Consider the following 288,358-nt stretch of genomic DNA (forward strand, 5'->3'; position numbering starts at 1 on the left):
TGCTGTCATGAGACCATTAACAGCACAGAGTTTGCTGGACTAACTGCATGTTCCTTTCAGTCTTCTCCCACGGTGGAATCAATCCCTGGGCAGTGCACAGTTAAGTCAGGAAAGACTGGCAGTTCGAACCTGGCTAGAGGTTCCTTGGCTTGGTTTTGAGTAGAATGAAATCAGCAAAGGCTGGAGAAACATGCTGGGCTTTCTCCGGTGGCTCCCATCTGAATCAGAAGAGAAGCCCAAGTCCTGAGGGGCCAGTTAGTGGTATGAAAACTTAGAGAGTTGCTTTATGTATGTGGCTGTCCCACTTGAAGTATGGCCTTTGTAGAGGAAGCCCAGTCAGTTGGTAGGAAGCAAGCTGGGGAAATAATAATCCTAATCTTACTTTCCACCTATCCTTCTATTTCCTGTTGTAGTCTCTAATAGCTGAATCCCATTGAAAGGCAGTCGTCAGTCTTTCTGGACAAGAGCAAGGGAGTAAAGGATGCACAGCTGAATATTCTGCATAGCTTGAAAAACTACCACAAAATAGTAGGTTTGAGGTGACTGGAAAGGAGAAATGCTTTGATAAGGAATTAATACATTAAGTTCTGTTTAAAACCAAAGCAAAACCACCCCCAAAACAAATCTGTGGGTGTCAAGAGAACACCCCTATAGGGTTTCCGAGGTTGTAATTCATACAGATGTTAAATGCCACATTTCTTTTCCTCCCGTGGAGCACTTGGTGGGTCACATTGCTGTCCTAGCATTTAGCAGTGGAGTGCTTAGCTGCTGTGCCACTAGGGCTCCTTAAGATGTACCAAAAAATGCAAAGTGATAGGATTAATTGATAGCTTCAGGGGGAAGTTTAAGGAAGCTCTTTGTGACTGAGGGCCTAAACTATGTGAGAACTGGCGGGGGGAGGGGGGATAATTTTTATGTAATAAATCTTAGTTGACAACTAAGCATTGTTCAAAGGGTTTTCTAGGTATTCTCTAGAAATGCTCACAAGCAATTTATATAGTCGTCACATCATGAGTATTTCATAATATAAATACACCATTTAACACAGTATCCATGGTTTAGAAATTCAATAAATGCTATGTTAGTTGAGTCCCATTTTAAATATTAAAAAGTAAAATAAAACATCACACAGAGAGGTGGCTGAATTAGTCAGTGGGGTTCTCAACATGTACATAGGGCCATAATCTGGTTCCAGTTCCCAAGGTCTTGTGGGGCTACACAGTTTTCTCTTGTGAGAAACTTTTCAAAGAACTGGTAAGACTTGGAGACAGACACAGGCCAACACCTGCAATGTGGAAGAGAGAGAGAGGGAGAGAGGCCGAAGCTGGAGAGGGCAGAGATAAATGTGGAAACAATTTGTTGAGGGAGGCGGGGAGGAGTAGCATTAAGGGGACAGCTGGCTGCTTAGACTTCAAGGGGAGAGAAGGCTCTGGGAAGAGGGTGTCACCAGTGGGTGGAGGAGGAACCTCGGGAATTAAGTGCAAAGTCTTCTAGTGACTGAGGACTTAGAGAGGACGATCATGTACCTTTATTTTTTCTTGCAAAGGCCCCTGAAAAATCAAACATATCAAATCCTCTAGAAATAAATGTATTTTACTTCTGGGGATTTGGTCAACAGAAACATTGGGGCCGGTGTTTACCTCTCGGTGCCTGCCATAGATGAATTTTGTGGAAGAAATGTGTTGACCTGTTTGGTGAGTACTTGATTTCACTGTCAGGTTCCAACTCATGATGATGGCATCACTCTTTTAGATCTAATGTGACTACATTTATGTCCCTCAGAATGATGTCAACGTTGAGCATTTGTCAATGCCTGCTGAATTAACACAAATTTTGTGTCAAACAGTGATATTAGGATTTTAAAGAAATATTCATGTTTGTGAGCTCTTTACGGCTCAGATGTCCTCGCCTCTTTTTTCAAATCAATATACTATCTGCCATCTTTGACATCTTTCCTGAGTGTATTGGTGGAGCCAGACTGCTTTATCATTTCCAGATAAACTTTTCATGCTTGCTGTGCCTAAGTGGTGACCTGGAAGGCTCTTATTGAATTTTCATTTTTAGGAGATTTTTCATCCTAAAGCAAATTCTAATTTTGCAAGCCTCAGTTTTGTAATCTTTTAAGTGGGAATAAAAGAACACAGTGTAAGTCAAAAAGCATTGCTTCTAGGGTTCCAGTTCATCCACGTACAGGTCGTTCCAAATAAAGATGGTCGAAACATGCCTCCGCGATCAGCGGGTCACAAGTTCTCGTGGTAGTCCGCTTCTCTTAGTTTTCTTAGCGTGCCTTCAAAAATGGCACCATCTGGTTTTCCAAGCAAGAGTAAAGCAAATGAAGATTTTATGGAATGAACCATAACTGGCGACAAGACCAATATGACCCAGAGAGTAAGACCCAATCAAAAGTGTTCCCAGGGGATCTGCTGGGCCTGATAAGTTCAAGGCAAGAAGACCAGCTCAGAAAATTATGCTGTTTGGTACCAATGAGTTGATTCTGACTCACAGCAGCTTTATGTACAACAGAAGAAAATACTATCTGGTCCTGCACCATCCTTAGGATTGTTATGTTCGCACAATTGTTGGTGCCACTGCATCAATCCCAGATTTCAGCATTGCTGCTTTTTTGAGCAGTGATTGTGAATCCAACTAAAATAAAATCTTTGACAACATCAATTTTTGTGTGTGACTGTTTTAGGATCCCAAAGGGGTAATCTTGATTTTCGGCAAGGGCACAGGACAATCAGGGAGTCTTATTATGAAGAAGTTTTAAGAAAATTAGGGACTGCATTAGTGAGAAAAAGGGCAGGACATTTGCACAGAGGAAATTATTTTGTTCAAGACAATGCACTTGCTCATTCATACTGGGTAGCAAAGGCTGATGTTTCTTCTTCAGACTTCTTTTTGTTCCCCAAGCCCAAAGAACATTGCACAGTAACACGAGGATCCCAGAAGTGTTATTTTAGTACGGTTTAAATGGAAGAGCAGAGAGTTCTTTGGGAAAGGATTAGAGATATGGAAAGGCCATCTTCAAAAGTGTATAGACTTAGATGTTGAGCCACTATCTTCAAATTTTGATATTTTTGTTTAATAAATGTTTCGATAATTTGGAGCAATACCTTCTTAAAAAATTTTTTTGGGGGTACTAGGTTAAGATCACTAGTTTTACATTTAACAATTCAAACACAGTTTCAACTCATCTACTGCAATCCCCTCAATGTACCATTGTGTACAATCCCAGTTCTTCCCTGGTCCCATTCATCCTTTCTAATGCTCTAAACTGTCCTTGGGGAAATGTTGCCCTTTTGATTTTTTTAACGTCTGCTTGTTCTCACAGGGGTTCGTTGTTTTGTAGCAATAGTTTTCAGTTTTGTAGCAATAGTTTTTGGCTACACTCAGATAATTGTCCTCGATAAATGAGATCATCATGTAAAGTATTATCACGTGTTTTCAAAATTCAAGTTCTGTCATGTCTTTGCTGTGCAGCCTTATGTAAATCCCCTGATGACCTGGTTCTGATTTCTGTCTCTGTGAAGTGTAAGGAAGGAAGGATTCTGCTATACTTCTGTCCAGTTGAAGTATGATGGTCCCATCTGGATTTAGAGAGGCTGACACTTTTTTAGTGCAGTGCTCTTGGACAAGAATAGTCCAAGAATTAAGAATAAATCTCTTGGGGCCTCAGCTTCCTCATGGTGAAGTAAACATATTAATGGCTCCTGACTATAAGCTACTGTGAAGATCAGCAATGTTTATTGAGTAGAAAGGCTGCTTGCCAAGGACTAGAACATCTTAGTCCTTTGGAAGATGTATACCTACAGGGGATGTGGGACACCTATCATTTACTAAAATCATTTGTTAAATTCTTGCAACATATGCATACCAAGCAACTTTTAGATAGTTCTCTATATAGTTTTGTGATGAAATGCAGTTATTTTCATTTGCATTAAAGTAAGCTTTAGTGTGTGTATTTGTAAAGGTTTGGCTTCAATTGTATGGGACACATTATATTCTCATTTGAGGACCATTTCTGGCTGGTACCCACTATGTACCTGCTGATAACAAAAGTAACCCCTTTCATCTTCTTGGTAGGTATTCATGTATATAGAAGTCACATCTCTATTATTTGTGGAGTATCATAGGGCAAATATTTTCTGCCTTTTGTCAGACACCTGTCTGTATTTCAACTTTAGGGATAATATTTGTCATAGGTTTCTGAGTGAGGTGTAAAGGGACAATTGGATGGAATAGTTTGTATTCCTATGAAAGAAAACCCATGCCGTCATTTCTCTGATCTCTCTTAATGAGTACCATGCAGCTCACATCAGAATGACCAGCCAATGACCAGCACTTGAATGTCTTTGGGGAGCTTTTACTTTTATGACCTTACCAAAGTTAATATGAGGGGGGTTTCCAAAGTTTATGGGAAAATTCCATTATCTGTTAATTTTTTCCTTGGTTAATCTTTAAAATTCTCTTTGTTCCTTTTACACATAAATTTGATAAAATTATAGCAGAACCCGGTTTCACAGGAATGTTTTATATTTGAAAATTATTAAGTACCAAACTATAGCTTGTATTTCTTCAGTTGGTGGCATAACTTTGATCTTCTAAGCTCCAAAGCTGTGATTTTTTTAATGACTCCTACTACTTTCTCATTCCATCACAATCTCACTTTGCAGCTATCTCTCCATATTACCAATCCTGTCTCTTGACATTCTTGTAATCATTGCTCTAAAGCATTCTTTCTTGTTTCAGTGGTCTATGAAGTGGTTTTTCTGCCTCTAGTTTTCTCTCTTGAATGCATTCTAAATGGAAAACAAATCCTTCCCTTCAGTTGCTCTTAATTTCAACTTCTTTGAATAAAATGGGTTCCATTTATATCCTTTGTTATTCAAGTACATAGGGGAACCCTTTCCCCATATTGCAGCCCGGAAAAATGAAAACTTTAATATTTTCTGCTCTCCCTGCACCCCTCCACCCTGCACCCCCCTACCATACCATACTGTCCTAATCTTGCCACTATTTGCCTCATGTGTGTTTACCTTAAGAAACAGTTTAGGAGGGAAGGGGGTGTAGAAAGGGAGAACCGATCTTGGGGAATCTATGTGTAACCTCGTCTCTGAGAGATGGGCAATGGGAAGGTGGGTGAGGGGAGACGCTGGGCAGTGTAAGATAAGATAAAATAATTATTTATAAACTATTAAGGGTGCAGGGGGAAGGGGGGAGGGGGAGGAGGGGTAGGGAAAAAATGGAAAATGAGCTGATTCCAGGAACAGGTGAAGTGGAAGGCGAATTTTGAGAATGACAAGGGCAACGAATGTATAAGGGTGCTTTACTCAATTGATGTATGTATGGATTGTGATAAGAGATGTATGTGCCCCAATAAAAATTTTATTAAAAGAAAAAAAACAAAAGTTTAGTCTTTCATGGGAAAATTTCAAACTTTTATCCCCTTAATGGTGTTTGCTGAATTAGCAAATATAAAAGCCTAAAGATGCTTATCTATACCAAACCAACTGCCTTCTAGTCAATTCCAACTCATAGTGACCCTATGTATGTCAAGAAAACTGCTCCACAGGATTGTCAACTGTTGAGCTTTTGAAAGTAGATCACCAAATTTTTCTTCCAAGGTGCCACTGGATAGTGTCAAACTTCCAAGCTCCCAAATAGCTGCCAACTGCTTACTCATCTGCAGTCACCTATTGGAATCAAGATTTTGCTAATCGATATAAACACTATGCACAATATGATAGGAATATATTAATCCACTGCATTTGAACAGTCTTGTGAGGAAAGCTCCATATAATCTGCATTTTATACGAGAAAAATTGAGGCACAGAGGTAGAGCTGTGACAAGGTCCATTCAGTGAGCCAGTTTTGCCCAATTCTGCTCTAAATCACCAAATTTAACCTTTCTTGCTGCGGAGGTTATTAGAACAGAAATTACAGCTTCACTGTACACTCCAAAGGGCAAGTACATGTTTTGTTCCAGGCACTCATGGAGTGTGCTGAGTGAACACAAGAACGAACCCAAAGTGGTTAGAAGTGTAGCGTGTCAATTAGGGGAATTTATTTGGCCCTGTCCACCTCTCCAACCTGAAATCTATTATTTCCCAAGTGCCCCCTAATTACCCACGGTTCTCTTCCTGCAATGGGTTGTTTCGGACTTTCTTTATTCATCCTTTGACAAATCTGGCTAAGTTGAACACCAGTTCTGGGCTGCTTTTCCTGACCAGAGAGATTTTTCACACACAGCGGAGTACTGCATTTTATTGAACCCTTTCCTCCTTTCGATTCTCGGAGGACTAATGCTCAGTCTTCTCCGTCTATCTTCTCCCCCCCCCCTCAGTTTTGCCAGGTGGTCACGCAGAGCCTCAGCAAACGTTTGTTCAAGGCTCCCAGCTGTAAAAAACCGAGTGTCCACCGACCGTGAGCCCGAGGATGGCTGGATCAGAGACCTAGTCGAGCCCGCAGCATCGTTCAGGCCTGCGGCGTCCCTTCCCCCAACCTGTGGCACCCCCGCATTCACCCTCCCCTCCCCAGGCGACGTTCTCCTCTTCGCTTCGGGCGCAGAGACCAAATTCTCAAGGTTAAGGCTTTTGCATTCCGGACACGAAAGGTGAGGGGCGAACACCCTGGCCCGAGATGTTCATCCGTGAGTCGCTCGTTCTTCCGATCAACCCGAAGGCGAACCTCCGTTCGGATGCGCTCTTAGAGCCGCTCCGCTGGCCTTGAGCCCAGAGGAGGGGGCAGCGGTAACGCGAGCCGCACCCATCGGCGCCCTCTCCCCCGACCGTGGCCCGGTCAGCGTCCCCTGCTCTCGCCGCGCAGCTGGGCCGCCGCGCAGGCGCCTCACAATGACCGAGCCGGCGCCTCACCTCGCGCAGGGATTCGGCCCACGCGTGCTCCCCTCCCCCACTCGCCACTTCCCTGTCTTCGGTGGTCAGGTCCTTGTCCACCCCCCAAATTTCCCTCCGGCCACCGGGGAGACACGGCAGGGGGTTGAGGCCAGCTTTCCCAGGCAGGGGCCGACCGTGTGACCTCTGTTTGCAGCGAACTCCCCTCCTCCAGAGGGACTACTTTCTCCCCCTCCCGCGGAGGAGTCGGACGCTGGCGGCGCGCATAGCATGGCGGCGGCAGCGGTAGCGGCGGCGCGCCTGAGGTAGAGGGACGCCGGCCCGGTCAGGCCTCGGCGGGGCCTACACGCTTCGCTCGCTCGCGCCTCCCACCCCGCGCGCAGCCATGGCGGAGCCCTCGCCCTCCCGACGCCCGGTGCCCCTTATCGAGTCAGGTGAGATGCAGGCCGCGCAGCCGGCTTCCTTTCCCGCGGCCATCCCCGGCCTCGGCTGGTCCGGCCGTCCCGACTCCCCGGTGCCGCCCCCTCCCTTCCCCACCCCCTCGCCCTGGCCTTGACCCGGCTCCCCCGTCTTCCCGCAGAGCTGTACTTTCTCATCGCCCGGTACCTATCGGCGGGCCCGTGTCGGAGAGCGGCCCAGGTGAGTGCGGGCCTCGCGGCCGGCGGCGGCTGCTCGACCCGGCCGCCGCCGCCGGGGTTCGCGGGTGGAGGGCGTTGGATGGAGTGGGTGCGCGGTCCCGGGACCCCCCTAACTACGCGTCTCCTGGGCTGCAGGTGCTGGTGCAGGAGCTGGAGCAGTATCAGGTCTGTGCTTCTCCGTGCTCCCCGTCCTCCGCGCGTCCGCCCGCCCGCCCCGCCGCGTCCCCTCCTCCCGACCTTGCCCCCCGTGTGATGCTCGCCGGGTCCCCCCGCCCCCCCGGGTGCGCCCACACGCCAGCTGAAGTCACTCGTGCGCATTTCGTGTCTTTCCAGTTGTTGCCGAAGAGGCTGGATTGGGAGGGCAATGAGCACAACCGGAGCTACGAGGAATTGGTGAGACTTTTTTTTGACATTGTCCGTCCCCAGGTTGTCAGTGCAGCCACCCCGCCCCCCTCGTGGACCCCGACGCTCGGGGAGAATCGTGTTTACATTGCTTTCGGAGGCGGGGGCGGGGTGGCGCCGGCGGCAGTGTGACAGCGCGACTGCGCCCCGCCATCAGATTTTGTTTTTGAGGTCACTGGGTACGTGTTGGAAGGAAGCCGCCCTGGGGGGCGGCGGGAGGGCGAGTTCGCGGATGTCTCACTGCGGGGGTGGGTCTCCAGGTGCTGCGTGTGGCGTGTGCTTGCGGGGTGTGCGCGTGCGCGTGCGCGCGAGACACAGCCAGTCGAGTGAGGTGGTTCAGCCTGTTTTTCTTTTTTTTTTTTTTTAAAGCGGACGTGTAACTCTAACTCTGATTGGTCCCCTCCTCGTTTTATCCCGCCCAAGTCTTCCGACCGCTCTTCCCTAGGAATAAAATCCTAGCTTTCTGAAGGTGAAGAGGTGTTACTCTTTAGCACCCCTCCCCCTTCCTTATTCGACTGCATAATAAAAATACTGTTGCTTGGAGATTCTGCCACTGGTTCAACTTTTGCTGCAACAAACTACATTTGTTGCATGCTGTAGAAAGTTGCACTACTTTGATGAGCTTTGGTCTTGCTGAACATACCATTTAAGAAGCTTACTTGTCTAGTGGATGCCCTTTATTTAATTTATTTTTTTGAGGCTATTCTTTAAAAAAAGGAAAAACAGCTTAAATGTTAGGATCCCCGGTGCCACTGGGGAGGTGGTGTTACGTTGCTAATGCCAAAATCGGAGTTTTAAATCTCTCCCAGGATTGTAAAGATTTGCTGGCACAGAAAATCCTTCAGGAGCAGTTCTCTATCCTGTAGGGCAGTGATTCTCAACCTTCCTAATGCCGCGACCCTTTAATACAGTTAATCGTGTGTGGTGACCCCACCCATAAAATTATTTTCATTGCTACTTCATAACTAATTTTGCTACTGTTATGAATCATCATGTAAATATATGACACACAGGATGTATTTTCATTGTTAGAAATTGAACATAAAGCATAATGATTCATCACAAAAACAATATTTATATATTGTGAAGTATTTATTTCAAATTGTCTTGAAGCATGGATAACAGTCTTCAGGCCGGGTATTCCTATGTGGGCGTATCTGCATGTGGTCGGACCCACCTGGAGATGGATAGAATAAGTGTTTCCTATGGTCTTAGGCTACCCCTGTGAAAGGGTCATTAGATTCCCAAAGGGGTCGCGACCCACAGGTTGAGAACCGCAGCTGTAGGGTCTCCAGTTGCTGCCCATTCAGGTGGCAATGGGTTTGTTTTTGCTTTTATGTTGTAGATTGTAGTGCAGTTTTTTTCCTTTGTACTCTAAGCAGTTACTTGCCCTTATATAATTTTTTTCTACAGTCAACGTCAGGAATTTCTTGCCCCTTATAGAACATTTTGCAGGAAAATATTTTTTGGCAACTTGTGTATTAGAATAATGTAATTCTTCAGTTAGGTCAATTTTAGGATCTTGCGTAAGTAAAAGAGACTGAGTGATCATTTTTAAAACCTATAAGCAGAACTTCTAATGGGTATTCACTATCCTTTTATGAAAGCATCTTGTCATCTGTATGTGAACAGTTAACTTCATACTTAAAACTAGGTGAAAGTAACAGGGTTCTATTTCAGTTGTCAATTTTTTGTAACACAAAGAAAAATAGCATTTTTCTTTTTCTTTAAATCATTTTATTGGAGTCTCGTACAATGCTTATCACAATCCATCCATCCATCCATCCATCCATCCATCCATCCATCCATCCATCCATCCATCCATCCATTGTGTCAAGCACATTTGTACATTTGTTGCCATCATCAGTCTCAAAACATTTGTCTTCTACTTGAGCCCTTAATATCGGCTCCTCATTTTTTCCCCTCCTTCCCCTCTCCCCACTCCCTCATGAACCCCCAAAATAGCATTTTTCAAAGAACTGAATTCTAAAGTTTCTGCATGATGGCAAAATTAGTCTTGAGTTTGACCATTTGACACGGTTTTAAATCAAAAAACTTAAAAGACTGCGCTGTGTTTTCATTTACTCTGGTTAGTAATGGTAAATAATAGAAATGCAGAAAACACTACCATTTACCTGACATGCTCCTGAAGAGAAAATCCCATAGATTTTGAAACAGGTATGGTTTTTTAACTATTGAAAAGTTACCTTTAGTTCTTTGCTTTTTTTTGTGAGGAGGTTTGGGAAGGGAGTCTGGACTGTTTTGCTAGAATTGATTCAAAGCTCTACTAAAATTCAAAGCATCTTTATGAACACCAAGAATAGAAAGGAATCTCAAAAAACCACTTAAGTGATTATCAACAAATGTTGTGTCTGTACATCTGTCTCCCAGTCTAGATGGTTTTTAAGCAAAATTCAGACATTAAATTGTTTTATTGGTTTAATATGCTGAAATGTTTTATTTAAAAAATTTAAAATTGTTTCATTAGGGGCTCATACAACTCTTATCACAATTCATAACACACATCAGTTATGTAAAGCACATCTGTACATTCTTTGCCCTCATCATTCTCAAAACATTTGCTCTCCACTTAAGCCCCTGGCATCAGGCCCTTATTTTTTCCTCTTCCTCCCCGCTCCCCCCTCCCTCATGAACCCTTGATAATTTTTTAAATTATTATTTTGTCATATCTTGCCCTGTCTGATGTCTCCCTTCACCCCCTTTTCTGTTGTCCATCCCCCAGGGAGGAGGTCACATGTAGATCCTTGTAATTGGTTCTTCCTTTACAACCCACCCTCCCTCTACTTTCCCAGTTTGGCCACTCACACCACTGGTCTTGTGCTGAATATTTTAAAGCAAATCTTATACTTGACATTGCATCCCAAATTCTTAAGAGTGCCACTCTAAGAAAAACTCATTTCTAGTACTGTAAAGGTACTAATCCAATTCATAGTTTATTGGTATAGTTCTGTATATGTATGTGTATATAGGGGGTACACCCCCCAAAAAAAGCCCAAACAGGATTTGTGGCAGAAAAAAAAAGCTTTTGTAGTATGCATTTTTTATGCTAGTTGAGCATTGAGCAACTCTGTGCCGAGTTAGTGCACTCAGTGGTGTTCCCTGGGAAGGTTCTCTGGTCACAGTGATTTTTTTTCGTAAAAGTTTCCCTTGAACCTCCTATTTTGTGATGGCCTATTTAATAGAAGCGTGAAGCTTTCACATTTTGTTCCCTCCCTCGGGAAAAATGCAGCAGAAACTGTTGTGATGTTGAACACAACTTACAAGGAAACTGCTATGGGAAAAACTCAAGTGTACAAATGGTTTTCTTGTTTCAAAAAAGGAGAAATGTTGATTGATGACAAACCTCGTTCTGCACATCCGTCAGCTTTCCAAAAGGATGAAAAATGTTGACTCGTAATGCATTTGGAGTTAGTGCTTTCTAGTTAGAAGTTCTGAAAAGATGGTGTAACCGTATGCGACAAAAGCCTGATTTGTGGCAGATGGGGACTGGTTTTGCCACCATGACAATGCACCTGCTCATGTGCCAGTTTGGCAAAAAACAGCATGCATCTCTTGCCCCACGCACCTGACTCACCTTACCTCACTCCTTGCAAATTTTTTGTTTCCATGAATGAAGAGGGACATGATAGGACAGCGATTTGACATAGTATAACAGGTGAAGAAAAAAAAAAACCCAGAAAAATGAGGGAGGTGCTGTCAGCCATCCAAACAGATGAGTTTGAAAAATTGTTTCCAAGAATAGAATCACAGATTTGACCAATGTGTTAAGTTTGAAGGTGATAGGTTGTTTTGTACAAAAATTTGAGTACATAGCTTTGTTGGTGGGGATTCTGGGTTTTGGGGGACACCTACTTATATGTACACGTGTATACTACTGGTGTGCCTTTTTTGGCTTCGTTTTTGCTTCATGCTGCAGAAACTGTTGTGATGTTGGGCTTTTATACAAACAGGATTTGTGGCAGCTCATCAAGTAAATCTGTTGGTGACATTTTTCTAATAGTATACGTGTCACATTTTGGTAATTTCCATAATATTTCAAACTTTCTCTTAATGCTATTCTATATTTTATAGACTTGTAATCATTAAAATGGATGTAAATCATATCCATTGGGAAACAAAAAAGGTAACACTTGATTGAGACTTTCACCTTATTGTGTTCTGGAACCCAACCCCAAATATTTTCCAGATATGCCTATATGTGTGTATCTGCAGTCCATATTCAGAATTCCATTTTGTTTCCCAGTTGTCTTTTAATTTGAATCAGGCTTCAAACATAAAAATCTATAGTGACATTGTGCATTTTAAATATCTTTATCCTGGACTGGTATTTTGGAACTACTGACTTAACAGACGGAGATAAGTACTTTGAAGGTTTCATGTTTTGAATTTATCAGTGTTCTTAATGATTCTAAAATTTCCTTTCAGTGGTTCTCATCTTTGAATTAGAGCAATCTGGGAGTATTTTAAAAGTTAATTGCCTTAGCCTTGCTCTAAACCCAACGCACTGCTGTTAAATGCAATTCTGACTTATGATGCTATTGGATAGTGTGGAACTTCATAGAGTGGATGGGGAAGATAGCCTTAGCTTTCTCCTGAGGAGCTCGTGGGCTTGAAGCATCAATTTTGGGGTTATCAGCCCAGTGCTTAAATAACCCACCGTGTTACTTGGGCTCACTAAGCCCGGCTATAGACTAGTAAATCAGAATCTGGCAGAGCCTAGCATCAGGTTTTTAAAAACTGCTTGTCAGGTGATTTTAATATCGTTGACCGCTGTAGTGCTTACTGCTGCTGTTAAACCTGTGCTCTGTAGAGTATGTTCGTACTTTGGCTTCTTGGAAGAAGTGGGACTAGTCATCTTTCAGTGACTAGTTAGCAGTTGGGCCTGTTTATGTATAGAGTTTATTTGAATCCTCATGATTTGTATGGGATAAAGAAAAGAGAAATAGAGCTGTAATGTTGGGCATGATAATTAGGTAGGACTAGGTTTGTAAAATCCCAAATATTAATTGCCATCAGGTTATCCTGACTCATAGTGTGACCCTTTAGGGCAGAGTAGAACACCTCCATAGGGTTTCACAGGCTGTACATTTGTATGCCTCATATTTTTCCTGCAGAGCTGCTGCTGCTTTCAAACTGCCTATTTTTCTATTAGCATCTCAGTGTTAAACTCATTGCACCTTAGTTTACAAACCTACAGAGTCTTTAGTGGTAGTGGCAGTGATAGGGGCCGTAGGATTGATTTGCTTTTGATAGTCTCATTTGAAGGATTTTTGCTTTTAAATACTCATTTGTGTGTGTGTGTGTGTGTGTGTGTGTGAGCGTGCACGTGAGACTTTTAAGTTATTTGTGTTGAAGTTAAAAATTTGGTTAAATTTTTGTCTTTTAAAAATCTAAGTATATTTATATACATAATGTTTTAGAAGTTTGTTTACTAATTGTTTAATTCACAATTGAGAATTTAATTAAAAATATTTAAAACAACTTAAGTACTAAATTGACTTTTGCATTCCTACCAGCATTAGATGATGTTTCCAGTTTCTTTATATTGAGAAAACCCAAAAAAGCTGTGGTATAATGAAATTAAAAGTTAAATCATTTCAATGGGGCTCTTAAAGCTTTTATTACAATTCATACATACATTTACTGTGTCAAGCACATTTGTATATTATGTTGCCATTTTCAAAACATTTTCTTTCTAGTTGATCCCTTGGTTGTCAGTTCATTCCCCCCCCTCCCACCCTCTCTCCCTCATAAACCCTTGATAATTTGTAAATAACTTTTTTTTCATGTCTTACACCGATTGCTGTCTCCATGAGAATGGGATATATGTCCGCCCCCCTGGGAGGGGGATATATATATATGTTGATTGTGATTGGTTCTCCCTTTCTACCACACTTTCCCACTTTCCTGGTGTCGCTATTCTTCATTATTGGCCCTCAGAGGTTTATCTGTTCTGGATTCTCTGTGTTTCCAGCTCTTATATGTACCCGTGTACATGCTTTTGTCTAGCCAGATTTGTAAGGTAGAATGGGGATCATGATAGTGGGGGAGGAGGAAGCATTAAAGAACTAGAGGAAAATTGTTCTGTTGGTGCCAATACTGCACCTTGACTAGCTCGTCTCTTCCTTGTGACCCTTCTATGAGAGGATGTCCAGTTGTGTACAGATGGGCTTTGGGTCTCCACTTTGTGCTCCCTCTCATTCATATTGATCTGATTTTTTGTTCTGGGTCTTTGGTGCCTGATACCTGATCCCATTGATACCTCATGACCACACAGGCTGGTGTGCTTCTTCCATGTGTGTGGACTTTGTTGCTTCTCAGCTAGATGGCCACTTGTTTATCTTCAAGCCTTTTAAGACCCCAGATGCTATTATCTTTTGATAGCTGGACACCTCAGCTTTCTTAACATTTAGTGGAAGATTTATAAGAACTTTTTGAAACCCATCATATAGTTTTCCTAACCCTTAATTTTGTTTGTTTATTATCACAGTCCTAGTGGCAGTTATGGAGCCTGGTGCTGAAGTGTTTAAACATTCGCCACTGACAAGTTGGTGGTTAGAATCTTCCACTTGTTTTTTAGGAGAAAGAGATGGCAGTCTGTTTTCATAAAGATTACAGTCTTGGAAACCCTATGGAGCAATTTTCTGAACTGAAGGATTATTTTGAGTTGCAGTAGACTTGAAAGCAGTGGGTTTGATTTTGATAATTGGAGTCAAAGTGGTATCGCTGTTCTTTTTACCAAATTACTTTTTGCTTAGAACATGCACAGTAAGATGTACCTCAACAACATCTACATGTACAATACTGTGACATTTGGTTAAATTGTTCTAGTTGTGCAACCATGTTCATCTTTTTTTCTGAGTTGTTTCATCCCCTTTACATAAACTCAAAGCCCCTAAGGTTCCTGTCGAATCTTTCAAGTTACTGTTGTCAGTTGGTTCTCATTTATATTCATCTGAAGAGCACAGTGATCAAGGCAGGATTTCTTTACTAGTTAAGTATTGATTTTAAAACTTCAGAGGGTATTTTTGGTTTAAAGCTTAAACGTTAACTCAGAGGTTCATTAAGTGTCTAGGAAGTCAGAGTCGAGAGTTTGAAATTCTGTTCTCCGTTTTTTATGTAGAATTTTTTATCAAAATATTCAGTGTCTTTGTGATTTTATTTGCGTTTCCTTAATAGTTAATGAAGTTGAGTATGTTTTTCCTGTGGTTGTATGCCTTCTGTGAGGAAATAATTTTTTCCCCTTTTGTAGGTTGTCTCTTTGTTAATAATTTTGAAGAACAAACATTTAAAAGTTTGATGAAGTCTAATATATCTTTTAATTTTTTGGTCATACTTTTGGTTCTTATCTAAGTCTACTGTCATAAACTAGCTTCCAAAGCATTTTGCATTTTGTTCTAAGAGTTCCCACATTTAGATCATTGATCAATATTAATAGTCTTTATGTGGTTCAGTTTTATTCTTTTGTCTGCAGAGATCCAGCCCTCGAGTAGCATTTACTGAAGCGACCATTCTTTATCCTTTGAATGGACTTTTCACTCTGGTTGAAGAATCAAATGACCAAAATGGATAGGTTTCTATATGCAGTCTTTTAATAGGAGGGTCTAAGCCTTTTTAAAAATTAAGTCTACCATGTATTGATGATTTATTACCTCAAATCTTCTTCCCTTCCCCCCGCCCCATGCTTTTTTTGTCTGTTCAGCCTTTTTCTTCATTATTTATTCCTTCTTCATCCTGGATTAATACAACATTCTATTTTTTTACATTGTGTTTCAGTTTTATGTATGTTAGTTAGTCACTATAGAGTGCAACCTGCATTACTATATAGCTTTCATTAGGTTTATTCCCCTTCCTAAATAAATGAAGGTAAAATTTTTAGTTGTTCCCCTACTGCCCTGTGAACTATGATTTTTATATATATTTATCAATTCCTTTAACTTTTTTGTTTTGAACAGTAAAAATTCTTAAGTTTATTCATTTATACCCTTTATGGTATTTTAAATGACTGGTTATAGATTTTTCTGTTTTTTTTGATGGTAATATTCTCTGATATGCAGGACTCATCTGGGTAGTTTTATAAGGCAGGTTTGTCGTTATTAGGTGTTATCAAGTTGATTCCAACTCTCAGTTGTCTGATATACAACAGAAACAAACACTTGCCAGTTTTGTGGCGTCCTCACAGTTTTTATTATGTGTGAGCCTATTATTGTAGCCACTGTGTTAATACATTTCACTGAGGGCCTTCTGCTTTTTTTGCTGCCCCTCCACTTAACCTTATTTTGTCCAAAATAAGGGAATCCAAGTACCCCCCATCCTTTCCACTACGGAACATTCTGGCTGTACTTCTTTCAAGGCAGACTTGTTTGCTGTTTTGGTAGTCCATGGTACTTTCAATATTCTTCTCCAGCATCATAATTCAAATGCATTCTTCTTTGATCCTCTTTAAACTCAATGTGCAATTTTCACATGCATGTGAGACAGTTGAAAATACCATGGCTGGGTCAGGTGTACCTTAGTCCTCAAAGTAACCCCCTTGAGTTTCAACACTTAAAGAGGTCTTGTACAGCAGATTTACCCAATGAAATGCTTTGTTTGATCTCTTAACTGCTGTTTCCATGTGATAACAACTTCAGTCTTTTCTCCTTTTATCATGATGTTCTCTCTCTTGGTCCATTTGTGAGGATTTTGGTATTCAGTATATGTGCTGCCAAAGTGAGCACAGGAGTTTGATTTTCTTTTCATTGAGTTGTAATCCACAAGGAAGATAGTAATCTTTGATCTTCATCAGCAAGTGCTTCAAGTCCTCCTCACTTCCTGTAAGCAAGGTTGTTTCATCTGGTCTTCTAATTCTGATGCTGCATTCTTCATATAATCCAGCCTCTCAGCTTGTTTGCTCAGCATACAGATCAAATAATATGAGAGGAGAGTGATTTTGTTTTTTTTTTCATATTCATGTTCATTTTTTTCCTTTGGATCTTAAACATCTTTAAAGGATAATTTTACTGACCAAAAACTTTGGTCGACTTTTTCCCCCTCCTTTCAGGACTTATTACATATGCCATTCCATTGCCATATGTTGAAAAATCGAGTCTTATTGTTGTAGTTTTAAAGGTTTTTTTCTCTTTTTCTGGCTGTTTAATGTAAGATCTTCATCTTAATAGCCCACTATAACCTTTTTGGACTGCATAGAGTTCTTTTTGCTCGTTAGTCCTGTCTCCAGCCTTTGGAGGGCTCTGTAATGACCTGGTAGTGAGAAATTTCTCAGAGAGTTTTTACCTTGGTTTTTGGCCCTATACAGTTGGTAAATGACAATGGGTACACAGTTTTTCCCCCTGTGACTAAGGTTTCTTGGGATTCCAGAATTCCTAGTCCACAAATGACTGCTATTTTGTTTAAAATTTGCCAGGTTTTCCTTATTCTAGTCTAGGAAATTCTTCCTGCTGGAGATGAAAGCAACTGATTTTGTTTCTATCAACAGAAGGAATTGTCTCTCTATGCCACTTAGTTTTGCTTTCTTTGTTTTCTCAGTGCTATGTGGTGTCATAATTTGAATTGTGCTTCCCTGAAATAAATGTCAGATTGTTTGGGCCATAATTCTCAGTGACTTGGAAATTATATAATGATATAATGTGGCAGTTGGGTGATGATCCCCCATGATGTGACATGGTAAACCATTAAGAGCATTAAAGATGTCATCCAGTACCCTTGATCCTATCAAAGTCGTGATCCCAGTAAGAGGCGATTTGCGGGAGAGGGGTTGTGTAATACCTGTTAATTTATAAGAGATAAAAAGGAGAGAGGGGGAACAAGATTCAGAAGGATCTACCACCACCATGAAAACAGAGTCAGGAATGGAATACATCCTTTAGCTCCAGGGCTCCTGCTATACTTAGGGGAAGACTGCTACTAAAACATGTGGAGCTCTCCAAGGACTGCCCCAGTCATTGGTGCAGTCTGAATTTGAACTTCAAGTCTCCTAAACTGAAGGAGTAAGTTTGTTTATTAAAGCCATCACTCACTTGTTGTATATTTATTAATGGAAGCTCTAAGATAGATAACTAAGATTAAAGTATAACCAGAATATCCTAATGTTAAAGTGTGAGAGGAATTGTCTCAAATTATGTCCTTTTAATAATTGAATAATTACTTTGATCTTTCAAGAATTATGTGGGATATAATTATTGGTAGTGTTAGCCACAGCATTTTCAGTGGAACGTTTTGAATCTCCTCTGTAGTTCCTGTAAGAATACCTGGTGACTTACAAGTTATTTTGCAAATTGGCAGTGTCAGCTGGTTAGACTGACTATCCACTTTGTGGGAGAAAGATGAGGATGTCTGCTCCTGCCAGATTTATTGCCTAGGTAGCCCTATGTAGGGTTGTTATGAGTCAGAATTGACTCAGTGCAGTGTCCTTGGTTTGGGTGTAGTTTCTGACATAGAACCCCTGGCCATTTGAGTCAATTCAGATTCACAGCTATCCTACATGGGATTCCCAAGGCTATAAATCTTCATTGGAGCAGATAGCTCCATCTTTCAGCCACAAAGCCGCTGAGGGTTTGAATTGCCAACCTCTGAGTTAGCAGTCTTATGTGTTTACCTGACATTATCACCAGGGCTTTTTCACTAATAGACTGTGTATTGATAGAATGACTGTTAGTGCTTAATACATTTTCTTAGTACTTACTCACATTGTTTATTAAATGTCTTGGATGATCTTTCATTTATGTATGAAATACGAGGAGGGTCTCAAAAGTTTGTGGACAGAGAATTAAAAAAAGAATAGAATTTTCCTTCAAACTTTTCTAAAGCTCCCTCATAAAAACTTTGTGCTCAGTATCTTTCCTTTTTAATGTAGAGAAGGGAAAGTAATAATCTAGATGCTAAAATTTTGTGTTAAAATTGTATAACAACTATAGCAATGCTGGGTGAGTTTTGCAGTGTTATTTCAGATCTTGGCTAAGACTCTTATATTTACTATTTGTAATGAATGTGGTAAGTAAATGTGATTTGAATATGAAAGTTTTAGCTGCTTACATTTTTTTGTGTTGATTTTAATCAATTTGCAAGCATTTGGTTTTAAAATTTTTGGAGGCTCACTTTGGCTTTAAAATACTAACAGTGCACCTCCATGATATGATCGCTGAGGACAAACGGGTGCATAAGCAAATGTGGCGAAGAAAGCTGATGGTGCCTGGCTATCAAAAGGTACAGCATCGGGTCTTAAAGGCTTGAAGGTAAACAAGCGGCCATCTACCTCAGAAGCAACAAAGCCCACATGGAAGAAGCACACAAGCCTGTGGGATCACGAGGTGTTGAAGGGATCAGTATAAGGCATCAGAACAAAAAAATCTTATCATAGTGAATGAAGGGTGGAGTGCTGAGTGGAGACTCAAAGCCCCTTTGTCGGCCACTGGAGATTCCCCTTGCAGAGGAGTCTAGGAGAGGAGATGAGCCAGTCAAGGTGCGATGTAGCACCCATGAAAAATACAACTTTCCTCTAGTTCTTAATGCTTCCTCCCCCCCCACCCCCCACGATCATGGTCCGAATTCTACCTTGTAAGTCTGGCTAGACCAGAGGATGTACACTGGTACAGATAGAAACACAGGGAATCCAGGGTGGATGATACCTTCAGGACCAGTGGTGTGAGTAGCGATACTGGGAGGGTAGAGGGAGAGTGGGTTGGAAAGAGAGAACCGATTACATGGATCTACATGTGACCTTCTCCCTGGGGGATGGACAACAGAAAAGTGGGTGACGGGAGACGTCGGACAGGGCAAGATATGACAAAATAATAATTTATAAATTATCAAGGGCTCATGAGGGAGTGGGGAGGGGAGTGAGGGGAAAAAAATGAGGACCTGATGCCAAGGGCTTCAGTGGAGAGCAAATGTTTTGAGAATGATGAGGGCAATCAATGTACAGATGTGCTTTACACAATTTATGTATGTATAGATTGTGATAAGAGTTACATGAGCCCCTAGTAAAACGATTAAAAAATATATGCTAACAGTGTTCTTGATTATCTGGGTGTTCTTTTTAAGTTAATATTCATAATAACTGAGTGATGGAAACCGCCTGGGTTTATATTTTTAGCTCTGCTATTAGCGGTAAGGTCCTAAGCACAATATTTAATGCCTATATATCTGTAAAATGGAGATACAGCATTGTGAGATTGAGTAAATTAGAATATATACAGTGCACAGAACAGGGCCTGTTAGTAATTAATGTGTTTGCTATTAATAATATATTGAGGAATTAAGTTAGAATAGTCTCCTCCACACTTTTTTTCCCTGATACCTGTTAATTATCAATGTATATTTCATAGGATTTCAATTCAGAGCATTTTGCTTGAGAAACACCTTGGGGTTGAATCTTGATTTAAAATCTTAATTTGCTTATATTTAAATAGAAATATTTAATCTTGAATAAAAAAGTGAGTTCATTTGTTTTCTCTAAACTGACTCTTTAATGATAAATAAAAATGACTTAAATTTATTTGAGAATATTTAGAGAACATAAAAGCACAGAGAAAATACAAAAAGCATTAAATATGCCAACTAGACACTCCTGGCTAGAGGTAGAGTTCAACCTGTCATCAGGTCACAGCCTGATGATGCCTCCCTGCAGGGATGACCTTTTTTTTTTAAATTTTAACAATTTATTGAGGCTCATACAATTCTTTTCACAGTTCATATATATACATACATCAATTGTATAAAGCACATCTGTACAGTCTTTGCCCTAATCATTTTTTTCTCTTTTCTTCTTTTACATTTTATTAGGGACTCATACAACTCTTACCACAATCCGTACATATACATACATCAGTTGTATAAAGCACATCCATACATTCCCTGCCCCAATCATTCTCAAGGCATTTGCTCTCCACTTAAGCCCCTTGCATCAGGTCCTCTTTTTTTTCTCCTCCTCCCTCCCCATTCCCCCCTCCCTCATATGCCCTTGGTAATTTATACATCGTTGTTTTGTCATATCTTGCCCTATCCGGAGTCTCCCTTCCCCCCTTCTCTGCTGTCCCTCTCCCAGGGAAGAGGTCACATGTGGATCCTTGTAATCAGTTCCCCCTTTCCAACCCACTCACCCTCCACTCTCCCAGCATCGTCCCTCACACCCTTGGTCCTGAAGGTATCATCCACCCTGGATTCCCTGTACCTCCAACCCTCATATGCACCAGTGTACAGCCTCTGTCCTATCCAGCCCTGCAAGGTAGAATTCGGATCATGGTAGTTGGGGGGAGGAAGCATCCAGGATCCGGGGGAAAGCTGTGTTCTTCATCGATACTACCTCACACCCTAATTAACCCATCTCCTCTCCTAAACCCCTCTATGAGGGGATCTCCATTGGTCGACACTTGGGCCTTGGGTCTCCACTCTGCACTTCCCCCTTCATTTAATATGATATATATATACATATATATACATATATATACATACATATATACATATACACATATATACACATACATACACACACTTACATCTTTTTTTTTTTTTTGAATGATACCTTATACCTGGTCCCTTGGGCACCTCGTGATCGCACTGGCCGGTGTGCTTCTTCCATGTGGGCTTATTTGCTTCTGAGCTAGATGGCCGCTTGTTCACCTTCAAGCCTTTAAGACCCCAGACACTATCTCTTTTGATAGCCGGGCACCATCAGCTTTCTTCACCACATTTGCTTATGCACCCATTTGTCTTCAGCGATTCTATCATGGAGGTGTGCAGTCAATGATATGATTTTTTGTTCTTTGATGCCTGGTAACTGATCCCTTTGGGACCACTCGCTCACTCAGGCTGGTGTGTTCTTCCATGTGGACTTTGTTGCTTCTGAGCTAGATGGCTGCTTGTTTATCTTCAAGCCTTTAAGACCCCAGTCACTATCTCTTTTGATAGCCGGGCACCATCAGCTTTCTTCACCACATTTACTTGTTCACCCACTTTGGCTCCAGCTGTTGTGTCGGGAGAGTGAGCATCATAGAGTTCCAATTTAATAAAAGAAGGTATTCATGCATTGAGGGAGTGTTTGAGTAGAGGCCCAAGGTCCTTCCGCCACCTTAATACTTGACCTATAAATATAGACACATAGATCTATTTCCCCATCCTCCTATATATATTTGCATGTACATGTCTTTATCTAGACCTCCATGAATGCCCTTTGACTCCTAGCTCTTTCCTCCATCTCCCTTGACTTTCCTCCTGCCCTACTACCATGCTTCATCGCCACCTGGGCTAGAGTATACCTCTTCTCTAAGCAACCTTACCCTTGATCATTTCCCACCAGGCCTGCCACTCCCGCTTCTCTACCATTTGGGGTCCCATGTTTTTCCCTTGTCCCTGGGTTTGTTAACACCACTTCCTTACCCCCCCTACCCCCCCACCCCAAGTCCCCCCAAAACTGTCGGTCCCGTTGCTTTTCCTCCAGATAGTTCATCCAGCCTGTCCTATTCAGACAGACCTGTGGAGTCACTAACATGCACGAAAACTAGACAGAGGAAAACAAAGCAACAGTATACAACCAGACAACAAAACAACAAAAACAAACCACTGACAAAGAACAGAATAAAACAGTTCACAAGAGAAAAGCTTGTAGTTAGTTCAGGGATCGTTTGCTGGCCCTTAGGAGCGTTTTCCAGTCCAGTCTGTTGGGGCACCACGCCCTGGCCCCAAAGTCCACTTTCAGCATTCCCTGGGGACCTTGCCACTCCATTCCCTTGCTGTTCCGCTGCACTCCCCCAGTGATTTGCCTCGGTGTGGTGGGATCAGGTCAGGTGCAATTCCCACTGTGTCTCCGGTGCTGTCCCCTGTATCGCCCTTAGTCACTGAGGGGCATCATGTCTCATAGTGGGGCCAGCCATGTTGTTCTCTCTGTGGACTGGCTGCTCTACTCAGGAACATCATCATCACGGCCTGGTGGGCCAGGCTGTGCTCCACTCTCTCCTCCTGCCCCTTCATCTGCTCCCGTGTGCTCTGATCAAATATGTCCATCTCCCAGAGCTGCCGAGTCAATATCGTCCTTTGGAAAAAATTCTTTTCGGGGGAGGGGCAGGAATCCACTTAATTTATGGTGCTGGGGCCAGCCTCCCAGACCTCTCCACCGGTTCCCTCCTCCACACCGGGATATTGCGTTCACACCTTGGGACACTGGGTTGAAGTCTGGTCCCACTTTCCCTGTGGAGATATAAACAATACCCTCCCCTTGGGTGGATTAATGCCCTATGACCCCACTACCCTTTTCTTCCTTGTATTCATCCTTTTGTTTTCCTTTCCCCACCTCCTCCACTATTGTCTACCATGTACATCCCTGGTTTTGGTCTGGTCTCTTCCATACTACCCCGTCTTCACCTCTAAAATGTTTGTATACAGTAGCTTTTTTCCCTGTGCCACTTTTGCTTTAAAAAAAAAATTTTTTTTAAATTCTTACCTCAGCGGACTCATGTTGTACTTGTCCTTTTGTGCCTGACTTACTTCGCTTAGCTTGATTTCCTCCAGTTCTTCCCATGCCGCTATGTGCCTCATACGTTCATCACTGCTCTTTAGTGATGCGTAGTATTCCATTGTATGTATATACCACAGTTTTTTAATCCAATCGTCAGTTGATGGAAATTTGGGTTGCTTCCAACTCCTTGCAATTGTGAACTGTGCCGCAATGAACATTGGAGCACAGATGTCTGGTCTTGGTTTGTTTCTTGCCTCTTCTGGGTATATGCCCAGTAGGGGGATTGCTGGGTCATATGGTAACTCTATTTCCATCTGTTTTAGGTATCGCCAGATTGATTTCCATAGTGGCTGTACGTACTTAGAGTCCCACCAGCAGTGGATGAGAGTTCCTGTCTCCCCACAGCCCCTCCAACACTTGTTGCTTTCTGATTTTTTGAATTGGGCTACCTGTGAGGGTGTCCGGTGGTACCTCATTGTTGTTTTAATTTGCATTTCTCTTATGGCTAAAGATCGGGAACATTTTCTCATATGTTTGTTGGCCATTCGGATTTCTGCCCCTGTGAAACTTCTGTTTAAGTCTTTTGCCCACCTTTCAAGTGGGCTATTGGTTTTTTTCTTTTTGGAAGCTAGCAGAGTACTGTAGATTTTAGTAATAAGGCCTTTGTCTGATGTGTCATTGCTAAAGATGTTTTCCCAGTCTGTGGACTCTCTTATTACTCTCTTGGTGAATTCTTTAGATGTACACAAGTGTTTTATCTTCAGTATATCCCATTTGTCGATTTGTGCCTCCTCTGTGTTTGTGTCCTTCCCTATTTCTGATAGCCTGTGTATTCCCTGCGCCAAAGTTCTCAAGTTGGTCCCAATTCCCTCATTGATGGCCCTAATAGTTTGGGGTTTAACTTCAAGGTCTGTGATCCACCTTGAGTTTATTCTTGTGCATGGAGTGAGATAAGGGTCTTGCTTCATTTTTCTGCATGTTGATATCCATTTTTTCCAGCACCACTTGTTAAAGAGGGCATCTGCTTCCCATTTGATCTTTTTGGGGCCCTTGTCAAAGATCAGCTGTGTGTATGCTGATGCTTTTATTTCTGGGTTTTCATTTCTTTTCCATTGGTCTGAGTATCTGTCATTGTACCAATACCATGCAGTTTTGAGAACTGTGGCTGTATAGTATGTGCCAAAGTCAGGTAAAGCAAGCCCTCCCACGGTGTCCTTCTTCTTGAGGAGTTCTCTGCTAATTCTGGGCTTCTTCCCTCTCCATATGAAGTTGGTAATCAGTTTTTCCATTTCTTTGAAGAAAGATGATGGTAATTGTATCGGGATTGCATTAAACTTATATAGTGCCTTTGGCAGAACTGACATCTTAACTATATTAAGTCTCCCAATCCAAGAGCACGGAATATTCTTCCATTTGTTGAGGTCGCTCTTGGTTTCTTGTAATAGTGTTCTATAGTTTTCCCTATATAGATCTTTTGTTTTTTCAGTCAAGTGTATCCCTAGATATTTCAGTTTGTGTTTGGCTATTGTGAAGGGTACCACCTTTTTGATCTCTTCTTCTGTGGTCTTATCTGATGTGTATAACAGTCCGATGGACTTCTGTTTGTTGATCTTGTATCCTGCCACTCTGCCAAACTCCTCTATTGCTTCCAGTACTCCCCTTGTGGAACTTTTGGGATTTTTCATATATAAAATCATATCATCTGCAAATAACGATAGTTTCACCTCTTCCTTCCCCAGACGAATACCTTTGATGTCACTTCTTTGCCTTATGCTGTTAGCTAAAACCTCCAGCACGATATTAAATACGAGTGGAGACAAGGGGCATCCTTGTCTGGTTCCCTTTTTCAGTGGGATTGTGTTAGTCTTTTCTCCATTGACTACCACTTTGGCTGTTGGTTTTTCATATATAGCTTGTATTGTCTTGAGGAACTTTCCTTCCATTCCTATCTTCGCTAGTGTCTTAAACAGGAATTGGTGTTGAATGTTGTCGAATGCTTTTTCTGCGTCTATTGATATTATCATGTGATTCTTATACTTTTTCATGTCAATGTGACGAATAATACTAATGGTCTTTCGTATGTTGAACCATCCCTGCATCCCTGGTATGAATCCCACTTGGTCATGGTGAATTATTTGTTTTATATACTTTTGTATTCTGTTGGCTAGTATTTTGTTAAGGATTTTTGCATCAATGTTCATTAGGGATATCGGTCTGTAGTTCTCGATTCTTGTGGGATCCTTGCCCGGTTTGGGTATCAGAGTTATACTAGCTTCATAGAAGGAGTTTGGGAGTTTGCCATCTTTTTCTATGTTCTGGAAAAGTTTGTGTAGGATTGGTATTAGTTCTTCCCTGAATGCTTGGTAGAATTCTCCAGTGTATCCATCTGGTCCAGGGGATTTTTTTGTTGGTAATCCCTTGATAACCTTTTCTATTTCTTCTATTGCGATGGGTCTGTTGAGATTTTTGATGTCCACCGAGGATAGTCTAGGGAGGGATTGTTTTTCCAGGAATTTGTCCATGTCTTCCAAATTGTTGAATTCATTGGAGTACAATCCTTCATAGTATTGTGTAACTATCCTTTTGATTTCATTAGGGTCTGTTGTAATGACCCCTCTTTCATCCCTTATTCTTGCTATTGAGATTTGTTCCCTCCTTTCTTTGGTTAGGTTTGCCAATGGTCTATCGATCCTGTTTATCTTTTCAAAGAACCAACTTTTAGCGATATTAATTTTTTCCATAGTTTTTTTATTTTCCCTCTCCTGAATCTCAGCCCTGATTTTTATAATTTCTTTTCTTTTGCTATTAGTAGGGCTGTCCTGCTGACTCAGCTCTAGTTTTTGTAAATTTTGTGTCAGCGTATCCGTCATGAGTCTCTCTTCCTTTCTTAGGTGTGCTTGTATTGCTATGAACCTTCCTCTGATGACTGCCTTTGCTGTGTCCCATAAGTTTTGGTACGTCGTGTGCTCATTTTCGTTGGTTTCGAGAAATTTCCTGATTTCGTCTCGGATCTGCACCAGTATGCACTCCTTTTGCAGTAGAGAGTTATTCATCCTCCAATTATTTGCTCTTATTTTCTTTGTCTTCCTTTTGTTGATTTCCAGTCTTATGGCACAGTGGTCAGAGAGAGAGGTCTGTATTATTTCAATGTGTTTAAATTTATGTAGATTTGCCTTATGCCCCAGCATGTGGTCTATCTTCGAATATGTGCCATGAGGACTTGAAAAGAATGTGAAATTTTTTGTATTTGGATGAAAAGCTCTGTAAATAAGCTCTGTAAATATCTATTAGGCCAAATTGTCTAATTGTGGAGTTTAGCTCTCTAGTCTCCTTGTTGAGTTTCTTTCCCTGTGATCTATCTTTCTCAGTGAGTGGTGTGTTGAAGTCACCCACTATAATTGTCGAGTCTGTGATTTCTTTCTTAATCTTTTGGAGTGTTTGGTTCACATATTGAGCTGGTCTCTCATTCGGGGAATATATGTTTACAATGCTTAGTGGTTCATTGTCTATCATTCCCTTGAGCATTATATAGTGTCCCTCCTTATCTCTTTTTATGGTTTGCACTTTGAGGTCAATTTTATCCGAGATAAGGATTGCAACCCCTGCTTTTTTTGTGTTGCTGTTTGCTTGGTAGGTCCTTCTCCAGCCTTTGATTCTCAGCCTATTTTTGTCTGTAGCCTTGAGGTGTGTCTCCTGTAGGCAGCAAATTGATGGGTTGTGTTTTCTAAGCCATTCTGCAAGTCTCAGTCTTTTAATGCCTGAGTTCAGGCCATTGATATTCAGGGTTATTATCTCCATGTGCGGACTCTGTGATGCCATTTTATACTTTTTGTGTTGGGAGTTTTCCTACTTTCCTTTCTCATTAGTGTGTGTTTTGTGTGTGTATCATTCTTGACTTCTTTCCATCCTTAAGTCATTGCTATCTTGGGGTCTGTTTTCTCTTTGTTGTGCTCTGGGTGAAGTTGTTCTATGTGCTGGTGTCTTATTTGTGCTTGGTGAGTGTTCTTCTGCCCATACTGAGTCGGCGAGGATCTTTTGTAATGCTGGGTTTGTTGTAACGTATTTTTTGAGTTTTTCCTTGTCTGGGAAGACTTTTACTTCTCCATCGATCTTGATCGATAATTTGGCTGGGTAGAGTATTCTTGGATTTGCGTTGTTTTCTTTCAATTTTTGGAATATGTTACTCCACTCTCTCCTTTTTTTCATAGTTTCTGCTGATAGGTCTGAGCATATCCTTATGTGGGAACCTTTATATGTGATTGCTTGCTTTTCCCTAGCTGCTCTCATGATTTTCTCCTTTTCCTCAAAGTTTGAAAGTTTAACTATTATGTGCCTTGGTGATTTCTTCTTGGGGTCCCGTCGTGCTGGTGTTCTTTCAGCCTCCTGGATGGTTGCTTGGTTTTCATTCATTAGGCTGGGGAAGTTTTCCTCCAAGAATTCTCTCGCTATTGTTGCAGATGACTTCTTTGTTGTGTCTTCCTCCGGTAGGCCAATAATTCTAATGTTGTTCCGCTTCATAGCATCAGACATAGCTCTTAGGTTTTCTTCGGCTTCTCTGATGCTCTTATTAGATTTTTGTTCACGTTTATTAAAGTCTGCTTGGCTGTCCTCCACGCCACTGATGCGGTTCTCTGATTCCTCGAATCGATTCTCAAGGAACATGATTCTGCTATTGTGTTTCGTTACCTGCTCCTCAAGCTCCTGTATTTTCCTTTGGTATGTGTCTTTTATATCCTCTATCATTTCATCCTTTTTCTGTAGTGTTTCCCTCATATTCTGCATCGCTCCAAGCACCATTCTGAGAGCTTCTTTGTATGGCATCTCAATGTCTGCTTCTTCTATGTATGTTGTTATGTTCAGGACATCTTCTTCCTTTGCCTTTTGTTTCTCCTGTTTTTTCGTTGAGGTCATTGGGGGTGATGGCTGTTTGCGTTGAGTTGTTTTTGAGGGACCAGGTGCCATTTTCTAGTCTCTCTCTGGAAGACTTATAGGAATTCTTCTTCGATCTGCCTACAGCTGATTTTGCTATGTGATTAACCTACCACTTTATCTTCCTGTGGCTTCCCTATTAGGGGAGTGCCCCAGATGGCAGATCAACTGCCTGCACCAGTGTTGCAGAGGGTGGGCTGAAGTTCCCGCTATTGGTGTGAATATTGATAAGTGTTGGCTGAGCTGCCTTATGTCCCCAGGTACACAGACAGGAACTCCCTGGTGAGAAGTCTGAGGAGTTTCCCCTGGAGAGCAAGCAGGCCTTACCCTAGCCTTGGGCTATCTATGCAGGGTGGAGCTCACCTAGCTGGGTGTGACCCAGGTGCAAATGCCCTAGGGCAATGGGAGTGCCCCATAAGTCCGCAATGGAGTGTGAGAGAGCAGGGCAGGAACAAGGGGGGTGAGAAAAATAAAAAAGTGAGACTAGACTGTGCAGGGGTACAGGGAAGCGAGGGAAGCAAAAGAAACTATGTAGCTGAGTCCCACTCCCTGCCTGTGGATCTACAAGGGCTTACTCCCTGCCCCAAGCCCCTATGCCACTTTTGCTTTTTTTTAAAAAAAATTCCTTTTTAAAAAACTTTTAAGACTGAGAAAATTTAACTGCATCTGTATACTGATTATCTCAGTAATTTTAAACCCACGTTTTTAAAGGATAAGCCTGTGGTATGAACTGGAAATACAGTGGCAGTGTTTTGTTTATTTACCATTGTATGTCTGTACTCATGTGATTATGTGCTCGTAATTTAAGGAAAGAGTAAATTGGTACGTGGTTCACATGTTTTCACTGGTAATTGTAAATTGATCTCATTAAGGATTTATTAAATTTATATTCATCACTATCATTTATGAGAACATACTGTTAATATTCAAGATAACCCATTGATTGCTTGATGCCACCTGGTCAAGTGTGACTCATGTTGACCTCTTGTGCACAGTAGAACTGCTGCTTTGGTTTTTCAAGGCTGTGACCTTAGAGGTGTGCAAACCACAACCTTTGGTTTGTAGTCAGTCTGTAACTGCTCACACCACCCAAGGACTCCTTAGCTCAGTTTACAGATGATGAAATGCTTTGCAGAAGGATTAGCAACCGTGCCCAGGGACCCAGAACTAACACAGCTGAGTTTGAGATGTCAGATTCCATTTATGATGATGCAGGGTCAGTACTTTTCCCCACATCTTTAAAAATATTTATTTAGTCTTTCGTTCTGCTCCCTCCTTTTCACTCCCCTCCACCCCACCTATCAAAGCTTGATTCTTTTGGTATGGAAACCTTTTGTCTTTTTTCCCTTTTATAACAGTGACTTTGGCTTCATATCAGTATTTGTCCTTTTCTTTTTTAGCATTTTTATTAGAACTTCATCCACAAGGCATACATATAATTCAATAATTGAATCATATCAAGAAGCGTATATTTATCACTACATTAAATTCTAGAACATTCTCTTATTATACTCATGGTTATTCATTCAATTAAATTTTTTGTGGCAAAACACAACAAAACATTCTTCAATTCCACAACTTCTACATGTATAATTTAGTACCATTGATTATACGCTTCATGTTGTACAACCGTTGTTGAGATCCTTTTACAAATGATTCCACCACCATTAACATCAATTCAGTGCCCCTAAGCAACAACTCATTATCCTTCACCCATGGTAACCATTGGTCAAGTTTGGTTCCTTTTTTTTTTTTAAGTAGCTTTCTTGATACAGTATTGATATATACACTTCTATGGTTAAATCACTTAAAAAAAGAGTTGTTGATACTTTACAATCAATTGTAGTGTTCCCTTCCCAATTCCCTCATTAATTGCTCAGATTCTTTCACTCTCCCCACTACTCCCCTATTCCTACGCCACATCCCTGATAAACCATTGCTTCAATTATTTTCTCTTTGCATCCACTCCTGTGCTTCACAAACTGAGAAACTCAACAGAAACAAGCAGCAAAAGGCAATTAGAAAATAATAATATAAAGAATAAAGAAAAGACCCCCCCCAAAAAAAAAGACTACCATAAATATTTAATGTTTGTCAATGTATGTGATTAACTTCGTAGCCTATCTTCCAAATCCATTTTAATCATTATTCTTTAGTGATGCATAGTGTTCCATTGTATGTATGTACCAAAGTTTATCCATTTAGGTTTTTTCAGCTCTTTGCTGTTGTGAGTAGTGCTGTGATATACATGGTGTATATGTATTTGCTTATGTTTAGTGGATAATTTGGTAGTTCTAGTCCCATTTGTTTAAGAAAGCCTCATATTGCTTTCCACAGTTGTATAGTTTTAAAATCCTTTCAGCAGTGTCTTAGGCTTCTACTTTCTCCACATTCATTCCAACATTTGTTATTTTCTGTTGCTTTGGACTTCGTTATCAGTGCCAGTGTGAAGTGGTATCTCATCGTTTCGATTTTCATTCTCAAGTGCATAGTGACTGAACATTTCTTTGTGTGTTTTGGCTGCCTTGGCTGCCATCTTTAGTGAACTATATTCATTTCCTGTGCCAATTTTTCAATTGGATTGTTCATCTTTTTAATGTTGAGATCTATGGATTAAGAACAAAAGTAGGATCTAGAGCTGTGCTGTGAGATTCCTCTAGAGTACTATTTCTTGGGAAATTTGGAGAATATGGGCCATGGTTAGTACCTGAGAGTACTTTTTAGTATTAATAAGTGGGATCCAATTAGTAATACTAAGTGGGGTGTGTGTGGTTATGTGTTGATCATGGCTCTTGGTATCCCTTTTCTCCTCTCCTCCTCCCCACCTTTCCCCTACCCTTTATTTTTAAAATGTCAGTAGCATAGCGAGCCACCCTTTGTACTTCAAAGAGTGAACAGAAGGAGCTACCATATTTCTCTAGGATATTTATGTTATCTTCACCTTGAGAAGAAACAATAAAAATTAAATGTCCACTCCCCTACCTTTCTTATGCAATACCCTTTTGTGTTCCTGGTTTTGTTTTTGAGGTTTAATTTACATACAAAAAACTGTACATAATTAAAATATTGAATTTGATAAAATATGACCAATGTATGTACCCATGAAATGATCAAAATCAAGATGGTGAATGTCCACTATCCAGAAAGTTTTGTTATATCCCTTTATAATTCTTCTTTTCTGCTCCTCCCTGCACTTTTCCTTATATAACCATGATTTGCTCTGTGTTGTATATTACCTTGCATTGTATAGAATTTTACATAGGTGAACAACAGTATATATACTTGTTTTCAGCTGCTTTCACTTAGTGTAATTAATTCAGCATGTCATTGTATATGTTTCTGTTGACCTTTTCAGTGCTGATAGTATTTCATAGTTCACCTGTTCATGGACATTTGGTAGGTTCCGCCTGTCAGAGAAGGAAAACTCAAGTTTTTCCCATATATAGTGATAGAAAACTTGTAAACTGATGATTACACCTTGCCTAAGGTAGTAAACAAGACCTGGAAAAACAAGACACTTTCATTGAGTTCTACCTCTAAGAATTTTTGCTGCATATGTTTTACACATATTTCCTCCTAATTTTTGCTCCTTTGTAGAATGTGCTTTTGATGTTGTTAGTAGAAGTCTTGGGTGACAAATAACAAACATGGGTGAAGGGAGACCACAGATGGTATAAGATATGAAAATAATAATATTATTTATCAACAGTTCATGAGGGTGGGTGAGGGAAGAAAAAAATGAGCTGATACTAAGGACTCAAGTAGAAAGTAAATGATTTGAAAAGGATAATGGGAACATACGTACAATTGTGCTTGATACAATTGATGTTTGGGTTGTTATAAGAGCTGTAAAAGCCCCTAATAAAATGATTTTAAAAAATTACTGTATATACTCGAGTATAAACCTACCAGAATATCAGCCGAGGCACCTAATTTTACCACAAAAACTGAATTAAAAATGTCCTGAAACCAGAGGATGTACACTGGTGCAGATCAGAGAAGGAAACACAGGAATCCAGGACAGATAAACTTCTCAGGACCAATAATGAAGAGTAGCCATACCAGGAAGGGTAATGGGAAGATAGGGTATAAAAGGGGGAACCGATCACAAGGATCTACATATAACCCCCTCCTTGGGGGATGGAAAACAGAAAAGTGGGTGAAGGGAGACCTCGGACAGTGTAAGACATGAAAAAATAATTTATAAATTATCAAGGGTTCGTGAGGGAGGGAGTAGAAAAAAAATGAGCTGATACCAAGGGCTCAAGTAGCAAATGTTTTGAGAATGATGATGGCAACAAATGTACAAATGTGCCTAACACAATGGATTGTGATAAGAGTTGTATGAGTCCCCAGCAAAATGATTTATTTAAAAAAATGTGCTGAAAACGTGGCTTATACATGAGTATATATGGTAATTAAAAAAGTCTTTAACCCTTAGGGAGTTTTATGATATGTTACACATTTGTATCTCTGGTCTGTCTTGAGTTAATTTGTGATTGTGGTATCAAATATGGATCAAATTTTTTTGAATTTGCAGGTATATTTTCGATTGCTCCAGCACCATTTAGTTAAAACAAAACAAAACAAAACAAAATGATCCATTTTCACTGAATTTGCACTTTAGCCAAAACCTTTTTTCCTTTATGTGTCGGTTTGCTTCTGGACTTTATATTTGTTTCATTAATCTCTGTCTATGGTGTAGGCTCTATGACATTGTACTGTTTGGTTATTGCAGCTTTATTACAATTTTTTAAAATTGTGAATTGGGTGGACATTTTATATTTCAGCTAATTAACTCAGCGTTCAACTCCCTTCTGTGGGCTTCTATCTTACATTTGACCCCAGTCAACACCTGTTAACTCTCCAGTCAGTTGCTACATCTTGCCTCTCTTGTCCTCCTCTCCTTGGTAACGGGCAAAGTCTTTGTCCTTTAGTTTGCAAGTATAACATTTCTTAAAAAAGTATACCATTTCTTAAAATTAGGTATTAGTACTGTAACTTTGCTCTTTCTCAAAGTTACTTTGCCTTTTTAAGGACATTTCCATTCTCTGTGAACTTCATAAACATGAATTTTAGAATAGTTTTGACAAAAAAGCCTGCTGGGATTTTGGTGGGGATTGCTTAGATAACCCTAAGCTTGGAGTTCATTATATTGAGTCTTCTGACTCATGAAGATCTTGGTCTGCATACTTAGGCCTTTAACTTCTCAGTGTTTTGTAGTTTTCAGTGCACATGTTTTCTATTTATTTTGTCAAATATATCCCTAAATATTTAATGTTTTTTTGTAAACAGTATTGTTTTTATAACTTGATCTCCAACCAGGTCTTATCCAATAAACATGTGGCTCCTGATCATCTGTTGCAAATCTGTCAGCGGATCGGTCCTATTTTGGATAAAGAAATTCCACCCAGTATTTCAAGAGTGACTTCTTTACTTGGTGCAGGAAGGCAGTCTTTGCTACGTACAGCAAAAGGTACCTTAATTTGAAGAAGCGTTCTGCTTTGTATTAATAGTTATTATAATTGTGCTGTAATGTAAGCATTGTGGAAGAAAGGTGTTATGTAACTATAAATCATCCTGTGGACTATAAAATTCTCTCCATTTAGCATAGAGCATTGAATTTTATTATAAAAGTGTTTAATGAGTCCTTCTGCTTTTAAAAATATTGATTAGGTATAGATGTTAAGCTATACAAATCTTTACCTTATTCTGAGATGCTTGAGGTTTTAACAATGTGAGTTCTTAATTTTTTATTTTGTAGCTTAGTTTTCACTGAATGTAATTGTATGTGTCTAATAAACTTTTAAATGCTAGAAATACTTCATTTGCTATAAGATCCTGAAATTTTCTAAGTTTGATAGCCATTTGAAAACATCACCCAAACTGTACAATTTCGTGGTTCTTTTTTTTACCAGTTTATTTTTTTCATAAAGTTATGTGATAGCAAAATGATTGAATTTTTCTATATTCTGTTAGCTTGGTATAAATGACCTAGACTAAGTACATGTATGTGATAAGATTTATGTATAAAACATGGATAGCTCAACTGCTAATGGGACATTGTTGGTGTTTGATCCTTAGCATACGTGAAGTTAATCCCAAGATAAGTTTTGATAAGAGCTGTTGCTGACGTGATGCTGCTCTTTAGATGCAGCACTAGTATACATCTTTGACAGCAAGAGCAGCCCACCCTCTTGGTTCCATGCTAGTTAGGTTTGTCAGCTGTCATTGTTTCCTAGTGCTCAGTAGTCATGCCACAATGTGGATTGATTCAGGTTGCTGTCCATATTCTTATGTGTCCCTATCCACCGTGTAATTATTCTACATTAGGTTGTTATGTAGTGCTTTCTTGGGTGGTCTGTTTTCCTTGTGTTAATGCTCAAATGTGGTGATTCAGTGATGAGCACAACACTGAGAGTGGCAGCCCTTTGAAGACTTCATTGATTAAATACAGTAAGCTGTCCTAGTGTAGGGGCCATATTTCTCTGTTTGTCTTGTTCTAGTGCCATAAGGGAATGCCATGTAACTGCTCTTTGATCATGATGGTGGTAATGAATCCATTCATGTAAACCTAATATACCTGTTAGTTTGGGGCACCCGAGGCTCAGTAGAGGTTTTGTATAATGTACTTTTCTCCCTTCCTCTTTCAGCTTTGAGAGACTAATTTTTTAGCACAACAAAGATTGCTTGTAACTGGTGTTCTGCTACTGTCTCCTATAGAGGAGGGCAGATGAGTATTTACTAGTAGATTGAAGAGGAATGGGACCTTGGGATTTGTGTTCAGAGGCATAGATCCTACATAGGGTCTCCTCCTTGTGTACAGGATGATCTGATAGCAGATTAAGAGGAGAGCCGTTTACATTTGTCAGTACTTCCTAAGAAAACTTAAAGTCATGGTAGTATCGGTCAAATTAATATGAAAACTGAAGGCCATTTAAATAAATTGATTTTAAGAATTTCCATATACATCAAATAAATTTTTCTTAACAAAAGCCTTCCATTTTGGAAAGTTGGATCAGGTGTGATTAAGTCCTTTTATATATTATATGGCTTAATTCCACATTGAAAAATAAAAATGTACTCTGGGACTTTAAATCAAGGTCTTTTTTATGGTCCATGCCTACTAATTATTTGCAGTGGTTCTCTTTAAAGGTCCTGGAACCTTTGAGCCTCAGTTACCTCACTTACAAACTGACGATAATACCTACCTCACAGGGTTGTTGTGAGGATTTAAATGAGATACAATGTATGTTGAACGCACTTTGTAAATTGTAAAGTGCTGCACAAATGTTAGTTGTTGTTGCTGTTGTATCTGAGATGTCTTAAACCTTTTTCTCTTCAGAAATAGTCTAATAAACCTTCAGGGCTATTCTGTTAAAGTATATTAGTTGGTTAAACTTTGAATAAACAGTTTATTACAATATACGTAAGTATTCTTTAAAATCTTTTTTTGGGTTAACTTTCAAGATTTTATGTGTATCTAAAATTCATTTTAAAGACTGCAGGCACACAGTTTGGAAGGGCTCTGCCTTTGCTGCTCTTCATAGAGGAAGACCACCTGAAATGCCTGTGAATTATGGCTCCCCACCAAATCTTGGTAAGTGAAACTGGCCTCTTATTTATTTAAATTAATTTTATTGGGGATTTGTGCAACTCTTATCACAATCCATGCATGCATCCATTATGTCAAACACATTTGTACATTTGTTGGAACTTGGCCTTTTACATGCCCTAAAGTATTCTTTTAATTTCTTGAACAACTTTGAAAATGCTACTGCAATGTTTAAAAGGAAATAGTGGTACTACTGTTTTACTAGTACCAACTCAAATGTCAGATTTTGTTGTTTCCTTAAGTAATTTCCTAAAAAATAGAAATGAATTAAAATAATCTTATCTTGAAAAGAAATCAGTATTACTGATATAGTAATATAATAATTGGGAGGAAACTTATGTCCTGAAGATTTTTAGAATATGATTTAGTAACCCTTTGGAAGTCCCTCTCTCTATTAGGTTGGGGTTGCTGTGAGCTAACAAATCGGCTACAGGGCACCTCACATAGAATCTTTGACTTTATTAATTTTTACATAGAAGCACTCCCTTAACTTTTTCATTATTTTTATTTCCTAGTGGAGATCCATCGAGGAAAACAACTCACAGGGTGTTCCGCTTTTAACACAGCATTTCCAGGAATTATGTATCAGCATTTAAAAATGCACAGAAGGATTCTTGGACATCTCTCTGCTGTTTATTGTGTAGCATTTGATAGAACAGGACATAGAATTTTCACAGTGAGTTAACATTTTAAATTTAATTTGGGGCTCTGTAGTGTTCAGTAGAGGCTTTGTGAGAATCTTCTAAAACATGTAGATTTTAGATTTTCTATTCTCAGGGAAAAAGATTTTGACTCCATGTGGATCTCTGGTGGTGTGGTGAGTACACATTGGGCTATTAATGAGGTCAGCAGTTTGAATCCACTAGTCATTAACATTCCACAAGAGAAAGATGAGGCGGTCTTACCATAAAATTTACAGCCACAGAAACCCACAGGGGCAGTTCTACTGTATCTTGTAAGGTTACTATGAGTCAGAATTGACTTGTTGGTGTGAATTTGGAGTTTTGGAGGGTCTGATATGGGACCCGAGGTACCTTCAGTAGTTAAGATGAAGATAGTTGGGATTTTGTGTTGTTTTTAAAGACCTTCATTTAGATTAGTGATTCCTAAGCATATGACCATTGAGGTGGTTTTTAAAAGTTAAGAAAAAATCCATCCTTACTTTATCTCCTGTAGACCTACTAAGTTAGATTTACTTCTCATAAGTGTATTAACAACAAAAAATCTTCAAATCTTCTTTTAAAAAAGTTTTATTGAAAAAAAAGTTTTATTGGAGTCTCTTACAATATACTGTACATCAGTTGTATCAAGCATATATATACATTCATTGCCATCCTCATTTCCTAAACATTTAAAATCTTTTGTAGGTGATTTTTATTTATACTGATTAATCACTGATCCAGAGAAAACGTTGATAATAAAAATATTTTAGGGTTCTAAATGATTAAAAATTTTAGAATTTAAGTTAACCATTTGAATATTTCAAAGGGAAATTAGAAGAGCTTGAGAATTTTCAGTTTCATTTTTCACACGTGAGATTCATAATAGCTTCTTCCTGCTGAGTGAATGCATGTTGGTTGACCCTCTGAATTTAGACAATGGATCTTTAAAATTAGGGTGCTAATGTCCAGCTTATTATTTAGGGGGGATTGCCACTTATTTCTCAATCGATGAAACTGACCTCATTAAATTACTTAATTTGGCGTGAGTTAAACACTTAACCATTATTAATTGAAATAGATGAGCCATGAACTTTTAGTTGTACTTACTTTGTCAGACAATTTGTATAGTATAATAACAAGTTAATAAAATATCATCCAACTTACAGTAGTTATAACATCACTATGTCATTAGGTAGATTTCTTTTGTTTTAAAACAAATACTATTAAATTTATAGAGGATCATGCAATTGGAAAGTGAGGAAGTTACAGTCTGGGTAGCATGTAAAAAGATTACTTTAAAAGATTTTGTGTACTGGTGGGTACGCATTTATTTTTGGGTTTATTTTATTTTTTTCCTGTAGGGATCAGATGACTGTTTGGTAAAGATTTGGTCAACGCATAATGGCCGCTTATTATCCACATTAAGAGGTCATTCTGCAGAAATTTCAGATATGGCAGTAAACTATGAGAACACCATGATTGCTGCTGGGAGCTGTGATAAGATAATTAGAGTATGGTGCTTGAGAACTTGTGCCCCAGTTGCTGTGCTACAAGGACACACGGGATCAATTACATCTTTACAGGTAAAAGTTTTAACTTTGATGTGCACTTATATGTGTTTATTACTGTCACTGTTTCCTTTTAATTTGTATTGGAGTTGAGAATAGTGTGTGATTTTTAAATTTAGTAATCAAAAGAAAATATAATCAGTTATTCTTAGACAATAAATGAATAAAATGATGCAACCAAAACCTAATGCAGTTAGAGCTTTGTAAGAAGATGGATAACATTTCTTTGAGCTTTATGGTTGAACTGGATGAGTGTCAATTAAAAACTGGTGCTAGGATAATTCTCTGTTTTAAATTGTGTGGATTTTTCACAAACTGATTAAATTGGCTAAAGTGGATTTCTTTCTTTGTTATGGAGGATAATTTTGGGCCTATAAAAAAGTGGACAGAATAATGAACTCCTACATAGCCATGAACCCATTTCATAGTCACATGACTTTATGTTCATACAGCAAATTCTGTTCAGTATTTCAAGTTTTTTCCCCCAGAATGTCTCTGTAAAAGTTAGGGATTCTTTTTAAAAACATAAACCACACCACCATTGTCAATTGTTTTTTGTTGATGTTCAAATTTCCAGTTGTTTTAGAAGAGGCATGGTTTAATTTGTGAATTAGGAGCCAAGAAAGTCAACACTTTGCACTTGGTTGCTATAAAAGAAACTATACCACACAGATGGTACTCCTTACTGAGGGATATTTTAATTCCCTGGCAGTTTCTGGGGAATAGGAGCTAGATGGTGCCAATTGCTGCATCCTTTTGGAGTACTTTAACGTGTTCTTATGTGTGATCTATTAGATGGTGGTTGGATCTAGAGTAGGACTGTATATACTCATATATAGGCCGAGTTTTTCAGCACATTTTTAATACAGTTTTTGTTGTAAAATTAGGTGCCTTGGCTGATACTGGGGTCGGCTTATACTCGAGTATAAAAAGTATATATGGTAGTTCTCAAATATGCATGGACAGATTATTTAAAACACAGATTGCTTAGACTCCAGGCCCAAAATAACTGATTCAGTTCATTTGGGGATAGGATGGTGGTGAGGGTAATAGTAGTATTAAGTACTGTGAAGTTAGCTTATAGTGATTCAGAGTGAATTTGTGTATAATGGTATCCCAAAACAACTAAATGCTGATTGGTCTTGCGTCATCCTCCCAATTGTTATATTTGAGCCTGTTGTTGTAGCCACACTGGGTCATTCCATCTTGCTGAGGGTCTTGGTCTGCTCTTCTGATCCTTCTCCTGGCCAAGCATAATGTCCTTCTCCACAGATTACTTTCTTGATAATATGCCTGGTGTATGCGAGATGAAGTCTTATGATCCTTAGGAACTGATCACTTGCATTTATAATAATTTGCACATGTTGTAGAACATGCTTCTGGGGACCACATTGTCATACTCACTGACGTTGAACTTTGATCACATAGATGTATTATTCCATTGGAATGCCCGAAATGTATAGTGGTCTCTATATTGTTGTTAGGTGTGATTGAGGGAAGATTAAAACGAGAGTTAAGAGTGTATTGAGGAAAAGGAATTTTATTTGGTCTTTTTTTTTTAGAGAGTGAGTGAGTGAGAGAGTGAGTGAGTTAGTGAGTGAGTAAGAGTGAGTGAGTGAGTTGGTGAGTGAGTGAGTGAGAGTGAGTGAGTTAGTGAGTAAGAGAGAGTGAGAGAGAGTGCGTAGTGAGTGAGTGAGTGAGTTGGTGAGTGAGTGAGTGAGTGAGTGAGTAAGAGAGAGTGAGTGAGAGTGAGTAGTGAGTGAGTGAGTGAGTGAGTTAGTGAGTGAGTCCAGGAAAAGGAATTTTGAGTAAAAACTTTATCTACTAGTTGTGAACCAGATGAGTTGTATTTTAAGAGTAAAAGTGAATAAACCAAGGTAAACCAGAAGTGAAGCTGTTTTTCACAGAAACTGTAGTGTAGCTTCAAATTATCTTGCTTCTCACAGACTAACAGGATTTAGGATTGCTGGGTGCAGGCTAGAAGCAGAAATTGCTTTAGAGGTTGGATAGCATCTAGAGCAGTGGTTCTCAACCTTCCTAATGCCGTGACCCTTTCATATCCTTCCTCAGGTTGTGGTGACTCCCCTAGCCATAAAATTATTTTCATTGCTACTTCATAACTCTAATTTTGCTACTGTTATGAATCGGGGACCCCTGTGAAAGGGTACTTTGAGTCCCAAAGTGGTCTTGACCCACAGGTTGAGAACTGCAGATCTAGAGCCTTTCAAAACAACAAAAACAAACCTCAAACACTACCATCAAGTCAAATCCAACTCATATGGACCCTATAGGACAGAGCTTCCCTGTGGATTTCTGCGGCTGTAATTCTTTACGGGAGTATAAATCCTCCCCTTCCTCCTATAGAGTCTCTGGTGGTTCCATTCTACTGACCTTGCAGGTATCAGCCCAGTGTATAACCACTACTCACCTTAGCTCCTTAAAAACAGAGAAACTTACTTAGCAGTGTTTCAACAGTGGATGATAGCATCCCCTGGGCGGTGCTGAAATAACACCAGTTAAGAAAGAAGAAAAATGTATAAATATTGAAAAGGAAGATATAAAATACTAATTTTCCAACTTTGGTTGCCTACTTGAAAAACTCACAAGAATTAATTAAAAATGCTTCAACAGATTGTTATTAATTTTATATAATACCAACTCTAAAACTAGATAGTGGTGATATTTGCACAGTGATTGTGGATGTATTGAATGCCATCCATCCACTGCCATCAAGTAATTTCTGACTTAAGGGGACCCTATAAATGTTAATGAATGAAGTGGTGAATGTTATGTTTTGTGAATTTGTAACACAGATAAATAAATACACTATTTCTGTTAGGGAAGGTGTTAAATATACAGATAGACACTTTAGCCAAATGGCTCTTTCTGTTTCTATAACATTCCTATCTCTTCTTAATTTTGTACTTTGCTGATATTGTTCCTTAGGCTTTTTTCTGGTGATTGTTCTTATCCTTGTACTTAGCGTATCTTCAGTGCTGTATGAAACATTGTATGCGTGAGAAGTGGTGGGCAATAGCAAAACATTGTCACTGTCTTTTCAACTCTTATCACTATCCATACATACACATTGTCACTGTTTAACAAGCAGTATGTCAATCCCATTTTTATCTGCTGTTGCTTGGTAGGTATTCTTGAGTTTTTCCTGATACCTACTTGACTCCATGGGCAACAGAACAAAACCCTGCCTGGTTGTGAGCCATCCTCAAATTTAGTCGGTGTTATGTTTGAGCCCGTTGATGCAGTCACTGTACCAGTCCTTCTCATTGAGGTCTTCCTTTTTTTACTGACCACCTGTTATAGCAAGTATGATCTCCTCCCAGGACTGGTCCCTTCTTATAACACGTTCAACATAGAGCTCTTATTAATGAAGATCAAAGACTGCAGCCGTTAGTGTGAATTGTAACTCAGTGTAAAGAAATTAAAATCTTCATCACTGTACCAGGAGAGATCTTCCTGTTAGAGAGAAAAGATTGAGATTGCAAGGATTTTATTTTTCTCGCATCCATAGTCAGTGTCCATGGAAGCAGTACTTAAATGAAATCCAATGAAAGAGTATAATCAATAGCACTTGAAGAAGTTGTGGAATTGGAACATGTTTTGTTGTGTATATTTTTGCCACAATTAGAAAAAAATATTACCTGACAGTACAAGGTAGAAGAAAATGTTCAAGAATCGAATGGTGATAATAATACAACTCTTTAAAAAACTCATTTTATTGTAAGGTCGTACAACTCTTATCACAATCCATACATCCATCCATTGTGTCAAGCACATTTGTACATTTGTTGCCACCATCATTCTCAAAACATTTGCTTTTTACTTGAGCCCTTGGTAACAGCTCATTTTCCCCCTCCCTCCTTGTGCCCCCTCCCTCACGAACCCTTGATAATTTTATAAATTGTTATTTTTTCATGTCTTACACTGTCTGATATCTCCCTTCACCTACTATTCTGTTTTCTGTCCCCCAGGGAGGAGGTTATATGTAGATCCTTGTGATCAGTTCCCCATTTCTGCCTCATCTTCCCTCCACTTTCCCGGTATCACCACTTTCACCACTGGTACTGAGGGGTTCATCTGCCTGGATTCCCTGTGTTTCCAGTTCCCATCTGTACCAGTATACATCCTCTGGCCTAGCCAGACTTGCAAGGTAGAATTCGGATCATGTTAGTGCGGGGGGAAGAAGCATTTAGGAACTAGAGGAAAGTTGTATGTTTCATCATTGCTACACTGCATCCTGACTGGCTCGTCTCCTCCCCACTACCCTTCTGTAAGGGGATGTCCAGTTGCCTATAGATGGCCTGTAGGTCCCCACTCTGCACCCCCTCTCCTTCACAGTGATGTGATATTTTGTTCTTTGATGCCTGATACCTAATCCTATCGACACCTTGTGATCACACAAGCTGGTATGCTTCTCCCATGTGGGTTTTGTTGCTTCTCAGCTAGATGGCCGCTTGTTTATCTTCAAGCCTTTAAGACCCCCAGATGCTATATTTTTTGATAGCTGGGCACCATCAGCTTTCTTCATCACATTTGCTTATGTACCCACTTTGTCTTAAGTGATCGTGTCAGGAAGGTGAGCATCATGGAATGTCAATAGAATGTCAATAAATTTAATAGAACAAAGTGTTCTTGCATTAAGGGAGTAATAGTACAACTCTTGATGTGATTGAATTGTATGATCTGTGGATTAACGTGCTAATAAAACTTAAAAAAATGAAATGATGTGTCAAATGGGCAAATGTGTGGCAAGAGACCCACTTTAAAATGTTAAAGAGTAAAGATGTCATTTTGAGAACTAAATTGCCCCTGAGCAGGCATATGATATTAAAAAAATAGGTTTATTGGCATCTAATTCACATCTTATAATGTAATAGTTAAGTCATATAAAGGAGAATTGTGCAATTACCACCACAATCAATTTCAAAATATTTTCTTTCTTACACGCGCCCTTCCATGACCCTGGGTAATTACTAATCTAGTTACTGACTATAGTATCTAAAGTACTTTAGGTACCTGTAGGTAAATACCTATCCTGGATTTCATAAACAGTAAGTCATGTAAAATACAACAAACAAAAACAACAAAACCAGAAAAACCTCAATTGAAATGGAAGCAGAAAATATTAAAAACGGAAACAACTTTACAATGGGTCAAAAGATCAAATGAGAAGGCTTCTTTTACAACAAGCAGCCTTCTAAGTGAGGTGTCTACTGAGTCCACATACCATCCAGTATGATCCATGGATTGGAAAAAAAATCTAAAACATGAAGTTACTGTGAGATGAGGACAACTAACAAAAGCAAAACTATACGTTATTTGTCCCTTAGACTTAACCACGCATAAGATTTTTAAAGTTTGTCGTTTTCAGCAGGACATAGAAAAATTATTTTAATAAATGAGAAATGGTTGGTTGTTGGTGTATACCTTATTTTTTCATCCATTTCTATTTTGGTGGACTTTTGGGTTATTTCCCCTCCTGTCCCATACAAATTAAGCCTCTGTTGAATTCCATTTTATCACGGTCCAGGAATGTGCGCAGCTGTCATAAAGACAGCACTTGTTAAGTCAATTATGGCAGATGTAGTTGTTAACATGTAAAAAAAACTATGGTGTTTCCAATTACTACATATGCATGGAAAAGTTGGACAGTGAACAAGAAGGGTAAAAGAATTGACACATTTGAATTATGGTGGTGGAGAATATTAAATATACCATAAACTTGTCAGAAAGATGAATAAATGTATTTGGAAAGTTATATCCATAATTCTTAGAAGAGTGCATGTGGAGATTTTATCTCACTCTTTTTGAACATGGTGTCAGGATTGGCAAATCTCTGTAGATTGTAAGCATTTACTGAGCATGATGCCTTTCTACAGTGTACCATCATGCTTGGTAAAGTTAGAGGGTCAGTGACAAAGATACCCCCCCTCAGTGAGATGGATTGAAAAAATGGCGGGAGAAGTGCACTCAAACAGCAGAGATTCTGAGGATAATAACAGTGCTGGGTAATGTTCTGTTGTAGTATATAAAGTCACCGTGAGTTTAAACTTACCCGAGGGTGTCTAACAAAAATAAGTCCTTTAATCTTGACCCAGCATAAAGTTTTTAAAATCCATATTGTAGTGTGTATGAGCACTTATGAAAAATTATTTTAATAACCTGAATGATAGTCCATTGTTGGTGTATGCCTTATTTTTCCATCCATTTATATTTTTATATACTTTTGGGGTTGTTTTCACCTTTTGTCTGGAATACTATAATGGACATGAGTCTGTTTATGTTCTTAAGGTTTTGCGGGGGCGTATCTTTGGAATGTAGTTGTTGGGTCATGGTAGATCTATTTAACTTTTTTTTCTCCACAATTAAAACTTAATGATCAGTAAACAAATTACTGTATTTCGTTTTTACTTTAGATCTTTGACATTGGTTTGAGATAATACCTTTATCTTATTTAAATATTATATTAAGTCCATTTTGGATTTTGAGTTATCTCTTGGTCATTTTGTACCTTCTGTGCTCCAGGCTTTTAATTATTGAGGCGCTTTACTGTATTTTAATATCTGATAATAAAAAATACTCATTTTTTTCAGTTTTTCTGATCTGGTTGTTCTTGTTCATAAGTTTGAAAATTTGAGATCACATTATACTGCTCAATTAACATAAGAATGATCTTTAAAAATTTTAGTACAGTGACATCACCTATAATTTTGGAGTTCCTTTTACGTAGTCATTTGAAGTTAATTTTGAAAAACTTAAAATACCACTTCAAAGCTGCTCTAGAAGCTAAATTGAGTATATTGTTGCTTTTTAGTTTAGTCCAATGGCCAACGGCTCTCAAAGATACATGGTCTCTACTGGTGCTGATGGGACAGTTTGTTTTTGGCAGTGGGATTTAGAATCCTTGAAATTCAGGTAAGTAATAATATGGCACATTTTGTCTTTTTAAAAAATAATTAAAAAATTGTTTTATTAGGGTCTCATACAACTCTTATCACAATCTATACATACATCAATTTTGTAAAGCACATTTCTGCATTCATTGCCCTCATCATTTTCAAAACACTTGCTCTCCACTTACGCCCCTGGCATTAGCTCATTTTTTCCCCCTTCCACCCTGTTCCCCTCTCCCTTGATAATTTTTAAAAAAACATTTTATTAGAGGCTCATACAACTCTTATCACAATCCATATATATATATATATATATATATATATATATACATATACATGTATAAAGCACATCTGTACATTCTTTGCCCTAATCATTTTCTTTTCTTTTTATTTTTTTACGTTTTATTAGGGGCTCATACAGCTCTTATCACAATCCATACATGTACATACATCAATTGTATAAAGCACATCCGTACATTCTTTGCCCTAATCATTTTCAAAGCATTTGCTCTCCACTTAAGCCCTTTGTATCAGGTCCTCCTTTTTTTTTCTCCCCTCCCTCCCCGCTCCCCCCTCCCTCATGAGCCCTTGATAATTTATAGATTATTATTTTGTCATATCTTGCCCTATCTGGAGTCTCCCTTCCCCCCTCCTCTGCCATCCATCTCCCAGGGAGGAGGTCTCATGTGAATCCTTGTAGTCAGTTCCCCCTTTCCAACCCACTCGCCCTCCACTCTCCCAGCATCGCCCCTCACACCCTTGGTCCTGAAGGTACCATCCACCCTAGATTCCCTGTCCCTCCAGCCCCCATATGCACCAGTGTACAACCTCTGCCCTATCCAGCCCTGCAAGGTAGAATTCGGATCATGGTAGTTGGGGGGAGGAAGCATCCAGGACCTGGGGAAAAGCTGTGTTCTTCATCGGTACTACCTTGCACCCTCATTGACCCATCTCCTCTCCTGAACCCCTCTGTGAGGGGATCTCCATTGGCCGACACTTGGGCCTTGGGTCTCCACTCTGCACTTCCCCCTTCATTCACTATGGTGTGTGTGTGTATATGTGTGTGTGTGTGTATATATATGTATATGTACTTTTTTTTTTTTGCATGATTCCTTATACCTGGTCCCTTTGGCACCTTGTGATCGCACAGGCTGGTGTGCTTCTTCCATGTGGGCTTTATTGCTTCTGAGCTAGATGGCTTCTTGTTCACCTTGAACCCTTGATAATTTATAAATTATTATTTTGTCATCTCTTGCCCTGTCCGACATCTCCCTTCACACACTTTTCTGTTGTCCGTCCCCCAGGGAGGAGGTTACATGTAGACCCTTGTAATTGGTTACCCCTTTCCAACCCATCCTCGCTCTACCCTCTCAGTGTGGCCACTCACACCACTGGTCCTGAAGGGATTATCACCCTGGAGTCCTTGTGTTTCTGGCTCTTATCTGTACCAGTGTACATCCTCTGGTCTAACCAGACTTGCAAGGTAGAATTGGAATCATTGTGGTATGAGTTTGGGGGGAGCCAGCCCCCCACCACTAATCACAGGTTCAGTAAGCACAATTGTACAGTTGATATATATGTCATCGAGAACATGAATGATAGAAGAGACATTACAATAATGCAGTCAGACACATTACATGTTAGCATTGCTCACCTCAGCCCTGCTTGGTGGTCTCCGTGGAGAAAGGGGGAAGGGAAGGAGGCCAAGGGGAAAGGGAAATGGGAGGAGAGGGAGCTGAAGAGAGAGGTGGGGAGAGACCAGCGAGAGAAACCTCTCTTTGCTAACCCAGGCCTATATACCTTTTGGGGGCATGCAAGCCCACTGATTATAGGTAAAGACCTACGTCACAGGATGGTTTTGCATTATAGGTTATACAGCAATGAGAGGGGATGGTTTAGGGAGATGCAATAGGAAGAGGAGGGATTAGGGGTGTACATGTGACAAGATGGATGGATCCTAGATTCAGGATGGCAGCTTAACTTTGACCTGTTGTCTGGGTCTCCGTAGGAACCATTATCAGGGTGTAAACCCCACCTACAGGAACCAAGCTAAGGGTTGCAAGCTTCAGGGAGAAGTAATCCATTGTCTGCAGCAGCAGGGAGCAGGCCCACCTCTGGTGTGGGGAGACAGCAGTCTGCCTCTAGGGAGGATCTGACCTCTCCCCACAGATCATGATAGTGGGGGAGGGGATGGACGTATTTAGGAACTAGAGGAAAGTTGTATTTTTCATCACTCTTCTCTTCCCCGAGACCCTTCTGTAAGGGGATGTCCAGTGGCCTACAAATGGGCTTTGGGTCTCCACCCCACACTCCCCCGCTCATTCACTATGGTAAGATTTTTTGTTCTGATGATGCCTGATACCTGATCCCTTCGACACCTCATGATTTCAGAGCAGGTGTGCTTCTGAGCTAGATGGCTGCTTGTTTACCTTCAAGCCTTTAAGACCCCCGACTACATATCTTTTGATAGCTGGGCACCATCAGCTTTCTTTACCACAGTTGCTTATTCCCCCGCTTTGACTTCAGTGGTTGTGTTGGGAAGGTGAGCATCATAGAATGCTAGTTTAATAGAAGAAAATATTCTTGCATTGAGGGAGTAATTGAGTGGCGGTCCTATGTCTTATCTCTTAATTTAATATTAAACCTATAAATATATGCACATAGATCTATTTCCCCCTTCTCATATAAATATATTTGCATATGTACATACCTTTATCTAGACCTGTATAAATGCCCTTTGTCTCCCACGTCTTTCCTCTATTTCCTTTGACTTTCCTCCTGTCTCACTATCATGCTCAGTCCCCACCAGGGTTTCAGCAATTCCTCTTGGTTACATTACCCTTGATCATGCCCTACCAGGCCTCTCACACCCTCCTCACCACTGATTTGGATCAGTTGTTGTACCCTTGTCCCTGAGTTTGTTAACACAACAACCTTTCCCCCCACCTCCTCCTCTCCCATGTCGCCCCCCCCCCAACTGTCAGTCCCATTGTATTTTCTCTACATCCTTCATGTTGCCATTCAGATACCTTTGTTTCCAAAATATGGACATTTAAAAGTAACCTGAGTTGAGTCCCGCAAGGATGCTGAAACATTTATTTTGACATTCTCTTAATCAAATAATTGAAGAGTATAGGATACTTTTTTTCCCCATTTTATTGGGGACTCAATGCAACTTTCATCACAATCTTTATATACATCCATTGTGTCAAGCACATTTGTACATCTGTTGCTATCATCATTCTCAAAACACTTTCTGCTTGAGCCCTTGGTATCTGCTCATTTTGCCTCTCCCTCCCTGCTCCCCCTTATCTCATGAACCCTTGATAATTTATAAAGTATTATTTTGTCATGTCTTATACTGTCCAATGTTTTCCTTCACTCACTTTTCTGTTGTCTATCCCCCAGGGAGGGGGGTTACATGTAGATCCTTGTGATCAGTTCCCCCTTTGTACCCCACCTTCCAACTCCACCCTCCCGGTATTGCTACTCTCACCGCTAGTCCTGAAGGGTTCATCTGTCCTGGATTCCCTGTGTTTCCATTTTCTATATGTACCAGTGTACATCCTTTGGTCTAGCCAGATTTGTAAGGTAGAATTGGGATCATGATAGTATCGGAGAGGAAGCTTTTAAGAACTAGAGGAAAGTTTTATGTTTCATCATTGCTTCAGAGTGCAGGATTCTTAAGCATGAGTAAGAGAAATGGAAATAGCTCATTTAGAAGTGTATAGGCATACATGGGGAGGATAAGTCAAGAAATAGTTTTACATTATGTATGTGTTTGTGTATATATGTATATATGTTTAATTATTTTTATATTTTACTAATTTTATTGACATGTCTTACACAATCCAATATATTTATTCACTTAAAATTCTGTCATTCAGTCCCGTCGAATGGAGTTATATGATCATCAGTGCTATCAGCTCTCATTTCCCACCTCCCCCCTTCCCTTCCTGAACCATTACTCCTGTTACTGTTTCTGCAGGGTTATCCAACTTGACTTTCATGTACAATACAATCTTTAATATACAAGTAAACATGCAAATCTAACATGATTTATGAGATAAGACAAATAACCTTAATAGAAAGGGGAGCAAGTATTGAACTAGCAGATCATTATTCACGTTATATATATATTTGATCATTTTATTGGGGGCTTGTACAACTCTTATCACCATACATACATCAATTGTGTCACGTACACTTGTACATATGTTGCCATCATTATTTTCAAAACATTTTCTTTCTGCTTGAGCCCTTGGTCTCAGCTCATTTCCTCTCCTCCACATTATATTTTTATTGAATAAAGGTTTCTATGATTTTTGGCAATACATTTTTTGACTTATCTGTGTATTGGCTTAAAATATGATACATTTCATCTCTGTTTTTAACATGGCTGCTAGTATTACATGGGGCTAGTTTTATACCTTTGTTGGACCGTGCTATGGTTGTATACTCAGGATTTACTCTATGTTGGGTATACTTAGACTTTTGAGCTTTAGTCACCTCACTTTAAAACTAAGCCTTCATTTCATGTGTAGAAGAACTGATAAGAATTGAGCAGGGTCATTTCAAATCCAGTCAGGTATAAATATATAATAGAACTACTTGATACATTTGTATGCACATTGCTATAATATTTAATTATAGTATATTAGAACAAATTTCTAAAACTGTGTTAATGTGTTAAACTACCATGTTTTAAATCAATTATCTTCTTTTTAAAGTCCACGTCCACTGAAGTTCACTGAAAAACCTAGACCAGGAGTTCAAATGCTTTGTTCTTCTTTTAGCGTTGGTAAGATAACTTTAGTAATTTTGCTAATGTTATTTTAACATATATTAAATAACCACATTTTGGGCATGGTCATTTATGATATAGATGTAAAATGTGGTTCATTTAATTGGGCATAATTTATGATACTATTAGCCTTTTGTTGTTTTTCCTTTCCCTATTTTGCTTTTCTCTGTGATTTCTAATAATAATCACTGGTAGGACTGGGACCATTAAGATAGCTATGAAAGTCCCAAATTGAAAATGCCACCACTTAGAAAACAGTCTAAAAAAACAACAAAAAAAGTCTATTCCAAGTATGACAAAAAATTTGAAGGATTATTCCATCAAGATTATTCCATGAAAAAGGAATTCTTAGAGTTTTCTTTCTAATCAAATTTTAAATTGAACTCTACTCAAATAATGTATGTATTGGAACATTTTTTTTTGTAAGCTATAATACTTGTACTTTCTTTTTTTTTTGCAATCTTTAGTTTTTTCATTGGCTCCATAGAATTTTTTATGTGCTTTAAGTAGTTGCTTATGTAAAACTAATGATTGTAACATGTTTAAAATGTGTCTAACAAAGTAGATGATTTGAACTGTGTACAGACACTGCTCTTGAGTTTTGAAGGATCAAGTAATAGAGCAGATCAGTTGTTTTTCCAGAAGCAATGTAATGGATAAGTCAGTCTTCTGTGGTGACATCCCAAAGCTGTCCCACTGGGCTGTCACTGTCAATATTACTCTTGGGTAGCCTATTGGATAAGTGAGTTTTCTGCTGTAGCCCAGAAAGGACATTAATTCCGATACATCCATAGCCAGAGACAGCATGTCTCTTAACAGAAGGGACAGATTTCTTTGGTAGTTGATTCAGGAGTGGAAGGAACTCCAGCCTTTGACAGCAGTGAACTGTAACACACACACACACACACACAACTAATACCCGTGATCTGTTCATCCTTTGTGTCAGCATTTAGAAAAGACCGTTAAAGTGGCAGTTATACTAATGACTGGCAATTAAAGTAAAGAACAGAAATTAAGCTATTTGTGACCTATTACATTTCATTAAAAGACTTCCTTAAAAAAGCAAAAATCAGTGTTAGGAGCATATAAGAGCTGATAATGAAGGAGGCTGATTATGTCCATAGGAGAACGTTCTGAGTCATGCGCCCATGTACATTAGATATATGTTTATCTATACATAAACATGCTAAATTACGATTTTCAACAGTTAAAGCATCTATTTTTGGTAGTATGAGTTTATTTCCCCACACATACTATCTTGGTGAGATCATTCTTCTCTGATTTTTATTGTATAGTGAACTTGTGTGGTAACATCTTCATTTTCCTTAGGATAGGTCAAATTCTTTTTCTCCAGAAATATTAAAAAAACTTTAACCAATGAATTTTATATTCTGTAGTATAGCTTTAGGTATCGTATGTAGAATTGTTTAGAAAACAGGACCTCTTTTATTAAGGTATTTTTAGAGTAGTGGCACTAATGAATATTACCATACTTAATAAAGCAGAGGGAGATAGTGACCATTTCCAGACTGAAATACCTTTGCCTATGTAAGCAAAGTTCTTATTATCTTAGTTTTATGAACATGAGGTAGAACATGTATATTGAAATCAACGTAAATCTAGAATAAAAGTATTTTATTTACTGTAGAAATTTGATTTCTTGTTATAAACTGTTAAAAACGGATTTTTATAAACCACATGTTTAAATTTTAACATCTTTGTTTCAGGTGGTATGTTTTTAGCCACAGGCAGTACTGATCATGTAATCAGAATGTACTTTTTGGGTTTTGAAGCCCCTGAAAAAATTGCGGAACTTGAAAGCCACACTGTACGTATTTATGTTACAGAATTGCTAATAATATTTGTTGGTATAGAGGCAAATATTGCCTAGGGACATTATTAATGTTTTGAATTTTAACTTTAGCATAGAAAAATTGTCTTTATAGAGGAGGAATGTCTTAATGACAACTCGGGATCTTGTGTTACTATTTTTTATAGCCGTATTTTGATTATAAGCCAAACATCTTGGTTCTGTCTGTTGATCTGAGAGCATTTGGTTTGAGTTTATTCATCTTAACCAGGATAATGAAAATGTAATGTTCCTTTATAATGTGTAGTAAGATTTATAACTACCGGTATCCTGGAATGCTGAACAGGTCATTTCTCCTGTAGGAAGCTCTGTGTGGGAAACCATGTCACTCTTAGAGGCTATTTGATAAATTTTGACTCAACATTCAAAAAAGGAAAATGTCACCAACATGAAAATGCTTTTTTTTTAATCCGATAAATTCTGTATTCTGATTACTTTTCATATGTATATATATTTTATAAAGGTGTTACTAATTACAACTAGTTTTAGAGGCAATCTTTTTTTGGATGTATTTGTCATCTAGAAAAGAACCAATTCTTAGTTTTGTGAGACTTTATTAAGACTGCATTTAAAAGTACAGTATAATCATACCTGTTTGTATGATAGGGTCAAGTAACAAAAGTACAGATCTCTTGCTTGTTAAATCAAATAGGCTTCTAACACTAAAACTCAGTTTTGTTTATCTTTTGAACTGTCACTATTTTTTTGTTTCTGTTCCCCTATTTTAGGACAAAGTGGATAGCATCCAATTTTGTAACAATGGTGACAGGTAAGTGTGTGTGTGTGTGTGTGTGTGTGTGTGTGTGTGTGTGTTAGACAACTGTATACCCTACTGCTATATGGATCATGTCTAGTTCTGGATACTATTTCTCTCTACTATAGCAATCTGATCTTTCTCGCACCAAGTGGCTGGTGGGTTTCAACATCGATCTTGCAGTTAGTAATCCAATGCTTAACTCATAGCTCCACAAGGACTGTTAATTGAATGAAATGTGTCTGAAAACACATGAAATCAGTTTTTAGACTAGTAGTTTCTCCTGGCTTCTGGGATCAAATGTATTTAAGTTTTTCTTTAACTCACTATTGGCTAGATACTTGATTTACTGGTAAATTATATACAAAGACAATGAAAGTCATTATATTTGAGTAAAAGAAAAACAGTAAATTGACAATGCTTAAAATATATATCCTCCTAAAGTAAAAGGAAATAGAGGAAAGAAGGAAGGGGCAAAAGATATTTATAGAGGTAAAAATACAGGCATGTATATAGTATGTAAAGGTAACGATAGGGGTATAGGTCTATGTTCATGTATTTATATGTTAAGTATGAAGGTAGCAGATAGACATTGGGCTTCTACTCAAGTCCTCCCTCAGTGCAAGAATTCTTTGTTCTAATAACCTGGCATTCTGTGATGTTCACCTCCCCAGCACGATAGCTGAAGACAAAGTGGGTGCAAAAGCAAATGTGGAGAAGAAAGCTGATGGTGCCTAGCTATGAAAAGATATAGTGTCTGCACACTAGCCTGTGTGATCATGAGGTATCCACTGGATCAGATATCAGGCATCAGAAGACCAAAAACAATCACTCATATCAATGCGAACGAGGAGGGCCAGAGTAGAGCCCCGAAGCCTATCTGTGGACAATTGACAATTGTACATCCCCTCACAGAAGCATCCCAAGGAAGGACCAAGTCATTCAGGGCGCTACATAGCACCAATGGAGCACACAACTTTCTCCTAGTTCTTTAATGCTTCCCTCCCTCCCTCTCCCCCAGTTCTACCTTACAAATCTGGCTAGACCAGAACATGTACACTGGTACAGAGATACGTGGACTCCAGGACAGATAAACCCCTCACGAATAATAATGGGAGTAGCAATGCCATGAGGATAGGGGGAAGGTTGGGGTAGAAAAGTGAAACCAGTCGCAATGATTGACATGTAACACCCCCCCCCCCCAGGGGGATGAACAACAGAAATGTGGGTGAAGGGAGACAGCGGATGACTGTAAGATGAGAAAATAGTAACAATTTATAATTTATCAAGGATTCTTGAGGGTGAGAGGGCAGTGAGGGAGAGAAAAAAGGAGCTGATATCAAGGGCTCAAGTAGAAAGAAAATGCTTTGAAAATGATGGCAACCTATGTATAAATGCACTTCTTAAAATTAATACATAGATTTTTACAAGAGTTGTAAGAGCCTCCAAAAATATGATTTATTAAAAAATTATATATATTCTCCTATGTGGCCCCTTTGTCCTTCTCTTGCCTTGATTTCCTAATTTCTATTTTTTCAATACTTTTTATATGTTAAAAGAGTTATTTTTTTACATGATAAACAGCATGAATTAATTTGAATTTAGAGGTAAGGTACTTAAAATGAAATTTTTGCTCTCAATTTTGTGTCTTTTGTCTTCTCCCAATTAGGTTTTTTACTAGGTGGTTTTTGTACCTTGTCTTCTCAGTTAAGTGTCTTTCACAAGCTATTCATTGAATTTGAAATATTTTTTTCTCATTAGGGCAGGCAAATGATAGCAAACCTAGATATTTACCACCTTGATAAACCCAATTTCTTCACTTTTGAATCACTAATGATTCAGCTGACCTGTGCTATAAATTTTGACCTGGAATTTTCACTCTTGTTCTTGATTGCGCATATAAGATCTTTTCCTTAAATATTTTAAGGTTCTTAAGTGGTAGCAGAGATGGCACTGCACGGATCTGGAGATTTGAGCAGCTAGAATGGAGAAGTATTTTACTGGATATGGCTACCAGGATGTCAGGGTAAGTTAAAGTTAACTTTACATCTTTTAGGTACTTGGTATGTGTATGTTTGTTACCGTGTGTCTGTCTTTTTCTCTTTTGGTTGATTATTGAGTACGATTTTATTTATCCTAATATTTCTCTGGGGAAAGAAGCAGTTGAGTAAGTCATAAAAACAGTGTCAGGTTAGACATCAGGTTAGGAAAGTAATAGGAAAAAAGCTTTGATTTTGTGAATAGTACTAGTGACCTAAAATCTAGCCCTAGCTGCTTGTGATTCCTCATCCTGCGACCTTTTGCCAAGTTTACTTGTAGATAATCTCTGTGGGGGTCAGATATGAAGAATTCTTTAATGTTGGTAAAATGTGCACATGAAGGAATTGATTTTCTTTCATAATGTTTGCATTGTTGACTGATTGACACATTGTATATCCTACCCTCTAAATGAACTTACATATTGTGTATTTGTTTTTGTTAGGGATTTATCTTCAGAAGAGGAAAGGTTTATAAAACCCAAAGTAACAATGATAGCTTGGAATCAAAATGATAGCATTGTTGTTACAGCTGTGAATGATCATGTCCTCAAAGCATGGAATTCTTACACTGGACAATTACTTCATAACTTACTGGTAAGTATCTTTTAATACAGTATGACAAATCATGTTTTTGAGCTAATTTTAATAAAATAGTATATTGAAGATATTTCTTTGAATTAAATTATTGAATTGCTAAACATTTGTGCACTTGTTTATATATGTATTATAATCATTTCATGTTTATAAACCCTAATGGACTGGTACATGGCTGCTAACTGAAAGCCTGATGGTTTGAGTGTGTCCTAAGGTGCTTTGGAAGAAAGGGGTTAGTGATCTACTTTTGAGAAGTCAGCCATCCAAAACTATGGAGCCCAATTTCATACTGACATAGAAGGGGTTGGTATGAATCAGAATCCACTTTTGGCAACTGGCTTGGTTTTGGTTTCAATGAAGTAATGTTGATCTTCATTTACAAAACTATAAGTTGAAAACCCTTACTAACTCTATGACTTTGTTGATTAAAGGGACATGCTGATGAAGTATTTGTTTTGGAGACACATCCCTTTGATTCCAGAATTATGTTATCTGCAGGGCATGATGGCAGCATATTTATATGGGATATTACCAAAGGCACCAAGATTAAACATTACTTTAATGTGGTAAGAGAAGTATGGCCTTGTTTATGCACGCATATGTTTGTTTATAATTATTTGGATTATGAAATCTAGTAACAAACGGAATGCATTTTTTTAACAATTAGCAAAGTTTTATTTGCTAATTTTTTGCATTAGAAGTGCTCTTAAAAAAAAAAGAAGAAGAGGTGCTCTTCAGTAACATACTTGGCTTGAGATTCTAACTACACAACTGCAACCAACCACTTTTCCGGGTTTTCCTTTCCTGTCAGTTTTGCGGAGGCCTTCTCACTCTCCTAGTTTTTTGTTGTCATCAACCTTAGTGAGGTTGATTTGGTGTGCAACATGCACAGCTTCCACTAACTTGCATATTTGGCTCATCACAGTTGGGTGCAAGCACACGAAAATTGGTTGGTGCTTGTCTATGGCTTTGTCAACTTTGCGAATTCCATGTGCTAGGCTACCTGGATGAGGACGGTCTTCAGCACTTGCTTATAAATCAGTGTTAACATCCATGACACCTCTAGCAACAGTGCTTTCCTAGGCCTTGGAGGTGGGGTACAGGTGGGACTGACTCTTGAAGAAGGTACCCATACCTCTGCCTCTGCACCGCTCGGAGGCATCAGGAAAACAGCGAGTCTGCATATTTTAACAGTTTGATGTTTCTAGAATATCCAGCAGCCACAGATATATACATATAATATGAAAATTTTTGTATAACTGAGAGGAAAAGATTTTCAAGTTCTATATTTGTGATTTGCTTATGGAAATTTGCTAATTTTTGTTAATTATACAGAACTTTTATCAAAAGTTTACTAATATATCTGGTAAATAAAAATATTTTTATAAAGCCAGGGGATCAGATGTAACTAGGTTGGTTCAATCTTTTTCCCTTTTTGCATCTGTATATTCTCAAACCAAATTAATATCATTTTGGATATTTTTAGAATTATTCATACATTTACATAATAGTTATCTAAACCAATAAATTTAATATAGATAAAATAGCATTTTCTATTTAAGATTCATTTTCAAATTTCATTGGTGGTCTCAAAAATAACTGTATGGCTATATTTGGTCCCGTGGACAAGAAACCAATCCAGAATCTTATATCACATTTTAGTGATTACATCTTTCTAGTTTCTTAAAATTTGGAGTAAACCTTTAGCGTTGCTGCTGCTTGTCCTTTAAATTTTCCTAAGTACTTTGGTTTATTCATATTATTTATTTTATTTATGCAAATAAAAAATGTAGCTTTAGCTCTCTGGTTTCCTTTGCTTGATAATTGCTTACTCACTATACTAAATTCTCTCGGTAATTCTATTAAGGGTCTGGAACCTCTTTGGTCTTTTTCTGTGTTGTCATATTATTATACTATATAAGTAATGTAATATGTGTTAAGTAGCAGTATATCAATTGGAATCTACAAATTAAAAAAAACCCAGCAAATATCAAGAGTGTACATGTAGTGTGGTGCCACTTACATAGTTTAAAACAGTGATGGAATGCCTGCCTCCAAGGCACTGAAGATACACTTTTGAAATTCTGATACTTTGTCTTATATAAGGGAGAAAAACTGCTCTCTACTTCTGTAAATAAGTCTATGAAAATTGGAGGGGCAGTTCCATCTTGTCCTCTAGTGTCTCTCTGAGTCCACTGTTAAGTTTGGTTTTAGTGTACACAAGAGGGTTTCCAGAGTTCATTGAGTAAGTCTAATATCTTTATTTCATTTTCTCAAGAACTTTTTGAAGGGTCTTCATACTTGATGTGTAGACAGTGATAATTAATGTACTTTTCTCATTCATCACCTCGATAAAAATGTTTCTAATATGCTGCTGGTTGTAGCGGCTTAAGATTTTAATACTATTTTTAAAGTGTTTCAAAAAAATTGTGTTTGAGGTAAAGAATTGCACAGCAAAAGTAGGTTCTCATTTAACAGATTTTATATGAATTGTTCAGGAACATAGGTTATGGTTTTTGCAATATGCTACCACCCTTGTTAAGCGTTTATTATAGTTTTACTTACCTAGCCTCTCTGCCTCACCTTGTATTTTCACTTTTGCTTTGGGTAAATGTGGCCCATTTGGTCTCATGTAGTTTATTATTGAAGGAAGCACATTCTTCATGAGTGATACTGTTCATTTTATAAGCTTATGTATTACTATTTGTAAGATGACCTCTAAAAGTGTCTTAAGTTCCAATTTTTTTTGTCTTGGGGGGGTGCTTCTTTATCAGTTAAATTAGTCTGTTTTTTTGCGTTAGAAATTTGAGTTCTTCTATCTGTTCATTCCAAGTTACTAGTGGGATCACCATTTAGTACTTAAGGTTTCAGTCTAGAAAAGGTGGTGGTTTGCATAGGTCATTGGATTGTGCACTAGTAACCGTCATTCTTCTTGCTGTAAACTGAAGAAACCAACAGTTGTTTTTTTAGATGGCTGCTCTCAAGCTTTGGAGATCTCAGTTACAGACTGCTCTGTTCTTTCCAGTTGCTGTTGTCACTTGAGAAAGCTCTTACAAGAATCTCATGCACACAGCAGGCATTTTTTTTTTATCACAGGTATTTTTTACTAGTTAAGCTGTAACTATCATTTGGTTTTAAGAAGATTTCAGAGGATATTTTTGATTAAGTTAAAGATGATCCTAGGAGTTCATTTAACCTCTCATGCTACAGAAAGTGAAGTCCGTGCGAATGTGTTTTCTTTTTTACAGCTGTCCCCTTTTTTATCAGTATTCTGTAAAATCTTTTGATCAAAATGTCCAATAATGGTAATCCAAGGCCATCTAATTCTGTCCTTTTGGTGAAAGTGGCAATTATTCGTGGAGGCATTAGCCACATGGTTCAGAATCCTCTGATTTGTGAATTTGTTGCTGGTTCTTAAATCGTCTGATTTAAGACCATCGTTACACTTGTGATCTTTGTTTTTAACAATGAAAGAGAAAAGAAAAATTTTCTTGAGTGTTATTAGACAGTAAACAAACTTATATACATGTTACATAAACTCATATACATATTACATTACATATCAATATTCTAAATATCATAGTAATTTTATTCATTTTTGTTATTTGGCACCCACTACTATTCAGTTGAGTTCAATGCATAGTGAGTCAATATAGGGTTTATGAGGCTATAAATTTGTATGGGAGTAGACAGTTTTATCTTTTTTCTGAACAACTCGTGTGCTTGTACAGCTGACCTTTCAGTTGTCAGTGCAACACTTAAGTGATAGTGGCAGCCGTAGTTAGTGTCAGTGTGTAATCATGTATTTGGGGATTTGAGTGAGTTAGTGGATAGAAGATTCAGTTCTCAAACGCTGAACAAATTTGACACTTACTTTTAGAAAACATATGCACTACTCTACTTTGTAAAGCTGACTTGCTCACCTAAGTATAAATTGACAATGCAAAGGTGCCCTCGTTGTGCAGTTTAAGCCTTCACCCGCTAACTGAACTGTTGAACCTATTAGCGATTTCATAGGAGAGAAACCTGGCGATCTGCTCTCATAAGTTTTTTTTTAGTCTAGGAAAACTTAGGGGGCAGCACTACGCTTCCCTTTATGGGATCACTGCATGTTACAGTTAACTTGATGGCATACAACAATAAACTAATGTAATTTACAGTTAAAATAAAAATGAAACTGTTAAAAACAATGATGTGTTTAGAGTACCTGTGTTGATGCTGGTGTGTAGTAGTTGTACACATTTGCATATGCACCCATGAGACTTTGTAGCATTGCCAAACTTTTCAGTGCAGTCCGTTCTACTGATAAATTGAAGCTGAGCCCTCCTGAAACTCCAGAGCAGTTTTGATTTTACTTAATGAATACCTGCTTTTGTTAATTGTCAATCACTTAGCTAGTATGTTAACTTTTAAATTGTTAGCTGTTTAACTGTTATTAACTTTCTTATTATGCCATTAACTTTTTATATGAGGGGGCTTCAAAAAGAATATAGAAAAATGGGATTAAAAGATCATGGAATTTCCTTACGAATTTCTTGAACCCAATCCTGTGTGAGCTGGAACTTGAATAGAAATACCTTGTTTATCAGTCACAGAAGTCATTGACGGTGCATTCTTATCACTTTTCTGTTGTTTGTTGGTGTGGAAAAATCTGAATTTTTCTGACAGACTTCTACCTGACATGGGTTCTGTCTTTCACAGGTTCTCCTCTATATAAAAACAACAGTTTATGAAGTTGGTGGCCATTCAGTCCCAAAAAATAAAGACTACACTTTTTGATCAATAGTATCATTATTACTCAGAAAATGTTTCAATATTTTTGTGTTAGTAATATCTAAAACATTTTATTATCTGAAAATATAAATTAGTGTGCATATTTAATGCAAGTTAAAAAAACCTCTTTAAGAATATCTTAAATCAGGATACCTGTAATGTGATAAACATTTACATAGTGAAATTATGAGTACTTTAGGATTGGTTATAACTTCTTTTTCTATTTCCTAGATTGAAGGACAAGGATTTGGAGCTGTGTTTGACTGTAAGTTTTCACAGGATGGACAACATTTTGCTTGTACAGATTCACATGGGCACCTTATGATATTTGGTTTTGGATGCAACAAACCATATGAAAAGGTCATTTTAAATACTTTGTTTTAGCATATAAAATAGTTGTGAAGAATATTTCAGAAATAACATTTTTGTCATACTAACACTATTTTCTTATTCTTTTAAATAATAATTTATGGTTTAATATAATAATTTTTGTTTAATAATTTTTTCCTCTAACATGTAAGCTTTAAAAATGCTAACCTACATACTTTACTCTTCTAGATTCCTGATCAGATGTTCTTCCATACTGATTATCGACCACTGATTAGAGATTCTAATAATTATGTCTTAGATGAACAAACTCAGCAGGCTCCTCATCTTATGCCTCCACCATTCTTGGTAGATGTAGATGGAAATCCTCATCCTACTAAATATCAGAGATTAGTACCAGGTCGAGAAAATTCTGCTGATGAGCATTTGGTTCCACAACTAGGCTATGTGGCAACAAGTAAGTGTAAATTCTTTTTTTTTTTCCCCTTCTTACTTGAAAAGTTTAATGATATAAATAATAATAACTAGTCTGGTAATGGTTAAGCATTGGACAGTTAGGAGCCTCCTGATGTTCCGTAGGAGAATGGTGGGGCTTTCTACTCCTGTAAAGAGTTACTGTTTTGGAAACCCCCAGGAGCAGTTCTGCCGTACCCTATAGAATCATTGAGTTGGCATTAACTTGTTGGCAGTTTATTTTTTTGTCACACCGATGGCAGTGATTTTGATTTTTTTTTCCATACTTGAGGCACATTACTATTTTCCAATATATGTGTTATCATTCTTTTTTATATACATTTTGATATAAACTATTATGGACTAATTTGTGGACATCATGCTGCTTTATCCCTAAATAGCTGAATGTGTATTCTCTTAAGAATACTGACTATGCAAAGGTCTTAGACTGTGTGGATTGTAAATATAGATATCTTTGAGAAGAATAGAATCCCAGAACACTTTATTGTGCTCATGTGTTTGAAACTTTTACATGGATCAGTTACATGGATCAGTTACATTTACATGAAGCAATTATTTGAAATGAAGAGGGGAATACTGCATGATTAAAATCAGGAAAGGTGAACAACAGGGTTGTATCCTCTCACCATACTTGCTCAACTTGTATTCTGAGCAAATAATCAAATAAGCTGATCTATATGAAGAAGAATATGGTATAAGGATTGGAGGAAGGTTTATTAAAAGTCTGCAGTCTACAGATGATATAGCCTTACTTGCTGAAATACAGAGGACTTGCTATGAAGCCTTCACTCTGGATTATAAATCATGTAAAGAACACCCAAATCCCCACAACTGAACCCCAATAATAGATAACATCATGATAAATGGAGAAAAGGTTGAAAATTTTAAGAATTTTGTCCTGTTTGGATCCACAGTCAATGCTCTTGGAAGGGGCAGTCAGATCAAAAAGTTGTGTTAGGTAAATTTGATAGACACGACATCTCTAGAATATTGAATAAGACCTCCTTAGATTATTGCAAAGCAAGGATATTATTGTAAAGACTAAGATGGTGCACCTGACCCAGGCCATGGCATTTTCCATTGCCACACATACATGTGAAAGTTGGATATTGAATATAGAAGACTGGAGATGATTCAGTACAATTGAATTTGCTGTGCTGGAGAAGAATATTCAAAATACCATGGACTGCTAAAAAGAAAAACCAGTTTGTCTTGGAAGATGTATGATCAGAGTGTTCCTTAGAGGCAAGGATGAGTAGACATTGTCATACATACTTGGGGCATGTTATAGGGAGAGACCAGTTCTGGAGAAGGTAAAAGGGCTACGAAAAAAGAGAGAAGTCTCTCAAGGAGATGGATTGACACTGTGGCAGCATTAGTGGTTTTTTTTTTGCATGGGAACAATTGTGAAGATGGCACAGGACCAGGCAGTGCGTGTATGTGTGTACATATAATTATATATATGTATATTTTATTGGGGGCCTCTTAACAAATCTTACAGCAATCTATCATTCAGTTGTATTAAGCACACTTGTACATACGTTGCCATCAACATTTCCAAAACGTTTTCTTTTTACTTGAGCCCTTGGTATTAGCAACTCTTTTTCCCTACCCTCCCACCCTCTTGAATCCTTGATCAATTATTGTTGTGTTATTTCGTGTCTTACAGTGTTCATTGTATCCTTTCACCCATATTTCTGTTATTTGATCCCCTAGGAGTGCTATATATCCAACCTTATGATGTCCCCGTTTTGTCCCCTTTTGCCCCTAACACCATCCCTCTACCCTCATGATATTGCTACTCCCACTACTGTTCCTGAGGGGACTGGGCAGTATTTTACTCTGTTGTACATACGGTTGCGATGGGTTGGAACTGACTCGCTGAAACCCAACAGCAAGAACAAAGATATTTTATGTAACAATATACACCAAAATTTTAGGACAGTTAACATTTACCTACAGGAGCCCTGGTGGCTGCTTGTAGGAAGGTTAGTAATTTGAAAGCTGTTCAGTAGGAGAAAGGCTTTCTGCTCCTGTAAAATGTTACAGTCTTGGGAACTCACCAGGGCAGTTCTGCTTTTTCCTGTAAGGTCTCTATGAGTTAAAGTCAACTTGTTATATTGCAGGTTATTATGCATTGCTGTTACGCTTTTTCAAGCCGATCTTGTGGTTCCCTCCAAGTTTCCATCATTTCTTGAACTACCTTATTACTTGGTGCAGGACGGGTCAGTTGATATTTCCCTGTTCTGTGTGGCACTTGTTTTTTTTGGAGTGGGGGGCTGGCTAATGGCAGTGCAGTGTTTCTTGTCAGATTTCAGTAAAGAGGAAAATTGCTGTTGTCTTGTTTGGTTTAGGATTAGTTTACTGTATATACTCATGTATAAGCCGAGTTTTCAGCATGTTTATTTATCTATTATTTATTTTAAACTCATTTTATTAGGGGCTTGTACAACTCTTATCACAAGCCATATATCCATCCACGTGTCAAGCACATTTGTTGCCATCATTCTCAAAACATTTTCTACTTGAGTCCTTGGTATCAGCTCCTCATTTTTCCCCTCCCTCCCCACCCCCACATGAACCCTTGATAATTTATAAATTTATATTATTTTGTCATTTCTTAAACACTGTCCGATGTCTCCATTAACCTACTTTTCTGTTGTCCATCCCCCAGGGAGGAGGTTATATGTAGATCCTTGTGATCAGTTCCCCCTTTGTACCCTACCCTCTTTCCACCCTCCTGGTATCGCCACTCTCACCACTGGTCCTGAAGGGTTCATTTGTCCTGGATTCCCTGTGTTTCCATTTCCTATCTGTATCAGTGTACATGCTCTGGTCTAGCCAGATTTGTAAGGTAGAAGTGGGATCATGATAACGTGGGGTGGTGGTGGGAGGAGAAGAGGGTACGGAGCATTTAAGAACTAGAGGAAAGTTGTATTACGGAGCATTTAAGAACTAGAGGAAAGTTGTATGTTTCATCCTTGCTACAATGCACCCTAACTGGCTGGTCTCTTCCCCGTGACCCTTCTGTAATGGGATGTCCAGTTGCCTACAGATGGGCTTTGAGCTCCCATTTTGCACTCCCCCTCATTCACTGTATGATTTTTTATTCTTTGATGTCTGATACATTTTTAAGGCAGTTTTTGTGGTTAAAATTAGGTGCCTCCGCTGATAGTTGGGTCAGCTTATACTTATATATGGTACCAAAACTAAATCACTACCTGCTTATCTAGTTAGTTATATTTTCAGAAATACTTGATTAAATATTTACTGTTTCAGATGTTTTATTATTTTCTTTTCTTAATAATTTTATTGGGGGCTCGTACAATTCTTATCACCATACATACATACATTGTTTTCAAGAACATTTGTACATTTGTTAGCCATCATCATTCTCAAAACATTTGCCTTCTGCTTGAGCCCTTAATATCAGCTGCTCATTTCCCCCCTCCCTTCCCACTCCCCACTACCTCATGAACCCTTCATCATTCATAAATTATTATTTTGTCATATATTACAGTCTGATGTCTCCCTCCGCTCTCTTCTCTGCTGTCCACCCCCCAGGAAGGAGGCTATACGTAGATTGTTGTAATCAGTTCCCCCTTTCTAACCCACATTCCACCCTCCAGGCATTGCCACTCTCACCAATGGTCCTGAAGGAGTCATCTGTCCTGGATTCCCTGTGTTTCCAGTTGCTATCTGTGCCTATGTACATCCTCTGGTCTAGCCAGATTTGTAAGGTAGAATTGGGATCATGAAAGGGGGGGTGGGGAAGGTGGAAACATTTAAGAACTAGAGGAAAGTTACATGTTTCATCGTTGCTTCCCTGCACACTGACTGGCTCATCTCCTTCCCACAACCCTTCAATAAGGGTTGTCCAGTTGCCTACCATTGGGCTTTGAGTCTCCACTCTGCACTCACCCACATTTTCAATGGTATGATTTTTTGTTCCTTAATGCTTGATACCTGATCCCTTTGACAGCTTGTGGTCACACAGGCTGGTGTGTTTCTTCCATGTGGGCTTTGTTGCTTCTGAGTCAGATGGTCAATTGTTTATCTTCGAGCCTTTAAGACCCCAGACACTATATCTTTTGATAGCTGGGCTCCATCAGCTTTCTTCACCACATTTGCTTGTGCCCATGTTTGTCTTCATTGTTCGTATCAGGGAGGTGGGCACCCATTGATATGATAGTTGGTTCCGTTGTTTTCTCCTCCAGACTATCTTATCTATATAGATCTGTATAGATAATAATATGCACCAAAAATCAAGTCATTGCAAGATAGGCAATGAGTGGGAACACAGATATGATAATTTAAAGGGAAACCAATTACGCATAGAAGAATAAATTAATAAAAAGAAAAAATTTTTAAAAAGGAACGAAAAACCTGTAAATAGTTAAAGGTCTGACTTTTGATCTTCAGGCGTGTCCTTCAGTCAGGTCCAATGGGGTATATACTTTGGCCCCAGAGTCTGTCCTTTGTATTCCCTCGGGGACTCGCTGCTCTGCTCCCACGGTTCCTGTGTTCCATGCTTTTAGTGGTTTGCCTCAGTGTCATGGGGTCAGTCTGGGCCAGTCCCAGCCTTGAGTCTCCAGTGTTGTCCCCTTTAGGGACCTGGGCCATTAATGGACGGTGTGTCTCATAGTGGGATCAGCCATATTGTCCACTCTGTGCATTGACTGTTCAGAGCGGGGATATCATCCTCCAGGCCTGATGGGCCAGGATGTGTGCTCCACTTTCCACTCTCTCTTCCTCCCCCTTCATTTGCTCCTGTTTGCTCTGATCAGACATGCCCCTTTCCCCTAGCTGTAGCCTCAGTTCCGTCCTCTCAAGTAAATTCTTCTGGGGGAAGGGACAGTTGTCCACGTAGCTGGTATGGGGGCCAATGTTTTACTATTTTCATTAACTTTATTGAAGTTATTTTTCCACTTATTTTAAGTACATGATTCAAGTGAGTTTTATCAGATATTATGTAGCCATGTAACCGCCACCACTGTTAACTTATAGAACATGTACCCGACCCTCAAAAGTTCCCTGAGCCCATTTGGAGCTACTCCTCCCCCATCTTTTAATTACTAATCCATTTTATAGGTTTTTCTTTACTTTTTCATTTTCAATTTTAATAAAATAGAAATATACAGTATGTAGTTTTTTCTCTTTGGCTTATTCACTTAATACAATACTTTGGAAACTTCAAACATATTGTTGCATTTATCAGTAGTTCATTTGTTTATTAGATAATACTCCAGTATATGAATTAAAAAAATAATTTTATTTGGGGCTCTTACAGCTCTTATAACAGTCCATCCATCCATTGTGTCAAGCACATTTGTACACATGTTACAATCATCCTTTCAACATATTTGCTCTTTACTTGAGCCCTTAGCATCAGCTCATTTCCCCCTCCCTTACCCACCCTAGATGAATTTTTTATTTGTTTAACCATTTACTGAAAATTCAGACTTTTGACTTATTTTACATTTTGGTTTGTAATGGAAGTTTTAGAATCTATAGTTGTAATGTGGATTTGTTTTATATCTTCTGTCCAATTTTTTACTGTATTAATGTTTGTATATGTTTTGCGTTGAATAAATCCTTTTCTTAAGAAATGTCTCTCTAGTCCTTAAGAGTATTTTGTTTCATATTACTAAAGCTATTTTTAAACATTTACATTGGTGTAGTTCAGGCATCCTCAAACTACAGCCGTGAGCACATGCGGGCCGCCGAGGACATTCATCCGGCCCACCGGGTGTTTTTGCCTCGTTTGTTTTTTATTTCAAAATAAGATAATGTGCAGTGTGCATAGGAATTTGTTTATAGTTTTTTTTTAAAAACTATAGTCCGGCCCTCCAACGGGTCTGAGCGACAGTGATCTGGCCCCCTGTTTTAAAAGTGTGAGGACCCCTGGTATAGTATATATTTTTAAAGTATCTGTGCCTTTATATTTAGGTTCTTGTTGGCAGCCTATTCAATCTCTCAAATCCATCTTTTAATTGGGATGTATAGATTATTTACATTTAATACTAATTATTAACATGATTGAGTTTATCACATCACTCTTTGTTTTATCTTTAGTGTTCCATATGGTCTGTGTTGATGTATTATTGATAATACCCATTTGTTTTATTTAGTTTTATTGGTTCTTCTAGGACAGTAATTATCAATGTGTGGTTCCCACACACACATGAGGCACCTACAGTTTCCCAGGAGGTCTGTGAAGCCACAGCTATTGATAACAATTTGGTTGTTAGGTGATTTGCCATTGAGTCAGATCCAAGTCATATGTACTGAGCATAACCATTCTCTAGGGCTTTCAAGGCTCTTAATTTTCAGAAGATCACCATCTGGGTGGGTTTGAACAACCAATCCTTTGGCTAGAAGTCGAGTGCTTAACCATTAGTACTACCAGGGACCTTGAAAATACTGCGATATTATTTGCCACCCCCCCAAAAAAACCAAAAAAACAAAACCCAAGACACAACATTTGTATTTGCTTTGCTAAAATAGAAGCAATGCTGGATAAAAGTTCTGGTACCAAATTTCTGGCAGCTTCCCTGTCTTAAACTGAAGGAGACATCTGTTTAATATTATCTGTGCTAAAATTAGAAGTATATGTAAAGCAATTCTGTGTATTATGAGGTCTCTGTAAGGAGCCTTAGTGGTGCTGCTGGATAAACATTGAACTGCTACATTGCAAGGTCAGTGGTTCAGACCCATTAGTTGAAGTAAAGGTTATTTATACTGGTTAAGCTAAAAATACATGTAAGGGGTAGTATGAAACTATCTCCACCAACCATACATTCTCTCTTAGGATTATGTGAGCAGAAGCAGGACTAAAGTAGTTTATTGAAGGCCTAGGATCCTCTTCTCTCTCTCTTTTTTTAAGTTGGAGAATAAACATCACTGCTCTAATCTATATCAAAAGCAAACATGACCTTTTTTCTGCTGCAATCTTTTGGGAAATGAACAGTTTGTGATTGTTGGTGCCAGTGAGTTGGTGCTAGCTCATAGTGCTTCCTTGTGTGGCAGAGTGAAACACTGCTTGGTCTTGTGCCACTCTCATCGTTGTTAGACGTTTTCTCTCTCCTTGTTGCAGCCACTGCCCATCCATTCCTTGAGGGTGGTCTTCCACTTTTTCGCAACCTGTGGTGTCTTCTTCAAGGGACGGGTCTTTCCTGGTAGCATGTCCAAATTGTGTGAGGTAAAGTACCACCGTCCTCACTTGTGAGAGCATTCTGGCTGAACATCTTCCAGGACAGATTTGTTTGTTCTTTTAGCAGTTCATAGTACTTTCAAGATTTTTGTTAGCGCCCAATTCAATTGTATATATATAAACATTTCCCCTACTCTTATTCATTGTCCAGCTTTCACATGCTTATAAGGCATTTGAGAATTCCCTAGTTTGGGCCATGCACACTTTGGTCATTGAAGTCACATTCTTGCTCTTGTGTAACATATTTGTGTAAAATAATTAATCATTTCTTGACTATGCTTCTGTGTTCATTGATTGTGGGTCCAAGTGAAATCTTTGGCAGTTTAGTCTTTCCTCTTTTTATCATGATGTTGTCTGTTGGTCAAGTTGTGAGGATTTTGGTTTTATTTTTAAATTATTTTTAAAATGTTGATTTTCTTTACATTGAATTATTACACGAAGTGAAGGCTGCAGTTTTGATTTTATTAACAAGTGGTTCACAACCTTTTTGGTTTTAGCAAGCAAGGTTGTGTCTCCTTATCAAAGGTTAATCCTTACTCCAATTTTAATGACATGCTATTTTTCTTAGAGTTTACCTTGAATATTCGCTTAGCACAGAAATTTAAGAGGTCTCATGAAAGAATGTAAGGCCGATGCAAAACTTTCCTGATTTTAAACCATACTGTATTTCTTTGATCTGTTCAAACAACGGCCTTATGGTCCGTGTATAAGTTCCTCATGAGTACAATGAAGTATTCTGGAATTCATATTCTTCTTAATGTGAACCCACAAAGTCAAATGCAGTTACATAGTCAGTAAAACACAAGTAGGCATCTTTATGGTACTACCTGCTTTTGGCAAGGATCCATCTGGTGTGAGCAATGATAACCCTCGTGGCACATCCTCTGTTGAATCTCTCTTGAATGCTTGGGAACTGCTTCTTGAGGTACTGCTATAACCATTTTTGAATGATCTGCAGTATTTTGGTGATATTAATGATATTGGTTGATTATTTCCATTTTCCGTTTCGACATATCTTTGGAATGGGTTTAAATATGAATCTCTATTTAAAAAAAAAATTAATCTCTATCAGTAGTTGACCAGATACCCGTGTTCCAAGTTTGTTGGCATAGATGAGTATTTCTGGTGAATGCTTCAACAGCTTGTTGAAACATCTTAAGTTGGTATTTCATCAATTCTTGGAACTTTTGTGTTTTGTTAATGCTTTCAGTGTACCTTGGCTTCTTCCTCAGTACTATTGTTCCTTGGCTATGTGCTACTTCTGGAAATGGTGCAGTGACTACATATTCCTTCCACATTCTTTTATTATTTCTGACATATCTCAGTATTTTCCCCTTGTGATCTTTCAGTCTTTCACCACGAGGCTGCTGAGCCTTCCCTTGTTGGTTTTGTCACTCTAGGTCTTTGCCTGCTTCGTTATAGTACTCTGCTTTGTCTTCTTTAGCTTCCTTAGGAAATTTTCTGTTTCGCTGTTTTATGTCATCATTTCTTTTAGTTGCTTTAGCTACTGTTCAGTAGCATGTTTCAGAGTCCCTTTCTTTTTTGTTAATTTTTAAAAATTAATTTTTAAAAATTAATTAATTAAAAACATTTTATTAGGGGCTCATACAACTCTTATCATGATCCATACATATACATACATCAATTGTATAAAGCACATCTGCACATTCCCTGCCCCAGTCATTATCAAAGCATTTGCTCTCCACTTAAGCCCTTTGCTTCAGGTCAGAGTCCCTTTCTTTTCTTCTTACTGTCCCTTTGGGTTTTTTTTTCTTCCCTCTTGTCAGGAGTGAATTTTTCAATTTTGAGGATTTCCAATTTTCATACCTCAAACATTTTATGTTCTGATTATTAATAGATGCTTACAGCTATTGTTTCCTCATTTCGTGTCATGTTTCATCAGCAAATGAAGGTCTGAAAGCTTTACTCTGATCGCGTCATTATGATTGATGTTACTTTGAAGTGGCAGCTCTTCTCTAGTCAAATTTTGATGGACTCATGTACTGGCTGTGTATCTGACTGTTTTGCTGTTATTCATATAATTTTCTGCAGCAAACTCTTCAGCTGATTTCTTCTGTTCTTAGTGTATAATCTGCTGAAACCTTGCTCCTTGAGTGACCATACTTGTTTTTGATATTGCTGTGGCATCACTTCCAGCATCACAGCAAGTCACAGAGAAAAAAATTTAAAATGTATCTTAACACAAACATCTGAAATGGCATTAGAAAGAGTTCATTAAAAACTTGTTTTTGAAAAAAAAAAACACCCAGAAAAAAAACAACCAAAAAAACGTGTTTTTGTATACTCTATACTCAATTTTCAGCAATTTCAGGTGCTTAAGTAGAATTTTCCTTCTACTTAGTACACATGGATGGGCTCTATGAATGAATCCACTTGGTGACCAGTAACAACAAACTTTTAAAGGAAATACTTCATTTGCTTGAATTGTTCCCCAAACATTTTAATTAATTATGAGGTTTAGGATGTTTGTAATCAATTATTATTTATTTAAAGCAGAAATTCTGAGAATTAGTAATGTAACTTTAATTATAAGCATTGTCTGTTGGAATTTTAGTGTACTGTGCTTACATATTACAGATATATACTCCTTATATTTGTAGGTGATGGTGAGGTAATTGAACAGGTCATAAGTCTCCAAACCAATGATAACGGTGAACGAAGCCCAGAATCTAATATTCTTGATGGAATGATAAGACAGTTGCAGCAGGAGCAAGATCAGAGAATGGGAGCAGATCAGGACCCTGTTCCAAATGGACTTCCAAGTGGGGAGGAAACACCCAGAAGAGGTAATATATATTCAAAAAGTTTATGGGAAAATGTGGAATTAAAGAATAATGAAATGTCTTCGTGACTTGAAAAATTCCCTTAGGGATAACATATTCTGCCTTAATTAGTAAGGGAAGATTGTAATCAAAGAGTAAATGACATTTTTGTCACTGAATATGCAATGGGGAGAACGTAAAACTTTCTTTTAGTTTTACAATTTATTTTACAATAACTTATTTTTAGGAATCGTAATCTAGAGATAGATATATTAAGCAAAGTTGGTGTACTAATGGGCATTTGATTATAAAGTAGTCTGTAAAGTTACTGAATTTCTATTACACTGAAATTTTTGTTTTTATAAAGTTATTATATAAGTATGTCTAATTTATTCATCCTTTTGATAGACATTGAAGCTGGTTTTAAGTTTAGTTTGTCATGAAAAGAATTGCCATCGATTGTTTTTGTATGTATGCTGTAGTATGTATTTGAAAGAATTCTTCTTGTAATATAAATCTAGAAGTGGAATGTCCAAGTGTTAAGGATCTTCTAAGATAATGTCAAATTTTTGTTTAGAATGTTTTTACAATTTATACTCCCGCCAGAAATAATGTAGAAGATGATGTTAGTTTCATTCTCTAAATGTTTGTTGGTTGGATTTCCGGTTTTTTCCTTAACCCTTCAAATGGTCATCAGGTGGTAATGTTGATTGGAACTTCTTGTTTTTAAAGCCCTAATTAGATTGAGTATCTGTATATTCATTACCTGCCTTTGCGCTTTCTTTATTTTCATATTAAATGATGTTTGTTTATTATTTTTTAAATCATCTGAAGTTCTATGGAGTACGAATGCTATATTGTTGTCATCTGTTTTTTGTTGTTGTGGATCATACCAAGAGGCAAAAGATCCAAGGACAAGCCAGAGAATACTGTTATTATGATTCCAGTTCATCCTCGCCTGGGTCCAAACGAAATTTGTATAATTATGGCTCTGCTTTCAGTGACCGGCTGCAGACAAGTTCTCTTAGTAATACCACTTGTCTTAGTCTTGTTAGGGGACATTAATAAAAAGAGTTCCAACAAAACAGTGACTCGTGAAGAGATCTGCTGGGCCACTTCAATTCTAGCGCAGTATTAAAAAGTTCATAACCTTTTTTGCAGAATAGCATGATCATTTCAGCTTATTGTAAAGACGTTTACAGAAAATTCAAAATAAGTGTTGAGAAAAACACCAGGAAATTGACACCAAGTAATTTTTTTCTGTCATGAGAATATACTGCTCATTCTTTTGTGTAACGGGATGTCCACCGAGAAGTTCATTGAGACACTTACTTATTTTGTAACCCTGATCTGATCACACCAGGCCTCTTTTGGTTCTCTTCAAACCTGAGGAGCATTTAAAGCACCCCGGTTTTATTATCTTGAAGATGCCCAAATTTCCACTTTGGGGAAGAATTAGAGATGGACATACCATGTTTAGAAGAGTAGCATACTTTGATATTATTCTTTAATAAAGACATGCAGTTTTTTAGCAATGCTTTTTTATCCTTGCATCATATATTTTTTGCCCCTTGTATTTCACCTTTACAACATGTACTATAAATTACATAATTTCTGAGAGATCGTCATTCTATTTACAAAATTGTAGCACTCTACTGTGTGGCATTACTAATCTTTGTTATTAGTCTCTTTATGGACATTTAATTTATACCTCATAATTGGCTATTAAAATACTGCTGTGGCAACCATCTGCATATCTTCAAATTGGTTGGAGAATAACAATATAATTGTCAAACGAAGAACTTACTATCCAAACATTTCTTAAACATCAGTTCTTTAATAAAAATATTTAGATTGATAGGGACATTTAATGCAATGTCTTCTAGGGGAAAGTATAGTCTGTTTCGTAATGCAAATTGATTTAAATACCTGGTAAATAGAAGAATTGTGTAAATTAAAAAATGTAGAAATTGCATTTATTCCTATATGGATTTTTTCCCCCCAAGCCAAGGAGAACTGGAATAGTTGCAGTAGAATTTTAGAGCATGTGTTAATCTGGGTTGACTAGAGAAACAAATCCGGAGACACTCATGTATGGGTGTGAGATAATTTTATATTAAAGAACAATTGTGCATTAAGAAAACATCCTAGTCCAGTCCAGATCAAGTTCATAAGTCTGATATTAACCCAAATGCCAATACTAGTCCATAAATTCCTCTTTAGACTCACACAGCCATGCATTGATGCTGAATGCAAGAAGATCACAGGCTAGTGGGTAGAAAGTCTTGTGCCTCCAGTGGTGGCACAAGAAGCATCTCAGTGCTGGCATGGGTCTCCGTGTGGCTCTGCCAGTTCCAGGACTCTGGCTGCATTAGTGTAGTTCCATGTGGTTGGTTTGTCAGCAGAGTCTTCCACAGCTAAGGAGGAATACAGGAGTTCCCAGAATCCTCAGGAGAAGGCCAGACCCACATGGAGGTCTCATCTGGCATGGCCTGATTGACAGGCTAGACCCCGCCCCTTCGTAAGTTGACAGGCGATTATGTAACTGCATAGAGCATCCAGCAGGAAAGGGTATAATAACATTAATTTCTCTATTGCATATAAATAACTGGAGCCCTTTTCACTCTTTATTTTGAGAAAATCGCATTTTGCCTACCCTCCCTTCCCAGTGGCATGTTTCTAGCCTTGGTGGGTTCCAACCAGTTGCACTGCCTCCTGTGTGTGTATACCTGGTATACATCGGTAGTTCCAAAGGATCTGAATGCCACTATCATGTGCATGCTTCATTATCCTCTCATTCTGCTTTTGCTCATATGCCACTAGCATTATTTCTACATGGGATTTCACTTTTATGAATTTTTAATTTGCACTTAAGAATTTATGGCTGCCTACTTTAGTAACTCAAATTATACTTTTCACTTGGTAATTAGTGTATTTTGTTCCAGTTCTGGTTATAAAGCCACCTGGGTTTTGAGGATTCTTACCTTTAGTATTAATTTTTCATAGGGTGCATTTTTGGTATGTCATTTTGAAGGTGAAGTTTATAGTAATGTAATATTATGTTATAATTGAAAACACTTTTAGACTTTATTTTTTATCATGGAGTGGGTGAAAGTTTACAGAGAAAATTAATTTTCCAACCCACAATATATCCATTGTTTGTTTCATAACAAGTTGCAATTCCCTCAGTTTAACACTCCTCTCTGAGTTACTTTGTTTCCTTTTGTCTGTCTTTTCTGCACCTTGTTGCCTTCTGAGCTTTGGTATTAGGCAGATACTACTCTTTTGACCTCATTGGTTAATTATTCTGTATATTTCTCAGGAATATTGTTACTTATTTTATAGGCCTGTTTCTTGACTGAAGGTGATCCTTGGGGGTGGGTTTAATTTCATGTTTGAAGTACGCCCTTTTGGTAACATTTTATTGGTCTGTAATTCACACATATAATTTAATAGTTCAGTCATATTAAGAAGAGTTGTAAAATTATTACCACAATCAATTTTAGAACATTTTCTTTTTTCTTGAACTCATTGTTATTAGCTTCCCATTCCCCCAGCCTCCTCTTCCATATTCCCCCAAGAAACCGGTAATCCAGCTACTATATTTATACATTTACCTATCCTGGATTTCATATACAGAAAAACACACAAAACAACATCAGCAAACAACAATAACAAAGCAGAAAATACTAAAAAGAAAATACTTAAAATGGGTCAAACGGGGGGATCAAGTGATAAGGTGTTAAATTTTAACCTGACGGCCTTGGCAATCAATAATCCACTCTCCAGTGCACTCTGCGTGTTAGCAAGGCTACTCACGTCCTTGGGGTGTGGTCAAAGGGGATTCACAGGAGTTTTAATCTACCGGTATTTCCCATTCCCTTAACAAACAAAACAAAACTTTAAATGGCCCACAGGGAGACCACATTGTAACATACTACATTTTAACCTAACTACACCTACCAGAATGGACTTTAAAATCCTCTCTGTCTGTAAAGAGTGTCTTTGGGGCTCTCTACCAGTCTTATGTCTGACCAGTATGTCTGGTGTTTTTTATGATGTTGAATTTTGTACATTTTTATTCTACTTTGTCTAGGATCTTCTGTTGTGATCCCAGTCAAACAGTTGTTTGTGGTAACTGGCACCATTTATTTCTGATTACTCCCGGTAGTATTTGCTGGTGATTCACTTGGTCCATTAGTCTTTAGGACTAATTGCTTCATTTTTCAGTCTTTGGTTTCATTTACTGTGTAGTTAGAAATAATAGTTATATCTTGGATAGTTGTAAAAATTTTTTGAAAGTCCGGACAACAGAAAAGGGGGTGAAGGGAGACGTTGGACAGGGCGAGATATGACAAAATAATAATTTATAAATTATCAAGGATTCATGAGGAAGGGGGAGCGGGGAGGGAGGAGAAACAAAAAAAAGAGGCCCCGATGCCAAGGGCTTAAGTGGAGAGCAAATGTTTTGAAAATGATGAGGGCAATGAATGTACAGATGTGCTATTACACAGTTGATGTATGTATGGCTTGTGATAAGAGTTGTATGAGCCCCTAATAAAATGTTTTAAAAAATTCTCTGAAAGTCTACTGAGCTTGGAATATGAGGCAAATTATCTTAAATGTGTTTTTACTACACTTAATCTTAGCCAAAAGGCCGAGAAATGATTAAATGTTTTTTTTAGTATTTGAATTTTGCTTACTGTTCTCAGTCACGTTTCTGTTTTCAAAAATTTTCCAGTAGATCCTTATTTTTGGCATGTGTCTTAGGAATACATACATGCTACATGTTAAGTGAGTACTTGCCTTGAAATAATTTTTGTATATTTTTATTATATTTCAGGTTTTAGAAGACTAAGTTTAGATATTCAGTCTCCTCCAAATATTGGTCTACGTCGTAGTGGACAAGTTGAAGGTGTTCGTCAAATGCATCAAAATGCCCCACGAAGTCAGATTGCAACCGAACGTGATCTGCAAGCTTGGAAACGAAGAGTGGTTGTACCAGAGGTACCACTAGCCATATTTAGGTTTGTTTTAGGATATATATTTCTATTGATACTGACTGATAATGTAAGCATATGTTTATCTATACAGTTTATATTCTCTAGGTTGTGTAAGTAATCATATAAATATATCTTAAGTTCAAAGGGATTTCAAAAAGTTTCTGGAAAAATGTCATTGTCTGTTAGTTCTTTTTCCCCCAGGAACTTATTTCTTTCCATGAATTTTGTGAAGCCCCTCATAATTGGTTGAAAGCTAATTTAAATGTGGTAGGAAAATAACTTAAATTATTTCCTAACTCTTTAATAGGGTAAATTTTCTTGAGAGTCAATATTTTATTCATCTATTCCAATACCCATTTTTCTTCCTTGCATAATCTCTTGAGAGAAATAACAGATAAAGTTTTATTTCACTCATAAATATTTAAATATGCATTTCTAAAAGCTAAAGATTGTGTTAAAATATAAGTACTATTATCATCCTTAAGTGCACAGTTGTCCAGTATATGAGGGGGCACCCTACCCCTCAAAAACACAATAAAAAAAATCTTTTTATTGGGGCTCATAAGGCTTTTGTCACAATCTGTACATACATCAATTGAGCAAAGCACCCTTATACATTCATTTCACTCGTCATTCTCATAATTCACCTTCCACTTGGGTTCCTGGAATCAGCTCGGTTTCCCGTTTTTTCCCCCATCCCCCTCCCTCCCCGATCCCATCCCTGGTGCCTTGATAGTTTATAAATACTTATTATATCTTATCTTACACTCCCCTCACCCGCCTCCCCATTGCCCATCTCCCAGAGAGGAGGTTACACATAGATCTCCGAAATCGGTTCTCCCTTTCTACACCCCCTTCCCTCCCGGTGTCGCCACTCCCACCGCTGGTGTTGAGGGGTTCTTCTGTCCTAGATTCCCTGTGCCTCCAGATCCCCACTGCACTGCTGTACATCCTCTGGTATAACCAGGTCCGCAAGGTAGAATTGGGGTCATGATTATTGGGAGGAGAGGAAGCGTTCAGGAACTAGAGGAAGGTTTTGAGTTTCATTGTTGCCACACTGAACCCTGAGTGACTCATCTCCTCCCCACTACCCTTCTGGAAGGGATGTCCAGCTGTCTACAGATGGGCATTGGGTCCCCATCATGTGCTCCCCCTCTTTCACGGTGATGTGATTCTCACCACCACCCCACCTTTGTTGTTTGAGACCTGGTCTCCTCTGCCCTTCACGATCACCTATGTTGGTGTGCTGCTTCCATGTGGGCTTGGTTGCTTCTGGGCTAGATGGCCGCTTGTTTGCTTTCAAGCCTTTAAGTCCCCGGACGCTATATCTCTCAGTAGCCGGGCACCATCAGCCTTCTTCACCACACTTGCTTATGCACACTTTCATCTTCAGCGATTATGTGAGGAAGGTGATCACACAATGATTGTTTTTGTTCCTTGGTGTCTGCTACATGGTCCATTCAGCACCTTGTATTCACTTAGGCCGTGTGCTTCTTTGTGGGCTTTGTTGCTTCTGAGCTAGATGGCCGCTTATGTTCCTTCAAGTCTTTAAGACCCCAGACGCTGTATCTTTTTGATAGCCGGGCACCATCAGCTTTCTTCACCACGTTTGCTTACACACACGTCTGTCTTCAGTGATCACGTCGGGAAGGTGCGTATCCTGCAATGACTGTTTAGCATGGCGAGGTGCTATTGTATTGGGGGATTATGCATGAGGAGGCCCAATGTCCATCTGCTACCCTACTACTGAACCTATAAATATATGCACATAAGTCTATTGCCCCCATAATCATAAATGTATTTACATATGTACATGTCTGTATTTAGGCTTCTCTGTATGCACTTTGCCTCCTACTCCTTTCCTCTATTTCCTTTCGCTTTCCTCACGCCCCACTACTATGTTTAGCCTTCATTCTGGTTTCAGTAATTCCTCTCAATTACCTTGCTCTTGGTCACTCCCTACCAGTCAAAAACACATTTTTTTTTCAAAGCAATACACTTAAATATTTTTGCAAAACAACCATACATACCACCTTCAAAATGCTTTCTGTTACAATTAATACATTGGTCAAATCTGGAATTCCATTCTTGGAAACATTTCTCAAACTCATCTGTTTGGATGGCTGATGGCACCTCGTTTTATTCTTCACCTCTTCTGCCTTGTCATATTGCTGCCCTTTCATGTACATCTTCATTTGTGGAAACAAAAAGAAGTCAAATGGAGTGAGGTCAGGTGAGTCCGGTGCTTGGGGAAAAGAAGTATGCCAAAAAGTGGTGCACTGAGATGACTGCGTGAGCAGGTGTATTATGATAGCAAAAGCCAGTCCCTTGTCTGCCACATATCAGGCCTTTTTTGCCACACAGTTAAACAATCTTTTCAGAATCTTTAAATAGAAAGCTTGATTAACAGTCTGAACTGTTGGAACAAACTCCAAATGTACTATCCCCCTCATATAAAAAAAACCCAATTTTGATCTTTGATTTCACTTGATGAATTTTTCGGGGGACGAGGTGTGATGGCATCTTCTACTGTCTAATTGATGTTTGCTTTCAGGGTTGGGGCTATGAGTAAGAATAGCACCATGTCTCCTCATCAGTAATGACCAGAAAGAAAGTCAGAGCTATTCTTTCAAAGCATGGTGTGTTTGCACTTGATGTTCTTTTTCTGCTTAGTCAGTCATAACCCGAGTCACAAATTTTGTAGCGACCCTTTTCATTCCCAAATCTGCCTTTACAATTTTGCTGACCCGGGCTCCAAGATAGTCCACATAACTTCCCCATCAAGTAGTCTGTCCTTGGTCTTTGAGCCCAAGTGCATGCATTTTGCCGACATATTCATCTCTTTGGGAAGTTGGTGGACGTCCAGAAAGATGTTTGTCATCCATTGACATTTCTTTTTTTGAAACAAAAACTATTATTACACTTGAGTTTTTCCCATAGCGCTGTCCTTGTAAGCTGTGTTTAACATCACAATAGTTTCTGTGTCAGTTTTCCCAAGCAGGAAACAAAAATTCACAGCCCACACTGTTCTTGTAAATTGGCCATCACGAAATGAAATTCAGGTGAAAGGGATTTTACAAAAATATTCACTGACCAGAGAGAACCTTCCCAGGTGACGCCACTTGGTGCACTAAGAGCAAGTTGCTTGATGCTCTCCTAGTGGGAAAAAAATGAATACTATGAAAGCTCTGCCTAATGGAGCTTTTTCTGTTTTGTTTTGTTTTTATGTGTGTGCGGGAGGTACTCTCTCGGAAGCTGTTACTGTCCAGTGGTATGGACCTGCAGTGAGTGATGACCTGAAGAAAAAGACATGGCCAATGGACTGATGATCCAAAGGCAAATTTTATTTCCAAAATACATCTTTATACATTAATGAGGCAAGGATACATAGCTTGCATAGTGTAACAAAAACAGCGTGATACAATTTCTCTAAGCACAAAAAATTCCATGGGACTTATCTTAACAAATGCAGCTGTGTTCTGAGTTTACTCATTGTGTCTTGGAAATTGGCAAAACGTCATAAGGACACAGTGTCGCCAAGCACCTCAAACAATCACCAATACTCTTCGGTTAAAACTCAATGACTCGGGGATGAACCGGAAAATGGCAACTAGTTCAGATTCACCTTTTGGGAGCTCCTGCTACCAGATCAGATAATTGGGAGGAGGGGAAATGGTGTAGACTTAAATCCCGTGTTCTGGGATGCGAATTCAGCAGGGCTCGGCCCCAATATCAGCTACGTGGACAACTGCCCCTCTCCCTTGAAGAATTTAGAGGATGGCACTGAAACTGCAGCTAGGGGAGTGGGATATGTCTGATTAGAGCACACGGGAACAAATGAATGGGGAGGAAGAGAGAGTGGAGCACATCCTGGCCCACCAGGCCAGGAGGATGATATGACCGCTCCAAATAGCCAGTGTGCAGAGTGGACCATATGGCTGATACCACTATGAGACATGACGTCTCTTGCTGACCCGTGGTTCTACGGGGCACAACACTGGCCCAGTCTGACCTTGTGACACTGAGGCAAAACACTAAAGGTGTGTGGCAGAGCAATGGGGGGAGCAGAGAAGGGAGCTCCTGAGAGAGTGCAAGGGATAGACTTTTGGGCCAGAGCGTGGCGCCCCATCAGACTTGACTGGAGGACATGCCTAGAGGTCAAAATTCAGACCTTGATCTATTTACAGGATTTTCTTTTTCTTTTTTTAAATTTTTTTATTTTAACAATTTATTGGGGCTGATACAATTCTTTTCACAGTTCATACATATACATACATCAATTGTATAAAGCACATCTGTACAGTCTTTGCCCTAATCATTTTTTTCTCTTTTCTTCTTTTACATTTTATTAGGGACTCAAACAACTCTTACCACAATCCATACATATACATACATCAATTGTATAAAGCACATCCATACATTCCCTGCCCCAATCATTCTCAAGGTATTTGCTCTCCACTTAAGCCCCTTGCATCAGGTCCTCTTTTATTCCCCCCCTCCCTCCCCATTCCCCCCTCCCTCATATGCCCTTGGTAATTTATACATCGTTATTTTGTCATATCTTGCCCTATCTGGAGTCTCCCCCCCTTCTCTGCTGTCCCTCTCCCAGGGAAGAGGTCACATGTGGATCCTTGTAATCAGTTCCCCCTTTCCAACCCACTCACCCTCCACTCTCCCAGCATCGTCCCTCACACCCTTGGTCCTGAAGGTATCATCCACCCTGGATTCCCTGTACCTCCAACCCTCATATGTACCAGTGTACAGCCTCTGTCCTGTCCAGCCCTGCAAGGTAGAATTCGGATCATGGTAGTTGGGGGGAGGAAGCATCCAGGATCTGGGGGAAAGCTGTGTTCTTCATCGATACTACCTCACACCCTAATTAACCCATCTCCTCTCCTAAACCCCTCTATGAGGGGATCTCCATTGGCCGACACTTGGGCCTTGGGTCTCCACTCTGCACTTCCCCCTTCATTTAATATGATATATATATACATATATACACATACATATATACATATACATTCTTCTCTGAGTCATTGTTTTTCTTTTTTCTGTCATCATGTTCTCTTGTCGCTTTCCCTTGCTGTACCTTGATTTTTTGGGTGCATATTATAGTTAAGATAGGCTGAATGAGCAGCGTGGAGGAGAAAACAATGGGACCTATGGTTCCGGGGGGACCTGGGAGAAGGGGAGGCTGGGGAAAGGAGGTGGTGTTGTCCAACCCAGGGACAAGGGAACAAGTCATCCAAAATGAGTGGCAAAGAGGGTGTGAGAGGCCTTGTAGGGATTCAGCAAGGGCAATGTAACAGAGAAATTACTGAAACCCAAATGAAGGCTGAGCATAATAGTGGGACAAGAAAGTAAAAGGAAATAGAAGAAAGGAACTATGAGCCAAAGGGTATTTATAGAGGTCTAAATACAGGCATGTACATATGTAAATATATTTATATAGGATGGGGGGAAATAGATCTATGTGCATATATTTATAGGTTTACTATTAAGGCAGCAGATGGACATTGGTCCTCCACTCAAGTGCTTCCTCAATGCAAACACATTGTGTTACATTAAATTGGCATTCCATGATGCACACCTTCCTGACATGATCGCTGAAGACAAATGTGTGCATAAGCAAATGTGAAGAAAGCTGATGGTGCCCAGCTACCAAAAGATATAGCATCTGGGGTCTTAAAGGCTTGAAGATAAACAAGCGGGCATCTAGCTTAGAAGCAACAAAGCCCACATGGAAGAAGCACACCTGCCTGTGAGATCATGAGGTGTCGAAGGGATTGGGGATTAGATATCAGGCATCAAAGAACAAAAAAAAAATCATATTGTAAAAGAGGGTGGAGTGCAGAGTGGAGACCCAAAGCCCATCTGTAGGCAACTGGGCACCCTTTTACAGAAGGGTCGCAGGGAGGAGACAAGCCAGTCAGGGTACAGTGTAGCAACAATGAAACATACAACTTTCTTCTAGTTTTTGAGTACTACCCCCCCACACTATCATGATCCAAATATTCTACCTTACAAATATGGCTAGACCAGAGGATGTACCATGGTATATTTAGGAACTGGAAACGGAATCCAGAACAGATGATCCTTTCTGGACCAGTTGTGAGAGTGGCGATACCGGAAGGTGGAGGGAGGGTGGAGTAGAAAGGGGGAATCGATGAAAAGGATCTACATAAAACCTCCTCCCTGGGGGGTGGACAACAGAAAAGTGGGTGAAGGGAGACGTTGGACAGGGCAAGATATGACAAAATAATTTATAAATTATCAAGGGTTCATGGAGCAGGATGGGAGGTGAAGGCAGGGAGGGAGGGGGGAAATGAGCTGATACCAAGGGTTCAATTAGAAGGAAAATGTATTGAGAGTGATGATGGCAGCAAATGTACAAATGTATGTGTGTATGGAGTGTGATAAGAATTGTACAAGCCCCTGTTGGATTGGGGAAAGGAACGCGAGCTCACCTTGGGCACACGGAAGAATTACGACCAGTTGAGATGCAAACACGTCAAAAGGAGTTTATTTTTCTAGCTCGAGCTAGGGCTTTCTTCCCTCCACTGCCCAGCGCAGCGGGGACCCAGCGTCCAAAAGGGAATCAGCCCCGAGTTCTTTGTTCCCTGGGCTTTTATGGGGCTAGGGACTGGGGGCAGTCCAGTGTTGCTGTTTTTAAACTTACTGTAGAAAACTTCTGGCATCAGCGTTGTCCAGTGGTGGTTGGCAAGTAGTTCCGCGCGTATTCTCTTGACTGGTCAATTGAGGATGGTGGTCGCTGCTCCCTACTGGTCAGTGTGGGACAGGTGATGCCTTCTCTGACAGAATTACCTCAGTGTCCAGGAATCTGAAATTAGAGCTTAAGCCTGCCCCAGACTTTGGTTGTATAAGGCCTGTCATGGTGCTGGTGCCAGTAGTTGTAAATCAGGACCCCACCCCCCCAATAAAGTGATTACAAAAAAGCTCAAAAATCAGTGACTCTCTATAGTAAGCAAATATATGTTCTTACGTCTTCGTTTTTCTCAAAGGATGGTTTTCAGTTATTTGCAAGACCATGTCATGGGTGGTATAATTCTATTAGGAGGTATCTAATGGCTTCATACTGTTCGTTAGAAACTCTACAGTATAGTGATATTTTAACTGTACCAGATATTTTTTGTTACCTTAGATTCTTCTTAAAAAGAATTTGTTCAAATTTGTAGGAAGCTGGAAGACTTCAGAATAGAGAAAGGTGAAGAGGAAAAGAGCCTTTACATAATTGGAAGAAAAAAGAAGACTCTTCAACTCTCCCCAAAGGTGACCATTCTGTTTCTTTAGGAATAGCAAGTCAGAATTTAATGTCATATGGACATTAACATTGAAAATTATAGACACATTGTTTGGTTATTCCTTTTAAGATATCCTCAAAAGTTTTCTTTTTATTCTGTTTAAATATTCATAGTATTCAGCTGCATGTAAAATATTTCATAGTTGAGGTCCAGCTTGGGATTTAAATCATTAGACTTAAGCTTCTATAGCTATTTAAAAGGAATAGTATGAAAGCTTAGGAAGTTGTCTGATGCCTAATGTGGTAGAAAATTGTGGAAAAGTACAATCTGATGACCACACAGTTGAAAAACTAGAACATTAGTAGCACATGAAGAGCACCGGAATGTCTACACCCTGTTGTGTCCTCACCACCGTCCCCATCACCAGTATCTTAAGTTTTAAAACCATTAACTGTTTTTGAGATTTGGTTTAAATCGTGTTTTATTGAGAGCAACATCACCCACAATTGGCAAAAATGGTTATTTGGAGGAGAAAAATAACATGTATGTTATATAGAGTATAACCTTGTCTCCTCTTGCTGACATTGTTGTGGTTTCAACTCATAGTAACTCTTTAGTACAGAGTATAGCTGCTGCTACCTCATAGAATTTCTAAGGCTGAACTCCTTAAGATGCACAGATTCCACATCTTGCAAAGAGTGATTCAAAATGGGTTTCAGTCACTGACCTTTTTCTTAGCTGTTCACAGCCGCATTAATTAATTTTTCTACTGTGCTTTCTTAGGCATCACATAGGCTATATTACATTGTGTTCATGGAAGATAACACAAAATGTGAGCAAGATAAGTGATACAAAACGGTTGATGTTTGTGATTTGAGGACTTTTTCCCAATTCATTGTCTGCTGAATTCATATTGTGAGAGCCTACCATACCTGTTGATTGCCCTTTAATGACATTATTAAAGCATGATCTTGCTTTTGTATGTTATCAGGATATTGAGAATAAAATACATTTTATTATTATATTCAATCCATCATTAATCGTTATATGCCGAAAAAAACCTCCACATGATTTTAACTTATGTGAGTGAAAAATCTAGCAACTGACTTCTCAAACCAACTAGAATAATAAACTCACTGAAATAGTTTTAGGTTTTAAGAAACCAATTGTCTTTATTTTTCCTTTTGTTAAAAAAATGTTGAAAGGGATTAAAAATTCTTAGGATGTTTTATTAGTTTGCTGGGTTTTTGTTTATTTTAAATGGTTTTATGGCATATATTTTACATACACAATTCAGTTTGGTCATAAGAGTTGCACAATCATCTCCATAATCAATTTTAGTAAAGAAACTTTACGTCTAACAACATTAAAATTTATTCCTTTAAGCTAATATACACATACAACTACATAAATTACTTTGTTACCTAACAAACAGCTGCAAAGTTAAATGCTAATAAATTTAAAGCTTTTAATGGTAACTAAAAAATTTCACCCATTCTTAAATTTACCTTGTAAATGAGAAAAATTATATATATTTCTTCATAAAAGTACATGCATGTATAGTGCATAAACTCATACAGTATATCTGCTACAGTAAAATTGGGGCACACAATTAGGAAAAAGTTTAAAAATCTCTTATAGATGGCAGTGATAAAAAAATTTGAGAAACACTGATCTAAATGGGATAATATATATACTTTTGTGTCTTGATCATTTAACCTTGTGAGGTTTATATATGTTTTTGTGAGTAATTGAAGTTCCTTTGTTTTCATTGTTAGGTAGTGTTCCCTTGATGAATATACTGCTATTTCATCAGTTTATTCTGAAAGGATACTTGGGTTCTTTTCATATGTATACATTTTTATTTTATTTTATTTTATTGGGGACTCTTACAGCTCCTATCACAATCCATACATACATCCTTTGCGTAAAACACATCTGTACGTATTTTGTCATCATCTTTTCATATTTCAGCTGTTAGGATTATTACTCTTGTCAATATATTTGTACACACCTCGTGGTATTTTTGTGTATATTTGTTTTGGGTATAGGAGGCAGCTTCAAAAATTGCAGAAAGTTTTAACTTTCCTTTAATTCTGCTTTTCCATGAACAGTTTGAAAAACTTTAGTTTACATTGGAGTGAAATTGTTGGTTCTTCGGCTATGTGTATAATAAACTTGAGTGTAATAGACTTTAGTAGCAAATGCTATGTAGGGATTCATAATGATTGCCCTTCTAGTGAAATGTGTTATGCATGTAGAGTTTTCTCTTTCTTCGTATTCTATAATTTTTTGATATTTGTCATTTGCACTCATGTTAAGACTTTTTCTTGATGTCATTGAACCTTTTGTCATTTTGAATTGTCAACCTTTACCTTTTCTTCTTAATGATGTTTTATAGGAATGTAGCTGTGCCCAAGTCCTTTTTAGCTAGTGTTTGCCTCCATTCTTTGCTTTATGTTTCTTCCTTCTTGCTCTGAGAACTCTGTTTCATTTTTCTGTTCTTCACTGTTTGCTAAAAATTCAGTTCTTTAGTTGTTTTCCATTTTAATTTCTTTTTCTGGTTCTTGAATCTCAGTTTGGTGATTATGTAGTTTTAAAGTTTTATGTTGAAGTTCTTACTGTTTTCTTGAAAATAAGACAGCTGTATTGAAAGCCGACACCTGGCAATTTCATTATTTTATCATCTTGATCTCCGAGGATCTGTTTTCATTTTATTGATCTTTCTAATTTCTTTACAATCCCATTTTCTTTGTTGCTAGTTTGTTTGATAGAATGCTAAACTATTAGAGATGGTATTATTTCTTTCTCACGTATATATTTATTTCTGGCAGTTGTCTAGCAGCACTATCAAGCTTTGTTCTTGTTCGGTGTTGTCCAGTTAGTTCTGACTCAAAGTAGGCCTCTACCATGGAAGGAAACACTGCCTTGTTTAGTCCTGTCCCATCCACATTTTGAACATTTTTTTTCTTTTCATTTTGAACATTTTGGTCGCACAGATTAAGCATTGTTACTTTAATTCAAACAGGGATGGGCTTTAGTGTCTTGGAATTACTATGTTATCTGTAGTTATTATAATCCTAGGCTGCTCTGAATTTGTAATTTTTGTTAGCTTGTTCAGTTTTTGCTTAACTACAATACCTTTTTTGCTTTCTCTTTCAGAGTGAAAGCATTGTTGTTAGGTGCCATTGAGTCCGTTCAAACTCAAAGTGAGCCTTTGTACAACAGAAGAAAACACCATGCCCAGTCCTGTGCCATTCTAACAATTATTTTTACCTTTTGAGCCCATTGTTACAGTAACTTGTGGCATCAATCCATCTCCTAAAGCAGTGGTTCTCAACCTTTCCCTAATACCGTGACCCTTTAATACAGTTCCTTATGTTGTGGTGGCCCCCAACTATAACATTATTGTCATTGCTACTTCATAACTGTGATTTTGCTATCATTATGAATCCAGCGAGCCCTGTGACAGGGTCATTCAACCCTCAAAGGGATCACGACCCACAGGTTGAGATCCGCTATCCTAGAGGGTCTATCACTGTGTCAGCCCATCCTTACAGGGTCTGCCCTTTACATTATTTACCAAATACGATGTCCTTTTCCAGACACTGGCCTCACCAGATAACATGTCCAAAGTATATCAGATAGTCTTCCCATCCTGACTTCTGAGTAGCATTCTGGCTATACTTCTCCAAGTTAGATTTATTTGTTCTTTTGGCAGTCCATGATACTTTGAATATTCTTCACTAGCACTGAAAGTCAAATCCTTGGGTTCTTTGATCTTTTTTATTCCGTATTGAACTTTCACTTGCATATGAGGCAATTGAACATATCCTTCCAGTGCCTCATCCGTTTATCGAAACATATCAATTGATATTCTCTCAATTCCTGGAGTTTTTTTTTAACTAATGCTTCCAGTGCAGCCTGGATTCTTCTTTCAGTACCATTGGTTCTTGATTATATACCACCTCTTGAAGTCATTGATTGTCAACTTTTTTTTTTTTAATAATAGGCACTCTTATTTCTTCAGTCTTATTTTGATGTTTTCTATATCATTGAATATTTTTCCCATAAATCTTTCAGTATTACAACTTGAGGCTTGCATTTTTTTCTCCAATTTTTTAAACTTGATATATATGGAGTATTTCCTTTTTGTTTTCTAACTCAGGATCTTTGCACATTTCCTTATACTACTTTGTCTTAATGCCTTTTGAAATTTTCTATTCAGGTCTTTAACTTCATTCCTTTTGTTTGCTATAGCTACTCTTATAGAAGAGCAAGTATCAGAATCTCTTATAACATCCATTTTGATTTTTTTCCTGTTTTAAATTCTCTTTTGCTTTCTTCATATAGGATACCATTCATGTCTTCTGACAGCTTATCAGGTCTTCTGCCATTAGTGTTCAGTGAATCATATCTATTCTTGACATGTTTCAGAAATTTAAGTGGGATATACTCAAGGGCATAATTTAATTCCTATGAACTTGTTTTATGTTTCTTCAGCATCAACCTGAACTTACATTTGAGCAATGTTCCAAAGTCTGTTCCAAAGTCAGTCCCTGCCCTTGGTGTTGCTGATTATAGTGAGCTTCCCCATTGTCTGTTCACCGATATAGTCAGTTTGATTTCTGCATATTCCATCTGTAGAATTCCATGTTATAGTTAACTTACGTGTTGTAAAAAGGTATTTGCGATGAAGTAGTTGGCTTTACAAAATTCTATCATGGGATCTCTATCTTCATTTCATCACCAAGCCAATTTTTCAACTACTGCCCCTCCCTCTTTTTTCCAACTTTGATTTTTCAATTGACAGTAAATGTCAGTGCATCTGGAGTGTATGTTTGATCAATTTCAATTGAGGTTGATATAGTTCTTCAATATCTTCATCACTGGTTTTAGTGGTTGGTACTTAAATTTTAATAATAATTTTTATTAACTGCCATTTTCTTTATGTATACAGGTATTATTCTATATGAGTCAGACAGACTTTGTGGCAGTGAGAGCTTTAATTGTTAGTTAATGTTAAGCTGATTCTTTCTCAGGGCAACTTTATATATTCAGAGCAGAACTTTTCCTTGGGGTTTTCAAGGCTATGACCTAGTTGAGGCAGAATGTGAGGCCTGTCTCCCACTTTTCAACAATCAGCCTCTCGGGTAGTGGTTATGTGTTTAACTCTGTTACTTCCCCTAATGAAATCCTACAGTGTTTTTCTATCATTGTCATCTTTAACTTTGTTTATCCAGAACTTTCAACCCTTTTTTTTACTCCTAATATACCTTTTATTTAGCTTTGTCATGTACATTTTTTTAAATACAGTTTTATATGTGAAATTTATGTGGCTTGCTTCATTGGATTATTTTGTTGGCAGTGATCTGGAACTGAACCTGCAGTGTCTTCAGGGTGTGCCTTCATATTCATAGATACGTATAGATATACTCACAGTTGCAAATAAAGGTTTTGCACCAGCCTTCCTATCTCTAAAGATTTGACATTTACATTTTCATATAAATGGGATTATATAATTGTTTTTTGTGTGTGTGTGTCTTGCTGGCTTATAGTGACCTATGTTGTAATGTGTAATAGTACTTTATTTCTATTTTAAAAATCATTTTATTGGGGATCACACAACTCTTATCACAATCCATACATACATCCATTGTGTCAAACACATTTGTATATTTGTTGCCCTTATAATTCTCAAAGCATTTTCTTTATACTTGAGCCCTTGGTATCAGCTCCTCATTGTATCCCCTCCCTCCCCACTCCCCTCAACTTTATTTTTTTTTAAATAGTATTTTACTGAAATGTATTGTGCTTCTTTGGTTTGCTTTGACTTACTTATGTTTACCTGTTACTAATAATGGAAACATTAATGACTTTTACTTAAAAATATCAATCTTGACAAATTAAGCAAAGTACTTTGAGATAATTCTCTGATCCTTTGAAATTATAGAATGGCACTCATCAGAAAGGTGCCCACAGGAGACGATTGATTTGTACATCAACTTAAGAAATCTGTGCTTACTTTCATTGAGCGATAGTTTAAGGAAATGACATGCCCTTTCCCATATTTAAAAGTAAAACAACCCACCACCACCACCACACCACTAAATAAAAAAAAAAAAGTAAATCAATCTTTTGCTTTTTTTGTGGGGGGAGTATTTAAAAATATTATTTATATTCTATAATGATATTTTTAGAATTTCAACAGTGTGTCGTCTAAAACTTTAAAATCTTGAAATTATTATGATCATTATATGGTCATTTCAGATAATTTTCTATATCTGTGTATACAAATCAGACATATTCTTGAAGATTGGTTAATGCAACATGTTTGTTTTTCAGTTTACATTTTTTAAGTGACATTTTGTTATTTTCCGCTCATGTGTGAGATACCCATTAAGCATAGAGCATAGTTGATACAGTGGTTATCCGGTGTGAATTTTCTAATGCCTACTAATTATGTTAAAAGTTAAAAAATGTACCAGACTTTATTTAATAGTAAAGTCCATTTGTTTAGAATATTTCCTTAGGCCTCTATTTTTGCCTACCATTTGGGAATTTCATAAATGCCCATTTTATTGAATATTGAACTCATTAAACTGCTGATTTTATTTATATTATTTATATTTCAGTCTGATTCGGGAGCTTTGACATCGCAATCTAGGCAGAGAACTTGTAGGCGTAAATATCCAAATTACGGAAGAAGAAATCTTGAACAGCTTGAGTCCTCTTCTGGAAATGAATCTTCAAGCTCTGCAAGATGTGTAAGTTATATAACATTGAGATAGTTAATCTTGAATGTGTCTTAATTCTTAACTTTGAACCTAAATTCAAATTATGTGAAATTAAAGTATTCTACACTGATAAAGATGACATTTCATGATAATTTTAAAAGATAATTTACATAATTACATGTAGAAGGCTCTAATTATAATATATAGCAATAATTATAATGTATTTACGGACTTGCTCAGTCACTACCATAATCTAATTTTAGAATATCTTCATCACCCTCAAAAGAGACCCCATTCTCATTAGCATCAACTTCCTCTTGACCCCTTCCTCCATTCAACCTTGACAACTTTTACTCTACTTTCTAGAGTTTGCTTGTTCTAATTATTTCTTATAACTAGAATCATACAGTCTTGGTTTTTTTGTGTTTGCCTTTTCACGTAGTCTTTTCAAAAGTTCATATTTTTTATCCATGTTTTGCAATATATATTAGTAGTTTATTTTTATTGCCAATAATATTTTATTTCATTACTGAATTAATTACATTCCATCTTGTTTTAGTCTTTTGACTGTTTATACTTTTGTATTATTATGAATAATACTCCTACAAGTTAAAGGTTTTCAGGTGGATATGTTTTTATTTCTCTAGGAGTGGAATTTCTGGGTCATGATAACTGTTGTGTTTAACTGTTAAGGAATTCCAAGCTGTTTTCCCAAGTGGCTGCATCGTTATACATTTCTACTTTTAGTGTATAGGTTCTAATTTCTGTACATCATCCTAAATGTTTGTTGTCTGACTATTTTATTATGGCCGTTCTAGTGTGTGTGATGTGTTGAATTGAGGCTTTGGGCTGAGCATTTTTTATGCGCTTACTGTGCGTTTGTATATTTTATGGAGAAATATGTATTAGAATCTGCCCATTTTTTAAATGGGGTTGCCTTTTTATTACGCTGTTAGGGTTCTTTTAATATTTTGAATATATAATGTTTATCATAGTATTTCTTTACCAGGTCCATTTGTCAGATATATTTCTTTATCAGACACATGATTTGATAGTATTTTCCTATTTTATTGGCTTTCTTGATATTTTTTAATGGTGTCCTTTAAAAGTTCAATACTTAAGATTTTAATGAAATCACGTGGTCAGTGGTTTCTTAGTTATTTGTGCTTTTGGGGTCACATATAAAGAGGCTTGACCTAACACTTTTGTTAGACTTTCAGTAATTATTTTTGTTTTTTGTGTGAAACCAAGTTTTCTTAAAAATATATTTAGAATTTATTAGAGGATGTCAATATTTTTAAGTTTCACGGATATATTGAGGAGTAAAATGTTTCTTAATGAATGAACAGTGCACTTAATTCCTTTATAAAGGTATTAGGATAGTGGTTAAGATTAGGCTTTGAATAATAATTTATAAATTATCAAGGGCTCATGAGGAAAGGGATAGCGGGGAGGGAGGGGAAAAAAGAGGACCTGATGCAGAGGGGTTAAGTGGAGAGTAAATGGTTCGAAAATGATGAGGGCAAAGAATGTACAGATGTGCTTTATACAATTGATGTATGTATATGTATGGATTGTGAAATAGGATATTTTGAAACATTAAAAAAAAAAACCAGAAGAGGCTTTGAGATTAAATCTAAGTTCTCCATTTTGTCAGATTGCTTAACCCCTTAGTATCTCTGCCCATATATGTAAAATATAAGTAATAATAGTATGCCGGGGTGTTGAAAGATGAATTTAGTTAATAATGTAAAGTATCTAGAACAGTGCTTAGTACCCAATAATATTAGCTGCTATTAATATCATCAAAATTTGTGTTCATCTCTCAATTTTCATCTATTTTGCTTTATGAAATGACACTTTTTATATTATACTAAAATGTATTGACTGTATTTAACCCTTTATGATTTAGGGCTATTATAATAAGATTTATTAGCCCTTTAGCATAGCATGAAAAAGTGTTACCCACTTTTTCTCCAGTTTGTGTATCACTTGGTAAGTTCAAATTATCAGCAAAATAGTAATACATCTAACTCACTACTTTAAAGCCTACCTGTACCTGTGAGTTTGTTGAACATTAAGCCTATCTGAGTCACTTGGTTGGGAATTTTGTGAGGTGGGTAGGAAGCTGTATAGCCATGAAAATTTGCTTCTTATATGGCTATAATAGCTCACAATTTCCAACTACTAAAAATTCTAAGAACTTAGCACTCATATTCTTTTTCATTAATGTCAAGTCTCCTATAATTTCTTTATATCATCCACTAAGATATCTTCTGGTATTTGAAATTGAGCTGTAAAATAGATTCACTGTACTTCTGAAACCTTCCAAAACCAGTATATTTCTAGGATAAAAACTGCCCGCTATTTTTGTGTGTTTCTCAACTTTAGTTAGCTTAAGCTTAAGTTTCAGTTCCCTTTCCTTTCTACCTTGTGGTGGATGATTTAAGAAATTAAATAATTACTAGTAAAGAAAAAAAATTACTAGTAAAGTATTACAGACTTTCAGAGTGGATTATATACTTAAAGTTCATCCATGAATTACATATTTGAGATTATTTTGATTGAAAATATATGCAGAAACACACAGATTCCAACAATTTACATGTACAGTGAATTGACTGATTATACTACCCCAATTCATCCTATTGTTGCTTTGTTGGAGTTACTTTGCATCTAGAATCCCCTCATCCATACATTCGGTTTAAAGCACATTTTCACTATAAAGCTTTTATAACCTCCCAATACATCATTGTTTGATTTATGACTTACATACGTATGAATATAATAGAAAAGTCATGAAGCTTAGAGTAGAAATCTGTTCTTGAATCCAGATTCTGCTATAACCTACTATCTCTGACATAGCTATCAGAGTCTTACCTGTCTCTGAAGAGGAGGCCAAAGCAATTCTCACAGAATCTTTGTGAAAAATTGTTAAGAATTTATATGAAGTTTATTTGTAAAGTATTCATATTGTGTACATTATGCACACCATAATTTATCAAACAGTTTTATTTTAATGCATCTCATTCATAGCCCACTGTACTGCATTCCATTTTACAGATGAGGAAAGTAAAACTCAGAGGTTAAATCACTTTTCTAAAGAGTCCTGCAGGTAGGATATGCTGGAGACTGAATCATAACTTCAGGACCCAATATTGTCTAATATAACATTACTTCCTGTAAAGGCATGGCTACATATAATTTCTTTCATTTTAGTATTTTTTCTGACATCTTTGTGCTGGACTTTTAAAATTTGCTTCTGATGTATACTTCAGGGGGTTCTATATCTTTCAGTAAGTGATTTAAGAAATTGGGCAATTAACTTGCTAGTAAAGAGTTCTAGACTTTGACTTTGGGAATGGATTATACCCTAGTGAGTAAAACTTCATGTGTGAAAACACACACACACACACACACACACACACACACACACACACACTTTCAATGATTTTTATTGTTAAGTATAGTACACAAATTCAGCAGTTTCTACATGTTCAATTCAGTGACAGTTATTAGATTATTCAAGTTCTGCCACCCAATATATGTACAAAAGTGCTTGATACGATTGATGTATGGATTGTTATAAGAGGCCCCAATAAAATGATTTATTAAATTTTTTTAAAACGGGGAAAAAAGTTTTGCCACCATTCTTACCCTCATTTTCCATGTTATTTTCTTGTTATCATAAACTCCATAAGTATCTACCTAATTTTTAGTTGGTATTGTCATTTTGTTCTCATATACATAGATCTTGAGAGAGTACAGTGTTCAAGCAGACATTCTTTACTGTGTTGTTAGGTGCTGTCCAGTGATCTCCAACCCATAGTGACTCAATGCATGACAGAACGAAACAAGTAAAACTGCTATACTAGTTAAACAAAAATATCACTTGGTCTTAAAAGGCGATGTCAGGGGATATTTTTGGATTTAAAGTTTAGATGTGTTAGGGCAAGTTTCAAGCACGTATCCAACCTTTGTGGCTCCTGAAATTATTTTCTGCGTTTTTATCCTCTTAACCAGAATTTTTCTTTTAAAAAAAATCATTTTATTAGGGGCTCATAAAACTCCTTATCACAATCCATACATACACCAATTATGTAAAGCACAGTTGTACATTCATTGCTCTCATTATTCTTAAAACATTTGCTCTCCATGTAAGCTCCTGGCATCAGCTCCTCATTTTGCCCCCACTCCTTCTCCTCTTTTCTTCCCTCATGAACCCTTGATAATTTATAAATTATTTTGTCATGTCTTACACTGTCCAATGTCTCCCTTCACCCACTTTTCTGTTGTCCATGCCCCAGGGAGGAGGTTATATATAGATCCTTGTAATCAGTTCCCTATTTCCACTCTACCCTCCCAGTATCGCCGCCACTCTCAGCACTGGTCCTGAAGGGTTCATCCCGCCCTGGATTCCCTGTGTTTCCAGTTCCTATCTGTACCAGTGTACATCCTCTGGTCTAGCCAGATTTGCAAGGTAGAATTGGGATCATGATGGGGGGAGTCGAGGGGGTGGGGGGAAGAAAACGCATTTAAGGATTTAAGAACTAGAAGAAAGTTGTATGTTTCATTGTTGCTACATTGCACCCTGACTGGCTGGTCTCTCCTTCCTGAGACCCTTCTGGAAGGGATGTCCAGTTACATACTGATGGGCTTTGGGTCCTCCTTCCACACTCCCCCTCATTCACAATAAGATATTTTTGTTCTTTGATGCCTGATATGTGATCCCTTCGACAATTTGTGATTCCACAGGCTGGTTTGCTTCTTCCATGTGGGCTTTGCTGCTTCTGAGCTAGATGGCTGCTTGTTTACCTTCAAACCTTTAAGACCCCAGATACTATATCTTTTGATAGCTGGGCACCATCAGCTTTCCTAACCACATTTGCTTATGTACCCATTTGTCTTCAGTGATCATATCAGGGAGGTGACCACACAATGATAGGATTCTTTGTTCTCTGATGCCTGATAACTGATCCCTTCAGCACCTCATGATCACACAGGCTGTGGTGTGCTTCTTCCATGTGGGCTTTGTTGCTTCTGAGCTAGATGGTTGTTTGTTTACCTTCAAACCTTTAGAAGATGCTATATCTTTTGATAGCCGGGCTCCATCAGCATTCTTCAACACATTTGCTTATGCACACGCTCTGTTTTCAGTGATTGTGTTGGGAAGCAATGAATCATGGAATGCCAGTTTAATAGAACAAAGTGTTTTTGCATTGATGGACTACTTGAGTGGAGGCCCAATGTCCATCTGCTACCTTAATACTAAACCTATAAATATATGCACAAAGATCTATTTCCCCATCCTCATATATAAATATATTTACATATAAGCATGACTTTATTTAGACCTCTATAAATGCCTTTTGCCTCCTAGCTCTTTCCTCTATTTCCCTTTACTTTGCTCTTGTCCCACTATCATGCTCAGCCTTCATTTGGGTTTCAGTAATTCCTCTTGGTTACATTACCCTTGATCATGCTCTGCCAGGCCTCCCACACCCTCCTCACCACCAATTTGGATCACTTGTTGTTCCCTTGTCCCTGGGATTGTTAACACCACTTCCCCCCCCCCCCCCACCTCCTCCTCTCCCATGTTCCCCAGAGCCATCGGTCCCATTGTTTTCTTCTCCAGATTGTTCATCCAGCCTATCTTATTTAGACAGACCTGCCAAGATAATAACATGCACAAAGATAAGATAGAGCAAAACCAAGCAACTCACTAGTAAGTAAACAAACAATCTGTTTTAAAAATGTACCTAAGACATTTCACTGAAGAAAATACACTGATATCAAAAAAGCGTATGATGAGATGCTAAAAAATTTTTCATTGTTGTGAGGTGCTGTGGAGATGGTTCTGACTTTCATCAATCCTGTAAACAACATCACACAGCACTGCCTTGTCCTGCACCATTTCATAATTACCATGTTTGAACATATTGTTGCAGCCACTGCCAATCCCTCTTTGAAGATTTTCCTCTTTGCTGAAAATGACATACCACTGTATACCTGTTAGCATGAATAAAAAGTAAAATATTGACAATACCTGTGTTAACCTTTTATTTTAGAGTGGCCCATCTTACTACTTGGGGGTTTGGAGGGGGCGGCTGACAGTGACACCATCAAGTCTTACGGTTAATTCTCTGTTGCTTTTGACCTTTATAAGGAAAAGGAATTAGTAAAAGAAATTTGCTTTGTCTAATTATGCTTTTATTACTTGATATACTTATTTGTTACATGATTTAATGTTATATTTTGGATAACGATAGAAGTTTTTTCTTAGTTAACCTAAGGATGATTCTCTGCCCCCCCCCCCCCCCTCACAAATTAGGAGACATCCTGTGATCAGAGCGAAGGTTCATGCTATTCTGAAGAAGAATGGAAAAGTGATAGGAAAAGTGAAACTGACAGCGAAAGTTCAAGGTATATGTTTAATTGCTTTGTAATTATAAGCCATTTAGTCATAGTCTTGGATGGAACCACATATAGATTGTATTTAATATGCAAGAATGTGCAGTTTTGAACCAATAAGCATTTAATTGTAGTACATTTAAAAGGAGAAAACTGGCCTTTCTCTCGCATCCTTGCTTCTGAGATGGTGAAGAAAGTGCTAACAGTTGTGCTAATAAAGTCCGTGGTCATATGCATCCCATTCACTGCATGAACTGCACCTGCTGCATGCCCAAAGGCAAGGCCATTAAGAAGTTTGTAATAAGAACCATAGTGGAGGCTGCAGCTGTCAGAGACATTTCTGAAGTGAATGTCTTCAACGCATGTGTGCTTCCCAAACTATGTACAGCTGCATTTCTGTGAGTTGTGCCATTCACAGCCAGGTGGTAGGAACCGGTCTCGTGACGCCTGGAAGGACTGAATCTCCCTACACCCCCAACCTCAATGTAGACCTGCAGGCGCTGCTCCATGACCTCCTCCAACCCCATGACCTCCCACAAAGCCTATGTAAAGATTAGAAGCTGAAGAAAAAACAACCTGAAAGGAAATAAAATGGAAATTGTTCTTAAAAAAAAAAAAAGAAAACTGGCTCAACTGTTTTTTTTAATGTACAGAAGATAACTTTAGACCTATAAGCATGTAAGCCAACAGTGTAAAATAAGTACTAACTCACTACCATCAAGGTGATTCTAACTTAGTGATCCTTTGTGGAGTTTCAGGGGTTGTAAATGTTTATGGAATTAATAAGCCTTATCTTTCTCCTACAGAGCAACAATCTTAATTTATCTTATCTCTCTTATCCCTCTCCCTGTTGAAGTCCTGACCCCTAAAAAAATGTTCCATTGCTGCCTTCGGGCTTCTCAATCTGTTTACTAATGAGTTGTCATTCTAGTTCAAATTTTTAATCTATAATTCAAGAGCCTCCTTCAAATTATGGGCTACTCCTAGAGTTATGTATTATTTTCTATAAGGGGAGTTGTGTGATGTTTCTAAATATTTATCTCCCCCAGGTTTTATCTATTTTACACTTAAAAAACATCCTTTCTAAATTTCCAATTTCGGCCAAAATGTTTACTTTTTTAAAAGGTGAATTTTCATTAGGTCTTCTCTTTTCGTGTTCCTCTTTTCTGACCAAAGGCTGTGTGATTAATTTTACTATATGTGTTTCCATTCTCATTCCATACAATTTAAAGTCTTCTCCTTTTCTAGTGACTCTTCATCTAGGTATTCTGATTGGACAGCTGACGCAGGCATCAATTTGCAGCCGCCTCTACGAACATCATCTCGTCGACGAGTAACTCGGTTTTGCAGCAGTAGTTCAGAGGATGAAATGTCTACTGAAAATTTATCTCCTCCAAAAAGGAGAAGAAAGAGAAAGAAAGAGAGAAAGCCTAAAAAAGAGGTAAGAGAAAATATCTTTACAAATGTATCTATTTATGCTTCTATGAAGGTGTTTCTACTTTTCTGTATTTAATAGGTAGGCATCTGGGAAATCCCACTTTTATTTAATAATTAACACTGTCCTGATAATAAGAGTTGAGTGTAAAAAGCAACCTTATTTTGGGAAAAACTATGTGATTTTAAGTTTCCTTTACCACCACTATCCTTTGTAGTAAGCTTAGCAATCATACCTTTCCAAATCAGAGAATTAAAGGGGGGAAAGTTCTTTTCCTTGAGGACTCTACCGTAACTGATGATTTTATTTCAATTTCAATACCCAAAATGGACTTTAGGCTGTTTTAAGGTGATTTCAACTTGTTTTGTCTGTTATTACCATTCTTGTTGTTTTCACTTTACAAGTCATCTTCATACCTTCCCTTGATTTTAATATCTTTTCTGTTCCTTTATCACATGTTCAGAATATCACATGTACATGTAAATCCTATGTCGGCAGTTGTCTTTAATTGAATATGCTGCCTTGGCATTAGTTACATATTGCTGTTAAACAAGTTACCCTAAAGCGTAACTTAAGAGAACCCGCATTTATTAGCTCAAGTTTTGGTGGGTTAGGTATTTGAGAGTATCTTAGCTAGGTATGAGGTGATAATGCAACAATCTGAAAACTTGACTGGAGTTGGATGTTTTTCCACGCTTGCCCATGTGGCTTTTGGCAAGTGGCTTCAGTTCCTTGCTACATGGGCCCACCCATAAGGCTATTAATAAGAGTCCTATTAGCATGGTAGTTGACTGTCCCAGAATGAATAAGGAATAAAACCCATGTCTTACGTGACAAGACTAAGTTGCTTGCACATTGTTGCTTCTGCTTTATTCTGTTTGTTAGAAGTGAATCATTATATGTAGTTCACACTGAAGATGTGGAGAACTAGACTCCTCTTGAAGAAGAGAAGAATAAGAATTTGTAGACCTGTTTTAAACTGGAATGAACATTCTAGTAGAAGTGAATAGATGATGGAAGGGCAGTGCTATGTTGATTAACAATGCTTTTTACAGTGATATAATCTTGTGTATGTTAAATGACCAAATATGTACAATATATTGTTTCAAAATTAACCATTAGATGGGTATGTCAAAGAGTGGTCATTCTGTATGATGAAGTTTCTTTTGTTTTTCAAACAAATCCTGCTTGTTCCTTTCCCTTTGGCAGAATGTGCAAGGGATGACTCCGACAGAACTTGCAAACATGGACCATTTGTATGAGTTTCATCCTCCCGTTTGGATAACTGACACCACACTTAGAAAGTCCCCTTTTGTTCCTCAAATGGGTGATGAGGTGAGAGTAATAAAATTTTAAAATTGAATATGGAATATAAAGCAATTTATAATGCTTTCCAGCTTTTTTATTTTTAAGTATTTGTTTCTTTTTTGTAGGTAATATATTTTCGACAGGGTCATGAAGCTTACATTGAGGCAGTCCGAAGAAATAACATTTATGAACTGAACCATAATAAGGAACCATGGAGAAAAATAGATCTCAGGGTAAGATTTAAACATTAAAAATTTAAAAAAATAAACATTTAACGCATTACTTAGATGGGTAAATTGTTTATGAATTTATAAAAAAACTTGGCATATTTCATGACAATCTTTCCATTAATTCCGGTCCCTTCCACCCCCAACTCTTATCTGTTAAACTTTAAAGATCTGGTGGGATGATATATTTACCAGTGGGCAGACCTCTGGTATTGCTCTGGTGTGTAATACGTTATGTACAACAACCCAGAGTCTCACTGGAAAACAGCCTGGTAATATTTGTATATCAGCAAACTTTTTTTTCCCTTTATATCAGCAAACTTAAATGTGTTTATTTCCAACACAGATTTTATTTTAGCCTCGTGCATAATAAAATGAGATTATTTTATCTCCTAATATCTAACCAATTTTGATAATTACTTTTTAAGCAAGATAATACCATAATTAAGAAGTGGCAAACATTTTAGTTTAAAGTTGTTCGGGTGTGGATAGGAGTGCACTGATGTATTTAAAGCTTTCTATGAGGTATCTTGGGAAGAGAGATTGATATAAAAATGTTTAGAACCTTTAAATCAGTAATTTTATTACTGTAAAATTTGGAAACCAGAAATGTATGTAAATTTATGTGGTAAGGCTATTTCGTGTGTATAAACAAAAAGTGGTGGTGGCTGGTGGGAAGGGATAACACCAAATACCCCTTGAAAGAAAAAGATTTAAAAGCATAGTTCATCTATGCTATGGAATTTTATGTATAGCCTGACATGTGCATGCCAGTCTTTCAAAATATTTGTTGAATTGAATGAATGAGGGATAGGTTTTCACAGTATTTTATAAAAAGTAAAAATTGGATGTGAAATGCTATTTGGCATTAGTTATCCTAGCAAAATTTAAAAGATATAATCATAAAGCCAAAAAGAAATACATAGAATTTTAATGGCTGTTATCTGTGGAATAGTATTAGATATAATTTTTATATTATTCTTAAATTTTTAATTTGTGTACAAATATTTTCAATTAGTGTTAGGAAACACATAAAAATACTAATTGATTTATCAAACATCACTTTTTTGAATAGCCGTGTTAAACTTATTGTCCCTACTCGTGTAAGTTTGGCTTCCTGTATCTTTAAAGGCGCCCTGGTGGTGCTATTGGATATTCTTTGAACTTGTAACTGGAAGTTCAGTGTTTCTTACCCACCAACTGCTCCTTGGAGGAAATAGGAAGCTATCTGTTCCCATAAAGTTTTATGGGAGTTCTCAACTTGTGGGTCATGACCTGTTTGGGGGTCAAACGACCCTTTCACAGGGGTTGCCCGATTCATAACAGCAGCAATATTACAGTTATGAAGTAGCAACGACAATAATTTTATGTTTGGGGTCACCATAACATGAGGAAGAACTGTCAGGGGAAGGTTGATTTACAGCCTAAGAAATCCTATGTAGATGACCGACTTGACGCCAGTGGTATGATGCAAAGATTTATTTATAATGTCTGTTTTATTTATATACTAAGTATTTAGCAGTTTAGTATATTCTTAACACATTTTTGTGGAATAAGTAAATTTATCATATTCCCAATATGGAAACATGTGAGAAGGGGCCTCAAAAAACTCATGAAGAAATGGAATTAAATGATAATGAAAAATTCCACACTTTTTGAAGTCCTCATACTAAGGGGAAGGCTAATTATGGCAGATATGCTACCCTGATATTAGAACAGCTCTTTAAAAACTATGAATAATCAAAATACTTAAAATATTTGTATAATATAAAACATATATAAACACGTTTATGAAGAGAAGAAATATATCAGAATGTTAATGTTGCTTTTCCTTAGATATTGAGCTGACTCGTAGTTAGTATATACTATTAGAAATGGTATTCCTGTCTTCAAAATGATGAGGAGATTAATTTAGCAAATAATATTGTGCTTATTGGCATCTGAAACTCATCTAATGTCTTAAATGACTAATTGTGTGTTGGCCTGGTAAGCAATATGTGGAGAACTACAGCCTTGAGTAATTGCTGTCTTTTAGCCATTTAAAAACTGTGTCTGTTAAAGGATCAAGAATTGGTCAAGATAGTTGGCATAAGATATGAGGTTGGACCCCCTACTCTCTGCTGCCTCAAGTTAGCATTTATAGATCCAGCGACTGGAAAACTCATGGATAAATCTTTCTCTATTAGGTATGTTGTTATTATTTCCAATAGGAGTGTGTATAAGGTCTCTATCGGTTGGAACCAACTCGATGGCAACTAACAACAACAACAACATAATACTCTATTGATACTATTTTGGATATATTGAGTTCATAAAATACATTATTGACATAACTTTCACTTTCTTTTTCTTAATCTAATATAAAATTAGAAGTTACATATGTGGCTCTACTTGTATTTTTCTTTTTCCTTCATTTTTTAATAATTTTATTGGAAGGTCATATAGATATTATAACATCTATATAATTCACTTAGATCAAGCATAATTGTACAATTGCTGCCACCATTAGTTTCAAAACAGTTTCATTCTTCTTGAACTCTTTGATGTCAGCCCCCCTTTACTGCTTGTATTTCTTTTGGGCAGTGTTGCTCTGGACTATAGCCCTGGTATACAAGGAATTTAATAATCTTTTTATTTTTGCTTAGATATCATGATATGCCAGATGTTATTGATTTTCTTGTATTACGTCAATTTTATGATGAAGCCAGACAGAGGAATTGGCAATCTTGTAAGTTTTTCCTTATTAAATTTTACATATCCTTAAAAATTAATCTCTTCCCAGTTTAATCTTTGGATTTGCTGCTTTTAATTGTGGCGTATGCAAACATGTAAACTCTGGAAAGAAATATCAGAAGATTTTGCTCAGGGATTGATACTTTGTTCTCAGTCAGTTTTTCAGTCAAGCAGTAATTCACTTGATTTTTTAGTATATAATGGTTAGGAAGAATAATTTTTAATTTACTAATTCTGGGCTAGATTAGGTCTTATTTTAAATTTATTTTTAACTGGGAGGTAATAAATATTTCATTCCATACTTCAATCACGTCGAGCAGTATTCTACAAGTACTATCACAGTCATTTTCTAAACATTCTTTTCCTTTCTGGACTTGGCATGACTCCCCACCCTGCCCCCAACCTTATACTTATGTTATATTTAATTCCTTTTCATGTAATTGACAGTGCTATAATTTGCAAAATCCCCCTAGCATCTAAAATGATCAGAAGGTTGAAAACTAATCGATGAAATCTTACAATATACCAGAATACTTTTCCTTTGTTTTCAAGTGGAGTAATTGAAGAACCATTACTGTAGGAATTAATACTTCATAACCATCTTATAGGAAAAAAACCCAACAACAGAAACCCAACAACCTTTCCACCACCACCCCCCCAACAACAACAACAATACAACTTCCGGTACTAAATTTTGTGACAATTTCGGGTGAGACAGGAACCCGGGTCACGCAGTGGTTGCTTTGGGCTATTTACAAAGTCAGCAGTGTCAAGCCACCTGCTGCTCCTTGTAAGAAATGCATGACTTTCTACTCCCATAAAGAGTTACAGTTTTGGAAACTCACAGGGATAGTGCTATCCTGCCCTTATACTGTTGATGTGAGTCAGAGAACTCATTTGTTTGGGATTGAGTAGGTATCTGATCTCCTTATGATACCAGGCCAGCCACCACCAGTTTGCAGCCACAGTACCTGTTTTGCAGGTACGCATAAGTGCTTTTCAGTGTGGAGTATCGAGGAGATCATTTATTTGAGTTTTAACTTTAGTGAATTTGTATTCCTTCTGCTTTCATCAATCTTGATCTCATTAAAAATACCATTTTACCCAGGCTGTATCATCTGTTATACACATCCTTAAATAATACTGTGGGCTCACAATAAGTATTTCTCATCTCTGCTGTCATTTTGGACAAAGTACTGCAGACATGTTAATTTTAGAGACATACCTTAATCTCCCCACCTGAAATGAAAAATTGTATGTGTGGCAATTCTTAATATAGACTATTCTCAACAGTCTGCACAAGTAGAGTAATTAGAATTAATTTGGGGACTTCGAGGTTCCCCTAAAAAAAATAGAAAGAGGAGGGTCTCTACTCTGATAAAGATTGATAGGCTTGGAAACCTAAAGGGGGAAGTTCTGCTCCATCCTGTAGAGTTGCTGAGTTGGAAATGACTGCTTTTTTGAACTTTGTCTTCCATTCTTGGGGTGAGATGGTGTCTGTCTCGCCAATGCTTCGATTTGCAACACTCAGGTAGCTAGTGTATTTTTCTTTGTTGGCCTTCTGAATGTCTTCTTTGATAAACTCTTTATGTACTTTGCTCGTTTTAAATAGGATTGTTTATGTTTTTCTTCTTGTTTCCTATAGAGTTTAGAAAATATATAGATTTTGTCCAGTATGTCATTGCCAGAAATGTTATCTCATTCTGTGCATTGTCTTATTTGTGAAATGTTTTGATTAGGAAGTTTCATTTATTTGCGGCATGTTTGTGTGATTTCGTCGATCATGTGTTTATGCTGTGTATTAGGGACTCTTAAGTTTGCTCTATCTTTTCATTGAAAATCTTTATAGTGCTGGGGTTTAATTACACTTGTGCAGTGTAGAGTTTTACAGCTGCTACTGGTCTCAAGAAGGTGGACCGAAGACTCCCTTTATACCAGGGAGCCTTAGGGAACCAGGGTATTCAATCTCCCCCGTAAGATAGCCTTCCATATTGTTGGTGTTTAGCTCACTTAACTCCCACTCCCTTCTCCCCCCCTTTCAGAGATTCAGGATTCCAGGATTTTCTTCTTGTAGCCATTTTTCAAAAATCTTTATTGAAGGAGGATTGTATAAAGTGTTTGTGTCTAGGTTCACCATCTTGCTGGAAGTCCCACTGATTGGTATTTGGAAGTAGGTTGCCAGACCTTTTCTTTCTAACCTCAATTTGTAGGCTCTGCTGAAACCAATTCAGCACCATAGCAACACATCATCCAAGGTACATGCTCTGATTTTCAGCCAATAATTGTATTTATTGTTTTTTAACAAAAATGTCTACAGCTGAACTGCAGAGATGGGTTCTCATCACCCAATTGTATTGATTTTGTTTGAACTTATACCACATCATCTACACAAAAAGTTTAGTTCAGCTTTTGTTTTATCATAATTATGATCTACTTGTTAAATCTTAAATATACAGGAAAAAAACTCGTGTTTGTTTTGACTACAGAAATGTGGGTTTTGTACTGAAGAATATTTTTATCTAAACTGAAATCATCTCGCTTTTCATAAACGGAATGAAATGAAAGGATTATATAATGAATTCCAATGATTATGTTAAGCTAGGTTATTTATACTCACATTAAAGAATAACAATATCATAGTAATATTTCTAATACTAAGTAGACTAATGGCTGGATCATACACAATTTTCGGTTCCTAGTGTGAGGAAATACCATGTCTCTTTCCACAATGGTTGTAATGTGTTACACTCCTACAAACAGTTTGAGGGTTTCTTTCTAAAGTTGAATGTTTGTGAGATCCCCTTTTAATGAAATACCATCAAAAGGCAAACTTTTATTATTAGGAATAGTCTTGATAATTTCCCTGTAAGGACCATGTCTTTCTCGCTCATAAAAGTCTTTATACACGAATTTGAAACAGTACTAAAGATGTTATAATAAAAGCTGTAATAGATAGTGTATTGTTTTTTATTTTCAAATGTTTATAGAATTTGCTATAAGCATACTTTAACTGGCCAAGGCTTATCACTGGGTATTTTATTGTAAAGATTAATCTTCTTGGGTAGTAACATGAACTTTATGCTGATATTGTTTGAGGAAAGAACTGTCGGTCTATTAAAGAATTAATGTTTTATAGGTGACTTGCTATCCCTTGATAAAGGTGGCCTTGGTGAGAGAGAAGTGGCCATTATAGCAGCCTGTTTCTTTTGTAATATCTGTAAAACAAATATTAAAATGTGTTTATTTCCCCCAATAAAAGAATGCTCAGTTGTAGGAGATTTTCTTTTCACCTTTTTCATGGTTTATGTAGAAACCTTCCTGAAATCTGGTTCCCTTCTTTTATATTGTTTTGAGGTTGTGGGATATGTGCGTGTTGATGGCATTCTTTAAAATAATAACTAAGCATTTTGGAATTGGTTTTTTTCTTGTTATCTTAAAAATTAAAACATTGTTTTGTACGGAGATAATTTGTATGATAGCAACTTTAGGAAATGTTATCTAATATGAATTTAATGTACTTTGAACAAGTATATGTCAGTAGTTCATATTATTATAAAAGATTTATACATTTTAACATTTTTAATATTTAAGGATAGAATTTTGAACTCTTAATTCACAAAATCTAGTCATCAGTCTGTTTGTTCTGTTTTGTGGCTATATCCCTCTAGTAAATTGCTGAGTGTAACATGGTATCCTATGTTGCTTCTATTTTAATACAAGCCACCAGTTAGCTGGAAGGATGGCTTGTTTTCATATAAAAATATATGTTGATTTCTGTTTTATAAATTAAAAGCAATGTCAATAAGTGCTACAAAATACATGTCTCAGAGTTGATCATTTCTTTTATAGGTGACAGATTCCGCTCTATAATTGATGATGCTTGGTGGTTTGGAACTGTGTTAAGTCAAGAGCCATATCAACCACAATATCCTGATAGTCATTTCCAGTGCTATGTTGTTAGGTGTGTATAACAGATGAAAATAGTCATTTACAGACAATTGTTCAGCATGGCAGGTTGTGGAAGAATAACTAAAACATTGCAAGTTGAAAATAGAACTATTTTTTTGGTTATCAAGTATTGTCAGCCTGAGGTCTGAAATGTTTTGCCAATGTTCCCTGAGTTTTCCCTTTTTAGTTTTGTCCCCTTCTCTTAAACTACTTCTGTAGCGTTCTGATAGCTCCTTTACCTAATGTCGTCAGAGGAGCCCCTGATGGAGTAGTGGCTTAGGCCTTGGGATACAACTCCAAGGTCAGCATTCTTAGTCTACCAGTCTCTCTGTGAGAATAAGAAGAAGCTTCCTCTTCAGAAATCCTAAGGGGCAATTCTGTCCTACAGGGTCACTGTGAGTTAAAATGGACTCAATGGCAGTAAATAAGGAACAGTTTTAGTAATATTATCAGGGACATGGTTCAGAAACATTTATTTTTCATGTATATATGTTATTAATCGTTTTATAGGGAGCTTGCAACTGAAATTAACAATCCATAATTCATTTAGGTCAAGCATAATTGTATAGTTGCTACCACATTCAGTTTCCTAACATTTTCTTTCTCCTTGAATTTCTCGATAACCAGCTCCTTTTTACCCCCTCCTACCCCCAAGGAGCCCTTGTTATTATATATTATTATTACTTTTGCCATTATCTTACCCCATCCAATAAATCCATTCACCTACAATTTGTTGTTCACTCCCCTAGAATAGGGTTATGTAATCATCCATGCTATCAGTGCCCCCCTCCCTTTCCCGTATCCTCAGGGAAAAGTATTCCCATTAGTTGTTCAGACACACACATATATATATATATTTTTAAAATATGGAATGCTTCACGAATTTGCGTGTCATCCTTACGCAGGGGCCATGCTAATCTTCTCTGTATCGTTCCAATTTTAGTATATGTGCTGCCGAAGCGAGCACCAGACACATATTTTATCATTTCCCTTAAATGATTCTTTGATGCCTTTCTGTTGGCCAGGGAATAAAGTCCATATTCTGAAGTATAACAACCATTGCAAAGAAAAAGTAAAAAAAAAAAACCACCAAACCTTGGATTTTGGCCCCGCAGGATTTCTGCTTTGCTCATGCATACTTTGTGCTTTTTAAAGTATATCTTTTAAAAAAAGTTAATATTTAAAATCTAATTGATACAATCAGATTAATTTCCACATTTTAAATTATTTTTTGTGCTCTTGTAATAGATTCTTGTCTTTAGCTACAATTTGTCTTTATAAAAGGTTAACCAAGCTCAATTTTTGTGAGTTTTGTAGGTGGGACAATACTGAAATAGAGAAACTTAGCCCATGGGACATGGAGCCAATTCCTGATAATGGTATGTAAAATTGTTAACTAAATGAAAATATTTTATCTTTATGTAATTTTCATTTTTAATGTGTAAGCATGTTTTCTTTGATAAATTATTAAAATTATTACAGCAACATGAAATTCAATAGAAAACAATTATATCTCTTGTTAATTCTTATCTTTAGATTCTAGCTTTATACTATATGTCAGCAGTTCATTGTCATTTCTGATTTGGCTCTGGTTTAAATACTCATTTGATTTCTTCCACATGCCCTTTATTTTCATTTCCTCATCCTTGTTTCACCTCCCCAAATATATCTTAACTTTGATTTGTCTGTTTTTGGATTTGGGGTTTAACATCAACATGTTTGTCTTCTTACGGATTAGCTGTTCTATTCTGAGAAATAGATTTTCTTTCTAAGCTAGCCCTTCCTCCAATGTTAGCAGTTACAGTGTTTTTTTCTTTAGTTTTCCTGAAGGACCTCGTACTTGATAATTGGCTGTTTTCTCCTTTGCTTGTCGTTTCCTCCTCCTTTACTATGGTTAACATTGAACATTTTGATCCCTGGTTTATTTCCGGTGCTTAGCCTTTTGAATGGGTGTTCTTTATCCCTTCTATTTCTTTAATTTTAAGCTTTTAAAATTATTGTATATACATCTAGAAAGGCAAGCAGCTTGGCAAAGAACCTAAGCTATTAGCTCCAACCAATGCTAAAGAACCCTGATGATGCACTAGGTGTTGGGCTGTTCGTTCATCACAATGTCAGTGGTTGAAATCCCAACTACTCCAAGGCAGAAAGGTGAGGATTATCTGCTCCGAATGTTTTATAGTCTCAGATAAGTAATTTTGAGTTTGAATTGGTTCTATGGCAATGGGTTAGGTTTGATTTTGGGAATATTTCAACTATACCATATAGTTCTCTTCTATCTAGCCCATTGCCCTTGAGTCAAATCCGACTCATTAGATAGAGTAAAACTGCAACATATGGTTGGTGAATCCTGATGGCATGTAGAAGGCCTACTACAAATTGGATTACTAACCATGGGACCAGCAGTTTCAACCCACCAGCTGCTTAGAGGAAGAAAGCTAAGGAGGAAACATTTCTTAAATGTCATCAGACTTCCCAAATGTTAATATTTTTACATAACTACCACTGTACAATGATCAAATTATGCAAGTTTTCATTGAAACGGTATTATCATTTGTACATCTTACTCAATTTTGTCACCTAATTGACCAATATCCTTCCACAGGTAGGCTTCAATTCTATGTGTTCTTAGTCTCCTTTAAACTGGGATTCTTCAGTCTTTCACTTGACACTTGAAGAATATAGAATTTCCCTCACATTGATTTTTTTTTCCAGATTTTTTTTCCCCCTCAATTCAGATTTTACATTTTTGGTAAGTGTGTCACAAAAGTGATGGCCCTTTTCAATACAAGAGGATGCATGCTGTTGCTTTATGTTGTTCTGGTCATGTCACCTTCATTTACTTAGATTGGTTAGTGTTTTCCAGGTTTCCCCAATAAGTTTTTTTTAATGAATGTATCTGAGACCCTAATTCATATTTTTCAAATATCCTGTTGCTCATCTTCTACCTACTGATTTTAGAATTCATAATTTTTGACTGAAATTACTATTATTGTATATGTCAAAATAGTAATTTTTTTGATATCTGTAATTTCTTCATTATTAGTTAGAACCTTATTCTCTAAGAAAATTTTTTATTATTAATATGTACTAACATAGACAAAAGGAGCCCTGGTGGCATAGTGGGTTACGCGTCCGTTAGGCTGCTAATTATAAGGTCATGCATTTGAAACTACCAGCCAACCCATGGGAGGTGGCTTTCCTCTCCTGTGAAGATTTACAGAGTTGGAAATCCACAGGGAAGTTCTGCTCTGTCCTGTAGGGTTTTTATGAGTGAGATAACAGGAAATTTTTGGTTTTGGAATATATATATATCACTCTATACATAATATTATATATATATTGTAGTTATTGTTTAGACGAGGTTGTCACAAATATGACCATTAGCCTGTTCAAGGTGGCTCCTGTGTTGACTTTTTGTCATAGTTTTTTAATTAGTTGCTGATTTCCTGAGACTGTGAAGTCATCTAGGATCATCTTGTATTTCTCAATCCGAGCCTTGGAGTGCAGTGATTATGCTTTGGACTGCTAACCACAAGGTCAGCAGTATGAAACCACCAGCTACTCCTTGGGAGAAAGACAGGACTTCTACTTCTGTAGAGAGTTGCTGTCTCAGAAACTCACAGGGGCATTTCTACCCTGTCCCATAGGGTTGCTGTGAGTAAGCATTGATTTGATGGCAGTGAGGTAGGGGTGGTAAGCCCTACAATCAGACAATGCTCCGTGTAGCCATTGTTCATTTTATGGAGAAATTGTATTTAAAGTACAAGATATGTGCATACTGTGTATACCACCATTACTCATAATTTTTAAAGAGATTTTAAAAATTGCTTGCTGTTGAATTAATTTGACTCATGGCATCCTCATGTGTCAGAGTAGGAATATACTTTGGAGAGTTCTTTTTTTCTCTCGTCCCCCCCAAACCATTTTATTGGGAGCTAATACAGCTAGCCTATCATTCCATAGTTCAATCACATAAGCAGCATTGTACAATTACTACCACAATCAATTTTCAGAACATTCCCTTCTTTCTGAACTCCTTGATATTAGTTCCCCTTTAGACGCCCTGGAGAGTTTTTAATGGCTGAATTTTTTGGAAAGGAGATTGCCTGGACATTCTTTTGAGGCACTGCTGGGTAGAATTGAACTTCTAATTTTTCAGTTAGCAGCCAAGCACATTAATGATTGGTAACATTTGGGGACTTAAATTATTCACATACCTTGAATTTCAACCATTAATAGTACTGTTAGTATATTTTTTCAGAATTATGCAACTATTCCATAGTCAGTAATGAAACATTTTCATCACCTTATATTTCTTTAGTTATCTACGTCACCCTCCATCTTGAGCCACCAATTTACTTTCTTTTTCTATATGTCTATTTTAGACTTTTTATGTAAAAGGTATTAAAATTATAGGGGTGGGCAGCAAAGGAGAGGAAGGCCCTCAGGGAGATGGATTGACACTATTGCTGCAACAATGGGCTCAAGTATGGGAACAATTGTGAGATTGATCCAGCACTGAGCAGTGTTTCATTCTGTTCATAATAAGTTCACTGTGGGCTAGAACCAACTCATTGCAACTAACAACAAAATACATTATATGGTCCTTGTGTTTGACTTCTTTCACCGAGCATAATGATTTCAAGGTTCATTCATTTGTTTATTAGGTGGGGGTTTTACATTCCAGACCACCAAACTTGCATTCAGCAGTTAGACCTACCCATCAATCCCTCATAGAAGCCTACCCTCTATCCCTTTTCCTCTGATTTCTCCCTTTTATGAGTAACTTTCTGACCTTTGTTTATTAATGTGAGCCTTTCTTTGATATGGTCATTAGCATTTATACTTACCTTTACATTGCTTCCTTAAAGCCTACTTGTTTTCTTGTAGACTTTAAATCCACCCCAAAAAATTTGATTTGAAATTCCTTCCTTATTCTGTAACATCTATTAAATTAGAAAATTAGACATTTGTTACAGTGGGAGATTTTACTAATCTCATTTTGACTTTTTAAAGATTAATTTTTATTTTATTTAAGATTAAATTTTAAAACATATTGAGTCAGTATTTTCTTCAGAAGCCTCTTGGTAGGAAGTGGATTGAACATTTGTTAATGATTGCAACCTCATGGGAAAGTTTTAGTGCAGATGAAAAGATTATGTTGCTACTAAGTTTATTCATTTTGCTAATTTAACTAGATAATTTTCAAGGTTGTGAATTTGAACTCTGATTTTAGATGTGCAAGTAACCTAATTTATTACATTTTACCATTGAATTTAAATACAGTGTGCATTCATTTTATGATGTGTTCTCTCCTTGTCCCCTTTGAATCCCATCTTTTTAATGGAATTCATAGTTAATCCACCTGAAGAATTAGGAGCTAGTATATCTGTCACTTCAGATGAGCTGGAGAAATTGCTCTATAAGCCACAAAATGGTGAATGGGGTCAGAAATCAAGAGATGAAGAATGTGAACGAATTATCAGTGGCATAGATCAACTCTTGAATCTTGGTAAGATTATTATTGATGAAACATTTTGTCTTCAGGCTTTCTTTTCTATAAAAGTATTTTAAAATAGCATGATTGCAGTTGTATTCTTTATTTCATTATCTACATATTAACTTTCGATTTAGCCTGTAATATTTAATGTAACTCTTACGAATGATTTGTAGAGAAATGGCATCTAGAAGTCATGGATTTATTGATTAAAAACTGTTCTCCCTTAACAGATATAGCAGCAGCTTTTGCGGGTCCAGTTGATCTGTGTACCTACCCAAAGTACTGCACAGTAGTAGCTTATCCAACTGATCTTTACACAATTCGATTGAGGCTTGTAAATCGATATTACAGGTTAGTAGGAACCTGTTTTCAGAAAACAATTTGAAAAGATTTTAGCCAAAAGTAAACAGAGAGAGAGGTACAGTGGTTGATGGTACCAGTAGGTGGGGTGATAACATTTTCTCTCTTCTTCTCTTCTTTCACTAATTTCTTGATTCTGCATTAGAATTTATGTTAAGTGTCTACAAGTAGGTGGGGATTGACCCAGACATAAAATAATTATTATGTCTTGATTTTTCAATCTATAGTAGTCTTTTTCATTGAAAAAGAAAATTTTATTAGCAAGTAACCTCTAAAACCAAAACCAAGCCCCCTGCCATCAAGTTGATTCAGCTCAAGTTGATTTCCTTTGTAGGGTGTACAAGGATGTAGATCTTTATAGGAGCAGATAGCCTCAGTCTTTGAACTGCCAGCCTTGAGATTAGTAGTCCAATGCTTGCCTGATAATTCCTCCAGTGGGCTCCTTACTCCTCTAAATCTTAGTCTCTGGCTATAGAACATTGGTAAATATAAAATTTCCTATATCTAATGATAATTTAACTAGTGATAGTAGTTTATAACAATTACATTCCTTTGAAAAGTTGTCGTTACAAAAAAGCTACAGCCCATGTGATCAGTGTAACTTATCTTAGTATTTAAATAGGAATGTGTATCATAATGAGAAACCACTTTGCCAATTTATAGTGAGATTGATTTTTAGGGCATTTTAACAAATTTTCTTCATTGCATGGCAACATATTCAAAAGGTACCTATACTTTCTGCCTTTTAGTTCAGTCGTTAGTGAGTCCTATAGGGTAGAATTGTCCCTTTAGGTTTCTGATGCTGTAAGTATTTTTGGGAACAGAAAGCCCTCGTAATTCTCCCTCAGAAGTTGGTGGGTTTGAAATGCTGATCTTGTGGTTAACAGCACAACATGCAACCCACTCTGCTACCAGGGCTCCTTAAAGATTTATTTGGCAGTGGAAAAACAGGGCTACTTTGGTGACCTACCTGTGATAAAATGGTGTGTTAGATATTTTTGGTTCTTTTCTGCAATTCACTGTTAACTAGAATTGCTTATGATTGTGATCTAGTTGACAGTGTTAGAAACTTTGAACTATGGTTTAATTAAGGAGCACTGGTCGTGTAGTGATTAAGAGTTGGGCTGCGGTTGCATGGTTGGCACTTGGGTTTCTGAGGGAGAGGGTGGACTTTCTACTCTCGTAAACAGTTGCTGTCTTGGAAACCTACAGGGGTTGCTATGAGTCAGCACTGACTCCATGTCTGTGAGTTTGGTTTTGGTGGCATAGTAAGGAGCCCTGCTAGTGTAGTGGCTAAGGGTAGGGCTGTGATCCCCAAGGTCAGCAGTTTGAAACCACTCACTGCTCCTTGGAGAAAAACAGCTATCTATTCCCATAAAGGGTTACAGTCTGAGAAATCTACCCTGCTCTCTAGCATGGCTATGACCCATCAGCTCAAAGGCAATGCGTTTGTTTATATTTCGGTTTGATGGTATAGTATAGTGGGTTTCACTGTTGGGCTGTTAACCACCACAGAGTCATTTAAAGCCCATAGCCCCACAAGGTCAGCTCTTTTCTGTTTTCTGTTGTTTAGCGTCATAATTAACATGGGGGCAGTGAGCTCTTGAGTTTTTTAGCGTATAATTAATTGAACATGGTGACATAATATATTGTGCTAAGGAAAATTTATTTTTTGTTTTCTGGCCTTCTGGTTTGTAAGTCTTATTTACATACTTTGTTTTGAAGGAGGCTGTCTGCATTAGTTTGGGAAGTAAGGTGCATTGAACATAATGCCAGAACGTTTAATGAACCCGAGAGTGTAATTGCAAGATCAGCTAAGAAGATAACAGACCAACTTTTAAATTTCATCAAGTACGTTGCCTCATCTTATGGATGTTATGGAAAAGGGGTACTGTATTTTGTGTCTTAGGACTACACCCAGTTTATTTTTTTACTCTCTAATTATATCCTTTTGATATATAACTAAATGATATATCTTTGTATATTCGTTGTGATTAAACTTTCATTAAAGGAATTCAGAATTGAATCATTTTCTTCTACTTTAAAATTTTCGAAATAATGTTACACTGAAGAAGAGTTGCTATAAAACCTTCCCCAGCTCCCACTTTGGCAACATTTTCTGTTACTGGTTGGTACACTTACAAAAAATATTAAGACATCAACCTTGGTGAGGTACTAAATGGCTTTTAGCATTTACTTGAGTTTGTTACAACATACTTTATCAACCTCAGGATTCAACCTAAAGGCCTTGTTGCACTGACGGTTTTCTTAGTCTAGTTACTTTGGTGTGGTGACTGTTTGGATTCTAGAGGGCTCTTACTTGGTCACTTCCCCTGTAGAATCCTGTAATTTTCTAAAGAACAGCCACACATTTTTGGCTTTTCTGACAAGCTGTTCCTTTTTTAGCTTGCTTTCTTTGTATTCAAGCTAAAATACTATTTATTTTAATTTTTAATTCCTTCAAATCTTTTCCTCAAATCAGCCTTTTTTATCTTTAAATTTTATTTCAGTTTTGACACATGTAATTTAGTGCATTCATTAGAATTTTTGAATTGTATAGCTATTCTTTACTGAATTACTCGTCCCTTGTTACCTTAACTTAATGCTTGCTAAGGTTTCTATATAATCTTTCAAATTGCTGTTTGTCTTATAAGAACATAATACTTGAGGCAGACTTTTTTTCGTTAGTTAAGCCAACTATTGGCATTTATAAATGTGATTATAGCTAATAGTGGAACAAATACTTAGGAAAAGTTTTGAGTGTATACTTAAGACAAATAAACCTTATAATTCTCAATTTTGAATTGAAATTTTCAATGGTTATTTCTATAGAGGATTGGATCAAAATCTGCTATTCCTCTGCTTAAAATTAATTATGCATAGACAGGAATGCATATTTTACATATTAATGCATATTTCAGATATTTAGAGTTAACTGATTTTAAAAGTGAATAATTGCTTTTCAGGAATCAAGACTGTTCAAATATCTCAGAGTTTACTAACACATCTGAAAATGATGAGCAAAATGCTGAGGAATTGGTATGAAGTTTGTCAATTTTATAATGATTTTTGTTCTTCTGAATTGTTAACCTAAAAAATGATGAACTCAGTAGAAAATGTTGATTCTCTAATACTCATGCAATTTACAATATACTGTGAACATTTAGAGCATTTGATAAACACTGCATTTTAGATTTACATAGATGACTTAATGAAGTATAATAATGGATAGAAAGTAACTAAGAAACAGAAATTAGTACCTTTAGGTATGTGAAATATGTTCTTACAAATTTTAACTTGAGAATAGTATGTTTTAAAAAATACCTTAGAAGTATGTTTTGTAAAGTCATTATATGTGTGTATGTTTTAAATAGAATTAAAAATTAATAAGCCTGACTATAGTCCAAATACTCCATAGTCCTACACTAAAGATGGTACTAAGCAAATATCCATGATGTTGTGTAACTTTACACCAGACATGATGACACTCTGGTTTGATGTTTTAGGAAATACATTAATACATTAATGTATTTAATGTAATACATTAAAAAACAATAAATTGTCCATTTCTATGCATTTCTATGCATTTTCTTTAGTTGTATCATGTTATGCTAATTTATGTGGGTAATTAAATGGATATAGTAATATGATTTATGAAATAATATATTACTAAAATTAGAATAGAAAGTCCATGCATTCTAAAAGACCTATATGGCTGTCTTAGAATGAGTCTAAAATAGGTATTCACCTTGTTTCTCATAAATATTTGATCTATTGGTGATAATAGGCCTATTTCTAATGCCTCTTCACACCATTGTTTAATAGTATTCCTTTTACTACTGGAGACAGTTCTCAGTGTGTTTAAGATTGAGAATTGAAAACCCACTCAAAATATTCATCCTTTAACATTTTGTTCCTTAACACATTGCTAACCAGCCCTGAGCATACTTGTGTTTTCGTACTTGAATGTGGCTGACTGGTTATGAGTTTTTGCATTTGTGTTTGCACTTACGTTCATTTATGCAATTTGTAAGTCTGAAAGCAATATTGGTCGTTATAGAAGCCAACTGCATGGAATTAGCACCAAAAGTCTTAGAGTGAAATTTCTGGAGAAGCAAAACCAGTGAAGTGTAACCGTGTGAACAGTGTGTGTGTGTTTAGAGGGAATGATTTATTGATTGATTTTAAAGAACTCACAGTTAGTTGTAGAGACAGATTCCTTTCAAGTTCAGGGGTCAGGCAATAGAGCGGAGGCTTCTTAATCATGTGGTTATGAAGTCTGAAAAACCCGTAATCTGCAGGTCAGGGCAACAATTGTTCTGGCTCACATTTCAAGAACAGTAGGTGAGAGGATGACTAACCAGGCTGGATGTAGGAAAGGTAGAGAAAGTGGAGAACTTGTCAGAACACCCATGTAGATTGGACGCTGGCTACTGCCCCAAGTAAACTCCATTTCTAGCACTTTGGCTGCTCAGGTCCGTTGACAAAATGGAGAGTGATTAGATAATATCTGCCAAACCAGTGAGAATTATGGCATACTCAAGTTGATATGACCTTGAATATCACAGTGGGTTTTATAGGTAGAGGTAGTACACATTAAGCTACTTGTGTGTGTGTGTTTATGCTTCATCACATGTACAATGCTTGACAGTGATATATATAAATATATAAAGTGATATAAAAATAGTGATATATATAAATAAGGTGATATATATATATATATATATATATATATATATCTAAATATATTTTTCCTCTCCAAAACCATTTTATTGGGAGCTCTTACAGGACAGTTAAATTTTTTAAATTTCAGAATGTATTATTCTTGAAGAAAGTGGCTCATTGGAGTGTGGGTGCTATAAAGATCATCTAATGCAGTTGGTTGTAATTCTGTTGATTATTTGAAATGCTTTTATTAAAGATTATTACATTGCTAATGAGAAAATTAAAGTGCTTTGATTTTATTTCTAGGATGATAGTGATCTTCCTAAAACATCTTCTGGGAGAAGGAGGGTAAGTTTACCTGACTTGAGTGACCATATTCTTTACTTGTTCTTTGTTTAAAAATCAAACTTTAGAGTTTAAGTTTTACGTTTGAGAAGTTTTATTTATACAGATTTTGCATATTCTATATCAAATCAGTTCACACTGATGGGTAAATTAGGAAAAATTAATGGGGAATTGGGCTTTGAGCTGTGTTCTTTGGGGTAGATGGAGTGGAGTGATACAGGACATCTGAAGTGTGGGGCCGAGTAGCGGGGTGGATCATTAGGAGGAACGTCACCACTTCGGTCAGTGTGGTATGTTTTTGGGCTATTAGTGATAATGCAGACCTGACTGGAGGTTGAATGGTGGATCAAGGTGGCCATGTCTAGTTTTCATGTTGGGAGTAGGTTATGGTTATACTAAAAACAAAATATTTCACTTAAATTTAAGGTGGAGAATTATTTGCATAGCTAAAATAGATTTTGAGAGGCGAATACTCGAAGTCATTGATGTAAAGACCCTTTTGCCACACAAAGTAGCATATTCATGGGTTCTAGAGATGGGGACAGAGACATACCTAAGCATCTCCATTCTCCTTAGTTATCTAGTGCTACTACAGCAAAATAACCAAAAGTAGGTGACTTTAGCACACATATTTGTTTACTCTCAGGAGGCTAGAAGGGCACTGGCTGTTCTATCATATCTGGGGGATGGTCCTTATTTCTCTTCAGCTTCATTCCTGCGTTCCTTGGTGATTTTTATGTCCCTTGATATCCTTCTTCTCCACGTATTTCTTTGCCTAATTTACTTTTATCATATATCAGAATCATCATAAGACACTCTGTACTGACTGATCAGCCTATTAACGTGACAAGGAAAACCCTATTTCAAACTGAATTATATCTGCAAGTACAAGGGCATTTAGGAGGTGGGACAGAGTAACAAGGTGATGTTTTTCAGTGAACAAGTTCTTTTTTCTTTTCGTGGTAGTTACGGTCTAAAATAGTTGAAATTCTCAGACAATATGGAAGATAAAAGCTTATTTGCATTTTAAAAATAATTTAATACCATAGTGTAACTTCTAAGACATAAAAATAATTTAATATTGTGAACATAATTTTAGGTGCATGACTGGAAAAAAAGCAGCAAAGCATCCAACTATGTTGAAAACAACTGGAAGAAACAGTGTAAGGAACTAGTGAACTTAATTTTTCAGTGTGAAGATTCTGAGCCATTTAGACAACCTGTTGATTTGGTTGACTATCCAGTAAGTTTTCATTGTTAAAATGTTTGGGGCTTCTTTTTTTTTTTTTTGTAGAGAAGATAATAGAAAATTGTTAATAAATGTAACTTCACAGGCTAAGGTATCCAGGCTTTATATTACCGTCATCTTAACCACGTAGCAGTTGTATGTCATCTATAAGAAGAGTTGTTTTACAGTTTTCATGAATGTGTAGACACCCTTGTAACTCTTTTAAAAATTAAGGCCTAGTTGAACCTGTATTTCAATTACATTAATGTGAGAAATTTAGATAGCTGTGAATTTAATGGTGGTGGTGGTGTGGGCTGCTGCTAGCCACAAGATCGGGAGATTTAACCTACCAGCTGATCTGTAGGACACAAATGAGGCTGCCTGCTCCTGTAATGGTCTATAGTCACAGAAACCCCTACACAGGTCACTATGAGTTGGAAATGAGTCAGTGGCAGTGGGCTAAATTAAATGGGAGTCCTTGAAGGGACAATGGGTTAAATGTTGGGCCGCTAATTGCAAGGTTGGTGGTTCAAATTTGGCAGTTGTTTCACAGAAGGATGAGGCAATCTGCTTTTATGAAGATGTACAGCTTCAGAAACTATGGAGCAGTTCTACAGGACCCTGTAGCATCTATGAGTTAGAATCAATTAGGTGGCAGTGGGTTTGGGTTTTGGGCTCTGCTTATACATTAAATAGTGCCAGGCACAGGAAACTGAGTTGGATAGAGTATCTCTTTAACAACTTCAATTAGAAAATCCCTAAAAACATCAATATTTTAACAATACAAATATTAATATTTTATTAAGCTTAAAAGTTATTTTTAAAAAACCATAAAGAGATTGAAAAACCTATCATAATTTCACTACGAAGATATACATGAACATTTTGATATATTCCTATGTTACATATCTGCCTTAAATATATTTTAGATTCCCCCCCCCCCATTTTAGATTTTTAAAACTTTTTTTCTCTTTCATCATGAAGATAGCTCATAGATCTAATCCATCGTCATTTATAAAAGTGGAAATTGGGTCTTTCAACTAATTTTTGATTTTAAAACCTAGGACTATCGAGATATTATAGATACACCCATGGATTTTGGAACAGTAAGGGAAACACTGGAAGCAGGAAATTATGACAGCCCTTTGGAATTTTGTAAAGATATCCGGTTGATATTTAGCAATGCAAAAGCATATACGCCGAACAAGAGATCAAAGGTAATTTTCAAACTGTGTTGTTAAAATAAGTGTGCACATGACCTTCGTAATTTGTTGGCAGAGGTTGGAACGTTAAAGCTTTGTGAATAGAATTAAGACAGCTACTTCTATGGTTAAGAATATAGCTCTTAAAAAAAATAGAATATAGCTCTTCAGAGGTTGTACACTGGTACAGATAGGAGCTGGAGGCACAGGGAATCCAGGGTGGATGATACATTCAGGACCAGGGGTGTGAGGGGCGATACTGGGAGAGTAGAGGGTGAGTGGGTTAGAAAGGGGCAACCAATTACAAGGATATACATGTGACCTCCTCCCTGGGGGACAGACAACAGAGAAGGGGAGTGAAGGGAGACTCCAGATAGGGCAAGATATGACAAAATAATAATCTATAAATTATCAAGGGCTCATGAGGGAGAGGGAAGCAGGGAGGGAGGGGAAAAAAAAGAGGACCCGATGCAAAGGGCTTAAGTGGAGAGCAAATGCTTTGAAAATGATTAGGGCAAGAATGTACAGATGTGCTTTATACAATTGATGTATGTATATGTATGGATTGTGATAAGAGTTGTATGAACCCCTAATAAAATGTCTAAAAAAATATGTAGCTCTTGCTGCCCAGGTTACTACTGCTGCCTTCCAATAAGTTATATTTAGATTTCTGAAATTTCATGACCAAATGAAGATTAGTAGGATTGGAGAGACTGGTGGAATAGGAACAAGTTTGAATGTAATAAATAGAACGAGAAACTTGTGTTTCTGACAACATATGCTGACCTTAAATAATTGGAAATTTGACAGAAATAGAAGAAATATTAAAAGTAATAAAAAGATTAGTGTTGGAATTAATGAATGCATGTTTTATTGATTATAAGCAAGCTATCTATTAAGAGCAAGGATTGAAAACACCCCTAAACTTTTAAAGTGGATGTTAGATGACTTTTTACAAAGAACACATTTTGCATTCAGTGAGTTTTGACATTTTTCATACTCTTTTAATCAATGTGCTGTGCTGGTACATTCATAATACCTAATCTGAGAGCTAAGATTTAAAATGAACATTTGCCAGGTAATAACTTTTCTCTGTCTATAATCAGTGACTATTAGTATTTGATTCCCTCCTTATCTCAATTTGGGAACCCTTTTCATGTCATTCAGATACCAAAATTGCTTTTTGATGTAATTTAAGATTTAAGTCTAACATGTTTTAACCATGGATTTATGTCATATTATCACTGATGAGACCATTTCTTTACATTTCGAAAATAAATCTCTTGTTTAACATACATGCTTGAGCCTAAGACAAAGGCTATAACAAGTATACGTGGTTCAACTTCTATTTTTATGTATTACATACTGTGTGTTCAAGACTTATTTTGAAAGCATAATTTAGATGATTTATTAGGAGAAAAATGTTTTTATGCTTTTGTAATGATTGCAAGCAATGCCTGCCAGTACAATATTTTGACCCCATTTTATTAAAGGATTTATAATTCAGATATATTAATTGAATTTTTCATAAAATCATAAATCAAAAATGATAATGCTGATAACTAAAGATAATAGAAATTTTAAAGCAATTTGATCAAGATAAAAAAAATAAGTCCTTGTTGAAATTGGTATATTTATAGCTTAATTGGATACTCATTAATGTTACACTTAAGCTAGTGTGCAGCTTTGAAGCAGAATAAAATTATATACCATGCAGAAGGAGCATACCAGCCTGTGCAATCACGAGGTGTCAAAGGGATCAGGTATCAGGCATCATCAGAACAAAAAATCTTAGCATAGTGAATGAGGGGGCGGAGCGTGGAGTAGAGACCCAAAGCTCATTTGTTGGCTAATGGACATCCCCTTACAGAAGGGTCTCGGGGAGGAGACAGCCAGTCAGTGTGTGATGTAGCAATGATGAAACATACAACTTTCCTCTAGTTCCTAAATGCTTCCTCCCCCTCTACTATCATGATCTCAATTCTACCTTACAAATATGGCTAGACCAGAGGATGTACACTGGTACAGATAGGAACTGGAAACACAGAGAATCCAGGGTGGATGATCCCTTCAGGACCAGTGGTATGAGTGGAGATACTGGGAGGGTGGGTTGGAAACAGGGAACCAATTACAAGGATCTACATGTGATCCCCTCCGTGGGGGACGGACAACAGAAAAGTGGGTGAAGGGAGACATCGGACAGTGTAAGATATGACAAAATAATACTTTATAAATTATCAAGGGTTCATGAGGGAGGGGAGGGAGGGGTAAAAATTAGGAGCTGATGCCAGGGGCTTAGGTGGAGAGCAAATGTTTTGAGAATTATGCGGACAATGAATGTACACATGTGCTTTTCACAACTGATGTATGTATGGATTGTGATGAGTTGGATGAACCCCTAATAAAATGATTAAAAAATTATATACCATGCAAAATAATAGAAATATTGTCAAAGTTTATTTCAAAGATAAGGTGTGATTAGAAATCTTACGTTATTAATTATAGATATTAAGAGGCTTCAAAAAGTTCATGGAAAAAATTCCAGTCTTTTAATTGTATTTTTCCAGGGGCTTTTGCATGTATAAACAGACATACAAACCTAGTTGGAGCATATTGAAAATTAATACATCCTACACACATATTATTTTAGTACTTTTTGTTTCTTTCAAGGAGCCCTGATGGCACTGTGATTAGGTTGGGCTGTTAATCCTGAGGTTGGTAGTTCAAACCCCAGATGCCCCTGAGGAAGACGAGTCTATCTGCTCATGTAATGAAATACAGCCTTGAAAGCCCTAAATATATAATTATTATGTTGGTATCAATTTGATGACAGTGGGGTTTGAGTTTATTTCCTCAAGTATTCTGATGTTGTCTCTTTCCTTCCCTGCTTCCTAATTCACATACATAAAGGTGGCATTCAACGTTTAGAGAGTAGACCAGTGGTTCTCAACCTGTGGGTCGTGACCCCTTTGCAGGCTGAATGACCCATTTATAGGGGTTGCCCGATTCATAACAGTAGCAAAATTATAGTTATAAAGTAGCAATGAAAATAATTTTATGGCTGGGGGAATCACATCATGAACTGTATTAAAGGGTCGAGGCCTTAGGAAGTTGAAGACCACTGCATTAGACTTTTGCATTTATTTTTAGAAATGATTGTGAATGAGTACAGAATGCTTGTGAATATACAGTTGTACTGTTATTTACACTAGTACTTAATATATTTCCTTTAAATATTTAATATTAATTATGAAAATTATTAAATTACAAATCAAATTCTAGGGTATATTTTGTTCTTTACTAGTTGCAAAACACATTGTTTATAATTTTTGTCTAGGTGGCATTAAAGGTAATCAAATTTGGTGTAAAATGCTTTTGTTTTCGTCTCTCCAATGCGACACTGCTTTGGCTGTGTAACCAGTCAATGTCCCACCTAACTTAGAAGAAGGGTACCTTTTAAAGTTTGTGTATGCAGATGTAAAAGTGAGAAATAAAGAGTGAGAACTGCAGACAAAAATAAGTAGCTCTTTGATTCTAGATCCTAAGTCGATAATGTAGATGACAGCCATTATCTACAGTTAATGAGATAATATGGTGTAAGTAGCCTCAGTGATGATTTTTTATGAGGGGTTGATAAAAGTATTTTAAGAGAGATTTCATAATTGTGATTTTGCTTTTTTGTCTTGACAGATTTACAGTATGACTTTGAGATTGTCTGCCTTGTTTGAAGAAAAAATGAAGAAAATTTCCTGTGATTTTAAAATTGGACAGAAATTGAATGAAAAACTTCGAAGAAGCCAGAGGTTCAAGAGGCGGCAAAGTTGTAACGGAGTGAATCTGGCTAACAAAAGTATCAGGTGAACTGGTTACTGCCTAGCTTTATGTGAAATTATTACTTTTTTAAAATTAGGACTTTTATTATGCTACAGATTTATGTCCTTTATAAAATACCATATATTTACAGAATAATAGTGATGGACTTGTTTTGTTTTGAAAGTTTCTGTTAATAGAGCTGTTGTTGATGTATAATTATATAAATTTATAAACATTGGAAAACAACTTTTTATCTTTATGGATTATTTAAATTACCACTTATATTTTGCATAAGAAATGGAAATTTAAATACAAAGAGTAAAGTGAATTAATAACTATGCGTTTATAGGCTTGATTGAATTCTGGATAGGAAAATGTTCACTTAATAGTAACTAAGTTAGGTGAGAAGAATTTTTCATGTGCACCATTTTCTTAATTTTTAAAAGTTTTGTTGGCATATACTTAAATACATAAAATTTCATTGTTCAATCATGTTAAGAAGAGTAATGAAGTCCTCAATTTCCCTTCCCCTCCCCATCCTTCCCTGCCATGCCTGTAGGCAGTTACCAATCATTTCACTGTCTTTATAGATCATCTATACCGTATTTCATATATGGAAACAAACAGGAAGCAAGCAAGCAAACAAAAAATACCAACAATCACTAGAATAAAAACAAAATACTGAACAGAATATATTAAAAACTGAAATAACTTTAAAATGGGCCAAAGGGGAGATAAAATGATAAGGTAGATATATCGTATATACTCGAGTATAAGCCGACTGAATATCAGTCAAGGCACCTAATTTTACCACAAAAACCTGCCTAGGCAATAGATCATTAACAAGGCAGGAAAGAAAGGTTAAAAGTGGATGTCTGGAGAGACTCTGAAACGTTCTCTTAATCGTAGAGTATAGCTAATAAAGATGGGAGATGGATTGGATGATGAAGCCAAAGAGTGAATAAAAAATTTCAAATGCAGTTGAAGACAGAATCAAATGTAATAATGACATGTGCAGAGACCTAGACTTAAAAAAAACAAAAAGGACATGCTCAGCATACCTTAAACGGAAAGAACTCAAGAATAAGTTCAAGATCTGAGTTACAATATTGAAATATTCTATGAGCAAAATATTGAAAGATGCAGGAAGCATCAAAGAAGATGGAGAAAATGCGAGTCACTGTACCAAAAAGAATGACTGGCACCTCACCATTTCAGGAGAATAGCATGAGAGCCAGAACCAGTGGTGGTGCAGGAAGAAGTTCAAACTGCACTGAAAACAATGGTCAAGAACAAGGCTCCAGGACTCTATGGAATACCAATTGAAATGTTTCAGCAAGCTGCTGGAGCACCTGAAGCATCCACTCGCCTATGCCAGGACATCTGGAAGACAGCTACTTGACCAACTCTCTGGAACAGGTCCATGTTTGTACCCATTTCAAAGGTGACCAAACAGAAGGCTCAAATTATAGACCCGTATCATTGATATCACGTGCAAGTAAAAGTTTGCTGAAGACAATTCAACAACAGTTGCATCAGGACATTAATAGGGAGCTGCCAGAGGTGTAGGCTGGATTCAGAAGATGACGTGGGACAAGGAATATTATTGCTGATGTCAGGTGGATCTTGGCTCAAAGCAGAGATTACCTTAAAGATGTTTACCTGTGTTTTATTGACTATGCCAAGGCATTTGTATAGACCATAATAAATTATAGATAACCTTGAGAAGAATGGCAATTCCAGAATATACCTCATGGTGCTTATGAAGAATTTGTACATGGATCAAGAGGCAGTTGTGCAAACAGAAAAAGAGAATACTGTTTGGTTTAAAACTAGGAAAGGTTTGTGTCAGGGTTGTATCTTCTCACTATACTTGTCTAATCTGTATGCTGAGTAAATCATCAGAGAAGCTGGATTTTATGTCAAAAAAGGTCGCATCAGGATGGGAGGAACAATGCTGCTTTCTGAAGTGAGGACTTGAAGCATTTGCTGATGAAAATTAAAAATTTCAGCTCCCTGGATATAATGATCAATGTAAAGAATACCCCAAATCCTTGCGGTCTCTTTCTTTGTGTGGCTTTGAATTACTGAGTAAATGGTGTGGATGACAATCCATCTCCTTAACTGCTCAAAGCCTATTGCCATGAGGCAGAAGTCAAACATGCCTCTCCCTCCATCCTCCTTTTACCCTACTCAGACACCAACCTTTCCTCCCACAACACTCTGCTCTTCAATTGGATTTAACAATCAATTGCAATGGTGGCATAAAACTCCCAAACAATATTATGGCATTTATTAGGGAAATTAGCACAAATCAGGATCAGTAAGTATTAAGGATCCAGTCATTGATCCACAGCAGCACCTCTCTTCAACCAGCACCTGGGGCTCATTCTCTGGTCCTCAGCTTGTCAGCCATGTGGTTCCTTGCCTTCTGCTTTTGTGGGTCAGGAAGCAGCCCTCCTGCTCTGCCTCATAGTCTCCATGCTGCCTCTCTGTTTCTCATGGTTGGCTTGCCTAGGCCTCAGCTTTCACCCTGGCATGGCCTCTGCCACATCAGGCAGTGACTTCAACTGTGCTCCAATGGTGGCCCTTCTTCCTTGATGTTCCTGGAAATTTCCTCTGCTTTCTGCGATGACTCTCGTACACAGGAATAGCTTTGATAGAGGTGTAGTTTTTGTCTTTTTAGCAGACCATATCTCCAAGGAAACAAAGGGCAGTGATTTGATTCACAACCTCTAGGAAAGTGGAGACTCAGATTACATCCCACATTAATCTTGTCCATTTGCATCACAGAGAACTCCCACCAAAGTGGAACTATAGTAACAGGCATAGAGGCTAAAATGTATAGTAACTCACATAAGAGATTATAGTTAGAAGGGCCATTTTAATTGACTATCTCAATTACTCTCTGTTGTCATTTCACTTGATCTTGAAGGGTTTCATTTAGTATTTCCTGTAAGGCAGATTTGCTAGAATTCTCTTTGTTTATCTGGAATGTTTTAATTTCACTTTCTGTGCTCCATCCCTCCACATTAAACATGGTGTTACATTTTATTTTATTAGTTGCTATTATTTAGTTCATAAGGTGACCTGGGGATATTTTCACATATGCCACTGTGTAAACAGTGCACATATAGATAATAAAGTGCATGGTATGTACAGGTTTATAGGAGGGGGTTGCACAAAAGAAGAAAACCACACACACATAATGGGTACAAGGTACATAAAAGTACTGGAGTTTCTGCTAGAGCAGTGGTTCTCAAGCTTCCTAATGCCACAACCCTTTCATACAGTTCCTCGTGTTGTGGTGGTCCCCAACCATAACATTATTTCTGTTGCTACTTCATAACTGTAACTTTGCTACTGTTATGAATTATAATATAAATATCTGATATGCAGGATGTACTTTCACTGTTACAAATTGAACATAATTAAAGCAGTGATTAATCACAAAACAATATGTAATTATATATTGTGAAATATTTATTTCTAATTACACATAAATGAAATTTTATCTTGAAGCATGGGTGATAGTCTTCACGCCTGGTATTCCTATGTGGGCCTGTCTTAGGTGACCCCTGTGAAAGGGTCATTTGACCCCCAAAGGGGTTGCGACCCACTGGTTGAGAACAACTGTGCTAGTGGTTCAAAGAAAATCTCTGCACAGTAGTGTCAGGGGTGCTTTTTAAAGAATATGAGCTCTATTCTACATTTTCTCCTGTGTTTTTTCAAGATCCATACATTGTAGCTTTGATCTGAGTGGATGGTAATTGTAGAGAGGCACCATATAGTTATGGTTTCAAGGTAGACTGTTAGCGCTACAGACTAGTGTCTTCTGCAAATCTTTGGTTCCCATCTTTTCCTTCGGTTCCAGATAAGTAGAGACCAATAGTTGTATTTTTCAGGAACTTTATTATTTTGTAAATTGCAACTATAACATTTAGGTTTTTTAGTTCATGGGTATAGTGTGGGGGTATGCCTCATAATTCATTTTAATATAAATGGATATCTTGTTTGTGGGTTTTGACCTCTTATTTAAAACAAATTATCCATAGATGGATGGTTTTGTTTCTAGATTCACTTTAATTTTTGATGATTGGTTTTATGCATATAGATTTCATAGTTTGGCTAGATTTCAAATCCAGTATGTTTTTTTCTTTTGTTACTGTTCGGTGCCATCGAATTAGTTCTCACCCATGGTGACCCTATGTACAAGAGAAGGCTGTCTTCACAGTAGTTCTTATTCTTGAGTCCCTTGGCACAATCCCTGTCAGTTCATCTTGTTGAGGGCCTCCCTCATTTTTGTTGTGCCTGCATCCACCCCCATCCCCTTATTTTAGCAAGCATGATGTCCTTCTCCAGGGACTGGTCTCTCCTGATAACATGGCCAAAGTACATGAGACTCAGTCACACCGCCCTTGCTTCTTAGGAGCATTCTGAATGTACTTCTTCCAAGACAGATTTTTTTGTACTTGTATTGGCAGTCCATGGTACTTTGACTATTCTTCACCAGCATGGTAATTAAAAAACGCATCGATTCTTTTTCACATGCATATGAAGCTATCAAAAATGCCATGGCTTTGTTCAGGCATACCTTTGTTCTAAAAGTAGCATCTTTGATTTCAATACTGTAAAGAGGTCTCCTGAAGCAGATTTACCCAATGCAACAAGTCATTTGATGAACATTAATTGTGGATCCAAACACTTTGAATGTTTCATTCTGCTGCCTTCAAGCCCTCCCTTGGACCCGATAAGAAATCAAATGTGAATCATTGAGGTTCCTTTTTACAGATTATTTTTTGCTTGCTTTTAAGATAATTTTATTTATTTATGTTAAATCACTTTATTGGGGGCTCATACAACTCTTACCTCAGTCTGTCTATCCATCCATCTATCTATTGTGTCAAGCATGTTTGTACATTTGTTGCTCTCATCATTCTCAAAACATTTTCTTTCTATTTGAGCCCTGGGTATCAGTGCTTCAATTTTCCTCCTCCCTCTTCACTCCCCATCACAAACCCTTGATAATTTAGAAATTATTATTATTTTGTCATGTCTTACACTGTCCGACATATCCCTTCACCCACTTTTCTTTTTTTATTTAATCATTTTATTGGGGACTTGTGTAACTCTTATCATAATCCATATATACATCCATTGTGTCAAGCACATTTGTACACCCTTTGCCACCGTCATTCTCCAAACACTTGCTTTCCACCTGAACCCCTAGTCTCAGCTTCTTATTTTTTCACACACCCCCCATGAACTCTTGATAATTTATAAATTACTATTTTTTGTCATATCCCACACTGTCCAATGTCTCTCCTCACCCCCTCTTTTGTTGTCCATCTCCTAGGGAGGAGGTTACATGTAGATCCTTGTAATCGGTTCCCCATTTCCACTCCACCCTCCCTCCAGCCTCCCGGTATTGCCACTCTCACCACTGGTCCTGAAGGGATCTGTCCTGGATTCCCTGTGTTTCCAGTTCCTATCTGTATCAGTGTACATCCTCTCGTCTAGCAGGATTTGTAAGGCAGAATTGGGATCGTAATAGTGGGAAGGAAGCATTTAAGAACTAGAGGAAAGTTGTATGTTTCATCATTCCTACATTGCACCGAGTGTCCCGTCTCTTCCCCACTACACTTCTGTAGTGGCATGTCCATTTGCTTACAGATGGGTCTTTGGTCCCCACTCTGCACTCCCCCTCATTCAAAATGATTTGATTTTTTGCTCTTTGATGTGTGATACCTGATCCCTTCGATACCTTGTGATCACACAGGCTGGTGTGCTTCTTCCATGTGGGCTTTGTTGCTTCTGAGCTAGATGGCCACTTGTTTACCTTCAAGCCATTAAAAACCCCAGATGCTATATCTTTTGATAGCTGGGCACCATCAGCTTTCTTCACCACATTTGCTTATGCAGCCGCTTTGTCTTCAGCGATCTTGTCAGGAAGGTGAGCATCATGGAATGCCAGTTTAATAAAACAAAGTGTTCTTGCATTGAGAAAGTGCTTGAGTGGAGGCCCAATGCCCATCTGCTACCTTAATACTAAGCCTATAAACATAGGCATGTAGATCTATTTCTCCATCCTCATATATAAATATATTTACATATGTACATGCCTTTGTTTAGACCTCTATAAATGCCCTTTGCCTCCTAGCTCTTTCCTCTATTTCCTTTTACTTTCCTCTTGTCCCACTGTCATGCTCAGCCTTCATTTGGGTTTCATAATTCCTCTTGGTTACATTGTCCTTGACCAAGCCCTACCAGGCCTCTTACACTCTCCTTGCCATTAATTTTGGATCACTTGTTACCTTGTCCCTGGGTTTGTCAACACCACTTCCTTTCCCCCACTCCTCCTGTTCCCATGTCCCTCCCAGAACTGTTGGTCCCATTGTTTTCTCCTCCAGATTGTTTATCCCACCTATCTTATCTAGATAGACCTGCAGAGATTATAATATGCACAAAAACAAGACAGAGCAAAGCAACAAAACAAAAGAAAAAAACAATGACCAATAAAAGAAAAGCCTGTAAATAGTTCAAGGTCAGTTTGTTGACCTTTAGAAGTGTTTTCTGGTCAAGTCTGATGGAGCACCACGCCCTGGCCCCAAAGTCTATTTTTTGGTACTCCCTTGGGACTTCCTTGTTCTGCTCCCTTTTCTGTTCTTTTGCACGCCCTTAGTGTTTTGCCCCAGTGTGATGGGGTCAGATGGGGTGCCGTTCCCACACTGTGTCTTCTGTGTTGTCCCCTGCAGGGCTATGGGTCAGTCAGGGCAGGGATATCATCCTCAAGGCTTATTGGGCCAGGATGTACTCCACGCTCTTTCTCCCCTTTCATTTGCTCCTGTGTGTACATCTCCCTCAGCTGTAGTTTCATTGCCGTCCTCTGGAATACATTCTTCTGGGGAGAGAGGGCTGTCCACATCGTTGGGATTGGGGCTGCCCCTCAGACCTCTCCACTCGTTCCCTACTCCATGCCAGTATGTTGCATTCACATCTTGGAGCACCGGCTTGAAGTCTGGTCCCTCTTTCCCTGTGGAGATAAAAACAATACCTTCCCTTATCTTTATGATGCTCCTCCTGCCAGTGGGCAGTGTGGAATTTCCCTCTTAATAACTCCCCTGCACTGAATTCTATGGAGTCCCTTTGGTTTGTGTTACTCAATCACCATCTTCCCAGAAGTCTCTCAGTTTTATTTTTTTTACTGACTATAATGTGTTTAGGTGTGGGTGTCTTAGATATTATTTTACCTTAGGTTATCCATTTTGGTAGATATGCTGATCAATGGTTTAGGAAAATTTCACCATGATTTCTTGAAGATTTTTTTTGCCCATTTCTTTTTCTCCTATCATGAAGATTTCCATCAACATAAGCTGTTAAGGATGGTAGCACATATTAATTTCTTGTTTCTGCCAGCTCAGATCTATTGTTAGGCTCAGCTCTTCAATAGTTATTTCAGTTACTTTATATTTCCACTCTAGAATTTTTATTTGGCTCATTTTTTTATCATTCCCATTTCCTTATCCGTAACCTCTCTTTGTTGAATCATTCTCATTATGTTGTTTTTTGTGTGTGTGTGTCTTCAAGTCAATTCTGGCTCATAGCTAACTCCATGCACCTCAAAATGAATCACTTCCCAATACCTTGCCATCCTCATAATTATTACTGTGCTTGAGCCCATTTTTAGAGCCACTGTGCCAGGCCCCTTTGAAACCATGGACTGCTCCCCTGGAGAAAGACTCTTTTCTTTCTGCTTTCCTAAAGGGTTACAGTTGTAGAACCTCACAGGGGCAGTTCTACCATATCTTGTATGGTTCCTTTGAATTAAGCTTTGACTTGATGGCAGAGAACCTTGATCATTTTCAAGTTTTCTAGATTGATACTTCTATATTCCATATTTTATTGTCAGTGGATGTCTGTAACTGTATCTATTGAGTTGAAGGTCCTGAAAGATTTGCCTTATCCAGGTCATTATATTTGATTTTACCTTGAGTAGGCAATTTCCCCCAGTTGTATTTTTAGTGCCTTCCAACTGTGGGGTTTATCCCCTGTGAGGCTTATCGCCTGGCACTTTATCTGACAATATTACTCTGTAATTCATGAATTTTTTAGTGGCTATTTTGAAGTAGACAGCTTATTCATTCTTCCTACTATATCAGGTTCTTAACCTGTGGGTTGCAATCCCTTTGGGGGTCAAACAACCCTTTCACGGGGGTCACCTCACACCATCGGAAAACACATATTTCCAATAATGGTCTTAGGAACCAAGACACTGTTCCTCTATCCGTTTCCAGGCGGGTCCACCCACATGCAGATATGCCCACATTGGAATATCAGGCATGAAGACTATCACCCAATGCTACCCCATGCTTCAAGACAAAATTTCATTTATTTGTAATTAGAAATAAATATATCACAATGCATAGTTACATATTGTTTTGTGATTAATCACTGCTTTAATTATGTTCAGTTTGTAACAGTGGAAGTATATCCTGCATATCAGATATTTACAGGAGCAGTGCCTTATCACCTGGTAATTGGGTAGTTAGCTGAGTTGTCAGACAAACTTAAATTACTCAGTAAATGAGTCAATTCTGCTTAGTTTTCAACTTGTAATTCAAGTATAAATTACACATTATTCAAGTTTTTCCCTGAGAGAAAAGCTTTTTTAAGTTTTTCATATTGAAATAATCTCACCATTATAGAAAGTTCCATGAATACCTCAGATACTCGACGAATGGAACATGATCATTAAGAAATGATCATTTCTTTAAGAAATAGAAATGATCATTAAGATAATTTGTTTCAGTCACACATTTATATTTATACAATCGATACAATAATAGCCCTAAATTACAAAGTTTTTTTTCTTTTCCCTTTAATCCAGAACCATCTTGGATTACCGTATGTACTCTAGTATAAGCTGACCAGACTGTCATCCAGGCACCTAATTTTACCACAAAAACTTGCATTAAAAATGTGCTGAATCTGGGCTCTGTGGTGCAGTAGATCGCACACTGGACTCCAAACTCTTCCCAACAAGTGATTCAAAATGTGCTGGAAAAACTTGGCTTACACACAAGTATATACAGTATATATTGCATTTATTGACTATGTTTAGTTTTTTTAAATATGGATTAGATTTTAGATTTTTTTTCATCTTGTCTGACATTTTTGATGAGTACAGTGCAGTTATTTTGTAGAATAATTGTCCATTTAGGTTTGTCTCTTGTATAGGTTTTAATTTTGTTTTTAAACCACTACTGCTGATTCAGAGTGGGGAGTAACAATTCAGAGGGACAAGATCAAAAAGGTTTGTTTTGACATTGTTATTTTAATTACTGTTGAAAAGCAAGCGTAAATGATAAATAAAAGCGTATACCTTTTATCTTTTTGTACGTTCCTTGATATTAATGACAGTGAAAAATTCCAATATAACACACATGAGTTTTCTTTCCATATAGTATAAGTATTTCCAGAATATAGGGGCACAGGGATTATCCAGGGGGCTGAAAAAATAGATACTTCCACTTTATCCTGAATTGTGGAATGTAGTACAACATTCTTTTGATTGCTGGGAGGATGCTGAGTTTTTATTGTTATTTTCAAAAAGCAGGGTGACCAAGAGGGTAATTGTTTGACAGTTATGTTATCTCTGAACTTGATTCTTCTATCTCTATCTATCTATCTATCTATCTATCTATCTATCTATCTATCTATCTATCTATCTATCTATCTATCTGTCTATCTCTATCTTCACATCTCTTCGAAGGTTTTCTTTTTGTTTTAAATGTGGTAGAGCGAAAGACATTGTTTTAATAAAATTTGTAACTTATACCCAAAGATTATGTTATCTTGACCTATGCTTTCTTCAGTACCCATGGCTCAGAAGGCTGACCATGATGAACTGGCATTTAAGTATAAATAGTTTAGTTTTTGAAAAGTTTATTCTGACCACTTAAACATTTATTTATTTTATTTTCTGTTCACCTTTTTTTTTTTTTACCTTTTCTCTTTCATTAGATTTAGGTGGTTTCTCATAGCTTTATAATGTCTAGATACAAAAAATAGATAACTAGCTGCCATTAAATCAACTTTGATCGTGCTGTTGATATTGTACAACAGAAGGAAACATTTCCTAGTGCTGTGTCTGTCTTAGTGATTGCCTGCATGTCCAGTTCCATTGGGTGGCTATTCTGTCAAATCCACTTCACTGATGGCTTTTGCCCTTGCCACTGTTGCATCTTCACACAGTGATTACAGTATACATTTTTTTGCCAACCACACCTTCTCCCTGTGAGGTACTTTGTAGCATTCCATTGCTAATTTTTTGAATAGTTTTCTGTAAAGATATTGCCAGAGCACATTTACCAAGCTCTTGGTTGGCTAAAAGCACACAAGTATTAACATGTATGCAACTGTGGTAAAAACACTGTATTTCACCAAACACAGTATTTTTCATTAGTGTTTGATGTGTCAAAAGCCGATCAGTTGGATAATGCTGTGTTGTGATACCTAAGGTCTCAATTTTAATTTCCAGAAAATTTTTGGTGAGTCTGTTATTCTTCTGATAATTGTCTTTTTGGAAAACTGTGCCTCCTGGAAACTGAGTTTGTAATATGAATGAATGCCTGTATTATATAAATACTGGCTCCTTTGACATTCGCCTTTGAACCTAGAGTCTTCCGTGGTTTTTGTTAGTTTCATTACTAGAATCACTATTTCAAATTTAAATAAAAAAATTTTACGACAGAATATTAATAATATAATTAGTTTCATAGTAATATGTTAATAGTGAATGTTTAATGTTTTGATTATAAAATTATTTTCACATTAAAAATTGTGCACTGTATCGTTCTCTCTGAACTTGATACCTTTTAAATTTATTAAAAAGTGGGTTTTTTGTTTGTTTGTTTGTTTGTTTGACCAGAAATAGTCAGAAGCGGGCAAAATCTCAGACAAGAGTAATTCCTGAGTTGGTAGATTCTCCTACCCCGTCTACCTCAAGTAGGGCTGCTTATTCTGCAATCCACAAGAGAAGTGCTAGCATCTCTTCAGCCATTACTTCTGGTGACTCCTCAGATTCAGCTGGATCATTGGAAAAAAGGAGAAGAAATAGAACTCTAACACTCACCACTGGTTCTACATTATCTGGTAAGAAATGATATTTTACTAGTTACTATGGGTTTAGGGAAAGACACAAAAAAGTTGGCTTTGACAAGGAAGGAAAAAAACAGATAATAAACCTGGAGCAATTGGACTGTATATGATGAACACTGTGGTTCTTTTGGATATGATACAGCCACGTTTAAGCGATTTTGAACTTCCACATTACATAAGATGTTATAAATGTTCTTCACACTGCTGGTGCCATAGTTGACATAAAGTAATAATTATATGAGCTCTACCACCACCGGTCTATCAAGTTGTTGTACTGTGAAGGTTTGCGTGTTGCTTTGATGCTGGAAGCTTTGTCACTGGTATTTTAACTACCAGCTGGGTCACCCAAAGTGAACAAGCTTTAGTGGAACTTTCAGACCAAGAACAGGCAATGAAGAAGGACTCAGCTTCCCATTTCCGAGGAGGAAGCCATGAAAAACTTTATGCATAGTTTTGAAGCATTGTCAGAAATTGAAAGCCTACACAAATACAGTGCAGTGCAGTTCATTTGTGCATCGGGTTACAATGGGTTCGAGCCAACTCAGTGGCACCTAACAGGAACAACATGAGTTCCATGCTAGTGGCCTAATGAATTTTTTTATTTTTGTTATTTTGGTAGGATAGTGGTTAAACAGCCTCCTTGGGTTAGCACCATGTGAATATAAGGCGATTGTGTTTAGGTACCGTATATACTCATGTATAAGTTGAGGTTCCCCCCCCCCTTTTTTTTAAGCAAAAGGGAAGAAATTTATTGGAGCCCATACGGTAAACCTTAGAGAGGCCCAGTGTACCCTACTGTGTAGGCATGCCCAGCAAAGGGTCACATTCACTGTACCCACCTGTCCCAGAGGGACTCCTCTTGAGCCGAGCCCCAAGGCTCCAGGACTGGCTGGGGGTGGGGTATAAGTCAAGTTTTTCAGCACATTTTTAATGCAGTTTTTTTGGTAAAATTAGGTGCCTCGGTTGATAATTGGGTCAGCTTATATACTCGAGTATATATGGGTGCTTTTGATAACTTAGATGATGTTACATGCTATTTGCTGTTAGAACTGAATGCTTTTTATTATGTCTTAAATTACCTTAATATTTCATTAAGTGGTATTGTAACTTTTGAACAAAAGTTAGCAGTGGTAAAATGCTGTGGAGAAGTTCTAAACTCTATGCAGACATGCGCAAAGGTTGAATTATTATTGACTTTTCTTTCAATTAAAAGATCATTTTATTGGGGGCTCTTACAATTCTTATAACAATCCATACATCAGTTATATCAAGTATATTTGTACATTGTTGGTATCTTTTCTAGACATTTTATTTCTATTGGACCCTTGGTATTAGCTCCTCTTTTTTTCCCTTCCTCCTCACCTCCACCTTTGTGACCCCTTGATAAATTATTATTTTTATATCTTACACCGACTGCTGTCTCCCTTCCCCCATGTTTTCTGTTGTTCATCCCCCTGGAAGGGTGTGTGTTTGTGGTTATGTGTCGATCATTGTGATCAGTTCACCCTTAATCCTCTGTATTGACATCTTAAAAGAATGCATTTAACAGTATAAAATGCAACTACCCATAGTATGATAATATGTGCAATGAAAATAACCTGAAATAATTGAAATGGGAATTAAACCATGGATCATATTTGAATGAATAGAGATTTTTGTAAGCAAGGTATCCATATGAGAGAAAGAAGTGAAGGAAAGGATATATTGTGTGCATCTGAAAAGATTGCCAAGAGTAACTATTGGGTTTTGGGGTATAATATAAATTAAAGAGTTGAGTAGAAATAATGGAGCCACATTTTAGTCTGGAAAACTTTACAGAGGAATTTGGGTTCCTTAAATTGTTGAATAAGGGAGTCATGATGATCTTGTTTCTGGAAGACAAACCATTTTGACAGTGATGTAGGGAAGGCTTAGAGTCGGGAGAAACCATTTGCTGTCTCAGAACCATCCTACAAAGCCATATCTTTAACAACAAGAGTTAAGCTTTATGGAGGAAAATGGTGTTAGACCTATACAATTCCACTAATTTTTGTGCAATTTTATTCTGTGAGAGCTGGATGCCGTGAATATGGATGCAGGAACAGGAAGTATGTGACTCCTTCTCATACTGGTGTATGTGTACTCATTAAATGCTATATAGGAAAAATGGTACCTGTATTATTTATCTCCGTTTTTGGAGAGAGAGAGAGGAGTACACATAGAGTAACCTTTCTTGAGCATAAGGTGGATAAAATGGACTACTAGAGAAAAACCTAGAAATATTTTTACTGAAATGCTGTTTTCTATTGAAAATCTTTATTTGACATACCAAAGCCAAAACTCCCTGCCATCTAGTTGATTCTGACTTAGTTGACATAAACCTAAACCTCAACACTTTTAACTGTTCAGTGGAGCTAATTTTTAGATTTATTTTTATAATGGAACTTGGTTCTTTTTAAAAAAATTATATCATATTATTTACCATATGGTGCCAAAATATATCAGCTACTCTTTGGATTGGTTTTTAAAGGGCTACTCTATGTATTTTAACACTATTTTTAGTATGAGGAACTCTGATGGTGCTATTAGATAAATTTTGGACTACAAACTGTAAAGCAACTCACCAGTTGCTTATGGGAAAATAATGTGACTATCTTCTCCCATAATGATGTACAGCCTTGGAAATCCTATATAGAGTCACTGTGAGCTGGAATCAACTCGATAACAGTGTTCTTTTCAGTATAAAACCACTGCTTACTGCTGTCAGCTTGATGACAACTCATAGCAATCCTATAGGACAATAGAACTGTACCTGTGGGTTTCTGAGACTGTCTTTATGAGAGGAGACAGCCTCCTCTTGGTCATAGTTTTTAGTATATTGTTAGGGAATTAATGGCTTAGGTGCTAAAAGTGTGATAATATCTGTAATTCAAAGTACTAATGTGTTCTTTTTCTTAGAAAGTGAAATGGAAGACTCTTCGGCTACCTCTTTGTCATCTTCAACTTCAGATAGTTCAGAGGAAAGTAAAGACAGCCCGAGACCTTGTGAATCCTCTTTACGTAGGGGGTTGTCCAGGAGCAGCAATCTCAGGCTGACCAGAACTCGAGCTGCCCAAAGGAAAACCGGTAAGAGACTTTTCAAACTTTGGAGGAATTTATATCAAGATAATAGAAATTTAAGTATTAAATAGATGCAATGCATCTAAATGTACCATTAATTATTCATTACTTTTTTAGGCTCAAAGAAAATTGATTTTGACATTCAAAAAGGATTATTGGCTAAATTTAAGGGTATTAAATATGTTGAAATAAGGAGGACTTTCTTATTTGTTTTGTTTCATTACTTCTAGGTCCCGTCTCTTTAGAAAATGGATGTGGTAGAAAAGCCACTCGAAAGAGAATCTATTTGAGTGACTCTGATAATAATGTAGTGCAGAATTCTGAAATGTTAAAATCTAGGACTGGAAATCACCGTAAAATCCTAAGAAAGTGTGCTGCTGTGGCTGCCAATAAGATAAAGCTAATGAGTGATGTAGAAGAGAATTCCAGCTCTGAAAGCGTCTGCTCTGGGCGCAAGCTGCCTCACCGTGATGCTTCTGCTGCAGCTAAAAAAAAGCTATTACATAATTCTGAAGATGATCAAAGCTTAAAGTCAGATATTGAAGAAGAAGTAAAAACTCAACAAAAACCATTACCAATGTCCACTTTTCATGTTGCCCGGAAAACAGTTCGGGAATCAGAAAATGGAGATTCAGAGTCAGAGAGTGATTTAAGAGTAGCCCGAAAAAATTGGCATGCTAATGGTTACAAGTCTCATACTCTGGCAACTTCTAAACCAACATTTCTTAAAATAGAGTCTTCTGAGGAAGATTCTAAAAGCCATGATTCAGATAACGTCCATAAAAGAACTGCTTGCCCATCAACATCTGGGCAAAAACATCAGAAAGCATCAGACATTTCGGAGCAAGATGAGGAAGCAGATTTTGACTCAGGGAAATGTGAGGGGAAGAAATACAATACACGTCACAAGGATGCTACTTGCTTTAAAAAAGCAAAAATCCTGAGTGATTCAGAAGACTTTGAATCTGAAGATGATGATAGAGAAGATGGAAGGTGTTACGAAGTGATAAATTTAATTCCACGGAATTTGAAGTGTGAGTCTGTTGCTGGGGCCCAGTGTTCCTTGGAGCATGTATCTGAAACAGATTTGGATTCAGATGATGACAAAAGAAAAGAAAACTCTGACAATTTTAGACAAGGTAATTACAATGATTTACATTTGCTATACTGATCCTGTTTCTACTTCCCTATAACCTGTGCATAAGACACCCCCCCCCCCCTGTACCCTCCCAACATACTCTTGGGTAGGTGCTTTTCTTTCCCACTCTATGCACTGTCTATTAGACTTCTATGCATGACATGTTGCTATGGGTATATAGATGTGCATGTTGAGTATACATATTGTTTTTTTTCTTCACAGCAATTTCATTAAAATTTTAATATCTTGTATTGATGATGGGAGAAGCAGAGGTTCGTGTGTAAGCCATGGTTTTAACAGTTTTCAGAAGTTGAAGGAAAGGGTAGGACTGATGGAAAGAAATGTGGCAAGGAATAATAATAAATGCAGCTAATAGAACAGTACTGAGCTATGTCTGTGAATTGATATTAACCAGTTTAGTTTCTATAGCTCTTACGAGGTATTTCTTGATCAGTGACCATTTTTTAAAAACATGATAACTCTGAAACACAAAAATGACATCAGCTTTTTGAATTAGGATCATCTCTCAGGTAAACAGGAATGCTGCAAAATAATGATGAGCAAGTAAAACTAAGATCAGAAGTAGTTAGTATAATTGGAATATGTAGAATTAGGAAAAAGCTCGGGAAGCTGAAAGTGGCAAGTTGACATGTCCTGGTGTGGTGGTAAACAGTTTAGTCTGTTGATGTTAAAAGAATAGTATTATAGTGTTACGTGCTTTATGCAGAATATTACATAGAATGGGCATAGAATAATCCTGATGGAAATATGTTGAATTTGTAAAGGGTGCTGAGGCTTAAGAAATTATTGCTATGAAGTATTAGGCGCCCTGGTGACACAGTGGTTAGGAGTTGGCCTACGATCCTCAAGGAAAACTGTTTAAAACCACCAGTAGCTCCTCGGGAGAAAGAACTTTTCTACTCCTGTAAACAGGTGTAGTCTTGGAAACTGACAGGCAGTTCTGTGGTGCCCTATAGGGTTAACATGACTTCTAGTCATCTTATTGGCTTTGACATAATAACAGTGAATTTATTTATCTTTTATTTCTTTTTATGAAATATTAAGAGAGTTCCTTCTGTCATTTAGCAACCATTTCTCCCAAACTAACCAGTATTTTGGACTTATGTTAATTGTCTCATATTGAACCTGTCAGACTTTGCAGGGGTGTGTGTGTGTTAATAACCATTTAAACATTAGGTGCCATTTAATTTCTTTTGATGTGTTACTTTTATTAAAGACTAAAAGAATATTCTTCATTTTTAGATTCTACATTACAAGACAATGAGCACAGCCAGAAAGCTTCCAGGAAAAGGGTCTGTTCCAGTGATTTGGAAAATAACTCAAAGGTGGTTAAGAGATCATTAAAATTCAAAACAGGTTTTCCAAGATTTCCTCGAAAATGTACAACTTCAGCCTCCAATAAGGTCAAGGTAGTGAGTGCTGAAGATGCTGGTTTAAAAAGCACATGTACTAGAAGCAAAAACGGAAGGAAACAGCCTCCCCATTCAGCCGGTGCCACCACTAGGAAGATGGGTGACTCCGAGGGAAATGTAAACTGTGAAGTGCCAAATGACCAGGATGCCTGTGATGGTAAGCTACCAGAAGCTGATTCGGAAGGCAGTACAAAAAGTATTAGTCAATCTTTTAATGGAGACTCAGATTCGGAAAGTAATTTGAATTCAGAATGGAAGACCAAGCATATCAGTAGTCACAAAACAGATGCTGCACCTTCTAAAACAAAACATTCTGTAATTAAGTCTTCAGAAGAATGTTCCAAAAGCCATATTCCACAGAATAAGATTGGGCGGAAACGTTCTGCTGCTTCAGCTTCGACGCCAAAAGCTCCTGCAGAGAGTAACTTTGAAGAAGAACCAAATTATGGCTTGCGCAGGTGGAATGGCAGAAGACTCAGGACCTATGGGAAGGCTCCTTTTTGCAAGACAAAAGTGATTCCTGAGTCTCAGCAAGCAGTAGAGGTGGAAAATAAAAGGAAGAGACGGCACCCTGAACAGGAAAATGTGGACATTTCAGAAACAACAGGAAGCTCAAATTTTAGACCTGACCCTAGTCCCAAGTCTGATTCAGATTTGGGATCTGCAACTGAATCAGACACTGATTCTAGTAATAATAAAAAAACCAAAAAGAGAAAAACAAAAGGAAGAGCAAAAGTAGTTAGAAAAGGTAAAACTCTTAGAGCTACCTTATCTAAAACGGTGAGACATCAGAGACAAAGCAAACGACGATCTAGGTTAAATGTGGACGACAATGACTGGGAGGATGTGGACTATGCAAAATCTAAGAGAGTTCTTCGACGTTCAAAAATAAAAACGAGAAATCAGGGGAGAAGGACTGTGAGATACCATGATGGGGATGATGATAGAGGCTTAGAAAATATGTTCGATGACTGCACCTTATGACCTTGAGGGAAAAGCAGTTCATTTACAGAGAAAATGGACTGGGATTTATGGTGAAAGCTGGCTGTTGAAATTATTTTTTGTCCTACAATTCAGGGAATATATTTATATTTTTCTATGAAAAGTTATGAATGTGACTAAATCATGACTGTTATTTTTATTTGCACTTGCTTTTGTAGCAGCATTCAGCACAGGTGCCAAAATATGCTTCATTTTGGGGGCAGATCTATTGACAGTATTTGACTACATATAGCAAGATTTTGAAATCTGTTAAACACTAGACATCCTGGTTATCAAAACCATTGAGCATTACTTTCATGGTAGCAAGTGTCCTGCAATAATTATTATTTTTTTTAATTTGTCAAGAAGTGGTAGTTTCTAATCCCTTATCCTTAGTAGTGTAATGATTTCATATGACCTCTGTTTACAGGTTGTTGGTTTTTTTTGTCATAAATATTATGTACATACTGACATTGTAATCATGGGAGGTATAGCCATGATTAGTACGCAAGATAACCTACCACTTCCCCCTACCACCACCACCCCCAGTAAAACTTTCCTTCTCTGGCTACTTTCATAGTATACATTCTATCAGATTTGGTCATTTTTATTGAAATGGCTTTCAGTTTTCTTCGCAAGTGCTATTGAGTCTGCCTTTTTCCTTCTTTCTTAAGGAAAACATGATCATTTTTATTTGATAAACTTGAATTTATAAAGTGCTGGTAAATTATTATTTTTTAATGTTTGAGCGTAATTTTAAACCCCCTAAGGCCAGAGCATAGTCGTAGCGTTTTCCTTTTAATTGTGCACTAACAAAATGCTATCTAATTTATCTTTATTGAAGATCTCCAGGTTTCAGTTTAAAGATTTAATCAAAATGTTGCTCTTCCAATAGTCTTATTCTGTGAAATAGCGGAGTTTGTGTGCCTTAGACTTAGGATGTGTGTGTGTGCTTTTCTTTTTTTTAAAGTAGTATGTACAGGGCTAGAAAGGTATTTAAGTTACATGTAGATTTCTCTTCATTGAAATTTTACAGTTGCTTTTGTTAAAAGTGCAATTGCAAATCTCATCAACATAGGGACGTAGTTAAATGCCATTTTTCCACCTCTTGCTTTAGTTTATTGCTGCCAAGTGATTCATAATATGTTTTCCCCCTTGGGGACAGGACAACTCAGTCATTATTCATGATTTCTAGTCTAAGTCTAGAAACTGTCACATTTGGTGGAAAAATAATTTTGGAGTACATTTAAAAAGAAAAACATTTATCATAATATTAAATACCATAGTACACTTATTTTCCAGCCAAATATTTTCTACTTGATAGGTGAGGCTACTCCAGACAGTGGAGGTGGCTATTTCAAGATTATTCGTGCCTGGAGATGGACTTGATTAAAATATGGTTTACATGTTTAGTAGTTGAGGGGTGTATTACAGTACCACCACCTTAAGTTACTTTGTGGCCCTACTTGTGTTGGTGCCAAACAAAATTAACCTCTTTTCCTTCTGTGTATCCTTAAGGTGGCAGATTAGGCAAAGAATTAGGCTCTGGTGTAATCAGAGAATGAACGTTCTTAAGTGTTCTTACTTTTTAGTTACTGATTCCATTTGACATGGTAGAAGGTACCTTTCAATTGCAATATAAGAGCAAGGGTGTTTTTGAACAGTACAGCTCAGATAGGTGGGGTATCTGCCTCTTATTTGTTGTGTGGATGGCTGCCACCACTCACAATTCTGATGCTCTTTGCAAAGTTAAATACATCGTTACAAATTGACTCATGGTAACTGACCCGAGAAAGTTCATGGAATCCCCCCTGCCTGATTTTTAGAACTAGTGATAGATGCCAATTGCATTAATTTATTTAAACTCTTTTAAAGCTTCTCTTTTATATCTATTCTCAGGGTTATAACTCCATGTTTACCATCTTCTGCAAAAAGGTACCAAAAATCCATAAACAAGTTAGAGATACTTTAGTAAATAAATAGCCTATTTGAGAAAAGATTCTCTGACAGCTTAGAATTCATCATACTGTTCTCATCCTTTGGACTCAATTAACTGGTTATTGATGGTCAACCAATAACTAATATTATCCCAAGTGGCTGGACTCTTGCGTTTCGAAGCAGTATTTGGATAACAAGAAAACACAAGAATTGGACCTAGTGACATTTTAAAGCATGGTTGTCAATGGAAAATTCTCAAGTACTGAAGTAAAACTGAGGGATTATGGCGAGAATCATTCCTATGTTTTTGGGGTTTTTTTGTGTGTGGGGGGGGTGCTGGTGCCATGGTGCTATTCCTGAAGTTAACTTTGAACCTGTGACACACACACTCCTAAGTACCTTTAAGGGGAATTAATAAATAATAGTTTAAAATGTTTACATTGAGCGCTAGAACATTTGACTTTGGTTTTTTCTTTTTAATTGCAAAATGCACAGGGATTTAATGCACAGATGTACTTTAATACGTTTGGGATCAGTTTATATTTTTTCTTGAGATGGGGGAGGGGGGGTAATTGAATGTGAACTGATCCAGAAATAAGTGCTGTAGATTTCCTATGCACTTGAAGTAACTATGTAATGGTGTACACAAGAAGAAGAAAAGACTACTATAATTTCACAATTTTTTTTCACAAAAGTAAAAAAGTACCATGATTTCACAATTCTGTGGTTTAAAAGAAAAAGATACTGAGATTCGATTTCTGTTTCTTTTTGGAGCATACTTTTTCAAGCATACTAAGAAAAAAATACATTTAAAATATAGGTATAATCCCCTCTACCCCATATCCTACTTATTTAAAAGAAGGCTTGATGACAAAGTAAAAATGTGTTTCATTTTCAGATAATTTCTAGGGTGGTCATTCTCTCATTTTTGATGCAATTATCTCTGAATTTAATAATTCTTGGACAGATCACACTAAAGCATTTACAACGTCTGTAAGTTAAAGCACAAAGGTTTCTTTCCAAATGGTAGTGTTGTATCTGAAAGGGAGATTAGTTTTAAGAAAATGAGAACGTTTTCAGAAAAGACACCAGAACCTAGAAGTGCAAATGGGGAAAGAAGAGTATAAAACAAATTTAAAATGTCATAAAAGGATAGTGGGCTCTAAAAATAAGGTATGCATCACCTAAATCCTTGATTCATTATGGGTGGTTGAGCTAAGTAAAAATAACATTAGGCTGTAGAATAATAAAAAAATTAACTTCACCGTTCAGTATTAACAGGTGAAAGAATTTCAGTCTGCCAGTACAAATTGAATTTGTGCCAAATGGGGGGAAAATAGTTTATATTTCAGTACAATATAAGACCATTGTTAAAGGTGCATACAAATGTTTTCATTTCTGCTCAATTGTAATTGATTTTTTTTTTACTAACTTAAAAATGAAGAGGTCTTTCAGCCTTAGCTTTTTGTAACAAATTCCAACTCCTTTTTAGCAATATTAAACCAATGTTTATCAGATATTTTGGAATTGTCACCAAATGCTTATTTTTTTCTTACATCGAGTGTAAGTTAGAGTTCAGTTATTCTAGTATGACAGAGTGCAATGAAATGTCTTTATTGTAATGGAACTTTCCATCTGTTATTATTTAAAATAACTCTTTAACTACTGCTGTGGATATGAGGGAAAAATAAAGTAGAAACTTAAGAAATTTGCTACTTACGAGTATAAGTGTTGAGAATTGTTGCTTCTCCTAATATTTTGGATTGTAAAAACCAAACCAAATTTATTTCCAGTCTAAACCAGTAAATGTTAATCCTAATTGTAGCTCAACTTGTGAATTTGTGTATAGGATTGAAGAGTAAAAAATGTAATGCTGAGGGCTGTGTTGTGTACTCTTAGCATTCAGTTGCCTAAAATGATAAATGTTGCCTAAGGATACAGGGCATTTCTCAAAGTTAAGAGAGAGCTTTTCCTGCCATCATCATTTCATTGTTTACTCTGCCAAACTGACTCCTATTAATGTTAATTTAGCAGCCAAAAAAGCCTCAATATTTTTATTCGGTGTCTCCTGATTAAACTGTCCCTACATTTGATGGAGGCTGGTTATGTTGGGCAGGTTACATTTGAGCTCTACAGATGTGCACGCTCTTCACATGGTCACATGTAATTGTAGACCACACATCGATTTGTCAAGTACATCAAGACCAAATCTTTGAGTTCACTGATATCACAGTGTATTTTCTGGACGTATTTTAGTTTGTAAGTTAGTTTAAGGTAAATTTAAATGAGAATTGAATTGCCAAAGAGAAAAGGCATTTTAATTGACTCAATTAAAATGAGATGATCAGTTAAGAGAGACTATTGACTGCAGCAGTCCTGACTTCTCTGGGTTGGTCAAGGTCAACCAGAAATTCATGCCTTTTTCTATCAGTGGTTAAAAACGAATGGAATCTAGTTTTTAATTTACTGAAGCATTTTCTAGTCTTTGGACTCTAACTGCACATACCATAACGGCACTTGTAAAAGCTTGCAGTATCACAGGATCTTCTCCCACGAGTTAATTTTTCCCCACATAAGATCTCAAATTTAACTTTCTAAGTTAATTCATGACTACACCAGCATATTAGCAAATTGCTATCTAAAGTAGTAGAGCATGATAAGTATAGCCTCTTCATCCTAAACTGAATAAGCAGTGGACTTTTTAAATGGCTGTAAGCCAAGGAGACCCTGGCTGGCCAATGTAAGCATTCAGTCCATTTCTCTTGCAGTTCATCTTACCACTTGTCCGAAATAAGTACTTTGCCTTGACCCCTTGTGATTTATTTTCCTGCAAGTGGACGTCAGGACTACAAGTTTTAGGTTTGAGTCAGGTGAAAATGCAGTGGGCCATAAGATAGAATTGAAAAGGGGATAGTCACTGAATTGTTTGAAATGTGCTGCTTGCCAATAGCAGTGGAAAAAAAGTAGATAGCCAACAGTTTATTTCTGATACTCTCTCTTGCCCTTGTTTAGTTTGAAACTCTCTGAACTACCTCTTTAAAAATATATACTTGGATGAGTATAGGTCCCTAAATTCATAGAGCTTTTATCAGATTAAAATTTTTTGTAATAGCCATCACAAATCTTGGGAGAATTTCTTAAGATTTTCTTCTCAGGGGATGACAGCAAACTTGTGATGAGGTAGATCAAAATAGTTCACTGGATATGTTGAAGAATTAAGATAAGTTCATCTATGCAACCCTAAAAGTGGCTAAATTAGGGTCTAATTCTAGACTTTAGAATTGTTCCTGGCAATCTCTTGACAGTCATCATTGCCATCCTGTAGAGGTTAAGAATTCTGAGTGTTAGTTTCCCTAGGAGAGAAAAGTGCTTCTAAAAACCCAATAGTTTTTATTTTACAGCCATCTTGAGAGAGAACTTTTAAGTTGAAGGAATTCTTTTGGAAACTTTTGCCTTGGGGGAGATAAACATCATTGACAAATGCTATCTGATTTCTGCTTTTGGTCATTTCATTACTTTGGTTGTAGGGTAGACCAGAAAGGTCACTTGAAACCACCTTTGAGAAAAGAGCTTACTTGGAAGTTCTAAGTAGAAAATAAAGGATTATCACTTCCGTGGTTTTGATTTCTTCAACTACCACAATAGATGTTAATACTTTAAAAGTATATGCAATAAGCTAATATATTTTCATTTTCAGTTGAATAGTTTTCCATTCTCAAATTTATAATTAACAAAGATGTGACGTTTACTTTGGATTTAGAAAATTTTGTAATGTGCCATAATTGGGAGCTGAGTACTCAAAAACACATAAGAGGTTAATATTTTAATCAGAATTGTTGTCTAAATCTTTATTCAAATTTTTATTCAAACCATCTTAGAATACATATTTTGATGTAGGAGATATAATTTAAAGTGATCAGCCTGGTATATTTTCATGGAGCACTTCTACAAATGTAAATTTTTGCAATTCTGATTTGTTTTCCCATACCCTACTAGGGAACCGTTTTTTGGGAGAACAGCAGCAGTGTCTCAAGCACTTAGTGACTGTTCACCACATTGGGCTGACCCAAGCAAGGACTGTAGCACTGCAGGACTTCATGGGATTGTACTGATTTGTTAGTATTAAACGACACTACTACAAATGTATTCTTAGATTAGTGTCCCCCAAAATTCTTAAGCTTGTACCCTAATATACAAATTGGACTTCTCTAGCCCTGAATTATCCTGTATATATTTCTCAAAACTGTTTGTAGATTTCTCAAGGAGAATAAAGCACTTTATAACTTACCAAGTTCTCAGTAATAAAATTAATCACTGACTTACATGTATGGTTTCTTTTTTTTTTCTATTTTCAATTCTTCATAGTCATTCCTGTCATCCGATTGCTTTGCTTTTGCCTTTGCTTTTTGGTAATTAGCTATTTAAGGAGACACCAGAGGTAATAGCTTCCCCATCTTTGAAGTTGCTTTTGTATGCAGTGTAATTTATACCCATATTCTCTGTTCATGATTCTTTATTTGGACTTCAGATGTCCTTATTTTTTAAACTTGATTTTAGTTTATTCTCAATCTTAAGCATTTTCCCTTATTCTGGATTACACATAGGAACATAATAAAAGGTCAATATTCACTAGGTTTCAAAGTTGTCAGTATAAATACGTATAAAGGTACCCTGGCGGTGTTGGAGTTAGAAATTAGTTGACTTGTGTTGGACAGGGTTCTCTAGAGAGACAAAACCAGATTGCTAGTAATTATATATAAATATATTTATAAAGATAGATGTATAACAAGAAATGAACCGTTAAATTATATACAGATAGATAATACAAGAAATTAACAGTTAAATTATAAAGCAGTGAGACACTAGCAGTCCTTTAAGGCTTGAGAGCCGCCAGTAACTTTCTGTAGAGAGAGCTGGGTTATATATACCCAGGCAGCAAACAGCAAGGCAGGTCCCCAACTGTCGGTCCCCAGCTCCAGAGACAAACATTCCAATTGTGTGGGCTTAAAGGGACCTTAACTTCCAGCGACACAGTCCACAGGCTAGGCATCCCACAGGTAGTGTACCCCTTTAAACTGAGGCACAGAACAAGCAAGGCAGCCGCACGCAGGTCCAATGATTAAAGAACGAGAGACAAGCAAGGCGAGGCTCACCGTGCCATTTATCTCTCCGCCCGTCAATTAATCCTACTTGTGTTTATCGGCCAGGCTGGCACAATAAACTATCGCATGACTGCTACCCGAAATTTAGCAGAAGGAGCTCCTCAGTGATTCCTTTTGTGGGAATGCCCTAATTATAGATCACACCTAGGAAAGCCTAGGTGGCAGCAGCGCAGCTTTGCCACATGGGCTCTGTCGAAATCCAACTCTGCACGTGACAGTAGGCACTTAAATCACATCAAAAATTGCAGTCTTCTATCAAATTAGTTATTTTTTCATTGTAAAAGGATTTTATCTATACTAACTTGGCATGTTGGGAGTGCACCAGTCGTGTAGTAACATTTTCATCCTGCAAATGGATCCAGTTGGTTTAGTAATAACAGTATAGCTTCATTCCACCATATAGTACACATTTTACCATAATTTTGCTACATATACACACATTCACATTTAAATTATTTTCATTTGACATTTTTATAGCATATTGTAGCATTTTCCTAATCCATTTAAGATCATTTGGATCTGGGATGGTTTGGTGGAGACAGTTCATTATACAATGAAACCTGGGAGCTGGAATTTACGAGACTACCTGTGTCGGTGCAGTCTATGCTTTTTTGTCACTTTTAGAAAATACTTCAATTTTAAAGGTTCATTCTGGCTTTCTCAGGTTATACTATAAATTCTTAGGATTCTTTGACGTGGTCAAGAACACTGCATTCCAAGCCACTTTCCTCTTCCCAGATTTCTCGAGTCTGTGTCTACAGTCCCAATTAAGGAGGTGGAGAGGGTAGACTGGGGGTGAGCTTAACGTGCTCAAGTGCAGTTTATAACTCAGGTAATTTATATTGAGCAAAGCATGCTCTCAGAATTGCTGTGGGAAAGAGTCATGCAGCATCAAACAGGCTGAGTGAGGGTTGATTTTGATTGACCTCTTAGGGCAAGATTTGTGTATACTGAGAAAGCACACCTTTGAAATGTTTAATGGATGGATGAAGAGCTCTCATTTAGAAGGTAGAGGACTTTCCAGATCTCCCTGTGTTTATTAATGTCAACCCATAGAGTGTTTTTGCCTGTCCTTATTTGCCCCTTCACGTTGGTGACAGAGGGCACAAAACAGAACCTGATAGCCCTTACTGTCTAGTGTTTAGTAAATATCAAAAGTACTACAGATGTCGAATGGTTATTTCACTGGTCTAGAAGCTCTCCTGCTTGAACTGGTAACTTGCAGTGGGGTTCAACAAGCACTACCCTATCAAGACTTGGGCATCATCAAGGAAGTTTCAAATAGTTTTGCTGCAAGATTAGTCATCACGTAAGGTCTAGATCAGAGTAAATGATGGAATTTTACCAAAGTCTAACGCTTCTGGCCTAGAGGAGTACTAGTTAGATTGAATTTTGAGACATGGGTTTAAAAACAAATCCACCTTAGTATGTTTGGCAAATATGGTTTCTCTACAACTTGGATGTTTTTTCAAGCCAGATTTTTCTGGCACTGCCTCAGCTTTTCAAGCAGGCCTGCTTTCTGTATTGTACTTCCTGCTCTGCCTGTTGTCTCCAGAGGACTCCTGGTGGTGCAATGGTTATGCTTTCCGCTGCCACCTGCAGGATCAGTTTGAATTCACTAGGGCAATTCTACCCTGTTCTACAGGGTTGCTATGACTCGGTATTGACTCAATGGCAGCAAGTTTGTTTTTCGGTTTGTCTAGGTTGCATATTTATATAAAGTTTACAGAGCTTTCAGTAGAGGGTGTTGCATTCCGAATAGGATAAAATGTCTCCACGTCTGGCTCTAACATAACATTTACTCAGGATGTAAATGAGATGATAACGTTAGGTAGGTTGTCTTGAATGGCCATTTCAGCTTTAAAATTTTAGAGTAATTTGAACTTAGTTTTCATTTAGGGAAAAACATTGGAATGCTAATCAGAATGCTGGCAGTTCAAACTCACCAGCCACTCCATGGGAGAAAGATGAAGCAGCTGGCTTCTGTAAAGCTGTATAGCATTGGAAACCCAAGGGTACCCATGACTCAGCAATGGGCCTGTTTTGTTTTTAAAGTTTCCAGTTTAGATCATGAACTAGCTGCTGGGCTAGGAGTTCATCTCAAAATTAGTAAAGAATAATAAGAATGAGATCAGTATTTTATATAAAAATACTTGGAAGAAAATGAGCCAGGAATAAAATGTCAACTATATAAAATTAATGTATCTATTTTTTTTCCTACTAGGAAGCAATTTAACTTTTTGTTCCTTTTTTTTTGCATAAAGGAAATGTTTATCCTGGAATTTAGACCATAGAAGAATCATCAGTCTATTTTAAAGCTCCAGTTTTTAAAGTGCTTTTAGATTGGCTGTTGTATACGACGCTTCAACCCCATCCTCCCAAGTCAGCTACTGCTTTAATGATCTTTATAGAATGGAAAATGTTAGCTGGAGGGCAATTAAGCAATCCAAAGCTGCTCTTGATAGACAAGGAAATGAAAGGACATATCAGTATCAAAAGTGTGTAGTAGTATTGGTGACTCGTGTATGTTTTTTACTTTTTAGGAATGTTCCTAGTTTTCAAATTTAATTGCTTAGGAATGTGAGCATTGAGGAATGTAAATAGTTGTAAAATCTTGTGTTACAAGGTTTTTGCATTTACCTGAACTTTCACTCATTTTTCAGAATATGTTCCTAGAGACAGAGAACTCAATACAAAAATGAGAACATGTATGCGTAATCAGAAGGATGCAGTGCAAGTGCCTAGTGAAACTCTGAAAGCAAATATGGTACCTGAGAAGGTTCCCCGCAGATGTGCTGCTGTTGCTGCAAATAAAATAAAGATAATGAGTAATGTAAAAGAAATGATTTCAGGACCAGAAAATGGTTGGATTAGAAAGAGTAGCAGGAAACTGCCCCATCGAAATGCTTCTGCTGCGGCTAAGAAAAAATTACTGAATGTTTATAAAGAGGATACAAGCATAAATTTTGAAATGCTATAGCTAGAAGATTCTAAAAGCAAAATGCTTAAAAAATTTTAAGGTGGTTCAGATTCTGGAAAGGAAAAAGCACAAAAGTATCTGAAAATGTAGACATGGAAATCAGGGCTACAGTAAACTGGCAGTTGTATTCTGCTACTAGTTCTGAAGTAAATCTGCATCTTTTGAGGAATTTTCTAAAAGCCATAGTTCAGTGGGCCAGAATGGGAGGAAGGCTTCCAACCAGTAAGTCCTTGCAACAGATATGAACAGAATTCTGAGGAGGAAATAAAATTATGGAGCCTGTAGTTGGAGAAATGGAAAGAAACTATAATTGGCCTGCCATAAGCTTCCCATTCCTTTCCAGAGCACTAGGGCCTTGAAGAACCCTCTTGATTTCTTAGAGGAAGAAAATAATGAGAAGTGTACAGAATATGTAGGAAAACTTCGAATGACTGAAAAAAAATTCTAAATCAACCTGATGCTCACTTTAAGAATTCTACATTAGAATATGAAAACTCAGACCACCATGACTATGGTGTCACTACTGACATAATGGAAAAGACTGTGGGCACAATTCAATTGCAAGTGCCACTCAGCCTCATTTTTGAGTAAAGCAAAAATGTCCCTACAATTAACATCTCCCAAAGTATAAAACTTAAACTAGAGGGATTGAGGGAGTCAGTATTGGGGATGTTGATAATTGAGTTCTGAGTGTCAGAAATAAGCAATTGTATAACGCCATTGAAATTCATACTGAATGATGACCACTTGATAGGACTAATTCAGGGAATATATTTTTCTATGAAAGGGATGAATGTGACTATCACAACTTCTTTTCCTTATTTCTACTTGCACGTAGCATTTACAGAGATGCCAAAATGTACCTCAGTAAGAGGCTGATTTTAGTTTTAATTAGGAAAAAGAAACTAGATTAAAATCAGTCATTTTTAAGATGATACTGTGAAATCCTCGTGTTCCTTTATGAAAAGGTATACTGTAGCACCTTCAAAGTTAGAACGTTCTATGAACACAGCAAGTTTATAATTCCATTAGAACACTATTGACATTATGTCTGGGCAGTTTTATTGTGGATTTTGCTAGGATTAGAGGACCTGGTCATTATAATGCACAAAGAATTTCTTTACAATGCGGTTTAATTTATTGTTAATATTTATTGACATTGAGATCAGATTAAATGTACTGTCAAATCTTAATATACAAATATGTTACTGGAAAAATAAATTGTTAGGAGCAATTGTTTTACATGAAAATATCTGTGACTATTAATATATGATTTGCATGTATAAATCTGAACAACTAAGTATAGAAACTCCTGATTTTCTATTCCTTTTTCATTAAAGACTAATACATATTCTTTTGGTTATACAGATGGACCAAGTGTCTAGATTACTTGAGAAATTTGTGGTTGCATGTCTCTTTAAGAAATGTTTTCCTTTTAAATGTATAAACCAGACTACTTGTCTGTTCTTTGCTCTGTATGCAGTACAGTTTCATCTTAAATACTGATACCAATATCTTGTCAATACGGGTGAGAAAGGGGAGCATTCCTAATAAACTAATATTTTTAGTTGTATGGGGTTTGATTTTTGGACTCTAACGAAGTGTTAAAACCTATTTTCAGTCCCATATTTGCACTTAATTTCATAAAAAATGTTAATTGGATATATTCTTGCCTCAGTATATACCATACAATAAAAATAGCTTAAGTCTCAGTTGACACATTAATGCAAAATTTTAAAGCAATTTTCAGTGGAATGAAAGTTTGAACTTTGAATTTATAATTGTGGTGGGATTTCCTTTCATAATTGAATCCCTTTCTAGTGTACTATTTAATTTGAACATGCATTGAAAATTTAAAAAGTGGCTTATTGCATGAAATAAGCATTTAAAATTGAACCTTGTAAAACTGTTCTCTGAAATTTGAGAAACTTAAATCATGACCAAATGTATTAACATCGTCCTATTTACAATACTTTTAATCAGTTTTCTAGAAAATATCCCTTCGTAATGTAATTTTGAAATCAAATTGAGCATCTAAAGGGTAAAAACAATTTAATAAAAAGACGAAGACAACGTGACATACCCAGATGGTCTTTTTATTCTGCAATTTATTCTATAAAATCAAACCACGAGTCTTAATTTTAAGCTCTTGATGCTATTAAATAAACCACGAGTCTTAGTTCTTAAACTCTTACTGCTTAAGAAACTTTGCTTGCTTTTATTTGTTTATATTTGTTGTAACATCCCCCAATTTTCTTCCTCAGTAAAATGCCGCTTTTATGAGCACGGTTTTACTTTTTAGTATTTTGTAGACAGCCTAGGTTACGTACTTTATGAAACGATGCTTGTAGGAATTTACTGAGATTCCCACCCACCCCCTTAAGAAAAGGCGGCTCCTTCCTCAAATATTATGTACTTTGTGGCACGTCTCCAGATGCAAGCAATGTCGTCTATTTTCGGTACAACTAAATCTAGGAAAATGATTTACTGCAACACTGAAAACTTTTTAGGCAAATTGTGGGAATTTAGTCTCTTCCTCCGCTCCAACCCTCTGATTGGATTAGTGCTCCGTGTATTTTGTCTTCCAGAACATGTCAAGGAAACTAAACAATCACTACTAACGGAAGCCTTAACAAAAGTACAACTTTTAAGAGAAGCCATCGATTATTTTTACATTCACGGATTTAGGAAATCTCTTAATTTGACAATTGTGAGCTTTTGAAATGTAAATTCCTACTGCCAAAGTTTCATTTCTATAAATGAGCTACTGTGCTTTGTTGTGTCTTGGCCATATCCGCAGCAGCGGGCAGGATCTGAACGGCTCTAAGCGCCCAAGTCCCCTCCAGGGATCCTCGGAAACCCACAGAGGCTCGGAGCCAGGTGTCTAATAGGCCACAGTTCTCCAGGTCCTTCTGACAAGAAAAGATAAAAAGCGATACAGACAGGAAAGGGTGCAGCTAAACCACTCCGCCCCGCCGGTCACCTGGACGGACGGAGCCCCGCCCCACGTTGGCTCGCTTCCGGCCGCTCTAGCCCTCCATCTTTGCTCTCTCGGTCCTCCCGGAGGAGGGGCGCAGGCGCGCTGGGGAGGGCTCAGGGCTCCGCGTGGGGGGGATTAAAGGTGCAGGCTACTGGAGGAGTGGGCGGGGACCGGAGGAGCCGTGGAGCGCGGGGCGGGGCCCAGAGGTCGCGTCGTGCGGGACGGGGCGGGGCTGAGGCGAGGGGCGGAGACCAGGCGGGAACATGGGATCAGTGACAGGTGGAGTAGATACGGGGCGGAGCTCAAGGGAACTGGCTGGAGGGCGAATTGGGAGCAGGGATGGGGGCGGGGCGGGGCCCAAGGGCGCGTGCGCAGTCTCGGGGCCCCGCAGTTGGGCCGTGGAACTCGTAGAGTGTTATGGCTGCCACGTTTTTCGGCGAGGTAGTGAAGACGCGGTGCCGCGCTGGAACAGAGGACGACGACGAGGAGGAGGAGGCCAGGAGAGAGACACCCGAGGACCAAGAAGTCCGGCGGCAGCTGGGGCGGAAGAGGTGAGGCTCCCAGCGCGGGGAGCCGCAGGCCGCGGGTCCCTGTAGGTGGTTCGCTGCCTGCGGGCCCGGGACGAGTTTGCATCGCAGGTGGCCTCTGTCCCAGCCACCCCGCCGACCGGGGTACGGTCAGCCGATGCACCAGGGTACCCAGGGCACCCCAGGTACCCAGTCAAGGAGGTCAGCCAAGCAGGCCCCAGGGTTTGCTGATGCTCCCTTAGATCAGCCAGTACTGCACATGAATCGTGAAAGTGAAACCGGCTGAGCTCCCTCGGCTTCGGGTACGGCCTTTTAACTACCTCCAGCCTCTCATTTAGCTTGTACTTAGGCTTGGTTTCTTGCGGACTGGTAAACTGATCTTTCTACTATGTTGAAAACGTGCTTCACGTTGGCCAGTATATTTGGTTTGTAAACATTACCTCAGGTCCCCTAGAACCACTTTATCCCCCCAACTCACACTTCACTTAGTATGTGGCTTAAAAAAAAAAAAAAAAAGCCAATTCCTGAAACTTGGAGGAAAACCAAACTAACTGCCATCGAGTCGATGCCGACTCATGGTGACATGGTGAGCCTATAGAACAGGGTAGAACTGCCCCTGTAGGTTTCTGAGACTTGACAGGTGTTGGAAGCCCCTTCTTCCGTGGAGCTGCTGTTAGTTTCAAACCGCTGACCTGTGGATTGCAACCTAAGGTGTAACCAGTAAGCCACCAGGACTCCAAAACTTGGAGAGACTAATAAGATTACCCCTGCCATAAAAATCCTGTAATTCAACAGCTATCAAGATTTTACCACTCGTTTCATTTTCCTCGTCCCTAAGTGGCTCACAGATATCTTCACCCCTACAGCTTTCAAATGCACTGCAAATGAGCACACATATGTACTTATGCTCTTATCACTTTAAATAAAAGTAACTAATTCCCTTATCAGCTTGGCCATATTTATCTGCTGTCTCAAACATTGTTCCAATAGGTTTGTGGGACTCTTAATCCAAACAAGGTAGAAACATTACTTTTAGGTGATTTGTCTCTTGAACCACTTTGCATTTATAATTTACCCCCCTCTCCAACCTTTTTTGTAGCCCTATTGAGAGACTGTTTATCCTGCATGTAGCACATACCACATTTGTGGGGTGGATGGGTTTGTCTGATTATGGCACCATTTTACATGCACAGCCATCATCTGCCTGGCCTGGCGTCATCCCCTTGAGTGGCGACAGAGCAAACTGTTGTGATCCATAGGGTTTTCATCGATCTTCAGAAGTGGATCACTAGTCCTTTCTTTCTAGCTCATCATAGTCAGGAAGCTCCACTGAGACCGGGTTAGCATCATAGCAGCATACCCTCCATGGACAGATGTAGATGCCTGGGAGTCGACCTCTGGTCTTGAATTTGGAAGTTGAGAACGACAAATGCTGTAATCTTGAACAGGTGGGGAATGAAATACCTGGTGGATCTGCTTCGGAAAATCAGCCAATAAAGATGCTATGCCTCGAGTCTTCCCTTCCGAGATCACAAAGAAGAGGTGTAACAATGGCCGAGCCTAGAAAGGCCTTGACCATATGCTTATTTGCTCCATGGACTGTGCCCGCTGCGTGCCCAAAGACAAGGCCATTAAGTTTGTAATACAGAACATAGTGGAGGCCGAAGCTTTCAGAGACATTTCCAAAGCAATCGTCTTCAACGTTTTTGTGCTTCCCAGCATTGGGTGATGCTACGTGATTGTGTGAGTTGGGCCGTTCACAGCAAGGTGGTTGGGAACTGATTGAGTGAGGCCCAGTAGGACCGAAGCCTCCCACCCTGATTCAGACCTGCAGGTGCTCTTGCACCACCGCCTCTAAATCCTATGTAAAGATTAGAAGCTGAAGAAAGAAAAAACCTGAATGGAAATAAAATGCAAAACATTTATTATTATTTAAAATACTGTGGACACTAGGGAGGTATTTACACTAGAAGAATCAACCATGCTAGGTCTCAAGGGCAGCATTGACCCAGCGGTGAAGCTCAGAAGGCAGAGGGGACTAGGAAAGAAGAATGAAGGGACAGAGTAGACCCAAGTAGGAAGTAGGCAAGGAGCTGTTCCCTTGCGGGGACTGCAGTTGGTGTCACAAAACAAAAGGGGATGTGAATTGCTGCATGTGTTCTTTCGCCCCAATCACCAGGGAAAAACAGTCCTACCCTTACCCACCTACAGATGACAAAGGCCCGTCCATTGTGTATGATGTGGCTTTGAGTCTGGGACGCCAGCAGCAGCATCTGCTACCTGCATTTCTTATAAAAGGTTGTACCCTCGACAGCAGCGGTTCTCAACCTGTGGGTCTCGACCCGCCCCCCTTTGGGGGTCGAAAAACCCTTTCACAGGGGTCGCCCGATTCATAATAGTAGGAAAATGACAGTTATGAAATAGCTACGAAGATGATGTTACAGTTGTGGGTCAGCACAACATGAGGAACTGTGTATTAAAGGGTCACGGCATTAGAAAGGCTGAGAAACACTGCTCTAGAGGCTTGGTTGGATTCAGGTTTAGAATTCTGATGTAAGAAAGCATCAAAGATGTGTTTTTACATCTATGGATTGAATTGTATTTAAAGCCTTTAAGATATAACAAGAGCAGATTAGGTGCAAATGGGAGAAGATGAAGATCACCAAAGAATGAGGGAATAGAAATTGAAAAGAGACAAGGACCTCTCCCAGAGCCAATACCAAGACAGAGCCCTCCTCTAGAGCCATGGTTCTCACCCTTCCTAATGCCGAGACCCTTTAATAGTTCCTCATGTTGTGCTGACCCACAACCACAAAATATTTTCACTGCTATTTCACAACTGTAATTTTGCTACTGTTATGAAACGGGCAATCCCTGTGAAAGGATCCTTCCATCCCCAAGGGGGTCGCGACCCACAGGCTGAGAACCGCTGCGCTAGAGCCTAGATCCCCATACTTAAGTTGGCCTACTGCCCCTTCTTGGAAGAGGGCAGAGGTAGGGGGTGGGGGGGCGCAGATTTTCCCAGTGTCTCACCACCACCCCTTCCCTCAGGGCATTAGTAGCTATGTGTAAGATTAAGGGGAGCATTGGCAGTCCCCTGGTGACGGGTTCCATCCTGGGCAGCAGTCTGAAAGCTCAGCAGTAGTTTGCAATCACCAGCTGTTCTGCAGCAGCAAGACAGGGCTTTCTACCTCGTGAGCTTCTACCTCCATGAGCAGGCACAGCCTCCAACACTCGGGACTGTTGTCCCCGGCCCTGTCGGCTCGGCTCCCTTTGAGCCGGCATCCACTCTTTGGTAATGAGTTTGTTTTCTCTTGTCTCCATTAGGGAAGTCCGGCTCCTTCGAAGACAGACAAAAACCTATTGGGAATGTGCCCTGCTGGAAAAGTATCCTTGTTCTAAGTTTATAATTGCTATAGGAAATAATGCAGTAGGTAAGTAAAAGTGTGCAGACATTTTGTTGTGAGCACATAGTCGGAAGTTGCTTATTTTATTGTTTATGAGTTGCTTTTGCTTTGAAGCAACTTAAAATAATTTCTTATTATTTTATTTTCTTATTATCTTGCAAGATTGCACATGTTTGTTAGGTTTTTTTTAAAAGCTCTGGTTATGTAATTTTTCTTCAGAGTGAAATCTGTCCCTGAGCTTATTGCTTACGTGGTACCATCTTTTTCAGGTGAGAAAAATAAGATTTGAAGAGAATTTTCCTGGCTTTAGGAACCTATACACTCAAAGAACTGGTGCACTGAGGTCCCCAGGGTTCCTTACACCCTCTCCTGTGGGGGCACACGTGGAATAGCAGAGGCAGTGTGTTTGACCCCTTGGGAGCAGTGGTTCAGTTAACAGGCTCTCTTGGGAACATATGGTAACTCTAAAAATAACAATAATACTTGCTAGAACATTTTTCAGTACTAAATTCTAAGGCCTTTACACATGTTAATTTCCTTGATGGGTTAAAGGTAGAACATAGTAGAACTCAGTTGGAACAGTGTGTGTATGTACAAACTTGTATCATTTCAGGGATTTACTGCCTCTGAGGAGGTCACTTGGGAATCCACTCAAAGTCCCTTGTCCCTCAGGGCATCCTAGCCACTCTTAGAACATAGTCAGCATAGGTTGCCATCGAGTTGATTGTGGCTCTTGGTGACACTATCACAGTAGAATGGCCTCTACAGAATAAAATCTCTGAGTTTTTGGGAGCAGAATGCCAGGCCTTTTTTCTGATATAACTATGGCTGGACTTGAGTACAGTTCTTTGAAGCAGCCAACCGCTTCACGTGTTTATGTCACACAGGGACTCCAGAACATAAAAATTAGTTGGCAAATGACCACACTAGTTCTTTACAAATGGAGTATCTTGTTACCTCATATTTTGTGTTACAATCACTATTTCAAAATAAAACAAAAGGAAAAACCTGTTAAAAAAAGAAAAACCTGTTAACATACAACAGACACCAGGGTTGAGGCAAGACTGTAACGTTGTGTCTGATCGTTAAGGTTTTGTGTCCGCTTGCCTGCGCCTTGATTCTCGGGTTTGGCAATCACCGTGTTGTTATGATTCGGCAGTTGGGTAATGATGGACACGACCTCTGAACAGCATGGGGGTTAGGGGTGCAATTGAAAATTTGCTTATAATTCAAGAAATGTTGGGAGTTTGGGCTTAAAGTGCCCTGCCTGCCTGCACAGTTTGAAAGCGGGTCTTTGGACTCTGAGCACGCTGCTACGTGGGGAGTGGGAATGTTGACTTACTCAGGTGCCGTTCTCAGCTTCCCCAGTGGAGAGGGTTCCAGTCAGGGCAGGGTCAAGGGCTGTCAGTAAGCCCAGTCTCCATTTCTGGCTCTACCATTGCCTTTACTTGGGCTGTGATGTTTCCCATCTTGAGGACCTCAGTTTAGGTAGGTGCTCTTGAATGGCTCTTTTGGCTTTAGAAGCTTAGCGTACTCTGAACTCATTTTTTAATTGAGGAAAAAGAAAAGGTAACTTGCTTAACGAAGCACTAATTCATGCACGTTGTTTTCACAGCATTTTTATCATCATTTGTTATGAACTCGGGCGTCTGGGAAGAAGTCGGTTGTGCTAAACTGTGGAATGAATGGTGTAGAACCACAGACACGGTCAGCCTGTCCCCCGCAGAGGCTTATTGTGTGTTTTATCATCTAAAATCAAATCCTTCGGTATGTTGAATCTGACTCTAATGTTCAAAGAGCTGTTATGAAGCCTAGTTTATGTACCATTGTCTTCGTTTCTGATGCTGCCGTAATACACAAAGTGCACATGAGAGGATTTTAGGGAGCAGAAATTATTTCCTCACCATGCTGGAGGCTAAAAGTCCAAGTCCAGGCCCTGGGCTTGCGTTAGTCATTTCCTTCCTGCCTGTGGTTCCCTAGAGTTTCCCTGGTCCCTTGGCCTGTAAATCATCCTCAGGTGGCTTCTGTCATCCCCCTGTGTACCTGTGTCCGTGCCTCATTGACTCTTTTTATAACTCATGAGTGATTAGGTATAGGACCTCTCATTAACATTACTAAAGAAAACCCCTATTTTCAAACAGGAGCACATAGATAGAAAGGCCAGGCATTCAGCTCATATTTTGGGGATACAATTCAGTCCATGGCATTGCTTGTTTGAATGCTCCACTCAATTATTTCTACTTGTGGCCTGAGGCGTTTTGTTTGTAACCAGAAACCAAACCCTTTGCCATTGAGTTGATGCCTACTCATGGGAACCACCTGGTTTAGGGTGGACCTGCCTTCCGGGGGTTTTCTGAGCTGTAACGTGAAAGGAGGCAGGTTGCAAGATCTTTCTTCCACACTGCTCCTGGGCTGATTTGAACTGTCCATCACAGTTTTGGTTAGTTGTCCGTCACAGACCATTTGTGTTACTGAAGGACCTGGGAAGTAATTCCATTTTGGTTACATAAATAATAATCTGCAATATGTGGTGTTAAGGTTCCTCTGAAATTTTGAAATAATTTTGTTGCAACCAGGCTGTAAACATTAGCTATTTAAAACCTTCCCTCAGCAAGTGTGATGTTGGGGCAAGAGGAAAGTAAAAGGAAACAGAGGAGAGACCTAGGAAGCAAAACTATGGATAGAGGTATAAACGTGTACATATGTAAATATGTTAATTCATAAACATAGAGGTACCGGTGTATGTACATATATTTATATGGCAATACATTGAGGTATTTGACAAACGTTGGGCCTCTGTTCAAACCCTCCCTCAATGCAAGAACACTTTGTTCTAACAAATGCTCAACCTTGTGACACGATCCCTGAAGACAAAATGGGTGCACGTGCAATTATAATGAAGAAAGCTGATGGTGCCCAGCTATCCAAAGATAGAGCGTCTGGGGTCTTAAAGGCTTGAAGTTAAACTAGCAGAGAAGCAACAAGCTCACATGGAAGAAGCATACCAGCCTGTGTGATCATGAGGTGTCTATGGGAACAGGTAACAGGGATCAGAAGACTCAAAACAAACAAACAAACAAACATATTGTTGAGAATGAGGGGGGTTGGAGCAGAGACCCCAAACCCATCTATAGACAATGGGACATCCCCTCACAGAAGGGCCACAGGAAAGGCATGCGTTAACCAGGGCGCAGGATAGCACCGATGAAACACAGTATTCCTCTGGTTCCTGAGGCTTCCTCACCCCCGTTAACACTCCACCCCTCCCCCCACACATGCACTATCATGACCCCAGTCCTGCCTGTCACTTTGGGCTAAACCCGAGCATGTACAGTGGTACAGATAAAAGCTCACAACACACAGAATCCAGGTCAGATAAACCCCCCAGGAACAGAAATGAGAGTAGCAATACCAGGAGGGTAGAGGAAAGGAGGGGAGGAAGGGGGAACAGATTGGAATGATGGACACATGACCGCCCCCTTCTCCCCACCCCCTCCACCTCGGGGACAAACAACAAAAACCGTGGCGGGAGGGAGACAGCAATTGGCGTAACATGAAAATAATCATCTATAATTTATCAAGGGGTCACGAGGGTAGGAGAGGGGGAGGGAGGGATAAACGAGGAGCTGATGCCAAGGGCTCAAATAGAAAGTGAATGCTTAGGTAATAATGATGGCAACATATGTACACATATGCCTGATACAATTGATGTGTGGATTGTTCTAAGAGCTGTAAGCCCCCAATCAAACGATCTTAAACAAAAACCTGCCCTCATTCGGAAAATTCTTTTAGCTAGTAGCTCTAAACATGAGAAATAAGTACGCTATGAGAACAGGAGTTTGCTTTGTTGCTGTCTACCCAGTGTTTAGGCTTACTAGCTCTTAACAGAAATTCAGTAGATGTTCGTCAGAGAAGTTTATGTTGAATGCATTGTAAACACCTTTCTGTTGGCATCAAAATTCCACAGTGGCAGAATTTACCCTGATATTTCAAGCTGACCATGCTAAGTACTTTTAGTACAATTTTTTTAAAGAAAAAAACAGTCATGGAGATCTGAAAAACAATTCCCGACAGATCGACGTGTGTAGAAACACTTGCTACACAATTTATCATGTTAAAACATGCATTTTAGAATGAAGAAGTTGGTAGACTCTTCAGTTTCTTCATCACCTTCAGTAGCTGGTGTGTACATTTGAATAATTCATCAACTGGACTTTTAGGCATATAGATAGATACACGCTGATCATAGACAGCATTGTACTTGAGAGAAGTCTTAAAATGCTCTCTGATGAAGAATGCAACACTATTCCTCTTAAATTTGTTATTTTCGACATAAACTATACGACTGTCAGATTGAAAATGGCCAATTCCAGCCAATTTCAGCTCAACTAAGGCCTAGGAACTTTTTGTGTTCTGTTTCAATTTTGATGACTTCCAGTTTTCCTAGGTTCACACTTTAAACATTCTTCTTTCTAATGATGAGTCAGTATTTACAGCTGTTTTTGCTTATTATGAGTCATGCCCCACTAGCAAATAAAGCTCCCTCCCGAAAGCTCCTCTCTGTCTCAGAGGTCAACGCTACTTGGAGGCAGCAGCTTTCTGTCCCCTGTGTTGGACTGCCTTCCCACCTGGAGAGCTCTCCGAGCCCTGTATCACCCTGGCCTGCGACTCGTGAGGTTTTCACTGGCAGAGCCCTCGAAAATGTCCCGTCTCTTCTTCCTGGTCTGTCTTAGTCTGGATGCTCCCTTGAAACCTGTTCCACAAGGTGATCTTGCTGGTATTGGACAAGACTGGTGACAAACCTTCTAATGTCACTGTAATGTACAAGCCACTACTGTCTGATGGACTGACAGAGTATTGCACAGTGTATCCCATACTATTACCTTGTTTCTTAGAGTCAATTGTTAGTCTTGAAAACTTCAAAAAATTTGTTTTAGTTATATTCACTTTGCTTCTATAACATGTAATCCAAAGTTATTTAATTTAAATTTCCCCGAGAAAAACCTTTATTTTTTATTTAATTGTACTTTTATTAAAAGATCATTTTACTGGGGGCTCTTACAACTCTTACAATCCATACATCGGTTATCAAGCATAATTGTACATATGTTGCCATCATTTTTTTCTAAACATTTACTTTCTGTTGAACCCTTGGTATCAGCTCTTTTCCCTCCATCCCCCACCCTTGATAAGTTATAAATTATTATTATTTTGATATCTTACACTGACTGCTGTCTCACTTCCCCCATGGTTTCTGTTGTCCCCCTGGTGGGAGGGGGTGTATGGTTATTGCGATTGGCTCCCCCTTCCTCCCAACTTTCCCCCTACCCTCAAAACCTTTTTTAAAAAAACACTTTTTACTGTAATATTGTTGAAAGTTTACAGAGCAAAAGAACAAAGTCGTTTTTCATTCAATAATTCATTAGAATTTTGTTTCTTAATTAAGAAACTACATTTTCTTGTATCTATTCCTTACTGGAAAGTATTTATTTTAGAATTGTTACTGATGATCTGCCAGGAGACATTTCTGTTGCTGTGGCTAGTTGTACCATTTACGAGATGTCTCTTGATTATCCAGCACCCACTATGCAGGCGTACTTGCTTATGCATTGACTGGCTAACCACAAGGTCAGCAGTTCAGTACCATCAGCATCTCCTCAGGAGAAAGATGAGACTTTCTTCTTTTTAAAAAAATCATTTTATTGGGGGCTCTTACTGCTCTTATCACAATCCATACACACATCCATCGTGTCAAGCACATTTGTACATTTGTTGCCATCATCATTTTCAAAACTTTTTTTTTCTACTTGAGCCCTTGGTATCAGCTCTTTTTCCCCCTCCTCCCCCTCCCTCTCTCATGAACCCTTGATAATTTATTTAAAAAATTTTTCATGTCTTACACTGACTGCTGTCTCCCTTCACCCACTTTTCTGTTGTCCGTAACTCTGGGAGGAGGATATGTGTAGATCATTGTGATCGGTTACTCCTTTTCCCCCTAATGTTCCCCTTTCCTCTCCTGGTATCGCTACTCATATTGGACCTGTGGAATTGTGCCCAATCTGATCCCACCACATTGGGGTGAAACACTAAGGGCTTGCAACAGAACATCAAGGGGAGCAAAGCAATGAAGTCCCTCGGGGATACCAAAAACAGACTCTGGGCCCAGGGCATGGCACCCCATCAGACTCAACTGGAAAACACTCATAAACGTCAACAAACTATTGATAGGCTTTTCTCTTATTTTTGGTTATTTTTTGCTCTGTCTTGTTTTTGTGCTTGTTATTGTCTCTGCATGTCTATCTAGATAAGATAGACGGAATAACCAATCTGGAGGAGAAAACAGCAAGACCGATGGTTCAGGAGGGACACAGGAGAGGGCAAGGTAGGGGAAAGGAAGCGGGGTGTCAACAAACCTAGGGACAAAGGGGTGTCAAACCTGGGGGCAAGAGAACATCAAGTGATCAAAAAATGGATGGCGAGGAGGGCATAGGATGCCTGGTGGGGCTTGATCAAGGGAAATGTAGCCGAGAGGAAGTACAGATTGCTGAATGAAGGTTGAACATGAGGGTGGGACAAGAGGAAAGTAAAAGGAAATAGAGGAAAGATCTAGGACACAAAGGACATTTATAGAGGTTTAAATACAGGCGTGTGTATATGTATGTATGTGTATTTATATATATATATATATATATATATATATATATATATATATATATATATATATATATACACACACACACACACACCGTATAAGCTTGTATATAAGCTGAGTTTTTCAGCACAAAAAATGTGCTGAAAAACTGGGGTTCGACTTATACACAGGTCAGTGGTACCCCAGTGAGGTGTAATATCTCGCTCTCCCCCCCCCCCACCCCCACCCCAGGTAACAGGATGAGTGCCTGTTAATTGCGGGTGATTGCCGTTTCTCCACTGTTCATTCAAAGCCCCGCTGACACTGCAGGGCTTTGAATGTTTGTTTGCTCACATCTAACCAATCAGAGCCGTCCTATGACGTGCATCTTTGAATAAGCCTTTTAAAGACCGTGTGCGAAGGATGTGGCATGAATGGATGTCATCTGGTCAAGCCTGACTAACAAAAGGAGGAAATCTCATGAAGCCTGACATAGAGTTAATAGCAAAGTGGGTTCGCGATGCATGGGAAGACATTCCAGAAGACATGGTGCGATGTGCCTTCCAGAAATGTAGTATTAGCAATGCTGTGGATGGCAGTGAAGACTGCGCTTTGTATGCAAATGACAGCAGTGATGGTGATGATGGCAATCTCAGTGAGGACAGCGTCTATGACCTTACACCAGCTGAAGCTCTGCACTGGGATACGGATGATGATGAGGAATCCAGTTTTGAAGGATTTTAACTCTTTACATTTTAGCTAGGTTGCTGATTGAGCTCAGGGAATAGTACTCTTAAGGTATCATTGTTGATACCTTATTGTTCTTGTTGAACCTATTTTCCACTTACTGTGCTGGTTTACTAATGTTAAATGACTTGTCCTTTTATTTATGCTTTATTATTTAAAATAAATATTTAAATACATTACCCCACTGATGTCTCAATTTTTAGTAATTTTATTTTCATTTGTTTTGATTATTGAAACTCACCAATAGCTTCTACATTTTCCACCCTAGGCTTCTACTCAAGTCAGTCAGTTTTTCTGGTTTCCCAGGAAATAATTAGGTCCCTCAGCTTATACTCGGGTTGGCTTATATTCGAGTATATATGATATATGGATAGGGAAATAGATCTATGTCCATATATGTATATGTTAAGTATTAAGGTAGCATAGCAGACGGACATTGGGCCTCTTATTAAGTACTCTCTCAACCCATGAAAACTTTGTTCTAATAACCTGGCATTCTGTGATGCTCACCTTCCTTACAAGTCGCTGAAGATAAGGTGGGTGCATAAGCAAATGTGAAGAAAGCTGATGGTGCCCGGCTATCAAAAGATACAGCTTCTGAAGTCTTAGGCTTGAAGATAAAGAAGTGGCTATCTAGCTGAGAAGCAACAAAGCCCACATGGAAGAAACACACCAGTCTGTGTGGTCATGAGGTGTCAATGGGATCAGGTATCAGGCATCAAAGACCCAGAACAAAAAAATCATATCAATGTGAATGAGGAAGAGCGCAGAGCAGAGACCCAAAGCCCATCTGTAGACAATTGGACATCCCCTTACAGAAGGGTCACAAGGAAGAGATGAGTCTGTCAGGGTGCCGTATAGCACCGATGAAACATACAACTTTCCTCTAGTTCTTTAATGATTCCTACCCCCCATTCTCATGACCACAACTCTACCTTACATATCTGGCAAAACCAGGACATGTACACTGGTATAGATAAGAGCTGGAAACACAGGGAATCGAGGACAGATAAACCCCTCAGGATCAATAATGAGAGTAGAGACTATCTATTACTGTAACAATTTGCAGTCTCAGACACCCAAAGGGCAAGTTCTAGTTCCATCCTGTCTTATAGGGTCTCTGAGTCAGCATCAACAGTGATTTTGGGATAACTACTCATCTGACTTTCTCGTCCTAATACCCATTTGTTCTTCCTGTGCTTTCTCTTGGTCATTGGATGTCATTGTTTCTGGAAGCGTTTTGATTGACAAGGTGGTTAATCTCTGTGGACAGTATGTCTGTCTGATCATTAATCATTAGGAATCCCTTTATGGCATTGCCAAGTGTTCACTCCCTACTGTTCAAACCCATAGTCTTGAACTTGGCTTATTAAAACCATTACCATCTTCACCGGCACCAGCACTGTGTTAGGAGGTGATCCACACTTAATTTTTTCTTTTTCCATTTCCTAAGAGTCTCATATAATTAAAAGAATCTTTAAAGTGTTTTTATTGACATATAATTCATATATCATACAACTCAGTGGCTTAATCATTAAAAGAGTTGTGTAGTCATCACCGAAATTTTAGTCACACCTATATGTTGGTAATGCTGAATTTGTCTTCACGGTGTGGCCCGCAGGTGGCAGTAGGACTGGTTCTGTCAGCCCTGCTCTGTAAAGAAGGGTCCTGGTGCTATTTCTTGGCTGGTGGTACGTGTGCTTCCGTCCTGGTAGCTCATGTGACAGCTGCCTTGGCCCTCTGCTCAGTGTGCACTGTGTTCTGATAATAATCGCCACTAGTGGCCCAATTTTTAATTTTTAAGGAGAAATAAACAGGCCAGAAGCAGATGTAGGAAAACAGGTGCTAAGTGTTAGTTTAAGATTCACATTATATGGTCCAAGTTTGATGTGGTCATACACTTTATTTCTTTAGATTTTAATTTTCTTGCGACTGGATGTTGCAAAAGATGCACCAATTCAACGATCCCTGCTGGTACAGTTCTTTGTAATTGCTGGCATTCTTTGCGCTGTGCACCAGTCTTTACTCTGTGACTTGTTCCTCTCCCAGAATACAAACTCTTTGCTCCACCAAGTGCCTGCCTGCCCTTCCCGCTGCTGTTCTTGATTTGGTTCCATATAGATATTTCTTAGAAGAGCAGAATGCGCAAGCACACTTTTTTCGTAGTTAAACTTAATTATTCCATTTCAGGGGATATTTTTGGTTTACGATTTAAAAATTGCTCTGGGCATAGCTTCAGGGGTTTACCCACCCTCCCTGGCACTGGACATGGTAGAGGCCAAGAGTATTTGAAAGTGTGGTTGGGGCACACGTACTCTTTTTTTGGCTTGGTACAAAACTTCGAGTTTTATTTTTCAGGTTTTTCTTTGCCAGTGCAGTTGCTATGTTGCCGAAGACCAGCAATTTCAGTGGCTGGAAAAGGTAAGGGGTGGTAGTGGTGTGTTCCCGATGGAGGGGGGTGGGGTGTGTGTGTGTGTGTGTGTGTGTGTGTGTGTGTGTGTAGGGGTGTGTGTGTGTGTTCTCCAGGAGAGGTGTGTGTGTGTGTGTAGAGGGGTTTGTGTGTGTGTAGAGGGGTGTGTGTGTGTAGAGGGGTATGTGTGTGTTCTCCAGGAGAGGTGTGTGTGTGTGTAAAGGGGTTTGTGTGTGTGTGTGTAGAGGGGTTTGTGTGTGTGTGTAGAGGGGTTTGTGTGTATGTGTAGAGGGGTGTGTGTTCTCCAGGAGAGGTGTGTGTGTGTAGAGGTGTGTGGAGGTGTGTGTGTGTGTTCTCCAGGAGAGGTGTGTGTGTGTAGAGGGGTTTGTGTGTGTAGAGGGTGTGTGTGTGTGTAGAGGGGTGTGTGTGTGTTCTCCAGGAGAGGTGTATGTGTGTGTGTTTGTGTGTGTAGAGGGGTTTGTGTGTGTGTAGAGGGGTTTGTGTGTGTGTGTGTTCTCCAGGAGAGGGGTGTGTGTGTGTGTAGAGGGGTGTGTGTTCTCCAGGAGAAGTGTGTGTGTGTAGAGGTGTGTGGAGGTGTGTGTGTGTGTGTGTTCTCCAGGAGAGGTGTGTGTGTGTGTGTGTGTAGAGGGGTGTGTGTGTGTGTGTAGAGGTGTGTGTGTGTGTTCTCCAGGAGAGGTGTGTGTGTGTGTAGAGGGGTGTGTGTGTGTGTAGAGGGGTGTGTGTGTGTGTTCTCCAGGAGAGGTGTGTGTGTGTGTTCTCCAGGAGAGGGGTGTGTGTGTGTGTAGAGGGGTGTGTGTTCTTCAGGAGAGGTGTGTGTGTGTAGAGGTATGTGGAGGTGTGTGTGTGTTCTCCAGGAGAGGGGTGTGTGTGTGTGTGTGTGTGTAGAGGGGTGTGTGTGTGTGTTCTCCAGGAGAGGTGTGTGTGTTCTCCAGGAGGTGTGTGTGTGCGTGTTCTCCAGGAGAGGTGTGTGTGTGTGTGTAGAGGGGTGGGTGTGTGTGTGTAGAGGTGTGTGTGTGTTCTCAAGGAGATGTGTGTGTGTGTGTGTGTGTAGAGGGGTGTGTGTGTGTTCTCCAGGAGAGGTGTGTGTGTGTGTAGAGGTGTGTGTGTAGAGGTGTGTGGAGGTGTGTGTGTGTGTGTAGAGGGGTGTGTGTGTGTGTTCTCCAGGAGAGGGGTGTGTGTGTGTTCTCCAGGAGAGGGGTGTGTGTGTGTGTAGAGGGGTTTGTGTGTGTGTGTGTTCTCCAGGAGAGGGGTCTGTGTGTGTGTAGAGGGGTGTGTGTTCTCCAGGAGAGGTGTGTGCGTGTTCTCCAGGAGAGGTGTGTGTGTGTGTGTGTTCTCCAGGAGATGTGTATGTGTGTGTAGAGGGGTGTGTGTGTAGAGGGGTATGTGTGTGTGTGTGTGTAGAGGTGTGTGTATGTGTTCTCCAGGAGAGGTGTGTGTGTGTGTCTGTAAAGGGGTGTGTGTGTGTGTCTGTAAAGGGGTGTGTGTGTGTAGAGGTGTGTGTGTGTGTGTGTAGAGGGGTGTGTGTGTAGAGGTGTGTGTGTGTGTGTGTGTGTCTGTAAAGGGGTGTGTGTGTGTGTGTAGAGGGGTGTGTGTGTGTGTGTGTGTGTCTGTAAAGGGGTGTGTGTGTGTGTGTAGAGGGGTGTGTGTGTGTGTGTGTGTGTGTGTATTCTCCAGCTGCCGTTTTTTGTGCATTCATGATCCTCCCCATTGAAGCCCTTGCAGTCAGATATCAGGGAGCAAGAGCAAGTATGTTTCTTCTCCAAAATATTGGAGGAGTTTGCTATAGACTAGAGAGAAAGAACTTGTGTATTCAGCACGATTAATTCCACGGATACCGTCAGCTGTGCACGAAGGGCTGCAGGATGTAGAACTATAAAACATGCAGGATGCAGAACTATAAAACAGTACTTTCCTTACTGCAGCTTGTTATTTTGTCAGAAACATAGACAGACTGCCCACGTGAAACAGCAGGCCATACCGAGGGTGGGAAACTGCAGCACGGACGGAGGGCCCGCAGGCAGCCATGGAGAAGTGAGGCTGAGTACAGTACAGCTGTCTTCCAAGGGGCCATGTGCGCAGCTGCCCGTCACCCTAAAGCCCGTGGTTGCCTTATCGTCTGAGCATTTTTCTCACCATTAGATGGCATTAGATTGAGTCTTCACTTTGTGGGAAATTATTGGAGTAAACCATGTCACCTGACTCGTAATTTAGAAACGACTCATAATTTTGGCAGCGGCATTTCATTTGTAAGCGCAGCTTGTGTGTGCATGCAGGTCTGCTCTATGGGGTCACTCTGAGCCAGGGCGGACCCTCTGGCAGAGTGAGCTTTGGTTGTGTGTGCACGCTAGGGAGGAGACTAAGTGGTACCAGGGAGAGTACTAGATGTGGCCTTGTGAGTAATGGGCTCTCTCTTAATGGGAAATACCTGGTAGGAAATGCATATGTTATTTTTAAATATTTTAAATCTTATCATTCAGATTTTATTTTATTTATTTTCCAACAGTTTATTGGGATATAATTCATATATCATACAGTTCAACAGTTCAATCAAATGCATATAGTATTAACTTTTGCTATTAGCAGTGAAATTGGCTTTGCAAATAATTTGTGGCACATGATAGAAAACTTTCTGTTGAAATATTTCTTAAAATATTTGTAGACAATGTACAGTGAGCCACAGTCTAATTTTTCTTGAAAAATAGCAGCTTGCTTTATTTTTATGACCATAGATTTTAAAAGCTGGAAGGGCCCGTGGGAATCCATGTAATCCAAGCTCTTCAAATCACAGATGAGGACTTGGGGGGTGGAGGATGATGAACTTGGGGACGTGCCAGTGATCACCAAACCCAAACTCACTGCCACCAAGGCCATGCCAAGTCATAGTAACTCCACCGGACAGTGGAACTGCCCCTGTGCCCACTTCCAGGAGTCTTAACTCTGGACGTGAGCAGAAGCCCTTCTTTCTCCCAATGAGTGACTGATGGTTATGACTGCTGACCTTGGAGTTAGCAGCTCAACTCGTAACCACGATGCCACCAGGTCTCCTTTGCTTAGGATCAGAGAGACTTTAAAATAATAATAACGACATTTTTCAGGCCTGGGTGGTCAGTGAGGAGGGAGAGAACGAGCACCATGAGTGCTTTCGATCTTTGGCAGGCATTCAGAGTCGAGTAACTCTGTCTTGCAGTTGTTGCTCTGTGAGCTTGGTTGTACTTTTGTTTAATCTAGATCCTCTTAGAAGAGGAAGGTGACTTGGAGAAGACCGTGTGACTAGAAGTGACAAAGTGCTTACCCTTCCCATTGGATAAGTTACTGGGGTGTGTGTGTGTGTGTGTGTGTTTGTATGTATGCACACATGCGTGCGCACACATTCTATAAGGAAAGCATATGTTTTGTTTTTAATTTGAGATCAATTTTGTTTTAGGTTTTTGGCTCTTGTCCAAAGAAGAACATGCAGGTGACAGTTCTCACAAGTCGCCACATCACTGATTATAAAACCTCAGAATCTACATGCAGCCTGCCAGCTCCTTTCCTGAGAGCCCTGAAAACACAGAATTGCAAGGAGCCTGTGTGTTGTCCACTGCTAGAACAGCCGAATATTGTACATGATCTCCCGGCAGCAGGTAGCCCTAAAATAACTTTCACCTGCGGTAACATGCTGTCTTATGATTGCTTGGTTGGTACTTAGAATTACAGCTAGAATATTGATGACTGTTCGTTAATGATTGATTGAAAACCATTGTACTGTATATTGCCCAAAAGCCTCAACTCTATTTGGTTTAGCTTTAAAACTTTACAAAGGTATCTTATGGAAGCCGCTCGGATTTCTTAACTTTTATGTTTCTGAGTTGCTCTGATTCTTTTGTTCCCTCAGATATAAGCCAATGCTAGACATAAATTGTTGGTGAATGAAGAATAGGTAAAGTAACTTTTAGTTATCAAAAAAGGAGACCCTGCTGGCGTACTGGTTTACAGGTTGGGCTACTAACCCCGAGGTCAGCAGTTCAAAACCACCAGCCACTTCCAAGATGAGGTTTTCTCCTCCTACAAGATGTACAGCCTTGGAAGCCCACGGGGCAGTTCTACCCTGTTCTATGAGGTCACTGAATCAGAATTGACTTTGGTGGCAGTGAGTTTAGTTATTTTTATAATTATCAAAATAGGCTTCAGATTTGAATCTTGGTAGTTGCTTTAATATTTTATTTTTTAATGGTGTTATTTATCGTGTTCTAGCATCATGCCAGAAATTGATGTCCGTTTTCTCAGTAGTTCATACGTTATGTAATTTATTATTGTTTGGTAATCATTGTCCTCAAGAAGCTTTTTTTCCCCCATTAAATGTTAACAAGAATGCTTATGGTTAAATGTTTTATATCATACATTATGCATTTATTGTGTATAATTTATTTTAGTTAAAAAATTGTCTTTCAGCTGCTTGAAATGTACTTCTCATTGTTATGTCAGGAAATGACAGTAATTATATTTATTCAAGCAAGAGATCATGTAGGATATAAGTTGACTTTGAAAGCACATCTGTGTTCCAGATTAGCTCCAAATGACAGTGAATGCCTTGGTTACCAGAAACCACAGACAACTGGCTGTTTTTCTGTCAGTCTTTATTCTTTAGATTGACCCTGAGCTTCATATCCTGGGGAACATGATTGAGTGCCTTCTTCTTGTCTCTTCCCAGTTCTGAGCTACTGTCAAGTGTGGCGAGTCCCTGCAGTCCTGTACCTATGCTACACCGATGTCATGAAACTAGACCCTGTCACAGTAGAGGCGTTTAAGCCTGTCCTTTCCTCCAGGAGCCTGAAAGGTTTGGCAAAGGTAAATTTTTAACTCCGAACAAACAGCTGTGTTAGTAAAATGAGCTTAGTAACAAACACAAATGTGTGATATCAATTGAAGACATAAGCAACACTTGGGCATCCTCAGAGTAAGACATCCTAGTTTGAATTTGGTTGTCCCTCTTCTTCATAGACATCTAAAACTTGCTGGCTGTTTGGTTAGTGTATGATAGTTTAATGCTCTGAAATTAAATTCCAGAAGTCTCGCTAGGAAGATGGTTTGACTGTTTCAGATGTTTTTTTAACAAATTAATTTGGAAGGTTGTCATTTTTGAGAAAGGACTATTTGAGCCCTTTATTGATTAAATTATTGTAACATTCACTTACTTTTGCATGGAACTGGAAATGTAAAGGTGGGAAATTATGTAACACATACACACCTTGCCCTGTCAACTTTCCCCATAAAAATACATAAAGGAACATACGCACAAAATTTTGCCTGTAATTTCAGCTAATTTGAAGATGACACTTCTTTCCCTGAGAGATTGAAAGTCTCTGGACCTCCATTTTAAGAGCTTCTTCCTTAAAGGAAAGAGATTGTTAAACATAGTTACATACCTGTTTTACTCTGGTATGTCATTGTGGTAAGAAGACTGTTCTAAGTTATGGTAGAGATCGCTCATTTCACATGTATCAAAGTTAGTTTCCTTATCAGATTGTTAATGCTTTGTGGCAATGGACTATGCTTAAAATTATTGTTAGTTGGTATCCCCAGCTGGACACATACCTGGCACGCAGAAGAAAGTGTTCAGGAACTCTTTGTTGAATCAATAAATAGTAACAGTTAAGGCTGTAAGAGTCTAGAATCTCACATACTTGAAACGTAGCTTCCATTTTCATAGCTAGAATCATGGTTAATTTTTTCTGATAAGCAGTTCTTTTACATTGATCATCCTATTTGAAGTGTATATTAGCTAATAACTTCATTTGCTTAGATAAGTGATATGCTCCTCTCCGTTTAGAAGGAAGCTCCCTGAGGACAGGGACCAGGGGACTTGTCTCTTGTTATCTTGCCAGCCCTTGACGCTACCTGTGCTTAGCACGCAGGCGCCTCATAAATGCTCGCACTGGTTCTGAGCTGTGTAAGTCATTCTTCCTGTGTAGGGTTTAAAAGAAAATTTAGTGGTGGTAAATGAATAAGTAACAAAACACTGTCATTTCAAAATTCTTCACATGTCCAGTGCATGTTGATCCTCTGGTTCAGTCATTACCCTTATCCGTATCCAGAGGTTTCCATCATGCCATGAAGCTTAGCAGTCAAAGTTGAGCTCTAAAGTAGTCTTTGAAAGGAAGATTTGAGTAATTAATTAAACAACAATAAAAAACCACCTTTTCATTTTCCGGCTTTGAACACAGTGACTTGCTGGCGTGTGATGAACTGGTTTTGGAGGGTGTCGTTTCCTTGATGAGCAGTCAGTCGCCGGAGTCAGGCTGTGCTGTTGGCAGGGGCTGCTGCCGAGTTGGTTCTGACTCATTAGCGCCATCACAGCGGTCTGGGGTTGGAGTCCATTGTTGCTGAGCTTAGTTAGTTCACAGCTTCTTTCGGTTTTAAAGTGGAATGTGTTCAGCACAGTAGAACCACCGTAAGTATCCACTCTAGGGACACCAGGGTGCGGGGCTAGAGGCGAGCACGCACCACAGCCAGGAGGTGGTGTGCCAAGGATGATAAGCCAGGTGTTTGGCATGGGCTCAACCTGAATACCAGGTACAGGAAAAACAATCAAACTAGCTGACATCAAGTCAATTCTAACTTAATAGTGACCCTTTAGGAACAGGGTAGAACTCTAATCCTGTGAGTTTCTGAGACAGTAACTTGAAAAAAAATTTTTTTTAATAACGGTTATATTGGCACATAAATGACATGCCATATAATTCAGTAGTTCAGTAATATCAAGGAGAATTGTGCAATCATTACGGCATCAATTTTAGAAGCCCCTTCCCCCCATTAAATTGACTTTAAAGTGAGTTGTGCAACCACAGTCAGTTCTAGTGCTCCCTCCCTCTTCCCCCTTCATTTCTGTTCCTGAAGTCCCCTTTCCCTCCCTGTCACCCACTCCCCGTCTCTGCAGCCCTGTCAGCACTATGCATCACAAACTGGGACACCAAACAGAAACAATAAAAACGGGAAATTGAAATAAGGTAGTAAGGATAGCAATAATACCATAAAGACTAAAGTACAAATGAGTAAGACGGAAAAGACCCCCAGCAACATTCAGAAAGCCAAGGAAGAACTTTCTGTCACGGAACAAGGAAGAGGTAGTTGCGCCAGAGTCGATTCAGGTCGGGTCTCGAGGGAGGTCATCTGGCCAAATAGCTAGTTGGCTCCACATATTCAAGATGACAGTGGTCTCTGCCTGAGACTACGGCTGTTCGAGACTTGCCTGTGACTAGAGGAGATCCGCAAGCAGCTCAGTCTGACTAGATACTCTGCAGATGGGTGTGGGGCTCCCACTGTCCTCCGTAGCTTTCTACCAGTGTTCATAATTTTAGCTCGGATAATCTTCCCTTCTCTATATTCAGATTTTGTAATTGCCATCTTTGGGTCACACAAACTGGTGTGCTTCTTTTGTATGAACGTAGTTGGCTTCTTGTTTAGATGGATGGTTGCTTGTTTGAATATGCGCCGTTAAGACCCCAAACACTATTCCGATTGATAGCTGGGCACCATCTACTTTCTTCATGCCGTAGCACACCTATCTCAGTGCTCCTTTCATGAAGGTGAGTCGTGAGCAGGGACCTGTTACCAGAACCAACTGTTCTTGAATTGGGACTAGAGTTAAGTAGGAACCCAGATTCCATCTGCTTGTCCATGGGGTTTGCATGTCTCAGGTTTACTTTGGTGGTTGTAATAGACAATATCACAACCCTATAATATCAACTGCGTCAATAACAGCCATAAGCCAGCCAGCCAGCCAACCGAACACACACATCCAAAAAGAAAGAAAAACAAAAACAGAAAGCAAGGTGTAAGCGGGAAAGCAACGACCCATATAAACAGAAGTACAACACTGTCAGCACCCCACCCCACCCCCCGAGTATTCGATTACACTATTAACGATCATCATCCATTTTCCCAGTGACCCAGCACTCCAGACACTGTCGCGTAAGGAGTCCTTGGGAGTACAGTTCCACCTTCAGCTGCAGCCACACGTTTGTGTCTTACACAGTTAGCGCTCTCATTGGATTGGGCTCTGTTGACCCTAAAAATGGGGTTTGATGCCAGTCGGGGCGAGACGAACTCTTGACGAGAGTAGGAAGCCTCATCTTTTTTCCCTAGAGAGCAGCTAGTCGTTTCAAACTGCTCATCTGTGGTTAGCCGGCCAACTTGTGTAACCCTGTACACCATTAAGGCTCTTACTGGCTGTGGGGGAGGGGACAGGTCGAATTCTGTGGCAAAGGTTGGTGGAGAAAGGCCATTTAGCTGGGCTTGAAAGATGGTTGTGTCCTTGTGGCTGGAAATGTGCAGAGGGGTGAAGCTACGGGAGCATGTCCAGGCTGCATTTGGAAACAACAGTGGTGCCCTGCCCATTCCGTGCTTTCAGGTGTGGAAGGAGGTGAGAAGTGATGTGTGAAAGTGACTGAGTTAGAAAGAGGTACAGAGAGATGTGAGCAAGGGGAGGATGTGCTTCGGCATTTACCTGCTTGCTGTTTTATTTTTAATAAAAATGATTCCATGAGGCCATTAATTGTGGTTCAGTAAGAACATAAGGGTAATGAGGACAATGAGCACATGTTCTGGAACGGTGTACATAACAAAGGACACTTCCCCAGCTTCCCCCTTGAATGATCAATTCTCATTGGATACACTTTGTAGCAGAGTAATGTCATCTCCGTCCGTCCTGACTTTGTCTTAGCTTGCGTCTCTTCTGCATCATCTAAAACAAGGTGCATACACTGCTCCTAGCCTATGATCTAGCCCTCCGTCTGTCTGTCCACTTGCTCATGGAGCCACAGTTGAACCCGGGATCTCTTCTGCCAGTGTCTGGAGATGAGGCTGATGGGCCGCACTGTCGCCTTCTGCACTGTCTGGCCCTGACCACGGTACGCCATCGCGGAAGCTCCCAGAGACCACACTAAGCTTCACGATAGCTTAGAGAGGCTTGTTTTATTTTAAAGAGATGAAAGGCAGTGGGTGTCTGTACCATTTCGGGCCATTCTTTGGGGGTTGGGCTATATAAATTGCTTGTAACGGAATTCTTGCTCTCACTGAATTGATAGCAACTTTTTTTTCTTCTCCAGAATATTCCCCCGAGCACAGAGATGCTGAGGAAACTGATGACAACAAATGAAGTTCAGAGTAACATTTACACCTGATTTCCAAAATTGTTTTGTACTGTATGATATCTACTAATTCCTTGAATGGGAGCAGTGTCCACTTCTTTTTTGTTACTTTGTTTGTGGGGGGGCTGGTGAGGGGCATAAGGACAGAATAAACTTATTTTACATCCATTGTAGTTTAATGATTTAATTGAAGTAAAGTTCTCCTGTCATCCTCTGGGTGGCAGTATTGTGTCATGTAACTGTTTTGCACTGTGGCGCCCTGATAGTGCTGCAGGGCGGTTCCTTGTTAGAGTCCTTTGAGGCAACATCTTTGTAACTCCACAAGGACAGGGAAGGACTCTGCGGAAAGGTGGTTGTGGCCCAACTGAGGGGGCAAGGGGGTTAGATAGCTTGTTGATAATGTCAACAAGGGACCTTTCTTGTAGGTTGAGACCATGGAAATTAGGTATGTGGAACTCTGAAGTAGGGAATTGCCTCATTTTTTGCCAGCCCTCCTGGTTTAAAATGAAGCATTTGAGAAGCAGAAAGAAGTGCCAGTAGTGAAGTGAGTCTTTTGGACCCCAAGTTCCCTGTGAGAACCTTCTTTTAACCCAGGAGGCAGAAGTGTGACACTGGAAGACAGAGATGACAAGAAGCAGGGGCAGCAGGCTGCTTGGAGAGCTAGCTTGGCTGACCCACAGAGCTAGAGCTGAGCACGTTTGGGCTGAGGCTTAAAAGGTGGAGTGAAGTACCATCCGGGCATTTTGTAGTCGAGCCAAAGGAGCTTTGCAGTACTTGCCTGAGCAGGGCAGAGAGCAAGGGGTCACCTGCCTGAGAGGCTGAGGACCAGAGAGAGGGAGAGAGAAAGATGTGCCCGTGGCTGAGGAAAGGCTATAACTTCCCTAATAAACCCTGTAATCTCGCCTGTGAGTTCTGTGTGGTCTTTGCAGTGGGTGATAAACCCAGCAGAGAGGGAGAGAGTGCTATGTGGGTGGGCAGTGCTGGGTGGTGGTTGGTGTCAGAACTGCTGAGAGGAAGGTGGGCATGTCGGACACTGTCTCTTAAGAATCTGCCTGGGGCTGATCCTGATGGTGGGTCTTCCCTCCTTGTGAAGTGAGATGCCACCCTCACACCATTGTTGCAGCGATATAAAAGTTTAAAAGCTACCGATATGGACAGGTTGGATCGATACGGCAAAGTAGTTAAAGTTGGTCTAAAAATTCTTTGTGATATCTGAAACCTGTTGGTGAGTCTGAGTGTGTGGAGAATTTCCGAACCTTGTTTTTCATTGCTATCCAATATTATCTTCATTTTCTTGGGCTCTTTGCAAAAGTGAGCTCTAATCACCGTGCCCTGTCATGGTGGCTGTGCATTAAACTGTGGACCCAGAGTAACCGCCACGCTTCTTAAAGCACTAAGGGTAAGTGGAGGAGCTAAAGTGTTCCCGTGGAAAAGCGCTGCTTACCTTTTTCCTGCCCCTTTGTTCGTTCTTTAGTAAGTCACATATGACGGAGTTAAATGGAAACTCCAGATTTAACTGGCTGCTTTGGGTAGTGGTTGGAGATGGGATGAGGAGATAAATCTGTTTCCTAACTCCATGAGGAAATTTGGTCTTATTCATCATAAATTGTGGAGCCTTATATAAGATGTGGTTATAAATGTACCCTGATGATTGAAATGGAAGCGTTTGTCCTTGTTTCATGAAAGTATATATCTTCAGAAAGGTCTTAGCAGAGCCCCGAGGTGCACCTCATTTGCCCTGGCACTGGTCCCAGCTGTACCTGTGCAGAGAGCTGGTGTCATCAATGAGGAAGCGCCCTCTTGCCAGGGAGCAGACGATCCGCCAACTCACCTTGGCCCCTGCCAGGCCAGGTGACCTTGTCGGAGGCTGAAAACTGCCGCCGTCTCCTCATCTGTAAATGACAGCAAGGCCTGGGGACAGCACGTGACTCCGTAGGGAGGCCCTAACACTTTATGAATGAAGTGTGAATTAACATTTAATAATGTTACATAAACGCTGATCCTCCTCTGGGTGGTGTTTTTCCCCTGCTTAGTACTTAATGAGGAAGCTTCTCTTGGCTTACCGATTTGATTGGCTTGTGAGAGTCACACTATACAGATGGATGTGGTCTAAGGACCGTAACGTGGCGTTTTCTGAGGACAGGAGAATGTCTGTCTGTGGGCCAAGTACACACGCCTTTGTTCACCTGGTCCCACAGACAGGCTTTGGGGCGCCGACAGGGAGGAGCTAGAGCAGCTGTTTCCTGGGGCAGCTGACGTGGTCGCCCTCCATTCCTTCGCTGGGCTTCTGTCTCATTACTTCCCGAGCCCCCATTCTCCGCAAGGAGAAGTGGCTAGCCGTGGAAGTGGTTAGGAAGCCATGTCCTGGAAAAACCAGAGTGGCTGCTCTTGCTGGGAATTGTAGTTTCCTTCATTTTGGTGTGGAGCGAGTAGCGGACTTCAGCAGACTGAGAAGGCTCCGCTTTCAGTGTGGGAGTGGCTGATAAGAGACATCAAGTGCATCGTGGGTCCTATGTTGAGACCTGGTACTATAAAGGAGGGAGGCAGCATTGAACACAGGAGAGCCTGCTGCTACTGAAAAAGATTTGCCATTGGAAACAAGGAGAAAGCAGCTGTTTCTAAACGTTTCAGGACCACCGGCTTTTCTAAAAAGGGCAAATGATGGGAATATATGAGAAACTAGCTGACAGGAAAATTTAAAAGCTGCATTAAAAAGGATTTTGAAAGAAGCAAAAATTCAACCTTAGACTTGTTAGCATTGTGAACTGGTCCAGAACAAAACAAATAGCGCACGGGGGTGTGGAGGTTGAGATTCATGCCACCTTGATGCCACCTTTGTGGAGGTAGAGGTGGAGTCCAACCTGTCCAGCAGATCACAGCCTGATGCTGCCTCCCTGCGAACTGTCGTCTTCATAAAAGAGAAACTGGGGATCCTTCCCCCCCCCCCCAGCCTCTCTTCCCTGTTACCTTCTTCCTCTGTGCCTGCCTCCCACCCTGAAAGCTGTCGGCACCCTGCCGTGCTTCCACTGAACTTGGATCCACAAGCTTCTGTGCCCACCAACTGGTGATCTTCCGGCTTCCCGCTTCACCCTTCTGCACCCTTGGCCTGCAGCTGTATGGGTTTGAAGAGGGCTCCAGCTAGGACTTCAGTTGGACTGAGAATAGGAGGCCCTCTTGATATATGATGACTTCTTGCTATAAAACTCTTTCTTGTACAGAGTTGAGTGTCACTGCGTTTGCTTCTCTAGACAACCAGCCTCACACAGAGGGTAGGTCAGAGAATCTTGCTACTAGGGTTCTCGCTCATACACATAAAAGTTTCTTCCAAACAAAATGCATTTTTTAAACATTTTATTAGGTGCTCATACAACCCCCATCACAATCCACACACACATCAATTGTGCAAAGCACATCCGTACATTCTCTGCCCTCATCATTCTCAAAGCACCCACTCCCCACCCAAGCCCCTTGCATCAGGTCCTCCTTCCCCCCCTCCTTCCCTGCCCCCCCCACAAGCCCCTGATAATTCATAAATTATTATTTTGTCATATCTTGCCCCATTCGACATCTCCCCTCACCCCCACCTCTGCTGTCCATCCCCCAGGGAGGAAGTCATATGCAGATCCCTGTAAACGGTTCCCTCCCTCCAACCCACTCACCCTCCACCCTCCCAGCATCATCCCTCACACCCCTGGTCCTGAAGGTATCATCCGCCCTGGATTCCCTGTGCCTCCAGCTCCCGCTTGCACCAGTGTACATCCTCTGCTCTATCTAGACTTGTAAGGTAGAATTCGGATCATGATAGTTGGGGGGTGAGGAGGAAGCATTTAGGAACTGGAGGAAAGCTGTATATCGGTGCTACATCACACCCTGACTGACTCATCCCCTCCCCTAGATCCCTCTAAGGGGATCTCCAGTGGCCGACAAATGGGCTTTGGGTCTCCACTCTGCACTTCCTCCTTCATTCACTATGGTAAGATTTTTTTTTCATATTGATGATGCCTTATACCTGATCCCTTCAACACCTCGTGATCGCACAGGCTAGTGTGCTTCTTCCATGTGGGCTTTGTTGCTTCTGAGCTAGATGGCCGCTTGTTTACCTTCCAGCCTTTAAAACCCCAGACACTATCTCTCTTGATAGCCGGGCACCATCAGCTTTCTTCACCACATTTGCTTATGCACCCATTTGTCCTCAGCGATCGTATCATGGAGGTGTGCAGTCAATGGTATGATTTTTTTCTTTGATGCCTGATAACTGATCCCTTCAGAACCACGTGATCACACAGGCTGGTGTGTTCTTCCATGTGGCCTTTGTTTCTTCTGAGCTAGGTGGCCACTTGTTTATCTTCAAGCCTTTAAGACCCCAGACGCTATATCTTTTGATAGCCAGGCACCACAAAATGCATTTAAACATGTTCTTCTGACCAGTGGATGACTGCAGACAAGTTATCTCAGTAACATACTTCTAGTTTCCTGAGGGTGTCTTCAAAAAAAGTCCAATAAAAATCTCCTAGGGGATCTTTTGTGCCAGTGAAATTCACAACAATTCAGCTCAGAGATTATGACAATTGTCCTGGGGCACTCCAAAGGAGATGATGTTGATAGATTTTTTTTTTTAGAAAGACACAGGATGATCATCGGGTATATCAAGAGTTGTAAGAAAACTGAAAAAAATACTAGTGAGAAGAAGGCCAGGAAAGTTGTTCTGAGGAATTTTTTGTCCACCAAACTCAGCATGTAGGAGGAAGACATTTGAGTCACCTGAGGATGCCCACACTGCCATTATGACATGGTGTGATTCCAGTGCAGGATTCTTTGAGGAAGGGTGAGAGAGACGGGCCATACCGTTTGCGGAACTGTATAGACCTAGATAGAGGCTGTGTTAAGAAATATGCATCCATTGTGTCAAGTGCATTTGTACATATGCTGCCATCATCATTCTCAAAACATTTTCTTTCTACTTGAGCCCTTGGTTTCAGCTCCTCATTACCCACCTCCCACCTCTAACCAACCTCCCTCTCTCCCTCCTTCCTTCCCTCCCTCATAAACCCTTGATAATTTATAAATTATTTTTTCATGTCTTACACTAACTGATATCTCTCTTCACCCACTTTTTTGTTGTCTATCCCCCTGGGAAGGGGTTATATGTAGATCACTGTGATTGGTTTTTCCTTTCACCACCCACCTTCCCCTTCCCCTTCTGGTATCACTATTCTCATTACTGGTCCTGAGGGTTTTTAGCTGTCCTGGATTCCGTTTCCAGCACTTATCTGTACCCATGAACATGCTTTGGTCCAGGCAGATTTGTAAGGCAGATTTGGGGTCATCATAGTGGGGGGGGGGTGGTGAGGAAGCATTAAGATCTAGAGCAGCAGTTCTCAACTTGTGGGTTGCCATCCCTTTACTGGTCAAACGACCCTTTCACAGGGGGTCACTCAGTTCATAACAGTAGCAAAATTATCATTACGAAGTAGCAACAAAAATAATTTTGTGGTTGGGGGATCACCAGAACAAGAAGAACTGTATTAAAGGGTCGCAACATTAGGAAGGTTGAGAACCGCTGACCTAGAGGACAGTTGTATGTTTTGTCGGTGCTATACTGCACCCTGACTGGCTCATCCCTTCCTTGTGAGCCTTCTGCTGGGGATGTCCAGCTGTCTACAGATGGGCTTTAGGTCTCCACTCAGCACTCCCCCTCATTCACATTGATAGGATATTTTGTTCTGGGTCTTTGATGCTTGATGCCTATTCCCATCAACACCTCATGATCACACAGACCTGAGATAGTTAAGGTTAATTGTTGCCAACCTGGCCGATAAACACATGGTATTCATTGAAGGTCAGAGAGATAAATGGCTCTAGTTCTTGGGTGTCTTGCTTGCTGATGATCAGACCAGGGTGCAGCTGCCTTAGCCAATTCACTGCTTCAGCTCGCAAGGCTCACTTCCTGCAAGACATTCCTGAGGAGACGCCATATAGACCTACCCTGATTAAGCCCTGGGTGCTGGAGAAGCTGCGTGGAGACCCCTGCCACAGCTGAGATGCTTACATCACCACTGGATTCAAAGACTACCCACTGACCTGTGATCCTCCTGCATTCAATGTCATTATGTGTGTTTTGTGAGTTTGAGGAGGACTTTGTAGATCGGTGTAGGACATATGGGCTAAGTCGGACTTATGGGCTTGGGTTGGGATGCTTTCTGAATGTACACTTACCCTATATATAAAACTCATACACATATGAGTTTCTGTGGATTTGTTTCTCTAGTTTACCCAGACTAATACAAGACCAGTGTGCTTCTTCCATGTGAGCTTTGTTGCTTCTCAGCTAGATGGCCACTTTTTTATCTTTAAGCCTTTAAGACCCCAGATGCTATATCTTTTGATAGCTGGGCACCAGCTTTCTTCACCACATTTGCTTATGTACTCATTTTGTCTTCAGCAGTCATGTCAGAAAGGTGATCATCATGGCATGCCAGGTTATCAGAACAAAGTATTGTGTTGAGGGAGTACTTGAATAGAGGCCCAATGTCTGTCTGCTACCTTAATACTTAACATATAAATATATGTACATAGATTTATTTCCCTATCGTTATATGTAAATGTATTTATATACATACAGGCCTGTATTTAGACCTCTATAAACGCTCTTTGCCACCTAGTTCTTTCCTCTATTTCCTTTTACTTGCCTTTTGTCCCACTATCATGTTCAGCCTTCATTTGGGTTTCAGGAATTCCTCTTGGTTACATTGCCCTTGATCAAGCCCTATCAGGCCTCATAACCCCTCCTCACCATCCATTTTGGATCACTTGTCCCCTTTTCCCTTGGGTTTGTTCCCTCCCTTTTCCACGCACCCCCTCTTGCCATGTCCCCGTCCCAGCCCCCCAGAACCATTGGTCCCATTGTTTTCTCCGGATAGACATTCAGAGACAATAATAAGCAGAAAAACAAGACAGAGCAAAACAAAACAAAAGACCAAAGCAACAACAACAAAAAACCAAGGATAAAAAAAAGAAAAGCCTATCAGTAGTTACAGGTCTATTTGTTAGCCTTTAGGAGTGTTTTCTGGTCAAGTCTGATGGGTCCCAAAGTCTATTTTTGGTATTCCCAGGGGACTTGATTGTTTTGCTCGCTTTGCTGCTCTGTTGCATGCTCTTAGTGTTTCACCCTGGTGTGATGGGGTCAGATCGGGCACAGTTCATGCACTGTGTCTCCAGTACTGTCCCCCGTAGCACTGTGGGTCAGTGAAGGGTGTTGCGTCTCGTGGTGGGCTGTCTCTATGGTCCTCTCTGTGCATTGTCTATTCTGAGCAGGAATATCATCCTCAGGGCGTGGTATGCCAGGATGTATTCCTCTCTCCTCTGTTCGTTTGCTCCTGTGTGCTCTGATCAGATGCACCCCTCTCCTTGAGCTGTAGCTTCAGTGCTGTCCTCTGAAGTGAATTCTTCTAGGGGGAGGGGGTTTTCCCCATAAAGATGTCTGCGTTTTAAGGAGCTCAGGTGGCATAATGGTTACCAGTAGGACTGCTGACCGCAAGGTTACAGTTTGAAGCTACTGGAGAAAGATGAGACTTTCTGCTACTGTAAAGAATTATAGTCTCTGACATTCCGGACAGTTCTACTCTGTCCAATAGGATCATATGGGTCAGAATTGATTGAATGACAATGAGTGAGTAATATGGTTTTAGAGCAATGCCTTTTCAGTTTCATTAGTAAATGGTTGTATACACAAATACACATTTATATATAAAAGGGGCTTCAAAAAGTTCATGGAAAAATTTTGCTTCTATTTTTCCATGAACTTTTTGAAGCTCCCTCATACATCTGTGTGCTTAAAATGTGGTATATAATGTAAAGCTGTTTTGTGGAAGACTAACTTGAGATGGTGCTCCAAGATGCAGGACATAAATTGAGAGATACAAAAATTCAGAGAAAAGGCAGATGTTATCCTACATGCAGGTAACTGAATTTCTTGGAGAAGGGACTAAATCATAACAATAACTAAAGACAACAGATTCCTCCAACAGATTCTTCTGTAGATTAAATGAACCTATCAGTTGTGAGACAAAAAGCTAGATGCAGTGCATGTTCAGGCCAAAAAAATCATCGTATGAGTTCAAGTCTTCAGGCAGATCAAAACAAAGCTTAGCAAAATGATTACCTACCGCTGCCTAACTAACCATACTTGGCTTAAGACAACCTGTAGTTATAGGTTGGATGGGTGCTATTGCTGGTCTGGACCAGGCATCTGTGGTTACGTGTCTGAGATGAGCTGGCTGGGGCCTGGCTGTTCAAGGATGACCTTGGCCAGGACAGTTTGGGCTTCCCACATATCATGCTTGGTCTCCTGGGAGGATATGCTCTCAGACCTTCCAAGGCCTTTCTCATGGAGCTTGGGGGAGGACCAAGAGAGGGCACAGAGTCAATCCACTGCTTACGTCATATTTGCTGTGGTCCCATAGGCCAAAGCAAGTCACATGATCACTCTATAGGCACCCTGCTAACGGTGTAGGTATGCAGAGCGTGACAAATTGAGGCCGTTGGTACACGCTATCTGACCACAATTACTCATTTTCTTACCACATGCCAAATATGCTAATTCATACCCAATAGGACACATCCAATAGGGAGATCCATGGAGAATAATCTAATAGAATCTACCCTCTTATTTTGACACCACTCTATCAGCTGGGTTATACAAAGAAGAGTGTGACATCAGTATTGGAGGAAGGCTTATTAACAACCTGAGATATTCAGATGACAGTCTTGTTTGCTGAATGTAAGGAGGACTTGCAGCACTTGGTGATGAAGACCAAGGACTTCAGCAACTCAATGTCAAGAACACCCAAATCCTCATAACTGGACCAATAGGTGATATCGTGATAAATGGAAAAAAGATTGTAAGGATTTTATTTGCTGGGATCCACAGCCAGTGCTCTTGGAAGTAGCAGTCAAGAGATCAAAAGACATGTTGCATTAGGTAAATCTGCACAAGGCCTCTTTAGAGTACTAAAAAGCAAGCATGTTGTGGACTAAGGTGCGCCTGACCCAAGCCATGGTATTTTCAGTAGCTTCATATGCATGTGAAAGCTGGACACTGAATAAGGAAGACAGAATCAGTGCATTTGAATTATATCTGGAGAAAAATAATTGGATTGCTAAAAAAAGAAACTGATCTGTCTTGGAAGAAGTATGGCCAGAATGCTTTTTAGAAGCAAGGATGGAGAGACTTTGTCTCATAAACTCTGGATATCTCCGAGAAGACGAGTCCTTGGGAAAGGGCATCATGTTTGGTAAGGTAGCAGTGAAAAAGAGGCAGACCCTCAAGGAGATGGATGGACACCGTGGCTGCAACAATGGGCTCAAGCACAGGAACAATTGTGAGGATGGTGCAGGACCCAGCAGTGTTCTGTTCTGTTGTGTATAAGGTTGCTATTGGGTTGGAACCAACTCAGTGGCACCCAACAACAAAAGCAACTGTCAGCCTTCCGGTCACTCCAATCACCAGACACTTGTATGCGAAGTCAAGTAATACTACAAGATGGGAAGTGGTGCTAGGCTGTGGCCTTACTGTGAGGCAACTTTTGGTAGCAGTCACAGTTTGGACCTGCAGCGACTGTGCATCAGAATAGAATCTCCTGGTCCATGCCCCACCTGTGCTTGTTCCCCCGCTGCCATGGGTGGTGGGAAGGGTCCGGGCAGCAATGGTGTCAGTCTGGATGGTGCTGACCCACTTAGCAGCTTGATCTCATCAGTTGGTCTTGCTGGAGGATAGGCTCATGTGGGCGTCTACAGAGTGACCCAATAGCTCATTCAGCAGTCATGATTCCCCTCCCATAGTTCAGTGCACCACAAAAGGTGTCTGTGATCTTCCAGTTTGTAGTTTTCCAAGCGACAGAAGCAATATCTAAGTCATCAACAAAGTCAGCCAATAAGAATATAAGAAGGCCCATCAGGGAGAGTGTTGGCTAGAGCTGTGGAAATACCTTGGCGATGACAAGAATTGTTGCAGACGTGGAGGAGAAATGCTCCGGGAGGGTGACAGAGTGAAGCATGCTGCTTTTGGGACAAAGACTGGCGCACTGGCGTGTGACTGTGAGATACTTGGCACTGTGTGAACCTCCCCACACTTACTGAAAGGAAAGCCTGGGAGAAACTGGATTGAATGACCATTGCGTTTCTGTCAATTCATCATACTGTAGTGGTTTCTCAATTGCTATTATGCGTGAAGCTATGGTGGTGGTACCAATGTTTCAAAACATTGGCAGAGCTTTTGACCATCCACCGGGGCTACTTGGCCTGTAAGGCCAAGCTGAGTTCGGATCGTCTGCTCCTTGCCAAGGGTACTCTTCCTCATTTATCACACCAACTCTCCGCACAGGTACAGCTGGGTGCAAGGTACAGTCCCGGGTCCATTGAAGTGCACCTCAGGGTTCTGGTAACACATCTCTGGATATACGATGGGGTGCTCCCCCCCCAATAAAGCTATGTATTTAATTTTTTTTAAACACCCTTATCACCTTCAAAGTACTCTCCATTAAGCTTAATATATTTGTCAAATCTGCAATTCCATTCTTGGAAATATTCCTTAAACTCATCTATTTGGTTGGCTGACAGCACCTCGCTCATTTTTGTCTTCACCTCTTCTAAGTCATCAAATCACTGTCTTTTCATGTCCCGCTTCATTCACAGAAACAAAAAGTTGCACGGAGTGAGGTGAGTAAGGTGCGTGGGGCAAGAGAGGCATGCTGTTTTTTTGCCAAAAACTGGTCACTGAAATGACTGCATGAGCAGGTGCATCATCGTGGTGGCAAAACCAGTCCTTCGTCTGCACAAATCCGGCTTTTTTGTTGTATGCGATCTTTTCAGAACCTCTGACTAGACAGCTTCATGAACAGTCTGACCTATTGGAACGAACTGCAAATGGCACTATCTCCCTCACAGCCAAAATTAAAAGAAGGTGTTGTTTTTGAGGAGGTACCCCCTCGTATATATTTATGCAACGAGGAAAATGCTTCTATTCCAAGCAGGGTTACCCAGAGGTTATTGTTTTAGATTAAGACAGACTGGGAAAAAAAGACCTGGCAATGGCTTCTGAACCACCCCTGTGAAAGCCCTATGGAGCAAACTGACTATTACGTGATAGAGGCTAGTGCGGGAAGATGGGTCCCTGAATTAGACCCCAAATAACATATTCATTGCCATCCATTCGATTCGGACTCCTAGTGGCATTATGGGGCAGGGTAGAGCTACCCCTGTGAGTTTCTGCAATTGTAAATCTACACAAGAGTAGAAAGCCGCATTTTTCTCCCAAGGAGCTGGTGGTTTTGAACCACTGGCCTTGTGCTTAGCAGCCCACCACAGTACCCACTACGTCACCTGGGTTCAAAAGCTCTCAAAGTCCATCATGGCTGCAATCATGGCTTCATAGCACCACAACGATGGGAAAGGATTGGCGACATTGCCTTCTGTGGTAGACGGCTGCCATGAGTCAGAGATGACTCAGTAACTACCATCAACACAATTAAATGAGATCAAGTCCCAGCTATTTGGCTTATAGGGGGCCCCATATAGAAATTAAGTTGAGTTACAGGAAAAAAACAAAACCACTACAATTCTTGCAAGCATGTTTGTGGATTGAAATATATACCTCCGATATTTCTTTTTCTGTATGTAGTTAAACAGTAGTTTTATTACTCAGGTGCATACACAAATTTTTGCAACCAGGGCAGAGACTGTGGTTGATTCATGCTTCCTATTAGGAGGGAGGACTCTTCATCTTGTAGTATCAAGCTGACTGGTATATTCTACCCGCCATCAGAATCAGCTGGAATTTAGTGTCCTTATCCTTTCTGTGCCTCAAGATGCTTTCCAAAAGATACAGCTTCCTTAATCAAATGATAAAGAGACTCAGGAAGATTAGGAGCAAGTTCTTTGGATTTAGTGATTGTGGTAGTTTCACAATTTCATGTCGACTTGATAAAAGAATGAAGGGGTGGAGTCTAGCCTGTCAACCGGGTCACATCCTGATGATCCCTCCTTCTCATGAGGATTCTGGGAACTTCCTCTCTCTTCATACTGTTATCAGAAGAGGTGGCCCACTCTCTCTCTGCTTCACCTTGCTGCTGACAAGCCTCATGGAAACACACTGATTGCAGCCGGAGCCCTGGAGATGCATCCAGTGCCACTGGATCCACAGGACTTTCTACCCACCGGCCTGTGTTCTTCCTGTGTCAGGTATCACCGCATGTGCTGGGGAAAGGGAAGGGATCTCAACCAACCCAGGGACAAGGGAACAAGTGATCTAAAATTGATGGGGCGGAGGGCATAGGATGCCTGGTGGGCCTTGATCAAGGGCAATGTAGCCAACAGGAATTGCTGAAACCTGAATGAGGGCTGGACATGATAGTGGCATAAGAGGAAAGTAAAAGGAAACAGAAAAGAACTAGGAGTCAAAGGGTATTTATGGAGGTCTAAATGCAGACATATACATATGTAAATATATTTATATATATAGATAGGGAAATCGATTTATGTACATATATTTATGTTAAATATTAAGGTTGCAGACGGACATTGAGCCTCTACTCAAGTACCCCCTCAATACAAGAACACTTTGTTCTAATAAGCTGGCATTCTGTGATGCTAACCTTCCTGACACGATCACTGAAGACAAAATGGGTGCATAAGCAAATGTGGTGAAGAAAGGTGATAGTGCCCGGCTATCAAATGGTATAGCATCTGGGATCTTAAAGATAAACAAGCAGCCATCTAGCTGAGAAGCAACAAAGCCCACATGGAAGAAGCACACCAGCCTGTGTGATCATGAGGTGTCGATGGGAACAGGCATCAGGCAAAGACCCAGAACAAAAATTCATATCAGTGTGAATGGGGGGAGTGCAGAGTGGAGACTCCAAGCCCATCTGTAGCAATTGGTCATCCCCTTTCAGAAGGGTCACAGGAAGAGATGAGCCAGTCAGGGTGCAGTGTAGCATCATTGAAACATACAACTTTCCTCTGGTTCTTTTATTTTCTTTCCTTTTCCCTCTAGTTCTTTAATGCTCCCCCCTCCCACTACCATGACCCCAATCCTACCTTATAAATCCGGCTAGACCAGAGTGTGTACACAGGAACAGATAAGAGCTGGAAACAGGGAATCCAGGACATAAACCCCTCAGGACCAATAATGAGAGTAGCCATACCAGGAGGGGAAGGTGAGTGGGAGAAAGGGGGAACTGAGCACAATGATCTACATATAACCCCATTCCAGGGGGATGGACAACAGAAAAGTGGGTGAAGGGAGACAATGGTTGGTGTAAGACATGAAAAATTTTTTTTTTAATTATCAAGGGTTCATGATGGAGGAAGGGTGGGGAAGGGGGAAAGTGAGCTGATATTAAAGACGCAAGTTGAAAAAAAATGCTTGGAAAGTGATGACTGCAACATATTTACAAATGTGCTTGATACAGTGGATGGATGGATGTATGGAACTGATAAGAGTTGTACGAGCCCCCAATAACATTAAAAAAAAAATAAAAGCAGATGAAAACAAAAAAAAATCCCTCCGGTCTTTCTTGTGTTTAGTACTTGTAATGTTTTCGGCTCTTTTGCCACATCTTCTGTTCTCTTTCTGCAGTGCTAGATGACCCCTGACCCATTCAATTCAGAGGTGCCTGTGTGATTTGCTTTGGTCAACGAAATGTTTGTCATGCTAGGCAGAGGTTTTAGAAGTCAGTGTAGGTTTGCCTTTCTCTTTCCCCTCTGCCGCAAGGACCGGCGTCCTGACAGAGGCCGTCATCATGGACTGTGGTGTGGAGTCAGTGTACAGCAGCAGGTTTCCTGAAGTGGGTGGTTCTGCCCTCCGTGGGCCATTGGGATGATCCATTGAACGGCAAAAGCAAGTGCTTACCCTTCACCGTGGGTTATGGGCTATTGGACAAAAGGCTTGGGGTTTCCCTCTTTTCTGAAAAGGGGCGGTAGGCCAAATAAGTTTGGGACCTGTTGCATAGAGGAGTCATAGCTCACCCATACAAACGTGTGAACGAGAAAGAAGGTTTTATTCTCCTTACTGAGATCTTAGGGCTGTTTAGCACGCCACCATCCAGCCCACCCTAAGGGACCCAGCGTATACTGTTCATTGGTGTGCTTCCCCGGCCCCTACTTCTCCCCTTTTTCCTTTCTCAGCAATCTTTATTCAGGAAATGTTTATTGAATATGCACTATGTGAATAAACAACCAGGGAATAAAACAGAATAACAAAATAACCAAACACGTGAATTATGAGGGTGTTACAAATTTTATATGTCAACTTGCTCCTGTTTGAAAGCATAGGGATGCAGTCCACCCTATCGATCAGGTCACACACAGTCTGCTTAGGGGTGTGACTTTCTATAAGAGAGGCAGTGAGACTTCTCCTCTCTGGCACTTGGCCCTCCCTGCTTGCTGGGGCTCTGCCTGCCTTTAGCGGTGATTCCTTGTGGGTCACTGACCTGGAGAGCTGTTGGTACCCTGCCATGTTCCCACTGACCTTGGAGTCACAGGACTCTGCATTCACCAGCCTGCGATCTCCCTGTGCCCGTTACCTGTCTTTGTCATCATCCTGCAGCAATGTGTGTGTGAAGCAAGCGCTTAGTCACATCAGACCCATGGATTTAAGTTAGACTGGTTTGGGATGCTGTCTTGATAGAAGACTACTTCTTGATACCAAGTTATACATTCATAAGTGTCCTGGCTTTGTTTCTCTAGAAAACCCAGCCTAACACAAAGGGTAAGCCCCAAGGTATCACCACTAGGGTTCTAGTTCATAGATGCACGGGTTTATTCCAAAATACTTCTGAAGACAGGCCAGGTGATCCCCTTCTGAAAGTTCACAGCCTTGAAGATGCTATGGCCCTCCATAGTTCTACTCTACGCACAGGGTCCCTATGCGACTAAAGCAATTTGATGGTTGAAGGGAGACATCAGTCAGTGTAAGATATGAAGAAAAAAGATTTATAAATTATCAAGGGTTCATGAAGGAGGGAGGGTGGGGGAGGAAGGGGATAAAAATGAAAAGCTAATACCAGGGGCTCAAGTAGAAAGAGAATGTTTTGAAAATGATGGCAAAAAAGAAAATGATGGCAACAAATGAACAAATGTGCTTGACACAATGGATGGATGAATGGATTGTGATAAGAGTTGTACAAACCCCCAATAAAATGATTAAAAATAAATAAAAGTAACATTTTCAACTAACCCCCACCCCCTCCACCCTAAAAAAAAAGCACTTGATGGCAACTAACAACAATATGTGGACAGTGTGTAAGTACTTTGCAGAATCATAAAGCGAGAAGGGAACCAAGAAGGGCAGGTTGGCCTGGGGTGGGTGTTGATGTTTAAGCAAAGGCTTGGGTGGGAGGAGGAGGTTTGGATAGATGGAACCACACGTGCTAAAGATCTGAATGGGCACATGCCTGGTGTGTTGATGGCAAGGAGCGCAGTGAGCCAGAGGGAAGTGGTAGGGACTGTCGTCGGAGAGCCAGTGAGAAACCAGATCATATATGGGCTTGGCGTCACATTGTCAAGACTGTTGTTTTTTTCCGAATAGGCGAGCAGTTGGGCATTTGGGCAATTCATGCAGAAGATGGTTTGTGACCTATGTTTTCAAAGGATTACTTTGGCTGCTCTGATGAAGCCAGACTCTAGGGGGCGCACAGGTAGACTCAGGGAGACCAGTTTTCTTCACTAATCCGTGGAGTGATTTTGATAGTTTGGTGTTACCGAATATTTTATGTAGGGTTAAGAAAATTATAAAATATCTGGTATGTTCATATTTCCCCAGCTGTCTTGTGAATGTTTATTTTACTTTTTACAGTTGGGTTGTTAGAAGCAAGATCCAAATAATATTCTCACATTTTACTTGGTTGATAATGTTTATGCTGGGGAGTGGGGATGGGTAGGTCTGGATCCTGCATCTGACCCATGGTCTTTGGTTCTTTGGGCTTGACCCAATAGCCTGCCATATTGCCTGGTAATCTTGGCTTCATCCTCCTCTATCTCTGACAGCAGCTTACAGTCTTCAGGGGGATGATTTATCTGAAATAACCACTGCGGGTACATCGACTAACACGAACACAGGTTTTGAGTATGCATTGGATTGAACCATGTGGTGGTTGGCCGAATGAGCTCTATGAGTTCTCACGTATCACTTACTTGGCATGGAGTTTAATGAAAAGTAATGGGCCGGTAATTATTGACAGGTTTGGAATTTGTAATTCTATTTATGCCACTGAATTCCTTATGTAAATGGTAGCGGTTTCTGGTGGAAAGCAAGCAGCCGAATGGGCACACACCTGAAGGTCTGCTTTCTCACATTTAGGGGAGAGATGGAAGGTGAAAGAGAGGTGCTGTTGCCCTGAAGACAGCCTGGAACACTGATGACACAGGGGAGAAGGATCAGCAACTTGGATTTGGCCCTGTTGGCATCCTGATTACACGTTGGGCTGTCATCCGCAAGGCCAGCAGTTTGAAACCACTAGCTGTCTCCTGGGTGAAAGATGAGGCTTTTGCCTCCTATAAAGAGCTACAGTCTCAGAAACTCAGGGGCAGTTTTACCCTGTCGTATAGGTTTGGAGAGTCAGCATCAACTCGATGGCCGTGAGTTTGAGTTGATTCAGTCAGGCTGCTAGAGAAACCTAGATGATTTGGCTTGACCTGGAACCTCAATAAGTGATAGAACTCAATTTGTATGATATCTAATAATTTTCTTGATTTTTAAATTAAATAATATTTTGATGTTATTTATAAAAAATATTAGTCAGTTTTTAAAAAATAAAAGTGATAACAGAATTTGCCATTCATGCCATTTTGGTGTGTACAACTCGAGCATGAGTGATATCCATAGCGTTGGGGGAGCTGTCACCACTATTTCTGAAAGTTTTCTTCGTCCCACGTGGACACTCAGTGCCCCCTAAGCAATAACTGCCTGCTGCTCTCCCTGCTGACCCTGGTAACCACTCGTGGACTTGCTATCTCTGTGCGCTTGCCAATTCCACATAGTTCTTCTCAGTGGGACACACAATCTCTGTCCTTTGTGTCTGGCTTATTTCACTCAGCACCAGGTCTTCGAGGCTCTTTGTTAGTCTGGATGTAATCACCCAACTTTGGGATATCTCAGTGCTGCTCATCCAATTTGTGGTCTGCTCCCATCACATTAAAGAGGGTGACCACAAACAGCTGTGAATATGAAAAATATCGCCAGCCCCTATCTGTGACCTATTTAATTCGAGAGCTCTCTGGTGCTTGGCTTAAACAAACCCCATGACAACCACCCGTGCAATCCTTGCCTCAGCATTTTCTGCGAATTGTGTGTCCCGGGCTGTGGAATCCTGGCAGAGCACTCCTTGGTAGCGCCTTCACAGAGAACGGTGAGGGGGAGGGTGCAGTCTGTACGATTATTGTTGGGCTGCAGCATAAAGCAGTCCTGAACTACCTGCAGAAGCAACTATGCCACCTTACATATTGACTATAAATACAGCATTCAGCTCAATAGCTCCATCATATCAAGAAGGGCTGTGCAGCCACTGAAACCTTTGAAACATTTCCCACCATATAGACACCATCCTAAGAAGAAGCTGCTCTGAAGGGAACAAATGCTTGTTAACCCCTTCCCGTGCACTAAACCGTGTGACCAGGCCGTTTATAGTTGACATTTCATATCATTCTGGAAAGAGGCTATGGTTCTGGGTAGACTAGAGAAACAAATTCAGATACACACATAAGTGTACAAGAAAAAGGTTTTTACAAGAGCAATTGAATATTGAGAAAACACCCCAGCCAGTGCAGATGAAGTCCATAAGTCCGATATTAGTCCATATGTCCGATACCAATCTATAAAGTCTTCTTCTAACTCACGAAACACATAGAATGATGCTGAATGCGGGAAGATCACAGGCCAGCAGAAGGGAAGTCTGGTGGATCCAGTGGCATTGTAAGCATCTCAGCGCTGGTAGGAGTCTCCACATGGCTTCTCTGGCTCCAGAGATCTGACTCTATCAACCTTTCTTCATGTGTCTTTTCCACAGGGATGTCTCGCAGGGAGTGAGTGGAGAGAGAGAGAGAGAGTCTCCCACTCCCAGGAAGGAATACAGGAGTTCCCAGAATCCTCAGGAGAAGGCCATGCCCACACAGAGGCCTCATTGGCTAGATCCTGATTGACAGGCGAGACTCCACCCCTACACTCTTAATCCTCAAATCGACACCAGATTGTATAACTACCCCAGGAGCCTAAACCACCACCAGGAGCAGTGGCCCTGAGTCAATTCTGAGTCCGACGGCGTGTGGCATGTCATCGGAGGGACTGCTTCAGAGGGGTTTCAGTGGCTCTGCTCTTTCTAGGAACCCTGTTGGTGTGGTTACACCTTGGGCTGTGATCCGCAAGGTCGGCAATTCAAACCCACTAGCTGCTCCTTGGGAGAAAGATTGTGCAATCTTGGAAACTCAGAGGAATTGTTGTACCCTGTTGAATGGGCTCAGGAGTTGAATGAGTCGGCACTGGCTCGGTGACAGTGACTGTTTTCAGGGAGCACTCTTTCTGAAGCAGGGGACCTGATATTCTTTCAAGGCAGCTCTGAGCCATTTTTTAAAAAATCGTTTTATTAGGGGCTCATACAACTCTTATCACAGTCCATACATACATCAATTGTGTAAAGCACATTTGTACATTCATTGCCCTCATCATTCTCAAAATATCCACTCTCCACATGAGCCCCTGGCATGTTTTCCCCTCATTTTTCCTCATTTTTCCCCTCCCTCCCTGCTCTCTCCTCCCTCATGAACCCTTGATAATTTACAAATTATTTTGTCATATCTTGCACTGTCCGACATCTCACTTCACCCACTTTTCTGTTTGTTGTCTGTTCCCCAGGTTATATGTAGATCCTTGTAATCGGTTCCCCCTTTCCAACCCACCCTCCCTCCACCCTCCCAGTATCGCCACTCACACCCCTGGTCCTGAAGGGATCATCTGTCCTGGATTCCCTGTGTTTCCAGTTCCTATCTGTACCAGTGTACATCCTCTGGTCTAGCCATATTTGTAAGGTATAGAATTGGGATCATGATAATGGGAGGAGAGGAGGAAGCATTTAGGAACTACAGGAAAGTTGTATGTTTCATCATTGTTACATCACACCCTGACTGGCTCTTCTCCTCCCTGAGACCCTTCTGTAAGAGGATGTCCAGTGGCCTACAAATGGGCTTTGGGTCTCAACTCTGAACTCACCCCCTCATTCACAGTGACATGATTTTTTGATCTGATGATGCCTGATACCTGATCCCTTTGACACCTCGTGATCGCACAGGCTGGTGCGCTTCTTCCATGTGGGCTTTGTTGCTTCTGAGCTAGATGGCCGCTTGTTTACCTTCAAGCCTTTAAAACCCCAGACACTATATCTTTTGATAGCTGGACACCATCAACTTTCTTCACATTTGCGTATGCACCCATTTGTCTTCAGTGATCATATCATGGAGGTGAGCACACAATGATGATTTTTTGTTCTTTGATGCCTGATAACTGATCCCTTCGGCACCTCGTGATCACACAGGTTGGTGTGCTTCTTCCATGTGGGCTTCGTTGCTTCTCAGCTAGATGGCCACTTGTTTACCTTCAAACCTTTAAGACCCCAGACACTATATCTTTTGATAGCTGGGCACCATTAGCTTTCTTCACCACAGTTGCTTATGCAACCGCTTTGTCTTCAGTGATTGTGTCGGGAAGGTGAGCATCATAGAATAGCAATTTAATACAACAAGGTATTCTTGCAATGAGGGAGTACTTGAGTGGAGGCCCAATGTCCATCTGCTATGTTAATACTAAACCTATAAATATATGCACTTAGATCTATTTCCCCATCCTTGTATATAAATATATTTACATATGTACATGCCTTTATTTAGAGCCAGTTTTAAGCACCAACCATGTGGCCAGGAGCCAAGGGCTTAACCATGTGTGTCTTCCAGGGACTCCTTGAACTTGGAACTTATTTTACAGACAAGGGCAGTAAGGACATGGACATGAAGTGAGCTGACCCAGGATAGCAGCAGAGTTGGGATTCATACCCAGCCTGAGAGCTGCCGGGGTCTTGCCAGGCGGTCTGTCAGGTGCTGGCTATCACCTCCCTGGACCCCCATGTCACAGTACATATCTTCCAGGAGCCTAGAGCTGGCATCCCTCACCCCGAAAGACGGCAAACCCTGGGGTACCTGCGGCTGAGCCCAGCCTTGCAGAGAAGGAGGTGACTCCGAAGACTGTGCAGCCGTGGGTCTCTGCATCTCAAGTCACTGCTTAGGGCAGCCAGGCCCGCACCATGCCAACTCGACCGATGTCTGACCTGGCGTCCCCTCTCTGCTCTGAGGACAGAGTTCTAGGGGCTCCACAGTCTTCGCTCTTCTTCCCAGTTCTCTGGACACTTCTTGTCCTGGTCTGTATTCAGAAGTGTCGGGGAGAACCTGTCTCCTGCCCTGCCAATTCCACAACTGTGGGCAGGGGGCTTGGCAGATCAGGGTCTAGGCCAGGGGGTCTTCAAACTACAGCCCGCGGGCCACATGTGGCCCACTGAGGACATTTGTCCGTCCCGCTGGGTGTTTTTGCCCCTTTTTGTTTTTTACTTCAAAATAAGATATGCGCAGTGTGCATAGGAATTTGCTCATAGTTTTTTTTAAAACTATATCCAGCCCTCCAATGGGTCTGAGGGACAGTGAACTGGCCCCCTGTTTAAAAAGTTTGAGGACCCCTGCCCTAGGCCTCTGCTTGAGTTGCAGCTGGAAAGGCAATGAGGGGGTCGTAGGACCTCGGCAAAGACACCTGTCAAGCTAAGGTCTCCGTAGCTGCCTGGGGAGAGTCAGAGACGCCGGAAAGCCAAGCCTTGGCAGCACTTTGGCACTTGGACGTCAAGTGGGAAAGTCAGTCTCCCTGGCTAAGCGTGCTGACAGCAGACCAGTAGCTGCCAGGGTCATGTCCCCAGTGATCAGCCCATCCATGTGAGGCCAGACAGCCTTGCGCAGTCTGGCAGTTACACCTGATGGCCACCAGCTTGTGCCAGCCCGTCCAGCCAAGATCAACCTCAGACGTGGGCCTGAAGAGCCAGATTGGTGTCTGGGCTCATACCAGAAGAGGTTAGATTTCTCTCTTGGGTCCCAGAATGCCTCTAACTTAAGAGATACTGGGCTGGGCATCCGCCCCAGAAGGCACAGATGCCTGGGCCCGCCCTGTCTCCTGGGCTCTAGTCCTGGGGATCCGGCCAGAGCTGGCTCACAGCAGGTCCCGGGACCTCCCAGGCCTTCATGGGCCCTTGCTGGACTCCGAGGGACCGAGGCCCACAGAGAAGCCGTGCTTTGGTAGTGCTCCCTCAGTCAGTGTCTCCGTTGGATCAAATGCGGGCCTTTGATGGTTCTCACAAAACAAGCTGCTTCCTGGGTTGCCATCGGCTGCCAGACAACCGATCCTTGCTGCCCGGGGTTCCCACACAGCCGGCTGTGCGTCTTCCCAAGAGCTCGCGAGCTGAGGGTGAACCTGAGCTCCGTGCCTTGGCCATCTGTGCAATTTCTTAACATTAAAAATGGGAGGTTGTCCATGCACTTACACCTATAGGTTGTGAAACTGATATTGAACATGGCGAATTCCAGAATGGCTTGGGGTGTATTTACTTAAAGAGAAATGGTGATTTACAGCCGAAGGCTCCTAATGGAGGGGAGCCTTCAACGTGTGGTGAGACAAAGGTGGGAAAAGCCCACGCGATGACCCTGCACGTTTGCAGAAATAGTTGCGCTTTTAAGAGACAAACTCCTTTAGAGGTATTTTCAGAAGTTCCAAAATGTTACTTATAACCACCAGGGCATTTCCATCTTCGGACTCAGGACCCGTTGGGGATTGCCGCTGAGTCTCCCTTCTCATTCTCGCCACAGGAGCTTGTCCGCCCAACATCAGAAAAGCTCCCTTCTCCCTGCTCTGTCTCTAGGGCGTTCTCCGCAGCACTCTTCTGGAAGAGTGATGGATACCCGATGGCCTTCTCACTTGGTGCTCCTCCAGGCCCCTGGCTCCTCACTTCCGACGTTGACTTCATTGTGGAGAAGGAGGGCTCAGGTGAGCTAAGAGCGCATCTCATCATGACCAGATGCTTCCTCTCCCGTTTCTGCTGTCCCTTCACTCATATTGATCTCTTTGCCCACTTCACAGCCTCTGACCCTTCCCTTACTCCTCCATTCTCAACATCTTTACCCCACTGCCGAGGAACGCTTGCCAAACAAGTTAGGAGACCAGTCCCCCACTCCCGTCATTCATCAGATAACCTCCAATATCTTACTCCTCCAGGGCCTAGATGTCATTTGTCTGCCTGTGCCTGTGTTTATTTCTTAAATCGCTATGAGAAAATACCACAGATGGAGTGGTTTACAGGACAGATGTCACCCAGCTGTCCCACTGTGGTGCCTTCTCTGTGGCCGTGATACTGGCAGCCGTGACACTGGTGTTTGAAATACCAGCAGGGTCACCCTGGTGGGCAGGTTCTGGTGGATCTTATGGTCTGAAGGGTCTAGTCTGCCTCTGAACCTGGAAATGAACTGGATGTTTAGTTGTTACCATCAAAGAAGACCCCTGTGGGCAGGGACAATGCTCAATGCTCACTTGGGATTTTGGAGATCTCACTGGTCTCTAAAAGATCTGTAAAAGTCAGAGGATAAAAACCCAGCTCTGGGAGACTTTACTTGAATGCCCACCCCATCAAAGACCAATAATTCTCTGAAGTGTGTTGGACAGGGTTCTCTAGAGAGACAAACCAGATTGCTAGTAATTATATATAAATATATTTATAAAGATAGATATATAATACAAGAAATGAACCGTTAAATTATATACAGAGAGATAATACAAGAAATTAACAGTTAAATTATAAAGCAGTGAGACACTAGCAGTCCTTTAAGGCTTGAGAGCCGCCAGTTGCCAGTCCCCTTCTGTAGAGAGCTGGGCTATATCTACCCAGGCAGCAAACAGCAAGGCAGGTCCCCAACTGTCATCAACTGTCAGTCCCCAGCTCCAGAGATGAACATTCCAATCGTGTGGGCTTAAAGGGACCTCAACTTACAGTGACACAGTCCACAGGCTAGGCATCCCACAGGTAGTGTACCCCTTTAAACTGAGGCACAGAACAAGCAAGGCGAGGCTCATCGAGCCATTTATCCTTCTGCCCTTCAGTTAATCCTACTTGTGTTTATCGGCCAGGCTGGCACAATAAACTATCGCATTAAGATAGTACTGTCGTAGTCATTGAGTTCTCTAAAGAAACAGACCCAGTGAGATAGAGTGCATATTCTTATATGATGTTATGTATGCATCTCTCTCTCTCTCTCTATCGATCTATCTTTACTAAAGACTGGTCTCACATAATTGTAATGGGAGAAGTGTCCCAAATAAGTAAGTCAGGTGGTAGGTTAGAGACTTCTGCAGGTGTGTGTCCCAAAATCCATAGACCAGGTAACAAGAAAAGTACAAAATGAAGGGAGAAAGTTGTGTCAAAATATCTATTTGCAGTCGGAGGACAGACCATAGCCTAAGGAATGCCCCTCTTGACTGATGGATTGATTGCATTATATTAGAATACATTATGGAAAGTGATTACATTATATTACATTATGGAGCAGCAGCTATTCTAGTATTTAGTCATTTCAGTAGAAACTAGAGTCTAGAAAAGACGATTCATAAGTCAGCCATCGTGGGTCTGTGGAGAAAACACGAGGAAAGGCGAACAAGGGGAGAGGGTCTCCACAGTTTCAAGGCAGAATTTTACCCTCAGAAGTTCAGGGCTACCACGGACTTTTTAATGAGTCGAAATTAGAAATATCAAAGCACGCTGTGTAAAGGTCATCTTTGAGAAGAAAAATGGTTAGATATGTACGAGTAGTGGGTATAAATCTTAGCTCACAGATTCAAGGGATTATATATGTTCTTTAATTGTCTTATAATTGAACGTTTTTCCTTTCAACTTTCATATGTATATGTATACTCGTAGTCATATCTGCTGCCGTCAGTCAATTACAACTCACTGCGACCCTACAGGACAGGGTGAAACTGCCCCTGTGGCTTCTGAGACTGTATCTCTTGATGGAAGTAGAAAGCCTCATCTTTCTCCAAGGAGCGACTGGTGGGGATTTTGAACTGTTGACTTCTTGGTTAGCAGCCCAATATGCAACCACTATGCCACCAATGATCCTGTGTCTGTGTGTATACTTTTTAAAGTTTATGGAAAATTTTCATTATTTTAAGTTTGATTTTTCAAAAACTTTTTAAAGCCTCCTCTGATGATGGTTGATGTTAACTTGGCTATGCCGTCATTGATTATCAATCTGAACATCACTGCTTGGTCAGGTTTTATGTAATCATCCTCCATTTTTATCATCTGATTTTGAGGAGCAAATCAGTTGAAAGGGGAGTTCCTTGGAAACACAGGGAATCCAGGGCGAATGGTCCCTTCAGGACCAGTGGTGAGAGTGGCGATACTGGGAGGGTGCAGGGAAGGTGGGTTGGAAAGGGGGAACCAATTACAAGGATCTACATATAACCTCCTCCCTGGGGGACAGACAACAGAAGAGTGGGTGAAGCGACATGTTGGACAGTATGGGACATGACAAAATAATAATAATTTATAAATTATCAAGGGTTCATGAGGGAGAAGTGGTGGGGAAGGAGATGAAAAAATGAGGAGCTGGCACCAAGTGCTCAAATAGAGAGCAAATGCTTTGAGAATGATGATGGCAGCAAATGTACAAATGGGCTTGACACGATGGGCGTATATATGGATTGTAATGAGTTATATGAGACCCCAATAAAATGATTAAAAAAGAAAGAAATGGGTGTTCCTTTGGGGTATATGGACTGCATCTAAGATACATGTGTATGGATCTTCTAATAAAGCTCCCTTCTCTGGTCATGTATTTCTCTCGTCATCCTCTGGCCTCCAGCTCTTGGGATGTGAGATGCCTTCAGTCAGCTCTCTGACTTGCAGATTTGGGGATTACCAGCTCCTGCAGCCACATGAATCTAGAGAAGCCTCCAGCCTGATGCCTCAGTTACATGTTGGGCCTTGCCTGCCTCTACTATCACATGTGCCATTTCCTTGAAACAACTCTCACATATGTTTTTATATAGAGTTTCCTGGTCTGGATGTTCTAGAAAACCCACCCTGTAGATACATATGAAGGGATACCCCCAAAACTTGATTTTTTTTTATGAGAGGGATAGTGCATTTGGAGTTTGTTCTAGTAGGTCAAGCTTTGTATTTAGAGCTTCTGGAAAGATTGCGTAAGAGTGTGTGACAAAAAGGCCTGATTTGTGGCAGACGGGGGACTGGTTTTGCCATCACGACAATGCACCTGCTCACACAGCCATCTCAGTGTGCCAGTTTTGGGAAAAAAAACGGCATGCTTCTTTTGCTCCACTAACCTTACTCACCTGGCGTCATGATGTGCAACTTCTTTTTGTTTCTGTGAATGCAGAGGGACATGAAAGGACTTAGAAAAAATGAAGAAAATAAATAAAGGAGGTGCTGTCAGCCATCCACACAGATCATGGAATCACAGATTTGACAAATATATTAAGCATAATGCAGAGTACTTCGAAGGTGATAAGGTTGTTTTGCAGAAAAAAATTTAAATACATAGCTTTGAAAAAAATTCCGTTTTTTTGGTACCCTCTCTTATATATAAAATACATTTTGCCATTTGAAAGTTTACAGTTGATAGCCTAATTACACTTACCGTACTATAATCATGTACCATCATCACTATTAATTGATAAGACGTTTCAACATCCCTAACAGAAGCTCGAGACCCATTAAGCATTACCTCCCCACTTACCCTGCCGTACTCTGACTACCTTCATCTAGTTTCAGTCTTTATGAATCTGCTTGTTGCAGATACTTTATATTCATGGCCTCGTGCGGTGTGTATCACTTTGCCTGATCACTCGTATGTAACATGTGCATTGCTCCCTCTGTGCATGTTTTCCAGGCACAGCCATTTGTAGCATGGGCAGGTTCTTTATGTCTCTTGAGGACTGCATATTCGTCCGTCAGATGGACAGACCACATTCTCTTTGCCCTTCATCTATCGACAGGCACATGGTAACATGGAACCTTATGATTTGGGTCCTCATTTCATCAGTGAAAGAAACAAAATCTGCATCCGTTCAGAGAAGGGCTCCTTTGCCTCGGGCTGTGTCTTGTCTTCCTTGGGGAAGAGGGTCATACTTGGCAAGGCCACTTGCTCCTTTTCTGCTGACATCTCACTTCTGTGGCTTTTGGGCGGTCGGCCGAGTTCTCCGAGTGCCGACCTCAGGGCCTCTGTGGGATGCTTGCAGGTGGCCCCAGCACATCCGAGGTTTGTGGCCCAACTGGGGGCTGATTTGGAGTAGCTTCTGCAATGCCGCATGGGAGGGCCTGCCCCATTTCTTTGGCGATGCACTTGTAAAGATTCCTGGTGATCGCTGGGCGAGAAGGTACAGCCAAGGAGAGGAGAGGCGAGGCTGCTGAGGATACAGGTTTCTGCAGGGTGTGGGGAGTACTACGCCAATGCAATGCCGCAGCATAAATAGAATCGTATTTCTAACATTTTATTCCCCCTGCTAAAAATTGGGTTATGTTTTAGTCTTCATTTTCAATTATCTTTCTTTGGTTCCCATTGCCTTTTCTTTTCTCGCTGACGTATGGGGACTTTGGCCCTTACAAGTACAGTTCCCGGGTTTGGCCCGATGCATTTGCGTCACAACAGACAACCACTGTCCTCCTCCCTTCATTGCCAGTGAGAGATTTATTTCCCCAAGGCTTCGATCTTAGCTAAGTGGAATATTTAATAGGACTGCTGGGTTTTGTGGCTCAGCCTCTTTGCCCACCAGGCTGGCATGAGTTGATGAGAAAATCTTTGGGGTGGAGTTTAGTCTCATGGCTGATCTTTCTGCATCAGTGCTGACCAGAACCTAGAAGCAGGTGGCAGTCTCCAGCCCTTCCCTTTGTATGGCAATAAGGAATGAAATCAGGGCCACTTGATGGCCTGCTCTGCTCTGGTGCCCTGAAGCAGATTTTGTAAGCTGCCTCCTTAACCTCCACTCAGTCCTTTCTGTTTTCTACCCCAACCAATAACTGCAAAAGCTAAACCAGTTGTCATTGAGTCGATCCAACTCATGAGAACCCCATGTGTGTCAGCACAGAACTGTGCTATGTAGGGTCTTCAATGGCGGTTTTTTTGAAAAGTTGATTGTCATGCATGTCTCTATGGTGCTTCTGGATTGACCGAAACCACTAACTTTCGGGTTAGCAGCCAAGCACATGAACTGTTCGCGCCACCACAAACCCAGACCTTCTCTGCGATGGGATCCTGATCCGCCACAGCCAACCTGTACGTTGAGCCCATCCACCCGTGGTAAATAGTTGACGAACGATTACCTGACCTTGTGGCTCTAAGCAGAGAGAAGCCCAAGGCTATTATTGTGCAACAGTTGATGAAAAAGAAACCCCTCTCCTTAGGGGATATAAAATCTCCCAAACTCACTGCCTTTGATTCGATGCCAACTCATAGTAACCTTGTAAGACAGGGTAGAATTGCTTCTGTGGGTTTCCAAGATGGTAACTTTTTACTGGAGTAGAAAGGCCCATCTTTCTCCTTCCTTAGATATAAGTGAGGTTATATAAATAGAGGATGAAAGCCACTGAGAGACAACTCATTGTCATGAGGCCTTCAAGACAAAGAGAACATGTGTGTGTGTATGAGAGAGAGAGAGACAGAGAGAAACAGAGAGAGATAGAGAGAGAGACAGACAGATAGACAGAGAGAGAGAGAGAGAGAGAGAGAGAGAGAGAGAGAGAGAATGCCATCTCAGAGAGACGGAGCTGCAGGTCTGGAGGTGCTATAAACATCTGGCCCTACTTGCCCTGTCCTACCTCCACAACTTTCTGCTATTTGAGAGCAAATCCCTCCCATTCTTTAAGCAAGTACTGTTGTGTTTTCAATGACTTGCCACTAAAAGGTCCCCAATTGGAATTTTCTTCCCTTAATCGATTTCCCACACAGTAGTCAGAGTGAGCATTTCAAGTATAAGGCTGATGCAAGCTACTTCTATTTGAGGTTTTTTTGTTTGCTTTCTGTCCCACTTAGGATAAAATCTATATTCTGGGACTCAGCTTCTGCTAATTAGGGTATGTAGAAGCTGGAGATTCCCCTATGCAGGGGAGAAGTATATAGACAGAATTAGTAAAGACAATCATTTCAGAGCATTGGGACATGGCCACAGACTGGCCGCAGCCTGAGAAGCTTCCTCAGGAAGACGGTCATAGCCGTGGCTGGGAACGGCTTATGGTCTGAAAGGACGGGAGGCATTTCCACTCCAGGCAGCTTGTGTGGCGAATGCTCGCATGTTACTAGCTCAGCACGGTGGATTGGATGCAGGGGGGAAGGGAGAACAGCCATACATTTAAAAGGGAGATTTGGGAAATAGGAACAAAACAAAATAATATGAGGGGCCTTCAAAAAGTTCACGGAACATTCCGTTGTCCTTTAATGGATCTTTCCTAAGAATTTTTTGAAGCCCCCTAGCACGTGCTCTACACATTCCTCCTGGCTGACTGCTAACTGATGCTGGCACGCAGGAGACTTCCGGAAGGACAAACAGGAGAAAGATTAGTGAGTGGACTGCACCCTTGAAACATCCTGGATCCACCGAAAGCTTGGGCAACAGAGGGTGGAAGATTTACTGGGCTAAAGTGTCTAAGCATAATATCTCTCTGTCCATATCAAAATTATGCTGGTGGCAGGGAATTGCTTAGGAGCCAGCCCCCTTGGCTACCTTGCCTCCAAACGAGTAGAGGCTTCAATAGCTGCCCATTGCAAGTGATAAATTTGCAGGCTGAACTGAAAGCTAATCATCTGCTTAAACCAATAACCCGTAGGAAAACAGAATTGAATCCATAATTACTATAGCACATCTACAATATCTAGTTTTCCACTCGAAATTACTAGACATACAAAAGAAAAGAAAAGGAAGATAGGTTTAATATTTAGAAATAAAAACAGCCAGTCAATAGAAACTGATGGGAGGTGGGCTCAGCTATTACAGTTAACAAACAAGGACTTCAAAACAGCTGTTGAAAACATGACCAACGAGGCAGCCACACCTCGGCTGGGTATTGCTCCGACACAGGTAGGAGCCTTAACATGAACAGACATACGCGCTCTCATGTTCATAATAGCAAGAAGCTGAGAGCAACCCAAATGCCCACCGGTAGATGGGATAAAGCAAGTTTGGTACATGCACAGAACGGAATAGTGTACATTGCTAAGAACAATGATGAAACTACAGAACATGATGCTGAGTGAGGTTTGTCAATCACCAAAGGACAAGTATGGTGTACGACCACTAGTATAAGGATAAAAAACAAGACAATTATTTGAATACCAAAGGAAACAGACTTTGGCAGTTCCCTAGGGAGGGGAGAGGGTGGGAAGATGAAGCAGCAGCCTAGAAGGGTGACAGGTATAATCTTGCGTGAAAGGGAAGGTGGAAGTCCACAGGGGGAGAAGAGAAGCCAAGGAGGGGTGTGGGATAGAATATGGTGGGGGTGATAGAGTATTGCTGAATGGTTTGAAGGAAATTGTAGAGCTTGGAAGTACACTCACTGAACTAGGACCATTTATGCAATGGATTTGATTGAGGCATCTGGAGAAAGGATTGTTGTATCTGATGGAATAGAAATGTTCCAGTTCAGCAAACATGAGAAAAACATATCACAGCAAAACCGCTAAAAGGCAAAGGTAAGAAATATTCTTAAAGGAGAAAAAAATCATAACATTATATATAGAGAGCAGTAAACTAATACGATTTATTGCTGATTTCTCAGTGAGAAGAAGGCCCAGAGGCATTAGAGCGACATATTCAAAATACTGAAAGATAAAGCAAACCGTACCCAGTGAAGCCCTCTTTCAAAAAGGAAGGCAAAAATTACAAGCATTTCCAAGTTTAAACAGACAAAACGCTTGAGGAAACGATTCGAAAGCAGACGTACACTACACGACCTGCTAGGGATAAAGGACCTTGGAAGGTGACTTTATGGTAACTCAGGTACCTAAGAACGAATGAAGAACTTACACACACAAAAATGGAAACATGGATAAATATAAAATATTAACCCATGCTTCTCACTTCTTCTTTTAATTTATTTAAAAGACATGTGACTAAGTCAAGCGAAAGAACTCTGGGGCATCCTGGGTTACGGCCATGGCCTAGGGGGTTACGAAACCACCAGCCACCCTGTGGGAGGAAGAGGAGACTTCCTACTCCAGAAAGAGTTCCTCTTGGAAACCTACCTGGGAGGTTCTCGCCTGTCCTATAGGGTCGCTGTGAGTCAGAGTCAACTCGGCAGGGAGTTTGGTTTCTTTTTCTCCTCTTTTCTTTTTTTACATTTTATTAGGGACTCATACAACTCTTATCACAATCCATACATATACATACATCAATTGTATAAAGCACATCCATACATTCCCCGCCCCAATCATTCTCAAAGCATTTGCTCTAGGAGTTTGGTTTTTATACCAAGCAAATGATGTCATACTATATCGCTAGGCTTAACTAGCTCATGAATGTATGACAACAGGAGCACAAAAGGAGTGAAACTCTAGTAATGTGCTGTGTCTTATAGTTTACTGGAAGGGAATATGAACTTGAGATAGATTTTTGGAAACCAAAGAGGTGTATTGTAATGCGTGGGACAAAGACGAGGCTTTGTGTTCCTGTAAAGACAAAGGTAGCTCTACTCTGCCGTGCAGGAGCGCAAAGAACCGGAATCAATGTGATGGTAGTGAGTTTGTATTGGTATTGTAATCCTTAGGCAAAGCACAAAGGCAATGAAAAGAAATGTGGACAAAAAGTCAATAAATACAGGAGTTGATTGGAATACTAAACATGCATGCTTAGCAGAAATTAGGTACAGGAGTACAGAAACTTCAAAGTAGAGAGAGAGATGAGGCAGATAGAAGACAAATAGCCAAGTTGAATGCAGTGAGTGCTATATGCATGGGGATGAGCAGGCGCTCCAATCAAAAGACAGACTGCCAGATTGGTTATAAAGAACGCTACAACCATATGTTGTTTATAAGAGATTACTTTAAATTTCAAGACACAGTAATTTAAAATAAAGAGGTGGAAATATATATATGTTATAAACATGTAAACATTAATCAGAAGGGAGGTAAATACTATTATTAGAGAAAAAGTGGACTAATTTAGAATGGTAAAAGAGTTCATGCAACAGAATGAATTTTAAAAATTACAAATGTGTTTATACCCAATAAAAAACTCCAAAGTACATATAATAAAAACTGAAATACTTGAAAGTAAAAATGGAAAACGTCATTTATAATTGGAGATTTCTTTTATTTCAGTAACAGAACAAATACAAAAAAGAAATTAGTAAGAATCTAGAAAACTTGAGTATCATTATGAACCAGAATGATTTCATTGACATCTTACAGGATTATTTTACTTAATAGCAGGAGAATACCTCTACTTAAAAAAAATTAATGATGTATGTATATGTATGGATTGTGATAAGAGTTGTATGAGTCCCTAATAAAATGTAAAAAAAGAAAAGGAAAAAAAAAAGAAAGAAAGAAAAGAAAATGATTAGGGCAAAGAATGTACAGATGTGCTTTATATAATTGATGTATGTATATGTATGGATTGTGATAAGAGTTGTATGAGCCCCTAATAAAACATTTAAAACAACAACAACAACAACAAAACAAAAAACACTTCCTAGTAATTCATGGGTCAAACATCAAAATCAGAATGAAAATTAAAGATACTTACAATTAAATGATGGTATACAAAAAAATATTAAATGTTCACAAAGGGAACCATATTCTGGTAAAAAATGTCAAAATATTTAAAAACTTTTAAATCATACTAAGTATGTTTTTGATAACACTGAATTTAATGAAGAAATCAATAACAGTATGAGCATCTCAAAATATAGGGGAATTCAACAACATAATATTCAATATTATCAAAAGAGAGATTACAAGGGAAATTGGAAAATGTATTAAATCACATGAAAATGAGAGTATAACATACTCAGTTTTATGATTAGAGGGCAATTTATGTTTTAAATGCTTATAAGAAAGACATAAAATCAGCGAATTAAATATGTATCTTATAAAATGAAAAAAAATAAATGCAAAATCAGTTAGAATGAAGACAAGGGTAAAGTTCATCATAAAAAGAAATAAAATACAGAATAAGAATAAACCAAATGCTTGATCTTTGAAAAGATTAGTATAACAGAACTTTTTTTTTAAGTCGTTTTATTAGGGTCTCATACAACCCTTCTCATAATCCATACATACATCAATTGTGTAAAGCACATTTGTATATTCATTGCCCTCATCATTCTCAAAACATTTGCTCTCCACCTAAGCCCCTGGCATCAGCTCCTCATTTTCCCCCTCCCCACTTCCCCAATGAACCCTTGATAATTTATAAATTATTATTTTGTCATATCTTGCCCTGTGGGACATCTCCCTTCACTCTTCTGTTGTCCGTCCCCCAGGGAGGAGGCCTCATGTAGATCTTCGTAATTGGTGCCCCCTTTCCAACCCACCCTGCCTCTACGCTCCCAGTATCGTCACTCATACCACTGGTTCTGAAGATATCATCCACCCTGGATTCCCTGCATTTCCCGTTCCTATCTGTACCAGTGTACATCCTCTGGTCTAGCCAGATTTGTAAGGTAGAATTGGGAACATGATGGAGGGGGCGGGGAGAGAAAGCATTTAGGAACTACATCGCACCCTGACTGGCTCGTCTCCTTCCTGAGACCCTTCTGTAAGGGGATGTCCAGTGGCCTACAAATGGCCCCTGCACTCCCCTCCTCATTCACTATGATAATATTTTTTTGTTCTGATGATGCCTGATACCTGATCCCTTCGACACCTCGTGATCACACAGGCTGGTGGTGCTTCTTCCATGTGGGCTTTGTTGCTTCTGAGCTAGATGGCCGCTTGTCTCTTGCCCTGTCCGACGTCTCCCTTCACTCACTTTTCTGTTGCCCATCCCCCAGAGAGGAGGTTATATGTAGATCCTTGTGATCGGTTCCCCCTTTCTATCTCCCCTTTCCTCCCGGTATCACCCCTCTGCCCACTGGTCCTGAGGGGTTTATCTGTCTTGGATTAGTCCCTGTGTTTCCAGTTCCCATCTGTACCTCTGTGCATCCTCTGATCAAACCAGGTTTGCAATGTAGAATTGGCATCATGATAGTTGGGTGGAGGAAGCGTTTAAGAACTAGGAAGGTTGTGAGTTTTGTTATTGCTATACTGAACCCTGAGTGACCCATCTACTCCCCACTACCCCTCTGCAAGGGATGTCCAGTTGTCTACAGATGGGCATTGGGTCCCCATCACATGCTTCTCTCATTCACGATGATATGGTTTCCCCCCCTCCACCTTTGGTGCTTGAAACCTGGTCCCCTCGGCCCCTCATGATCACACATGTTGGTGTGCTGCTTCCATGTGGGCTTTGTTGCTTCTGGGCTAGATGGCCGCTTGTTTACTGTCAAGCCTTTAAGACCCCAGATGCTATATCTCTCAGTAGTCAGGCACCATTACCCTTCTTCACCACACTTACTTATGCACACATTCATCTTCAACATTTATGTGGGGAGATGATCACACAATGATGGTTTTTGTTCTTTGGTGTCTGCTACCTGATCCCTTCAACACCTCATGTTCATACAGGCTGTGTGCTTCTTCTCTGCGGGCTTTGTTGCTTCTGAGCTAGATGGCCATTTGTTTGCCTTCAAGTTTTTAAGACCCCAGATGTTTTATCTTTTGATAGGCGGGCACAATCAGCTTTCTTCACCATGTTTGCTTATGCACATGTCTGTCTTCAGTGATCATGTCAAGAAGGTGAGTATCATGGAATGACCGTTTAGTTGAGCAAGGTGCACTTGTATTAAGGGCATGCACGTGAGGAGGCCCAATGTCCACCTGCTACCCTACTACTAAACCTCTAAATATATGCACATAGGTCTATTTCCCCCATAATCATAAATATATTTACAAATGTACATGTCTGTATTTTGGCTTCTCTGTATGCCCTTTGCCTCCTACTCCTTTCCTCTATTTCCTTATGCTTTCCTCTTGTCCCACTACCATGTTGAGTCTTCATTCTGGTTTCAGTAATTCGGACAAGGGAACAATGAGTGGTTCAAAACCAGTGGCAGGGTGGGGATGGGAGGACTGGTAGAGAGTGACCAAGGACAAGGTAACTTGCTTTTCCCCACTTCCCCCAGAACCAAGAACCATAGGTCCCATTGTTTTCTCCTCCAGATTGTTTGTTCCACCTATCTTATCTAGATAGATTTGCAAAGATAGTAATATGCACAAAAAGCAAGACAGAGCAAAACAAAGCAACAAAAGAAAACAAAACAATAACAACAACAACAAAACAACCACAATAAAAGAGAAAGGCCACACCTCCATGATACGATCACCGAGGACAAACGGGTGCATAAGCAAATGTGGCAAAGAAAGCTGATGGTGCCCGCCTATCAAAAGAGATAGTATCTGGGGTCTTAAAAGGCTTGAAGGTGAACGGGCGGCCATCTAGCTCAGAAGCAATAAAGCCCACATGGAAGAAGCACACCAGCCTGTGTGATCACGAGGTGTTGAAGCCATCAGGTATAAGGCATCAAAAAAAAAAATCTTACCATAGTGAATGAAGGGGGAAGTGCAGAGTGGAGACCCAAAGCCCATTTGTCGGCCACTGGAGATCCCCTCACAGAGGGATCTAGAGGAGGAGATGAGTCAGTCAGGGTGCGATGTAGCACCGATGAAGAATACAGCTTTCTTCCAGTTCCTAAATGCTTCCTCCCCGCCCACTACCATGATCCGAATTCTACCTTGCACATCTGGATAGAGCAGAGGTTGTACACTGGTGCAGATAGGAGCTGGGGGCACAGGGAATCCAGGGTGGATGATACCTGCAGGACCAGGGCTGTGAGGAGCGATACTGGGAGGGTATAGGGTGAGTGGGTTGGAAAGAGGGTTCCGATTACAAGGATCTACATGTGACCTCCTCCCTGGGGGATGGACAACAGAAAAGGGAGTGAAGGGAGATGCTGGATAGGGCAAGATATGACAAAATAATAATTTATAAATTATCAAGGGCTCATGAGGGAGGGGGTAGTGGGGAGGGAGGGGAAAAAAAGAGGACTTGATGCAAAGGGCTTAAGTGGAGAGCAAATGCTTTGAAAATGTTTAGGGCAAAGCATGTACAAATGTGCTTTATACAATTGATGTATGCATGGATTGTGATAAGAGTTGTATGAGTCCCTAATAAAATGTTTAAAAAAAAGAAAAAAAGAGAAAGGCCTGTAAATAGTTCCAGGTCTGTTTTTTGACCTTTACGAGTTCTTATAACTTCTTTTGATGTCTTCTGAATTGTTTGATGTTTTGCCCATAGAATTGTGGGATACAAAAAGACTTCTCCCTACTTAGTCTCCCCCAAATATATGCTATAGCCCAAGAGACTGCTTGCCAACACATAGTGGGAGGTCAGATACTTGGAGATAATTTCCCTGAAGGCATTCAACCATTCAGAACAATTAGACCCTATTGTCTGTCCACTGTAGGTGGAGCTCACTCTCTACTGATAAGAACAGTGAATTGCATTCCTTGGAGAGCTCAGAACAGGTCAATCCAGCCTAAGGACAATCAAGATTAGGCTGCCATCTTGGATCTAGGATCTGCCCATCTTGTCACAGTGTACCCAAAATGTACCTCTTCCTATTGTGTGTATACCCCTAGATCTTCCCCCTCTCTTTGCTGTATTGCCTATGGTACAATGCTTCCTGTAATGTATCATTACCTGTAATCAGGGGGCTTGCATGTCCCCAAGTATATATAAGCCTGGGTTAGAAATAAAGTTCTTTCTCTTCCGGGCTCCCTTCCTTCCCCCTCCCACTTTCCCTCCTTCCCTCTTCCCCTCTTCTCGCTCCCCCTCCTGCACCTCCACATGAACCATCAAGAGGGGCTGAGGTGAGCATGCTACCATGAAATGTGTCTGACTCCTTTATTTTACTCTCTCTCCTATCTCTCTCTAATTCTTTATCACTTTACTATAATCTTTATATATTATAGCCATAAAATTGTGTCTATGGGCCTGCGATGTTATCAAAGGCTGGCTTCCCTGACAATCTTTCAACATTGTAACTTGATGTTTAAATATTTTCTTCAGTTATTTTAGTTTGAGCAATGCCACACATGGTCTTCCTTTTTCAGTTTTCTAACTCAAGTTGCAAGTTTCTTTTTTTTTTAATTAAAAAAATTTTTTTGCAAGTTTCATTGTAATATTTATGTTGCGTTCTTGAGACACACTTTGAAATCTTCTGTTCAGCTCTTTTGCTTCATCCTTTCTCCTGTTCCCTTTAGTTTCTTCATCTTTAAGAGCTAGTTTCTGAGTCTCTTCCAACATCCACTTTGGCCTTTTTTTTCTTTTCTGCTGTTTCATGACATTTTCTTTCTACGTGTATCATGACCTTGAAATCATCCTAAAACTTGTCAAGTCTTTGTCATTAGTTTCAATGCATCAAATCTATTCTTGAGATGTTTCTTAATTCAAGTGGGATATGCTCAAGGTTGTACTTTGGCTCTTGTTTACATGTATTAATTTTCTTAGGCTTCAACTTGACCTTGCACACAAGCAATTGATGGTCTGTTCCACAGTCTGTCCTTGGCCTTATTCTGATAATAAAAAGCATCTCTATTATGTCTACAAATATTCAATTTGATTCTTGTCTATTCCATAAGATGAGGTCCATGCATATAGTCATCCAAATGTTGTTGAAAAAGGTATTGCAATCAATATGTTGTTGGGCTTGCAAAATCCTATCATGTGATCTCTAGTATAATTTCTATCACTAATGCCATATATTTTAAGCTACCGATCTTCTCCTTTGTTTCCAAATTTTGTATTTCAAGCACCAGTACTTATCAATGCATTTTAATTGCATGTGTAATCAATTTTAGATGGGAGAAGTTTGTCAAATCTTTAATTTCTTCATCACTGGCATTAGTTGATGGTGCATAAGTTGGAATAACTGTCATATCAATTAGTCTTCCTTATAGGCATATGGTTGTTACCTTTCACTGATAGTGTACTTCAGGGAAGAATTTGAAATGTTCTTTTTGATGACCGATGTGATTTAACTCCTCTTCAATTTTTGTTCCTAGGACAGTAGACCATATGGCATAACTGTCCATTTAAAGCATAAAATAGAGAGGAATGAATTTAACTAAATCTGGTTAAGCACTGGATTCTGAAATCTAAAACACACTGCTCAGGGGAATTAAAGAAGGTCTAAATAAAATGGAGGGGTGTACAATACTCATGATCTGGGAGATTCAATGTTTTCAAGATGCAATTCTCTGCAAATCTATTTTGCAAATCCAGTGACTTCATCATCACACATACCCCCTCCCCACCCATAACACAAAGGTTATGCACACGAATTTCTCCAAATGGAATACAGAGGAATCAAATTGACTACAACTGTGGATAGAGATGAAGAATACCACAATTTGAAACAAGACCACGGGCAGATTGTGCAACAAACCATCAATTGCTCATATTCAAGTTGAAGAAAATTAAAGCAAGTCCATGGGGGCCAAAATACAATCTTGAATTTAGAGATCATTTCAAGAAGAGATTTCATTAACTGAATACTAACGATTTAAGACCATGTGACTTGTGGGGTGACATCAAGAACATTATACACAAAGAAAGCAAAAAGCTATTAAAAAGGTCAGAAAGAAAGAAAAAAACCAAAGTGGATATTAGAAGAGACTGTAACTTGCTCTTGAATGTGGAATAGTTAAAGCAAAAGGAAGAGAAAAGCAATTAAAAGAGCTGAACAGAAAAAACTTAAAAGGCAGTGGAGAAGATGAAGGAAAGCATTATAATGAAATGTGCGAAGGCCTGGAATTAGAAAACCGAAAGAGAAGAATGCACCCAGTATATCTCAAGCTGAAAGTAGTGAAGAAAAAAAATTGAGTTGCAATTTTGAAGGATCCTATGGGGAACATACAGAATGATAGAGGAAATATCAAAAGATTGAAGGAATACATAGTCACTGGAACAAAAAGAAGTCATTAATCAATAATTTTAAGAAGAGATAATATTGAAACTGTACTGAAGGCATTAGTGAAGCACAAAACTCCAGGAATCGATGGAATATCAGGTGAGTTGTTTCAACAAATGATACAACCCTAGAAGCACTCATTCACCTTTGCCAAGAAATTTAGAAGACAGCTACCTGGCCAACTGACTGGAAGAGATCCATAGTTGTGCCTGTTCCAAAGAAAGATGACCCAACAGAACAAGGAAATCCTTGAACAACAGCCTCAATATATTACACACAAGTACAATTTTTCTGAAGATCATTCAAAAACAACTGTAGTAGTCTATGGACAGGGCTCTGTCAGCCCAAAGAGGTCACCATAGCACAACGGACGTCATTGTTGAAGTTAGCTAGATCTTGGCTGAAAGTAGAGAATACCAGAAATATGCTTACTTTTCTCTTATTGATTATGCAAAGACATTCCACTGTGTAGATCATAACATATTAGGGTTAACAATCAGAAGAATGAGAATTCCATAACATTTAATTGTGCTCTGTTTGATAACAAGGTTATTCCCATCCCTCAATTACGGTTAAAGGGAAATTACCAGAGCCTTATTATTCCCTTTGTAGATCCTGCAAATGTATTTTGATCTTCCACTGTCATCTATAGCTTTCTGCAAACCAGAATCTCACAATTTAAGCTCTTATACTATTCCCTCCTTCAGACCTGGATTTATAATTAACAAACCTTGGCTCATGGATGTTGGTGTGCTTCCTCCATGTGGACTTAGTTGATGTCTCATTTAAATGGATGCTTCTTTGGAGACAAGAGCTCAGATGCTATTTATCTGCTAACTGGGCAGTATGAATTTTTTCACCACACTTTACTATAGCACCCACAGCTTCTGTGTTTCCTTCATGATGGCGAGTATTGAGCAGGGCCATGATGTAAGCACTATTTTTTCTTAGATTGGAGCTAGGATTAAAGGGGAGTCCCGAATCCATTCCTGAATCTATATGTTTTTTAATCTGGTTCACCTTAGAGACGTCCTTGTTAATTTATGGTAGAGAATAGTATTGATCATCTCCCTGGAGCATAAGGACCTTCTGTTTATAGTGCCGTTGACTAATCCATGGTATTAATTTTTAAAACACTATCGATAAAGGAGGACTGAACAAGTGTAGGGTAACTGCATATCGCAGTTCCTGGATTATTCAGTTGTACAGAATAAATCCTTATGCGACTGGATGCTATTTGCACAAACAATGGGAGTTACTGGTCAGGAAAACTTATATTCATATTCACTGACAATGTCAGTTACAGGTCTGCCAAAACAATACATGTCAACACAAGTAGTGCTTTAAGTAGTAAGTAAATGTTAGTCCAACGACTGACAGTTCAATACTCTTGGTAGAGCTGTCTTCTGCTTCTTCACACACCATGTAATTTCAGTCAAGTCCTCAGGTTACAAGTGTGTTTGAAGTAGAGTCTAGGTCTCCTACTGGGGTTTCCACATTGAATCCCTTGATACAGCCTTTGCAATGTATTGTGCACCTTGAAGATCCAGGATTCAATGATCCGGTGTTTTATGGCACATGGTCTGTGTCCTCAGGGGTTTCTTGATGACCTCTATTTCTTCTCTTGTTATGTGTCAGTTCGAGCTTTTTATATCCTTCTTCAATAACTTGGACAATGGTATGTTTCTAGGTATTGGTCCATTTCTTCTGGGTTATCAAACGTGCTGCAGTACAGTCTTTCATAGTCCTGTGTTATTCTTGTCATTTCATTTGGATCTGTTGTGATATCACCCTTTCATTTCTTATTCTAGATATGTGCATCTTCTCTTTCTTTTCCTTTGTTAAGTTTGACAGGGATTTATCAGTTTTGTTAATCTTTTCAAAAAACCAACTTATTGTCTTGTTGATTTTTCCCACTGTTATTCTGTTTTCCAATTTGTTTATTTCCTCTCATATCCATATGATTTCGTTTCTTCTGTTGTTGGATTTATGTTGTCGTCCTTGTTCTAATTGTTGGAGGTGTTGTGTTAAGGTGTTGGTTTTGGATCTCTCCTCTTTTGTCATATCTGTGTTGATTGCTATAAATTGTCCTCTGATAACTGCTTTTGCTTTGTCCCAAAGGTTCTGACATGATGTGCTTTCATTCTAATGTGTTGCAAGGAATTTCTTGATTTATCCCTTATTTCATCTGTTACCCAGTTGTTTTTAAGTATTATATTGTTCAGTCTTCACGTGTTTGTCTTCCTGTTCCTGTTCTTTCTATTGATTTCCAGTTTTATAGCATTGTGATCTGGGAAAATGGATTGTAGGACCTCAATGTTTTTTGAATTTTTTGAAGTTGACCTTGTAGCCTTACATGTGACCTATTCTAGAGTATGTACCATGTGAATTGGAGAAGAATGTATAAAAACCCAGCTCAACATATTAGACATATACAGAGCAATCCATCAGACAAGTGATAGCACTGCATCAATTGTTTAAAAAGAAATTTCAAAGTCTATCTTTGCATCTGATAATATTATAGCTATTTGGCTCCAGGAAATCCAATTAATACAACTATTACTCAGATTTATGCACCAACCACCAAAACCAGTGATGAAGAAATTGAGGAATTCTACTGACATCTTTAGTCTGAAATAGATCCAACTTTCAACCAAGACATATTGATAATTATTGGTGATTTGAATGCAAAAGCTGGAAACAAAGAGGAAGGAAAAGTAGTTGGAAAATATGCTCTTGGTGATAGGAATGAAGCTGGAGATCCCACGATAGAATCCTAGCATAGTAAACTATGTGATTTTCTATTTCAAAATTACCAATACCAGTCCATCTCAGTTCACTAATGCCTATTATATAGATCTTTATGTATTCCATCTATTTTTTTAATCAAAAGCTTTATGGGCATATTATTAATATACTATACAAGTCAAAGGTTTAAATATATTAAAAAGAGTTACTCAATCATCACCACAGTCCATTTTAGAACATCTTCTTCATTCTTGTTCCCATTATTAGTAGCAACCCATTCCCTCCCTCCCAACCTCCCCTGCTATAACCCTAAGGAACTACTAATCTAGTTGCTGTCTCTAGGGATTTCTTATCCTGCATTTCATATAAAGAAAATGATGCACAGAACCCCAACAATGACAAGAAAAACCTCAGCCTAAAGGAAAGCATAAGATAATAGAACTAGAACAAATAAAAATGAGTAAAAGGGGAAGACGAATGATAATACACTCAATTTTTACCTAACTATGTCTAAAGTAATCCCAATTCGAATATCTCTATTTGAGGGCAGAAGTCTTCCCCTCCTAGTCAGTGCTCTGAGAGAGCTCAGAGAAGGCTCAGCCAGCGTGGGGATAATTGAGTTTGCATCACTCTTTGTCTGACAGCAGTGTTATTCACATCCCTCGGGTTTCTCAGAAGCCAGTCCATTTTTGATGACTTCCACTTTTCCTAGATTCATACTTCGTACATCCCAAGTTCTGATTGTTCGTATATTTTTGCATCTTTTCCGTCTTATTTTAAGTTATTCCCTATCAGCAAATGAAGATCCTGAAGGCTTTACTCCATTCACATCACCACAAAGGACCACTTTGAGAAAGCAGGCCCTCCTCCGTCACATTTCTAATGCCTTCCTACCCAAGGGTTCCATTCTCCAGCACCGTCTCTGACAATGTTCTGCTTCCCATCCGCTAGAGCTTCAGTCTCTGTCAATGTTTGCATGCTAGACATAAAGTTTCCAGTGGCTACTTCCTCTGCAGTGGACAGCTGATTCCTTTTTCATAGTCTGTCCTTAGTCTGGAAGCTCTGCTGAAACCTGCTCACTTTGGGTGACCCTGCTGGCATTTAAAGACCAGTGACACGGCTTCCAGCAACACAGCAACAGAAGCCACCACAGTGCAACAAACCGACAGACAAGTGGTGAATAATCTCCTGTAATTGGATACTTTGGTAGATAATTTGAGTAAATATAGAACTTATGTCAAGAATTAAAATGGAGTTCAGGGTCCCACTGAACCCATCTACAAATCAATTACTTTAGAATTTAAATGAGAATACAATCATGTATTCTTAAATTCTTTCTGACCATGTACCCAACAGTGTGGCTGATACTTAGGTAAGCCTGGAGTAAACCCAGGGAGGGCAACTTTGCTCTCAGATAGCATGTGTTTGAGGAGTCTTGGTGGTACTATAGGTTAGGGTTGGGCTACTAACCACCAGGGCAGTGGTTCAAATCCCACCAGTGTGCAGTGGATTAACATTTGAGTTGCTAACCATCAGGACAACAGTTCAACCCTACCAGCTACCTTGAAGGAGAAAGATGAGGCTCTCTGCTCCTGTAAAGATATATAGTCTCGAAAGCTCAAAAGGGTAGTGCTACTCTGTCTGATAGAGTAAAGATAAGTAGGAATTGACTCAGTGGCAGTGAGTACAGGGTGTTTGAGAGTAGATTACAACTCCAAGTCAAGCCCAGGGAAGGGCAATTTTGCTTTCCCTGGATGTGTCTTTCATGGTTTACTGAAAGTAGCTGAATTTTATCTAATTTTAGTTTAAAGTTGGGGTCCTGGTGACCATGACTGTGGGCCTAGCAGTTATGAGTCATCCCCTGACCACTGTGCAGCCAGGTGCGTGAAACCTGAGAGACCACCCCTAAGCGTTTCCAGTCTGCAGTTGTGTATATATTCCAATCCTGGCCTTTCCCTGTTCTGCACTTGGGCTCGCCACAGTGATGAGTTCACTTGCCACCAGTCATGATTTTGTGACCATTTCCTTTGTTTCCCATCTTCTTTAATTAGCTCCCTGGCCAGGAGTCAGCGGAAATCCATTGACCTCATGCTGACAGGTTCCCTCATCCGGATGATTGTCCTTGTTTTGTCTTTGTCCTGCTCGAGGCTTAGTAGAAAGACCTCCATAGAATATGTTCATTCACCATGAGTCAGAGGTGACTCCATGGCAGCGGGTTTAGTTTTATTAGAGTGTGCTTGAAACTGGGTCTTCCCCCTCGAACAGTATGGAGAGCAACATACAACGGTTCCAATGATTAAACATCATAAACCGGGTCAGAATGGCCAGTTGAGCGTCTTTTTACAGAAAGTCCAAAAGGGTCACTGGAAATCATTTGAAGAGCAGTCTCTTATTACTGAAAAAAGAAAATTCAGTAAGCTATGTAGGCTGGAAGCAATTTATACTTTATCTTCCTCAAGCAGCTCACATCCTTCTGAGTAAAGTTGAGGAAGCTGAACTTAGATGGATTTCGTGATCCCACCACTGGCCTGCATTTTCTCAAGACCTGCTATGAACCCCTTTAAGGTTATTTGATGATGGTGTTCCTGGATCCCATTGCTCCTCATTTAGAAGGACTTGATGCAAAGGGTTTAAGTGGAGAGCAAATGCTTTGAAAATAATGAGGGCAAAGAATGTACAGATGTGCTTTATACAATTGATGTATGTATATGTATGGATTGTGATAAGAGTTGTATGAGCCCCTAATAAAATATTAAAAAATTTAAAAAAAGTAGCACGGCAACTTCACGATACCTCCAGGAGTGTACTAGTATCAAATGCCATGATACCTCCAGGAGTGTACAAGTATTAAATGCCATGATCCCTCCAGGAGTGTACGAGTATCAAATGCCATGATACCTCCAGGAGTGTACTAGTAAAAAATGCCATGATACCTCCAGGAGTGTACAAGTATCAAATGCCATGATCCCTCCAGGAGTGTACGAGTATCAAATGCCATGATACCTCCAGGAGTGAACAAGTATTAAATGCCATGATCCCTCCAGGAGTGTACGAGTATCAAATGCCATGATACCTCCAGGAGTGTACGAATATTAAATGCCTCGATACCTCCAGGAGTGTACGAGCACTAAACGCTATAGATTACAAGACCTCTGTGACTAGCAGTTCCTGGCTGGTGCAAAAACAGTTTGTGCTTGACTACGAAGCCCGAGATTGTCAGTTGGAACTCCCCCCCCCCCACCCCGCCCCCGGCAATGACACAGAAGAAAGTTCTGGTGACCTGCTTCTATAAAGATTGTTGTAAACAGACAAACAAAGGCTTAGTGTCACAAGGTGTCATGGAGTCACTCCTGAGACGCATAGCAGAACAAAATACTGTCGGTGCTGTCCCACCCTCACATCACTCCTAGATCTGCGTGCTTTGTTGCAGCCATGTCTTATTGAGGGTCTTCTTTTTAAAAAAATTTCTGGACCATCTAGTTTACCAGGCACGATGTACTTTGCCAGGGCCTGGTCCATCCTGCTGAGATGTACTAAGGGCATGAGATGAAGCCGTTCTAGCCTCATTTCTGAGGAGCATTCTGGTGACACTTTCTTCAAGATGGATTTCTTTTTTTAAAAAAAATCATTTTATTAGGGGCTCATACAACTCTTTTCACAATCCGTACATACATCATTTGTGTCAAGCACATTCGTACCTGTGTTGCCATCATCCTCAAAACACCTGCTTTCTACTTGAGCCCTTGGTATAAGCTCCTCATTTTCTTCTCCCTCCCCCCTCCCCCTTGATAATTTATAAATAATTATTATTTTATCATATCTTACACCATCCGACGTCTCTCTCACCCAGTTTTCCGCTGTCCATCCTCCATTGAGGAGGTTATATGTAGACCTTGTCATCTGTTCCCCCTTTCTCCCTCACCTTCCCTCCACCCTCCTGATATCACCATTCTTACCACTGATCCTGAGGGGTTCATCTGTCCTGGATTCCCTGTATTTCCCATTCCTATCTGTGCCAATGCAGATCCTCTGGTCTAGCCGGTTATGTAAGGTAGAATTGGGATCATGATAGTGGGGGGAGGAAGCATTTAAGAACTAGAGGAAAATTGTATGTTTCATTGTTGCTACACTACACTCTGATTGGCTCATCACCTCCCCACAGCCCTTCTGCCAGGGATGTCCAATTTTCCCCAGTTGGGCCCTGGTTCCCCATTCTGCACTCCCCCTCATTCACAATGCTATGATTTTGTGTGTGTGTGTTTGATGCCTGATACCGGATCCCTTCCATGTCTTGTCATCTCACAGGCTGGTGTGCATTTTCCATGTGGGCTTTGTTGTTTTTCAGTTAGATGGTCCCTTGTTTATCTTCCAGCCTATGGGACCTCAGAGTCTACATATTTTGATAACTGGGCACCATCAGCTTTCTTCACTGCATTTGCCTATGCACCCGCTTTGTCTTCAGCAAGACGGGTTTCTTGATTCTCCCGCACGTCCCTCATATAGTCAGCTTTCTTCAGCAACACCACCATTGGAGCACACCATTTGTTCTCCAGCCTTCTTTGTTCATTAGATTACAATACAGAAATGCTATGAAGAAATTCTACTCTGACATCCATGAGGTTTCCACACATCAGAATCAACTTGATCACAACGCTTGAACAGATATTTAAAAAAACAGTGCTATAGACTGTACAATCAGCTTGAAACTTTTAATTAAAAAAAACACTAGATTGATTTATAGAAAATGTTTAAGTAGTATGTCTGTCACAAGAGGGCAGTATTGCTCAACAAAGAGTCCTTTCTGCGAGTGGAGACCCTGGCCTCCATAAACCGCTCTCTTCTAAACACATGATTCTATTTGCCAATCAAATAACACTCTTCGTTGTTCTTATTTCTACTCTTTTAAAAAAATCATTTTACTCTCTCTTTTAAAAATCATTTTATTGGGGGCTCGTCCAACTCTTATCACCATCTATCTATCCATCCATCCATCCATTGTGTCCTTATTTCTACTCTTTAGAACTCTGAAGCAATTAAAAACATACCAAAGAAATCGGTAGGCTTTAGACCATTTAAAATGTCTGTTGGTTGTTTTCACATAATATTTTTAAGGATTTATTTTTTTCACTTATAGTTTCTTTCTTATTTTAAATGAGGCTTTAGCTCATTATTCCCAGAGATTAAAAAAAGCAATATTTGCCTGAGAAGACACTGTCTTTTGTTAGCAGTCCTGGAACATGCATCCCTGAGGATATTAATATACTTGAATTCACAAGGTTTTATTCTTTGAGGAGAAATTGATTGGTGGGGAAACCTATTGATTTGGGAGCTCAAGGCAGTGTGGTTTGGAATGTTCCTGCAGCTGCCTCAGCTACTTCTGAGTGCATACTGTCACCACTTACAGGGACCGCCAAGGGCTTTGCAAGATCACAGCCAACAATTTTACCCCCACCAATCCCCCGGCATTTCATAGTTAGCGTCCAGTGCTCGGAGTCCTGTGGCAGCCTTCCTTGCTCTCAAAGTGTCCCTTCTGAGGCCGTGAGCTGCCATCACGTCAGTTCCAGCTCATGGCGACCCTGGGCACATCGCCCAGTCCGCGCCATTGTCACGATTGGCGATTGCTGGCGTGCTGCAGCCATCACGGTGGCCGCTGCCCTTTGGAGTGTCTTCCAATCGAAGGGGCTCATTTGCCAGCATCACCTAGGACCATATTCTGCTGTGGTCTGTAGGATGCTCCCTGGCGAGGTTCCGGAAGGAGATGGCCTTTCTTCCAGGCGCCCTGTTACTGTGAGTGAAGCCACGTGGCTCCTTCTGCTCTTTGTTTTAACTGTCTCCCCCAGAGTCATTGGAATGTCTCCTTCTTACCCCACAAGCCATTTATCGATCATGTGCTGCTCTGACCACGCACCCACTTAACAAGGCTCTCCTGCTTTTGTTAATTGCCCTTGCCCTCACTGGCCTCTCTCCAGGTACTCCCCCCACCTCCCATATGGTTCCCATATGTGACCCACGCACTCTCGCTGGCCACCTCGGAGGAGGCGGGCCTCCCAGGTACCCTCTCTGGAACAATAAATTGTCTTGTGTCTGCTCCATTTCCTCTCAGCAGTCTTCTGCACTTCACACTTGGCCACACTTCAGAGCCATCCAAGTCCAGCCAGCTGAGGGGCCCGCAGGTTTCATTCACCTCTGCCAACTCCAGGAGGTTGAAACCCCAATTCCAATGAAGAGCTTTTCTTTTTTTCTGGTGACCGGCCCCAGGGCAGTCTGGTGTCTTCCAGGCAGCCGCTGAGAGCTCTCTTCTCTAGCCAGTTGCCTCTAGGGACGGCTGGGCTGTCAAGTTCTAGGAGGGACTGGAGTGGAGTCTCCAACATTGGAGAAGCCATTTGAAATCCAGGTCAGATGAAAAGGGTGAGTCCCATGGTAACAGGAGCCCTAGACTGTCTCCGGATAGGTCTTTGAATAAACGCTTAGGAGGCAGGGGAGGTTCCATGAGCTTTCCGTGAGCGAGCCCTGCCTTTGACCCCTGCCCGCGGCCCTTTATGCGCAGTCACGACCCTGTCAGGGAAGGCTCTAATGCATGCTATGAGGATGCTTACATGTTGCTGCAGAGCTGCTAGGCTCTGACGAGCTAGGAAGAAAGGCCTGGCAATCTGCTCCCCCAAAACTAGTGCATGAAAACAGGAAGGCTCGCCCTCCTTACCTCTTCTTCCCTCTCTCCCCGTACCTCCACGTGGACCATCAAGAGGGGCTGAGGAAATGAATCATGGCCCACACCCCCTCCAGCAGCAGGGGAGTCACTGAGCACCCCAGAAGGACGCTCAGCCGGGATCCTCTTGCTCCCATCAGCACAAAACCCACCCCCTCATGTTAAAGTGGCCGAGATGGTTAAAAAAAGAAAGAAAAAAACCCACTATGGCTCCCAAGGGTCGGATCTAGAACTGATCATGGGGCTAGTTCAGGACAGGGCAGCCTTTTGTCCTGCTGGGCATCAAGTTAGGGGCCAATGTGACAGCAGCTAACACCGACAATGACCACAGGTACTTCCTAGGTCACAGAGTCATGTCTTCGGAACTCAGAGATGAGCACCCCGGAACTGACATTCCAGTGCCCCAGGACACCGAGTGGACACTCAGAGCTCCATGGGCTATGCGTGGGCAGATGTGGTGGGCAACTGAGTTGGCCTGGAGAGGTCAGAGTTCAGCTGCCATCTGATTCCGGAGTCAACTCCAGATTCAATAGACGCACCAAGGTGCTGTGGCCTGAGAGGTGGGTCTTCTCGGTTGGGTCTGTTCCTGCCAACAGCAAAGATAACCGTGTGATTGGTCAAAGGGAGCTGAGGGTCTTACACGTTGGTAGCTGTTTCCAGGTTCTGAATCTAGAAAAGGAACTTGACATGTTCTATGTGTTCCCTGGGAGCCTTGGTGGTGCAGTGGGTTAACTAGTTGGCTGCTAACTGAAAGGTGGGCAATTCAGATCCACCATCCACTCGATAGGATAAAGATGTGGCAGTCTGCTTCCGTGGAGATTGCAGCCTGTGAAACCCGACGGGACAGTTCTACTCTGTCCTATGGGGCCACTCTGAGTCAGCATTGGCTCAAAGGCGATGTGCTTTTGGCTTGTCTTCTGAACAGGGTGGGAGAGAAGTTGCGAACTTCTGCTCCATTCCCTGGAGGAGGCTGCCTTACCCCCTCATTATGTCAAGAGGCGGTTGCATCCCTAGCAGGGCCTCTAAGAAGCAGCAGACAGGACAAAGGATGAAAGGTTTTTTGTTATTGTTTTTCAGTATGATTTTGCTATTGTTGACCGCAAAGTAGGCACCCATTCAGCAGCCCAGATGCACCATTCAGTGACGTTGGCTGCATTCTGTGAGCTGTGCAGCCGTTGTCACCTCCTTCCCTGGGTGGTTTGTCCCCCATTCATGGAAGGTCCCTTCCCCCTAAGGTGCCGCTCAGTCTTTGAGCTGCTGTGGAGCTTTGATCCTATCTAGATCACTCTTTTTTTTTTTCATTTTGGTTAGATTCCTCGGTTGGTTTTTTTTTTTTAATCTTTTTATTGGTGCTCATAAGGCTCTTATCACAGTCTGTACATACATCAATTGAGCAAAGCACCCTTATACATTCGTTGCACTCGTCATTCTCATAATTCACCATCCACTTGGGTTCCTGGAATCAGCTCGGTTTCCCTTTTTTCCCCCCCGTCCCCCTCCCTCCCTGATCCCGCCCCTGGTCCCTTGATAGTTTAGAAATACTTACTATATCTTATCTTACACTCCCCGGCGTCTCCCCTCACCCGCCTCCCCATTGCCCATCTCCCAGAGAGGAGGTTACACATAGATCTCCCAGATCGGCTAGATCATTCTTAAAAGAGCGTAATGCTGAAGGCAGACATTTTTTGTGAGGTAAGTTAAACGTTTGTTTTAAAATACTTTTATTGGGGGCTCTTCCATCTCTCATCACAATCCATACATTCCTCCAATGGGTCAAGCACATTTACCCATATGCCCGTTTGGTTTTAAGAAGACTTCAAGAGATACTTTTGGTTTAAAGTTTAAAGATGATCTTAGGGCAATAGTTTCAGTGTTTCATCCAGTCTTCTTGGCTCGACAAAGTCTGGAGCCTATGACAATTTGAAAGGCTGTTATACATTTCCCCCCTTTTGATCATGATTCATATAGAGAGTCTTGGATCGAAGTGGCAGTGAGGATAGCTGAGCACGGTGCACTTGTGTTCTCCTGGCAAAGGAGGTGGTTGTGTGTGGCGGCAATCCACCATACATTCCTGTGCTGCATTTGCTCCTGGCTCTCCTTCTTCCTCTGGTGCTCCGGACAAATAGAGACCAGTTGTTATGTCTTGGCTGGTCCCTTGCAAACTTCTAAAACCCCTAAAAGTAGAACAGATGTACCAAATACATTGTTAGGTCAATTAACTGGGATATCCCATGAAACCACAACTTAAACCTTCAAACCATGAGGGTTTCAGTTATCCAATATCAGCCTAAGCAGCTAATTTCCCCCCTTCTTGTTGCACGTGTACCTATCACCACCTTTGTGTGTTCACCTTTTTTACAGGTGTTCAATGTATTGATAGCAATGGTAATACTTGGCTGTGCAACCTTATCCTTAATCAACATTATATGTCTAGGACTATTAAGCCCCTTTCCCTATCTCCTTCCTGCATCTGGTAACCACCAGTCAACTTCAGGCTTTGTACATTTGCCTTTTCTTCTTCTTCTTTTTAAATATATGCCAGGTCTTACAATAGTTTTCATTTTGTGATTGATTTATTTCATGTAGCATAATGTCTTCAAGCTCTATCCATTCTGCAGCACACCTCGAGACGTGATTTATTCTATCAATGGAGGGATGGAAGGTTTTGCCAGCCAAGGGTATATCCCTTGCTCAGGACCCAAAAGACCTGCAGAGAAGATCCACTGGTATTACTTTGTCAGGGCCCAGAGCAGTTCCACATGATTGTCTCTGAAGATCCACTGATATCACTTTGTCCCTCACTGACAAGAGGAACAGAATTGGCGGTGACTTTTTCGAGTTTAAAGTTTAGACCAATCATGGCCCTCTCCTAGTACTGGATAGGTGTTATCTTCCATCGAGGTATAATACATTGGAGCTCTATTAGCAGAGATGTGTGTGTATGTGAGTATATGAGTTTGTATGTATGAATGCATATGTATGTGAGAGTGAGCATGTAAGACTATGTCTGTGCAATTATGTATGTGTAGGTGTGTATTAGTGTATCTGCACATGTGTATATGAATTTATATGTGTGTATGGAATGGATCTTGGAAAGATAAATTGTTTACTGGTTACAAAACACCATAAAAAGAACATTTCCTGTAAAAAACGGGACTGAGCTGATCAGGAAAGAGGGACCCCCTCTCTTAGTTTAGAAGCTATGCTGAAAACCAGCCAGCACCAGAGCAACAGGAAAGCCACGGCTGTCAACTGGGGCTGAGGTGGGCTGCACATGAAGCATATTGACTAGGAATTGAACCCGAGTCTCCCAGTGGAAGTTGAGAATTCTATCATTGAGCCGCCATGTCCCTCTAGTATTCTGGTAACAGCTTTGTTTAAACTATGAGCCTGGATTGTACTAAAAACAGTATAAAGCCATTTTAATCACACTTACCTAACTCAATGCTTACCTAGCCTTGCATTTAGCAATAAACAGCATTACTCGCTTTGAAAGAAATGAGTGTTCTGCTTTACAATTGCTCCATTATGCCTGCAGAATTTCTGCATGGCGGTGGCTTATGACCTCATTTGTTTCTTGTGTGTCAATCACCCTGGCCCTGTCAGTCTATCTGACAAGTGAGGAGGGATGTTGTTGTTAGGTGGCTACAAGCTAGACCCCAACTCACAGTGCTGCTCTAGGACATTGGAGAGCTGCCCCAGAGGGCTTCCTGCCCTGCAGTCTTTGCAGGACTAGAAGCAGACGAGCCTTTCCCTCCCAATGAGTCACTGTGTGGGTTGAAAGCGCCAACCTTTCGCTTAGCAGCTGAGTGCTCAGTCATTGCATGAACAGGCCTCCTTGTGTGTACAGTCTTTAGATATATCAAACGATCCTTTCCGGTGGACTTTCTCTCTACCCTTGGATCCTTTACTGGGGTGGAGTTTTGTGGACTCAGGGAAGGGATGAGGCGAGAGAAAGAGACAGAGGAAGACCTGGTGTGAGGAATTAGTTTTGGATTTCCAGAAGCTCAACCCTTGGGGTATTGGGAAAGAGCTCCTGTGCCCAGATCACTGATGGGTGCCTGATGGGAGAGAAACATTGTATCTGAGGGAGGCATGGCCGGCACACTCAAGGGCCAGACCAGGGGCGTCAAATGGGGACTCATCGTGGATTGGTGGGAATGAGGTAGCCTCCGCAGTGGCCAACCTGTGAAAAGGACCAGCTCCTGCTCCTGACACCCCCCAAACTTAGCTGCTACTCGGGAAACCCTGGGGACTGAGGTTCTACTGCTGATAGGGTGAGGGCTAAAGTGATCCAAGTCTTGGCATTTTAAATAGCCTCATTTGCTTCTGAAAGCCACACAATGAATCAAGAAGACCAAAGAGGAGTGGATGCCCTTTCGCTGTGAGGTTGGAGAAGACTGTCGACGGTGGACAGTGTCGTGCACGACTAGAACAAACGAACGTGCCCTGCAGGAAGGACAGCCAGAATGCTCCCTAGAAGTGAGGAGGGCGAGCCTTTAGCTCATGTACTTTGGACATGTGATGAAGAGAGGCCAGGCCACGAAAAAGGACAACGTGCTTGGTAGAGAGTCAGTGAAAAAGAGCTAGACCCTCAATGAGCTGTATTGACATGGTGGCTGTAACAATGGGCTCAAATATATTAAAAATTCTGAGGAGTGGCGGGATCAGGCAGGATGTGATCCCGTTATCCTGTCGGGCCACTGTGAGTTGGAGCTGATTCAACAGCACCAATCCTGATGGTGGAAACATTTATTATTTGTCACAGGGATGAAGGACTCTGAATTTTGTTGGGCTTTCCCAGCGACGTTGCCCTTGTGTGAGAGGAAAGGCGACTTCAGGCAAAGATGGGGTGGGAGTGTCTTACTGCCACAACCAGGGTTTTCTATTTCCAGGTAAACAGAAAGTCAGCATTAAGGTGACCTTCAGGGAAAACACTTGGGACCACAACAAGTTGCATGTTGTGCAAGAAAGGCCTCGCAAGAAGGGGAAGAACTAGCGTGTCACCGCCTGCACGTGAACGGTGCTGATTCGGCACCAAAAGGGCTTCCCCTGGAAGTTTATTGCTTATCTTAGAGCCATAGTAAGAATTGCATATGCAGGGGTGAAAATAATTTGCTGAAATCCTACTTCTTCTCCGTAAAAAGTCACTGATGAGCAAAATTGTGAACAAATAGCTTTCCAAGCAAGTCAGCAGCAAAATAGTTGATATGCACAAATTACCCTGGTAGTGGGGAGAATGTTCTAAGAAGTGGGATGCTTAGCCATAATGATACAAACTATTTGAAATTTCGTATAATCTTGGAGGAAGAAGGTCTTTCTAATACGGCATAAAATTCAGTAGCGGTGTAGGAAATTATTGATAAATTTGACCTCAGATCAATGAAAGCTTGTGTATGTCAAAGATACCATAAATGAATGAAAAACAATCCTAATCACTAAGTAGGCATCAGATTAAACTGTGAGACTTACTTTCAAATCTATAATGACCTTCTGAGGGGATTGAAGTCCATTTATTTTCTTTCTTTAATTGTAAAGAAATTGTAGGGAAGCCTACATTGGACTCTTGTCTTTAGCTCATGTTCACACCCTTGCCTGGTACCCTTCCTTGAGTGTGGTGGGACTTGCTTCTAGTTGATAGGCTATGGCAGGTGGTGGGATGGGCATGACTACAGGTAAGGTGCCTCTCGCTGGAATTTCTCTCATCCTTGCTGAATTTGAGAAACAAATTATCGTGTTGGAGTTAATACCATGTGCTATTGGATCAATATAGAGCAAATATTTTGAGAATGATGAGGGCAACAAATGTACAAGTGTGCTTGACACAATTGATGTATGTATGGATTGTAATAAGAGTTGTATGAGCCCCCACTAAAATGATTAAACAGAACAAAACAAAACAAACAAACCCTATTTGTCAAGCAACCGAGGGTGAGCTCTAGGACCAGTGGGTCGCTTCGGATGCATAGTCAACAAGAACTGATCTTTGGAAGTAGATCTGTAAGGTCTATCTCTCCGGGCTAGATTTCAACCTTGGTTCTTGGCTCCGCACGAGAAAGAATTCATGCAGAAGACTGGCTCGTGATCCAAGTGAATTTAATGAGAGTTAAAAGAAGCTTCAGGTTTTACGCGACACCCAGAGGATTCCTTTTGACCATGCGGCCTGCCAGAGACTGCTCAGGGTCATGCAAAGATCTCTCTCCCAAGTTTTCCTCCCACAAAGACGACCAGACAAGACCCCTCTCCCTCTCGGTTCCTGCCTTTTCAAGGATTCCTGGGGGAGGAGCGGTGAATGACCCCAGGTCGATCCCATTGGCTGAATTGCAGTCACCTGGCCCAGGTGGGCTGCTCCAGGTGTAACACCCATCCGTGCCCACCAGCGGGAAAATCCAGCTTTGTCCTATGCTGGCTCTCCTGGGCATGCGTTAATGGACATCCCAGTCCCCAGGCTAAGCTACCTAACAGATCCTTAGAAGCAGCGCCTCAGATGAGACTGCTAACATGTGACTACACTGTTGCAGAGGACTCTGCTAAGTCATGTCAAGCCATCTGACACACAGAAAACTGTGAGACAATACATGTTGTGTTATGGCACTAAGTGTGTGGCAATACGAAGCAGCAATAGGTAGTGTTATGAAGAGAACTATACCCTACCAAACATTATATTGATATCCTAATTCATGGCACCTGTGAATATGACATTGTTTTGAAACAGGGTCTTTGAAGATGTTATCTGTTAGGTCAACTTGAGGTCATACTGGAGTTGGATAATTGGTGTCTGAGTTCTGTCTTCATGAAAGAGAAGAGACACACAGGGGGAAGATGGCCTTGCAGTGATGGAGTTAGGCTGCAGTTGCAAGCCAAGGAGTGCCTGGGACTATCAGAAGCCAAGAGTCTCAGCACTACCTGCCCCTCGAGACTTCAGAGAAAGCATAACCAGTCTCATATCTTACATAGGGACATCCAGTTCACGAGACAATAGATTTCTGTTCTTACACGTCATCTAACTTGTAGTACTTTGCTACGCCAGTCGTAGGGAACTAATGCTCACAGCTAAAAGATAGTTTATCGACATTGGTGAATAATATCGAATATACCCTGAAGAAAGAGCAAACTAGTCTTAGAAGAAAGGCAGCCAAAAGGCTCCTAAAAATGAGAGGAAATTTGCTTATTTAGGACATAAAGCCAGGAAAGGATAATTGCTAGAGAAGGACAGAGTTTGGGTAAACTGGAAGCTCAGTGAAAATTAGGAAAACCTTCTACGAGGTGCATTTACACAATGGCCGCAACAACAGGCTCAAACACACCCGTGGCCACAGCATCGCTAGGACCCGGCAGCATTTTGTCCTCTGTATCCAGATCAGCACGAGTTGGAGCTGACTTGAAGGCAGCTCTCACCATCCACGGCAACAACAGCATCTTCCACTCTCCCTCGAAGTCAGATGTTTCAGTCCACGGAAGGCGAGCGGAAGTGAAGTGAGTCACTTGAGGGCCAGGGGTCTTTCAGAGCAGCTCTGCCTCCCATGGGTGCTCTTTTCCCGTCCCCCGTTAGAACAGGGTTGAGCCTGGAACCCGCTTTGACATAGCAGATGAAAATCATATCTTAGAGTCTGACTGGGAGTGAGATTGTAGCTCACCATGGTGGTGGCCCTGTGCAGTAAACCTTCCTGAAGCCCTGGGCATTCACTGTGCTGTTGTTAGGTACCATCAAGTCAGTTCTGACTCATAGTGGCCCCATTCACAAAAGAGTGAACCACTACCCAGAGCTGCACCATCCTTTTAAAAAAGGAAAACTTCAGAATCAATGGAAAAAAGATTTGAACATGAAGACGTCTGTGCTTTGCCTTATAGAAATCAGCCCCGGACTGATGTTGACTTTGATTCTCCTTCCTCTACATAATTTTTACAGGTAACATATACTAGGAGGAGAACTGCCGGGTCAAAGGGCTGCATAGGCTTGACTTTGGTGTTGCTGTTGCTGCCGTCACTGCCATTGTGTTGGCCTCTGACTTGTGGCGACCCCATGCACAACAGAACAGAATACTGTCCAGTTCTGTGTCTCCCACTGAGGGGTGGCGGATGGGACCATGGTGATCCAAAGGGTCCTTGTTGGGTGATGATTTTTCTTCTTCGGCTGGCAGTGCAGTGAGCTTGGTTCAGCATCGTAACAACACTCGAGGAAGGGTGGTGGCTCTTCATGAGGTCCATTGGCTGGGAACTGAACTCAGGGCGGAGAAGGTAAGCATCCCACCACTGAACTACCACTGCTACTGGGCTTTGGTAGAAAATGTCACAGTTTCCAGAAGTGACAGACGCCTTGAGATTCGTAGCCGCAGGCCACCAGAGTTCCAGCTGCCCCCCACCATGACCAGCATAGGCTATTATTCAGGTTAGCCTGTTTGATGAATGTGTTTGATAGTAGGTGGCATTTTCTGATGACTCAGGCCATTTATTATCTTTTCAAATGCTTTACCTTTGTAACTTGGAAGATGGGGTTTTCTACACCAATGAGATAGTTGAAGTTTTTGTGCCAACCTGGCCGATAAACACGTGGGGTTAATTGAAGGGCAGAGGGATACATGGCTCAGTGAGCCGCCTTTTGAGTTCTCGAGTCTCTTGCTTTCTTTCTTTTTTTAAAAAAAATTTTTTTTGGTATTTTATTTTATTAAAAAACATTTTATTAGGGGCTCATACAACTCTTATCACAATCCATACATATACATACATCAATTGTATAAAACACATCTGTACATTCTTTGCCCTAATCATTTTCTTTTTTTTTTTAAATCTTTAAAAAAATTTTTAAAAAAATTTTAACAATTTATTAGGGGCTCATACAATTCTTATCACAGTTCATACATATACATACATCAATTGTATAAAGCACATCTGTACAGTCCCTGCCCTAATCATTTTTTTCTCCTCTTTTCTTTTTTTACATTTTATTAGGGACCCATACAACTCTTATCACCATCCATACATATACATACATCAATTATATAAAGCACATCCATACATTCCCTGCCCCAATCATTCTCAAAGCATTTGCTCTCCACTTAAGCCCCTTGCATCAGGTCCCCCTTTTTTTTCCCCCTCCCTCCCCTTTTCCCCCTCCCTCATGTGCCCTTGGTAATTTATACTTCGTTATTTTGTCATATCTTGCCCTATCCGGAGTCTCCCTTCCCCCCTTCTCTGCTGTCCCTCTCCCAGGGAAGAGGTCACATGTGGATCCTTGTAATCAGTTCCCCCCTTCCAACCCACTCACCCTCCACTCTCCCAGCATCGCCCCTCACACCCTTGGTCCTGAAGGTATCATCCACCCTGGATTCCCTGTACCTCCAGCCCTCATATGTACCAGTGTACAGCCTCTGCCCTATCCAGTCCTGCAAGGTAGAATTTGGATCATGGTAGTTGGGGGGAGGAAGCATGCAGGATCTGGGGGAAAGCTGTGTTCTTCATCAGTACTACCTCCCACCCTAATTAACCCATCTCCTCTCCTAAACCCCTCTATGAGGGGATCTCCATTGGCCGACACTTGGGCCTTGGGTCTCCACTCTGCACTTCCCCCTTCATTTAATATGGTATATATATACATATACACATATATACACACACTTATATCGTTGTTGTTTTTTTTTTTTTGCATGATGCCTTATACCTGGTCCCTTGGCACCTCGTGATCGCACTGGCCGGTGTGCTTCTTCCATGTGGGCTTTTTTGCTTCTGAGCTAGATGGCCGCTTGTTCACCTTCAAGCCTTTAAGACCCCAGACACTATCTCTTTTGATAGCCGGGCACCATCAGCTTTCTTCACCACATTTGCTTATGCACCCATTTGTCTTCAGCGATCCTATCATGGAGGTGTGCAGTCAATGATATGATTTTTTGTTCCTGATGCCTGGTAACTGATCCCTTTGGGACCACTCGATCACACAGGCTGGTGTGTTCTTCCATGTGGACTTTGTTGCTTCTGAGCTAGATGGCCGCTTGTTTATCTTCAAGCCTTTAAGACCCCAGTCACTATCTCTTTTGATAGCCGGGCACCATCAGCTTTCTTCACCACATTTACTTGTTCACCCACTTTGGCTCCAGCCGTTGTGTCGGGAGAGTGAGCATCATAGAGTTCCAATTTAATAAAAGAAGGTATTCATGCATTGAGGGAGTGTTTGAGTAGAGGCCCAAGGTCCTTGTCTCTTGCTTTCTTATGGTCAGACCAGGGTGCAGCTGCCTTAGCCAGTTCCCTACTTCAGCTTGCAAGGCTCACTTCCTGCAAGACATCCCTGAGGAGAAGCCACATGGACCTACCCTGATGCAGCCCTGGATGCTGAAGCAGCTGTGTGGAGACCCCTGCCAGTGCTGAGATGCTTACATGCTCACTGGTTCAGCTTCCCTCCTGCAGTCGGTGTCATAGTGTGCATTTTGTGAGATGGAGGAGGACTTTGTGGATTGGTGTCGGACATATGGGTTAATGTTGGACTTGTGGGCTTGGGCAGCTCTGGGTTGGGATGTTTTCTTGATGTGCACTTACCCTTTATATAAAACTCTCTCTTACATATATGAGTTTCTGTGGATTTGTTTCTCTAATGTATTCAGACGAACACAGCCCATAAATAGTTACAGTATCAGAAACTCAGTAGGAATATTCTAGACTGTCCTGTAGGGTCACAATGAGTCGGCATCAACTCAATGGCATGGCATTCGAGTTTGTTTTATTATTTTCACTTTTATAATTAGAAACAATCATATATGTACACATATGAGAGTGCATAGGAAGAGGAGTTGAAACTATGTGAAATTGTTGGAATAGCACATTTGCAAGGGGAGATTGAGTCCTTTGACTCGCTTCAGTGTCCTGACCACCACCTCCAATGTCAGCCCTGGTCCTCCAAATCCTGGTAAGAGATGGGACAGCAATGCCTTCCTTGTACATGGCAGCCTTGACTCTTCCCTTCTCCCTGGTCCCTACATGCCCTTCACGATCCAGTTGCAGAGAGTTCCTTTTCAGCTCTGGGATGAGAAATAGTTGAATGGAGGTGGCATGGAATCCCGGGATTTTAGAGGACAAGGGATGCTTTTGTCCCAAAGCAGCCCATCAGCGGACTTTGACCTACTATGTAATCTGAGCTTTCCCCATACCTGAGTTCAGAAACACTTACGGTGGTGTCATGGTTGTTAATGTGTGTGTGGTGTGAATGTAGCAGATGTGAGAGTATGTGTGGTGTGCATGTGTATGTGAGTGTAGTGTGTGTTACTGGTGTGCAGTGTGAGTATATCTGTGAGAGTGTGTTGTTTGTGTGTGCGTATGTTGTGTTTATGAGTGTAGCATGTATGAGTAGTGGAGTGTGAGAATATCTTTGAGTGTGTTGTGTGCATGATGTGTGAGTTGAGTGTGTGGTGTATGAGAGCACAGTGTGTGTGAGTTGTGTGCAGTGTGATATCTGTGGGAGAGTGTGTTGTGTGTGTGATGAGTATATGCCAGTGTGTGGTGTCTGGGAGTGTAGTGTGTCGGTGGGTGTGAATATGAGTGGTGGACAGTGTGAGTATATCTGTGAGAGAGTGTGTTGTCTGTGTGATGTATGTGGATGTGTGCGTGTTGAGTGGTGTGCAGGGTGAGTACATCCGTGTTGTCTGTGTGGGGTGTGTCAGTGAGTTTGGGGTGGGCAAAGCAGATGACAGCACCACCATGTTTTCCTGAACGAGATTAGGATATTGTGCTAAAAATTTCCTACGAGATGACAGGTTTTTTACAGAACAGGAAATAAAAAGGCACCTGCAGACAAAAGTGCGTCTCCCTCCCACTGTGTCCCCAGACACACCTTGTCTGCTTCCTGCTGTGTGCATCAGTGCACACTGTGAGGCCGGTCTTTCCTGGAATCTCAGGAGACACTCTTGCTTTGCTGTCTGGCCTGCCGGCTCTGTGGGCCCGGGCACTCTGCACAAAGGGACCGTGTGTGTGTGTGTGTGTGTGTGTGTGTGTGTGTGTTACACTGGAAGGCGAATGTCCTTCCCTCCCCTCCACAAGCACACGCATCCATTTCCTTGGCCTTTATTCCAGGGCTGGCCATTTGCACGGTTGTTTCCTTTTCCTTTGTTGATACATTTCTCAAGTGGAAATTACCCTCGATACATGCAGACAGAGATTGGCCACATGTTGGCCCCTACATGATTTGAGGAACAAAAGGTCAGATTTCTTTAATTGGAGTTTCAATTTTAGCCATTTCTGGGCCTGGTGTTTCCTGCAACGAGGGACCACATGGAGCAGACACTACGGCTGGACGTGTGTTCACTGTGACTGGTGGCAGGAGCTGTGTGTGTGAAGGCGGGCCTTGAGATGACAAAAATCCTCCGTGGTGTGTATAGACGTGTGCGTGAGTATGAATGAGTGTGAGCTGTATGTTTCTTTGTGTGTATGAGTGGTAGACATGCGGTGTGTGTATGAGTGAGTGTAGGTGCATAGTATGTGCTGAGTGTGTGGTATGTGTGTCTATGTGACTCTGTGTGGAAGTGGTATGTGTGTGAGTGACCATGTGTGGTCAGTGTGGAGTATGTTGATGTATGTATAGGGTGTGTGGTGTGTATGTATGTGTGATGTGTATAGGTGTCTGCAATTGTAAGTGGTGTGTGTGTGAGTGAGTCTGTATGGTATATGATTGTGTGTGTGTATTGTTGTCTGTGTCTGTGAGTGGTATGTGTATAAGTGAGTCTGTGTGGAGACTGTGATATAAGTATATGGTATGTGATGTATGTGGGGTGCATGTCTTGTGTGTAAGTGGGACATGTGTGGAGTTTGTGTGGTACATGTGTATGGTGCGTGATGTGTGTGGTGTGTGGTATGTGTATTGGTGTCTGTGAGAGATGTGTGTGAGTGCGTCTGTGCGGTGTATGTGATGCGCATGGTATATGATGTGTGTGGTGTGGTTGTGTCTGTGGAGTGGCCTTGTGTGTTTTATAAGGTTGGCGGCCAAGTCTCCAAAGTTGGTTCTATGGCTGGGGAAGCAGTCATTGCTGGTCATGGTTGGAAAGAAGCTCCTTCCCACACCCTCTTTTTGGTGACCATGACCCTAAAGAGATGCTGGTTGGATCCCTCCTGTGTTTCTCAGAAGTCTATCATGTCTTCTGTTTTTCTGCTGTCTTTGATGTTGACAGATGGACTGACTGGGGGCGGTAAGAGGCGGCCACATTCGTTCCATGTTCAGGGAGCAAGTTGGTTTGAAGCACATGTGAGCTCTTGTGGATGGCCTGGCCTTCATAGCCGCTGCAATCAGGGCTGCCTCTCAGTCTTCTGTCAGCATGTCCAGCAAGAGGGGCACCCTATGATCTCACAGACATGTGACTCTTGATTGAGGCTTCTCTGGTAGATATTGGGGGTGGTTCAAAAGGGGAGACCTGCTGCTGGGGGACAGCGGTCATCCCTGAGGCCTATGTTCCTGGGAGAGGACCTTGACTCTTAGTAATTCTGCTCAGGAGCTTGTAACTCAAGCTAATGACTGAGCTACCAGCCGTGGGTTCCTGGCCTTCTTCTTGCCGCCCACCCCCCGCAAGGTTATCCTTTCATTCATTCTTGTTTATTTTATTTTTAAAACTTTTTATTGTGAATTAGGTGGGGGTTTACATTTCAGATAATCATTTTTATTTTCAATAATTTAAACGATGCCTTAAATCTCCCCGGAGTTTGCTGTGTTCCCCGCCTCCATTGTTCCCTGCGCTCTCTTGTGGAATATTATCTTCCCTTCGACCTTAGTTAACCTAACACCTGTCTATCCTTTACTTTAACCAGTTGATGCTAGGAAATTTGGAAGCCAGCTATTTGGTCAATGGACAGGAAGAGCTGTATAATTGTACCCATTCCAAAGAAAGGTGACCCAAAAGAATGCTCAAATTATAGAACATCATCACTGATATCATATGCAAGTAACATTTGACTGAAGATCATCCAACCAAGGATGCAGCAGAACATCGACAGGGAGCTAGCTGCCAGAGGTCCAGGATGGATTCAGAAGAGGATGTGGAACAAGGGATATCCTTGTTGTCAGATGGATTTTAGCTGAAAGCAGAGAATACCAGACAGATGTTTATTTGTGTTTTGTGGAATTGGCAAAGTCATTCACCTGTTTGGATCCTAATAGATTATTGATGGCCTTGAGAAGCATGGGAATCGCAGAACACTTCATTATGCTCATATGGAACTTGTATGTGGACCCAGAGGCAGTTGTGTGACTAGAATGAGGGAGTGCTGTGTAGTTTAAATCAGGACAGGGGCGCGTCAGGGTTGTACTCTTTCACCATATTTGTTCAATCTGAGTGATAAGCAAACAATCAGAGAAGGACTGGAAGAAGGCTTATTAACTTTTGTTATGCAAATGACACAGGTTGCTTGCTGAAAGTGAGGAGGACTTGAAGCCCTTGCTGATGAAGATCAAGGATGGAAGCCTTCAGTATGGATGACAATTGAATGTGAAGAAGACCAAAATCCTCACTACTGGACCAATAGGTAATATGATAACTGGAGAAAAGATTTAACCTGCCAAGGATTTTATCTTGATTGGGTTCACAATCAATGCTCATGGAAGCAGCAGTTAAGAGATCAAATGACACATTGCATTAGGTAAATCTGCTGCACAAAACCTCTTAGAAGTATTGAAAAGCAAGGATGTTATTTTGCGGATTAGGGATTTGTTCACCCAATCCATGATATTTTCAATCACCTCATATGCGGGTGAATATGGGGCATTGAATAAGGAAGACCGAAGAAAAAATGATACATTTGAATTATGGTACTGATAAAGAATATTGTAAGTACCATGACCCAAAGAACAAACAAATCTGTCTTGGAAGAAGTACAACCTGAATGCTCCTTAGAAGCAAATATTGTGAGACTTGATCTGACACACTTGGCATTTGTACTTCAGAGAGACCAGACCCTGGAGAACGACATCTTACTTGTAAAGTCGAAGGGCAGCGAACAAAGAGGGAGACCCTTGACAAAATGGATGGCACCGTGGCTGCCATGTGGGCGCCCAAAGAACACGTGTGAGGGCGGCACAGGGCTGGGTGGTGTTGCGTTCTGTTGGGCAGTGGGCTCTGAATCAGAACTGACTCGATGGCAGTAACAACCACTGTAACAGGCACCCTCTAGCCTGCTGCTTCCACTTTCTTCCTTCCCCTCCCCAACTCTGGTAACTATCAAAGTCGGTTTCTTTCTTTTAAAACATGTATTTTAAAAGCCCTGGAATTAGGTGAGGATTTACTTTTCACATAATCAACTTTTTATTCAACTTGAGCGACTTATCACACCACTTAGTAGCTTGATTTCTTTTCTCCTTGTGGAATACTATTTCCCCTTCGCTCAAATGAATACTTGTCTACACTCTAGTTTATTGCTTCATCTTTCATCTCTTGCCCTTCTCCTCTGGGTTACCATCAAAGTCTGTTTCCTTTTGTATGACAATCTTTGTCTTGATGTTTTCCCTTATAGCAGTGGTCTCATACAATATTTTTCTTTTGTGATTGAAGAATTTCACTCAGCATAATGTTCCCTAGGTCCATCCAAGCTACAAGGTGCTTTGTGGTGTTATCTTACTTTTTAACAGTGCAAAGCATTGCATTGTGTCATGTATATTAGGTGGTGTCCCATCATTGTTTTGGTTCTTATCTCTCAGATGGTTCATGTGGTCGTTACATAATTTTATATCAACTTGAAATTTTATATCACAGCCTGATGGTGCCTCCTTGTGGGCATGGCCTTCTCATAAAGGAGGGTCCAGGGAAACTACCCCTCTCTGTTTTTGTCTTCCTGTTAGCTGGCTACTCTGAGAGCTGTTGGAGTCCTGCCATGTTTCCACTGACATTGGATCTACTTGGCTTTGCACCCACCAGCCTGTGATATTCTTGTATTCTGTATCATTGCACATGACTGTGTGAGTCTGAAGAGGGACTTATGGACTAATATCTGACTTATGAACTTGAGTTGGACTGTGCTTGGATGTTTTCTTGATATAAAGTTACTTCTTGATATAAAACTCTTTCTTATACATATATGAGTGTCACTAGATTTGTTTCTCTAGTCAACCCAGCCTAATAGAGCTCATTTTTTGTGTGTGGCAATTGTAAGTGGTATTAAAAAGATACTTTCTCAGAGCTTTCTTCGTTAGTATCCAGGGTTTCAGTTGATTTTAGTATGTTGATCTTGTATCTAGTCATGTATCTTTTGGTATGAAAACTTTTATTTTGAGTTTTTCTTTTTACAACAATAGTCTCATACAATATTTTCCCATTTGTGATTCACTCAGCATAATGTCCTCCAAATCCATTTGTGCTTAAGTGGAGAGCAAATGCCTTGAGAATGATTGGGGCAGGGAATGTATGGATGTGCTTTATACAATTGATGTATGTATATGTATGAACTGTGAAAAGAATTGTATGAGCCCCAATAAATTGTTAAAATAAAAGAACAAAAAAAAAAAGACCACCTTCGAGAAAACAGGAACAAACTTAAGGGCCCTAATACAGGGCATAAACATATTTTCAAACATAACGGAAAAACGCACAGAAGGCAAAATTGATGACTGGGACATGTTAAAAATAAGGTGCTTATGTGCATCAAAAGACATTCATTTAAAGTAAAATGAGAACTCACAGGCAGGGAAATATATTTAACAACCATACATCAAACAAGGGACTAATCTCTAAAATCTATTGCAAACACCTCAACAAGAAAAAGATAAATAACCCAATTAAAAACCGGACAAAGGATATGAGCAGACAATTCACCAAGGAAGACATCCAGATGGCAAACAAGCTCCATTGGTCTATGTATCTGTCAGTGTACCAGTACCATGCTGTTTTGACTGCTGCGTCTATGTAATAAGCTTTGAGGTCAGGAAATGAGACCTTTGTTCTTCTTAAATAACTATTTGCTCATCCTGGGTTTCTTTCCTCTCCATGTAAAATTGGTAATTACCTTTTCTATTTCTTTAAAGGATGAATTTGGGATCTGGATTAGAATTGCATTATATTTATAGATTGCTTTGAGCAGTATTGACATTTTTACATAAGTCCTTCTACTCATGAACACGGAACATTCTTCTATTTGGTTTCTTGTAGTATTTTTAGTTTTCTTTGTACAAGTCTTTTGTTTATCTGGTTAGGTTTAGGTTTATTGCTAAGTATTTCATTTTTTGTGTGTGGCAATTGTAAGTGGTATTAAAAAGATACTTTCTCAGAGCTTTCTTCGTTAGTATCCAGGGTTTCAGTTGATTTTAGTATGTTGATCTTGTATCTAGTCATGTATCTTTTGGTATGAAAACTTTTATTTTGAGTTTTTCTTTTTACAACAATAGTCTCATACAATATTTTCCCATTTGTGATTCACTCAGCATAATGTCCTCCAAATCCATTTGTGTCATGAGATGTTTCAGTTTCCCCATTATTTTTTATCAGTGCCTAGTATTTTGTGTGTATGTGCCAAAGTTTATATTTCTAGCCTTCCACTGATGGGCATTTGTGTTGTTTCCATCTTTTTATTACTGTGGATAGTGCTGTGATGAAGATGGATTGCATATATGTTTATGCTATGGTTCTTATTTCTTTAATGAATTTAGTGAGTAAAAGTATGCTGGATCATGTGGTATTTCTATTTACACTTGTTTCTTTCTTGTTTGAGAAGGTGCCATATGCTGTCCACAGTGCTTGTACAGTTTTATAGCCCCATCATCCGCGTGTGTCTTTTTGGTGAACTGTCTGTTCATGTCTTCTGCTCAGTTTTAAATTGGATTAGTCATCTTTTCTTACTGAGGTGTTGAGGTTTTGTGTAGAGCTTAGAGATTAGCCCTTTGTCCGATGTATCATTGTCAAATTCTTTACCCCTGGTCGTCTTCTTTAAGGAAGCACAATAACGCCTTTATCTCCATTTCTTACTTTCTTTTCTGCCTGCCCTGTTGGTGTGTGGAAGTAGATGGCAGGAATGAGCTTCAGTTCCCAGTCAAGGGCTAGGCACCCTCCTTTCCTCCCCCCTCAAATGGACCACCTATGGAATTCATGACAGCCAGTCCAGGGCCCACACTGGGGAGAACCAGGCTTATCTGAGTCCACAGCACGAGTTAACCTGAGTCATTTTTTAAAGGGCCCAACATTCTGGCTCACTGGTGGCCTTGTCTAATGTCTGCTGAGTCCACTGGTGCTGGAATCATGACTGGAGGATGTGCTGCAGAGAGGTGCTTGCATTCTAGGACATTTCAACACCAGGGAGGATGTTCTTCTGCACCCACAGCTTGGAGTTTTTCTTTTCTCTCTGAACTTGGTTAAGGTTCACAGAGCAGACCCTAAGTTTGACAATCAATAATTCAGATACATTTTGATTCATGCTATTGATTGCAGTCCCTGTAATGTAACACCACATATCCCACATCCTCCTTGTGTTCCTGTTTCTGTTCCTCTGTCTTCTTATTTTGACTTTATTTTAATCAATCATTTTATTTGGGCTCTTACAGCTTTAAAAAATCATTTTATTGGGGTCTTATACAGCTCTTATCACAATCCATCTATCCAGCCATTGTGTCAAGCACATTTGTGCATTTGTTGCCCTCATCATTCTCAAAACATTTTCTTTCTGCTTGAGCCCTTGGTATCAGCTCCTCATTTCCCCCCTCCCTCCCTGCTCCCTCCTCCCTCACTCACCCTTGATAATTTGTAAATTGTTATTATTTTTCATGTCTTATACTGACTGATGTCTCCCTTCACCCACTTTTCTGTTGTCCTTCCCCCCGGGAGGGGGTTATATGTAGATCATTATGATCAGTGCCCCGTTTCTCCCCCCACCTTCCCCTTCCCCTCCTGGTATGGCTACTCTCATTATTGGTCCCGAGGGGTTTATCTGTCCTGGATTCCTGTGTTATGAGTTCTTATCTGTACCAGTGTACATGCTCTGGTCTAGCCAGATATGTCTTACAGCTCTTATAACAATCCATATATCAATTGTATCAAGCACATTTGTACTTATATGGAAACCTCATTTCTAAAACATTTTCTTTCTAATTGAACCCTTGGTTTCAGCTCCTCTTTTTTTTACCCCTCTCTCTCCACCCTCCCACCCTTGGGAATCCTTGATAATTTATAAATTATTTTTATTTTCATATTTTCATACACTGTCTCCCTTAACCCATGTTTCCATTGTCCATCCCCCTTGGATGGGTGGGTGGGCGTTTGTACATCTATCATTGTGATTGGTTCCCTCTTTCTCCCCCTTCATTCCTTTTTCTTTCCTAACCCTTCTGAGCTTTGTCCTTAGGGAAATGCTTCTCTTATGATCTCAAGTGGCTGATTATTCTAAAGACCTGTTGTCTGACTGACAATGGAGTTATGGGGTGAGTTCCATTTCAGAGTTGAAGGGTGACTAAGGATATAGTCTCAAGGGGTTCACTGATCTCTATCTGACTGGTAAGCCTGGTCTTCATTAGGATTTCGAGTCTTGCTCCATGTTCTTATCTCAGTTGATCCAGGACCTTCTAAGGTGATCCTTTTCAGCACTGTTGGCAGATGCTTTGGAAGAAAGTTCTAGTGGTCTAGTCCTCAAAACGAGCCCTTGAAAGCCTATGGCGCACAATGTAAATGGACACACATGGGACATTCAGGTGTACTTAGATGCTTAGAGACGGCCCATGTGAAGACTGAAAAACACGAAGCAGCCTGTAGTTCTCCTTTGGAACGTGCTTATTTTGTAAGGGCTAGGAGGGAGAGGGAAGCAGGCAGAGGAGAACAATATCTTCACACACAGGACAGTGCCCAAGACTGCTCACCTACCCTGTGGTGTAAAAACCTGAGGATAAGAATGTTCTATTGTATTTGTTGCTTCTGACTCTGTGACTGTCCTAATGGCTGCGATACGCTGTTGAGTCCATTCGGATACATAGCAACACCATATGACAGAGATCTGCCCATCAGGAGATCTTCCCAGGTGGGAATCCTTACAGGAGCAGATTGCTAGGTCATTCCTCTTGCAGAGCAGCTGGTGGGTTTGAACCACCAACCTTGTGGCTAGCAGCTCAGCACGTCATCATTGTACTCCCTGGGTTTCTTCTAGCCTAACAGTAGCAAGTGGGAAATGCTGCAGAACCAGCAAAACCCAGCATGCTTAAGGCTGCAGGATGGAGCCCGAGCCCGTCTTGGGATGGAACAATCTGTGTGTGCAGAGGCAAGGCACCGGCATATAAGGATGGCACCCAAGCTTTGTGATGTCAGGCCTTGTGGGCACACCAAGATTTTAGGTTTCTTCCCAAAGAAACCCACAGTCTGCCTGGCTTTGTGCAGGGAGAATGAAGACTGCCAGGGTGGGAGCATACTCTCATGAGAAGTGCCCAGTGGTCACCCTCATGACGGACCCTCTGAAATGAGAAAGGCCTTGTGTGGCCCGCGTGCCCTGTGTTTATCCTTCCTTCTTGCTCAGCCCGCCCTTGGCCATTGGAAATGAGCACCAGTCTTTTAGCATAATAGCATGCTGCCTGGGGTTCCAGAGAGTCCTGATTCATCATGGGAGGGCTTGGTCAGCTGAACATTTGCAGATAGCCCTTGGATGTTTTCGATGCTCAGTGAAGCAGCACCTGGATATTTTGGATGGTATTACCCAGGGACTCACTACACCTGTGGGCCATAGCTGCTACCAGGGTGTGTGCACACAGAACACAGTCATCGACCTTAGAATTAAAGTGAGGCCGGTGAGGACCCTGAAGGGCAGAATTTAAGGAGGCCCATGTTCAGGGTGGGTGGCCTTGCACAGCCCAGCTTCCTGTGTCTCACCTTGATCTTGGCCCAGACTGTGGGCTCCAGCTAGTCAACACATGTGGGTTTCTTTTCCATGGATGCTGTAACAAAGTACCACCAACAGAGTGGCTTAAAACACCTGAAATTTATTTCTCTATCTTTCTGGAGCTGTTGCTTATTGTTAGGTGCACTGAGTTGGTTTTGACTTGTAGCAGCTCTGTGTACAACAGAACCAAACACTGCCCGGTCCCAGTCCATCCCCATGGTGGTCCCTATGCTTGAGTCCATTGTTGCAACCATCGTGTCCATCTATCTTGTTGAGGGCCTTCCTTTTTCATGCTTCCCCCCCACCCCACTTTACCAAACATGATGTCCTTCTGTAGCAATTGATCTCTTCTGACAATATGTCCAAAGAATGGAAGATGAAGTCTGGCCACCCTTGTCTTTGTTTGTCTTTTGAAAGTGCATTATACTTCCAAGGTTTTCCAGCACCACTACTCAGATGCAGCCTTCTTCTTCCATGTCTTTCTTACTCAATGTCCAACTTTCCCACACTGCGAAGGAGGAATTGGCTGTCCACATCAGAGGAAGTGGCCACTGAAAACCTTACGCATCGCTTTAAAGCTTTGGAAGCCAGCAGTCCAAAATCAAGGTGCTATCATATCTTCTGGGGGGGGGGAGGGGCACATCTTCCTGGTCTCTTTTTACTTCTTCTAGATGTTGTTGGGGCTGTTGAGTTGGCTCTTACTCAAAGCAACCCCATGGACAATGGAACCAAACACTGCCAGCCCCTGCTCCATTCTTACGATTGTTCTGATGTTTGAGCCCATTGTTGCAGCCACTGTGTCAGCCCATCTCCTTGAGGATCTGCTGCCACTCTACTTTACCAAGCATGATGTCCTTCTCCAGGGGAAGGTTCCTCTCAATAACATGTCCAGAAGATGCGCGAGGATGTTTTGCAATTCTTGTTTCTAAGGAGCATTCTGGCTGTACTACCTTCAGGACAGATTGATCCATATCTGCGTGCCTAGTCATTCCTTGGGTTGTGGCAGCATCACCCCAATCTCTGCCTCTGTCGTCACATAGCTGTCTTCCTTCTGTGCCTCTTTCTATTTTCTTATAGGGTGTCAGTCATATTGGATCAGAGCTCACATTAATCAACCAATCTTAACTTGGCTTCATTTGCAAAGACTATTCCAAGTAAAAAGTTCCTTTCAGAACCATGATACATGATCTCAGAATGAATAATGATATCATTATTGGTGGACTGGGACTCCATGTAGATCATCGGGTAGCAGAAACACCTTGTGCTGGACTACTGTGGGTCAAATTCACCCAGCAGCCCAGTGGAAGAAAGGCCTGGTGATCTGCTTCTGTAAAGACTAAAGCCAAAAAACCTTATGCAATAGTTCCATTCTGTAGCACATGCTTGGGTCTGAACTGACTCGGTGGCAAAGGGTTTGGTTTTGGTGTTGGTGGTTCACTTCATAGAGTGTTTGCCAGACTATTTTCCTAGGACGGAGTACACATGGTCACAGTCACAGGTACCAGGACTTAGGACTTGGGCATATTTAGGTGGGGGTATGTTCTATTGCGTTTACCGAGGTTCTGCTCTGTGGTGGGCTATGGACTATATCCTGCTGCTGGAGCTCTGGTTCTGCCTCCATATGCTGCACAAATCAGAGAGAGTTCAGGAAGCACCCTACAGATGCCAATAGCCATAAACTAGCATTGGTAATTCAGTGGTAGAATTCTTGTCCATGTGCAAGGCTTTGGTTTGATCAATTTCATAGTCACCATTCATCTGTCAGTGTGGGTTTGTGTGTTGCTATGATGCCGAACAAGGCTCATCAGAGCTTCCAGCGAAAGATAGACTAGAAAGAAATGCCTGGCCATTTGCTTCTAAAAACTCACCCTGAAACCCTTTGGATCTACATTTCAGAGGAGGCACTGATCTTAATGTTGGCGGGTATGGTGGATAAATTGGAAGGAGAAACCTCCTATTGGGAAGGGACGCAAACAATAGCCATAGGGACTACGGAGAGAGTAAACCTGGTTCTGTGGTCCTGGATAGACACCTTGAATGTGTCTCCCCACTTGAGGCAGTTAGTTTATTGCGCCAACCTGGCCGATAAATACATGTAGGGTTAATTGAAGGGCGGAGGGATACATGGCTTGGTGAGCTTCGCCTTTCTAGTTCTTGGGTTTTTTGCTTTGTGATGGTCGGACCAGGGTGCAGCTGCCTTAGCCAGTTCACTGCTCCAGCTGGCAAGGCTCACTTCCTGAAAGGCATCCCTGAGGAGCAGCCACATGGACCTACTCCGATGCAGCCCTGGGTGCTGGAGCAGCCATGTGGAGACCCCTGCCAGCGCTGAGATGCTTACATGCTGAGTGATTCGGCTTTCTTCCTGTAGTTGGCATCATAGTGTGTGTTTTGTGAGATGGAGGAGGACTTTGTGGACTGGTGTCAGATATGTGGGTTAATGTTGGACTTGTAGGCTTGGGCAGCAGTGGGTTGGGATGTTTTCTTGATGCGCACTTAACCTTTATATAAAACACTCTCTTATACACGAGTTTCTGTGGATTTGTTTCTCTAAAGTATCTAGACTAATACATCACCCCTCAGTGAACCACTACAATGACCTTGGACACTGGCCGTACAGGGAACATGGCATCCCCAAGGACCATACCAGAAGGACTCGGTGTGTAAGCCTGACTGAATGAACGGGGACCTACCTCAAAACTACTTGTACTCTTGGACTTAGGACTGAAATTCCCTAATGGGACAGGAAGCAAAGGAATGACTACCACAGACTGTGGGGATGATGGTCATTGGACCTTGGGTAGGACCCCTGGCTTAGTGGGTGTCTAATGAAAGGGGACCCAGAACCACCATGTATTTACTCTCTCAATGCCTCCTTGCATTTCTATGACAGGTGTTAACCTGATACGCAAGGATCTGCCCTTGTAAGAAATGGTACAGGGAACTTTTCCCTAGCACCAAGCCCCGTGCTCAATGTAAACACAAGTCAATCAGATAAGAAATCAGTCTGCACAAAGCAGCAACTTATGGATGGCCTCTGGCAGTTGGACTATACTTGCACAAACTCCTCATATCAACTGTGCCTTAAATTCTATGCCATCGGATAAATTATTGATGTTATCATTGCAATCGCATTTTACCCCAGGGGGATAATTGACAATGTTTTTCTTTTCTGTTTCTTTCTTTCTTTGTTTTTTAAATCATTTTATTGGGAGCTCTTACAGATATAACAATCCATAATACAATTATATCAAGCATAATTGTACAGTTGCACCACCATCAGTTTCAAAGCATTTTCTTTCTTCTTGTGTGTGTGTGTTTTGTTGTTGTTGTTCCTGTGTTTGTTGTGTTATAATATGATCGCCCAGGTAAACCAGAGTTGATCATAACCTGAGGACATCAGGTGGATTCTGGGCTCCCACTTAACTCTAGCCCCAGTTAGTTCTTATAACGTGGCCCTGCTCGATACTTGCTTTCATGAAGAAATCACTGAAGATAAGGACGCTACAGCAAAGTGTGGTTAAGAAAGCAGAGGGTGCCTGGTTATCAACTGGAATAGTCTCTGAGATCTTAAAGACTTGCATTCAAATAAGCACCCATCTAAACAAGGTGTCCACTAAGTCCACATCGAAGAAGCACACCAGCCTGTGTGATCCAAAAATCCTGTGGATAGCAAAATCCATATACGACGAAGGGAAAGGTATCAGAGCACACTTTGTGAACATCCAATTTGTAGAAGGTTATGGAGGACAGTGGGACCCCTAAAATCCATCTGCAGAGGATCTAGTCAGATTCAGCCTCTGCTGGTTCCCCTCTGGCCTCCAGCAAGAAATTTGGACGGCTTTGCTACCAGACAGAGATGATTGTAAACTCAATACTGGTGGATCGAACCATGTGATACTTGGTCAGTTGAACTCCCGCATGACCCAACCTGAATTTGTTCTACGTGCAAATATCTCTCACTTGCTCCACGACAGAAATTTCTTCTATGGCTTTAAAAATATTGTTGGTGGTCTTCTTTCTTACCTTTTATTATTATTTTCTTTCTGTTTTGTTTTCTATTGTTCTGTTCTTTTATCTGTTTCGAAGCACAGAAGGAGTGGATGCATCGAGACAGTAACTGGTGCAATGGCTTATCAGTGACAGGGTGTAGAAGGATGAGGGCTTGGGGGAGCAAACAGCGAATGCAGGAAGTGGGACGGAGCACCAGACCGGATTGTGACAATGTGTATGCAACTCTTAAAAAGCGATATAACTATGCAATGCATGATGTGAATATTGTATTACGAAAACTACTAAAAAAAAGGAATTGAACAACAAAGTTTTGAACTTCTTGCAGTCCATTTATATAAGGATATTTTAAACATTATATGTCTTTGATCATCTCCCCGTGAGCAGTTTGCCTCTCCATTAAATTATAGTATTGCATTACAAAAAAAATTAAAAAGGAACCAAATTTAAAAATCATTTTATTGGAGGCTCTTACACCTTTTATCACAATCCATCCATCCATCCATGTGTCAAGCACTTTTGTACATATGTTGCCATCATAATTTTCAAAATATTTTCTTTCTACTTGAGCTTTTAGTATCAGCTCCTCATTCCCCCCCACGCTTCCCCCCATACCCCTTCCCTCATGAACCCTCGATAATTTATAAATTATTATTATTTTCATATCTTACATTATCCACTGTCCCCCTTCATCCACTTTTTGTTGTCCAGCCCCCTGGGAGGGGAGGGTTATATGGTGATCCTTGTGATCAGTTCCTCTTTTCTCTTCCCACCTTCCCCTTACTCTCCTGGACTCTCTACTCTCATTATTGGTCCTGAGGGGTTTATCTGTCCTGGATTCCTGTGTTTTGAGTTCTTATCTGTACCAGTGTACATGCTCTGGTCTAGCTGGATTTGTGAGATAGAATTGGAGTCATGATAGTGGAGGGAGGGCAGGAAGCATTAACTAACTAGAGAAAGTTGTATGTTTTGTCGGTGGAAACCAAACTATGGTTACCATGGGCAAAAGAGGAAAAGTTTTTGTTCAGTGGGTGTGATAGGTAGCTTTATTGTGCCAACATGGCCAATGAACATATGTGGGATTATTTGAAGGAAGGAGAGATAAACGGCTTGGTGATCCTCACCTTTCTTGTTTCTTGATCTTTGATGGTCAGACCAGGATGTAGCTGCCTTAGCCAATTCCCTGCTTCAGCTGGCAAGGCTCACTTCCCGCAAGACATCCCTGAGGAGAAGCCACATGGACCTACCCCCTATGCAGTCCTGGATGCTGGAGCAGCCGTGTGGAGACCCCTGCCAGCGCTGAGATGTTTATAGGTTCACTGGTTCAGCTTTCCTCCTACAGTTATTGGGGTGATTGTATGTGGTTTTTGAGATTGAGGAGGACTTTGTAGATCAGCATCAGACGTATTGGCTAATGTTGGACTTATGGGCTTGGGCAGCACTGGGTTGGGATGCTTTCTTAATGTACACTTACCCTCTATATAAAACTCTCTTATATACATATGATTTTCTGTGGATTTGTTTCTCTAATGTGCCCCGACTAACACAGTGGGCATTGAGTTTATGTTAATGGTGGTGGACTAATTTGGAAAAGAATATCAATAATGGTTGTACAACATGAATAGTATAATCAATGGCACTGAATTATACATATAGAAGTTGTTGAATTGGAGAATGTTTTGTTGTGAATAATTTTGCCACCATTAAAAATAATAATAATAATCACATGAATAACAATGAGTACAAGGAAGAAGTAAGTGTTCTAAAATCAATGGTGGCAATGATTGTACAACTCTTCTTGATATTCTTGAACTAGTAAATTGTATAATATATAGATGAAGTTCCAATAAAACTGTTAAAAAAAACAACTCTGAGTCACAATGGTCTGATCACCAACTGATCACGGGGTGATGCATTCTGTTCTGCACAGTGTCGCCATGAGTTGTGGTCAGCTTACGGCAGCCACAGCAACACCACCACAAATGAAATGGAGTGCAATGAATGGCACCATTGGGCTGTGGGCATTGGAGGACCAGTCTCTCACAGAAGACTAGGGGAAAGCGCTTGGCAGAGGCGCAGAAGTTGGGAGGATGAAGTAGTCTAGCATGAGATGGGGTGGCGAGGAAGCACTCCTAATCGGGTTCCTTCCTCATCAACCCTGGCCTTTGCTCTTGGCCCTGAAGGAGTTGGGGGTGGGAAAGACCCTGGGATTCACTGCTGTACTTGAAGTTGTATGATGCACGGAAAACCACTTGCCACCCCGTCCCCTATACACCCCCCACACTGGGCTCTGTGCATTGTAGACTATGTTTTCACATTCTGCATCTGGTCTAGCTCATTTCAGGAGAAGCATTGGGGACAGTCTCAGAGAGACAGGCTGTGCACATGCAGCTACCATGTCAGCACTGGGCTGCCTTAGCACTCTGCCTTTCTCGGGGCTGAATGTACCACTCCCGGAGTGGCTGGAGGGTTAGCAATGGATTTCGGACTGATGGATTTGCTGGAGTGGACAACGCAGTCCTGCTCCGCCACCCGCTGAGCAAATCTGGAGGGTTAACCTCCAGAGGTTCATATACAGAGATGGAAAATCTTGTCTTGTGTGGGCCATTTTTTCTCTCCCAGGGGAAGGTGTGGGTCCACACACTGTGTGCTCAGCAAACACTTTGGTTTTCCGGACGGATCCCTGCTGTGTGACTTGGAGACTGTTCAACACTTTCACAGGGAGGTTTCATTTTCCACTCACCCCCGCTGTTGCCTAAAAGGACCCAGAACTCCCCCAGCTGTGTGGCTAACACCGTGCCATATTTCAGAGGACCAGACACTCACTGAACACTTAACTCCTGAGTAGAGACACTCTCTCATGGCATGAGAGTTAGCAGGTGTAGGCCTGCCAGGAAGCAACGCCAGTTACAGCTTTTTTCTTGGCCAGGTGCTGCGTTGCAGAAGGTGAGCTAGCAGGCAGCACTGACCGGCCGGGAGTGTCCACTCCACACTGCAGCCTGGGATTGAGGACAGATTGGCTGTTGGAGGAAGCTCATCCCCCAACCCTCAGAAGGATGCTTTGTGGGGAGGAAGCAGGGCATTCCGAAATGACTGCGTGAGTCAGGTTCAGTGACCCCATGACGCAGGATCAAGGTCAATTCACAGGAGCATGAAACATCTGAATGATGATTCCAACTGGGGGTGAGGGGGTTCTTTGGGCAGCCCAAAGAAAGAGCCAATTGCTTCAGGTGATGTAACAAAGTCTACAGATCGATGTTGCCGGTAATGCTCTACAAAGGGAAAGCCATTAGTGAGAGAGAAAATGGCAGCAGTGTGTCCCAGGTTGGTTGTGAGTGCAGGTGGTTTCATGGTCTGTGGATGGGCCAACATTGACAGAGAATGTCTGCTTGTTCTGGAAACTTCCCAAATCTATGTCAACCCTTAACTACTCCCACAGAAGAAATCCTCATTCCTCCCAGAACAGTGTGACATGGTCTTTGGATGAATGAAGCTTTCATCTCAGGATTGTGATGGAATCGTCTTTACCATTATATTTCCCCACGAGTGGGATGACTTTGTCCTAAGTCATTTCTTAGTAGATTCTGGTCCTCTTTGTAACTGCAATACTATGTTTAAGGTGGTCTGTGATTCTCCAGTAACAACTATTATTACTGATTTTTCAACTTCTTCCTCAGGTTATGAATTGTGTCTATCTTTAGAAGATTGCTTTTGAACTTACATTGATGGGAGTACTGTAAGCAAGAGGTTATTATTATTATTATTGTGGTCCTGTGTTATCAGTTATTACAACTTGTTGCTTACAACTATTAAGCTCGACCTTGACTCATGGCAACCTTAAGTACCATGGAACTAAACCCTGCCTGGCCTTGTGCTACTTTCATGGTTGGTTGTGGATTAGACTATTGCGAACCGGTTGTTTGGAAGTAGATGGCCAATCCTTTATCCCTAGCCCATCTCCATCTGGAAGCTCTGCTGAAATCTGTTCAGCATCGTAGCAAATCCCCAAGCCTTCATTGGTGTTGTCAGATGGGCAGTGGCTGTACATGAGTTGTGTTCATTGGCTGGGAACAGAACCAGGGTCTCCCACATTCTGTTGGATGATTTTATGTCAACTAGACAGTCCTGGTTAGGTGGAGGCAGACTTGTCAATCAGGTCATGGCTTGATGCTTTGTCCTTGGGGATGCAGCCTTCTCCTTTTTTTTTTTTTTTTAAACAAAATAAGCAAGCTATTTAATATATTTGAAAAACAGCAAATCCAAATCCATTGTTGTTAAATAGAATCTAACTCACAGCAGCCCCAGCATAATAGAGTAGAACCACCCCGCTGGGTATCCAAGGCTGGACTTTGTAAGAAGCAGCCTGCTGTATCTTTTGTTGTTAGGTGCTGTTGAGTCCAATTCCAACTCCCAGCCACCCCATGTACACCAGAACGATACAGCGACATCTTTTAGTAGGTTTGAAATGCTGACTTTTTGGCTTGTAGCCAAGTGCTCAACCTTGACACCCCCAAGGCTCCTGTTTAGTTTGTGAACCCCCAAATGCCCACTGCCACTGAGTTGATTCTGACTCCTGGTGACCCTATATGACAGGGAAAACTGTTCCATAGAATTTCTGAGACTAAATATTTACAGGAATTGGCAGTTTTGTCTTTCTCCCAAGGAGTGGCTGGTGGGTTTGAACCGCTGACTTTGTGGTTAGCAGTCTAACATTTAACCCAGTTCACCACCAGGATTCCAAGTTATTCGGGGGTGGGGGGTAGCCTTCTTATAAGTGGGGACCCTGGAGCTGACTCTCTCTTTCTCTCTGCCCCCTCACCTTGCTGCTTCCTGCAGAACCTGAGAGGTGCCAGAGCCCTGCCATATTTCCACTGATATTGGATCCACGTGGCTCTGCACCCACCAGCCTGTGATCTTCCTGCATTCTGTATCATTGCCGGTGGCTGCGTGAGTCTGAGAGGGACTGAGGGACTAGTATCAGACTTATCGACTTGAGTTGGACTGGGCTGGGGCCCTTTCTTGAGACATAATTCTTTCTTGATGTAAAGCTCTTTTTTATTTAAAAATTTTAATTAATCATTTTATTGGGAGCTGTTACAGATATCATAACATTTCATAGTTCAATCACATCAAGCAGTATTGTATAATTTCTACTACAATCAGTTTCAAAACATTTTTTTCCTCCTTGATACCAGCTCCCCTCTATCCCCACCACCCTCTACCCTACCTCCCAGGAACATCCCCCATTCCACGTAAAATTCTATTGTTCAATCCCATTGAGTGGGATGCACACCTTTCCTGATTTTAAGCCATGCAGTATTCCCTTGCTTTGTTTCCACAACTGCGTCTTGATCCATGGACAGGTTCGCGTGAACACCAAGAGGTGTTCTCGAATTCCCATTTTCCTCAAGGCTATCCATCTTTTGTTAGGCTCCCCACGGTCTAATGCCTTGGCACAGTCCACACGAACACAGGAAAATATCCTCCTGATATTCTGTGCTTTCAGCCAACATTAATCTGACAGTAGCAGTGGTATAACTTGCTCCATGTCCTCTTCTGAATCAGACTTGATTTTCTGGCCGCTCCCGTCAGTGTCTGTGGTATGGAAGGCAAGAATTCTACTCTTGACCTCTGTCACAGCTTGCTTGTGTCTAACTGTTTTCTTATTTGAACAGAGACCTGTTTACTTAGGTCTTGCGCTCACTAAACCTAGTGTTAGCCATTGCTCCGAGACAGTAACACCCAAATCCTTTGAGAAACGAGAACTCTTGTAGATCTGTAAAGAGTAATCCTGTAGTAATTCTACATCTTCTCTCTTCCACACATCCTTGTTCTTCTCTACCATCCCAGTATCATATGGCGTCTATGTCTGATGACAGCATCATAATTCTGCTTGTCTGAACACTTTTGTGTATTATCTTTAAAAGAGCATATCTAGGAGGAGAGAGGATACTCAAACTGATTATACATATAGAATTTCAGTTTTCTCGGCCACTCTTCCATCAGCGTTTTGTACTATGGTGGCTTGCCTTTTGCTACAATACGGGAAGCTATTCCACTGGCATTTCAAATGCCAGCAGGGTCACCCATGGTGGACAAGTTTCAGCAGAGCTTTTAGACTAAGGCAGTCTAGGAAGAAAGGCCTGGTGAACTACTTTAGAAAACTAGCCAATAAAAATCTATGGGTCACAACAGAATATTGTCCAACGTCATGCTGGAAGATGAGACCTTAGTGGCCAAAACTATGGATTTAGGCATCTCAACCACTTTGAAGATGGACCGACAAGGATTTGTTCTGCTGTACATGGAATCTCTGTGAGCTGCCTCAATGGCTCTTCACAACAGTAAAAACGCATCTTTTCTATTGATTTGTTGATAGTCCCTGATAATGTTTTTATTCGTTCTGGATGATAATATATGTTGTGGGCAATGAAGATAATCACTATTTTTTTCCCCTCAAGAATGTGCTGAACTGAAAGTGGCTTGAACTAGCTTCTAAATGCAAATTGCTAAATATTCGTGTGTGTGTGTTTTGATTTGGTTGATAAACTTTGAATAGCTTGACCCCAGACATGGTGGGAATATTTACACCACAAAAATTGGCAACTGCTACAATTCAAGCCCACCCTCCTCCCCTCAGTTAGCGAGTTGGTTTATCAAGTCATCACGAGATTTCGATGAGAACGAGTTCTTGCTGTTCATTCCTGGGGAAAAGCAGGGAAGACAGAGAATGCAACCATGCCTCTCGTTTCTGAGAATATTTTCTCTTTAGAGAGAAAAAATCAGCAGTAACTCTGGACTCTCGATGGGCAACTGGAAATAATCGCGTTGTTCCCAGGCACACATGCACGGGGATAAAGACGCCTCCGCCCGTTCTCACGAAGCTTTGATTCCGCCAGGAAATCTTGCCGAGAAAACACAAGGCTGCGCAGACACTCCTCAGACGAGCAAGCTACAGGTTTAACTGCCATCATTTCAGACATTTATTTACTTTAAAGTAAGTGTGGGGAGGGGATGTGAAATTCCGTTAGCATTCAGGTCTAGTTTCCTGTAAATAATTTGCCATTTGGGAGGATGATAAACGGTGTTAATCTCAACTGCTTGGCTGCATTCTCTTCATAATATTTTAACTTTGCCAATCCCAAGATTAGGCACAGTGTTTCCCATGGAATACACCATGTTTAGAGTGCTCCTCTGGCTATGGAATTTCAGTGCCTTTTGGGAGTACAAGGCTCTGTGAAGACTCTCCAGGGCTCAGTGTTGCTGGGTCTGACTGATACGCAAAACATTGCTAGTCTTAGTTTTTTTCTTTCAAAATATACTTAACTCCAGCGAACCTGAAGCCAAGCCTCTGCAGATGGCAGACAGCTTAATTGCTGTGGTAAACTTGTCTGACGTTTTTTGGGGAAAGTTTGGGTGCTAAAATAATCCACCGAACCCAGAGAAAATAGATTTCAACCCACACGGAGACATACATATGGTTCAGCATCGCTTTTTGGCAGCAGCCGTTTTGCCCAAGAGTGTTCCTTTACTCCCTTTCCTTTTCAAGGCTTCTTGAGCAGCGTTGGTATGAAAGGACTCAGCATCGCTGTTTCCTCCCGCACCCCATCTGTCTTCCTGAAAAGTGTGAGGTGGTGGACGGCAAGAACAGTTGACTCTACTCATGTGTTGTTTGTATCATTTTAAAAATGTGCAGGCACCCTGTGCTCTCAGGTCGCTCAGCCCGGGAGTGTATGAATGGGGTGTTTCACTTCTGTCCTGAGCGCCATCATTGCCCAGGCTTTGCTTCTGTTTGCTTATTTTCTTTACTTTTAATCACTTTATTAGGGGAGAGAACACATCTCACCAAATTTTACAAACCAGCATTATTTGCATATGCAATTCAGTGTGATTGTCACATCCATCGTGTGGTGCAATCGTTACCTTTTCTCGTTTCCAAATCAATCCCCCACAAGGAAGAGAGACTCAGTTCGCCTACTTCTTCCTCCTGTTTTTCCCCTGCTAACCACGAGTCCACGTCTCCCTCTATTCATTTGCCTATTTTAGAAATCTCATATAAGGGAGACTATATGCTATTTGTCCCTTTGTGACTGACTTAGTTCTTTCAACATAATGTTCATCTGAATTTAGTCCTCAGCATTTTTGCATATTATGACTTCATTTCTCTTTATAGCTGGATAATATTCTGCCATGTGCATGTGTTTATTGTCCATTCATTTGTGGGTGAGTATTTTGGCTGCTTCTACCTTTTAGCTATTGGGAATCATGTTACAATAAAGATCGCTGTGTGCAGAGGTCTCTTGGTGTAACCATAGCTAATGCTTCTAGCATTGGAGAACTGGGGACATAAGAGATAAGCACTTGTCTGTTAAGAGGTTAGTGGTTTGTACCCACCAATTGCCCCACAGGAAAAGAAGCCTGAGGACTTCCGACTGTAAAGATTAAAACTCAAGCCCAAACCCACTGTCTTAAAGTCGGTTCTGACTCATAGAAACCATGTATAAGGTTTCTGAGACTGTCAATATCCACGGGAGCCTACAACTGCATCTTTCTCTAAGGAGTGGGTGGTGGGCTTGAACCACCAACCTTACAGTTAGCAGTCCAGTGCTTATCCAGCGCCTGTAAGGATTATAGCTTAGGAAAACCTAAGGGGCAGCATGAGTCAGAATCCGCTTGACCACGCACAATTGCAAACACCTACGATTGGCATTACTCGCTCAGTTTTTTTTGCTTGTTTTTAAATCATTTTATTGGGAGCTCATACAACTCATCATAATCCATACATACATTCATCGTGCCAAGCACATTTGTATATTTCTTGCCATCATCATTCTCAAAACATGTGCCTTCCACTTGAGCCCTTAATATCAGTTCCTCATTTCCCCTCCCACTTTAACCCTTGATAATTTATAAATTATTATTATTTTGTCAGATCTTACCTTATCCAATGTCTCTCTTCACCCACTTTTCTGTTGTCTGTCCCTCAGGGAGGGGGTTATATGTAGATCCTTATAATTCATTCCCCCTTCCTACTCCACCTTCCAACTCCACCCTCCAGGTATCGCCACTCTCACCAATGGTTCTGAAGGATTCATCTGTCCTAGATTCCCTGTGTTTCCAGTTCCTATCTGTACCAGTGTACATCTTTTGGTCTAGCCGGATTTGTAAGGTAGACTTGGGATCATGATAGATCAGGGGGAGGAAGCATTTAAGAACTAGAGGAAAGTTGTATGTTCATTGTTGCTACCCTATACCCTGACTGGCTTGTCTCCTCTCCACAACCCTTCTATAAGGGGATGTCCAGTTGCCTACAGACAGGTTTTGAGTCCCCACTCCACATTCCCCCTCATTCAAAATGATATGATTTTTTGTTCTTTGATGCCTGATACCTGATCCCTTCAACACCTTGTGATCACATAGGCTGATGTGCTTATTCCATGTGGGCTTTGTTGCTTCTGAACTAGATGGCCGCTTTTTTACCTTCAAGCCATTAAGACCCCAGATGCTGTATCTTTTGATAGTCGGGCACCATCAGCTTTCTTTACCACATTTGCTTATGCACCTATTTTTGTCTTCAGTGATCTTGTCAGAGAGGTGAGTATCAAGGAATGCCAGTTTAATAGAACAAAGTGTTCTTGCATTGAGGAAAGTACTTGAGTGGAGGCCCAATATCCATCTGCTACCTTAATACTAAACCTATAAATATATGCACATGGATTTATTTCCTCACCATCATATATAAATATATTTACATATGTACATGCCTGTATTTAGACCTCTATAAATCCTCTTTGCCTCCTAGCTCTAGTTCTACCTCTAGCCTGCCCTAGTTCTGCCTCGATTTCCTTTCCTCTTGTCCCACTATTATGCTCAGCCTTCCTTTGGGTTTCAGTGATTCCTTTGGTTACATTGCCCTTCATCAAGTCCTACCAGGCCTCTTACACCTTCCTCGCCACTGATTTTGGATCGCTTGTTGTTCCCTTGTCCCTGGGTTTGTTAATACCCACTTCCTTTCCTCTGCCTCCCCTTCATCCATGTCCCTCTGGAACCATTGGTCCCATTGTTTTCTCCTCCAGATAGTTTATCCAGCCTATCTTATCTAGATAGACCTTCAGAGATAATAATATGCACAAAAACAAGACAGAGCAAAACAAAGCAATAGAAGAAAACAAAACAGCAACAAGAACAAGAACAAGAACAACAACAAAAAAACAATGACAAATAAAGAAAAGCCTGTAGCTAGTTCAAGGTCTGTTTGTTGACCTTCAGAAGTGTTTTCTGGTGGAGTCTGATGGGGTGCCAAGCCCTGACTCCAAAGTCTATTTTTGGTACGTCCTAGGGATTACCTTGCTCTGTTCCCCTTGCTGTTCTGTTGCACACCCTTAGTGTTTTGCCTCGGTGTGGTGGGGTCAGATCAGGCGCAATTCCCACACTGTGTCTCCAGTGTTGTCTCCTGTAGGGCTATGGGTCAGTGAGGGATGTCGTGTCTCCTAGTGGGGCTATATGGTTCTCTCTGTGCATTGGCTGCTTTGAGCAGGGATATTGTCCTCAAGGCTTGGTGGGCCAGGATGTGCTCCACTCTCTCTTCCTCCCCCTTCATTTGCTTCTGTTTGCTCTAATCAGACATGTCCCTCTCCCTCAGCTGCAGATTCAGTGCTGTCCTCTGAAGTAAATTCTTCTGGGGGAGAGGGGCACCTGTCCATGTTGTTGGGATTGGGGCAGGCCCCTCAGACCTCTCTACTGGTCCCCTGCTACATGCTGGTATGTTGCATTTACATCTTGGAGCACCGGGTTGAAGTCTGGTCTCTCTTTCATTGTGGAGATATAAACAATACCCTCTCCTTGGGTGGGTTAGTGTTGAGTCAAAATTTTATGTTTAACTTTTTCAGGAACCAGGTTGTTTCCCTTGATAGTCTTTTAAGGAGCCCTGGTGGTGCAGTAGTTACAAGTTGGACTGTGGTCCTCCTAGTTGGCAGTTCAAAACCATAAGCAGCTCTGAGAGAGAAAGACTGGGCTTTCTATTCCCATAAATGGTTACAGTCTCAGAAACTCAAAGGGGGTCAGTATAGCTCAGCATTGACTTGATGGCAGTGAGTTTGGTTTGGTTCGGTGGTATAATAGTTACAAGTTGGGCTGTTAACCGAAAGGTTGGCAGTTCAAAACCACCAGTCACTCTGTGGGAGAAAGATAAGGCTTTCTACTCCCACAAAGTATTACAGTCTTGGAAACCCAGAGTTTTCCCTGTCCTATAGGGTCTTAATTGAGTCCCTGTCCTATACGGTCTTAACAAACTCAATGGCCGTGTGTTTTTGAGTTTTGTTACTCTTTCACCTTCCTACCACCAATGAATGAGAGAGTTCCGGTTTCTCAGTGTCCTTCCCAACATCTGCACTTTGCCCTTTCTTTGCTCATAGTCATGTTCGTACGGGTGAAGTGGTATCTGATTGTGATTTTGTTTGCATCTCTCCAGGTTCCGTTTTCATGAGCTATTGGATCTATTTCTCTGTCTCTAAAAAGAGTATTTTCTGAGTGGATGACTTCGGACTCAACTGAGGTGGTTAATCACTGTGATGGCTGTCGTCTTCATGGCAAATTTACAAACAAAAGCCAGTGGTGAGTATCCATGGTGACTTCACCTCCTAAGAGCTATGCGATTTGATGACTTTTTCTCAACTGTGTTTATCAACACTTACAAACACCCTGTTTCATGGAGAAGAGTCAACTGACCCATGTTTGTACTGATTGATCTTGACCGGTTCCCCTCGTGTGTGTCACTGTGTATGTTGATGAGTGAGATTTCTTAGTTTAGGCCAGCGCCTCTTAAACTGGATGAGATCACACTCATCGGGGAGCTTCTTAAATCACAGATTCATGAGCATTCCCATCTATCCTCTACCGGTAGATGTATCAGTATTTGTGGGGCCAAGTAATCTGTGATATATATATATATATATATATATATATACACACATACACACACATATATATATATCTCCCAGGTGACTCTGATGTTGTGATGGAGGCTGTCTGTATACTACATATTTTGTAAAATCTTGGCATTATAGATCACAGCATCAGACATGGCTGAAAGCTCAACATTGTCACATGTTAGCTGAGTGACTGAGCAAGCCACGCCTTACCTCACTCAGGGTTAGTCTCTAAGTTGAAAAAAGTGACGACGATCATGTATCCATCATGTTGCTTTCTGCTGCAAGTAAAACCTAATTTAATCGTCTCTCTCAGTGGCCTTGGCAATTTGCCAGCCCAGGGATGGGGCAGTGTATTAGCCAAGGCTGTGAGCATCCCAAATAAGAGGTGTAACACAACAAAGTCTATTTCTTGTTCACTGACAATCTGAGGCAGGTTGCTGGGACTCTGCTCCACACCTGGGACAGATATCTTGTCTGCTTGTGATGTCACCATCTTAAACCCGGTTAATAAGAGCATCCTGGGAGGGCCAGAGGGATGGAGAGAGTTTACTGATTCTTAACTGCTTTAGCCAAGCAGTGACACATGCCACTTCTGTTTATAGTCCCAGAATAAGACACGCAGCTCCAATCTAACAGTGTGGGAGGCTAAGAGGAATACAGGTGAACACAGAGTACATCACCGAGAATGGACTGCGTTCACTGCATTGGATTTGAGGTATGATTGAACGAGGTACAATTGGGTCTGCCTGTCTGGGATTCCTTTGACTGCTCTGTCCTGCTGTATGTCTTTGTCCTCAGATTGGTTTCTCTTCTTGTTGCAAGTGGGGGTTGTTATGGACTCTATTTTGTTCTCAAAAAAATATTCTAACCCTTATACCTATCGATGCAATGAGATGTGACATGATGTGATAAGATGTGATACAGTGTAATCACATGAATAATATAATCTAACATAACCAATCAACTAGTTGGCATCATAATAGAGTAGGTGGGTCCCAGCCCTAGTCACTTCTGAGTTATAAGAAGAGCAGCATAGACACAGAGACACCAACCCAGGGCAATACAGATGCCATGTGAGAATCGTCTAGAAGTGAAGGAGCCAGGAACACCCATGGCTACCGACAAGGGAGGAATCCACACAGCTAAGAGTCTGACTTGGGTTTTAGCCTCTAAAAATGTGAGAAAATGAATTTCTGTTCCTACAAAGCTATTCATTTGTTGTCTTTATATTACAGCACCATAGATAACTTAGACAACCTGTTTTTAACTTCTTGCCCTGGACAGTTCGGGTTGGCTGGATCAGAATGGTGTTTGTAAGTTACCATTATAGTTTGTATTGACCTACTAACCGCAAGGTCAGCTGTTCGAAACCACCGGCCACTCCATGGGAGAAAGATAAACCTTCCAACTCCTAGAAAGAGTTACAGTCTTGGAAACCCACCGCGGCAGTTCTCCCCTGCCCTACAGGGTTGCTATGAGTAGGAATCGACCGGATAGCAGTGGGTTCGATTTTTGGTTTATTCTGGTGTTTTAAGCATTTACTAGACACTTTCAGTTTGTTGCCACTTTTAATTGCTCTCACTCAGTCTCCAAACCAACCTCTAAGTGGCTGTGATATTGCCTCCATTTTGCAGTGGACATGCTGAACTCTCTGAAGCTAATACATCATATAAACTCATCATGTTTAATTTTAACTCCTACATTTCTTTACTAGAAGAAAAATGACCAGGCTACTGTACACTCAGAGACCCGGGTGCATGTAACACTGGGGCACTTTTGTGCGGCAGAGTATGGAAGCCACTCTCCATGTGGCTTCTGGGAAAAAAGTTGCCTCCTAACAAGCATCAGGGAGCCCCAAGCTGGTGCCCGCTGTTAAAAAAAAATTAACTTCTGAATTCTATGTGGAATGCAGCCCTCCTCTGAAACACCTGGGGTCGCCAGGCATCAGCGTGGACTTGATGTCATTGGGAACAAAGATCATCCTTTGGCTTGAAAACCAAGAAAACCACGACAGCACCGTCTTTGTTCTCAGGACAGTGCCAGGTTCTGGCACAGACGGGAAATTGCAGGGCACAGGCCTCCTTCCGGGGCTGCGAACGGCACGGGTGGAAAAAAGAGTAACAGGGAAGCAACAGGGCGCAAGAGAGCGTGTGTGCTAATGCTAGGAAAGTGTGGAGCGTCTAGGGCGGGGCTTGGCAAGCTTCCTGGGAAGAGCCAGATTGGAGGTATTCTCAGCTACTCACCTTTGTTATGGTCACATGACAGCAGTTGTCGAGAATGCGGGAACACAGATGAGCGACATGTCCCAGTACATGTTGTTTCTAAGCCCTGACACTGGAGTTTCTCATATAACATTCAAGTTTCATGAAATAGTTTTCTTTGATTTACTTATTGTCCAAGGATTAAAAAATATTAACAAAAACAAAAATGGAAACAACCCACTCAAACACGCTTAGCTTGCTGACCATGCAAAACCGGCCGTGGGCTGGCTTTGGCCTGTGGAGCAGAAGTTTGCAGCTTCCTGTCCCAGAGCTGTTTCCGGAATTGTTGAGTAAAAATAAAATTTACTTCCTGAGTTCTTAGTGGCATTCAGAAAAGAGATATTTGATGAACTGATACATCTCTTGTACCCTTCCTGGAACATCGAGCATACATACATGTTAGCACATGAAGACCTCAGAGAAGTTCCACAGTAAAGGAACATGCTTGGCTTTGTTTAATGAAGCATTCCTTAAGGGGGATCAAGAAAATCTAATGAAACCCCAAACAGTTGCTGTCAAGTTCACTCTGACTCATGGCAGCCCATGGGTGTCAGTGTAGAACTGTGGACCACGGGTCGTCAGTGGCTATGATCTTTCAGGAACAGATTTTCTGAGATGTCTCTGAGTAGAATTGAACCACCAACCTTTTAGCTAGCAACCAAACACTGTTTGTGTCACTGATGGACTCATTTACCCACAAGAGCTCTTTTTGCTTTATATATATGACCACATAGTAAGCATTTGTTTATCATGGAACTGGTGTTCTGAGGAACTATGGAGAAGTCGGTCTGAAAATACCAGAGTTATTGACAAGGCAGTGTGGAAGTTGTGGGAAGTATTGGAGGGAAGTTTTTGGAAGAACTGGGATTTAAGTTTATACAACTTTGTAATGCTTTCAACTTCCCTTCGAAGGCGGCAGTCTTGCTTTTTTCTCTCTTGGCATATAGTCCTGTCCCGTTGTGGGACACATGTCCTGCTGGGTCACCTAGTCTGAGATGTGAAGGGATTCTTTGGGAGAAGCCGCCGAGCTCAGAGCTCAGGATCTGTAAGATGATGTTGCGGCCATTAGAATCTTGTCCCCATTTCACAACTGGCCTCCAACTCAGTTTGCTCAGAGCAAGATCACAGGATCTGCCTGTATATATTATGGATCTTTCAAGGCGGTCCACACCATTAAATATGAGGGTGCTCTACAAATTTTTCCAGGTAATCTCTGTATCTGGCTTCTGAGATGGGATCTAGTCAAGAATTGTCCAGCTATAGTCTTGGAATTCTCTTTAGCGCATGCTTTACCTTCTTTTTATGAAGAACTTCTGAAAGAATCAAGTTCTGGTTCTTGTTTAATTAACAGTTCCTTCCTCAAGTTCTCTCTTTACTCTAAGGAGCCAGGAGAAAAAGGCTGTGTCTTCAGCATTTTGCTTGGAAATCTCCTGAGTTAAATATCCCAGCGCATTGTTTATGATTTCTGTTTTTCACTTGCTGACAGTGTCTCCAGCATGTGCGCTCTCTGAGGGCAGGGACGTTGTCATGCTCAGCCCGGTGTTCAGAGCACTTAGTACCAGTTGCTGTTGACTTGACACCAATTGTATGTCAGATGCCTTCCTTAGGGGTTTTGGGGGTTGAGTTCTCAGAAATAGACCATCAAGCCTTTCTTCCAAGGCATTTCTGGGGGAGCTCAAACCTTCAACCTCTTGGTTGGCAGCCGGCGTGTTACCTGCTAGTCCTTCCCAGGGACAATTGCAGCACGTTGCATCCTGTCAGGTGTCATTGAGTCGGTTCTGACCCATAGTGACCTTATGCACAACAGAGTGAAACCCTGCCTGGTCTTATGCCCTCCTCACAATTGTTCCTACGCTTGAGCCCATTGTTCCCCTTCTTCTCTGTCTTTCTACCAAGCATGAGGTAAGAGGGGGTGCCCCCCCAAATGGAATTTTTTTCAAAGCTATGAGTTTAATTATTATTATTATTATTATTATTTTTTACAAAACAACCTTATCACCTTCAAAGTACTCTCCATTTCACTAATACATTGGTTAAATCTCTGAGTACATTTTTTGGGGACCGTTTTTCAAACTCACCTGTTTGGATGGGTGACAGCACCGCCCTAATTTTTTTCTTCACTTCTTCTAAATCATCAAATCATTTTCCTTTCATGTCCCTCTTCATTCGTGGAAATAAAAAGAAGTTGCACGAAGCAAGGTCAGGTGAGTAAGGTGCGTGGGACAAGAGTAAAACAACTTTGTCACAGAGATGGCTGTGTGAGCAGGCGCCTTGTTGTGGTGGGCAAAGCCTGTCTGCCACAAATCAGGCCTTTTTGTCACACACTGTTATGCAAATTTTTCAGAACCTCTAAATAGAAAGCTGGATTATCCGCCTGGCCTGGTGGAATGGACTCTGAATGCACTGTGAGTTGACATTTTCATCTGTTTGGGAAATTGATGGATGCCCAGAACAATGTTAGTCATCAATCAATATTCACCTTTTTTGAAACCAGGAAAGCACTCGTACACTTGAGTTTTTTCCCACAGCGCTGTTCTTGTAAGCTGTGTTCACATCACAACAGTTTTGGCGGCATTTTTCCCGAGCAGGAAACAAAATTTCACATCTGCACACTGTTCTCTTAAATCAGCCATCACAAAAAACGAGGTCTGGGTGACCCTGTGAGCAGAGAGAACCTTCCCAGGAGATGCCACAGGGATCCCTAACTCAGAGCGAGTGGCTTCATGCTTGCCTCGTGGGAAAAATGCATGCTAGGGAAGCTCTGCTCTGCCCAGCGCAATTTCATTTTGGGGGGCGGGTACCCCTCGTATTTCCAGTGACTGATCTCTCCTGACATCTCCAAAGTATGTCAGATGAAACCTCGCCATCTTTGGCTCTAAGGAGCGCTCTGGCTGTACTTCTAAGACAGATCGGTTTGTCCTTGTAGCAGTCCGTGCTCCTTCCTATATTCTCCTACAGCACCACGATTCAAAGTATCAATGAGGGGATGAATGAATGAGCCGATGCTTGGCACTTGTTTGGCACTGTGGGCAGGTAACAAAAATTAAGTCACTTCAGACACTGGAAGACAAGGCACTTCCATCTGAGCAAGGGATGCTTCTCCACCAGGGAGGCCTGGCAGTTTCCCAGTTGTGATGGTTGCTTTTATGTCAGCTTGGCTAGGCTTTTGTTCCCATCGATGTTACCAAGTACTAGACACGTTGCTGTCCCATAATATCATCTGATGTAATTACTCAAACAGTTGAAGGAGGAGCTCCTCAGGGTATGGTCCCCCTCAGACTACAAAATAGACATGTTTATGGAGTTCTCTGACTCTGCGCTCTTCCTGTCGCCTGACTTGGGAGTCAATGGACACATGTCTGTAGGAGTTTCCAACCTGGCGACTTCCCTCCATATTTAGGACTTTCCAGTCCCACAAAAGCGCGAGCCAGTCTCTTGAAGCATGTTTCTTACTCTCTGCACACACAGGCGAGCTGGTACAAGAGGATTGCCACTAAGGTTCCAGTTCACATGCGCACAGGCTTATGCCAAACAAGCTGTGTCGGAACATGTCTCTGCCGTCAGTGATGGCTGTAGACAAGTTCTCTCAGGCGGACTTGTGTTAGTCTCCTCAGGGAGCCTTCAATCAAAGAACAAGAAAAAGAAGGCCAGTCAAAAGTGGCTTCCGAGGAGCTCTGCTCAGCCAGCTACATTCAAAGCAAGGAGGTCAGCCGAGAAGGTGAGGGGGACTGCTGGTGGGGATGCCAAAGGTGTCATTTGGATAGATTTGCTCAAAGAACGCAGGGCCTTATTAAGAAGACATTTTAAGGAAAAACATTAAAAATGTATTGGTGAGAAAAAGGTCAGGAAAGTTGCACTGAGGAATTTTTTCCATCATGAAAACGCTCCCGCTCCTTCTTCAAGGGCCATAAGAGCCATCCTGCGGGAATTTCATTAGGAAGCATGACTCCATCCACCCTATAGCCTGGATCTTGCCACATCAGACTTCTTTTTATCCCTTCCCTGCTCCCCTGCTGTATTGGACAGGGTTCTCTAGAGAGACAAACCATATTGCTAGTAATTATATAAAAATATATTTATAAGGATAGATATGTAATTCAAGAAATAAACCATTAAATTATATACAGATAGATAATACAAGAAATTAACAGTTAAATTATAAAGCAGTGAGACACTAGCAGTCCTTTAAGGCTTGAGAGCCGCCAGTTGCCAGTCCCCTTCTGTAGAGAGAGCTGGGCTATATATACCCAGGCAGCAAACAGCAAGGCAGGTCCCCAACTGTCATCAACTGTCAGTCCCCAGCTCCAGAGATGAACATTCCAATCGTGTGGGCTTACAGGGACCTCAACTTACAGCGACACAGTCCACAGGCTAGGCACCCCACAGGTAGTGTACCCCTTTAAACTGAGGCACAGAACAACCAAGGTGAGGGTCACCGAGCCATTTATCCCTCTGCCCTTCAGTCAATCCTACTTGTGTTTATCGGCCAGGCTGGCACAATAAACTATAGCACACGCCAAACTCCAAGAAGATTTAAAAGAAATCATTTTAAAGTTGTTTCAGATTTTAACATCGCCTGGTTTTTTTCCCTTCTATTTGAGGGTTTTCTGTTTTGTTTGGTCATTGCTGTTTTTTTGTTTCTTTGCTTCACATTGTGTTTTGTATGATTTTCTGTAACATTTTAATCTACAGAGATAGTAACTGGATTAAAAATTATTAGGGGCTGAGAATGCACAGTGGGAAATGCCTTATGAATGTGAACACTGTGGCAAAGTCTTCAGGCAATCTTCTAACCCAAAACACACAGGAAAGTTCCCAGGCAAGAGAAGCCCTAAGTATTGTGGTAGAACCTTAAGGTCTGACACCACTAGCTGTATCAGAACTTACAGTAGAGAGGTCTTAAGAATATAAGGACTGGGAGAAGGTTTTGACATCAGACATTGCGTTCAAGAATTTACAGTTGAGAGATTGAAAATATGAGGTTTCGTGCTTGCTACTATCATGTCAAACATAAATCACCAAGTGTCTTAAAGAACAGTGTTTCTTAGTAAGAAAGGAATGTTGATTCCAGGAAGAGTTAATGCAACTATTTGTTCCTTAAAGATAAATGACATTTTATGGATTTTAAGCTAAATATTTCTTCATATCTTTGTCTATTAAGAGAATGCCACAGAAAATAACCTTGAATGAAAGAAAGAGGACTTTTATTCTTTATTATTTTCGCTCATGTTGTTTTTACTATAATTGAAATAAAATTAGTAGGGGCAGAGCATGTACACTGGTACAGATAAGAGCTCTCAACACAGGGAATCCAGGACATATAAACTTCTCAGGACCAATAATGAGACTAACATTACCAGGAGGGGAAGAGGAAGGTGCCGGGAGAAAAGGGGAGCTGATTACAATGATCTACATATAACCTCCTCCCAGGAGGACGGATAACCGAAAAGTGGGTGAAGGGAGACAGTGGTTGGAGTAATACATGAAAAAAATAATTTATAAATTATTAAGGGCTCATGAGAGAGGGAGGTTATGGATGGGGAAAAATGAGCTGAAACCAAGGGCTCAAGTAGAAAGAAAATGTTTTGAAAATGATGATGGCAACATATGTACAAAGGTGTCTGACACAATGGATGGATGTATAGATTGTGATAAGAGCTGTAAAGAGGCCCCAATAAAATGATTTAAGAAAAGAAAACCACTAGGGGCTGTGACAGTGGAGGTTTGCAGGGTGCGTGGGCAGGGAAGGGGCACTAACAACAATGAGTATGAGAAAGAAGAACATTTTCTGAAATGGATTGTGGTGATGATTACACAGTTCTTAATATGATTGAACCATTAAAGTGTATGATGTGTCATTATATGCCAACAAAACTACTAAAATAAAGTAAAAAGGACTGGAATTATTTCTGTAATCATTAGGTTTTATGTCAACTTGGGTAGTTCAGGCCTCTCCTATGATATGATCTAACATAGTGTGGCCAACTCCATGATGGGTTGTTCTGTGAAGCAGCCAAGCAGTTCTAGTAAGACACCACCTCCATATCTGTCACAGTCTTGATAGAGTTGAGGGAGGTTTCATTGGGGTGTACCTACTCTTCATAGTGATTGGCACTGTGTGGAAGCTAGCTCATTTCTTTTGCTGAATCTGGATCCTTCATCGGGTTCACTGACCTCCTGTTGCATTGCCTGCCAATCCCAAGAGCCATCAGTGGATTGCTGACCTTGGATTCATTTAGCTCGGCATCCACCAGCCTGTGGTCTCAGTGCTTCATCTTCCTGCTTCCTGTTCTCTGCAGCTACACAAGTTAAGAGGAGCCTCTAGCTTACATCTGACTCACGGTCTTGAACTGGACTAGCCTTATCCATGTCTACAAAGGTGTGAGACATTTCTCAACATACATCTCTCTCTGCAAACACACATCTGAGGGTCACTGGTTTTGATTCTCTACAGAACTGAACCAAACACAATGTCCCTCTAGGATGCCAAATCTGTGGTTTTGAGTGTTGAAAATGTAAGAGGGCAGAATTCTTCGGGCAAGGGCTAGAGAGTTGGAAATACCACCTTCAGAAGTGTATAGACCTAGATGGAGGATATGGTAAGAAACAGTAGCTTCACATTTTGATATTTTTGTTAGGGTAGAAAGGGGGAACCAATTACAAAGATCTACATATAACCTCCTCCCTGGGGGATGGACAACAGAAAAGTGGGTGAAGGGAGATGTAGGACAGTGTAAGAGATGACAAAATAATAATAATTTATAAATTATCAAGGGTTCATGAGGGAGGGGAGAACAGGGAGGGAGGGAAAAATATGAGGAGTTGGTACCAAGAGCTCAAGTGGAAAGCAAATGCTTTGAGAATGATGAGGGGAACAAATGTGCTTGACACAATGGATGTATATAGGGATTATGATAAGAGTTGTATGAATCCCTAATAAAATGATTTAAATAAAAATTAAAAATGCATATGATTTCATAGCAATATTTTGACTTACATACACTTAAAAAAGTTCATGTAAAAATTCCATGAACTTTTCATTACATATTCCCATGAACTTTTTAAAGCACTTTGTGTCGCATGTTTATATACACAATACAATATTCATGGTATTATACATGGTATATGTATCCATCACTCCCCACCCCCACACAAGGGGCTTCAAAAGTTTGTGGAAAAATAGAATGAGAAGTAATGGGATTTTTCTCATAAACTTTTTGATGCCATATTTTATACATAAATCTCACCGTGGCTGGGTCTCTAGAGTCCCGTAAGGTTCCAGGTCACGGAGAGACATTCCTTTTAGGCAGTAGAAGATTGTTGACGATTGCCCTCTGCCCTTTCCCCTTAAAAGAACAAAAAGTGTAATCCTAAATTCTCAGAGTCTTTGGGGACAGCCAGGATTCTTTTTCAGAAACCAACTTTTGGTCTGATGAGAGTCAGCTAGTTCATGATTTTTTTTTAAACTCAACTTAAAATTTTTCATAACCGCCAATAAATTGATTTAAAGAGACCTGGTCAGTGCGATTGAAACACCATCCGCACTTCAAGACTATTGAGATCAAGTGTGACAAACATGTAAAAAATACGTAGAAAAGTATTTTTATTTATCGAACAGTTAAAGGCAAAGCCATCTGTTACCATAACAACAGTCTTTAGGGGGAAGCCATAAAGATGCCAACAACGAGGAAATAAAAATGCCTGCAAAACATCCATCAAGATTCTGCAAGACTATTCTGCCTTTTGCTCTCCCTGTTGGCGCCCCTTGCTAACTGAGGCGTAATGACGCCCAGCACTTGCCGGGCGTCTTCTGACAAGCGCGGAGGTTAAGCCACACTCGGTGCCACTCAGGGTTCATGGAGGATCATCTGATTGGTGAGAGTCCGTGATGGGCCCAGCTTCCCTCGGTGTTGAGTTTTAACCCCTTCCTTTTCCTATGGATGACTGACACACTCTTCTTATGTCTGATTATCCAATAAGCAAGGTAAGCATGGGATTACTTGTCTATTGGAAGGTTTACATATGACGAGCATCTATCTCACTCCCAATCTTACCACACATCCTACAGAATTAAAGCCTCCTCTCTCTCTCTCTCTCTCTCTCTCTCTCTCTCTCTCTCTCTCTCTCTCTCTCTCTCTCTCTCTCTCTCTCTCTCTCTCAGCTCTACACTTTCTGACAGGGCTGAGTGCTCAGTAAGCAAGACAAGCACGGGCTTGGGGCATTGTGTGGTACAGATTAGTTTGGGAGCCACAAGGAAGCCCATGCTTGCCTTGCTCGATGGATAATTTGCCCCTGTTTTCTGTAGCTAAGCAGGGCTGGGAAACACAAGAGCAATTCAGACTGAGCTGAGTCCTCTGCGGTGCTCGGACAGTTCCCAATTCCTGAGACCTGGGTGGGAGCAGTAATGCGTGGCTATGACAACACAAATCTCTTGTTAAACCAGTTACCATGGAGTCAGTGCTGGCTCCTGGTGACCCGGCGTGTGTCAGAGAACAGTTCTCCATGGGGCTGTCAATGGCTGATTTGGGGGGAAGCAGCTAGCCAGGTCTTTCTTCTGAGGTGCCTCTGGATGCACTTGAGGCGTTAACCTTTTTCAGGTTAGCAGTCTCGCACGTTACCATTTGCACCAATGAGGGGCTCCCGGTCTAGCACTGGGCTTGCGAAAACCCATAGGCAACATGATGATTTTAAAATGACATGCGCATCACAGGGCCTCCTGGTTGCCCCTCCCCAGGATGCCCTTCGTTGAAGCCATAGGATTTAACCCAAAGCTCAGCCTGATACCCTGCTTCCTTGGATCCTGCCGGCAGGTTTCAGGTGAGACCAGTTGGGTAGTGAGGATCATTCTCACCTAGCAAATAGGTGTGCAGGAGATGCCATGTCAGCAGAGCCTCAGAGACACTTGAGCTGCGGCACCCTGGCTTAGGCGAGCAGGGACAATCTCCAGACCAAGCTTTCTTCGACATTCCATCCCATTTACCCGGCCCAGTCCCCCGGCAGGGTTTGCCTTGCACGGACACTGTCATTAGGGAGAGGGCCTGGCTCTCTCTCTGGCCCCAGTGGTACAGTGCTGCCGCTTGGGCTTCTGATGGAAAACAGATGCCCACGAGACTGTGTAATTGCAGGAAACCTCGCTAATAGGATAGTGGTTTAGTACTCAATAACGGGGTGCGCGGCTGGGGAGGAGGGGTTGACCTCTGTTTTGCTTCAAAAAGAAAGAGATTCTTTTGTTAGCCATTTGAAATGCTGCAAGTGGCCAGCTGTTTATTGGTCAAGTGACAGGAAGACATCTCAGCAGCACTCTGCACACCGAACCCCTCCCTACTCGGAGCAGGGGGACCATCGGCTCCCACAGGGAGTGCTCAGCCCCAAAGGAGAAGACGAGATATTCAATAGATGCTCGTTAGGCGAACACATGGTTTTGTGATGGGATTATCTTCCAGATTTCAAAGAAGTCACACTCTTTTTACTCCTTTCTTCGGTTTTTTAGTCTTCATTTAATCTTTTTTTAAAAAAAATTGTGAATTAGGTGAAGGTTTACTGAGAAAAATCAGTTCTCCATCCCACAATCTATACACATTTTGTTGCATGTCATTGTTGCAATCTCTGCAATGCAATGTTGCTTATCTTACTTCCTCCCTGTTCTTTCTATTTCTCCCTCTTTCTTAAACATCCCTGACTTCTGAACCTTGTCTTTGGGCAAATGCTGCCATTTTAATCTCAAATTGTTGGTGTTTCCGAGGGATGTGTGCTGCCATGAAAACAAGTTTGTCCAGTAGAGGACTGGACCACATGAGCCTCAGCCTCCTCAGTCCTCACTGTGACGAGAAGAACTAGACGGTGCCCCCGGTGACCATGATGGCTTGCTTGAAAAGAATCACAATAGTGGACCTTGGTTAGAGCGGGAGAAAATTGTTGAACAAAACTCAAAATCACAAAAAGACCAGGCTTATTGGTTGGATAGAGACTGGTGGAACTCCTGAGACTACTGCCTTTAATCACCCTTCAGGTCTAGAATGAATTCACCTCATTAGCTCGTGTTTTAGCCAAACAGTATTGAGGTCTCTCAAAACATTTGCCTTCTACTTGAGCCCTTGGTATCAGCTCATTTCCCCCCTTCCTCCCCACTCCCCTCTCCCTCACAAACCCTTGAAAATTTATAAATTATTATTATTTTTTCATGCCTTACACTGATGTCTCTCTTCACTGACATCTCTCTTCATTGATGTCTCTTTTGTTGTCATCCCCCAGGGAAGGGGTCATATGTAGATCATTGTGATTGAACCCCACTATGTCCCCCACCTTCCCCTTCCCCTCCTGGCATCTCTACTCTCATTATTGGTCTTGAGGGATTTATCTGTCCTGGATTCCTTGTGTTTCCAGCTTTTATCTGTACCAGTATACGTCCTCTGGTCTAGCCAGATTTGCAAGGTAGATTTGGGATCATGATAGTGGGGGGTAGGAGGCATTAAATAACTAGAGGAAAGTTGTATGTTTCATCGTTGCTACACTGGACCCTGACTGGCTTGTCCACTCCCTGTGACCCTTCTATAGGGGGATGTCCAGTTGCCTACAGATGGGCTTTGGGTCCTCACCCCACACTCCTCCTCATTCACAATGATATGATTTTTGTTCTTTGTTGTCTGATACCTGATTTCATCTACACCTTGTGATTACACAGGCTGGTGTGCTTCTTCTATGTGGGCTTTATTGATTCTCAGCTAGGTGGCTGCTTGCTTATCTTCAAGCCTTTAAGGCCACAGATGCTATATCTTTTGATAGCTAGGCACCATGAGCTTTTGTCACCACATTTGCTTATGCACCTGCTTTGTCTTCAGGGATGGTGTCGGGAAGGTGAGCATCATGGAATGCCAGTTTTATAGAACAAAGTATTTTTGCATTGAGGGAGTACTTGAGTGGAGGCTCTATGTCCATCTGCCACCTTAATACTAAACCTATAAATATATGCACATCGATCTATTTCCCTATCATCATATATAAATATATTTACATATGTACATGTCTGTATTTAGACCTTTTTAAATACCCTTTGCCTCCTAGCTCTTTCCTCTATTTCCTTTTACTTTCCTCTTGTCCCACTATAATGCTCAACCTTCATTTGGGTTTCAGTGATTCCTCTCAATTACATTGCCCTGGAGTGGGGCCTAACAGGCCTCCTACACCCTTCCTCACCATCAATTTTGGATGGCTTGTTGCTCCCTTGTCCCTGGGTTTGTTAACACCCACTTCCTTTCCCCTGCCTCCCCCTCTCCCATGTCCCCCTGGAACCATCAGTCCTGTTGTTTTTTCCTCCAGATTGTTTATCCCGCCTATCTTATCTAGATAGACTTGCAGAGATAATAATATGCACAAAAAACAAGACAGAACAAAACAAAGCAACAAAAGAAAAGAAAACAACAACAACAACAACAACAAAAGAAAAGCCTGTAAATAGTTCTGTTTGTTGACCTTTAGGAGTGTTTTCTAGTAGAGTCTGATGGGGCGCCATGCCCTGGCCCCAAAGTCTATTTTTGTATTCCTTGGGGACTTTTATGCTCTGTTCCCCTTGCTGTTCTGTTGCACACCGTGTTTTACCTCAGTGTGGCCCAGACTGCAATTCTTTATGGAAGTATAGAGCCCCATCTTTCTCCCATGAAGTGGTTGGTGGTCTTGAACTGCTGATCTTGTGGATCACAGCCCTATGTGTAACCATATGACACCAGCACTAAAGCTGGCAAGCAAACCCCAAGGAAAACCTACTTCCATTGAGTCAATTCTCACTCATAGTGACTCTGTAGGACTAGATAGTCCACCTGTGGGATTCCAAGACTGTAACTCTTTACAGGAGTAGAAAGCCTCATCTTTCTCCCATCGAGTGGTTGGTGATTTTGAACTGCTGACCTTGTGGTTTGCAGCTCAATGCATAACCCACCACTGCTAGGGTTATTAGAAAGGCCATATTAGGCAATTCACTATAGTGTAGTACAGTATAAAAAGATCTAAAGATAGGTTTGTAAACATTGGTTTTACAAGCTTGCTCTAAATATAGGGGGTTGCCATGACTTGGAATTAACTTGATAGCAACAGGTTTGAGTTTTGGGTTTTGGTTTTCGGCACTGTTGGTCAGGCCTCTCTGTAGGCATGAAGAACGATCTTTGCTTCTTGGAAGCATGAATAGGTGCCCAAAGGTTTAGAGCAAATACTTGCCTACTCACCTATGGACGGTACTGAAGAATTAGCTCGCAGGGTTGCTCCTTTGGACGATCTGATTAAAGTCCTGCTTGTCAGCATCAATAGGAGCTTGTTGCTTCCATCCAGCGAATAACATTTTCCTGGGCTGATATTAACTCATGGCATTTATCTGGGCCAAAAATCCTTTGCAATGTAATATTCACTGTCACAGTTTCCTTGTGGGCACCTTTCATCATACGTCTCTTGAACTGCTCATTTTACCCCCTGTCCTTCCCTGGCTGGTGGCCCCGTGTGTTAAATGACTTCTCTCCTTTCACGTCTGAAGTCCATGCTGTAATGCTACGGGCGGCATTTTTGTTGGCGGCCTCTGTGTAGCATAAGATTTGTAAGGGTGTAGACAAGTTCCAGGGGGACTCATGTGTGGTCTTGCTGCTTAGACAGACAGTGATTTCTCTGGACCCATGGTCTGTGGTTGCTTCTTTGCAGCTGGCTCCAAACATCGCTTCAGGGCTGACCAATAACAAAACCTCGCAGAGGACTCCTTCAGGAGAGCAGAGGCCCCTTTGGTTTGCAAGCTCACAGTAGTGAGTCCTTACCTGGGCCAGGCCGAGTGGCCAATGCTTGATGTTTGCTACTTCGTTTTCTCTTCCCTACCCAGTTTGGACTCACCCAATGGCTACGAGGAAGATAGGCTTGGCAATTTTGGCTTCTGGGAGATTCTAGTTTGCAGAAGGCAATGGACAGGGAAAGATGACAGTGGAAACCCAAAATACCTTTGTGAGATCTACACAGGATGCCAGCCTCCGTTGATTTCCCTCTATCCATAATGGAGGGATGGGAATAAAACTGGTTCCCAAACAGAGCGTTGGAGAGATGACTAGAGGAGATCAAATGATAAACCTGATTTGAAAGGTTAAATCGTGTTAGTTGACACCCTCTCTGATACACCATGATCTGGTTTTCAACGTTTTCTCTGTGTTTTTAATATTGGGGTTTAAGTCTGATGCATTTTGTCATTGGGGGTATCCCTCTTGAATTATTGTTATATGTTTTTCTATTTTTTTGTATATGAAACCCAGGATTGATGAACCTATAGAGACAACATGTAAAATACGGGTTCCTGGGGGCGTATAATGGGGGCGAGGGGGAGGGGCTAAAGGTAAGCTGATATCAAGGAGTCCAAGAAGAAAGAGTATGTTTTGAAACTGAGTGTGGTAGAAATTGTACATTATTGCTTGATGTGATTGAATTATGGAATGATTGTGAAAACAAAACAAAGATGGGGAATGCTCTAAAATTGATGCAGTGATGATTGTACAATTCTCCATGATAGGATTGGATGATTACACGGTTGAATCCTATGGTATGTAAATTTTGTTCCAATAAAATTGTTTAAAAAAAAGATGAAGAAACTCTATGGAGTGGTCCTACTCTACAACACCTGGGAAAACCATGAGTCAAGTTTAAATCAGTGGCAACTAACAACAACAACAACAACAACAACAATTCAGATAGAAAACAGAGCAATGGCTCATGATCACACAGGAAGGGGCAGACTTGGGGTTTGGGGCAGCTCTGTCAGATCCCAAGTCTTCACACATGTGCCTGTTCTTTTTTATACATGGGTATGCCTGTGTGCTTAATATTATGGTGGTAAATAGACGAGGGGGTACCCCCAAAATCCGACGCTCATTTATATTTTGATGTGAAGAAGATAGTGCATTTGGAGTTTGTGCTACCAAGTCAGACTGTTAATCAAGCTTTTTATTTAGAGGTTCTGAAAAGATTGCATAACCATGTGTGACAAAACAGGCCTGATTTGTGGCAGACAGGGGACTGGTTTTGCCACCATGACAATGCACCTGCTCATGCAGCCATCTCAGTGTGCCACTTTTTGGCAAAAACAGCATGCCTCTCTTGCCCTACGTGCCTTACTCACCTGACCTTGCTCCACGTGACTTCTTTTTGCTTTCCCAGATGATTAATTACATTTTCCATATTGCCCAACGACTCACCATATTGTGCAATCAGCATCACTCCCCTTTTCAAAATGCTTTTAACCAATAAAAAAATCCATTCTCCCTTAAGCAATAGCTCCTTGCTTTCCTACTTCTGAGTCCAAATTAATCATTAATAAACTTTGATCTCTTTTTATTATTTTAATAAATCATTTTATTGGGGACTCTTATGGTTCATGAAATCCATACACCAATTGTATCAAGCACATTTGTACATATATTGCCATAATCATTTCAAAAATATTTTCTTTCTACTAGAACTCTTGGTATCAGCTCTTCTTTTCCCTCCCTCCCCCACCCTCCCACCCTCACGGACCCTTGATAATTTATAAATTATTTTTATTTTCATATTTTACACCATCTGCTGTCCCTTCATCTACATTTCTGTTGTTCGTCCCCTTGGAGAGGGGTTGTGCATCTATCATTGCAATTGGTCCCCGTCTACCCCCGTCTTCCCTGTACCCTTATGGTATCACTGCTCCCATTACTGTTTCTGAGGGTTTTGTCTGTCCTGGATTCTGTGTGTCAAGAACTTTTATCTGTACCCGTGTACATGCTCTTGTCTAGCCAGATTTGTAAGACAGAACTGAGATCAGGATAGTGGGAACCAGAGGAATGGTGTGTGTTTCCATGGTGCTATACTGCACTCTGGCTGGCTCATTCCTTCCTTGTGACCCTTCTGTACAGGGATGTCCAATTGTCTACATAGGGGCCTTGAGTCTCCATTCTGATCCCCCACCCCTTTTTTGCATCAAAATGGTTGCTTGTTTTGGGTCTTCTGATGCCTGATACTTGATCCTGTTGACACCTCATGATCACATGGGTTGGTGTGCTTCTTCCCGGTGGGCTTGGTTGCTTCTCTGTTAGATGGCCACTTATATATTTTCTCAAGCCTTTAAGACCCCAGATGTTATATCTTGCAATAGCCGGGCACCATCAGCTTTCTTCATCATATTAGCTTATGTACTCATTTTGTCTTCATTGATCATGGGAAGATGAGCATCACAGAATGCCAGATATTAGAACAAAGTGTTCTTGCATTGAGGGAGTACTTGAGTAGAGGCCCAATGCCCATCTGCTACCTTGATACTTAACATATAAATATATGTACGTAGACCTATCATTATATGTTAATATATTTACATATATACATATGCCTATATTTATACCTCTATAAATGACTTTTGCATCCTAGTTCTTTCTTCTATTTCCTTTTACTTTCATCCTATCCCACCCTCATGCTCAACCTTCATTCAGCAATCTGTACTTCCTCTCTGCTACATTGCACTTGATCAACCCCCACCAGGTGTTCTATGCCCTCCTTGCCATTAATTCTAGATCTCTTGTTCCCTTGTTCCTGGGTTTGTTGACTCCCCTCTCCTCCCCTTTCCCCACCTTTTCCAATCATGTTCCCCCAGAACCACTGGTACAATTGTTTTCTCCTTGGGATTGTTTATCCTGCCTATCTTACATAGATAGACATGATAAAAAGAAAAAACAAAACAAAAAAATAGCCTATGAATAGTTCCATGTCTGTCTGCTAACCCTTATGAATGTTTTCCGATTGGGTCAAGCCCTCCCTCTGAGTCTATACAAGGAGCCCTGGTAGCATAGTAGTTATGAGTTGGGCTGCAATCTGTATTATCGGTAGTTCAAAACCACTAGCAGCTCCACAGGAGAAAGACTGGATTTTCTACTCCCATAAGCACTTAAAGTCTTGGAAACCCAGAGGGGTCACTCTGAGTCAGCACTGAGTCTATGGCAGTAAGTTTGTTTTAGACCCCATACTGGGACACCAAGGCCTGAGGCTGATGTCCCTGCACGGAGCTGCTAAGACACAGAGAGGACTGGAGGGCCGACAACAGCTTGAGACATGATGTCCCCTTGCTGGAGCACACCACGACAAAGAGACAATACTAGGGACATGCAGTGGGGTGTAAGTCCTGTCTTACCCTCCCACAGTGGGTTGAACCAAGAAGGAAACATAACAGATCAGCAAAGGGAATAAAACCAAGCCACAAAGCCCTTGATGAGCCCCCAAAATAGACTTCAGGCTAGAAGGGGCAGCTCCTGGAACCCCCCAGGACCAGTCTGGGAAGACAGTTCTAAGGGTCAGTGGACAGACCTGGAATTATGTATGCTTTTTTGGTTTTCTTTGGCCCTTCCCTCTTTTTATTCAATCTCTTGTTTTTGTTTTCTCTGTTATTGTTTTGTCTACCTGTATAAGATAGGCATGGGAAGCAAGCCTAAGGAGAAAGCAATGTGACCGATGGTTCCAGTGGGACTTGGGATGAGGAGGAGGCAGAGGAAGGGAGCAGTTAACAAATCACGCCATAGACAGGGGAACAACTATGGGGAGGACGTGGAGATCCTGGTGGTGTTGGAACAATAGCAATCTAGCTGAGAGGAATTACTAAGAGGCCTAAGAAAGGTAAGCGTGATGGTGGGGCAGGAGGAAGGTAAAAGGAAACAGGGGGAAAATCTAGGAAGCAAAGCTATGGACAGAGATATAAAATAGGTGTGTACCGTGGTTCTGAAGGGACCAGTTATCAGGCATCAAAGAACAAAAAATCATATCATTGGGTGTACACCTCCATGATATGATCGCTGAGGACAAACGGGTGCATAAGCAAATGTGGCGAAGAAAGCTGATGGTGCCCGGCTATCAAAAGAGATAGTGTCTGGGGTCTTAAAGGCTTGAAGGTGAACAAGCAGCATCTAGCTCAGATGCAACAAAGCCCACATGGAAGAAGCAAAGGGATCAGGTATAAGGCATCATCATCATCATAAAAAAAAATCTTACCATAGTGAATGAAAGGGGAAGTACAGAGTGGAGACCCAAAGAGCATTTGTCGGCCACTGGAGATCCCCTCACAGAGGAGTCTAGAGGAGAAAATGGGTCAGCCAGGGTGCGACGTAGCACCGATGAAGAATACAGCTTTTCTCCAGTTCCTAAATGTTTCCTCCCCCCGCCCCCCACTACCATGACCCGAATTCTACCATGCAAGCCTGGATAGAGCAGAGGGTGTACAATGGTGCAGATAGGAGCTGGAGGCACAGGGAATCCAGGGTGGATGATACCTTCAGAACCAGGGGTGTGAGGGGCGATACTGGGAGGGTGAGTGGGTTGGAAAGGGGGAACCGATTACAAGGATCTACATGTGACCTCCTTCCTGGGGGGTGGACAACAGAAAAGAGGGTGAAGGGAGACGCTGGATAGGGCAAGATATGACAAAATAATAATTTATAAATTATCAAGGGCTCATGAGGGAGGGGTGAACGAGGAGGGAGGGGAAAAAAGAGGACTTGATGCAAAGGGCTTAAGTGGAGAGCAAATGCTTTGAAAATGATTAGGGTAAAACATGTACAGATGTGCTTTATACAATTGATATATGTATGGATTGTGATAAGAGTTGTATGAGTCCCTAATAAAATGTTAAAAACATTTTTAAAAGGTGTGTACATATGTAAATATATTAATTCATAAAAATAGAGGTATTGACCTATGAACATATATTTATATGGCAATACAATGAGGTAATGGGCAGATTTTGGGCCTCTGCTCAAGTCCTCCCTCAACACAAGAACATTTTGTTCTAACAATCTGGCATTCTGTGATGCTCACCCTCCTGCCATGGTCGCTGAAGACAAAATGGGTGCATAAGCTAATATGGTGAAGAAAGCTGATGGTGCCCAGCTATCAAAAGATATAGCATCTGGGGTCTTAAACAAACAGCCATCTAGCAGAGAAGAAACAAGTTCTCATGGAAGAAGTATACTAGTCTGTGTGATCATGAGATATTGATGGGAATAGCACATCAATAATTGGCATCAGAAAATCCAAAACAACAACAACAAAACAGACTGTTGAGAATGAGTGGGGTTGGAACAGACACCCCAAACTCATCTGTAGACAATAGGACATCCCCTCACACAAAGGTCAGGAGGAAGGGATGAGTCAAACAGGGTGTGGCATAGCACCAATGAAACACATAAAATTCCTCTGGTTTTTTGAAGCTTCCTCACCCCCACTATCATGACCCCAGTCCTGCCTTTCACTTTGGGATAGACCAGAGCACATACACTGGTACGGACAAGAACTCACAATACATGGAATGCAGGTGAGATAAAGCCCCCAGGAACAGAAATGGGAGAGGCAATACTAGGGGGGTAGGAGGATGGTGGGAGAAAAAGGGGGAGGGAGGGAAAACTGATCACAATGATAGACACATACTCCTTCCCCCAGGAGGACAACAAGAGAAAAGTGGGTGGAAGGAGACCAGCTGGAGTAAGATATAAAAACAATGATAATTTATAATTTATCAAGGGGTCACAAGGGTGGGGGAAGGAGGAAAAAAAGAGGAGCTGATACCAAGGGCTCAAATAGAAAGTAAATGTTTAGAAGATGCTGATGGCAACATATGTACAAATATGCTTGATACAATTGATGTATGGATTGTTATAAGAGCTATAAGAGCAGGGGAAAGGAAATGGGTGTTAGAAAACCCAAGAACAAGGGAACAACTAGTGATCCAAACTCGGTGGCAAAGAGGGTGTAGGAGGTCTGGTAGGGATTGATTAAGGGCAATGTAACCGAGAGGAATTACTGAAACCAAAATGAAGACTGAGCATAATAGTGGGCAAGAGGAAAGTAAAAGGAACTAGAGGAAAGAGCTAGGAGGCAAAGGACATTTATAGAGGTTTAAATACAGGCATGTATATACATAAATATATTTATATATGATGATGGGGAAATAGATCTATGTATGTGTGTGTATATATAAAAATATATATATTTAGTATTAAGGTCTCAGATGGACATTGGGCCTCTACTTAAGTACTACCTCAATGCAAGAACACTTTATTCTATTAAACTGGCATTCAATGATGCTCAAAGTGGGTGCATAAGCAAATGTGGTGTGGAAAGCTGATGGTGCCCAGCTATCAAAATATATAGTGTCTGGGGTCTTAAAGGTTTAAAGATAAACAAGTGGCCATCTAGCTCAGAAGCAACAAAACTCACAAACCAGCCTGTGTGATCATGAAGTGTCAATTGGATCATGTATCAGGCATTAAAGAAGAAAAAAAATCATATCATTGAGAATGAGGGGGAGTGCGGAGTGGGGACCCAAAACCCTTCTGTAGGCAACTGGACATCCTCTTACAGAGGGGTTTTTGTGAGGAGATGAGCCAGTCAAGGTGCAGTGGAGCAATGATGACACATACAACTTTCCTCTAGTTCTTTAATGCTTCCTCCCCCAACTATCATGATCCCAATTCTACCTTGCAAATCTGGCTAGACCAGAGGATGTACACTGGTACAGATAGGAACGGGAAACACAGGGAATCCAGGACAGATAAACCCCTCAGGACCAGTGATGAGAGTGGTAATACTGAGAGGGTGGAGGGCAGGTGGGGTACAAAGGGTGAACTGATCACAAGGTTCTACATATAACCCCCTCCCTGGGTGACGAACAACAGAAAAATGGGTGAAGGGAGACGTGGGACAGTGTAAGACATGAAAAAATATATATAAATTATCAAAGGTTTGTGAGGGCAGGGAAGGAGGGATAAAATGAGGAGCTGAAACCAAGGGCTCAAGTAGAAAGCAAATGTTTTGAGAATGATGAGGGCAACAAATGTGCAAATGTGCTTGACACAATGAATGGATGTATGGATTATGATAAGAGTTGTATGAGCCCCCAATAAAGTGATTAAAAAAGAGCTGTAAGAGCCTCCAATAAAATGATCTTCAAAAAATTAAAAACAAAAATGGAAATATATAGTATTTGTGCTTTTGTGTTTGACTTATTCCACTCATGGTGTTTTTAAGGATTATTCTTGTTGAAGGATGTATTAGGAATTCTTTATTTTATTGTGTGTATGTACACATTGTGTGTATCTATTCTTCTGTGAAGGACACTTGGGCTGGTTAGGCCTGTTGGCAACTGTGAACATCTCTTTAACCAACACTGAAGTGTACAAGCATCTGGTTGAGCTGGGTCTTCACTCTTACCTTCTTGGCTCACTCATTACTACTGCATCTTCCTCTCCTACATGGCACCAGGGGCTCTGCATCCTGAGGTCCAGATGCTATGGGTTCTTTGAGAGATGAACCCCAAGGAAACAAATATATGGAAGATAGCTGCCTACTATAGAGGCCCTGGTAGCTGATTTCCGTTCACCACCCACTGCCATCAAGTCAATTCCAATTTATAGGAGGCCAGACTAGAACTGTTCTGTGGGGTTTTCCAGAAGACTGTAAATCCTTACAGAACCTGACAGCCTCAGCTTTCTATGGAGTGGTTGGTGGGTTTGAATCCCTGATCTTGGAGTAACCACACCACTCATAACCCTCAGCACCACCAGGGCTCCTTAATTATACAGAACGTCCAAATTAGGGCATTCCCCTCCCCACCCCCAATGACTAAATCCATTGACGTAGAAAATCTCCAACTTTTGGGTTGAAAAGAAATATCAGAGGATATGAGACTATTCTGAGGCCTGACAGGAAATGTTCATCTTCCAAATGGAAGGGGATTAGTGAGACGTGGGAAATCTAAAAAGGGGGGATGGATTTAAAATATGTAATTACTCATCTCGACTCATGAGGGAGGATTAGAGTTTGACCTCATCCCTAGGGAAAAAAAATAATGTGAAGGGCGTTGTGGGGCCCTGGTCATGAACGTGGCTTTGTGGTTCGGCATGAAACTCTGTTCCTAGTTCCTTGTAGGACAGGTGATAAAGGTGTGCCTGAGTTTCGTAACGTAAAGGCATCTGTGGAAGTAGTCTTGTGTCTGCTGTCACACTGCGATTGTTTCCCTGTTAATGCGCCCTGGGCTGGAGAAGCAATCTGTGGCTGTTTGATGAACAACCAATCTGATGATGTTCATTTTGCTCCAATATGGTCTTGCTAATTTCTATCTGAATACTGCTGCAATGTTAGAGGCAGGGCTCTTCCTCTGTAGGACTGAGGACTCGTGCTCCAGGTATCCAGAAGACCTCTAGTGGGCATGGAGAAAGCACCGTACTACAATGGGTACATTTAAACTCACTGCCATTGAGTTGATGCGGACTCATAGCAATCTCATAGGACAGAGTGGAACTATCCCCTGGTAACTTTCTGAGACTAACTCTGTATGGGAGTAGAAAGCCTCCTCTTTCTCCTGCACTCTCTAGTGGTTTCAAACTGCTGACCTTGTGGTTAGCAGCCCAACGTGTAAGAACTATACCACTCCATGGATGCATTTGGCCCTAACCAATGTCTGTCCAGTAGGCTGTGGCTGCGGAAAGACGCTGAGGTTTGATGGGCTGACCTGGCCTCAGACTGGGTGATGTTGTGAGCCTTGTTTTCCCATGTTCTAAAGATGAGCCTGGATGCCCAGGTGTTTTTCTAGTCTCTGTATTTCCTTCCCTGTCCGGGCATCGCCAGGCACTCAGACATCTGCATCAATGTGATCATAGGGCTGCTATAACAAAATCACAAGCTGGGTGGCCTGGAAGAACAATGATCTCTCTTTTCTTTTTTTCTTTCTTTCTTTTAAAAATCATTTTATTGAAGGCTCGTACAACTCTTATCACAATCCATAGAGCCATCCATTGTGTCGAGCACACGTGTGTGTCTGTTGCCATCATCATTCTCAAATCATTTTCCTACCACCTTAGCCCTTGGTTATCAGCTCCTTATTTTTCCTTCCCTCCCTCACCATCCCTCTCTCATGAACCCTTGATCATTTATAAATTATTATTTTGTCATGTCTTACACTGACTGATGTCTCCCTTCACCCACTTTTCTGTTGTTCGTCCCCCTGGGAGGGGGTTATATGTAGAACATTGTGCTCGGCTCCCACTTTCTCCTCCCACCTTTCCCTTACCTTTCTGGTATTGCTACTCTCATGATTGGTCCTGAGGGTTTATCTGTCCTGGATTGCCTGTATTTCCAGCTCTTATCTGTACCAGCGTACAAGCTCTGGTCTAGCCGGATTTGTAAGGTAGAATTGAGATCATGATAGTGGTGGTGGGGTTGGGAGAAGCATTAGAGAACTAGAGGAAAGTAGTAGAACAAAGATCTCTTGTCTCACAATTTTGGAGGAAAGATGTCTGAGATCAGGGAGTGCAACTTGTTGATTCTTCCTTAGGTTCTAAGTAAGATCCTGTTCCATGTTTCTCCCCTGGCTTCTGGAGCTTCGTGGTGTTCCTGGGCTTCCAACAGCAATCTCTGCCTCTTTCATCACATGGCTGTCCTTCCTCTTTCTGTTTCTGAGTATCGTCTCCTCTTTCACCAGTCACACAGGATCTACCTTACTCCAGTGTAACCTCAGGTTAACCTAACCACACACATCTTCAAAGGCCTTACTTCCAAACAAGGTCATGTTCTCAGGTAGTGGGTGAGGGTGTCACGAGGTTCTTTCAGGGACACAATTCAATCCGTTCCAGAGACTCATTCACATTTGGTGGACCCTTGGGCGAGAATACTACAAAAGAAAATAATGACAAACCATAGTTTCATAATTCTCAAGTGGATACAATGTGTCAACCCATCGGGCAGCGTCTTAGTCAGCACTTTTGACTTCCTCAGACTTGCATTGACGCACTTCTAATACCGGGAAAGGGGGAACTTGTGTTCTTGGGTTTGCCCAAAGGGGAAGTGAAAGAAATAAGCCAAATAATTCCATTCCATTACAACAAAAACAACAATAACCTTAAAAAGCCCCACACTGCTTATAGAAATACGACTTGTGCTTTCAGTTCACCAGACGTCTAAAATAAGAACAATGGGCAGCAAGAGACTGGGAGGATTTTTTTTAAGCATGAGATGTGGAAATGGAGCCAGCCTGGATGCCTTCAGTGTGCAGTGGGCTTTGCTCCATTTATTTGAAGCTGATTTTCCAGATAAGAGCGAAGGTGCATGGTTGGAAAGCTTCCCACAGGCCCGGCCAACTTTTTAAATGGCTGAGGATTAGGGCTTCAGTGTTTCTGTTTGAGGTGATGAAAATGCATTGGAAAGAAATGATGGTGATGGGTGAAGAAGTGGAGAGAAGACCACAAAGCTGTGACCTCATAAAGATCTCCCCATGAGGTTCTGGTTTTGTGTATCCAGGTCAAAATTGAAGACAGGGAAGCTGCCATTTTTATTCATCTCAGCTTCTTTCAAAAGGGGTTGACCCGTGTGATTGGTGTTTCCATGGAGCTCTTTGCCAGGAAAGGGCTTTCCCCACTGCCATTTAGTGGACTCCGACCCATAGTGATACTGTAGGACTGAGTATATCTATTCCTTAGGGATTTCTCAGACTGTTACGTTTGATCGGAGCAGATAGCCTCATCTTTCTCCCTCAGAGAGGCTGGTGGATTTGAACTACTGAACTTGTTAGCCCAATGCTTAACCCATTACACCATTTGGGCTCCTTATGTAGTGAAACAGGAAGACTTTAGTACATGCTAGCCAACTTTCACATATAGGCTCTGACATGGAAAGGGCTTGGCGGGTGTCTGGTTATCATGCCTACGTTTTCTCTCAGGGCTCTGGAAATGTGGGCTAACTTCTTTGCTGTTAAAGGAGCAGGTGTGGTGAAGAGTGACATCCTATTGTTAGCTGACTTCCTGTTGGTCCTCAACTCACGGTGACCCCCGTGCATAAGGGATTAAAACGCTTCAGTTCTGCACTATTCCATAATCAAGTACAGATCAAATTATTGGAATCCATAAGGTTTTCATTGGTTGGTTTTAGGAAGATGACTTCCTTCCTAGTCCACCTTAGTCTGTAAGCCCCTCTGAAACCTGGACAGTATCATGGCAGCACACCAGCCTCAACGGATAGAAAGGTAGTGGCTGTGCATGGCGTGCCCCAGTTGGGAATCAGGCTTGGGTTTCTCACATGGAATTGGAGAATTCTACCACTGTGCGTAGAATTCCATCACTGTGCCCACTGTGTGTTTTAATGCCAGTCTTTTCCGCAACTCTGAAAAGTAGGCGTGGTTCAGCTATTTTATAGATGGACAAATGGAGGCTCAGAGACTGTGTGTATCAGGCTTGTCACTGCAGTTGCAAGAAGAAGAACTGGGACTGGGCTGGCCCACTGTATGTCTGGCACACCTACAAGAGGGGAGCTGTCTCTCTGATGCCCACCTTCCCAGCTGGCCTCTTTGTCATTGGTGGCATAGGACATGCTATCACCGGGATCATTGGATTGGAACATCATCGCCCAAATGCGCTGTGCACAACAGCACCCTCAGACCCTCAGACACCGGGGGTGACAGTGGTGTCAGGCATCAGCTCACACCCTGGCTCTCATCAAGTATGTGGCAGAACTGGTCACAAGGTCACTGATAGGCCTGGGGGCCTGCAATCAGGTGATGGATTTCGTGTCCCAGGTCCTAATCTCCTGGACCCCATGCCAATGACTCAGTCCTTTAACCCATAAGCCTGGTACATCAGTCACTACATTTATGTCCCCTCTAGGCCCAAGACATGCTGGATGGTGCAGACACATGCTCAGCTCTCAACCCAAAGACTGGAGTTCTAGCCCATCCAGGGGCACCTTGGAAGACAAAGCTGGCAACCTACTTGAGAAAAATCAACCATCAACAGCCCAAAGGATCACAGTTTTCCTCTGCCACACAAGGGCTTATCATGAATTGGAATCAACAGGAACTGGGAGAAGGCCAGGAGCCAGACAATTGGAAATCCCCTTACAGAAAGGTCACAGGGAAGAGATGAGCCAGTCAGGGTGCAGTATAGCACCGATGAAACACACAACTTTCCTCTAGTTCTTTAGTGTTTCCTCCCCACCTCCATCATGATCCCAATTCTACCTTACAAATCTGGCTAAACAAGAACATGTACTTTGGTACAGATAAGAGCCGGAAGCACAGGGAATCCAGGGCAG

The 288,358-nt window shown here is 40.6% G+C and overlaps 2 protein-coding genes, 2 non-coding genes and 1 pseudogene across 5 annotated transcripts; 2 read left to right on the forward strand and 3 right to left on the reverse strand.

The window, feature by feature from the left end:
• Window positions 1–6,987: 6,987 nt before the first annotated feature.
• BRWD1 (bromodomain and WD repeat domain containing 1) lies at window positions 6,988–152,415 on the forward strand. 2 transcript variants are annotated; one of them, XM_075542286.1, is made up of 42 exons: window positions 6,988–7,288; window positions 7,435–7,493; window positions 7,628–7,657; window positions 7,826–7,885; window positions 33,621–33,771; window positions 35,797–35,895; window positions 36,426–36,586; window positions 37,934–38,155; window positions 44,973–45,073; window positions 49,782–49,852; window positions 51,583–51,683; window positions 52,454–52,494; window positions 54,407–54,505; window positions 54,962–55,112; window positions 55,544–55,678; window positions 60,117–60,245; window positions 60,444–60,669; window positions 70,521–70,706; window positions 75,526–75,709; window positions 82,882–82,975; window positions 89,583–89,714; window positions 96,016–96,107; window positions 97,344–97,536; window positions 98,740–98,865; window positions 98,964–99,071; window positions 101,127–101,251; window positions 101,711–101,793; window positions 105,648–105,759; window positions 107,064–107,125; window positions 111,106–111,261; window positions 111,480–111,600; window positions 113,335–113,460; window positions 114,576–114,648; window positions 116,581–116,622; window positions 117,719–117,862; window positions 118,912–119,064; window positions 122,740–122,906; window positions 133,793–134,016; window positions 136,960–137,127; window positions 137,352–138,260; window positions 139,523–140,440; window positions 150,437–152,415. In XM_075542286.1, the coding sequence occupies exons 1-42, from the start codon at window positions 7,240–7,242 to the stop codon at window positions 150,751–150,753; spliced, it is 6,900 nt and encodes a 2,299-aa protein (XP_075398401.1). In that variant the 5' UTR covers window positions 6,988–7,239; the 3' UTR covers window positions 150,754–152,415. The 2 variants fall into 2 exon arrangements, with proteins under 2 accessions (XP_075398401.1, XP_075398400.1); XM_075542285.1 differs by lacking the exon at window positions 150,437–152,415 and having other exon boundaries at window positions 6,992–7,288; window positions 139,523–141,435.
• LOC142441583 (small Cajal body-specific RNA 24) lies at window positions 31,144–31,268 on the reverse strand. The gene has a single exon (XR_012782951.1).
• Window positions 106,607–106,713, reverse strand: LOC142441917 (U6 spliceosomal RNA). The gene has a single exon (XR_012783195.1). It is a non-coding gene; the product is annotated as a U6 spliceosomal RNA (small nuclear RNA).
• Window positions 152,416–154,099: 1,684 nt separating the features above from the next.
• On the forward strand, window positions 154,100–176,772 carry PSMG1 (proteasome assembly chaperone 1). Its single transcript, XM_075542287.1, has 7 exons — window positions 154,100–154,284; window positions 157,588–157,694; window positions 159,283–159,434; window positions 167,404–167,466; window positions 170,901–171,099; window positions 172,167–172,303; window positions 176,563–176,772. Exons 1-7 carry the CDS (start codon window positions 154,151–154,153, stop codon window positions 176,635–176,637), a joined length of 867 nt encoding a protein of 288 aa, XP_075398402.1. The 5' UTR covers window positions 154,100–154,150; the 3' UTR covers window positions 176,638–176,772.
• On the reverse strand, window positions 176,111–176,373 carry LOC142438964 (small nuclear ribonucleoprotein E-like; annotated as a pseudogene).
• Window positions 176,773–288,358: the final 111,586 nt, after the last annotated feature.

This window comes from Tenrec ecaudatus, chromosome 2, assembly GCF_050624435.1.
Source record: "Tenrec ecaudatus isolate mTenEca1 chromosome 2, mTenEca1.hap1, whole genome shotgun sequence".
Classification (NCBI taxonomy): Eukaryota; Metazoa; Chordata; class Mammalia; order Afrosoricida; family Tenrecidae; genus Tenrec; species Tenrec ecaudatus.

What these genes read in the sequence shown, in the direction of transcription:
- PSMG1 (XM_075542287.1), top strand. Translation starts at nt 154,151, where the DNA reads ATGGCTGCCACGTTTTTCGGCGAGGTAGTGAAGACGCGGTGCCGCGCT. An exon ending in CGGCAGCTGGGGCGGAAGAG is followed by an intron (nt 154,285 to 157,587) that starts GTGAGGCTCCCA and finishes TGTCTCCATTAG; the next exon opens with GGAAGTCCGGCTCCTTCGAA. An exon ending in GCCTGAAAGGTTTGGCAAAG is followed by an intron (nt 172,304 to 176,562) that starts GTAAATTTTTAA and finishes TTTCTTCTCCAG; the next exon opens with AATATTCCCCCGAGCACAGA.
- BRWD1 (XM_075542286.1), top strand. Translation starts at nt 7,240, where the DNA reads ATGGCGGAGCCCTCGCCCTCCCGACGCCCGGTGCCCCTTATCGAGTCA. An exon ending in CGTGTCGGAGAGCGGCCCAG is followed by an intron (nt 7,494 to 7,627) that starts GTGAGTGCGGGC and finishes CCTGGGCTGCAG; the next exon opens with GTGCTGGTGCAGGAGCTGGA. An exon ending in TTTGCTACGTACAGCAAAAG is followed by an intron (nt 33,772 to 35,796) that starts GTACCTTAATTT and finishes TTCATTTTAAAG; the next exon opens with ACTGCAGGCACACAGTTTGG.